This window comes from Trifolium pratense, linkage group LG7 (genome assembly GCF_020283565.1).
Source record: "Trifolium pratense cultivar HEN17-A07 linkage group LG7, ARS_RC_1.1, whole genome shotgun sequence".
Lineage (NCBI taxonomy): Eukaryota > Viridiplantae > Streptophyta > Magnoliopsida > Fabales > Fabaceae > Trifolium > Trifolium pratense.
The window spans coordinates 30,851,222-31,137,704 of NC_060065.1; the positions used below are offsets into that span (position 1 = coordinate 30,851,222).

Below are 286,483 nucleotides of genomic sequence, written 5' to 3' on the forward strand. Positions count from 1 at the left end.
GTTGTTGCTGATGTGGTTGAAGCACTAATTGGTGCCTTCCTTAGCGCTGGTGGTGAGGTGGCTGCATTGTTGTTCATGGATTGGATTGGTATAAAAGTTAATTTTAATATTACACCATATGAAAGGCAATTCAATGCTTGTCCCGAGAATATAGTTAATGTCGGCTTTCTAGAATCCCTACTGAAGTACACATTTAGGGATCATTCTCTGTTAGTAGAAGCTTTGACGCATGGTTCTTACATGCTGCCTGAGGTTCCTAGATGCTATCAGGTACTTACTGTTATTATTATTCTTCATATAGAAACAAGATATTAGCATAATGTATCAATGTACGGCAGAATTTTCTGTCTCCATATTGATTACCTTATCCTTTTACAAGTCTTGACCGACCTTTATAAATATTAATTATTAATTGTTGACAACCTTCTTCATGATCAATTATGTTTTCCTCTTAGTGTTGTCTCATTTTTTGTATGATATTTTCTTTTCCCTGCAGCGGCTAGAATATTTAGGAGATTCAGTATTGGATTATCTCATTACGATGCATTTGTATAAAGAATATCCCGGCATGTCACCTGGGCAATTAACTGACATGAGGTCAGCATCTGTGAATAATGACTGTTATGCATGGTGTGCCATAAAGGTTCAATTGCATAAACATGTACTCCATACCTCCCAGGAGTTGCATAAACATATTGTCGCTACACTAGATAAATACGACGAACTATCTTCAGCATCAACTTTTGGATGGGAGTCCGAGGCATCATTCCCCAAGGTGAGTCGAAGTCTTGAAATAATGCAATTACTGTCATGGTAGTGTTTGAGCAGGGAAAAAGCTACTTCGAAGTGGCGTTTTCTAAATAGCAGACAATCCTTAGAGCATATAATGCCTCTAAGTCATGGGAGGGAACACAAACTGCATTTGTGCTTTTGTTTTGAGTTTTATGTATGTTTTTTGGTATGGAAGTTTTTCTATTGAAGTTGTTATGAGCATTTAAATTTTAGTTGTCCTGTAATTGTGATCAAAATATCATGTTTACATCTGTGACCTAGGTAGCACCGACACTTCAGATTAAAAGTGTGTTCATTGTTTGACAATGATACAACTCTGACATGTGATTACGTTCGATTACTTTCATTTTCTAAAATTATTATTGGTGTTGACGTGTTGGCGTCAGAGTCGTGTATGGTGTTCATGTCTGTGTTATTGCTTCATAGTTTGTAATGCTCCTTTTTGCCTACTTCTTTTGGGTCATTAATTAGTTCTTCTTGAACATAATTTAAGGATTTAAATGTTATATGTGTAAATTGTTACAACAACAATTAAGATTGTTCCTATTATTTGCTGCAGGTACTTGGCGACGTCATAGAGTCTCTAGCTGGTGCTATACTCGTTGATTCAGGATACGACAAGGAGGTTGTGTGGCAAAGCATAAGGCCTCTTTTGGAACCACTTGTGACACCTGATACATTAACGATTCATCCCGTTAGAGAATTATCTGAATTGTGCCAGAAAATGAAATATACCAGGAAGAAGTTGTACCAAAATGACAATGGTGTTACTAGTTGTAGAGTCGAGGTAATTGCAGATGGCATAATTCATCAGTATGAGCACAAAGGTTTTACTAATAGGAAAACTGCCAAAAGACTAGCCTGCAAGGGAGTTTTGAATTCCTTGCAGCTGAAGGAAACACAAGACAAATGATATACATGACTTGTTTATATTTAGGAATTGTAAAAACATATGGATGTATGCGTTTCGTGTGAGTAGTGTATATACAATTTGACCTACTTACGATAAGTAAGAGATATTGTTGTGATTTGCTTCTATGTTTTGTTTGGTTTAATAATGTTTCATTGATGCTTGAACTAACAGTGTCTACTGTCAACTTCAGTATCCTTCCCTTTCGACAAATGGATTCCATTCATGTGGTTAGTTTGGACGAATTTGAGGTCATTTATAGCGGAAACGTGCGCGTAGAATAACTATGGTTGTTTTTCATATACTTGAAAACACGTTTAGTAACATAGAAAGTTTCAGATGCTACAAAAAAAATGTTAAATCATAATTATTTCACTTCGAAAACTATCTAGTAACATCAAAAAGTTCAGTTTCCTCTTTTGGAGCTCATCAATCTTGGCAAAACCGGCCATTTGATTCAATCAAATGCCCCAACAAAAGAAAATAAAGCTTATGAAGTTGTTTGTGTAAAGATCATGACAGATTATGCTTGATGTGGTGTGGAAGTACATGAGGAGGTTAAATGTACCTGAAAGAATTAAAACTTTTGTGTGGCTAATGAAGCATGATATTGTGATGAAGAGAGTTGGCATGTACAGTGTGGCTGACAATGCTGTGAATTTGAAGGGTGGTGCTCAACGTAGCTTGGTTGATATTTTCCGGAAACCATCTAGAGGAGGATGGGTTCGCTTGAATTTAGATGGTGCTTGTAGTAATGAAGTAATCTATTGTGGTGGTTTAATTAGAGTGAGTGATGTTGAGTGGTTGAATGGCTTCTCAGAATTTATTAAGGGTTTTTGCTTGCGAGGCGGATGAATTTCAACCGAAGTTGTCGTTAGCACGGTTCAGGCATCATTTCAGGTAAACAGGTTAATCGGAGCAAGGACCAAGCATGAACTGATGATCGAGGCTGAGCTTGGATTATCGGATTAGAAGACTTTCGTCTTCTTTGTTTTTATGTTATTCTTGTGATATCTTGTAATTCAATCAATTTATTTTGTAATTTTAATGTACTCAGATTCAATTATTAATATCTCGACTAAATATTATAGACAATTTAGTTGGGGTGTTACAATTGGTACATGTGGATTCAACAGTGGTAGTAAAGGATATTACTTAAAGGGGCAACACTAGTATGCATGAAAGGGCCTTAGTTGATAGACTTGGATTGGGAAGTGGAGGTGCAATACTCATATCGTGAAGCTAATCAGATGACAGATGCATTAAGAAATATTGATTATATTTTGTAGTTATCATTTTTACAAAGATATTTTTATAAAGTGGCCATTCATGCCCCTTAAATAATAAAATATTTGTTTCTTTTTTATCTTTTTTTTAAAGATTATGTCCATATTAATCTTTTTAAAAATTAGCCTTTTTTATTTGTATCCTTTTTTTGAAAAAATTAATTTCTTAAAATGAATTGTTGATTTTAATTTATCTTTTAGAAAAATGTGTTTTGGAAAGATGGTAGTAACAATTATTTACCTTTTTTTTTTTGAAGCAGTGAATACTATACCAGTATACCTCTTTCATTAAAAAATTTGAACTTTTTTATTTCATGATAATTAGACCTAAAAATAGTCAAATAGTATTCAATATCTTTTTATTGAACCGTTGAAGATTTGAAATAACATACTAATGCAGGTTCATCAAAGATTATGGAATAAGTTATGATGGATATACATTGATATGAGTTGGGTTGTTGAGGTTTTTGCTTTATGTGTGTTGTAGCTATCAGCTTGAAGCATTGGAAAAGGCGATTCATGAAAATATGATAGTGTACTTGGAGACTGGATCTGGAAAGACGTTGATAGCGATCATGCTTCTTAGAAGCTACGCTTGTCACTTCCGCAAGCCTTCTCCTTACGTTGCTGTTTTTGTGGTTCCAAAAGTTGTATTGGTTTCTCAGGTATACTGCAACTTTGATCTCTCTTATGATAATTTTGCATATTTAAGATACATTGTAATAGTATTGTATGATGATTGATGAATGATTGCTATGTTATAATTAATGATTAAAGATTCACTCTACTTGTTTGTTTTGTTCACTTGTGTATTCTAGCAAGCTAAATCCTTGAGAAACAACACTAATTTAAAAGTTGGAATGTATTGGGGAGACATGGGTATTGACCATTGGGATGGCGATATGTGGAAAGAAGAGACGGAGAAACATGAGGTGAGGATCTTTGAATTACTATCGTGACTAATATAGTTTTAGTATGATGCTTCTGAATTTTATTTGTCTATGAACCATAGATAACTGTAATGACCGTCGATAATGCCTTTGAATATTATAGGTGCTAGTCATGACTCCGGCAATATTGATTTCTTGCTTGAGGCATAGCTTTATCAAACTGAATATGTTAGGAGTCATTCATTGTGTATGTTTTAATTGTGCTTAGACTGTAATGTGCATAGCATAGTCATCAAAGAAGCAACCAATAGTTACTTTATCTACCACTGAGGCTGAGTTCATTGCTGCAGCTAGCAGTGCATGTCAAGGCATATGGTTGTCCAGAATTTTGGCTCAAATTGATTCAAGAAAGAACAGCTGCATTACCATCTATTGTGACAACAGTTCATCAATTAAACTGTCTAAGAACCCTGTGATGCATGGCAGGAGTAAACATATAGATGTCAGGTTCCATTTCTTGGAGATTTGACTAAGGAAGGAGCTGTTCAGCTGGTTCACTGCTCATCCTTTGAGCAAGTAGCAGACATCATGACCAAGGCATTGAGTTTTGAAAGCTTCAGCAGGAATAGAGACAAGTTGGGCTTGTTCAACTTAGAGACAGTAAATTGATCTCTCAATGGAGTTAAATTTAGGGGAGTGTGTGTTAGGAGTCATTCATTGTGTATGTTTTAGTTGTGCTTAGACTGTAATGTGCATAGCATAGTCACAGGGTAGCTTGGCCTGTAAGGAAGTTGTGAGGCCTCAATATTTTGCATGGAAGAGCTTGGTGTTTCGTTGGCTTCGAAGGTTCTTTCCCTTTTGCTGCCGCGACTTTATCTGTGGCTCTATTTTATCTTCATGTTTGCAAAGTTAACATTAACTGTATTTTACGTGATAGGCTGCGGAGTCATTATCTTCCATTGATATTGAAACTTTCTCATGGGGTAACTCAGGTGATCATATTGTGAAAAAATTTAAACTTCCTGTATTCTCCCTCCCTCTCTTTTGTAGTCTATCATTCTTCAATCTTTCAAGCTTTACATCTCTTATGATATTTTAACGTCTATTCTTCAAAGTTGCAGGGCTTCATACGGAATGAGCCTTTTGATCCTAAGACCTGGATCATTCCTGGAGCTAAATCAAGGAGTTTTAAATTAGAAGAGATTGTTTGCAATGGAAGAAAAATTTATACCCGTCCAAATAGAAAATTGAGACGAAAAGTTGTTGCTGATGTTGTTGAAACACTAATTGGTGCTTTCTTGGAGCTGGTGGTGAGACTGCTGCATTGTTGTTCATGGATTGGATTGGTATAAAAGTGAATTTTAATATTACACCATATGAAAGGCAATTCAATGCTTGTCCCGAGAATATAGTTAATGACGTCTTTCTAGAATCCCTACTGAAGTACTCATTTAGGGATCGTTCTCTGTTAGTAGAAGCTTTGACGTGTGGTTCTTACATGCTGCCTGACGTGCCTAGATGCTATCAGGTACTTGATGTTATTATTATTATTCATATAGAAACAGGCATTAGCATATATGTATCGATATAGGGCAGAATTTTCTGTCTCCATATTGATCAACTTATCCTTTTGCAAGTCTTGATTGACCTTTTTAAATATTAATTATTCACATCCTTCTTCATGATCAGTTATGCTTTCCTCTTATTTTTGTCTCATTTTTTCTATGATATTTTCCTTTCCCTGCAGCGGCTAGAATATTTAGGAGATTCGGTATTGGATTATCTCATTACGATGCATTTGTATAAAGAATATCCCGGCATGTCACCTGGGCAATTAACTGACATGAGGGCAGCGTCGGTGAATAATGACTGTTATGCAAGGTCTGCCATAAAGGTTCAATTGCATAAACATATTGTCACTACACTTGATAAATACAACGAACTATCTTCCGCATCAACTTTTGGATGGGAGTCCGAGGCATCATTCCCCAAGGTGAGTTTGTCGAAGTCTTGAAATAATGCAATTACTGACATAGTAGTGTTTGAGCAGGGAAAAAGCTACTTCAAAGTGGGGTTTTCTATAAAATGTATAAGTTTGTGTTCATCCTTTCATAGAGAAATTAAATAGTGGACAATCCTTAGAGCATATGATGCCTCTAAGGCATGGGAGGGAACACAAACTGCATTTGTGCTTTTGTGTTTAGTTTGAGCTATGCAGTTTTTTATGGAAGCTTTTCCATTGAAGCTGTTATGTTATGAGTACCTAAACTTTAATTGTCTGGTAATCGTGATCAAAATATCATGTTTAAACCTGTAATCTATGATTCACTAACACTTGTGATTGCAACTTGCAAGTGTGTCCGGCTTCTGACATTGATAATACTCCGGCACATGTGATTACGTCAATTTCTAAAATTATTATTGGTGTCGACGTGTCGGTGTCAGAGTCGTGAATGGTGTTCATGTCTGTGTTAGTGCTTCAAAGTGTGTAATACCTTTGCCTACTTCTTTAGGGTCTGTGTTGGTGCTTCATAATGTAAAGATGTAAATATTAGTGCATTTTACATTGTAGTGAATGTGACGATCAACTAGGATGTGTAAACTGTTACAACACCAATTAAGATTGTTCCTATTATTTGCTGTGCAGGTACTTGGCGACATCATAGAATCTCTAGCTGGTTCTATACTCGTTGATTCAGGATACGACAAGGAGGTTGTGTGGCAAAGCATAAGACCTCTTTTGGAACCACTTGTGACACCCGATACATTTACAGTCCATCCCACTAGAGAATTAACTGAACTGTGCCAGAAAATGAATTATCCCATGCAGAAGACGTTGTCCCGAAACGATGGTGTTACTAATTGTAGAATCGATGTAATTGCAGATGGCGTAATTCATCAGTACGAGTACAAAGGTTCTACTGATAGGAAAACTGCCACAAGACTAGCCTGCAAGGGAGTTTTGAATTCCTTGCAGCTGAAGGAAACACAAGACAAGTGATATACATGACTTGTGTATATTCAGTAATTGTAAAAACATATCGATGTATGCATGTGTGCGAGTAATAACTATGTTGTTTTTCATATACTTGAAAACATGTTTAGTAACATAAAAAGTTTCAGATGCTGCAAAAAAAAATGTTAAATCATAATTATTTCACTTGGAAAACTATTTAGTAACATCAAAAAGTTCAGTTTCCTCTTTTCTATCACATCAATGTTGGCAAAACCATTTGATTCAATCAAATGCCTCAACAAAAGGAAATAAAGCTTATGAAGTTGTTTGTGTAAAGATCATGACAGATTATGCTTGATGTGGTGAAGTACATGTGGAGGTTAAAGGTCCCTGAAAGAATTAAAACCTTTGTGTGGCTAATGAAGCATGATACTGTATTGTGATGAAGAGACTTTGTATGTATAGTGTGGCTGACAAAGCTATGAATTTGAAGGGTGGTGCTCAAGCAGCTCAACGTAGCTTGGTTGATATTTACTGGAAACCGCCTAAAGGAGGATGCGTTCGCTTGAATTCAGATGGCGCTTGTAGTAATGAAGTAATCGATTGTGGTGGTGGTGTTATTAGAGGGAGTGATGAAGAATGGTCGCGTGGCTTCTCAAAATTCATTGGGGGTTGGGAATGCATATATCGCAAAATTATGGGGAGTTTATGAAGGGCTTTTGCTTGCGAGGCGGATGAATTTCACTAGAATTGAGGTGCATGTGGATTCAATAGTAGAGGATATTATTCAAGGGGCAACACTAGTTTGCATGGAAGGGCCGTAGTTGAGAAGATTCGTCGCATGATAGACCTTTATTGGAAAGTGAAGGTGCAACACTCATATCGTGAAGCTAACCAGATGGAAAATGCATTAGCCACTCATGGTTGTTTGTGTTCTTGCATTTTTTCAAGTTTGATCTTTTTTAAGAGTCTCGTGTTGAATAGAAATACATGCGTCTGTTTGGCATGTCTTGCAGCTAGCTCAAAAGCAAAAATCATTGCCATCAGTTCAGGATGGAGGACAGAAACGTCAGGAAGGATAGAAGCAAAACTACCAAAATGATTGGCATTATGATCGCGAAAAATAACGCCGCAAGCCGAGGAATTCGGTAAAATGGAACCATCTGTGTGTTCACTTTAATCCACAGCATTTTCGGAGATTTCCAAAGAAAACCATGTGGATTTTAGGCGCATCTCGAAGACGAATCGGGACTTGTAGATTTGTTAAAATCAAAATGTTCTCATGTGAATTGGAGGAGGAGCTCTTCAAGAGTTGTGCGCTTGTAACAATCAAAGTTTTAATCTTCATTTTTGCCGCGTGAATATTTATAAATAATATATAAAAGATATACTAAATTAATAAATTTAAATTACTAAATTTTATTACAAATTAAAAATGTTTTTTTATGTCATTTTACGTCTATCAGCTAGTTGAACTGCTAATTTTACCAAATATTGTAATTAGCATATCAGCCATCGACTATAAGCTATAAGCTATCAATCATCATTTATAAGTTAGTTTATCGGTTAACCTCTATTTTTGCCAAACATAGTTATGGTCTAATAGTAGTTATAAATGGTGGACATCTTTTACCATACAAATTGATTTTGTAGATTGAACTAAAATAAATTGATTCTAGTCTCCCTTGGTGGACATCTTTTACCATACAAATTGATTTTGTAGATTTTCAAAATTTAATTTATGATACACAATTTTTCTTAGTTTTAGAAAATAATTTGCACAAATTTTAAAAACTTGTATTAAGGTAGTAACAATTATTTAAAATGTGTTTTGAATTTTTTTATATTTTACGCAATCTTTGTTCTATTTTATATGAATTATTGATTTTAAAAATTGGCGATTTATGTCCCTTAAATAATAATTTCATTATTATCTCTTTTTTTAAAATTATGTCCATATTATTCTTTTTAAAAATAAACCTTATTTATTTGTATTTTTAATTTTTTAAAAAATAATTTGTTAAAATAAATTGTTGATTTAAAGGACAACTTGTTACCCGTCTACTTTTTGTTGATATGTAATTATTATAATTATAATATATATTATTCCCTTAAAAAATTGTTGATTTTAATTTATCTTTTGGAAAGATGGTAACAATTATTTAAAGGCATTGTGAATATTTATTTATTTTATGCTATCTTTTCTATTTGAATTATTGTTTTTAATAAAGAATTGTTTTCGAAAGTTATCTATAAAAATTTAAATAATTCTTTTTAATTTATTTTTAAAATTTATCTTTCTGAAGATAGGAAGCTTTTAACAAAAAATCCATTTTTAAAAATTTATATATTTTAATTTATTTTGATTTATAAACTTTTGTTTATAATTTATCTAAAATTGGTTAGAATTCTTATCCATATTTAAAAAAAAAAATCAAAAAATAAATTGTTGACCGGAATTTATCTCTTTCTCCAATACTTTAAATGTTTTACTTTTTTTGGTTTTACTTTAATGGATGTTTTGAAATAAGTTGGACTGATATTCCTATTCCATTTTTTTCTCATTGTTGTGAGAGATACAATTTTTTTTTTAATGAAATGGATAAAACTGTAGGTCTTGCACCTAACCAGATGTTTTTTTCTCATCTATTTTACACGTCTTTTTCAAACTAAAAATAGTTCCTTTACATGATAGACAACTCTGTGATGCTCTTATGAAGCACGATACTGCAAAAATGGCAAAGTATCGTGTCTGATACGTACTCGATACCGATATTCGTTCGATACTTTTCGATACACGTATTAGAGAAGTATCGATAATTAATATTATTTTTTAAAATAAAATATAACCAATACTTATCGGATACTTCTTCGATACGCGTATCGATCGAAAAAGTATCGGACAATTAATATTCTTTGATGATGGAAACGTAGGAGAGAAGACTGATACAATTCATATTTTCTCTTAAGTATTGAATGTTAGAGTATGATGTTACCAATTATGTCTTTATTAATTTTTCTCCTTGTCATGACTTGAACTCTGGACCTCCAACTCTTTAACCATTAGCTCAACTAGCTTAACCAATTAAGCATCACATCCCCGGACGTATCGTATCGGGAATTTTGAAAATTTTTCCGTATCGCCGTATCAGTATCGTATCGTATCGGTATCGTGTTACGTATCATGGCTTCATAGCTAAAAAGTTAATAGGGGTCACTAACTACCGCCTTAATTACTAATGATGTTGTCATTTCGTCTCAACCTTGATTGTTACATAATAAGGTTAAAATTGGAATGAAAAGTAAAAAATTATAAGCTCAAGCACTACTTAAATAATATCTACAAAAAAATTATAAGCTAGTGAAAAAAGTTTGTTATTAAACATTTCTAATTTTATGAAACAAGCTTATAAAACTAATATAATACTCGTGTTACGGAACTAACACAACATATAAAATTTCACTTCTTCCACACAACACTATAATCTCGTGCGATACAACAAAATTAATATATGTTAATTAAATCATTTTTTAATCACACCGTGCAAGAATGCGAGTTCAACTAACACTGTCAACATAAAGACTCTTTCAAAATAATTCATAAATACCTCTATTAACATTCGTTAGAGTTTAAAAGATATAGGTATATGATGTCAATCATGTTTGTCATGAGGTGCAATCCCATCTCCATTATGTCATGTACTACACTAAATGAGTATACCTCATTCATTAAAAAATTTGAATTTAGTTTCATGATAATTAAACCCTAAACCTAAAAATAGTCAAATAGTAGTCAACAACTTTTTATTGAACCGTTGAAGATTTGAAATGTGATGAAAAAAAGTTATAAATCTTTTCTGACAACTTTTCACGACCCGAATCTACGACAATAAATTAGCGCGCACACAACCGATTACATCACATAAACATTCAAATTTTAATTCTAAGATTCCTCGAAACCTGATCAAGTAAGACCAATATCCAATTCCCAAGTTTCTTTGGTCAAATTGATGATCTTTTGAAAAATAACTTCAAAAAAGTTGTCTTTTTCTTTTCTTCTTTTTGGGTCTTGACGACTCACTTCATTGCTTTGAAAAGGCAAAGGCGAGATCTTTTTCACTTTCGCAAGGCAAAGGTGAGATCTTTTTCACTTTCACTTTAGACCCTTTTCCTTAATCTGTATTTTTAGTTTTGGGTTTCAATTTTTTGTTCATATTCAAGATCATAGGGATTAGGGAGTAATTGCAATCACATTTCACATTGAAGGTGTGTCTGGTGTCTAACTAAGACTAGTTCTTTGTGTTTGAATCTATTTTCTTAAATTATTACCGGTGTTTATGAGTTAGTATCGTGTCTGGTGTCTGTGTTATTGTCATTGGTTCATAGATAGAGTAATATTTTGAGTTTTGATGATTTTTTATTTGATTAATGTAGGTTCATCAAAGATTATGGAAGAAATTATGATGGATATAGATGGATATGGTGAGCAGCGGATTCTGCCTGATGCTCTTCCATTTGCTAGAAGGTTAGTTTTTTTTTTTTTTTTTTTAAAAAGAACCCTTTCCTTTGTAATGTTTGATATGATTTGGGTTGTTGAGGTTTTTGCTTTATGTGTGTTGTAGCTATCAGCTTGAAGCATTGGAAAAGGCGATTCGTGAAAATACGATAGCGTACTTGGAGACTGGATCTGGAAAGACGTTGATAGCCATCATGCTTCTTCGAAGCTACGCTTGTCACCTCCGAAAGCCTTCTCCTTACATTGCTGTTTTTTTGGTTCCAAAAGTTGTATTGGTTTCTCAAGTATGCTGCTGCAACTTTAATCTCTATTATGATAATTTTGCATATTTGAGATACATTGTAATAGTATTGTATGATGATTGATGAATGAGTGCTATGTTATGATTAATGATTAAAGATTCACTCTACTTGTTTGTTTTGTTCACTTGTGTATTCTAGCAAGCTAAAGCCTTGAGAAACAACACTGATTTGAAAGTTGGAATGTATTGGGGAGACATGGGTGTTGACCATTGGGATGGCGATATGTGGAAAGAAGAGACGGAGAAACATGAGGTGAGGAGGGTCTTTGAATTGCTATCGCGACTAATATAGTTTTATTATGATGCTTCTTTATTTTATTTTTCTATGAACCATAGATAACTGTAATGACTGTCGGTAATGTCTTTGAATGTTATAGGTGCTGGTCATGACTCCGGCAATATTGCTTTCTTGCTTGAGGCATAGCTTTATCAAACTGAATATGATAAAGGTTTTAATAATGGATGAATGCCATCATGCTTCGGGTAAACACCCATATGCCAGTATCATGACTGTAAGTCTTATACTCTTTACATGCTTTTATTTTAACTGTTGTGTATTTGAACTTAATACCGTAGTATATTTTCCTCGCAATATGTTGGTATATACTTATTTTCGTTGTCTACGCAATGAAGAAGACTTTTAGGTCGCTATAGTAGCACTATAGCCTATAACACAGCGGAATTTGAACAAATTGTTGCGTGGTGGAAACTGAACAAACCGCCTTTTCCCGCGATCTGTACAGTCTGGTCGCAATATGTTATTATATAAATTGAAGTTAAACAAATGGTGACGATAATTGTTATGGATTTTTAATTATACCAGTACTGTCAATGTATTTTGAGAATATAATTGTTATCGACTCTAAATTATTGCATTTTCTAAAAATAATGTGATAAAGGACTTAATTTGACCGTGGATTTCATGGATGTAGTAGCGGCTGTATGATCCGTGCATTCCTTCCGAAAATTTTCTATACCCTTGAGACCTTGACCATCTTGCTTCAATAAATGGGGATATCATTTTAGTTAGGATATTGTTCAGTTCTATCATGATTTTCTGATTAATTTTTTATCTAAGTGTTCTAATTGATATCGTGTGGGGACAATTACAATAACCATGTATTGTAAGCTACAATGTCCATGCATCATCTGCATCACAAGATTGTAGTTTGTGCGGTGGAAGTGGTACTTACTTTTGTCAGATTGCGTGCAGGAATTTTATCATCATCAATTAAGAGCTGGTATCACCAAGCTTCCTCGGATTTTTGGGATGACTGCATCCCCAATTAATACAGCTGTGAAATCTGAATCGACCATATCAAAACATATTCGGAAGCTAATGACTCTAATGGATTCAAAGGTTGTTTTTATTTCCTTCCTCTTTATGTACAATTTTTCTTAGTTTATTCCTTTGTGAGTAATACTCTTGTTTTGAAGTACAACTCAATATTACTGTTCGGTCTTGCTATGTTTTATTTCTCTGATGTATGTTTTTGAATTAAAGGTTTATACATGCGTAAGTGACGCTGTCATCTCACAGTTTATACCAATGTCTACCCCAAAATTCCGGTATTACGAGGACAGTGTGGTTCCCTATGCGTTATTCGATGAATTAGCCAAAAAACTCAACGCATTAAAAGAACAGGTGTGTACATCTAATCAAATCATTCAAATGTATGCATGTTAAAAGTCAAAATGTATGTTAAGATCTCTGTTTCACAGTGTCATACATTTGAATTTGTTCCCAATTTTCAGTTTTATATGCTTAATTTATTTGTCAGAATAATTTTCTTTCCTGTTTCGTCACCTTTCTTACATTTTGCCGTTGTTTCCAAATTATAGTAGTGCATATTTTTGTGCGATCATAATGGATTATTTCCTTGAAATGGGTGTTTTTTGTACTTCAGCACGAGCTATCCGTCACAAATTCAGATTTCACAAAATCGGCTGTCGAATCTGCGCACAAAAAAATATCAAAGACTTTTGAGGCCTCAATATTTTGCATGGAAGAGCTTGGTGTTTGGTTGGCTTCGAAGGTTCTTTCCCTTTTGCTGCCGCGACTTTATCTGTGGCTCTATTTTATCTTCATGTTTGCAAAGTTAACATTAACTGTTTTTTACGTGATAGGCTGCGGAGTCATTATCTTTCATTGATATTGAAACTTTCTCATGGGGTAACTCAGGGGATCAAATTGTGAAAAATTTTATTTCAGCCACTGTGCTGACACTGCAATCTTGTGTACCATCTGGTAATGATTCTACAAGCATTGAGAAAATATGTAAGATTTTAATTAAATCTTTTTTTTTGCTTTCTTTTATTAATTTTACAAAATTTCTTACTCAGATCCTCGATGGACTATTGGTGACAATATGAATTCCGATATGGAATTGGGGCTATTGACCTCCAAAGTGTCATGTCTTGTTGACTGTCTACTCGAGTACAAGGGTTTTACTGAAATGAGATGCATAGTTTTTGTGGAAAGGGTCATTACATCTAGGGTCCTTGAGGTTCTATTGAACACTTTGTTGCCAAAATACAATAGCTGGAGGGCTAAATCCATTGCAGGAAACAATAGTAAATTGCAAAACCAGTCTAGGAAATGTCAAAACGAGATTGTGGAAGAATTTCGCGATGGACTGGTATGCTGCTTTCTTAGATAATATCCATTGTGTTGTAATTGTAATAAGCAAATATAATTTACTTATCAAGGAAATATTTTAATCTGTAGGTCAACATCATTGTTGCAACATCAATTCTTGAAGAGGGTTTAGATGTTCAAAGTTGCAATTTGGTTATTAGATTTGACCCATGTCCTACAGTGTGCAGTTTTGTTCAGTCCCGAGGCCGTGCGAGAATGCAGAATTCGGATTACATATTGATGGTTAAGAGGTAATTATCGTGTTATTCTCCTTAGTATTGTGATTTATAATTAACTATAGTAGCACTTGCCTAAGTGCTATTTAGCATGCTGCAAGAGACAGCTATAATATCAAATTTATTTGTTTCCTTCCAAGTAAAATTTCCCCAAAATATCTTATTTTTTTCCAAAATTACAGCGGCGATTCAGTTACATGTTCTCGATTAGAGAAATACCTTTCTGGTGGGGAAATGATGAAGAAGGAGTCTTTGCATTATTCTTCTCTTCCACTTGAGCGCCTTGAAAGTGATCAAATTAATGAGCAAACTTATCGTGTTGCTAGCACCGGAGCTGTTGTCAATCTCAGTTCTAGCATTTCTTTGATATACTTATATTGCTCACGGCTCCCTTCAGATGGGTTAGTTCGTCTATTGCTGCCCTTACATTCCATATCCATTTTTCTTCGTTTAATGAACCTTAAGATATGCTTTCAAATCTGATCCTCTTACATTTTTTATCTTGTTCATCATTCACCCCATTTGGTTTTTTAAACTCTCAGGTACTTTAAACCTACTCCAAAGTGGGACAAACAAAAAGGAATATTGTATCTTCCCAAGAGTTGTCCTCTACAGGCTATTCATGTTCAAGGCGACACGAAGTTCTTAAAGAATATTGCATGCCTTGAAGCATGCAAACAACTTCATAAGATTGGAGCGTTGACAGATTGTCTTGTTCCTTCTATTGTCGTTGAAGAAGCAGAGGTGGAGAAATTTGGTAAATTCCCGTGCCTTCTATTAATTTTTTCTTTTATTATTGCCTTTCATTTTTCACATTACTTGAACGTGGAATTCGGTTTAACCATATAATATTTCTTGGAATGGCTTCAACATCAAACAAAATGTTACAGGTAATGAACCGTATGATGAGAAACAGCCAAGTTACGTACCACTAGAATTGGTGAATCGCATGTCCAACAATAGTAACACAATCTACTATTGTTATTTAATTGAGCTAAAGCAAAATTTTAGCTATGATTTCAACGTGCAAGACATTTTTCTTGCAACTCGAGTCAAGCTTGATCCAGAAATCGGATGCATGCAATTTGACATGTGTTTTGATAGAGGTAGCTTGTCTGTGAAATTGGAATACAAAGGAAGCCTAAATCTCTCACCGGATCAGGTATATCTCTAGTATTCGTTTAGCTATATCTGAGATATTTGCAAATGCTAGGAAAAGTCTATACACTTATGATTTGTTTTCATTTTCCAGGTTCATTTGTCTAAAAGATTCCAAGTTAATGTCCTTGGAATTCTTATGAATTATAAAACGGATAAGGAATCTGTTTTAGACAAATGTTGTTCGGAAGATGACTTAGGGATCGATTATCTCCTGCTACCATCTATTGCAAGAGAGCAAACAACAGTTGTAGATTGGTTAACTGTTAATTCCGTACATCCATCTGAAATCAGGTGTCTGCATCATGTAGCCACTATCTGGACGAAAAAGGGTTTCGTTTGTGGTTGCATTTTGCAAAATGCTTTGGTTTGTACGCCACATAATGGTCGTACTTACATCACCACTGGTTTTTTGGATTTGAACGGAAACTCGCCTCTAGCAGTAGGAGATGGTGAAGCAACTACATACAAGAAGTACTTTGGAGAGAAGTAAGTTCTTTTTTGTGGTTGATGTTTATTATCTAAGTTAATCTATCTACTCTTGTGCCTTATATATTTATATCTATATTGATGAATTATTCTAATTTACCCTTTCCCGGATTTCAGGCATGGCATTCAATTGCGTTTTGAGAATCAACGCCTACTTCAAGCAAGACATGTTTTTCCTGTAAAAAATTATTGGCATGGACGCAGACAAGCAAAAGACAGAGGTTTAAGCTTTAATTTTTATTTTTTTTTGTTTCCTTAATCTTTCCTTAGTGAGTATCATAAAAAACTTTGGTGTCCATAAAGGCACAAAAGATATAGTTTCTTCTGTTATCGCTGTCTCCAAACACTAATTATGTGTAATCTCATCTTAATCTTGTGTTATTCTTTTGCAGATGTGAGCAAGACTTTTGTTCAATTACCTCCGGAACTATGCTATATAATCATGTCACCAATTTCTGCTGATACGCTTTATTCCTTTTCGTTTATTCCATCAATAATGCATAGACTTGAGTCATTGCTTGGTGCTTTCAACTTCCAAAAGATGCACTTGGATCGTTGTCCGCAAAACAGAATTCAAACATTCAAGGTGGGCTACTACTGACGTCCTTAACATTTCCTACTGTGTTAATACACATTTGAATAGATTGAGGAAAAACTTGACTTAGAACTTTATCCGCTTGCATTTTTTTTGGTTAATTTGTTTTGGCGGTATTTGAATGTTAGATTTTCTTTGCTTCTGTTGGTGGTATATGCATTTTGCTGTGTAGGTCTTGGAAGCAATGACTGCAAAGTCATGCGAGGAGACCTTTCACTACGAGTCACTGGAGACACTTGGTGATTCTTTTTTAAAATATGCTGTTAGTCAACAACTTTTTTATACACATCAAAATCACCACGAGGGTCTTCTTAGTGTGAAGAGGGAGAAGATCATTTGTAATGCTTCCCTCTGTAAGTTAGGTTGCAGTTCTGGAATCCCGGTATTCTTTCTCTCCCTCTCGTGTGTCGTTTCGGCATTATGAAATTTTATTCGTCTAATATATCAATTCTGTTATTTAACGTCTATTCTTCTGAGTTGCAGGGCTTCATACGGAATGAGCCTTTTGATCCTAAGACCTGGATGATTCCTGGTGCTAAATCAAAGGATAAATTAGAAGAGATTGTTTACAAGGGAAGAAAAATTTATACCCGTCCAAATAGAAAACTGAAATCTAAAGTTGTTGCTGATGTTGTTGAAGCACTAATTGGTGCCTTCCTTAGTGCTGGCGGTGAGATGGCTGCACTGTTGTTTATGGATTGGATTGGTATCAAGGTGAATTTTAACATTACACCCTGCGAGAGGCAATTCCATGCGTGTCCTGAGAATGTAGTTAATATTGTCTTTTTAGAATCCCTATTGAAGTACTCGTTTAGGGACCGTTCGCTGTTAGTAGAAGCTATGACGCATGGTTCTTACATGCTGCCTGACGTTCCTAGATGCTATCAGGTACTTACTATTGTTATTATTATTCTTCTTTATGTAGAAACAATATATTAGCGTAATGTATCAGTGCACGGCAGAATTTTCTTTGTCTCCATATTGATTAGTTTATCTTTTTTCATGTCTTGATGGACCTTTATAAATATTAATTATTCGCAACCTTCTTCAAGATCAATTATGTTTTCCTCTAAGTACGTGTTAGACTGTTTGTTTTATCTTTATTATAGAAATAATTTATACATAAACACTTACATGATAAGAGCTTATTATATAATTGCTTAATAAAGTTGTTTATCCAAACATAACCTTATTTTTGTTTACCCTTGTTTCTCTTCGTCTCATTTTGTATGATATTTTCCTTTCCCTGCAGCGATTGGAATATTTAGGAGACTCGGTGCTGGATTATCTCATCACTCGGCATTTGTATAAAGAATATCCTGGCATGTCTCCCGGGCAGTTAACTGACATGAGAGCAGCCTCTGTGAATAATGATTGTTATGCAAGGTCTGCCATAAAGGTTCAATTGCATAATTATGTACTCCATGCTTCTCCAGAGTTACATAAACACATTGTAGCCACACTTGCTAAATACAACGAACTATCTTCATCATCAACTTTTGGATGGGAGTCTGAGGCATCATTCCCCAAGGTTAGTTTGTCGAAGTCTTGAAATAATGCTAATGCCTCTAATGCTACTTGTTCTTTGGTTTTTAGTTTAAACTATGCTACTTGGTATGGGAGTTTTTCTATTGAAGCTGTTATGAGTACCTAACTTTAGTTGTCTGGTAATTGTGATGAAAATATCATCTTTGCATCTGTAATCTATGTAGCAGCGAAACTCTAGATTGAAAGTGTGTCCGGTGTCTAACATTGATACTACTCCGACATATGTGATTACATTCAATTTCTTTCATGTTCTCTAATTATTATTGGTGTAAGTGTCGGTGACAGTGTCGTGTCTGGAGTTCATTTATCTGTTATGCTTCATAGCGTGTAATACATTTGCCTACTTCTTTAGGGTCATTAGTCCTTCTTGAACATAATTTAAAAATGTAAATGTTGTTCGTGCATTTTTCTATGTAGTGAATGTGACAATCAACTAGGATGTGTAAACTGTTACAACACCAATTAATTTAAGATTGTTTCTATTGTTTGCTGTAGGTACTTGGCGACATCATAGAGTCTCTAGCTGGTGCTATACTCGTTGATTCAGGCTATAACAAGGAGGTTGTGTGGCAAAGCATAAGGCCTCTTTTGGAACCACTTGTGACACCTGATACATTAACAATTCATCCCATTAGGGAATTAATTGAATTGTGCCAGAAAATGAATTATACCATGAAGAAGACTGTGTCCCGGAACGATGGCGTTACTAGTTGTAGAATCAAGGTAATTGCAGATGACGTAATTCATCAGTGCGAGTACAAAGGTTCTACTGATAAGAAAACTGCCACAAGACTAGCCTGCAAGGAAGTTTTGAATTCCTTGCGGCTGAAGGAAACACAAGATAAGTAATATACATGACTTGTGTATATCTCATGAATTGTAAAAACAAAGGGATGCAATTATTTAATTGTTGTATTATATTTTCTTTAAAAATGATATCAAAAGTGTATTGAAATGATATATACATGACTTGAGTTTTTATATGGTGAAGAGTTATCAATGATCCAAGTGAAGAGCATAAATCAAAAGTGTATTGAAATGACATGAGTGCAACAAATATATAGAGTTGTTCACATAAACTTAACTAACAAATTTCTCAATTGTTATCTTAATTGAAAACTAATTGAATAAAACATACTAACATAAGCAACTAAATAATAACAAAACTCAAATAGAAATTTAAACTATTCAAATTTGATGAGATAGGAATGTTAGACATGGTGGTGGTGTGGTAGCTTTTCTGCCACTAAGAAATAGAAAAGCCCCATTACTCCGGAATGCCTTATGTTGCTACTGTGGTTAGCCTCTAGAGTTAAAGTTTCACCATCAGATATCTTGATAGAACCTGGTTTAGGGTAACAAGCCGACATCCCTACAACATAACCTTTCTCCTTTCCTGCTCTCTTTCCTTTTCCATATTTTGGCATTGAAGTACATATAACTCTCCCATCCTGATAACATTGTCACAACCAAAATTTCAAATCGCTACTCAAATACTAAATTTGTGGTTAATGAAGATATATCGATGATTATGAGTTTTGACACCAAATTTTAATCGTTCAAAATAGTTATATACATCCTATGTTTATATGAACCATATCACCAGAAAGGATTATTCCATTGTTAATAATGATTTCAATTATTTAATGTCACCTGTCCGTATAGCGTTGATCCAATTGCGCCCGCGTGCTGATGGCCAACTCCATATATGACATAACCACCATTTTGTATCGGAAAGCTTGCTCTCTTCACATCAACACAATCACTACCATTCACATGACTTGTGTTGCAAGGTTCAACTTCATATTCAATCTGTATGTAACAAATAATCACTATTACTCACATGAACTAGTATTACATAATTATATAAATATAAGCTATCTTTTGATTTCACTTACCTTGCAATCATGCTTTAGAGTCATCATTCCTTTAGACTTATCTGAAATCTTCAAAGTATCAGTAACATCAAATATATAAATCTTCACAGGCAACATATACTCTTCCCAATTGAACCATTGAATTGTGTATTTCAAATAGAGCTTTAATTTTGGACCTAAATACCCTTCCCTTAACTTACACTTACTATTATCAGGACAACATTGCAAACCACCTTTATAATTAGGACTCAAAATCTTTCCACTTTCATCCTTTGTAACATTATACAAATCACACTTACACTCAGTGCACCCCATATTATCTTCTACACCCCTTGTATCAATAGCATGAATATTAATCAACCATTTTTCCACATACCCTTTTGGAATTTCTTCATGATTACCAATTTCTACTCCATAAGGGTCAGGAATATATGTAGTTGTGCCTCTTGTTTCAGATCCAAGACCAAAGTATTGTGGAAAAATATTGTCTTGACAAAATCCATTATTTCTTACAACAATAATACCTTTTTGGCTATTATTTGTCACATGTTTAGGTTCATAGTATCTTACAACAACCCAATGGTGTAGATAAGTTTGATGCAGTGGTACAGAATTCCCTGATTTATCGACTAGTTCGGCATTCAAACTCTTGAGTGAAATATGACCTCTTGGAAAATCAACGTCATAGTATATTTTATTTGAAACTAATCCCGGACTTAGTTCAATCTTCGGAGACATAAAAACTTTTGTATGGATTTTTTTCTTAGCTAAGGTGAATGGTGTGATTGACAACAACACTAGTAATAGTATTGTCCATGGAAGCTTACAATTTTGAGATAAAAATCTCATGTTGATCTGTTTATAGCAACAATTAATTAAAAGCAATTACATATAGATCCATGTTTGAATTTAAAGAAGGGATTATGTTAACCATGACAAATATGAAATTCATTTACAAAGTAAAACTAAAACATATATAGATATTTTTGGTACAAAATACAAATATAATTCTATTGGGCTTGTAGCGCGGATATAAATGATGGATGGCCCGATCGGAAACCCAATAGGGTGCGATCCAACGGATCATGGAGGAGGCTCTGATACCATCTTAGAATTGAGAGTTGGGTCTAACTCAATCTTATAAAATTGGTTTGTAAGGTGAGGATTATCATCACTCATATACACACATTCAAACCATCTTGCAACCGATGTGAACTTCTTAACATGAATATTTGAAGTGATCAATTCAATTTTAAAATAGAGATTCTTCAACCGTAAACAAAAGAATTAGTAAAGAAGTATAAATATATGCCTTATTTTTCACTCAAACATGTGACAAATAGCTAGAATACTACTACTAGCTACTAACAAATAAATAAATAAAAAATCATGTTAACTATAGGGTGAGCACATAACTGAGAAAAGATAGATATTCATGTTTATGTTAACTATATGATGATCATGAGGGTGTTAATTAAGTTGGAAGAAGGAACGTACCTCTCAAGTTAACACTTGGGAAGAAAGATTAAGAGTTGGTTAAATTGTTAAGATTGAAACTAAATATTTATATACCAAAAGATAGAGTATAAGGTGACTTTTCAGATGCTCTAAGATAAAGTACTATAGTATGTGTTTGAACTTTGAAGTGCCAATACTTCTAACTGAATACGGTCGAATGAATCACTTGGAGACTAACTAGTAACTATAAAATATTCTTTGATTTAGACTACATTGTTTTAATACCGTGAATTAAGTTAACCATTTACAAGAACATAAATGCGGTATTCAGTGCCACCTCACTAAGTTAACGGCCACTAATGTTTTTGTAACGACGCGAGTTGAGATTACTTAGTTAAACCAATAAAATAATCAACCGAAAGACGCCAAATCTAAATAAAAGATGATACCACAACAGAAGAAAAAAATATACTCCAATATACGACTCCATCAAGATAAATTTGGTCAAACAAAGTTGATGTATTTAGTCCAAATTTTTAACCAAATACATCAACTTTCTTTGACCACTTTTCTCTTATATTTTGAGACGGAGGGAGTACTAAGCAAGGATCCAGAAAAGTCTATCCATATATGAAGATTGTCAAAAGCCTATGTGTTTGTTTCCATGCTGGTCATTTTCTTATTTGGATCGTTGACTTTGTTCATTCACATTAGAATAATATCATCTAATTTAACACATGATGTGTGTGTGTGTTATTTCACATTATGTTCTTTAAAATATTATTCATAGTTTTTTTTCTTTCTGTATATATATTTCATTGAGAAATATCAATCAAATATGTGTGCTGGCAACTTCAATTTCTGCATATTGAGAAGCTATCTTCATATGTTTGGTACATGTTTCAGGCTTAACACTTTCATAAGCTTTAATCTTGAAACAACTTATCAATATGCTCAATATATCTTTTACAAAGTAAAAAAAGTATCAGTACTAATTAAGAAATTGAACCCAATCAAGTAACTTATGAAAATATAATTGTATTATAAAACTGATTATAGATTGTTGCATTAAGAATGAGGCCAAACACAAGATTTATTCCAAAGGTGCAACTATATATTATACATTAAGATAGTACTAATTACTCTTACAACAACACCTCATTATATAGGAAAATCACTTATTCATACACAACAAAATATAGTCCTCAATCCTAACATGATCATAAGCATGATTGAAATTTTAGACATGGTGGTGTGGAAGTTTTTCGGCCACCAATATATAGAAATGTCCCATTACACCAGTGTGTTCGATGCTATTATTGTATAAAGCCTCTGCGGTCAAAATTTCACCATCAAATAACTTGACAGAACCTGGTTTAGGGTAACAAGCTGACATTCCTACAACAAATCCTTTTTCATTTCCTGCTTCCATTCCGGTCCCATATGTTGGAAACGAATTACATATAACTCTTCCATCCTGATGACATTGTCACAACCAAAGTTTCAGAGAAAACCGGTTCAGTAAATTATGATCAATAAAAAATGTCCCTAAATCGGTCACTATATCACAGATTTTTGTACGTATATGTCACTCAAAATTAATATTTATATGTTAAAAAACATTGTCATAATTAGTTAAGTTAATGTCATACCTGGCCATATAGAGTTGATCTAATAGCACCTACATGTTGATGAGCAACACCATAAACTATATAACCAGCAGTGTTGATTGGGACACTTGCTCTCTTGACATCAACACAACCACCAACATGGCTTTTGTTGCAAGGATTAACTTGATATTCAGTCTATATAAGCACCAAATAATATCAATTCATTACTCACAACTTAATGTACATGTGTTTTGTGGCATATAAATTGAAAAGAAAAAATTGTGCGAGCTCTCAGTTGGCAGAAATATTGCATTGTATATGTAGGAGGTCGGAGTTCGAACCCCAGTCATTCCATTTATCCACTTTAAGAGTGAAATTTCTAGCCACAAAGCTAAATTGAAAAGGAAAATAGAAAGTTATAATATATATAATTTTGAGATTTTATTTACCTTGCAAGTATGCTTTATGCTCATTCCTGTGGACTTGTAATTGTATGATATTTTCAAATGATCAGTCACATCAAGTAGATAAATCTTAACAGGTATCACAAATTCATCCCAATTAACCCACTTAATTGTATATTTTAGGTATAGTGTATTTTTTGGACCCCAAAAGCCTTTCTTCATTCTACATTGAGCATTATCAGGACAACATCCTAAACCTCCTTTATAACTTGGAGTCAAAGGTTTTCCAGTAAATGCATTTATTGATGTATGATTATATAGGTCACATCTACACTCATAGCACCCCACTCTATCTTCTACACCCCTTGTATCAATAGCAAGGACATTGATAATCCATTTCTCATCATACCCTTCTTGAATATTTGAAGGATTACCAATTTCTAATCCATAAGGGTCAGGAATATATGGATTTGTGCCTCTTGTTTCAGCTCCACGGCCAAATGTTTCATCAACCGTATCACCTTGGCACACTCCATCATTTCTCTCTATAATAATACCGCTTTGGTTTGTCGCGTTTTTAGGTTGTCGGTATCTCAGAACAATCCAATGGTGAAGGTAAGTTTCTTGGAGAGGTACAGAATTCCCTGATTCATCAACTAGTTCGGCTTGAAAACTTTTGAGGGCAACATGACCTTTTGGAAATTCAACGTCATAATATATTTTGTTTGAAATGAATCCCGGACTTAGTTCAATCTTAGGTGATAGATAAACGGTTGTTTTAACATTGTTTTCGGTATTTTTAGAAGCAGTTGATGAGCATGGCGGGACTAACATGACCAACATTAATACTAGTACTAGTATTGCTGATGAAAACATCCAATCTTGAGATACAAACCCCATGTTGATCTGTAATTAAAAGCAATTAAGTTGATATAGAATTTAATTTAAATTAAGAAGGGATTATATTATAACCATGACACATTGACAAGCATGAAATTCCCTAACAAAGTAAATAAAAAATAGATATTGGTTTGGGATTTGGATTGAGTACATCTTGGTCGTTCAATCAAATTTAGACGGTCTAAATTTTAAAACAAATTTTGTTTTATTTTTTTTTTTAAACTTTGAAAGCTTAAAATATGAGTTATCTATATTGACCATATGACAACTCGCAGCGGATTTTACAGATTTGACTCTAGTTGATAGTTAATATTTGAAATGACCAATTCACTTTATAAGATAAAAATATAAATATCATTGCAAATATGAAATTTTAATTTAAATTTAAGTAAACTAAATATTTTTATTACTTCACACTAACAAAGTTTTTATTTTTACTAGAGTTGCTATCTATATATATTGTGCTAAAAGATGAAGAAATGTACCTCAAACACTTAGAAGAGTGCAAGTGTAAATGATAGGAACAATATCAACTACTAATTAAATTATGAAAGTGTTAAGCTTGAAAGGCATATTTATAGACCAAATAATGAGTAAGTTGTGCATTTTCAGCTCTAGGGCATGGATGGCATGGCGTTTACCAAATATGAATAATAATATTTAAGTATGTGTTTGAATTTCAATGGTTTATGGAATGCAGTGGCATGAATCACATAAGACACTAACTAAAAAACAAGAAAAATATTACTTTTTGATCAACAACACACCATTCTTAACAACAAAATTCCTTTGTGATTACAACTTATGCATGAACCATGGCCTTTTTCAATTCCTTAATGACCAAACGCTATGTCTCTAGAAGTCTAAATCCAATCAACCAATAGTTTAATAGTATTGAAATAGTTATAACTTTTAATACAAAGTGTATTTTTCACTATTACATTAATACATTTTATCGTACTAATATCTATACGTTAGAAAATTAATGGGTCAAACATAATTTAGTTGGTAGAGACATTGTATTTAATATGGAATGGAGGTATTGAGGTTTGAACTCAAAAAGTATCACTCATTCACTTTAAAAATATATAAAATTCTAATTATTTTTTGTTTTTGTTTTTAACCTTCTGGTTCGTAGAAGAAGGAGGTTCGATAATTCAGAGTTCTGTCGCGAGGTAAGTAAAATCTAATAAAAAATTAATTGTTCCCACCGGGAATCAAACTATTTGTCTTAAGAGCTCATTAATTACTTGAGCCTAGAGCTATCAAATGGGCTGGCCCGGCTCGGTGGGCCTGTCTACACTTATTTTTGGTAAACAAGCGCTAGTTTAAATTAATTACTTAAGAGATTAACTAGTAAATCTCGGGACAAGTTTTGTGCATTGATTTCAAAAGAGTTTTGAATTTTCATCATTGAAATAAACATTTATTATGCAAAAGATATTAAATGCTGAAAAGGTTTAAATGCAAGTAATGGTTTTTTTTTTTTTTTGAAAACAAATGCAAGTAATGGTAAAAAAGGTTTGAAAGATAAAATTGCAAAGAAAGGGTAAATTGCTGATTCGAAAGTAAAATGAGCGAAAATTCACTCGAATGAGAGAACTATTTAAATGTAGAAAAATAAGTTTGAAGATAAAAGACTTTGCAGAAATTTAACTTTGCATTGAATTGTAAAATGATTACAAGAAATGTAAATGGTTCACAGATTCATACATGTTTCTCTTTGCACTCGTTTCTCGCGTTAGCATGGGTACTTTGTGAGATTTTGTATTTTTTTTTTTTTTTTGATAAGCGTGAGATTTTGTATGTGAAATTGTGACCAAGATTTCGACTAAGAAACTAGTATTTATAGTTACAAAGATTAAAACCGTTACTTAACGTCTCTATACTAGTCTTCTGCCACGTATTCCTTGTATTTGAAATATACTTCCACTTGAAACGCTGCATCTATCGAAATCAGACTGAATTTGAAAACTGCAATAAAGCAAATATCCCAAGTCCACAACACACATTGCTTCGATCTATTGATTACCACAATCGAAAGACAAAGTGATCGAAAGGCAACTCTGCCTTTTAACTTAGAATATATTATAAGTTTCACACTTGTAACTATTTTCCATTAAAACTCTTATTCTTAAACACATTACTCTTAACCTTCATAATTAAGAGGATTTAAATAAAAGTTCTCTTCTTCTTGAAGACATTTACTTCTCAACTAAATGAAGGTCAAAGTCAATGTATCTCTGAATGCAGTCAACACTACTTTAATGCATATTTTAGCTCGACTAAAATATGGGATAACAGGGCCATACTATATATACGGGCTAGCCCGGCCCAGTCCAATTATTATTGGCCTACATATTTATGAGTCCGACCCATCCCGTACGGGCCACGTGGGCTAATGGGTCGGCCCTATCCATTTTGTTTTATTTTTTTCCCATTTATTCGATCTTTTTCTACACGACTTTGATGTATTAGTTCCTTCTAATTATCAATTTTATTGAGATATGATTGTATGCAAGTATAAATAATTCTTATATCAGCATTAAATATCAGTTAAACTCAAGTTTAATTCTTATAAAAAAAATAAAACAAATTAATAAATTATAAACTTAATTTTTAAAAAAGTTTTAGGTAAATATGACCCTTTTATTTTATTATGCTAACAAATTCAACTATATTTTTCATAATAACTTTTTAATTAGATGATAATTTATTATGTTTTTAATTGATACGGTGTATTATTTTTACATAATTTTTTCGTTAATGGCTCGGCCCAGCCCAATTTTCATTTAGGCTAATGGGCTTGGGCCAAAAAGTCCAGTTTCATTTTGACTAAGTTTTTTGAGGCCCGATCCGCCTAAGCCCATGTGATAATGGGTTGGCCCATTAGTTCAACCCATTTTTGATAGCTCTACTTGAACCTATTATCTTATTCAATATTATAATTATTAAACTATTTGAATAAAAAAAATAAATTAATTAATGTGTCATCTTGTTGAGTCTTCGCTATATGATTTATGAGTTTAATTTTTATAACAGAGTATAATATTTATAATGTGTTGACAACTTCACATTTCTAACTAACAACATATCTAATTGAACTATGCATGAGAAATGACTATTCTCAACTGTTCTATATATTTTGGACACACGATGACACGAATATGATATCATATTTCGACATATACAAATAAGTGTGGACAAAATAACTCACTTTTATTTTTTCAAAATATTATTTGCAGTTAAAAAATAAATTAAACTTTATGAAATTTTAGGAGTTTCTTTTCTCCCATAATTTTAAAAATCACATTAGAAATGTGTGGATTTTAGAAAAGGGCTAGTGATAAGATAAACTTCTTTGAAGTTAAAATAATAAATTGAATTTTATTGAATTTTAGGAGTTTTTTTTTTCTCCCATAATTTTAAAAATCCCATTCGTCAAGAAATGTACATCCGAACGAGTGTGGGTTTTAGAAAATGACTAATGATAAAATAAAATTCTTTGAAATTAAAATAATAAATTGATTTTTATTGAATTTTATGGAATTTTAGGAGTTTCTTTTCTCCGGTGATTTTTAAAATCACATCATCGAAAAATGTACAACGAGTGTGAAGTTTAGGAAATGGTTGGGGGTAAAAGAAAAACTTCTTTGAAATTCAAAGTCGGACCTGATTTTTTTGGAGAGAGAAATTTGACCTTAAGTTATATTTTTCTTCTTCATTCACCATGGATAGTTTTGGGTCATGCTTGATATCACCCTTTTGAATCACTTTCACCCTCTTTTAATTTAAATAATGTTTTACACATAAATCAAGTTTTTCTTTCATGTTCTTTTGTGATTTTGTTCGTTATTTTTATGTGACATGATTTTTCGTCTTATTGCAACATTCGTTTGATTCAAATAGATAAATTAGCTTAATCAATTATATATTCAAACAATGACTTAGGTATCAACGTTACAAATTCGAAGACATAAATATTTCAGTCACTCAATTTAATCATATTATTTATTATAAGCATTTTATTGAATTAATGTTTTAAGAAGACGAACTAACTCTTGAACTTGTTTAGGGTTTAACTATTGATCACAAGTAAAAATATAAATAGTTCATCTGAACTAAAAGAAAGGTCGGACCATTGTCGCAAACCTAAACCTAATTACTTAACCTAATTTTTTCCCCTCTTTTTTCTAAGATCGACATCATATCGACCAACGTTAATCTATGCAATGATTTAAAGAGATTGAAAAAATAAATACTATATACTCCATCTGTTTCAAATTACTTGTCGTTTTAGAAGAAAAAAATTTAAGAAAGTTTATTTTTGCACTTAATTTCCTATTATACCCTTATTTTAATTCACCAATAAGCTTATTTTGTTTTTTTCCACGCACTTTATCTTTCCAATAAATTTAATATGTTATGTACCAATTTTTTTAAAAAACAAACATTTTTTTTTTTGAAAACTTAAAAAAACAAACTTTAATTTTCCAAATATATAATCTTTTACGGTTTCAACTACTCCTAAATATTTGGAATTTACATGAGTGACTTAGATAGCTAACAATTTTTTTTTCTAAAACGACAAGTAACTTGAAACGGATGGAGTATTTACACCGGAATAGCATGAATTATTTGATTTGATTTTTTTTTGAAGCATTATTTGATTTCATTTAATAAATGTACAAGTGGAATTGTATATTTAAATTAGAGATATTAGTTTTTTTTGTTCTCTTATTATTTTTATTTAAACTAACATTGATATATATTTATTTTTTCAAATCTATAACATTGATTTTTTTTTTACTAATAACATTGGTATTTTAGAATCAATATATAACGTTTAGAAACAAGCATTCAATGATCAAATTAATTCTAATTATATTTACACATAGTCTAAAATATAATTAAAGAAAACTAGTAACATAAAATATAATTAATTGAAAATAAAAGTAGTCAAAATAATTTATGGTAAAAAATTAATTATGTTTGACTTAAATACACGTGGATGAATTTCATTGGTGCCACATCAGCATAGGGCAACTACCCTCAATTTATGTGAGGGTAGAGAAGTAGTCACCTACATTTTATCGTACTAATATCTATACGTTAGAAAATTAATGGGCCAAACATAATTTAGTTGGTAGAGACATTGTATTTAATATGGAATGGAGGTATTGAGGTTTGAACTCAAAAAGTATCACTCATTCACTTTAAAAATATATAAAATTCTAATTAGTTTTGGTTTTTGTTTTTAACCTTCTGGTTCGTAGAAGAATGAGGCTCGATAATCCAGAGTTCTGTCGCGAGGTAAGTAATAAAAATTTAATTCTTCCCACCGGGAATCAAACTATTCGTTCTAAGAGCTCATTAATTACTTGAGCCTAGAGCTATCAAATGGGCTGGCCCGGATCGGTGGGCCTGTCGACATTGATTTACATTTATTATGTAAAAGATATTAAATGCTGAAAAAGTTTAAATGCAAGTAATGGTAAAAAAGGGTTTGAAAGATAAAATTGCAAAGAAAGGGTAAATTGCTGATTCGAAAGTAAAATGAGTGAAAGTTCACTCGAATGAGAGAACTATTTAAATGTAGAAAAATAAGTTTGAAGATAAAAGACTTTGCAGAAATTTAACTTTGCATTGAATTGTAAAATGAGTACAAGAAATGTAAATGGTTCACAGATTCATACATGTTTTTCTTTGCACTCGTTTCTCGCTTTAGCATGGGTACTTTGTGAGATTTTGTATGTGAAATTGTGACCAAGATTTCGACTAAGAAACTAGTATTTATAGTTACAAAGATGAAAATCGTTACTTAACGTCTCTATACTAGTCTTCTGCCACATATTCCTTGTATTTGAAATATATTTCCACTTGAAACGCTGCATCTATCGAAATCATACTGAATTTGAAAATTGTAATAAAGAAAATATCCCAAGTCCACAACACACATTGCTTCGATCTGTTGATTACCACAATCGAAAGACAAAGTGATTGAAAGGCAACTCTGCCTTTTAACTTAGAATATATTATAAGTTTCACACTTGTAACTATTTTCCATTAAAACTCTTATTCTTAAACACATTACCCTTAACCTTCATAATTAAGAGGATTTAAATAAAAGTTCCCTTGTTCTTGAAGACATTTACTTCTCAACTAAATGAAGGTCAAAGTCAATGTATCTCTGAATGTAGTCAACACTACTTTAATGCATATTTAAGCTCGACTAAAATATGAGATAACAGGGCCATACTATATATGGGCTAGCCCGGCCCAGCCCAATTATTATTGGCCTACATATTTATGAGTTCGGCCCAGCCTGTATGGGTCACGTGGGCTAATGGGTCGGTCCTATCCATTTCGTTTTAATTTTTTTCCCATTTATTTGATCTTTTTCTACATGACTTTGATGTATTAGTTCCTCCTAATTATCAATTTTATTGAGATATGATTGTATGCAAGTATAAATAATTCTTAAATCAGCATTAAATATCAGTTAAACTCAAGTTTAATTCCTATAAAAAATAAAACAAATTAATAAATTATAAACTTAATTTTTTAAAAAGTTTTAGGTAAATATAACCCTTTTATTATGCTCACAAATTTAACTATATTTTTCATAATAACTTTTTAATTAGATGATAATTTATTATGTTTTTAATTGATACGGGGTATTATTTTTACAAAAATGACATAATTTTTTCGTTAATGGCCCTGCCCAAAGTCCGATGGGCTAGCCCGGCCCATCCCAATTTTCATTTGGGCTAATGGGCTTGGGCCAAAAAAGTCCAGTTTCATTTTGGCTAAATTTTTTGAGGTCCGATCCGGCTAAGCCCATGTGATAATAGGTCGACCTATTAGTCCAACCCATTTTTGATAGCTCTACTTGAGCCTATTATCTTATTCAATATTATAATTATTAAACTATTTGAATAAAAAAAATAAATTAATTAATGTGTCATCTTGTTGAGTCTTCGCTATATGATTTATGAGTTTAATTTTTTTTATAACAGAGTATAATATTTATAATGTGTTGACAACTTCACATTTCTAACTAACAACATATCTAATTGAACTATGCATGAGAAATGACTATTCTCTACTGTTCTATATATTTTGGACACACGATGACACGAATATGATATCATATTTCGACATATAAGTGTGGACAAAATAACTCACTTTTATTTTTTCAAAATATTATTTGCAGTTAAAATATAAATTAAACTTTATGAAATTTTAGGAGTTTCTTTTCTCCCATAATTTTAAAAATCACATTAGAAATGTGGGGATTTTAGACAGGGACGTCTCCGGGTTTTATGAGGCTCTGTGCAAAATATAAAAGTGACTCCTTAATATAAATATTTAAAAAAAAAAAAAAACTGTCGGTTTAAATTGCGTATAATATAAAAAAATCATTTTTATTCTTGTAAACATATAGATTATCAATATTAAATCAATTGCATTAAATCAAATGAGATAAGAAATATAAAATAATTTTAAAAATAATAAATTGAATTTTATTGAATTTTATGGAATTTTAGGAGTTTTTTTTCTCCCATAATTTTAAAAATCCCATGCGTCAAGAAATGTACATCCGAACGAGTGTGGGTTTTAGAAAATGACTCGTGATAAAATAAAATTCTTTGAAATTAAAATAATAAATTGATTTTAATTGAATTTTATGGAATTTTAGGAGTCTCTTTTCTCCGGTGATTTTTAAAATCACATCATCGAAAAATGTACAACGAGTGTGAAGTTTAGGAAATGGTTGGGGGGTAAAAGAAAAACTTCTTTGAAATTCAAAGTCGGACCTGATTTTTTTGGAGAGAGAAATTTGACCTTAAGTTATATTTTTCTTCTTCATTCACCATGGATAGTTTTGGGTCATGCTTGATATCACCCTTTTGAATCACTTTCACCCTCTTTTAATTTAAATAATGTTTTACACATAAATCAAGTTTTTCTTTCATGTTCTTTTGTGATTTTGTTCGTTATTTTTATGTGACATGATTTTTCGTCTTATTGCAACATTCGTTTGATTCAAATAGATAAATTAGCTTAATCAATTATATATTCAAACAATGACTTAGGTATCAACGTTACAAATTCGAAGGCATAAATATTTCAGTCACTCAATTTAATCATATTATTTATTATAAGCATTTTATTGAAAAAATGTTTTTGAATTAAAGTAACATATGCATTATAGCAGCAAATGCATTTTCCATGTGGCTCAAAACATATTCGCATCAGAAACGGAGCATTGGTATTTCTTAACAACACAAAACAGAACCAATGAATCATATGATCATAAATCCTATCAAACTTTACGGCAAGAATAGAAGCCAATGATTGATGTCAGAACTGGCCCTGAACCAGATTAAACTGACGATGAAATAAAAAAGAAAAACAATCACGGGTTGTGTGTGTGTTATTTCACATTATGTTTTGACATGTTTTTTTAAAATATTAAGATATCTTTTACAAAGTATAACAATAAAGTATCACTAAGAAATAGAATCCAATCAACTAACTGATGAGAATATAATTGTATTATAAAACTTATCACAGATTGTTACATTAAAAATGAGGCCAAACACTAGATTTATCCTAAAGTTGCAACTATTTAATTAGTACATTAAGATATACTAATTACTATTACAACACCTCATTTTAACCACTTATCCAACATATATATGACAAATTCACTTATTCAGACACAACAATATGATGATCATAAGCATTGGAATTTTAGACATGGTGGTGTGGAAGTTTTTCTGCCACCAATATATAGAAATGTCCCATTACACCGGTGCGCTCAATGCTATTGTTGTACAAAGCCTCTACCGTCAAAATTTCACCATCAAATAACTTGACAGAACCTGGTTTAGGATAACAAGTTGACATTCCTACAACATATCCTTTTTCATTTCCTGCTTCCATTCCAGTTCCATATTTTGGAAACGAATTACATATAACTCTTCCATCCTAATAACATTGTCACAGTCAAAGTTTTTGAGAATATTAGTTCAATAAGTTATGATCAATGTATAGAGTTGATCTAATAGCTGCTATAGTTAATGTCATACCTGGCCATATAGAGTTGATCTAATAGCTCCTACATGTTGATGACCAACACTATAAATGACATAACCACCGGTTTTTATTGGGACACTTGCTCTGTTGACATCAACACAACCACTACTACCAACATGGCTTTTGTTGCAAGGTTTAACTTGATATTCGACCTATAATATCAGTTAATTTTGTTAGATAAACGAAATGATAAGTCATTGAAAATTCACACATATAAAGTGGAGGAATTGAAGTTTGAATCCCTACAATGACGTCCGACCTAGCAATTTTGACATTTCTGTCAGTTGAGCTAAGATTTGTGGACATAATATCAGTTACTTCCTCACAACTTAATGAATATTATATGTTCTGTGGCATAAAAATTGAAGGAAAAAAATGAAAAAAGTTTTCATATATATAATTTTGAGATTTCACTCACCTTGCAAGTATGCTGTATGCTCATTCCTGTGGACTTGTATGAAATTTTCAAATGATCAGTCACATCAAGTATATAAATCTTAACAGGCACCACAAATTCATCCCAATTAACCCACTTAATTGTATATTTTAGGTAGAGTACATTTTTTGGTCCCCAAAAATCTTTCCTCAATCTACATTGAGCATTATCAGGACAACATCCTAAACCTCCTTTATAGCTTGGACTCAAAGGTTTTCCAGTTAATGCATTTATTGTAACATTATATAGGTCACATTTACACTCAATACACCCCATTCTATCTTCTACACCCCTTGTATCAATAGCATGAACATTGATCATCCATTTTTCATCATACCCTTCTAGAATATTTGAAGGATTACCAATTTCTACTCCATAAGGATCAGGAATATTTGAATTTGTGCCTCTTGTTTCAGCTCCAAGGCCATAGTATTGATCAAGAATTTCACCTTGGCACATTCCACTATTTCTCTCCATAATAATACCTGTTTGGCTATTGTTTGACACATTTTTAGGTTGTTGGTATTTTAGAACGATCCAATGATGAAGGTAAGTTTGTTGGAGAGGTACAGACTTTCCTGATTCATCGACTAGTTCGGCCTGAAAACTTTTGATGGCAACATGACCTTTTGGAAATTCAACATCATAATACATTTTGTTTGAAATGAATCCGGGAGTTAACTCAATCTTAGGTGACAGAAAAACGGCCGTTTTAACATTATTTTCAAAAGCAGCTGATGAGCATTGTGAGACTGATATAAACAAGACTAGTATTGCTGATGAAAACATCCAATCTTGAGATACAAACCTCATGTTGATCTGTAATTAGAAACAATTAAGTTGATATAGAATTTAATTTAAATTAAAAAGGCATTGTGTTAGTCTCATAAGTGTAGCTCAAATGGAAGGGACATTATTGAAGTGGTCGGGGTTCGAACCCCGGATTCCACACTTCTTCATATTTAAATGTGAGAGTCTAGCCACTAGGCTATTTGACAAAAAAAAATTATGTTATAACCATGACATTGACAAGTATGAAATTCCCCGACAAAGTAAATAAAAAATTGATACAATCAAGTTTAGACGGACTAAATTTTTAAATAAATTTGATTTTTTTTTAAACTTAAAATATTTAGCTTAAAATATGAGTTGTTTGATATTGATCATGTGATAACTCACATCAAATTTCATAGATTTGTTAGTAAATATTTGAAATGAACAATTCACTTTATTATAAGAAAAAAAAAAGTAGAGATATTATTGTAAATATTTTTTTTGGCTTTCAACGTCATAGTTTAATCTGGTTCGGGGGTCAGTTTTGACATCAAGTGGTTCTAACCCCCTTCTGATAGCAGTTGCGGGGTATCGAACCGTGGTCATCTCTACCAAGTTCAGTGTCAATCGCCACTGAACCAACTAACGATTAGTGTAAATATAAAATTTAAATTTAAATTGAAGTAAAGTAAATATTTTATTAGCTCACAACAACAAAGTTTTCTTACTAGAGTTGCTATCTACATATATTTATGCTAAAAGATGAAGAAATGTACCTCAAACACTTGGAAGAGAAATGTGCAGGTGTATATGGTAGGATAGGAATAAAATCAACTACTAAATTATGAAAGTGTGTAAATGATATGAACAATATCAACTACAAGATTATGAAATTAAGTGTTAAGCTTGAAACACATATTTATAGACCAAATTATGGATTAAGTTGTGCATTTCCAGAAGCTCTAAGGCATGGCATGGCGTTTACCAAATAGTAATAATAATATTTTTAATGTGTTTAAATGTCAACGTTTTTGGAATGCAGTGGCATGAATCACATAAGACACTAACTAAAAAACAAGAAGAATATTATTTTTGATCAACAACACACCATTCTTAACAACAACATTCCTTTGTGATTACAACTTATGCATGAATCATGGCCTTTTTCATTTCCTTAATGACCAACTTTATATCTCTAGAAAGTCTATAGGTGTAGCATTCGTTTGTTTCCTCCCTACATCTCAAAACTTTAATACTTAGGGGGGCGTATTGGATTAAGATTTCACAAGACAATTTTAGCAAAAAAAATCTTGAAGATTTTAAAAGACTTTGTGAGATTGTATTGATTTTATGAGATTTTAGAAGACTTTTTTGACTGACTTTTTCAATCAAGATTCTTAACACAAGAATTTGTGAGACTTTATGACACAGACTTTTGAGATTTTGAAGTACTTTATAGACTTTTAAGATTTAAATGAGTCAATAAATTTGATATAAATTCATTCTAAAATAATAATGAATCAATCAATGAAAATTAATCATTCCTTAAAAAATCAACAATCATTAATATAATAAAAAAATCAATGAATAAAATTCTAACAAAAAAAAAATCAATGAATAAACAAAAAAACAATTAAAAAAAAATGACGAACAAGGTTTTGTTGCTGTTGTTGAAACATGTATATATTTTCAATGTCTATATCCTATAATGAATCGTGACACTCTATGGTAGCAGGACAAACATGAAGAGGAAACGTGATAGAGAGGTAGGGAGAAAATATAAGCGATTATAAAAAACACGAGATAATCAGGAAACATGAAATAGAAACATGAGGAAAGGTGAAAGAAATAAAAAAAATATGAGAATCCATCGAAATCTCATGATATGATGAAAGACTTTTTGTAGCTCAAAATTCACTAAAAAGTCCATCAAAATCCATTAAAATCCTATTTTTTAAACAATCCATCGAAATTAGAATATTTTTGAATACCACAAGACTTTTTGTAAGTCGTAAAGAGTCTTGATTGAATACCACTAGACTTTTTTAAAGTCTTTCAAAATCCTAATTGAATACCACTAGACTTTTTTAAAGTCTTTTAAAATCATAATTGAATACCACAAGATTTTGTCATCATAAAAAAGTCTTTTAAAATCCATTGAAATCCTAATTGAATACACCCCCCTTAGAGTTTTTGACGTGGATTAAGAAATAATAAAGATTGATATGTTAAGACATTTTTACCCCTACTTTATTAAGAAAGAGAAAATTCATTTAATGAATATTTTAGTTGTTGTAAGGGTATAAATGGTAAAATATCATTAATTGTGTCTTGGTTTCTTAGAAGGACAAAACTGAAAAGGTAAAAGGAGCAAAGATTTGGGACGGAGGGAGTAATATTAAAAAAAAAAAAAAAGATTTTGGTTTTAAAAAAAGTTGTTATATATTAGATTGGGTTCCTATTTTTAAAAGATTTCTTCGATAAAAAAGTTTTTATTTATTTTTTACTTAACGTACTACTCTTTTATAGTAGGCATGATGATCTTCTTTTTTCATATAAGTTAGTATAATCTTTGATTTTTTTTTTTAAAGCTGTTATATGTTAGATTTCTTCAGCAAAGATTTATTATTGTTGGCATAATCTTTTTTTAACATAAGTTGACATAATCTTTTTTTTATATATAAGTTGGCATAACTTTCTTTGATTTTATTTTAGATGCATATTAATCTTTAAAGTTAAAATTGATAAAAAAGATTAACACTAGAATATTTTTTTTCTATATTTTGTACCAAAGGCCCAACCTATTTATTGACCCAAATCTTATCTTAACTCACCCAATAGGCCTATAAGTAACTAGCATTTGAATTAAACAAAAAAAAAAAAAAACATTCACTCATACAAAAATAAAATTACAATCAGAAAAACCCTAACATCATCGATCTTCATTCTTAAGCTTTCTTCTCTGCAACAACTTGTTCTTCAATTGTAGAGTTACACCGATCAAGCTCAAATATTTATAAGGGGTAATTCAAATTCCAATAATCTTAGTTTCAAATTCGTAATTAGTTTTTTCAGTTTTTCGATTTTCGATTTTGAAATTCTTAATTAGGTTTTCGTTTTTTAATTTTGAAAAATTTGTTCTTTTTCAGAACCATGGCGGCTTTGAAGGAGCTTCTTCCCGAACCGAAATCATCAACAACAACTTATTACGATCACAGCAACGATCCATGGTTTAAGCAGAGATTCACCACAACGGAAGAGGAAAAAGCTGCTGCTGTAAAGCCTAAATTGGTACCGCCGTATATGAAGCGGTCGGGTTTTGTTCCGAGGAAGGTTGAAGATTTTGGGGAAGGTGGAGCTTTTCCGGAGATTCATGTGGCGCAGTATCCGCTTGATATGGGAAGGAATAAGGCGGCTAAACCAGGTTCGGCGATACTTCCGGTGACGGTTGATGCACATGGTAAAGTTGCTTATGATGCTATTGTGAAACAGAATGAGAATGCTAAGAAAATTGTTTATACTCAGCATAAAGATTTGATACCTAAGATTTTGAGAAACGATGAGGATGGTGAAATGAGTGATGTTGATGATGATGAGGCTCAGCGGGAGATCGATGAAACGATGCAGGAAACAAAAGCTGCACTTGAGAAGATTGTTAATGTCAGGCTTAGTGCGGCACAGCCGAAGAATGTGCCGCAGCATAATTCTGATGCTAAGTATATAAAGTATAAACCTTCGCAACAGAATGCTGCTTTTAATTCGGGTGCGAGGGAGAGGGTTATTAGGATGGTTGAGATGCCCGTGGATCCACTTGAGCCACCGAAATTCAAGCATAAGCGTGTTCCTAAGGCTTCCGGTTCACCTCCTGTGCCGGTGATGCATTCGCCTCCTAGGCCTGTTACTGTGAAAGATCAGCAGGATTGGAAGATACCTCCTTGTATTTCGAATTGGAAGAATCCTAAGGGTTACACTATTCCTCTTGATAAGCGGTTGGCTGCTGATGGTAGAGGTCTTCAGGAGGTTCAGATTAATGATAATTTTGCGAAGCTTTCTGAGGCTTTGTATGTTGCAGAGCAGAAGGCTAGAGAAGCTGTTGCTATGAGGTCTAAAGTTCAGAAGGAAATGCTGTTGAAGGAGAAGGAAAGGAAGGAACAGGAGCTGAGGGCTTTGGCTCAGAAAGCGCGGGCAGATAGAATTGGTGTCCCCCCTCCCCCTGCTGCTGTTCCTCTTGTTTCGGAAAGAAGTGGTGTGGATGATGGTGACATGAGTGTTGAGTATGAGCATAGGGGTAGGGACAGGGATAGGGAAAGGGAAAGGGAAAAGGACTATCCCAAGGAGAGTAGGGTAGAAAGAGAGGAGCGGCTGAAACGTGAGAAGATTCGTGAGGAAAGGCGAAAGGAGAGGGAGAGGGAGAGAAGGTTAGAGGCTAAGGATGCTGCCATGGGAAAGAAGAGCAAGATTACTAGAGATAGGGATCGTGATATAAGTGAGAAAGTTGCTCTTGGTTTGGCGTCTACTAAGCAAGGGACAGAGGTTATGTATGATGAAAGGCTATTCAACCAGGATAAAGGAATGTCTTCTGGATTTGCCACTGATGATCAGTATAATGTTTATGACAAAGGCTTGTTCACTGCACAGCCAACACTTTCCACTCTGTACAGACCGAAGAAGGATGTTGATAATGAAACTTATGGAGGTGCAGATGAGCAGCTGGAGAAGATTATGAAGACTGATCGCTTTAAGCCCGACAAAGGATTTACAGGGGCTTCCGAAAGGGCACCTCCAAGGGATAGACCGGTCGAGTTTGAGAGCGAAGAAGCTGATCCATTTGGTCTTGATCAGTTCTTGACCGAGGTCAAAAAGGGTAAGAAGGCCTTGGACAACGTAGGTGGTGGTGGAACGATGAGAGCCAGCGCAGGATCTTCGATGCGAGACAGTTCTGATGGAGGTTCGGGCAGAACTCGCATCGGGTTCGAGAGGGGCCGTTAAGCAGGTTCGAGAGGGGCCGTTAAGCAGAACAGTGTTAATGGCATATTTTTATCATGCATAGGTTGACATGCCTTGATGTGGTTATCACTTACTTTTTGTCACCTTGTGAAATGTTCTTGTATTTGTTTTGATACTTATTTATGGTATTTATCTGAAATGTAATGGTATTTATCTCTATGAAATGTTTGGTGGTTAAAATGTACTGTTTAGTTTTCAAGTTTCTAATGATACTACATTTGCTTTCTGCTACCGCTGTTTGATTTATGCCGTTGATTATTTCTGTTGTTGCTCGTAATGAGGATATTGATCACTTGTAGAGACTATGTTGGAACTGCTGTCTAGTCTTTCTGTTTTCATGTTATGGTAACTGATGGTTCTTTATTAGAATGGAATTTTTAATGTACTTAAGAGTTATCAAGTTTTTCAATGCCGGATAATACGTTTGCTTATTATTGCTGTTTGAATTATTCTATCAAAGTAGAAATTGTCAATTGAGATGTAAAATAGTGTTAAATCATTACCTAAACCAAAAATTCAAGTGGATGTGTATCATTTAATTTGATAGAACTGTGTATTAGAAGTTTCCTCCATAGGACAACATTTGAAGCCCACAAATGAGGGTATGATATGTTCAGTATCAAGTTGTGCTTTTGATTATCAAGGCTAGAGATGCCAGTTCTAGAAGTGTTGTGCCGAATGATACGGAGAAGACTGATAAAACTGAGAACACATAAAAGAAGGAAACAGAACCTGTGGAAAATCCTCCTAGGAGAGACTCAGTTTTATATCTGAAAACATCCATCTTCGATTTGCTCTTTGCTTGCGTTGCTCGGTGCTTCTATCTGGTAATTTCCAAAACATCTAATCATTCATTTCAATTTTTGAACCATTGTATGTTTAGATTATCTATTATATTTTTTCACTACATGTTTTTCCCCCATAGGCGGCATGTTTTTTATGTTTATTGTTCAGTGGCCTCATTATCTAGCCCCATAGGTATGGGCAGCAGTAGAAGCTTATTTAGCCCCTTCTATTATTCTCATGTCACATTCACATGATGGACTTAATTGTTTTTAATGATAATGATTTTAGAGAGGCTTATACTTTGGTTGAGTCATAACAAAGACATAGATGATTAAGTAAGTTTCATGGCATTTCCATATTTTTCCGTTGAAACATTTGAATTTGCTTCAATAAGAACTTTTTAATCTGTGTTATAACATTTTGGAATGAAATACGATTGTATTTTTTTTCTGCAAGTTCAACATATCGATTAGTGATCTATCTATCTGAAAAAGATTGTGTTCAATAAGCTCTAATAGTTAGCTTGCATGATTTTCTGTATTCTGTACTAATCCCGAAATTCATGTTTAGATTTTTTTTCTTCTGCAATGTACATTCAAATATACAAAATGTGATGTGATACTGTATACTGAAGCTAGTTGCGACTGAAGCTGCTGAATGCTGATAATGAAATTTTACTATTTTGTATTTTCAATCATTTGATGATATCATGGATTGTGAAATGCAATTGAGACTTAGAGATGCTTTACTTGGGTTGTAAAAAACTAGTCCCACACCCGTGCGATGCACGGGTATTATACTGTATTTTATATTGTAATGTGAAAAATCATTCGTATAAATTGAAACAATGAGTATTATGAAAATTATAATAATAACATCAACAACAACAAAATAATAATAATAATAAAAAAATGATGTAAATATAAGACAGATATTAAAGATGTGTTTATACATTTCGAAAAGATTACAATGGATCTTATTGCATCTACCAAAATAAGTTGGTAATCCATAAATTGTCATGTCGCTATGAAAACAGTTTGTGGTCATACTCATACACTGTGCATTTGATTCTTAATTGGACATAATTCAATATATAGTATAAAAGATTAATTAGTGCGTATAATTTAGTAAAACCTATTATTATTAGTTGAGTGAGTGTATAATGAAAAGTCATAGGTATATAAATATAGGCATATGAAAAAGTGTATAGAGATGACAATGATGTAAGTAGAAGTATGTGACATTATTGAGTGGTTTAATTGGATATAAGTGACTGACGTGGATTAGGGTTAGATTAGTGGTTGCACAACTATCTAGGAATTATATATATAGATGTTTATACATTTAAAAAACTTATTTATACATCACATTTGAAGTTACTTTAGTATCTTCTTCATTAACATTGATTAGCAATATCTTTAACTCATTCTTCAAAATAACTATGGAAATGATAACATATAATTGACCATGGAAAACAATCGATATTGAAACATAAGTTTTTATTTATATTATAAATCTCATTGGAGGATTCTGAGTTGGATAAACTACTTAATTATCTCTTACCAAAAAACTATTGTATTATCGAATTTGACATTTATATTAATTTGAAACTTATTGGAGCAAAGATAAACCAACTTAACTCATACTCAAATATCGAATATGATAAAAATCATACAGGGCATAACAACCATTAGTAAAATTTATTTTATCTATTTTTTTTTACTAACATTAGAAAATAGTCCTGACAATCGACCAACTCCTTATATTTATAAAGATTGGACAAAAGATTATTAGCAAAAACATGAACTTTTTTGAAAAAAATACAATAAAATACACAAAATAATAAAATGAACAAAAAAATTTAAAATGAATAATAACCCAAAATAATAATAATAATAATAATAACAATAATAATAATTACATTTAGTACCCCACATAAAATGGATGTAAGTGGATGATGTGGCTAAATGAAAGGTTTTCATTGGTTTGTGGATTAGGGTTTAGATAGCCAATTCCACAACTATCTAGGATTTATATATATAGATATTGGTCTCATCAACATTTTGATTCATTTCTACTTTTTTCAGTGGATAGCTGGTGAGTAGAAGTTATTTAATCAATTATAGCCAAACTGTGTTTGGGATCAGCAATTCATTTTTGACCAAAACTTGTTACTAGTTATTGTATACATGTTTCCAAAATTGCATTCAGAATTACTGATTTTGGCTATAATTCAGAATTACTTGGATATATGCAAGTTTTTTTGTGTACTTGCTTGCTTTAGTATCCTCGTACCCTTGAGTTGTGAAACTCTTATTATATAGACTTCCATCCATATCATCAAAATATACAAGAACATTTGAAAGTTGAGATAAAATTCAATTTACATACAATAAGCTTAATTGCAAATCCTCCATTATAATCCTTTGAAGAAGGTACCCCTTCCATCAGTCCAGGAACTTGGTTGTAAGCATCACTGCAATCTACAATTATGCAACTTTACCTATTAATTTTACCATCAAAATTACTAAAACATTCAGTCTAAGAAGCTGCTTGGAGTGTCATACGCCACCAATCTATCCTTGCCATAACAGAATGCCCTTGATCATCTTCTCACACAAATACCAATTCCTGAGCATTGTTGATAAGAGAGATACGAATTTTGAAGAGAATTTTATTGAGAAGAGAACAAAACTCAACCCTTTAGTGCAAAATCAAGCATTGACTGTGAAAATAGATGAAAGTGACCACCAGTCTCGCTCAATTGATTCAAGTTGAACAATTTATTGTTTGCTTGTATTTGATGAACTTGACATGAGGGACGTTTTGTCCTTAAAAGAAACCTTTAGTCTTGTAAATCTTCATAGCTTTTGCAATGTTATGAAGATTGTAGCATACATCTTAGCAATGTTACAAAGATTTACAAGCCTAAATCTTTCTTTTAAAGACAAAATACCCCTTAAGTCAAGTTCATCAAATATAATAAGTAAACCACAAATTGTTGAGTTTGAATCAATTGAATGAAGTCATGGTCACTTTAATCTATTTTCATAGTCAATGCTTGATTTTGCACCAAAGAGTCAAACTTTGTTTTCTTCTCAACAAAATTCTCCTCAAAATCCATATCTCACTTATTTAAAATATCACAAGGAATCCTAGAAGGATTTTAAAATCGTAAATTGACCATAATTTTTTGTTCAAAACTTTACTTCATTTAAACTTCAATAATTTCAACATCGAAAACAACATGGTTAGTGGTTATCACTCTTGTGATAAGTGTCATAACAACTTTTATCGATTTTGAAGACTTAACTGCACCTCTATTGGTACAAAATATTATTTTGCCATGTATAATATTGGAAGGAATGGCGATTAAATTACAAAAATATGTAAACTCACCGGAAATAACACTAAAACCGTAATGAAGATCAATGTTAGAAAAGGCTTAGGATGAATAAAATATGAGATAATACGTTAAAAGGATAAAAATTATGTGAATGACATCATCTTTTCTCCACTCACAAGCATGGAAATCGATGCATATAAATCATATTAAAAAAACAAAATGTGTATATTTGTTGTATTTTTGTCTGATAATTGTATTTGAATATCATTTTTCATAAGTTATAGATATATATAGTCGAGATTAAAAAAACACTATTATAAATTGAAGAGAGACGTTAATTTTATATTATATCAAATCCATTAAAATATGTTAAGTATTGAATCTCATTGAATCGATTACTAAATTTTTATACCAATAAATAATATTTGTTATTGAATTCTTTAATAAAATATTTATTATTGAATTCATGCACCTTTGAATGTTTCAAAATATATCAATAATATTAATGTAGAAAATAAACATTTATATAATTACCAAAATGAAAAGTATATTGTCTGTATAATCCTAGCTTAATTAGTACAGATATTACATGAGAGACCGAAGTTCGAATCCTCGTACATTCATTTATTCACTTTTGGAATTTCTAGCCGCCAAATAAATAAATAAAATGAAAAGTATTCTAAAATTGTTAAATTAATGCAGCAACCCAACTCATCGTGATCATCACAAACACAATCATCATTTATAATGAAAAACACAAGAATTTGCCATAAAGAAGATAACTATGAAGATTAGCAGGTTAAGATCTTTGCTTTCTCTTGCCAAATGCAATTCTCAAACTTTCCCATCAACAACAGCAGCAAGAACTTTCTCTTCAACCAATCATCACTTGCAGGTTTCTACTCTCTCTACTGTGATCATTTGCCTTAACATGCAATTTTTCTTCTTCTCTTATAACATGCAAAGTTAGAATCTTTCATGCTAATTATAACTGGGTACTTAACAATATTTATTGAATTTATCACATTAATTATTAATTATTACTTTTCTTATGCTTTTTTTAAACTTTTCTCTTTTGGGGTTATGTTTTTATCTCAAAGTGAGTATTTAAAGTGATTGGTTTTGTTCCTGGTGAGAACAATTATTGGCCAGACTTTCCGAACCCCGCAGCCCAACTCTGGATTACCGGTGCCCCTTACTTGGGAACCAGAAAGCTAATGCCAAAAAAAAAAAAAAGTGATTGGTTTTGCCTTTATAAAAGCTGAAATTATACCGTTTTCATTTCTTGTGTTTGTGTTGAAACATCATTAACTGTTTTTTTGTAGGTTGTTCAGCTACAATTTTTCATGTTGATAGACAAGTGAATTTGATGCTTTTGTAAATTTGTTATACTTTTGTTGTCTTAGCTGATATTGTCTATGATTCACTACATACAGAATGTTGGATTCATTGGCCTTGGAAACATGGGATCTCGAATGGCGAATAATCTAATCAAAGCTGGATTCAATCTTACAGTTCATGACAAGTAATGTTTTTTGCCACTAATAATATATATGATTAGGTTGTTTAATTTTTGTTAATTTAGGAACAATGTCTATAGTGTTGATGTAGCACCGACATTTTAGATTGATCGTGTGTTCAGTGTTTGACACTGACACATATAGTTACATTCAATTATTTTTATTTTCTTAAATTATTACCAATGTCTGCGTGTTAGTGTCGTGTCTGTGACTGTATCAGTGTTTCATGTCGTTAATTGAATTTCTAAAATATTGGCAGAAACAATGATGCTCTCGAGATGTTCTCTCAAATGGGGGTTCCCACAAAGAAAACACCATATGAAGTTTCAGAAGCAAGTGATGTTGTAATTACAATGTTACCTTCTTCTGCTCATGTGAGTACATTCATTCATTTGTTTGTAGATTCAGTTAATCAGTTTCCTTTATAGTTCTGCAACAACTTATTCTTTAATTTCAACTATGATTTCACTTTTCCGTTAACTATAGCTACGATATAATTGTTGATTTTCCCTTAAAGTAGGTGATTGATGTTTATACTGGACCAAATGGTTTGCTTCATGGTGGGAAACTCATAAGGCCATGGTTATTGATAGATTCATCGACTATTGATCCACAAACATCAAGAAATCTTTCTGCTACAATATCTAATTATATTCTAAAAGAAAAGAAAGGTAACTTAAAGTAAAATGTCGTCCAAGTAAACTACATTTAACTTGAATTGCATTTGTGGATTCGTTATTCTTTCTAGAACCATCGAATGTATATCATATTCATCAGCAACTAATTTGTTGTTCATGAAAATTCCTTGACAGTTTTATGAGAATGTCTTTTAACTTGTGTTATACTATGCTGAGTTATTTACTCGTTTTAATGTCGCGGTACTAAATGATTATACATTGTGTAGGTGATATGGAAATGCCTGTAAAGTTGGATGCTCCTGTATCCGGGAGTATAATTGCAGCAGAAGCTGGGACACTTACTTTCATGGTATGGCTTCGCTTTTGTTTTATTCCAACCTGTTGAAGACTTGATCATGGAAACCAGAAGAATACTAATCTTTCCGAATCTTGTTGGATTTGGTCGTTGAAAGATTTTTGGAACATCAGTACGGTCTTCAAAAATCAGTCACATCAAATAGGCTCTCAAATGATCGTTGGAGTACCGAATTGGTGTAAATAATCTTTCAAGGACCAAATTGATGCTCCTAAGACCAAAATGGGGAGCATACTGTAATATTCGGTATACTTTTCTCAATATTGTTAATAATGCATTAAAATGTTTGATTAATTAATTAACAAAGGCCGTGGTGTTACGTCCTTGCATGAAAATTACATAACATTGCTAAAACAGTTGCAGCAAAGTTTTGGTTTCTTAGACAATTGTTTTAGTAATGAACAAGATATGAATTTTCACAGGTTGGTGGCTCTGAGGAAGCGTTTATCGCCGCAAAGCCCTTATTCCTTTCGATGGGTAAAAGTACAATCTATTGCGGTGGAGCAGGGAGTGGTTCTGTAAGTAACATGATTAAAATCGGAATAGGATTTATTACCACTCTCGGTTGCTTATATACTGTAAGTCATTTTACTTATACTTTGTCTTTGGTTTTGGTTATTAGGCAGCAAAAATCTGTAATAATTTGGCTTTGGCTGTGAGTATGCTGGGAATATCAGAAGCCCTCGCTCTAGGCCAATCTCTAGGTGTTTCTGCTAGCACCTTGACAAATATATTTAACTGCTCCAGTGCTCGCTGTTGGAGTAGGTACGCAGCTCCATTCTCTCTCAATTCAACGTGACAATTAGCTGCAGGACTATTGTGTATTTGTCTGAATTTTTTTATAGGAAAATGGTAGTAAGTTACTAAGTTAGTAGTTATGTTAGTTTCCAGGGTTTGAATCCTGAACTTTTTTCTTAAAACTCCTTCAATGACCCTTAGCTCTACCTACGTGGAAAATTTGTCTGCATCGTTAATAACTTTGTGGTAGCAAAAGTTCTTAGAAGTAGGAGTCTAGTTTTCCTTGATTCAGTAGAAAGTATTATAAAGTTCGAAATGACATAAGTTTGAGGTACTTTATTTGGATTTTGGAACACAAAGCTAGTTGCATAGAGGCCTTCCACCACTAGTGACCTTTCCAAAGAGTCTCTTAAAAAATTAACAGAAATATTACTGCTTTTTCAGCATCTTGTACATTATAACATTCATAATATTTTCCATACATAGCTTAACTTACAATCTGTTAGGAGTTAGAATAAAGGAGAATTTGTTAGGTAGTTAAATTATTATTTTTCAATAAGCAGTCAGTTAGTTAGTTGATTAATTAAAGATATCATGTATAAATAGGAGAATACAATGGATGGAAAGAATCGTTGAGTTTTTGTGAAGGGGAATCCCTTGGAGAAGAGATTTATTTCCTAATATTTTATTTATACATGATATATTTAACTAATCAATCAACTAACTTACAAACCCCCTAACTAATTCTCCTTTTTTCAAACTCGTAACCCTGTATTAAGGAACTTGCTAAATTTAACGTTTTAAAACTTCGACAGTAAAATTAATAGTAATAGTTGCATTATTGCAGTGATGCTTACAACCCAGTTCCTGGACTGATGGAAGGGGTGCCTTCTTCAAAGGATTATAATGGAGGATTTGCATCTAAGCTTATGGTAAGTAACCGAGTTTTATCTCAACTTTCAAATGTTCTTGTATACTTAGATGATATGGATGGAAGTTTATAATCAAGTTATTACAGTGGAATGCAACGATTCAAGCTTGAAAAACACGTAGGATTAGTTTCACAACTCAAGGTTACGAGGATTTCTAACTACAATATTATATAGGAGTATTTACCTTAATAAGATATGAAGGAAGTAGTGATCCAATGAAAATTGCATATATCAAAACTTGATACATTCCTAAAACTTGATGCTTATATATGTCTTGGCGTATTTAATACATTCCTTCTTGTTAAGCTATATTCACTGTAATTTATGCTCTTGGAAGTGGTAGGTCACTGACTAGCAATACTTTAACTGTTTAAATCTTGTTAAGCTTTATCCGATTGTTGCATTCCTTCATACTGTGTCATCTTTGATTTGTCCATTGTGTTTTGGTCATTCATTTCAGATATGTTAATTCATGCTAGTGACATGTTGAATTTTAAAATCAAATTTAAGTTGGCACTAAGCTGAAGGAGTTTTGCTTTATGCTCTATCTATCTTATTGAGCTATAGCCTTGTAACTGCCAGAAATTCTTTACTAGGTGCCTAATTTCTTCTTTACAGATTTTTGCAATCTCCTTGATTAAAGATACACCCTTTTGCTGTTTATCTCTTTCTTTCTTTCTTTTTATTACTATTTTCCCTTTGTTCCTTGTGGTCTCTTGTACATTTCCTGTGAGCCTTCTTTATACTTAGTTCTTTGAAACTCTAATGGATTCCGTACATACAAAATTTACAAACTATGTTGCACCAACACTTACGATTGAGGTGTGCCTGAGTTTCTACCATTGACACGCGTGGTTTCATATAATCAGTTCTATTTTTTCAAATTATTATCGTGTCAATGTTGTGTTCAGTGTGGTGTTCCATAGTTTACAAAATATAGAGTGAGGATGCTTGTTTTCAAACAAGAAGATATGTTTCTACCTCAAAATATGAAGTCTGTTGTGATTACTTTTTTCTTATGCTTAATAATCTCTTTATTATTTAGGCTTAAATGCAGTTTTGGCCCCCCAAGTTTCACAATTGCTTGATTTTAGCCCCCTACATTTCAATTGCTTGATTTTAACCCTCTAAGTTTCACAATTGCTTGATTTTAGCCCTCCAAGTTTCAATTGCTCGATTTTGGCCCCCCAAGTTTACCCCATTTTGCATTTGCTGGCCCCCATTGACTTTTTTGACAAAAAATTGCTTATGTGACATTTAAAAAAAAATTAAAAATATGTTTTAATTAAAAAAATTAAAAAATAATAATATTTGCTTTTATAAAAATGTATTAAAAATTGTTTTTTTAATAAAAGGTTTAATAATTATTTTTTATTTAAAAAAAAGTTTACAAAGTTTTTAAAAAATAGTTCATAAAATGTTTTTTTTACTTTTTTATATAACAAAATTATTTTACAAACTACATATAATAAGAAAAATATTTTATAATTTATTTTTAAAAAACAATTTGTAATTTATTTATTTATTTATTTTAAAATACTTATTTAATTTTAAAATGCTACATAACCAATTTTTAATCAAAATATTCAACGGGGGGGCTAACAAATGCAAAAGGGGGTAAACTTGGGGGGCCAAAATCGAGCAATTTAAACTTGGAGGGCTAAAATCAAGCAATTGTGAAACTTAGGGGGTTAAAATCAAGCAATTGAAACGTGGGGGGCCAAAATCAAGCAATTGTGAAACTTGGGGGGCCAAAACTGCATTTAAGCCTATTATTTATTAACCTCAAGTGTGATAAACTGTTTTTTTTTTTTTTTGCTTTAAATTGAATTTGAAATTGTTAAAACTAAGACAAATTATTTGAATTTGTGACATAGGCCAAATACTTGAACCTAGCAGTAGAATCAGCTAAGCTGGCTGGATGTAAATACCCACTAACATCTCAAGCTCAAAAGATGTAAGAAACCTTTCTGTGGCAACTTGTCATAAATTTTTGATGTCCTAAAGTTTAGAGTATTATTACAAATTTGATTTAATAACAGACTTTTGTTTTACACAGATATACTGAGCTCTGCAATGGTGGCCATGATTCAAAAGACTTTTCATGTGCTTTTCGTCATTTTTACGCAGGAATGGATGAGCCTCTTGACAAATAAATTATGCAGACCATGTACCTACCGTAATTTTCTTTCTTGTATGTCAAAACAATCATTTGGGTTCAATGACATTGAAAAACATTGTTCTTATTTCTGTTTTGCAATTACAAGTAACTTATGAATTATAGCCAAAATCAGTAATTCTGAATGCAATTTTGGAAACATGAAGACAATAAATAGTAACAAGCATTGGTCAAAAATGAATTGCTGATCCCAAAAACAGTTTGGCTATGACTGAAAATGCATTAATAATGTATTTAATGGAGAAAACTAGAAAGACAAACAAACAACAAAAACTTCTCCACACACAAAACTTGGGCCAGCACACTTTCCTCTGTAATGTCCAAATTTCCAATCTTCTAAAATGAACAAGGGAATGCTGCAAAATAGTGAAAACACAAACATGTTATTACCAACAGAATGGGAAAAAGATATAAAGGGGATGCAACTGATCCAATATCACAAATTTTATGTTAAATTAAATTGCCTTTTAGGCAATAAAGGAAATGTTTACTAAACCAACCATTATTTAACAATAGCTGCAAACTTTAAAGGAAGGAATTACCTTGACTGCTTTTAGTGGTTGCCTCGCACATCGATTTTCAGGTTTGTTTTCCATATGCTTTAAGTCTTGCCTCCGATAACTTTAATGGCGCCATTTTTTCCTTTCTCCTGGCTTTCCTTGATTTTGATCCTTCTGTATTTTCATCTTCCACAACACGGTCTGATGAAGTTAACTCGCCAGAATCAACCTCTGTCTTCTTATTTTTCTTCTTATCCAAACTTGCTGTGTTTGATTTTTCATCCTCCACAACGTTGTTTGACAAAGTTAACTTACTAGAAATCTTTGACTTCTTTTTCTTCTTAACCAAATTTGCTGTGTTTTCTTTTTCATCCTCCACAACATTGTTTGATGAAGTCAACTTACTAGAACCATCCTTTGTTGACTTACTAGAATCAACCTTTGACTTCTTATTTTTCTTCCTATCCATACTTGCTGCACGAAGGATCTCCTTAGCTCTCATCTTCAGCATGTATCGTTTTTGTTTGCTAAGCTTCCATTCCTCCTCCTGGTAAGGAGCAAGTTTTTTCAAGGAAATATATTGATTCAATTCCTTGTCATCCATCAATAGTATCTCTGGAGCACCAATGCCAAATTTGCTAGGCTTTGTTTTGGTATACTTGAATCTTGTCTTCAGGTCCCCAATTGTGTCCTCGAAATCTAATTTATAGTACTCGTCCATCATTGCCTGTCTCGCTTTCTCCAAAAGTGCAACTTTACGCTTCCTCTTCCGACTACTACCTTCCTCGGGAATTTCCTCTTCTTCATTTTCTTCTTCCATGAGATCATCATCACTAGTATTTTCAATCTTTTCTTTCAATGCTTTTTCTCTAGCAGCCAAAAACCCACCATCAGATCCAGGTTCATCCCAGCCTTTAGGAAGCCCAAGTAATTCATCTTCCTTTTCAAAATCTGGCTTCTCCATGTCTTCATCCTCACTGCAAAATTCAGGGTTAGCATCCTCTGCATTATAATACTTCTCATCAAATGCTTTCTTCATCATTCTATCATACTCCTCTGGGTCAAACTCCTCTTCTAATTCTGCAGCAGACAAAGGGATGATATCTTCATCATCGATCCCTGCAGTCTTCATTATCTTTTTAACCTTCTCCTGTATCTCCTGCTTCTTCACATTCTTTAAATGTTTCAACTCCTCCTCCCTTTCCTTTTGTGCTATTGCCATTCTCTCCTCTTTGCTATTTCTCTGCTCTTTCCTTGTGTTTGTCTTCTTCCTCACTGATCCCTCCACCTTACGAGCATGACCCAACACTCTATCTCCCGGATTTTCTTGAAACCTATGCTCATATTCTTCCTGCCTCTCAATTTCCATCTCATCTTCTGAAATCTCTTCCAAATCTTCCTCTCCGACATTCAAATTCTCCCCTTTATTGTCTAACCACATTTTGTTCCTGAAATAGTTTCTTAGAAATCTAGAATTTTCATTTGATTCTGCATCTCCACTGAAATACTCATCCAGTTTCTTCTCAAGTTCTGGGTCAACGCTATCTTCTTTGTCTTCACCTGCCTTCTCATTCAGGATGAGAAAATCCCCTTCTTCCCCATCTCCCAACGCCTCTTTTTCTGCTTCCCGAAATTCCCTTAGCAACTCCTCTTGCTCATCACCATAAGTCTTCTTCCCATTATTCACAAAACCTGTCTCCTCCCAATTCAAAGACATTGCCTTCTTACCTTTCAGTTTTCCATTCGTTTCTTCCTCTTCACCACCAAAATCGGCTCCTTCCTCAATCAAATGCTCAGCCACCACATCCTTCAAATACTTCGCCTTTCTTTTCTTCTTATCTTTAGATTTACTCTTCTCATCACCACTTTCATCTTCACTACTATCATCAGATTCAAAAAACTTAACATCCTTTTCCTTTATAATAGGATCTTTTTTCTTCACCTTATTCAAGACATCAAAGAAAACCTTATCACTCTTGGGATTGTAATTTTTCAAATCGTCATCAGATGATTCAGACTCAGATTCATCATCTCCCGAGTGCGAAGGTGAATCAATAACACCCTTCTTTTTTAATTCTTCAAAACGATGGAGTTCCTCTCGCTTCTTGTTGTGCTCAAACCTACGAGCATATTCCTGGTTTATCTCAATTTTTGAGATATCATCATTCTCCGAATCACTTCCATCAAACAGGTTCATAGCCATTTCTTACACTGTAACAACACCAACTGCTACAATTTAATCCTATAAAATGTAAATTCCCTGAAATTTAACATCCAGCAAGCAATTATCATGTTAATAAATGAAATTTAACAAAGTTAAGCAACAGAGAGCCAATAAGAAACAATAAGACCCCAATAAAAAAAAAATCAATCAGCCCATGCAGTATACATTATCTACGAAACAGACACTCCTTAGATTGGTGTCGGACATTCGTTAGTGTCTGACAAGGACACATATAATTACATTGAATTGTCATTTTCTTAAATTATCATCGGTGTTGACATGTGAGTGTCGGTGTCGTATCTGGTGTTTGTGCTTCATAGTACATTATACATCATTTCAAGTGTTTGATTAGAGTAAATTAACCTAATTTTCCATTATTCTTCAAAAAAAAAAAAACAGTCTTGTAAAAATTAAGAAAGCTATAAGCTGAAACAACCAAAATTCCTGAATCTTAACCAAATTATTCATGCAACAATAAACAAGCTGCAATTGCAAAAACACCAACTACTACTACTAATGATAATAACAATGCACACATATTATGTACCAAAAAAATTTAATGCACGCATATTGAAACAAATCAAGAATACCTCGAAAATTAACAAAGAGAGATGAAAAAGTACCTTTTGAAGTCGAATTGCGATGGAGAAGACGGAGGAACGATTAGTGGCGCGGTGGCTTGAGAATTGCGATGGAGAAGACAAACGGCGGAAGAGAAACACTCTGAAGTCTGAACGACAGCTTTGAATGAAATGGCCCTAAGTCCCCTCACTAGGTCCAACATACATTAAATAGTGGGCTGGGCTCGGGCCAAAGCCCAGAAATTAGAATTTTTCCCTTCCCATCCCGTGTTTCTTTTCTACCCTGAGTTTCCAATTTTATCCTTGTATAAAAACTTTGTAACGCGTTTTTCGAAGTTTTTTTAGTTCAAATTCTGAAAAAAAAAATCGGAAAACACATTCTGAAGTTTTTTCCAAGGAAAAAATATTTGGGAAAACGCGTTCCGAAATATTTATTCAACTACAAAAATGGAAAATCGAGGGGTGGAAAAGAAACACGGTGGAAAGAGAAAATTCCAGAAATTATGGGGTTTATTAAGGGCTCAATATAGATTATTTTTTGCAACCTAATTGTTTCTCACCTCTATGAAATTATTATCAAAAAGTTTAGCTTGTATCTTAGGGTTCGAACAAGTTTCACATCCTAGAATTAGAATGTTAATAAAATGAACTCACGGTGTCCAACTTCCATTCTCTCACTCATGTTCGAACTCTATAAGTGTTTTGAATTATAGAGTTCGAATCATTCTGTTATAAGATTAAAATATTTAAGAGGAAGTAATTTAATTTAATTTGAATAGGAATATGTTTATTTCTTCTTCAAAAAGGAATATGTTTATTATTTTCATCACAATTGGAAGCCACAATCACAGTGAGATATGTTTATTAGAACATAATGCACACTCATCTGGATTATTAATCTTGGTTTGAGGCTTTATAGGATGCAGTGTTGATTGTCACCGTCTACTAGTAATTTGTAATGTGTTACCTATATATAGAGTATGATTTCCTTTATCAAATGGCTCCAACAATCATCATAATAATCCTGAGTGTAAGTTTAATTTGATTGTTGCTAAACCAATACTTATAAGGTAAAATCTATTTTGGATTAACTTGATAGTTGATTCATTGTGGACTAGTATTGAACAAATAATTTAGATAATTTTACCCAATAGTTAATCAATCATCAGTCAACACAAACCAAACCTCAATTTAATAAACCACAATGATTACATGACTAATGTTACATCTGCAGTCAACCATAGCTTTCATAGTACTACTAGTATCATTCTAGCTGTAATCATTGGTAGCACTCAACTTCATGAAAATCACATGAGTTTGCTCAGAAGTTATAGTGCAATAAAATCAAGATGAGTTTGACAAAAACACTAGCATCATAATTTGGTTGAAATTTAAAGTGTAACCAAACATGCACTTAATGTTCTCACAATTGCAGGTTTGTAGCAAACAATTAAATGAACCAAAAATAGAACTGCTAAACCATTCCACTCATTTCATGACACATTCCCATTTTAAGACAAAATTAAATGGTCATCATATCCAATCATGTACTAGCCATGTATGTGATTTACATCAAGAAAAAAAAATGGTTAATACAAACATGTTAAAAAGCCATGCTCTAAACAAATATGAGATTATACCAATGAGACATTGATGATTCCCATGACATGTCAAAGTTCAAGTAGTTAGCACGAGCCACCAAATTATATAGAAGAAAGATCTTCATATATAGTCTTGATACCAGGCCTTTCAGAAACTGATCGGATACATCGAATCGCTATTCCTAGTACCTCCTTCATTCCCTTTTCTACAACTGGATTTCCCATTTCTGACATCAAAGTAGCATCAAAACATTCCGAGCCTCGACCTTCTGCTACTCGCAATCTTAACCAATCCGTAAGATCAGCACCACCTTCCTCACCAGATATCACATCACCAGCACACCTTCCGGTTAAAAGTTCTAAAAGTATCACGCCGAAAGCATAGACATCTGACTTGAAGGAAGGCATTGGTTTCTTGGAAGCAGCTAACTCTGGCGCACGATAACCTAAAACACCAGCATCAAGAATCTGTTCAATAGTACCAGCCTGAGTCATAAGTCGGTGAAGACAATAATCAGCAACGCGTGCATTCATATCAGCTGTATCTAACAACACATTTGTAGCTTTAAGGTTCCCGTGAGGAACAGCTCGGTCAAAATGGAGATAGTTCAGGCCACGTGCTACATCAACTGCTATTTTGAGTCTCTGAGCCCATGTTAATGGTGGACCGTTTCTTCCCGGTCGATCTGAGAAATACAATTTATCGGTAAATGTTTCAAACTTCAAATATTTGACAATAATAACAGATATACTGGATGACAAGTTCTGAAACATCTATTAGCAGCATAAACAAATATGGTATGCATTGCAACTATTATATGCACACACAAGATACACAAATATAAAGCACTTTTGCTTAATTGACAATCTTGTAATCAAAAGCTCCTGGAAACCAAAAATATTTCTAAGGCTCTCATTGGCCTGACTTAACATTCAGCTAAAAACACGAATTCTATAATTCCATAAAAAAAAATATCTTTTCAGCTAAAAATGTTATCTAAAGCTCTTATTTTTAATTTTAAAGCAGATTTTAATACCAAAATAAGCCAAGCCAAACATAGCCTAAGACCACTTTATTTAACATTCAAATTGAGTAAATGTAACCATAGTCATAATAGAAAGAAGGAAAGTGAAGATATTACCATAAAGAAAACTTGCAAGACTTCCTGGTGAAATGTAATCAGAAAGAATAAGCTTCTCGTGCTGCGTAGGACCCCAATAATAACCTTTCAAACCGACGACATTTGGATGCCTAATGTTTGCAAACTTTCTTATCTCTTTAACAAACTCTTTCCTTTGTTTTGCCACTCCTTCTCTCAACCACTTCACTCTCAACAACAAACCATTATCCATAGTTGCCTTGTAAGAAGTACCATGACTACTTCTTCCCAAAACTTCAGCCGGTGCCCTCGATAGCTCCTCAGGCGTCAACGATGTTGTATCATCAAGAAAATGCAGCTCTCCAATCAACCTATCCGGCGACCTCGTATCTAGTCTCGAAAGATTTTCAGCAGTCAATGAATCACCAGACTCAGGTGACCATGAAAAGTGGCTGTGTTTTGATGGGGAGAATCCAGCTACAGCTGCAGTTTTTTCGTCAGGGCTGATTATTTCTGATGGTGATCCTTTACGTGAAGCCACAAGATCCTCGGCTGATACAACCAAAGCACCGCCTCTCTCTGTCGGACGAATAGGTCCAGAGATAACTGGTTGGGGGCGACCGCGGATATCCTTACTCGCATCATATTCTTGTGTTGAAGATCTTGACATACGTATGTAATGTATGAAGACAGCAAGTAAGATAAATATGAAGAGGGCAACCACACATGACACTATAATTATTACTTTAACGACTGTGGTCATAGATTTCTTCTCCTTGGAACTATCAGTCGCCGAAACGGTTGATCCAGGAGGACTATTTGGAAAATGTAACTTAGCATTCCCAGGAAAGAAAGAAGAACTAGGGAACTTCCTAAGAATTTCGGGGACAACTCCAGATAGATCGTTTTCTGAAGCATTGAAATCTGTAAGTCCCTTTGGCATGTTACTTGGAAGTGGACCAGTGAAACGATTATCCGATATATCCAACGAGTCTAGAGAACTCATGTCAGCAATAGTGGTTGGAAGAGAACCAACAAAGTTATTTCCAGCAATGTTGAGCACTCTCAGGCTAGTTAATGATCCAAACTCGTCAGGAAAAAAGCTACCAAGTTGGTTGTGGGAAAGATCAAGAACTTGAAGATGAGATTGGTCAAGGGAAGACGATAAATTGATGCCACCATTGATCAAATTATTTCCAAGATGGAGCTCTTGTAATGTCGGCATTGTGAAAAAATCGGCTGGAAGAAAGCCTTTTAATTGGTTGGAACTGATATCAAGCACTCTAAGCTTTGGATACTGTGTTAACACTTTTGGAAGGTAGTCACTGAGATGATTATTAGATAGATTCAAATAATTCAATCGCAAAAACTGAGGAGTTACCTCAGGGATGTTCCCTGCCAAACGATTCCCACTGAGATCGAGTTGTTCTATGTTCCCCCATTTCAACATCCTGGTTAAGTTTCCTTCAAATTTGTTATTTGACAGATCAAGTACAGCGCAACTTCCGGTAAGCAGTGGTAGATCACCGGTGAAACCATTCGACGAGAGATTAAGAAAGTTAAGTGTTGTCGATGTAATCATACTCAATGGCCCTGAAAGAAAATTTTCACGATTAGATTAATATCAATCAAAGCGAAGAACTCTCATGTATATAAGACAGATTATTTACCTGAGAGATTGTTGCCACTCAAATCAAGGTCAGTTAAAACCAAAGAATCGCCTTTAAGTAAGCCATTAGGAATAAAACCTGAAAATCTGTTGTTGCTAAGCTTAAGGATTTGAAGATCATACACAAAATCGAATCCAGGTAACTCTCCATTCAATTGGTTATAGCTGAGATCCAACACCTTCAAGTCTTGGAAAAGAGGTTGTTCAGCTCCACTAACCAATATACCAGTAAGCTGGTTGTGGCTAAGATTCAGATACTTAATACTTTCGGCTATTCCCGGTAGAAATTTACCAGAATCAGAACTCAGCAGCATGTTATCGCTTAAATCAATGTAGCTAGCACTTGATAAAAGCATAAACTCAACATCTAAAGGACCATCGAACATATTCCCATGCAAGTCGAGTTTATCAAGGCTGGAAATAAGCTCAAAACCTTTCGGAATTTTTCCGGTGAAGCCATTGTGAGCCAAGTTAAGAGATACAAGACTATTCAGCTTAGTCAATGACGACGGAAGAGATCCAGAAAGGGTGTTACGGCTAAAGTCCAAAGATTTTATGGAAGACATTTCCGAAATAGAATTCGGAATTGGGCCGGAAAAGTTATTCCCAGCCAATGACAGATTCTGCAAGCTACCAAATTTACCGATTCCAGCCGGTATAGACGAAGAAAAGAGGTTATTGGAAATATCAAGAAATTCAAGGCTTTTGAAATCGGCAATATTGTTAGGTAATTTTCCGGATATTGAGTTATTTGACATGGAAAGTTTCACAAGCTTTGAGAGATTAGAAAAAACACTCAAGTCGGAATCAGCCGAAAGACCTAAGTTATCAAGGACAACACCAGCAACATTACCACCGTTACAAAGAACGCCATTCCACGAAGATGGACATCCATCGAAGTCAATGGATTCCTCGTTCCACGAATTCAGGACATAACCAGTAGGGTCATGCTTGATGCATTTTTTAAATTCTAACAATGCTAAAATGTCCTGTGAAGGAAGCTGCCCCATAATAGTAAAGAAAGATAAACATAACACTAAAAAGATAAAAGACTTCATAGCTTTCGCTCTTCTAGCTCGAAAAGATAGCAACTAACTATTATCTTTCACTACCAAACAAACATCTACAAATTAAATCTCCAAAATACCCTTCTTTTTGTGTTCTTGTTGATGAAAACAGTAGCACCAATATAGTATAGTAAGGTCCTCAAGTGACCTACAGAACCCAAAGAAAGCTTCTTCAAAACCAAAACAGCTTAATCTTCTGCAAGAAAAGGGAGAAAAAAAAACATCATTTTTACAACAAAAACTATAAACCAAAGAACCAGACATATACATGATAAAATGCTAAACAACTACCAAATTATAGAAACAAGAAGCTTCAACAAAACTTATCCTGAAAAACAAAAAACATATATATTGTACAAATGTAATACAGTTTTAGCAGAAACAACATTCATAACTAAACATAGTAAACTAAAACATAAATGCACTAAACAAAACCAGACAAAAACAAACGGGTAAATTTTTCAGAGATCTGAAAACATAAAAACACAATCTTTCTAACAAAAACCACTTCTTTTTAGTACAATGTAGACTATAGCATAAATCATTACCTTCAGGTATCAAACTTTAGAACTCAATACACAAAAGGAACATTATGGTAGCTACAAACAACTACAACCATTATCATGAAAAAAAAAAAGGGAAATGAATACCAAATTTTGACATCCATGCTGCAATAAAGAAAAAGGGTCCCATAAGCTTTTTTTTGGTATTAAAAAGCTTTGATTATAAAAGGAGTGGGATACTTTTCTAACCTAAAAAAATAGTACTAATTGAAATTTTCTGAAAACAGTAAATAAACCCATCATTTATTTTAATGCTTAGTGACAACAGAACCTTAAAAAGACTATACCTTTGTCCTTTTTAGCTTGTGTCTTTTTGCATACATGTGACATTGCTAGACCTAAAAACAAAAAACCCTATATTTTAAAAAAAAAATAGAGCATTTTTAAAGTAAAGTAGCTTTGAATTTCATCCTTTTGAGGTTTTTTTTAATGGATTCATTCTTCAATGGAGGCAAAGGAAAAAGGGTAAAGCGGGAAAATAAAAAGATTATATTTTTATTTTGGCTTAAATGTATTTTTTTTCACATCATTAAATGTATTTTGATAAGATAAAATCAATTTTTTTGTCCTCAATTTTTAATGATGTGACATTTATTTATGATGTAACAACAACTAGGTATATTTTACTTGATATAAATGTTTATTGTGGTATTTTTTAGTTACATTTAGTGTGGTTTAATAAACACAGGTATATTGTAAATGAATATGTCACAATTTGAAAAATTACTCAAAAATTAAATAAGTGAATAAAATTCATAAACAAAGGAAAATTATGTACAAAAATAAAATTTCTCTTTTTTTAAAAATAAAAGAGTCAAAAACTTGTCCACAAATCCTACTTTAAATGGTAAAAATAATCAAAATTATTAGATTTTACGTATGATTGAAATTCGAATTCGACCCCTTCACTTGTTATTGTTGTGTTTATAATGGCTTTGCAATTTTAGTCTAACTACCAAAAAAAACCCAAAAACCATTAAGCTTTTTATTTTTTACCATCAGCTTTGGGGTTTTTCTTTTCATTTTTATATTACAATTTAATTTTGTCAGCAAAAAATTAGGGATTTACCCGCCAAAAAAAGTGAGAGGGAATCTATAATATTTCACTGTCCTAGTGGACGTGAAAAGATTTTATCAAATGGGGTTTAAGATTTGATTTTGAGGGTTGGAATGTGTGAGATAAATGCCACGTAGGATATGTGGGTCCCACACTACTTCTTTGACTAGGTTTTATTGGTTTCATCAATAAAGACACAATCACATTAGGGGTGAAGTTGGTGATGGAATAATGGAGATGGGTTAAGAGATGGGACCCATGGGCCAAGGGCCTGCCCTAAAAACATGGCCTAATAGCTAACCGCTAAATAGACAAATTGATAGCAAAATGAAAGAAATTGGGAAAATTTGATGGCCACATAAAGTAGTGTTTCCTCTTTTCACTCATGATCTCATATACTATATAGTCCTTTTTCTTTCTTTCTTTGTACAACATATTACTACCATTGTAATAATCACATTCACACGTGGTCTTACATACTACTAGTACTACTAGTAATTAGTACAAACTGTATAAATAAATTTTTTATGGGTTTTGTTAACATGTGCCCTAAGGGCACATGATAATATATACCAAAATAGAAATTCAACATTTAATGATACAAGAAATTTAATGCTTCAAAAGTTAAAATACACAAATTAGCATTTAATAATTTCTATTTTTACTTCCTTAACATGTGCCTTAAGGGCACAAGTTAACATTCTCCATTTTTTATTAGGTAAAAAAAAAGTAACAAACAATACTGAAATTTATACAAATTTTGTCAAATTTAGTTTAGCACAATAGTATTGAATGCAATATGACAGGAATTAGATCTTCGAAATATGAGATGTGTTCTCAAAATGTATGAGTGGTTAGCTAAGAATTAAGAGCGGTTTGGTTTAGTAAGAGGGTTCCGTTCACACAATATGACGGATTAAAGTTTGAATCTCAACCGAGAGAAATACGCAATTTCAAATAGAATAATCCTTAAGTGGTTAAGAAGTTCCCCTTAAAACAAATTATTTCGAAGAACTTAAATTCGATTCCCGATAAAAATATTTTTTTGTCAGATTTTACTTACCTCGCAGTTAATACAACAACAAAAATTGTTGGAATGTTAGATTCTCTCGAGTCTTGAAATCAAACAACTACTGTACTATATATACATTTCATTCATTTATAATTATCTTAAATATATATAATTAGAGATAATTGTTTATACTTCTATTATTGACAAGAATACATTTCAATACTAATCTTAATAAATTCATCAACCGATGGAATCCAATTAAAAATTTATCGTAATTAAAGAAGTGCAACTTATATTAAATGCATGTAGACACCAAATTTTACTAATAAACGTGTACACTTCATTATGGATAATTTGACTACAAAGATTGCTTATAGGAAATTTTAACTACTCGTACATATAATCATGCACATGATGCATTTAAATCCAACACCAAAAGTTTATTTTTGTGTGTGAGAACTTAAGATCATCATCAACACCTATAAACCTTTAGGGCAGTTTGTTATGGTGTATTTAATGCAAAATGCATTTGGAATAATAGTATTAGTGAGGTGAAATTTCAGACTAGTGGAGTAATATTTTTTACTAATAAATTGAGTTTCATCATATAAATTTGTCCTTGCCACTAAAAAATAATTCATTCAATATATATACATGTCTAATACTTCGAGTTCATGAAAAAATATACAATTATCTATCATTAAAATAAATAAAAAATAAAAAATAAAAAAAACAGATGGGGATGGGATATAACGCCTCCAATGTAAAAGAACATGAAATAAGCTTGTAATTCGTATAACACAATGTATATTTGCATTATTGGTGAGTTCAATAAAATTACGGTGGCCTCAAGTAAATCATTATTAACAAACGAAATTGTGATGTCATACTCAACGTCAATCCAAACATGAACATAATTCAGATGATGGAAAGATATATAAGAATATGAATGATATAAGGGGAAAAATATTATTTAGGAAGCATGAAAAGGTTTATTTATTGAGAAATTTTTCTGTCATCCTACCTATTTTTTGCGCAACCTACGTGTTTTCATTTATCCCATTTCACTACTTAAATAACATACGTTATAAAAATGTTTTTTTTTTTTTAAAAAAAGTGTCATCTGATACTTAAATAGCGGACTTTATAAAAAAAAAAAAACAAAACTGGTAGGGTGTTCCGCTACTTAAATAGCGAACAAGAATATTTTTGTAAATATGTAGGGTGCGCAAGAAAATGAGAAGGGTAGCAAAAGAAAATCCCTTATTTTTTTTAGAAGGGTATCATTCTAGAGGCTTTTCCCTCAATTTGGGACAAAAGCAATAGGAGAGCATTCAATTCGATAGAAAGATTTTTAAAAAAGGTATTCAGTTGAGATGCGTTGACTCAATTAATCGAAGCTTAGGTGTTTGGCTTACAATGAAGTTGAGGATCAAACCCAGAAACTCTAGCATACTACCCAAACTCCTCACTACTAGACCAAACCTAGTGGCTTAAGCTTAAGTGTTTAATTCAGTTTTTCTTTTGTAATTTGGGTTAAATCTCAACCAACTCAATCAAACAGAGTGGTTTTGTTCAGATAACATATTTCCGATTTTAATCTATCAAACTCAACTCGTTGAAAGCAAATTATGAATTTTAAAAATGTTTTACACATACACAGAAACATAACATAGTCAAAGAGTCTACTCTTTCTTTTGAGAAATTCAATAGGAATAAGTAACCAACAAATTCCTAGTTCACATCAAATTTATTGTCTAACAAACAATATATTGATTGATCCATAATAAAATAACTCAATAGACATCGACTCTCCAACATTTTTGTATTCAAAACTGCTATAAGACTTAACAAATTGTAATTTCGGAAATGGCCAAGTTAAAATCCACTAGAAGTAATTAACCTAGGTACATCGTCATGAAAATTGTCCAAAAATTACACTTCAAACCTCTTACTAAATGCTCAGACATGGTAGGCGTGGCCATCATGAATCACAGTCAATGCAAACCAAGATACTGGTAGTAAAGATGAATTTCTGGTTTCACTTCTTGCCTCCACCGGAAACGTTGAACTTGAAAAATATAATGTCTCCGTCTTGGACCACGTAAGTTTTCCCTTCCTGTTTATATTTTCCAGCAGCCTAACAGACAATACAACAAAGAGCAAGAAATGCTTAGATCTCTAAAATAATGTATATGCTAACAATGTAAACAAATTTTACACAAATGTTTCAAATATTAGCCAAAATTAACCTAAGATTTTAGACCTGAAATGTTGTCTCCAATATATCTAAAGAATAAGTGCATACCTTTACAGCTGACTCAGTACCAAGTTCTTTTAGATCTTCAAATTTCATCACCTAAAAACGACATTAGTAAATCACTCAGATCAGTGGTTGCAAATGATGAACATGTTAATCAATATAGTTCTTATTCCATTTGTGTAATGGAATAAGAAAGCATTTTTCAAAAAAGAATGCTTCTATTAGATTCTTATCCATAAGTAATTCATATTGCAAGGGACAAGGGTGAAACAGCTTGATTATTATCATGAAGAAAATCTGTCTAAATCTTGGCGTGAAGGAATGGAATGTCATTTTTGTTATTCAATCCTAGAATCTAAGGATTCCTATTGCTTATTTATCAAAAATAAATAAATGATGGACAATAAAGCCTTTGCAGATGATTTAATAGTATAACCAATAATGCTAAATAATTTAGTCCAATAGGAGGGAGAATATCGAAGATCAAGAGTCGAGATATCCAAGATTAATGAACTAACCTCAGCACAAATAAATCCCTTTTCAAAATCAGTATGGATAGCCCCTGCAGCTTGAGGAGCCTTTGTTAGGCGTCTAATTTGCCAGCACTTAACCTGAAAGAAGCAAACCATAGCCACAAATTATATGATGAAAGACACCAAAAGCCGTGTAACCTTAGACATGGAAAAACCGCAGAAAAAATAGTTCAAGCAAATCACTTGCATAAACCATAGTTATCTATCCTACACACAGAAAATGAACAGCATCTAGACACAAAGACAAAGAACCTATGTGGAATGGCAGAGTGAAGTGTCTGTAAAAAACAACCTATAGGTGCAAGCAACTGACATTATACTGGAAGATAAATAAACAGCATCTGAAATAACAATTATCGGCTCAGAATAGGTAGAGAAAAGAAACACCATGAAGCCCCAACAAGGAAACATCAAAACAAAAGAACATGGTGTTGGGAGGTCTTAACAAAAATGTGCATTTCATACCGGCCCTTCAGTTTCTTTTCATTCAATAATTTAATTGTATTTGACTTTACCATATCTTTGATGAGAAATAGGTGACAAAACGTAAACTAAAGAACAAATATTTGAATCACACTATTCCTATCAATCATAAAAATCGCACTGATTCATTCATTGATTGTATGATTCAAATAGTTGTCCCATTTCCTAGTATAGAACTGTGATTTCGAAATGTGAATCATATGATTCTAACAACTATGGGAGAAACTACCAAGGTCATACATTGTTTGGCAAGGCTATGAAACCAAGACCACAAAGCATATTCATAAATATTTGAAAGAGAACTAACAGTATGAAAGGTGATATGCACATATTTACCTCATCAGGTCCCGCTGTGAAAAAGTAAATGAGATTGATAGCTGAAAATCCAGTCTTTATTATTTTGGGAAGAGCACTGTCAAAATGAAGGATATATTAATTATAGTAGCATACAATTACCAGAAGAATTATTCTAAATTTGTAATTTTAAATTGTGATTAAAAGGGGCATTTATTCTTAATTTGGTAATTGAGAATAAGCTACTAATGCAGTAATCTTAATTGTGATTAAAAAGGGGATTGTGTTTTTCTCACTCAAAACCATAGACACATGGTGCATATGCACACAACTAAAATAAAGAATATTGGGTTTTACTGATATTTTAGACACAAGCAACTTTCAAATTCGGATGGAAATGGCCACCAAGTGAAATATGAATTTTGGATGATATAAGACCTGTGAAAGCAGTAATTATAATACAACAAACTTCAAATTATTTACCCATAAAATTATGTCCTATAACATAAAAAATAAAACAAAGAGTTATTTAATAAATGAATAAAAAGTAAAAATTATTAGTTAAAACTAATATTAGTAATACAAACATTAATATGATATATTTTGGATATAGTAAAGAATAGCCGTTGCATATTAATAGCTTTATTAGTGAGTTGAGCAGCGGTAACACATGCATAAGCTCAGTGCCTGATTCATAACATTAATTAATAATATCATTTTTAAGCAATGAAACTGGTTTATTGGGAGAATAACAGGTTTGCACCGGTTCACGGTTTCCCGAACTGCCAGTTACCTGACTGACAGGACTAAACCAGTTTAGGGTTCGGTACTTTGGTTCCTTGTTAGACCAGTCTGAATGACTGGTTCATGTCGGTTATCTAAAATATGCATATATGGTAGTGTCTATTATTGTTCAAAATTTAAACGTTTTGAATGTATAAAATGAATGAAAATGAAAGTTTCAACATATACTCATGATCTTAATGTTTGATGTAGAAGTAAATCCTCAGTCTATTCAAATCCACAAATATATTTGCATAATAACTTCACATTCATAGATTTAATAGAAGCAAGACAAATACATTGAACAAACCTTTGAACATTGTTAGCTTCACAATATTTAGCTGCCTCATCAGGAGGCATATCAGAAAGATTCTTCTCTAAGACACAGCTGAAAGGAATCATTTGTCCACCACCATGTTCCTGGACCCTGAAGAACAAAGGTGTGCAATGTTAATTAAATTTATTTTTTGCCATTATAAAACAAAAAATATTTAGAGAATTATAAGGAAAAACAGAAAAACTAGACACAGTAAACAATATTACATAAGAAACAATAAAATGTGACAACTAGTAACAATTTTCTTCTTCTAGTGGCTCATATAAAGAAATAACTTAAATACTTTGCAAACAATTATAGCATCCTTGATGCTCACACAGAGGTAGCCAAGGAATGAGAAAAGGTCTAAATGGCTCACAGAAGAAAAAAATGACAGGAAACAAAAAAAAAAAAACATAACTACGTACCATGCATGAATTTTGGGAAGAAACTTGTTCTTTTTTCTTTGGTAATCTCTTTCGGTCATATTAACCTGTGAATAAAATTTTAAGTATTAAGAGATGGAAAATTCAAATAAACAGATCTGAAATACAGAACACAAAACAATTAACAATATGGACTTTGATTAGTAATCACATTATCAATTATCCGAGCCATATCTGGCCAACTTTGAGCCATATCCATAGTGTCCAATTTTTTCCAAACATAGAAAAACGAGACATCTTTGACACATATCTAATTATGTATCTAGAAATATACCAAATTATACAGCACTGTCAAGTATCGCTGATTCCCAAAAACAATTGGTGATAGAATGTAAGGTATGAAAAGACATAGATTACAGGTAATTTGTATCCTCATAAGATACATAAATGATTTACTAAATGATTTTCTATTAGACAGTCAAACACATATACACATTGATAGTTTTATTGAATATGGTTCTAAATGTCCAAAGATAAAATAAAAAGCAAGCAGTGAATCCTTGTTACAGAAAAGATAAATATCAGTTACTAACATACTACCATGATTCCATTTTCATGCCTCGTAATATAAACCTCAAAGTCATAATAAGGTTTAAGAAAAACACTGTTAGGCCTTGGGCGAATAAACATATGTTGAGATATTTTGTCCAACATATATCCGACACGCATCAAATCTCGTATGTAAACCGAATACAGACAAAAAGGCAAAAGTAAGAAAGAAAAGTGAAATATGTTACCAAGTATACAACAGGCTTGGCAGTAAGCAACTGGAAGGAATTCAAAATCTCGACCTCGGCAGCTTTCCAATCCCCTAGGCGTACATCTTTTCCCTCCTCAATGAATGCCTTGACCTGAATGAAGATGTGAGAAGAGAAAAGGAATGTCACATTACATTTAAGTGATAGAATCGAACTTGAGAGAATGCAATGCATAACATTAAAAAAATAAAAATAAAAATCAGATACAATTTCCATGCTTTTTTATGCGCTAATATAAGTCATCCAATGACAGTAATTGAATTTGACTATCTAAATCATATTTCAACCTCAAATCTTTAGTTTCATCCATTCAAATTTGAGAATATTGCTGCAAGCAACTACTTCCATTTTAATGCTCAGAAGCTAAAGTCAAACCTTTTGACAGCATTCAAGCTCAATTTTCAATTGCTTGTCATTGCTCCTCTTCATGCTCTTTTCAAGATCTTCTAACTTGTTTTGCATGAATTCAATATCCTGTGATGTTATGCACGTTAGAATTAGCAGTTATATTGAAGTGTACAAGAAATTCAATTGAAAAGGTATGACCTTTAAATTTTGATAAAATAAAAAATTCATCAAAACTAAAAGAAATGAAAATGAATTTGGAGTGAAGGGATCCTCCTTGGCATTAAAACACGCACAGTCAGATATTAAAGAGAGAGAAAATCAATGGAGAAAAGATATTCATCCCCCCACATGTCTGTTAAGAAAGCCCCTTAAAAGACCAATCAATAAAAATTGATGTTTCATCAAACAACAATAATGGTTGGCCCAAAAGCCGCTTTTATGAAAAAGAAAAGGTTTCAATTAATCATACCTTCAGCCGTAACTCTTCAGTAATAACCTCTAAATCCCTCACAGGGTCAACAGTATCATCTACATGGATAATATCTGGATCCTCAAATGCACCTAACGAACAGCAACGACTATAGGTTAATAACTCCATATGACAATATCATAACACCATGATGCAACGGTTGTATGGAAATAAAAGCATGCATCATCTTACGTAGAACGTGGAAAATGCCATCTACAGCCCGGATGTGAGATAAAAAACTGTTTCCCAACCCTTGCCCCTGATGAGCACCTCGAACCAATCCAGCTATGTCATGGATTTCTAAGAAAGCTGAGACCTGTATTTATGGATCCAACAAAAACATCAGGATACAATACATAACACACTTATCCATCAAATAGTAGACAACTAAAAGTAAGTAACAGCATGAATGTATATTAATATATTATCAAAAGAGATTTGCCAACAATGGTATGAGTGACATTACAAACCTCACTTTTTGGCTTGAACAATTGGCAAAGCCATTCAAAACGCTCATCAGGGACATTTACCCTAGCCTCATTAGGCTCAATGGTGCAAAAAGGGAAGTTCTCAGCAGGTATTGCCATCTTGGTGAGTGTATTGAAAAGGGTAGACTTTCCAACATTTGGTAAACCAACCTGAACAAGAGAGTAACAATAACTAACATTAAACGAAAAAAATTAAAATACAAAGGCCCTGTTTGAATAAACAGCTTAATCAGGCACTTATACAATACTAGCATTTATCATATAAGTGCTTATGTATAAGCAATTCAATAACAATTACAAAAGAAAGTCAAATTGTTTTTGTATAAGCTATTCTTGAAAGCTTATGGAAATAAGCTGAAAAAAGCTTACAGACATGTCATAAGCCATTTCCATAAGATGTTTTCATAAGCTACCTGAAACAGTCTCACAGTCACAAGTGCTTATGCCACTATATAAGGCCTCTTTGGATTGGCTTATTTGAGCTTAACTACTGGCAAAAGTTTTGTGAGACTGTTTGGAAGAATTTATAAAAACAGCTTATGACATTTTTCATAAACTTTTTTAAGCTTATTTTTATAAGTTCTCCGAGATAGCTTATGAAAACAGCTTATAACATATACAAAAACAATTCTATTTTATTTTATTTGATTCCATAAAAATAGCTTATGTAAGTTTATACATAAGCGCTTATTATGCTATAAGCTGCAAATAAGCTGTTTATCCAAACAGGCCTATAAGCTCAATAAACCTATTCAAACAGTTCTATAATCATTTTCAGACAAAATGAAATTACTATTTCACAAAATCAAATACTGAAACAAACAAAAAGCAAGTGGATGTTTCTAGTTCAGTTAAAGTGCACAAAAAACACTGTCTACACTATTATATAGAATCAAACATTCATGGAATAAATTTGATAAATGAAGTGCCCATTTTTGCAATTGAAAAAGGGTTACTGAGAATAGCATCAAAATTGAAAATTTGTGCGATTGCAAAGAGATAGCAAGAGAGAAAGTATACAATTCCAATCTTAAGGTGAGAAGAGAATCGACCAAGGATTGGTCGTTCAACTGGAGCTTCCTTCGATTTGGCGGATTTAGGAGGCATTGTTGCGGCGGAGAGAGGTTAGTTTCGGAATCGGATGAATGCGTCACTCACAGAATCTGAAAGACTGAAACCAAGTCGTAGGGTTTTGTGCTTTGTATGAAGGGAAAGGGAAACTAGTAATTTTATTTTACTTTTTTGGTTTATTTTATATATTTTCTTGATTAAATCTTAAATCGAGTAAGATTATATTTCATCATGTCTTAAAATCTTCGTTAGATAGTTTAGTAATGATTGACGATGACTTGATAAAAAAAATGACGGTTTGATTTTCCGTAACTACGATTAGGAGGGGTTTAAATTTTATCAAAAAATAATCTTTTTAAAATTAATACTTTTTTATAAAAAAAAATATTAATGTATCTAAGTAAGATATTACATTTTTAATGGTGGGGCTCTTGGATGGGTTTGTTGTACTTGAAAGCATTTTTTTTTTGAAACAGTACTTGAAAGCATTTAAACGATCAAGCAAAATGAAAAATATTTATATATGATCACAAGTGTTTGGTCACTTCATTTGATCACACTTACATAAAATTATATCAATTAATTATTTCAAAAATATATATATTATTTAATTATTTTCTCTTTCTATGTTTTATAAACATGTGTGCTGACTAAATAGATTACCAAATTTTTGTGACCACCTAAATATTTCACCAATTAAGTCTATAATTGAAGTGAGTGAGGGATAAGAACACTGTGTTATTGTCTATGATTCTTTTGTGTGTTTGTGACTTACATAATGAAACCTAAATTTTGAAGGAAAATCAGAAATTTTTAGGGGGGTTATTGAATCATCATTCCATCGAGGCTCGGACTAAGGGCCAAGCGGGCCAAACTAAATTTTTTTGAGATTTTCTTTTGTCATTTTATCCTTTTTCTTGCGTACCTTACAAAATTATCAAAATACTCTCATCCGTTACAATTAAGTAGCTGATTCTACGTTTAAAATCATGAAAATTTCATGGTAGGAAGGTTGAGTTAGACCCAACTATCAATTTAAGATTTCACCTTATAAGTCGGTTTTGTAAGGCTGAGTTAGACCCGACTATCAATTTAAGATGGTATCAGAGCCTCTCTCTGATCAATTAGACCGTATGTTATCATGATGTTTCTGCTATCGGACCACCTAATTACCCAATTTAAAACAATTATAAATCTGTATAGAAATACGATAGGGTGATTGTTCTTCTTCCCCTATATCATTCAAAAATCTCCCATCTGCCAAAAAGATATCTTCCAATAATGTAATTTTTAGTGGAAAATATCTTATGGTAATGTATTTGTCTATATGAGCAATGCTATAGAAAAATAGCAACCACCATACACTAAAGGCATGCAAGTAACTTTGCAACTCGACACATTGCAAGATTGGTTGCTTATGCGCTAAAAACGAATGAATTATCTCCTTAGGGGAATTCATTTTATTAGCCTACAACATGGAATTTTCCTCCACAATCCGTCTTAATGTGATTTTTTAGTTCCATGGTAAAAATGTAGTAATGGTGACATTCATATATAGCCATTTTGATAATGAACTCGATTGCATATTGGCTCATTTTAGTGACTTTTTATATCGGTACACAGGTGAGAAGGGATCCTCTACCATGTAATTTTCATGGATATATGCCGAGTTGAGGATATTAAAGTGGTTGGGCAGGTTGCTATGATGATATGGGTGTTGTAGAATAATAGAAATAATTATGTTTGGAATGGGAAAAAAGAACCGGGTCACTACTTCGGAGTTAAGCCTCGGTAATGTGGCTTGAGTGGCATGATATACAGGATTTTCGCACCAAAACCAGTCCCTTATCACAGGAACGGCAGCGCAGCAACACCTCCCATATGCAGGAGCAGCAGCTCATACATGCATAACAGTGGCAGAAACCGTCGTTTGGTTGGGTTAAATGCAATGTTGACGCGGGATTCCACAATACAATAAGAAGAACAAGCGCCGGTTGGTGTGGAACATGGGACAACTATGGCAGGATTGAAGGTATATATGCAAAGTTGGCATTAACCTTAGTTTCTTCTGAAATACTAATTCAAGATCAATGATATGATATAAACTTGTTTTTCTAATTTTTAGTCTTAATCGGGCCCTTGGTTATGAGTTTGACAATGATGAGTTTCATGCTTATGTGCATGGAAGATTACCATATGAGAAACTGAAGCAAGATTTAGTGTTAAGGAACCTTCTGCTTTCCATGCCTCAGCGTAAATTAGTATGTCAGAAAAAATTCGACCTTCCTTACTAGTTTGTTTGTTGAAGAGCATTTGATAATAGTATTATTCAAATACTCAATATTCGATGCAGATATTCACCAACGCAGATCACGCACACACAGTTGAAGTTCTAAGCAGGCTTGGCTTGGAAGATTGTTTTGAGGGCATCATATGCTTCGAAACGCTTAATCCTCTCAGCTCCTACCGACAAATCCTCTGCAAACCATCCTTTCCATGGGACAATACAATAGAAAGAGTGTAGTTGATGCAATTTACAATGTTCACTCAGGTGTCTCTGAGTTTAGTATGTTAATTTGTAATATCCGCAATGTAATGTCTTCAAATTCAAACTTTAAGGTGAAGTTTATCAAACGACAAACAAACATGGTGACTCACAAGCTTGTTAGAGCGGTCATTTCTTGGTCTCGTCGTTACTATTTTGAGATACTACCTACTTGTATTGAAACTACTTTGATTAATGAAATGATTTGTGTTGTCAAAAAAAAGAAGATTGTGATTGACTACTGTGGATAACAATGGTTTGAGCCACTAGAATCATCAGTCATGAACATTAAAAGGCAAAGGCAAACGGAAAATACATACTTTACAGAAGTAACTAATGAAGCTATTAATATGAACTTTTGAGAAGAAATATCTCAGTAATAATACAATTAGTTACAACTCAATGCTAAAAGCAATGCATATCACAAATATTGACACTTTTTTTGTGACAAGACAAAATGTTTGAAAATCCAATACCACCATATGTATCCAAGAATCAGATACTAAAAAACAGTAATAATAATATGAAACTTGAATTCAATAAAACAAATAGAAAGAATATGTAGAGGATATTAGCTATATAATATAAGGTCATTGTTCTTCAAATTGCAGCATTCAAATCAACCTCTTCATCTTGATTTGGATGCTCCTTCGCAACTTCAACACTTCCATCTTGTGGACCGCTCAAAGCTTGACTGCTAGAGAAGGAATTATCTGCGCTATTGTCCTTGTTGAGCCAAGCTTCGTGCAGCTGCAAGACATACTCCAAGTGCCACAGCACCTCTCCCATGGTGGGACGGCTTTTACCATCATCGGCAAGACATTTTTCTGCTATCTCCCCAAACTTAGACAATGATTCGGGGCAATAATTTCCTATAAGATTTGGATCGATGATTTTTTCGAGTGATCTTTCTCTTTGCCATCTCATTGCCCATTCTGCAAGGTTGATCTGGTCTTTAGGCAAGGTAGGGTTTATCACAGCTCTAGCACAAATAGCTTCGAATAGAACAACTCCAAAAGAGTAAACGTCTGATTTCTCGGTTAACTGTTGTCTTCTGAAATACTCTGGATCGAGATAGCCGAAACTTCCTTTCACAGCAGTGCTAACATGAGTATGTTCAAAAGCAGGACCGTCTTTAGACAAACCGAAATCAGCCATTTTCGCTACAAAATTCTCATCTAACAGTATATTGGTTGTTTTGACATCTCGGTGAATTATTCCACGGTCGGCCCCTGTGTGAAGGTAGTGAAGTCCCCTTGCAGCACCGATGCAGGCTTCGAGACGTTGCTTCCAAGTTAGTGGAGGGAGCTCACTACCAAATAGATGACTTCTTAGAGTTCCATTTGCCATGTATTCATAAACCAAAATCATTTCACTTTTTTCTTCACAGAAACCAATCAAAGACACCAAATGTCTATGTCTTAGTTTTGAGAGCATCTCGATTTCGGTCTCAAATTCAGCAAGACCTTGTTCAGAATGCGGATTGGCGCGCTTAATTGCAGCAGGCACACCATCATCAACCTCTCCCTTATACACCTTACCAAAGCCTCCAACTCCGATGACCAAGCTCTCATCAAAATTATTCGTTGCAGCGTTGATTTCAGCCAACGTAAACCGCTTACCAGCTCCGGTTGAAGCCACAGATCCATATAACTTTTGATTTCCTGTTGATCCCTTGCCACCTACAGAGCTGTTTACAGCAGCCCCGCCATAAAGGAATATCGGTCGCCAACCTGGAGAATTGTTTTTGGCATCATTTGACTCTATTCTCCTTCTTTTGCAGAAACAGAAAACAAAGACACCGATACATGCAATTATAGCTACAGAAGCTACACCTGCTCCTACTCCAACCCAAAGAAGTTTTGAGTTTGATTTGCTTCCGGAATTCCCAGCCAAGTCGAATTTTTCCACGTAGGCGAGATTCCCGTTTCGACTAAGCTTAAAAATCTCTAGACCATTCAAGAGAGCATCGGTTCCCGCAGCAACAGCAGAAGTATCAGGACCTAGTTGGACCCAAAGTGTGTCAATCTTCAACGACACAGGATCATAATGATCCTGGTGATATGCTTTATTCTTCCCTCCTGCTCGAACAAAAACATCGAGATTATCCGCAGCTGTCCTGTTGTTTATGTAGATCCTGAATACTCTCTCATTCGACTTATCATACGTCAACTCACAGAAATGCAACCGAACCACATAATCGAAATCAGGATCTACTTCAAATTTCCATGACATGTTAAATCTTTTGTCCAAGACTTCAGTGTTGGACATTGCCCTTGCAGTTTCATACACAAGTAGAGGAGCCACTGAAGTATCATTCACAGAAGCATATGTAATATTTGAGCTGCTCTTAATCATTTCACCGGCGTTTTCCGTGATCATGTAGCTAGAATCAACTTCCCAACGTCTCCGAAGATCCGGATCCTGATTGGACTGAATCTCAGGACCACCAACATTTAACCTATACATAGTCTCCATCGCACGACCAGTCAAATTCAAGTTTTCACCACCAACTTTACTAACCGAGCCATCAAAAAGCTTGCCAACAACCGGAACAATCTCAATAGCATTGATGAAGCCAAACGAGTTTCTACTCGGAATAAACTCAATCACAAGCTTATCATCATTAACATCAAGAATATACTCTTTAATCAAAAAGAATGAACTCGAATTCTTTCCAGCATTAAGCAAATTCACATTCTTTTCAGATATCTTACCGGGAACGCTAAACTCCGACAAAAGTTTCATACCATTAACAACAACACCAAAAGAGGACTCATTCACATTATGGTCCACAATCTCAAAAGGACATAAATGGAACCTAAAAATATAGTTTCCATGAACACCTTTGATTGTGTAATTCAAAGAATCTGTGAAAATTCTAGCTGTTCTATAAAGTGGCTCATAGATTGAATTTCCACTTAATGCATCAATGGAAGCAACAACACCAGAAGAATTCAAAGTAACATTGTTATTAGGTACCATATCACCAATCCATTTCCTACCATCAACATTCATAGAAGAATTTGAACCACAATTTATAAGAATTGACTTTTGTTGAGCTTCTACATTAAAACTCACTATCACCAAAATCAACACAATCAATAATCTTTCCTCAATCACCCTCCCCATCATGATTCTCTTTCCCTCAAAATCACTTTTTGAATCAAATTTTCAACAAAAGAATCAAATTTTGCAAAAGGGTAAAAGTAAGAAACCCCAGAAAGTAAAAACAATCCAATCACACAAACAACCTAGTTTTTCAATATTTTTATACAATGAAATCAAATTCAACAACCCAAAACAAAAGGGTTTATGAAAGATGAAACCTTTATAGTAAAAAAATCATCTTGATCATGTGAATATTCATTTTCTGCAACAAAAAAGAAAACCCACCTCAAATTTTAGCTGAAGTCAATGAATCTTCAACAGAAACACACACAGAGAGAAAAAAAATTGACAGATCTGAAGTTGATGAATGAGTGGCAATGCAGTGTGATTGAGAAAAAAAGACAAGAACTTTTGATAATTTGTGATAGGAGAATGAATAGAAAATAGCTAGAAAATCAGAGATGTCACCAAATATGGGGTCTTTGTGAATAAAGAAATGAGGAAATGGACAACATGGGGTGTGGTTGGAAACAGATTGGAAAAAGTTTTATTTCATCTTTGTTTGGTTTTATGTCTTTTACAACAAGCCAAGAATCTGACACTATTTCATTAGTGCTTTATTGGGTTTTTTTTCCCTTCTTCTTTTTAATGTAACTGTTGGGTCTTAATTGGTAACAGTTGCAGAATTATCTTCTTCTTTTTCTTTCTTTTTTTCTTTTTTGACTAAAGTTGCAAAGTTATTTGTAAATAGATTCGGTTAGTATAGTGAGGATGAATATCGTATTATTCTTGGGTATCGTTTCATGATTCCGTTATTTTTTAAGATGATGTTTGTTTTGTTTGTCGTAAAATGTGTCTCGATACTATTAGGAAGCATGCAATTCATTGTAGGGAACCTTCGAGCTTTAAATACATGCATGACTTGGTCAAATATGTGTTTTTTTCATATTTTTAGGCATGCAGAAATTTCTGCGAAAAAAGAGGCGCCACTGTGAGATCGACATTTGCCCAACTGATGTTTTGGTGTATGGATGGGTAGGTGGGAAACATGCTTGTGTAGATTTTACTCTGGGGCAGACATCCTTCAAAGTGGTTTCAAGCAAAATGACCAAACATGAGAAAGCATGCTCTGACAATCGACACATTTTTATATCGTTTGCATTCGACATTTTTTGCTTTCTAGCACCATAGGCTGTAAACTTTTTGAAAAGAGTTCAAAAGGTCATGCATATTAATGATGTGTCGCCTAGGCCTACGAATGTAATTTATCAAAGATTGAGTTTTGTTATACATAAAGATTCAACGGCGCAGCATGTTACATGTCTAACTTTTGTTCATGTGTAATTATTTTATACTGTAATCCCTTCGAATGTAAAAAAAATGATAATATTTATTTCAAACCAAAAAAAGAAATATAAAGTTTTTATGAAAATAAGTACATAAATGCATTATAAATTGAAATATTTAACTTTGTAAAAAAAAAATTGTTAAGGGATATTCAATAGCTAGATTCATATTGTAAATAGATTTTTTTATTGGTGTGTTACTGGTGAACCTTATTTATAAGTGATTTATTGTGAATCTGCATTTGAAATTATAAAAAAAAGTAACGAAGATTGATGGTACTTTTTAAGAGTAATAATGATATGATATGATATGATATGATTGGCGTTATTTCAACATGAGATACATATTTGTTTTTCTTTTGTTGTTTTAATCAAACCATTATCAATTAAGTTATTTGTTAAGAAGTCTCGCATCGATTGCGAGATGCCCTAAATATATGTCTATAAGTGAAAGACAATCATCATTTTACAAGCCGATTTTGTAGGGTTAAGTTAGAACCAACTCTCAATTATAAGATGATATCAGAGCTTCCTTCACGATCCGTTGGGCCGTCTGCAATTAGGTTTCTTACCGGACCATCCACCATTTATATATCCGTGCCTCAAGTCCAATAGCGTTGGGCGCCAGAAAATGTGTTAAGAAGTCTCACATCGGTTGCAAGATGGCCTTAATATTTGTTTATAAGTGAGAGACAATCCTCGTCTTACAAACCTGTTTTGTAGAGTTAAGTTACACCCAACTCTCAATTCTAAGATGATATTAGAGCCTCCTCCATGATCCGTTGGATTGTCTGCAATCAGGTTTCTAATCGGCCATCACTATTTATATCCACGCTCCAAGCCCTAGCATTAGGCGCGAGGGAGGTGTTAAGAAGTCTCACATCGGTTGCGAAATGACTTGAATATATGTTTATAGGTGAGAGGCGATCCTCATATTACAAGTCGATTTTGTATGGTTAAATTTGGCTCAATTATAAGATTATCAGTTCAATTGCAAAAATGATGACCATCAACTTATACTTCTAAACAACAACATACGTCGTCTTTAAAATTTTAAATAATTTTGAAATACTAGTCCACAATGGATCACTTCTAGAGGTGGTTCATATTTTATTGGTTAGAATTCAGTCGAAATGTAAGTAAAGACTAGTCTATTATGTTTTCAGCAGAATTTCAAACTCAAAATCAACAATGGATTGATTCAATTGGTAGCGCAACATTGTTTGTTTTGATTTCATGTATTTCGGTAGTGTTTTCTTATTTGATTCATGTTGAAAGATCGGTTTCGATCCAATTCATAGACAATCAATGACTTTGGCGTTATCAATATTACATATCGACTCACAAATATATAGAGATTAGTCACTTTGAAGTAATTGAGATGATCGAACCTTCGACCAAATGATTGAGGAACTCAAATATCTATCATTTATATCACATGTAGCTTGGTGATATTGTTTTTTTTAAGTCTTTAGATAAAGTGATGATCAACTGAAATTAAACTCACATATAATTGTGAGATCCCGAGTTCGAACCCGGGTCACGACGTCCAGCCTAACAATTTCAACATTTTTATCAGTTAAGTTAGGGCTTATGAGACAATAATATTGTTTATTTTTAATCATTAAAAAAGTGATAAAATACTTTGACTCTTTAAATAAGTGGTCACTAATTCAATTTCTCAATCTTACTTACATATATAGAAAAATAAATGTTATAATAAGAGGATAAATCACTTTATATATATGTTGTACAAATTTTTGACATAGATTAATTGTTGCTAACCAATTAAGAAAAAAAGGTTAAAATTTCAAACTCAAATTTGGTACTTAGTGAAAAAATAATTGATTCAACATTTTGAAGATAGGTGTCTTGTTGTGTCACTTGCTCCTCTTTTGTTACCATTTTCTCAAAAACACATAATAAAAAATTAAATGTAAATCCTGACAACAAAAAAACTTAGATGTAAATTTATTTTTGAAAGTTGTATATTTAATACGTTAATTAATTTATTTTTTTGTAAAACGACTCTTATTTTATTTTTATTTGCAAGACCATGATAATATTACCCATACATAGCCCTTGAGCACAAGTGATAGGCATACATTAAAACGAAAACTTAGTATTTCCTTATGCCAGTTGTCATTTCTCCCATATAATATAAGTTTTGATGATTATTAGTAGTTGTTTTAAAAAAATTTAATGTATTTTAAAAATTAAATGTATGTCACAATAGCAATAATAATAATAATAATAATAATAATAATAATAATAATAAATGTACCAAATAAAAAATAAAAAAATAATAATAATAATAATAATAATAATAATAATAATAATATGGAGGCAGCAGACAGAGATGGATGGGGTTGTTCCATTATTAGTAAGGTTGGTCACATGGCTTTGTCCCTTTCACAAAGGATGAAATAAAATTCACATTTAATCATATTATAGGAGAAAAATAGTCAAGAAAAAGAAGAGAAAAATAATTGCTTAAAGAAATGAAGAGAAAAATAGTAAATGCCAACAATAAACTCTATGTTTAGTCAAAAAAAACAATAAACTCTATGTACTGTACTTTTTTAATTTGTCAAAATTTACACGGACCATACCAAACTAATAATATGGAATGGCACTTGAAACAAATACAACCCCAAATAAAAATTATTGAAACACCAATAAAGAATTAGTTTAAGTTCAGTTTGGATTGTTTTATTTAAGTTTATATGTATTTATTTATTGATATAAGTTATTGTATTAGTGTTTAGATAAATTAGCAAAAAATATTTATCGCAACTTCATAAACTACTTAATTTTAATAAACTTTGAATTTCACTTTCATGTTATAAGCTCTAATACTATCAACATATAAGTTGTTTATCCAAATGGGTAAATTTATTTTATATATCCTTCAAATTTTTCTAATGATGATTAGTGGCTCATACTAACATCATTCACACACAAAAATACATATATTTTGTTTGTGTTTGCAAAAATAAGTTGAATTTGGTGTTTTAACCATACAAGTGTTATCTTGAACTCATGTAGCATTAATGAGGATATGATTTGAAATATAAAAAATATGTTTAAAGAGAATTCCTTTCTTAATTATAATTAAAAATATATCTAGTCTAAATTTTAAATTAAATATATTAATTTTTATTGTTTTTTATAATTGTGTGTGTGTGTGTGTGGGGTGTCTGGAAAAATTAAGATCATAGTTGCACATTCAATATTTTTTACTCCCTCTAATTCTATATATAAGAAAATGTTGACTTTTTAGATACATCGTAGAATTAATGTATCTAAATTATAATATTATCCAGGTACATTGATTTTACACTGAATCTAAAAAAACAAACATTTTCTTATATATAGGACGAAAGGAAATATATCTCTTAAGTGATTTCTACATATCTCTAGGCAGCATATTCACTTTTCTCATGCAAATTCTCTTATCTCTTTCTCTATCTTGTAATTGTTTTGAAGGAAGATTTGAGTGGTCATAAAGATCTACTCTTTATTTTATTTTTTTGTTATTAGCCATTGTTTTTTAGAAAAATGTAATTCGGTAATTCAGAGTTTGACAGTAAAATAAGTAAAATATATTTAAAAAATATTTTTATTAAATATCGAACTCAAGTTCTTCCGAATAATTCTAGTCTCAATTTAATCATATATACATATTTAATTAAAAAATAATTAAATAATATTTGTATATGAGTATGATCAAATAGAATAGAACGATGAAGCACTTATAACTATTAAATATTTTTCTCTGTAAAAAAAAATATATATTTCATTGTTCATAAGGTAGCAATAATGTGGTAAATTTAATATCTTTACGATATTGAACTTTCCACTTACACTATTTTTTTTATACGATTATTGATTAAAATGTGTTCAATACAATCGGGGATATCAACTAGAATTTGGATACTAGCTGAAAATGGGACGGCCGTAGCAAGAGTGTGGGTAATCTTATTTGCTTGTCTCTTTACAAACTCAACACTAGAGTTTTCATAGAAAGAGGAAAAAATAGCTTTACAATGTTGAATAATAGAACCAAACTCCGTAAAGTCTTTCATATGATAACGAAAACTATCAACCACCAATTTGCAGTCTAGTTCAAAATCAACATGACCCAAATTGAGTTCATGCACCCACCATAAAGCAGACAGAAAACCAAGAGCTTCTCCAACATGAACTTCACATCTTGGTTCAATCCATTCAATTTTTGCACGAATAAAAGCACTTGTCTCGTCGCGTATACAAATTCCAATACCAATGTGGTTGTTATCGGATGGGAAGACAACATCAATATTACATTTGATTCTCCCATCAGATGGTTTTTTCCACTTAATTACAGTTGTTTTCAGCCTGCATATCCACTGAAGTAGAAGTTTGAACACTTTTGATGTTCTTCCAATCATTAAGAAAATTTATTGCTCGCAAAATAACAGTATGTTGTGGTGTATCTTTGTTACGTCAAACTTTGTCATTTCGTTGATTCTAAATGCTCCATATAATCTCAGTAAAGATCCCAGCTTTGTATTTATCTACTTGTTGAAGCAAGGGGAATATGACAGCATCAGCGTTAGACTGCTCTTCTGAGGCCTAGAGTACTGCTTGTGCAAAGCTGGTTTGGTTCCAGATGTTGAGACTGTTCCTGCACTTAAAAAACAAATGAAAAGAATCCTCATCATGATCCTCACATAAGACATAGCATGTGAGACATTCGATCCCGTTGTCTCGGAGTCGGACACGTGTAGGACAACAGTGACGACATATTCGCCATAGTAAGTTCTTTATTTTTGGGGGTGCATAAATTCACTAAAGCAAGTGTCATGTCCATTAACTCGAAGATGGAAGTGTCAGCATACTAAATCGGTATTGCAAAATTTATAAGCACTTTTGACAGAATAATCCTCATTACGTTCCAAAAACCAAATACATCGATCCTCTGTAATCATAAAAAATAATGTGTTAATAATTTTAACGAAACTGTCCTCATCAAATAAACAAAATATCAACGGCATATTCCAAGATTTTTCTTCGGAATTTTGGATGTGACGAACACATAAATCCTAGTTGTGAATGAGAAGTTACATAAAATAAATAAAATAAAAATAATCCTAGTTGAAGTTGATGATTATCTTTGACTTTGATGGTTTTATTTACCAAAAACACTAGAGCTTAGCAGATAAATAAATAATTTCTATTCAAGAAAATGTATTTATTTTCAATAGAAAATCAAACAAAGAAACATTTCATTTATAATCTACACACACTCTCTTCTCACTTGTGGACCAACTCTTTCATTCACATGCCATTGTCTAAGTCTAAGCAGCTTAATTATTTTATTGCCATTCACAAACCAACCCCACATTTTCATTTTTCAATCACCATAAATGAATAAAAACAAAAACCATGTTTTACCTATTACGTACCTTATCTTATGCTATTCCGTACTTAAGTAAGTGTCCTTTGTATTCTTGTTTCAGATTGAGACAGTGGCAGTGTCATCATTCAAAAGTTCAAGATTTATTTTATTTTATTATTATATTTTAACCTTGACTAGAATCAGTGTTCCTACATATTAGTACTATTTTTATGTTATCATATGTACTTAAATTATGAAAAAATACATAAATTAGTATCTAGGTGGATTGGTTCAATGTACTAATGCTGATTTTTAAGATTGTTTTCTTCCTATGATGCATGCATTTTTTGCTCTTATTACAAGACAATGATTTTTTATTTGTGGAGATGGGCTTTCTTAGTATTTTTTTAAATTGAATATTTATATTATTTTTACAATTATTATAAAGTGCTTTTGCTTTTCAGATTTGATAGTAGAAAGAAAACTATGGCCAAAAGCCAACAATTTGAGAATTGAAAAAGTTTGGTTGACAATTAGCAAGTTAGGTATGCCGGTGGCATTGTTTCTATCTTCCACAATCACCCATTACATGAAAACAAAAAGCCTATCATTTAAAAGTTGAGAATTATATTATTTAGATCTAATTTAACATGTTGATATTGTTAAACTTAATACTTTCACACAAGTTAAAAGATGTGTAATATTGTAGATGTGTATGGATCATGGTTATAGTTACTTGTAGTTGAACTCCCACGCAGTTCTACGCGATAATGAATATCAGATGTTGATTTGAAATCAGACGATCTAGATCGTACAATCAAATTATACAGTAAAGTGAACTCAGCCATCAGCTAAAATTGGACGGCTGAGAGCTGTAACTGCATGACACGGTTACATGAGAAAATCCAATTCCGACGTTTGTTATCTCATCTAAAAACTAAAAATAAAATTGAGAATTACATGACATTTTGTAATTTCAAATTAATATAAGCTCAATAGTAGCTCATTGGAACGTTATATGCTAATTAGACATGATTTGCATGAGATAGTGACGTGATAGATGTGAACTTTTGACCAATAAGAGAAAACAAATATATTTGTCTATGATTTGCCTGAGATAGTGACTTGATGGATGTGAACATTTGACCAAAAAGAGAAAATAAATATATTTGTCTAAAAGCTTATCTTTTTTTTTTGTTTCAATCGACTTACATCATTGTAACCATTGTTTATGGTCCGTTTGGTTGGAATGAAATAAAGTGGGAAGAAATGAAAACACAGAAATCAATAAACAAATTTGAATTAAGATTTAATTCAAGTTCATTCTTCGATTTCCGTCTTTTCATTCTTTCATTCCTTCATACTTTCTTTTATGATGGAGTATGTTGATGGTAAACTTCCCATATAACTTATGGCAAGTTTAAAAAGCTTGAAACATCATGGACATATAGCAAAAGTTTAACCACAAGTTTAATGTACATACACTAGTACCACAGAACATAATATGATTATGATGGTAACATTTTGAACACAACTCAGTGAAAACAAAAAGAATATCAGACACTTAAGACAATAACATAAAACTATATATATAAGCCATTTAAAAACTCATCACATTATGGAAAACCTCATTTCACAAAAATAACATAAACAGATGCTATTGCTAGTATAAAAAAAACAAAACCCAACTGTGCATTACAAAGAGGGAAAGCAAATTTTTGGTAAACTAGAGCCAAACGAACACGGCGTGTCTCCTAGTAAGTGTATAAAGGATTCATGTGTAGAATAAACGGAGGCGCGTTAGCAACTGCATAAGGTCTTGATTCTTTTCTATTGTTTTCGTCGTTATGTGTTTTAGGGGAACAAAAATACCAGCAGCAACACATCACAAGCTGCATGTAATTCATGTGAATAGCTGTACAACTCATTACCTGTATCCATTAGAAGATTCAAACATGAAATGGATTAATTTACGGATACATTGTCTCGGCAGATACGGCAGTTTAACAGAGAACAGCGTGGATGAAATGAAATTATGTATGCAAGAGCATTGCCATTTGCCACTATTCAAAAAGTTACTTGTGATCCTCAACATTCAAAAAGTTGATCAAGTGTGCGATAGCATAAATTATTTCCTCATTAATGCTTATGGATTTAACAAATCCAGAGCATGGAAAGGTACAGATTGCGCAAAAAGGATGTCCGTCAATTTACCTGGCAAGAACATGCGGTTAAACAAGTTTTCTAGACTCTCCAGTCAATTCTCTTCTTACAAGCTCCAGAATCTCGATAACCTGCAAAATCAATGACTAACTATCAAAACAGCTTCTTATTGACTAATGGAGACAAAGTAGTTCACAAGATTTGATTAACCTTCTTCATGAAGACGAATAATTACTATCACAAATTATAAGGAAACTGTGCTTTCTTACACTATATGTCATCACTTAATTTACCGAACACATGACACTTTGTCCAAACCCATGTTGTAGTTACTACTGCTAGTTTTTAATACACATAAGCAGTAAATGCATTACGGCTTTAACCATTTCTTAAGTTATACTTAACAAATCTAATTGGACGCTCAAAACGGTAAGAACTTCCACATAGAACTTCATCAGTAGGCTATCTAATGAGACACAATTCTAAGCGGAGAAGGGCGGGGTGTTGAGCTTAGCACAACTATCATAATATCACACTAACAGATTGCAGAAAGTTACAGATTCCATTCCATGTTCTTGATTCCATTCCATGTTCCTTCCACGAGACGAGGGACATCCATGTTTGAAACAACAACAAAAAAAACTTCCATTTTCAGTCCAATTCTACATAAATAGTGTTAAGAGTTCCATATTTGATGAGATATGGACTGAAAATGTGTTTATACAGGGTGAGTTTCCTCGCCTTACAAGCCAGGTTTGGAATGATGAATTAGGCCCAGTATAAGAACCTACACCTACTGTGCCATTCAACTGAAGATACTGATATCGGCTATCCCTAAGCTGGATTTACAATAAAAAATGCCAAAAAATAACTTTAAGAATAAAATATCAGGGCATAGTGTATTAAGAGTTGCACACTTTAGGCACTTTTGGGTTTGTGAAGACATTTTCTACTTCTATTAATAACTATTAATCACACAAATGCCACATAGTGCATAGTGAACAGCAAAAACGATAAAAATACACTCTTTATGATAATAACACAACTATTGGCACTATACACACCTCAACTATGTATAAACATTAAAAAGATATGCAGAAAGAGAAATATTCTCACCCCAGGGTAATGTTGGAATATGGGTGAATAATGGTCAAGTGCAATGTAAATCCTTTCAAGGAGTCTAAGAAGAGTCTCTACCTCGTCCCCTAAAAGATCAACCTGAAACTCCAGATAAGTCGAACATAAAATAGAGTTAATTACTAGACTTAGGTATTATCGTAAATACATAAAAAAGTAAAATGAAAATAATGTTATCGCGGTGAAGATTAGATATCTTTTCAAGTTGGGTATTAAACCAAATTTTACAGCATAGACCTCATATGCTGATACAGTGGTACCATGATGTATCCTCGCAATTCAACCCATTTAAAACAAGCTTCAGATTAATTCGACCCAAAAATTATTTCCTAAAATATGTGTTAAGATTAGCCATACAAATTAGAAGGGTAAAGGAGTAAAACTAGTACCAATTATCCTTCTTTTTGTCACTTATAACATTAACATTCATTAAAAAAAATAAATCCTATAGGGGCATCACCGCAGCACCTATATTTTTATGGGAATAACTTATAGTTTGTGAAAAGAATATACTTTTACAGGGGAAATTGCCCCGCACAACTATACATGTGTATTCGCATCTGGCCACGTGAGCATGAGGGTTGTGCAGCCTCTCCACAAAGCATGGCAAATTAAAACAAATAAAAAGTTATTTGGTGTCTCTGGTTATGTACCTCTGCTTCAGCCTTTGCAAGATTAGAACTTTGTGTTTCAAACCTTTGCTTGTACACCAATCCCGTCGTTTTTAGTGCACCGGCTTTGTTCTTGAGTAAACATAACTCAGAACTCATGTTTTCAAGCCTGAAAGGATGATTCGACATATGAATTGGTTCTGACCATAATCATCACAAGAATTCAAAACTAAGTTTAAAATAATAATACCTCCAGTCCTTAATATAAGAGAAGATTTGATTTTTAGATTCATTGAATTTTTAATGTATTTGGTCTATATTATAGACTAAATACATTAGAAACTCAATGAATCTAGAAAGCAAATCTTCTCTTATATTAAGGACCGGAGGGAGTAAAATCTCATTTAAAACTGTTTACTTCATATAAGGAATTGAAAATGAAGTAAATTGGTTTCTCTCCACAAAATTTACAGGCTGTTAATTAGTATGATCAAGATGAACTCAAATATAAACTTGCAGATAATTTTTTAAGCTCACATTACAATTATTTCTCATTCGTAAAGTATACCTCAGCTGGCAGAACAATTTGAATGCATTTGTCACAAAAAAAGGATCAATAAAGTATGCAGCAAATGCTAATAGATTCATGTTTCGCTTCAATATTAGAAAGGAAAAAAATAATCTAAAATAAGCTAACTTCATTCCCCAAATTATCCGTCAAGAAAAATAAGAAGCACGTCGCATTCAGAGAAGTCCAAAGGTAATGTAATTGCACAACTTATGTACTTGCTGGTTTAAATAAGTTTAAACACTTCATTATTGCATAAATTCACGAAACACTTCATTAAAACAGAAAGATATCATATAAACAGCAATTTATCATAAATTCACGAAACATTAAATTAGAAAAGAACGATCTTGACACAATTATTGCATACCTCAAACAATTTCTTGAAATATCTTCATTTACACTAGCTTCTACATCAGTAACCATTGTCAGTAATTTATGGACGAGATTAATGGTTGATTCCATTTGCTTCCTGGTTTCCCTTTCTTTTGCCTCAATACATTTCAATGCATCTTGCTGCTTTTTTGTAACAGCACAAAGTTCTCTTCTTTCTTTATCAATTTCACCAAGCTCATTCATTTTTCGTTCAAGATTTTGATGTAACTTGTGCATTTGCTCCTTGTATTGTTCAATTTCCTTCGTTGCTGAATCTAGTTTACCCTTAGTAACATCCAACTCTTTACAGTTCTCCACAATCCATTTATGTTGATGATCTGTCTTAGCTCTTAAACTGTCAAGCTTTTCAGAGGCAGATTCCATCTTTCGCTTTTCTTGTTCCAAAGCATCCGTTGCCCCTAGTATTAAATCCTCCTTTTCTTCCACTGTTGATTTCAGCATAAGTATTTCATATTTTAGTTCATTGTTCTCAGCAGCTTCGAGTTTTAATGCTTTATCCGCATCTACCAAAGCTTCTTTGAATATAATTTGATTAATATCCAGTAGCCCTTGCATCATGATTGACTCGATATTTGCTTCTTCTATTTCCAATCCCTTAGAAGCTTGAACACTGTCGATAGTATCTTTCAACATTACTTCATAAATTTCTTGCATGAAACCATACTTGAGATGCAAGCCTTCGGTAACGAATCTACATTTACTTTCCATATCTTCAAAGAGACATGTATGTACATCTTGAATAACTGAAACTTCAGCACGTGCATCTCCAACATCATCCTCAAGCTTCTGAACAGTTCGTAACAAATTTTCTTCAATCAACTGTTGTTGTGACAGTTTTTCCATAGCAACAGAAAGCTGAGAAGATAAACTCTTAAGTTCCTTCTCCTTATTGGTTAGAATGTCTTTCAGTTCGTGATTCTCAGATTGTAAGAAATCCAATCTATCTTTGAAACTGCTAAGAGATTCAATGTTTTCACTGAATTGACGCAATTTCTCATTTCCATCAAGGATTTCATTCAATTTTGAGACAACGTCGGGGATTTTTTTCTTCAACAAATCAAAGTCCTTATCCTTCTTCAATGAAAAGGAAGAACCTCTTTCTTTCAAATTCAATAGTTCCCGCCTAAGACAAAAGTTTTCTTCAGTCTTCTCTTGCACTTGAGATTCATGGTTTCTTCTCATCTTAGTTATATAAGTAATCAAATCATCTTTAGACATGTCCTTAAGTGAGGCAGAATCCAAATTATCAGGCTTGCTAATCTTTGAATCTTCATGCTTTCCGTTTTGTTCCAAAGTCGAAACCGGTAAATGATCCGTTGAAAGCTTCAAGTGGAAATGTTCTGCCCTCTTATTATGACACCAATCATCAGTATTCTCCAAGGATCCATGAGAAATAAGAGTTCCAGTTTCAAAAACAGATAGTGTTCTAAAAATTGAATCCAAATCCTGACGCAAACTGGAGACCTCTTTATATTGGTTAAAACTATTTCTAGTTTCAGATTCGCAGATGTCATGTAGCTTTTGTTCAAACTTCTGCTGCAAACTCTTGATACAATTGCGGATCACCATCAGCTCAATTTCCAACCGAAACTCCTGCTCCTCCTGCCACTGCGAAAGTTCTATTGACTTTGATAACTTATCCGTAATTTCCATCTTTCTGCAGAAATAGTCCATAGTATCTTTCAGACTTTCAAAAGCTTTATCGACATAGATCCATCTTTCGGGCACATTCTCCTGCAGAATACCACCTAAACCTAGCAAATCAGAACCCGAACTAAATCTTCTAATCGAACCAGGACCTCTAATTTTATTTATTTCTTTTTTGAGCTGATTCAACTGCTCATGTACCTCAAACTTAAGACTATCCAAAGGCTTCCTAACTCTATCTTTCCCCACAACACTATCTAAAAAACGTCGTGTAACATCTTCACGGGGTTCATTACAACACAACGAAGACCAAAGCATTTTAGTTTCATCCGAACCAACACATAAACTATTCATCATTTTCTTCAATCCAACCACTTCAGATTCTTTCTGAGCAATTCTCTCAGCTGCCTGTTCCTCAACAGCATTAACCATACCCTTTATGACAGAGTCACTCACCATCCTAGAGATAATCAACCGCTCATCGATATCAACAAAAAACGACTCCATTTCCTCAAGTATATGATCACCAATACTCTCATCTTCCTCCTTAAAACCATTCTCACAAACCCTTTCACCACCATTCATCAAACCAAACCTCTCCTTCATCATTTCTACTTCCTTAAACAAGACTCAACACTTTTGGGCCATTCAAAACATTCCAAACACAGTAACACTGTCAAAATAAAAAACATGAAAATTTTGAAATAAATTGTCAACCTTAACAAACAGAACACAAAAAAAAAAACAAATTGTATAAGAATAAAATAAACACTAAAATAGTTGCTTATGAATATCACATGATTCAAATTAAACAAAAGGGGTTTGACCCAAATAGCTAAAATAGCTAAAAATCAAAACTTTAATGATTTCATGGCACTTTCAATAAAAAAAATATTGAATGAAACAAAAACCCTTTTACCTTTTTTTTGAAGTGAAAATGAACACTGAAGCTGAAAATTGAAGGAGAGAATCTTAAATTAAGCTTCTCCAATGCAGATTGAAGCTTGAAAAGTGGAAAGACTGCGAGAAGAATGAAGAAAAGTTGGAGAATTTGGAGGTGTGAAAAGTTGGAAAAGGGGGTGTAGAATTATTGTGGTGCGGTGGTGGAATTTTTAGGGTTTATGGTAATAAACGAGATTGAGAAAAAAGAAGAAAGAAAAAAAAAAAGTAGGTTGCATCAATCAACACAGATTTTTGGTTAGAGCGGGAGTGAGAGAGAAAGGTACTAGTAATCTAAAAATATACATAAAATGATAAAAACTTTGACGCAATAAAATGATAAAATTTTAAACATTGACTTTTATTTAAATATATACACTTGAAAAATTTGGTGATCGTAGGAAAATATTTTATTTTTTACTTTAATTGCAATTTTGATCTCTTATTTTTATTTGTCAATTTTGATTTCGTTTTAGAAATTTTGATCAAAATTATAATTATAATTATTTAATTTGATGAAGTGACAATAAATAAGATGATTAAGATGAAAGTCAAGATATAATTCTTAAAAATAAACAACATTTTGTATGAGCGTCTAATTTAGACAAAAAAGTAACATTGTTGTTGTATTTTTTTGAAAAGTAAGAGAAAAATGGATCAACCAATTTTGGTGGATTAAATCTTTTATGTTTTAAATCAAGGCTGGATACTTGTGAAACTTATGAGTTGATTCAAAAATGTCTTAACACAGAGAAAAAAATTTGAATAGCAAATCATATAAGCAAACTCCACATATTTTGTTAGACTAAGACCACAAAATAAATCAATTAATTTGGCATAAAGAATGTTAGAAGAGTAAAAGATATAGCCAAAGGAACCTCTAATCCAGTTTATCCTGAATGTCGAAGAAGGCCGCCAAAATCAACCGTAATTGGAGAACTCAAAAAACTGCCATTAACATTAATTAATTAATTAATAATAATAATAATAATAATAATAATAATAATACAATTTCAATTGAAAGGATTTCATTGGACTCGCCTATTAGTCACAGTGCTAGAATTGTGGGAGGGAAAACAAATGTTAAAGGTAGTAAACAAGTTGTAAATTTTCATTTTAAGACGATGAATCAAAAAAATTGTATTGAATGGACACGATTTTTTTTTTATTACGCCAAGACCGCCATAGGCCTACACCCTTGTGTTGCTTAGATTATGTTTTATCCAACAAGATATATGTATATAAAAATATTAAAACAATATATAACCCTTATAAATGTCTATATTAATTGTCAAAGAAAAAGAATGTCTATATTATAAAATAAATAAAAAAAGTCTATATTTTTGTTATGCACGGGACCTATGGCTCACCCAGCATCAAACACGACCTAAAGAGCAAAGATTGATCCACTCAAGGCAAATGGGCGCGTGAACCACGTGCTTCTCGATCGAGGACACATTATCACCCAAACTTATCCACTATCACTGATAAGTGGAACGATTTGACCTAGAATGATTAGCACGAACAACTTATCCTTATATTCACGTAGAAATCCTGGCAGTCATCCATTAAGGGTGAAAAATCGATCTACAATGGAGATCTTTGGCCCAGCGCTAGGGGCACTATATAAACTCTCCTCCTCAGGAGAGTCGGGTATTCTATTCTTTACCCACTTTCTAACTTGTATCTCTGAACTAACTTGAGCGTCAGAACACCTATAGGTACAAACCCCCTTTATGGATTGTTCAACTATTAACGTATTTGTTGGCCATCTGACTATCCGATTCAGGTAAGATATTTTTTTTTTAAAAATGTCTGTATTGACTATGTTTATGAATGTCTATAACACATATTTTGTAAATTGGCAACTAGTTACTGTCAAAAAATAAATAAATTGGCAGCTAGTTAGTGTTATAATTATATTATAATAATATATATATATATATATATATATATATATATATATATATATATATATATATATATATAAAAGTGAAAGTGGTATTATATGTATTCAACTTTGTTTGTATTTGTATAATATAATATATGGTTGTTGACACTTGACTAATATTCTCGGCAAGTAACTTGGATTCCACCAACGGCTCCGTGTTTGAAGTTGAATGTGGATGGTAGCTCTTTCGGAAATCCGGGTCGTGCTGGTTTTGGTGGTCTTATCCGCAATGATATTGGCGAATGGATGCATGGTTTCTCCGGTTCTTGTGGTCATGCTTCTAACCTTTTGGCAGAGCTTTATGCTATTCTCAAAGGGCTTCAATTGGCTTGGGGCTTAGGCTACCGTACGATTAACTTGGAATCTGATTCTAAGTCAGCTATTGATCTCATCCTTGAAGATGACAATAATTTTCACCCTCACGCAATTGTTCTTGGTCAGATTCGTACCCTCCGGACGCGTAATTGGTCTTTATCTTTCTCTCATACTCTTAGAGAAGGGAATGAATGTGCTGATTGGTTGGCTAAATATGGTGCTCAGTCAGATGTTAATATTAAGTTATGGACTTCTCCGCCTCCGCAAATAGCGCATGTACTGGTTGCGGATGCAACAGGTGTCTTGAGGCAGCGTCCTCGTTAGTTTGTGTTGATGTCTTTTTATTTTCCCCTTTATCAAAAAAAAGATTCTATGCAAAATATATTAAAAATGAAAGTGATAGTTGGCGAATTAATATATTCAGCACAACGGCATCTATTTCTCCATTATCATCTTATTCCTTAATTACTCGTAACAAAAGTCTTACTCTCTCATATCCTTAATATAAAAGGAAAGTTTATCTTTTTTAAGATACTTTTTTTTTGAACAACTATTTTAAGATACATTAAATCATTAGAACTGGCGAGAGTAGTATTTTATATATTTTTGCGATAAAGAAAAATAAGTACAATATTATATTTATTTTTTTCCAATTTGTTTAATTAAGAGGCCGTTTGTTATAGTTTATTTTAGAAAAAAAATCATTTTTTTTATAAAAATAATTACTTTTAATTGTTTTGCATCTGTTTGTTACGGATTTTTAAAATAATCAGAAGCTAAAAATAATCAGAAAATAACTAAAAATGATAAGCTACTAAGAGTAGCTTATAAAATAATAGATTTTTTTTAGAGGAGAGAAATGAAATGTTAAAAGAAGAAAGTTATTTGTAATTAAAAAAATCATTTTAATAAGTTGTATCCAAACAAAACTAAAGATTATTTTATTTAAAAAAGTGATTTTTATTATAATAAATAAACACAAATTAAATTCAACTTTTCTAAAAATCTCTAAATTATTTTACATCAAAATCACTATTTTTTTTAATCCGTAACAAACGGACCCTAAATAATATAATGATTAGAATTTTATCGTCCCTAAAAGTAATTTCACTTTTCAAAGTAAATAAATAGAAGTATCAAGATTGTAACTCTAATTTCTACATATATTTCATGTATATTTACAACACTACATTATATATTAGTTAATAAAAAATACAGTTAGCTTAACAAATTTGTCTTTATATACTTTAGTTTATTTTGAAAATGACCCACTGACTTGTAATAATAATGATGAAAGGCTGATATGAATAATGGAATCAAAGAGATAAAAATTATAAATGGCGGTAAGATAGAGTGCATAAGAGTATTCATGAGGAAAATATCCATAGGAATTCATATCGAAAGAATATAGATTGATAAAAATTGAGTAAAAAGTATAATGAGTAGCTTATTTATAAAACCTATTTGGAGTAACTAACTTTCTAATCTCCAACTAACTTGCTAACCATCTATTAACTATAGTTGATTAACTATAGTGTAATTAAAGCAAATTTGTTGAGAGCTCACTGACTTTAGTTTTTTTTTTCGAAGATCTAATTATGTGTTCTTTAAAAAAATGCTAAGTAGTGACACTAGTAAAATTAAATATAGTATAATAATTTTGAAATATATGAAGTCAATATTTTTAAAAGATAAAAAATATTATTTTAGTGTAAAATTTATCTTCTTTAATTAGTACTCCAAAAATATTAGTCAACATCATTCATAATTTCACATAAAATATATTGTATTTTTATTTTGTAGAGAAATTATTATTTTAAATGTTAATTATTCGCAAATTTTATTCTATTTCATTTACAATAAGCCTACTTGGTCAAAAACTTTGGCTTAATTGTAGGAGTAGTAAATTGTTTTTAACGTTGATTTTTTTTGGGTAGTGCTTAACGTTCATTTTATTTTGCTTTGGATATTAAGCCTACTTTTTATTTTGACCTAATTACTTATTCCTCATTATTATATTTATCCGTTATAGTTGTTCTTCATTATTTGAAGAAAAAAAAAACCCCTCATCCATCAGTTTGATATGTTCCATGTATAAAGGATATTGTGTCCACAAACTCAATTGACAGAAATGTCCAAAGTGCTAATGCCGAACGTCGTGTTCGGAGTTTAAACCTCGATCCTTCCACTTTATGTGTGTAAGTTTTCTATAGCTTGTCATTTCATCTATCTATAAAAAAAAATTGTCAATCGTTATAGTTTGTTCAGTAATTGATGTTGAACTTGGTAGGGAAAACCACATGTTTTATCCCCCATGGTTGCGATCGAGATGAGCTGCAACCACTTGATGCAATAACTGAACTTCGAACCAAATTAAATGATCTAGTACGTGAGCCGGATATTGGTGGTGAAAATAAATTATTCATCGTTGTACCCAAAAATTCTAGTGTGGCTTTAGCCACGGCATGTGCCCATGTGAATTCACACCTGCATATACCTTTAATGGGTAAGAAAAATTGGTTTTGCAGAACACATGCCTTTAGAAAATTTCTCCCTGCATTTAACAAACAAGATACATATAACTCACGTACCAATGCACCTTCAAAATATTATTCTTGTATCTAAAATCAAATACTTATTCCTGAGCCTGCACCATATGAGAATTCAAGTTAATCCATAATCTCGGATATGCTTCATATATGAAAAGGACCTATTAAATCCTAGAGAATTTGTGCTTATAAGGCATATAAATTCTTAAGACCATCGACTACGTCACGCCTCAGGTTATTCCACAACTTAATCATTTAAGGCTCTATTTGAATTGATGGAATATAATGGAATGGAGTGGAGCGGAATAGCTGGGAGTGGTATGAGATGTAATCCATTCCATCCTATTCCATTTCATTTCATTATTATTTTTAAAATCCCAACAATGAAATATTATTCTATTCCATCCCGCTCCGCTCTATTCCATCATATTTCATCAATCCAAATAGAAGTCATCCATTGTTCTTGATTTTGGAGTATCGTGACTATTTTGACCACATAAAATTATCACAATCTTAAAGATAAGTTTTACTGATCTCTAATCACTTGTTTCTTTTATTCTCGTTAATTTGGTATATTAGACATATAATTTACTTTAGAATCAATATTCATTTTGATCCCGCATAATTTTTTGACAGTTCAACTCAGGGCCCGTTTAAATTAGCTTATTTTTGAGCTTATGCAAATAACTTACGCAATAAATTAGGTTGTATGCTATTTTATAAGTTCACATAGTGAAAATTATATTTTTATAAGCTATTTTATCATAAACTATCTTGACAAACTTATAATAATACATAAAAATTACATAAACTATTTGCATAAACTAAAAAATAAGTTAATTCAAACGGACCCTTAACAAAAATTAAATTGAAATTACTTGATGATATTTCATATTGAGGTCAAATTAATCTATCTATTATAATAAGTTAAAGACCATTCCCCGTGAGCTTAGCTCAGTTGGTAGGGACATCGCATTTTATGTGCAGGAGCCCGGGTTCGAACTCCGGACACTCCACTTATTCACCTTATAAATTTAAATCCAACCACTGCTGCCAGTCCCCTATAAAAAACGATCTCCTCAGACTATCATCCACAACATTTAACCACAATGGCATAAGTAATGGACAATCCCGAATTGCATGTAATTCATTTTCTACAATATTTCCACAGAAACGACACATGGCAGGTCCTACTCCCATGCTACTCTTCCTTGAGTTGGTTAATAACCGCTCATGAAGCATTAACCAAACAAAGCTACGGACTCGCTCAGGCACACGAAGTTTCCACACCTTATTCCACCGCAAACTGTCTTCGTTATTATTAAATTCACAAAGCATGTTATGTTATACATCTTAGCTACCACAAAATCCGCACCTTGCTTACTTACTCCCATTAATTCATCATGACCATAATCTCTGCTAGGCGGAGGAAAAGAACGTAACCGAAGCAGTAAATCAGCTGGTAGCCAATTATGCAGTTCACGTCCATTTGAGCAAACATGCCTTGTTCATAGTGTCCATCTTACCAAGTCCGAGGCCTCCACTATTCTTAGGCGTACATGAAACTTTCGCTTATCTTCCGTATCTCCCCATATAAATTTCCGTTGGATTTCATCTAAGCACGGCTTCGGCACAACTGTCGTCATCATGGGATAAATAGGAATTGCTTCAATTACACTTTTGGCGAGTGTAACCCTTCCCGCAAAAGAGAGTTAATTAACCTTCCACACCGAGAGCTTCTCACGCACTTGATCAACAACATGCTGAAAGTCAGTCTTCTTAGGAGCTCTTCCTATTAGAGGCACGTATCTACCGAGACACATAGTTTCTCTAAAACCAGACAAATGGGACTCTGTTGCCTCACCAAATAATAGTAAATCATCTGCAAACATTAAGTGTGATATAGAGTCACCTTGTCTTATGCCCCGTTGAGGACGAAAAAAATCTGCTCTAGCTCCATTCCACTTAACATTAGTCTCAACACTTGTCACTGAGTGCATAATAACATTCATCATCTTCTGTGGAATCCCAATTTCATTCAGAATTCTCCAGATAAATTCCCAATTAAGCTTATCATATGCTTTAGACAAGTCGACTTTAATAGCAAAATAAGCCTTTTTGCCTTTCATATGATGCATACTGTGGATCATTTCCTGACCAAAAATAATATTTTCATGTATATTACGTCCCGGAACAAATCCAGCTTGAAACGGGGAGACAAGCTTCGGAATATGTTCTTTCAATCTTTCCACCATAATCTTACTTACCACTTTATATATAGTATTACAAAGTGATATAGGTCAAAATTGATTTACAAACTCCGGCTTCTCTATTTTAGGAATTAAACAAATATCCGTCTGATTTACCATACCTATAGCATAAATCGACGGTTATTTTCATTTGGACTAGCATAAATCGGAGTAAAGAACCAATTTATACCATTTGGTAGGCACATTTGAAGATGAATAAACTGAAATTTCTTAGCTTGCAGCTCTACCTTCAAGTGATCTTCCTTCCATGCCACCACTATCCTTCCTTGCATAGACTATATTCAATTGAAATTATGAAAGATTTAGTATGAGATTATTCATGCGAGCTGTTACAGTCGGCCAAAAGGAAGACGTGCAGTTTGGCCGAATAATATACATACATGTGATGATTATAAAGTGATTATAAAGGAAGACGTGTATGGTGATTATAAAGTTATTTACCATGTGGATAATAGGATGCCAAAAGGTGACTATTATTTGACAGAACTTATCACCAATGTTTGATCATTGCAATTGAGAGTACTGCTTGCAGTTAATTCTTACAATAACTATAAAATGAAGTGTTGGCTGCACCCGGACAGTTCCACACAAATATAGATTTTGGTGTATGCATCATAACAATAGTCAAGAAATAAGTCACCAAAACAAATTATTGGTTTTGACTTGGTGTCTCCCTAACAATTTCCATTTCCGAATCCGAATTTCCTCCTGGAACTGTATCAAAATTTAAATCAAGAGATGAAATTTAAATACTTGAAGTTACATATGAAACATATATAGTATAAAAATTCAAGATGATTTTAACACATACAAATCTTAAACTCTATTATAAAAAGAACATATATATTTTTTCAAATGGTTCTAGTTCATGGGTTTAAAATCATAAACTTTTCAAATGGTCTGGGTTCACGGCCACGGGTTCATGGTTTAAAATCACAAACCTGTTACCTGAACCAAATCACTTCGGGTTTGAACGGGTTGGTTCAGGTTGGAGTTGGACCCACACTTAAATGGGTTCGTGTAAAATTAGATATGTGCAGGAGACGGGGTTCGAACCCCAGACGCTCCACTTATTCACCTTTAAGGTGAATTTTCTAGTTACCGGGATACTTGACAAAATACAAAAAAAGAAGACATGGCTTTCATGTTTGCTTGCACTTAAATTTCTTTGTGTGTCATTTTGGCCTATTTAAACCCTAATGTGACCATGATTCAACACAATTTCAATGCCGGTGTTACCTGAATTAAATGTGTGTGTGTGTCATTTTGGTGTCAGGTGCTGGGTACTGAGACATGGCTAATCCAATGAGTGTCTATATTTCAATGAGTGTCTAAATTCGGAACGTTCCGAAATACCTTATTTGGATAGTATCTTCCAAAATACCATTACTTGCTAATATAAAAAATTCAGCATTAGAATCAATACTTTCACTTCTGATGACAAGTTCTGAGCTGTTAATGCCTTGTAGCTACTTCATTTCCTGATTCATATGCTAGCATGAAACAAATGAATAAAATGTGATTCCTATATTAGCTATTACAAGTTTTACTCATTCTACATGTGTCTTCATATCTTTGTTCTTCTCTCATCTTTGACCTTACACCAAGATAAGTTTTCTTCACCATTTCTTTGCTTTTTCTCCATATTTGAGCCTAATTATATGTATCTGAGCCTGAAATTGATATTTCAGGATCTATCCCCTTTAATTCTTTGTGAACCTGAAATTTCAGGACCTTATTTTTGTGTTGTTCTATATGTTGTTCTTCATCTTGTTCTATGTTGTTCTTGTTGCTGATCTTCATCTTGTTCTATGATGTTCTTCATCTTGTTAATGTTGCTCACTCACAAACCTGAATTGGTCGAACAACTCTGCTTTTGCGAATTCGGATTGCAGCTTTCGAAGCTAAGCGAGTTTGGGTTGCATCTTCCGAACATAGGCGTTTTCGAATCTTAACTTCCGAAGCTGTTTTGTGCTAACCAAATAAATTGTCAATTAAAAATAAAATACAAACCCATGAAGATTGAAAGATAAGAAGATAATAACTGATTTTTAATGGGGTTGTGGTTGAGAAGAAGATGGTGCGGTGGTGCAGCTGCGTTTTCGACGAGGCTACGACGGAGAAGAAGATGGAGCGTTATGAGTTTCAACGTTTTTTGCTTCTGCGATTCGGATCTCAGCTTCCAAAGTTGTTTTGATTTCGGATCACACAATGCAAACTAACTTGGGTCCAAAATCAGGGGTATTTATGGATTCTTGGGGGGTTTGGAAGCAAGGGGCCTAAAGAGAAATTTTCTCTTGACGACCCTACTAGTTCCCCTCCCCTCAATGTGAAGGGAATCCAATTTCGGAACTTAGGTTCCAATCTTGTTTAATTTCGGAAATCATAATCCGAAACATTTTCATCAGAACGGGGGGCCTGGTGAGCATTGAAGGGGGCGTAAAGAGCAATTTTCTTAGGTTGAATATTACCTACGTATACAAATCTTTGCCGAGTTGGATTTTTTAGCTCTTCCTTAAATGCATTTTTTGTGTTTTGTCATATCCAAAAGATTGTTGTTTAGTCAAAGAATTTTTTAAAGATATATCAACTTCAAACTTGTCAATGCTATAAAACTCAAAAAACTCTAAAATGAAGAATACGGAGATTGAACACCTAAACTCAAAATCAACAAGAGAAAAATCCAAAAATTGAAGACAAAAATCAATTAACAATTGAAGACATAAATTAACATAATCAAACTAAAGATGTTGAATAAGAATAAAAATGTAGATAGATAAAACCCTACTCAAAACCATCATAAGCAAACTACCCAACATATATTATGTATCCATTTTTTACCGCTACAAACATCAATCCAACTGTCGTGGTTATGTCAACGGTTTCTTATTTTTTCTTCTAATTTTCAAAAATAAAGGAAATTTGACACTACAAATGTTATGTAATATAATAATTTCAACAATTTATATATAAATGGGTAAACAAAATTTTGTGACGTCTTCGGAGTTTCTAAAAATGGAAGTTCACTTAAGAATGTTCACAGATTAAGCTTTTCTATCAAGAATTAAGAAATGTCAATATTGCATCTCATGTACTTACATTTAAGAAAGAGAATGGAGGAGAACTATATAGTGTCTTCAAAAACAAGAGACAACTTTTCTTCAAAAAAAAAAAAGAGACAACTTACTTTTAGTGATGCTAAATTACGATTCTAGTTCATAAGAAATTCGAGAACTTTCGCATATGTCTCCCTCCATCCAAGAATACAAGAGTTTTGTCTCACTAACTACATTCAATGATTCAATTTTCCTATTTGTTGAAAATTTGTCACCCTAGAACTGGATTGTCCGTTGTAACTGATTCACGCATAAGCGATCTCAACCGTTCAAAAGCGATCATACGTTCTAATTTATCAGTGTAATTTGAACGTAATTTTAAGCTCTATATGATATAACATTTTAATCCAACGGTGAATTTTATAAAATTCGTATTCGTTATAATGTTATTCGAGATTAATGCTCGATGCACCACTTCATTGACTTTTCATGTTAGACTTAACCTAATGATATAATGTAACATTACCTGCATACAGTTTGCGGAGGGTGTTGACATATATATCGGGTATCACCATAATGATGTCGTCTCGTCCTTAAATAGTATAAATATATTCGAAAAACAAAAAAAAAAAAGAAAACTTTAATGCACTTTTGATCTCCCCTATTTTCATTTTTCTGAAATTTTAGTCCCCCATTATAAAATTCAGCTTTTTAGTCCCCCGTTATAAAATTCGGCTTTTTGATGTCGAATCTGTTATTGTTCGACATCGCATCTTCATCAAATCTGTTGTTGTTCGTTATTGGTTATGCTTCTTTTCATCTTCAATTGTTGTTTGCTATTCACTGTTCGCTATCAAATCTGTTGAGAATTTATACATCACTTTTGCTTGGAATTTGTACATATGCCAATTTTGGAAATGGAAAATGTATCAACAATTCAAAGAACAAACAAAATCTAATTTTGCCACATCATCAAAATTGACCCAAAAATGGAGTGGGGATCAAAAGTTAGAAAAGATTAAAATAGGGGGACCAAAAAGTTGAATTTTAAAATAGGGGGACCAAAACTTCAAAAAATTGAAAATAAGTGAATCAAAAATGCATTTAAGCAACAAAAAAGAAGAAAGAAAAAACCTTGTAATTTTTCGACCGTGTCTTCCGTCAAAACAGCTCCGAAACCACAATAAGCATCCAAAGAAGTGGAGTATATGACCTTAATAGCTTCTTTTTCACTGAACAAAAAACAAGATGAATCGTAAAATTTCTCTCAATATACAAATGAAATTTCTCTTAAAAAATTTCAAATACAAACATACCTCATCCCTAAGTAAGGTGCCAGTAGGTTCGCATAATACTACGCATAGAACTCAACACACTTAATCTGGAATGGTGGTTCATGAACCACCAACCAATGGCTTCCATCCATGCCTCTGGCTTCTGCCTCATCGACCTCATATTGGCCGCGCCATATCGACCTCATTAAATGTGATGAGGACAACATTAAATTCAATGTATTTTTTTGTTGTATAGTCAAATATTTTTTTTAAAGATATACGAACTTTAAACTTGTCAATGCCACAAAACTCAAAAACCCTAAAATGAAGAATACGGAGATTGAACACGTATAAACTCAAAATCAACAAGAGAAGAATAAAAAAATTGAAGACAAAAATCAATTAACAATTGAAGACATAAATAAACATAATCAAACTAAAATGTTGAATAAGAATAAAATGTAGATAGATAAAACCCTACTCAAAACCATCATAAGCAAACTACCCAAGATGTATTATGTATCCGTTTTTTACCGCTGCAAACATCAATCCAACCTTCGTGGTTATGTCAGCGGTTTCTTATTTTTTCTTCTAATTTTCAAAAATAAAGGAAATTTGACAATGTTATATAATATAATAATTTCAACAATTTATAAATAGGTAAATGAAATCACTAGAACACCATACATTGATTTGCGCATCCTATATTATGGGAGGTGCGCTTTTATGGGGTGCGCGGGGAAAATTTAAGGAGCTTCAGAGATATGACATCTCAGCATAGAGAATGCAATTTATCTGAATAAGAGAAGTAGATATGCAACTCAAATAGAGTTCCTTTACATGTTTTATGTGCCTGGTTTAGTTATTTGAAGATTAATTGAAGTTTCTTTCTGTGTTGTTTCTAGGGAGTTCCATCTCTGCTTTCTGATCTTTCTTCTTTGTACGATCATTCTGGGAAGGTCAGTTTTATCACTTACATTTCTAATATTTAAATTGTTTGGGATTTTCGTGATTGACTTTTTCTTCGTTATATATATGTTATGATATGACGGCACAAATTACTGGTTCAGCATCCTTTCACTAATAATTTATACTGGTTCAACATTATGACAGGCGCGGCCAATCTGAGATTTCTCTTTCTAAAGTCGATGAGGCAGAAGCAAGTGGGATGGATGGAAGCCATTGGTTGGTGGTTTGTGAACCACCATTTGAGATTAAGTTTGTTCAGATCTATGCGGATTATTATGCGAAACTACTGGAACCTTATGTAGGGAGGTATGTTTGCATTTTCATTCCTTACATTAATAAATATAAGATAATAATTACATTCAAAAAATTTTAAGAAAAATTTCATTTGTAAATTGAGAGATTTTTTTTTTATTCATCTTCATTTTTTTTTCAGTGAAAAAGAAGCTAAGAAGATCATATACTCCATTTCTAAAGAGATCTATTTTGGTTTCGGAGCTGTTTTGACAGAAGAGACGGTCAAAAATTTAAGAGGTTTGTTTTTTTTTTTTGCAAGTATATTTATACTATTTAAGACAATTTCGTTCTTTGAATTTTAGGACTAGACGGCATCTTTCTGGTGGTACCTGATACATATGTCAACATCCACCACAAAGTGTATGCAGGTAACTGATGAAAGTACAAAAGCAAGTATTTTCGTTATATCGTATCCACAGGGACTAGTGTGATATCGAACGTTGATTCGCAATTTCCATGATTTTAAGTGCGGGTTTTGTAAGATTTTTGTTTAGAAACATAAAACATGCGATCGATTAAAAGGATTTAAAACTTTCGGATAAAAAGAGTTGTCGGGACTAGACTCGTTATCTCATTAACATGTACAAATCAACCACTAATATATATATTTCATTCACCAATCATTATTATCACATATCACGCGTAAAACGTATCCGTGTCCGGATTACGCCGTGAAATCTATTATATCTATTAACCTTCGATATCTCGAATCATTAATCGACATAATAGCGTTAAGTTCTGATATTTGAAGTGATTATTAAACTCAAAATCTATGTCTAAACCTTGAAATTTAATAAGTGATTATCTTTACTCTTGATTTTAAACAATATATGTCTATATCATTCAAATCTTGAAATAAACAATTAAAACAAGATAACACTCATAATGATTGATAAATAAAACATATATATAAAGATTAAATTGAGTACATGATCACAAAATAACTACATCTAATCCCAACAACAAGAAATTTAGCCACACATGGCTATAATCAACTTACAAAAGTGAAGAGAAGAAGAAATGAGAACCATCTCTTGATTTCCCAAGTGTTGTGATGAATCCACCTCTAAAACCCTTCAAGAACCCTAGATTGGTGTTTACTCTCGTGTTTTTATCTATTACAAAGTGAATTGATTTAAGAAAATGACATCTGATAGCTATTTATAGATTTTCAGAACAAAGGTGTTCGCTGAGTGAAATGCTGTTCGCTAAGCGAACAGGTTACTTAGGGGAGGGGTTTCTTGACACGTAGCAAAATAGCCTGACTCATTATTTGCTCGCTGAAGCTCGCCATCTCTCGCCATCAGACCATAACTCTCTGCCTCTGTTCGCTGATCTTCGCTGAGCGAACCTTCATTTGATGTTCTGTTCGCCGAGGCTCGCTTCTTCTCTCCAAGGACCCTTAACCCACTGGTTTTGTTCGCTGCAGCTCGCTGAGGCTTCGCTGAGCGAAGGCTTCAAAATCCTGCCTTTTTCTAGCAATTCCTAACAAAATGTCTTGGGATTAATTATTTCTTGATCATTACAATATTTACATCAAATAGGGGTTTTAATCACAAATTGTCAAGTGCCCATAATTTATAATGCTTTTTAACTCAAATTGCACTTATCAGTAACGTGTTAGACTTTGTACTAATATTATATTATATTAATATTGTATTATATTAACTATTAGACTCTCGCAGTTATTTTGGGAAAACATCAAGGGTGACGAAAGTGGATTACACATGTTAACATAGTAGTAGTTACCAATCATCTGATCAAAAGTGAACAACTGAGATCGAAATTGTGTTCAAATTACACTGATAAATTAGATCGTACGAGATCCCTTTTGAACGGTCGAAATCGCTTACTGCGTGAATCGTTACAACAAACAATCCAGTTCTAGGGTGACAAATTTTCAACAAATAGGATAACTGAATAATTGAATGTAGTTAGTGAGACAAAACTCTGTATTCTTGGAAGGAGGGAGACATATGTGAATGTTCTCGAATTTCTTATGAACTAGAATCCTAATTTATCATCACTAAAAGTAAGTTGTCTCTTATTGTGATCTTAATTTCATATGTATATTTTTTCTTTTAGTTTTCATTATGTTTTATATGTTGTTTCTTCCCATCAGGTACCCCCGTTAAGGATGGAAAATTGGATTTTGAGGCCCTAGTCAAAATGGAGACTGGTCTCGATGATTATGATATTGGCCATGTAGGCCGGTAACAACTATGTGTTTATATGCCCCATATATGGATAAGAACAGAGGCAGAACCTCTCATACTGCCTCTCTCATAGCAATGGGTAGCTTACCCAAAAATAGTAAATGTTTTTTTTAATAGTATGTTGCGATGAGGTTTTGAGGACTGTCTTCAAGTTTTTCTGTTCTGGTGTGCCGTTTTTGCTGATGGTTGTGTAGGGGTGTGTTTTTCTGCTAGTTGCTGAGTTGCTTTTCCGTTCTGGCTGTTTACTGATAGTTGCTGTTCTGTCTGTTTGCTTTGCTGTGCTGCTAGTTGGTGTGTTTTTGTTGTGGATTGTCTTCTAGTTTGCTCCCTTAGGGTGCGTTTGATCTGCTAAAAAATAAGGGACTGGACAGGACAACTCCTGTTGTACTATGTTTGATTTTAAAACTGTTCCTGGTACTGGACAAACTGAGGGCCAATGGACAAGACAAAACTTGAAATTCTTGTCCCCCACAGAACCACGGGACAACTTTTTGTCCTCAACACAAGTTGTCTAAAATACTAAAATAACCTTTTGTCCACCGAACATCGTACAACACAAAGTTTGTTTAATACCTTAAACGTTTGTCTTGTGCTGTTTTGTCTTGTACTGTCCTGTACTGTTCTGTCCAGTATTTATATTTTGCAGATCAAACGGACCCTTAGTGTGTGTTTTTCGGTTCTTTCTGTTTACTGCTTTTTCTTGTAGATTTCTGGAGATTGGGCCTTGTTTCGGCTTCGATTTCTCTCCTTGTATTTCTCTGGCCGTTATGTACTTCTTGTGCATTTTTTGTGCCTATCATTAATAAAATTTTGCAGTTCAAAAAAATAAAAAATAGTAGGCATATTTTTATGTTCAATTACTTTTATTATTATTATTATTATTATTATTATTATTAATTTTGTCCATCAATTGTGGTTTCAGCAAATGAAACAACTCAAAGAAGCTGAACTTGCAGCTTGCAAAGGAAGTGAGGATGCCCTCAAGTTTCATGCAACCAGGTGGGGTGACATAGATTAGATACTTCTTATTAAACGTTCCTATTTTTTTTTACCTTTTTTTTTGACTAACCTACTTTCTTTTATTGTTACTTGGAAACATATCTTGAACCTTTATGTTTATACACTCAAGCTCGATTCGGCTGTCTTCTATGTTCAACAGTTTGATGAATTAAAGTTCAACGCTTTATCTATTCAACTTGAAATTACTCATTATTTTGAATATATGTCTTGATATACAAGTTCTTGTGAGGTGAAACCAAATCTATTAGTTTTTAACATCCATACCTACATTTCTTACAAAGATCATCGAGCCTAATCATGCAGTTGGCAAATTGATTCAAAATGTAAGATACTAGTTTGACCTTCTGCTGTGATTTGATTAATTCACATGCTAACACATTTTCTTGCACGTGTTTGTGTTAAAAACACATTCCAAAGTGTCCTGTTGAATTACACTACACGTGAGTTAATCTTGGGTATCGCAAATCACGACTTAAACACTTATTTATATTAGTTTACATACTCATAAAAAACTCTAACCTCTACTCAAGAATTTCGTAAGATGAGGAGAATCCACATGACGAATCACTGTCATATATAATTATTTCATTTGGAGATGATGATAGTAATTCTTCTTTTTGTATTGAGGATGTAGTTGTATCTTTTGGAAATGATGATGGTAGTACTAGTAATTCTTCTTTTTGTATTGCGGAATCAAGTCAACAAGAAACGAATTGATGAGCATAGATGAGTGGGCAAGGATTGGGTGACTTTTGAGCGGGAAAGTCACCCTGCCTTTTGCATACATAATATTGTCTATTCAATCAATCTAGCGCACTATATCTTGCCACGTAACGTTTTTTATTTCTTTCAGAAAAGCTTTTATCATCATCAAACAAAACCAGCATTTAACCAAAAAACAAAACCAGCACCAGCACCATCCATTTATCTCCCTTGCCATGACTGCAACCAGAAACAGTAGAGTTGCTACATGTACCTTCCTTTTCCTTTTTTTTAAAAAATAAATAAATAAATAAATAGTAAAACATGTTATGTCTGGTTAAAGTGATTGATCCAATGGCTCATAATGTTTGAATATCACGTGACTTTCCTGCGCTAATGTCACATAATCTCCATGTAAAAGCAACATGAATAAAAATATTACATCGTTAATGCCTCCCGACATCAGTTCCTTTAAACTTGTTCGACCCTAAAAGCAAAACACAAAATAAGACAATTATGTGATATAAGTTTCCATTAAACCCAAAGTAGGGAAGTTAATATGTCATTAAAAGAAGAAAAGGAAAAAAAAAAACTACTCACCGACGGCTTGATATCTTCCCACGACTCATTAACCTTAGGAGAAGTTGTTGAATATCTTACAATCCCGAGAATTGTATATCTTGTTAATCCATCAATAAATGCATCTCCTGGACAAATAATAAACATAAAATAAGATTGTCCTATAAAAATTTGTTTCACCTAGCATATTTTGTTGGAGAACAATGCTCATAATTTCTATTTTTGGTTTACAAAGGACCTAAAGATTGAACCTACAACCTCTAGCATATCACCCAAATCCCTCACCGCCAGACAAGGCTTGCGATGCTCATAATTTAAATACATCAACCTGTTGCGTATCATGTGATTGAATTGTGTTCTTTAACGGGATCTAGAACTAGAGTTCCAGTTTTTTCAACAACAAAAAAAATCTGAATTCCATTGAAGATTTGGCAAGTTACACCCAATGTCAATATTTGTTATTGAATTGACGCGCAGAAAGACTTCACAATATTTAGCATTCTTTTCCAGTCATTTACTCTCCAATAAAAAATATGATGTCCACTTTATCAAACAACTTAAACCACCAAAAACAGATCCATTAAAAACTATCTCACAAAATGCAGAATATATACTCGAGAATAGACAAAAGTAGTACCCGCTAAAGAATATAAACTATTGGAGTCATTATCGATGCAGGGTTCATATACGGTAACTATTTCTCCAGCACGAGCCTCTGGAATCATCTGCCCAGAAGAAGAATCCCAATTAGAATTTAAAAAGAGATATGGTAGAACAGAACAAGTATATGAAAGTTCTCTCCGAAGACATTTGATTTAATGACAAGAGATCCACTAATCATAATGAAAATATTTAAAATACCTCCTTCTCATCATTACACCTCTGATACAATTCAGGAACCTGCATTTGCAGAGATGAAAAGGATTCAGCCACAAAATCGCTAGTCTCAAAATGTTATAAATAAAAGCAGATACATCAAAATGGTCTTATAAGTGTGTAGCATATTGTTTTCAATCGTGTGCACGACGCAAAACACCATGTGCACAAGACAAATGCAGTAAAACTAGAATAGTGAGGAGCCTTAACTTACTTCGTATGATTTATTGTCTGCAACCAACAACATGTCCCCGCTCAATGACGCCCTCATTGATTCTTCACTCAATAAAAATAAAACAAATCAACAACACACACATGAGTAGTACACACACAACCTGAAATAAGATTTAACCACATTTTAAGGTTACTGTACCTTATATATCTCTAATGTACACTAAGTGGGTTGAAGTCGTTGCTTTGTGTCTCTAATGTACTCATATTGTTGTCAAGTTTTTGAAGAATATATTCCCAAGGTTTGGTGTGCCTAGGGAGTTGATGAGTGGTGGTGGAAAACACTTTTTGTAACAAATACTTGGAGAGTTTTTTTGTCAAAGTAATAATGTGAATGATAGTCACTCCTTATCACCCTCGAACAAGAGGTCGAGTGGCGGTCTCTAATAGGCAATTGAAGCAAACTCTTGAGAAGACAGTAAATATTTCAAGGAAAGATTGGGCCGTTAAGTTGGATGATGCTTTATGAGTTTATAGGACGGCTTTCAAGACTCATTTAAGCTTGTCTCCTTATCAATTGGCATATGGAAAAGTTTATCACTTGTCGGTAGAATTGGAGCACAAAACTTATTGGGCTGTCAAGTTTCTCAATTTTGACTTACGCTAGTCTAGCAAGTGAGAAAAGGTTGCTTAAGCTAAATGAATTAGAGGAATGGAAACTTCGGACATATGAAAATGCAATTATCTTTAAGGCTCAGACAAAGAAGTATCATGATCAAATTTTGGTAAGAAAAGAGTTTCATCTGGGGCAACAAGTGTTGTTGTTCAACTCTAGATTGAAATTGTTTTCCGGTAAACTCAAATCTCGATGGTCCAGTCCCTTTTGTGATTAAGGAAATCTTCCCACATGGAGCTATTGAAATTCATAAACATAGAGATACCAACACATTTAAAGTGAATTGTCAAAGGTTGAAGATTTACGAGGGAGGTGGAATTGAGCGCCACTAGGTGGCATTGATATTAGCTAAGAAGGTTAAACAAGCGCTTCATTTATATTTTAATAATATTTTGTAATCAATTTTTATACATTTTAAACAAAGAAATTAGAATTATTGTTGAAAATCACTCACCTCCATCACATTGTAATAGTTCACTCTCTTCCAATTTTAACCCATACTTCATCAATCGTCAATGAACACTGCCAAAAAGAAAACCATTAATCAATTTTTTCCATTTTTATTAAATTTAAAAATTATTCTATATTTATAATCTAATAGTCATAATACATGTATTATTTCATCAATTTTTTCCACTTGAGAGAATCCTTTCCTGGATATGATCTCTTAATTTCCGCTATCACGCGACCCAAAGAATTCACCTTCCTTCACATCTTTCGCAAACCGGTTTTGTCACCTTCGGCCATCTTAGCATGTCACTTGGGTTAACTTTTTAGTGATATAAGAAAAATTCTCTTCTCCCACGCGTTTCTATTCTTCTCCGGAATTTCAATTTTGTCAATAGGAGAGATCAATTGACTCCAAGAGTAAGTCTATTAATCTTTGATCTCAATATTAATTAATGACCGTGATTAATCATTACTAGTGTCTAGGATAAGGTTTGTACTCCATCATTCTAAATAGTAAATATACTGACTGACGGCAATCTGAAAAATGGTGTAGTCTGCAACGTGTGTACGCTTTCAATCGTAACTGTATGGTGTGTGTTTGTGAAAATAAAAAAATAAAATAAGGTTTAAACCCATTTTAATCATGCCAAGTACAATAGCAGTGGGTGATAGAGGATTGCAATTGTCTTCAAATCCATCTTTTACTGAGACAATCGAAAGCCATGGCCCTCATGGGAATGGGCATGTACAACATGTATTGCAATTAGAAATAGATACAAATTGAGAAGGCATAGGTATATGCACTCTATTGAATTGCGCAGGAAGGAGTAAAATCCTTACCCTAGAGTTTTTTTTTACAAACTTTTACTCATAAGCAAAATTGGAATTTAAGGAAGCTGTAAAACATAAAAACAAAAAACGCATTCATCTTCTCCAAGTGAAACACGCAGAAACTCTTTGGCATATCAAAACTCAAATAAATCTTTGGTATGTTAACTCTTTTTAAATATCAAAACACATAAACTCTTTTTTAACTCTCACATATCTTGACATAATCTTTGGCATATTTTTTGCTGAAGGGACGGAGGTTATCAGAGATATTTGGATAACTGGCTAATACTTCCGTAAAGTGGCTACCCTTATCAGCACCCGCCGCTTTACAAAATTCAACCAACTCCGTGTATTTTGCAGTTGCAGCCATATTGCCCAATTTCTACAACAACAAAAAAACACACACAAATCAGTTTTCATAATTATACTTATTTTATATGATAAGTATGAAAATTTTAAGAAAAATAAAATAATTACCTTGAGATGCCACATATGGACAATCTCAAAAATGTGATTCACTCCTACCATAGCGAATAATGTTCCTTTTTCTTGTGCTTGCTTCCATAATCGATTGAACAAGTAACTATCATAAAAAAAAAATTATATAAAATAATTTAAAATAAAACATACGTCACCCAAATTCAAACACCAGTAGCCAAAAGTGAACACAGACTATGGCTACTACCTAGAACACACAGATCTCTACATCTCAACTAAACATAACCATACAACCAAACTAAGAGCAACACCTTTCCGGTACAAAAGCGCAAAAAATGACCCTGCACTAACAGACCCACTAACAGACCCATTCAAGCCTAACCATGACAGAGAATTCCAACACAGAAAAAGCTAGATCCATACTTAAAACAATTACAACATAAAACATCATAAAATGACAACCAAGCCTATGCACTTCAATTAAGCATCGCGGGATCTCGGTACCATCCACAACGTCCAGCGGCTCAATGCAGAAAATGAATGACATCATCTGCGAATCCGTAGACAACGAGATAGGAATTTTGAGATGCAACCACCGACACTCAATTACAACAAACTAGACTACAACAAATTGGTGTTTTGTATATATACTTAATATGACACTTTTTCAAATAATCTATAATCTTCTATAATCGGTTAAAATATTATTAGATGAAAACTTACATGTCGCGAACATTGCCCACCACTGTTTGACAAGCCCGCTGATACTGATAACTCGGCTGCAAATAAAATAAAAAATTCATTAAATAATTCAATAAAAAAATACTATTTTAAAAAATAAAAAATAAAAAATAAATAAAAAACTTACATTTGAAAACGGAAATTTCTTTAAACGCTCCATATACAGCTTGCGCTGCACCAGCATCATGTCCTAGAAAATTAAAACAATTTTAAATTAAGATATCAAATTGAATAATAATTCACTACACGAAAATTACCATACACCCAAAGCTACTTTTAGTTACAGTCGATCAAATCCTGGCTATAGAATAAAAAATCGTGGGTATAGGACTGAAAATTATTTTAGGCTCACCACAAACTCACTCTCGCGAAGCAATGTTCCCTCTATCTCATTTGGTGTCACCACCAGCATTAGGGTGTCCCCTATCACTCGTGTGTTGTGAGCACCACCCTCAACCTCTGTATCGTCCCTCTTCCATATCTACGCATTGAGTATTCTTTGCCACTGTCTTTGTGAACTCACTACCGCAATACCTTGCCATTTTAATTGTTGAACCCTATAAAATTAGGTTTTTCTATTTTGTAAATATTCCTACAATCTGAAAATTGTTGGTCTATTTTGAGCTATGTTATTTTCATCTTAAGCCTGTATTTGTTTCGTTGTGTTTGATATATAATTATTTTAATCCTGGAACCCTATATTTGATTACGTTGTATTTGCACCCTCATCAGTTTGAAAAAATCAAGGTAGGATTATGAGTTTTTCAGTGGTTCACACCATAATATAAAAAATAAAATAAAAAAGGCATTTTTCGATGTTTTGCAAGTTGGTTAGTTTTTGGTGTTTGATTTACACCCTCGGTGGTGGTTGGTATGTGTAATGAATTTTTCAAACAAATGTGATTGGAAGATTATATGGTAGCATGTAGTCATGATTTGCAATTGCTTTGGTGCCTTGAATTGGTGCAAAGGTAGGGTTAAACCTGTTGAACAACCACATGAATGAACAAGGTACAAAAAATGAATATGGCTGTAATTTTACATTTTGGTTGAATTGTTTATTGTGGCTGTAGGAAAGGAAGGGTGGCAGGGGACGAATCTGAAATTAGAATCGTACAAAGAGGAGTTCAAAGGGAATCAGATAAAAATTAAGGTCAATGAGAAATTGTCCCTATTTTGTTAGCAACATTGTTGAGGTAGGTTACTATTGGTTGTTTTGCATTTCAGTTGAGTAGTGATTAAATGTCAGTGAAGTTGTCTATTGTTTAATGCGATTTTAGACTTTATTGAGAAATCTTAGACTTGTGTATTATGAATGAATCTTCTGTAATCCATGACAACAGGTTTTGATGGTTTTTCTTGTTTGTCCCTAATTTTCAACATGATTGTAATGAAAATGAATATAAAAGATGAAGCTTAGGGAGATGGAGCGAATATTGATCTTATTAAATTAATTTATTCATCTATTGGTATATGATACTATTTTATTATATGCTTGTATATTTAACTAGAGTACCTTTCAGGCCTTAAACCCTGACCTGTGTGTACAGAGACTGCATTTGAGGTTTATACTTTGTAATAGAAACCAAACTCCACCTTACCATTTTGTCAGATTCAAGACATACACTTCCAATATACATGTAAACATTGGCTGGTTAAAGTGTGGAACAAAGTGGGTCTTCTGCTGCAACAAGATGTTCGTAATTTTCTTAATTAAATGTTTACGTACTATTCATCTAATATTGGCCTTTGTTAGTTCTTACTGATCTGCTCTACATTAATGTGGAAGAGTATAAGGTATGGCCATGAGTATAAGAATTTAGTTATGTGTTATATAATTATAGCTCCTGATCTGATGCTTAATGTATAAATGCACATCAGAGTATAAGGTATGAATGAACATGAGTTGCAGTTTAGTGTGAAATAGGCATATATTAAGTATGGATTATTGAGGGGGAGCAGAAATATTTTGAGGGTGGTGGGGATATTGTTGAGTTAACTTGTGTATTCACCTACAAAATGTTACTAATCTCTGATTATTAATGCTTCTATCAATTATATGCTATAGATTATGTCTTTTACATAGGATTCTCAGTTCTATGGTGTTTGATTTTCTATTCAATCACTCATTTTGATACCCAAGTTTAGCTCTTTTATTTTTGTTCTTTATTGGTGGGTTTTAAAATTTGTTACTTGTTGTGGATTCTCTAGAAGAGAAAGCCATCAAAGAAATTGTCGGCATGAAGTTTTTGTATCTAAGTGATAGCCTGTTAATCATGTAAGGCTTATTTATGTCAGACTTATTACTTGGTTTTGGACACACTTATAGATTGTTGCACTATATTATATGCTCAATTGAGTAGTTAATAACTCTTTATGTTAGATGAAACAATGGCTTATGAGTTTTGTTTTGGAAAATTCTGTTTTTTAAAGTTACACTTCAAAACAAGTTAAAATTTATGTGAGATTCAATATTGTGGGATCCTTATGTAACTCACTCTGATTGAAGATACTGGGTATCATATTCTTTTTAATATCACTGTGAATGCAGAAAAAGGTCACAACATTCATTTGTAGCTTGCTTAAATATGACACCATTGAGAAATGGTTCTAGATAGAAGGATCCTATTAATGATTGATCAACAACTTGAGAGAAACTCAAGACAACTACGAGACTTTTTGGAAGGAACGTGATGATAGTCACTAGGGATAAGAAACAACCTGGTGAGCTTTACAGTTTTACATAAATGTTCGATATTTTGGACAGACCATGGCAACAAAATATATACTTTGGATTTTTAGGTACAAAAGCTAACAATGATAATTTTGAAACTTAGCTGCATTGCTACTACATGCGAAAGAAATTGGAGCATATTTGATCAAGAAATTAATATAAAAATTTTCAATTATATGAGATCCCTCTTTGGTTTGATCAATTAAAGGGCGTCCCAGCTGTATTCAACAGGCGGCACAATGACCCAGATCGTTTTGTGTTTTTCCGGCTTCTTTGAATAAATCTAAAAGGATCGCTGTTGAATTTTTGGAAGTCATTTGGTTCCTATCGAATTTTTCTTATTTACTTGTCCACATGTCAACCGGCTTGATTTTGTATTCTCTTTTTCTAATTCTTTGTTCTTTTTACGTTTTATGGTTTCTAAAACCTATCAACCTGCAGCTCTCATGAATATCCAGATTGCATGTGGAATGGTTCAGAAGGTATCTGGGAAGGTGGGTGAATCATGATATTGTAGATTTAAGCGTTTATCAATTTTCTAGTTTCTCATAAAACATATTCCTTTCAGAATATTCTAACTTCCTGGTTAATCAAATGGAAAGCTTGTTAGCAAATGAGTTCTCCAAAGTTCAGACATTAACGAAGATGCAAGAGAGGAAGATTAGAACCTAATTTTGTTTTCAAGTTTGTACCAATTTTATTCTGCTCTAAGTTATTAGGTGCAGTTTCAATCTTGAGAGATTTGGGTAGGTGATATTGTAATGGTGTTTTAATGTACTTTGTTAGATTGAGATGTTTGTAAGACTTATTAGAATTTTAATATAATAATTTTTTATAATTATAGGTGTATACCAAAAAAAAAAAAAGTTGCCAAACCTATATACCCACAGATAAATGTGCAGGTAAAGCAAATCAATAGGCCTGAAACGTCCTTAGTTATAGGCTATTGGGACCGAAAGTTTCTGTGGGTATATCAAATTGAAGTCCACGGAACATAACGTCTGTCGGTATAGTTTTTTTTACCTATACCCACAATTATTTGAAAGAAAGAAAAAAAAAATTAAAGCAGTACACTCACATCGTTCGCTATGTCTCCACATATCACTTCACAATCTGAATTGAAAGACTTCGATACTTCAACTACAGCATGAAATTCACATCTTTCCTTTTTCTGTTAACAGAAAAATAAATAAATTAGAATAATGTATTATAAATATAAATAAATAAATAAATTTTACCTTTCCGAGTCTCCTATAGCGCATATCATCCATTTCAAGGAACAGGTATTTTGGTCTGAAGCGTTCAGCTAAGTAAGTCGCCTCTCGTATCGAGGTCTACATAAATACAAAAAAGAATTCTGTAAATAAAATAATTATATCATTACCATATCATGTATGAACTAGCTAATTAGCTCTAAATTAATAGCAGAATCAACTTATTTTTACATGTTATAGGTACTGATTTTAAAACTGCAGGTTCTAAACATGTTTTGTTGCTTGTTGGAAAATCCCAGTTCTGAGACATTTAAGTATCACATTTCAAGAATCAAAGACTATATCTAGCTAGCTGAGGATGGAACCAAAATGCAGGTTCTCTGTCCAAATATGTTCATAATAAATAAATATATATTCTTTCATGCAATAATTGTTGTAAAAAATAAATTTAAACAATAAATAAGAAAATTTACCTCATGTTTATGGGTAACTGGCAATAAAAAGACACTGCAAAGTCCTCCTCCGTCCTCTTTCTTACATGTCAGCACATGAGCAGCAATGTTCACATTTTTCAATTCTTGACAAAAAAGTTTTGTCTGCGAACATTCTTCTTGTGCCAATGATGCTGAAATAGACACAGAATAATCAAAATTAATGAGTGTATGAATATCAAAGTCAAGAATAAAATGGAAGCTTAATTTAGTAAGTGAAGTAATTATTTATACCTGAGCCAACAAGGGATCTAGATGCCCCCAAATAGCTATACATGTTAGCTGCTCCCGATACCACCCGATTCTTCAAATTCATAGCAAACATTTTAACCTGCACAACGAGAAAAAAAATGAAAGAACATGAGGAAAAATGAAAAAAAAGTTTTACCATACTTATTGGGCTGTTATAGGGGAAGACATTATAAATGTTTTACCAACACAGAAATCGGAGAAGAGAATGCTGCAATCTAACGCGAAAGAAGAGGAATCAGCGATATTGTCTGAGAAAGAGAGGCAGGGATCTGCAGAAACAAAAAAGCAATTAGAAACCAATGGTTCAAAAGTAATTAAAAAAAGGGAAAAAAAGGATTACATTAATCTCAAATACTCTCGTATACACAGAATCTAATAACCGACAAAAATGTTAGAGTCAATGACTAAGATGCCATCAGTTTATTCACAGACAGATTAAACATCATTCCTCGCCGTATTATGAAAGCAAAAGATAAACAATTCCACCGCAACTGATCCATGTCAAAAAAAAAATGGACAGTACAGCCCTCCGGTGCAGGCCAGCCTTCTTGCTCAACTAGCCGCTATGAAACTGCAGTCTCAGGAAGAAACTCAAAGCACTGATAATGCAAATTCTACAGGTATGCAGCAAGCAAGTTACGACGACCCTAACATACATCGCCCAAGTGAGGCAAGGGCCCCTCAACATAATCTCAGAATGACTAGAGGTCAATCTAGTGTGGCCATGCAAATTGAGGATGTTTATGGGAATGCTACAGTGACTGAATCTGATCAAGCATCAAAAAGACAAAAGCTAGAGAGCCTGACCAATCGAAACAGTTGCACTTCTATGGTTGAACAAGTTATGGCAGGACCTGCTAAGCAGGCCAGCCAAGTGCTATGAAGTTCCTTTGTTGGAACTGTCAAGGGATTGGGTATCCCAAGACAGTGCGAGCTTTGAAAAGGCTCATCATCACCTCTACCAACCCAGACATGGTCTTCCTTATGGAGACTAAACAGAGTAGTTCGTCTTTTAATTTTTTGCAAAACTGTGGTGATTTGAATATGTCTAAGATCATTGATTGCTCCACCGATGGTGGAGGCAAATCATGTGGTCTAGCTTTGCTGTGGAATTCTTTTAATACTGATGTGATAACAAATGAACATGATTTCAACTATATTGATATGAATATCTTTTTTGTGATAATTCTGAAAATTGGAGGGCTACAGGTATTTGTGGTTATCCGAAACATCATTAAAAGCACAAGCCTTGTAGCCTTATCTCTAATTTGCATTCTAACAAGTACACTAATCCGAATTGGATAATTTTTGGTGATTTTAACATGGTCCTTAGTGGGGAGGAAAAGTATGGGGGAAATGGTTTAGACCCCAACATTACTTCCCTTTTTAGGGACACTATTAATCACTGTCAGTTGCAGAATATTGGTTTTAAAGGTGATATTTTTACATGGTCAAACAAACAGCACGATAGTGACCACATAAAGGCAGGCTAGTCTGGATTGTTTTTTGGCTACTAGTGAGTGGACTGAGAAATTCCCTCATTACTCAAATTCTCATCTATTGAGGTACTGCTCTGACCATTGCCCATTACTGCTAGAGTTTTCAACTAACATTCCTTGCAGGAACCATCACTATCAGCAAAAGAAATTTGAGCAGATGTGGCTAAGGGATGCAGATCATTTAAATATTGTCAAAGAAACTTGGCATAATAGCGCTGGAAACGATCTTAATCAGAGACTTCATACCACCCTCAACAACCTTCATCAGTGGGGGAAACAGGGTTTTGGCATCATCCCAAAAAAAAATAAAAAGGCCGGCAGGAGTTAACTGATCTAATTAAAGAGAGTGGTGGTAATAATACTATAATCTCTTCAAGCAAAAGGAGAAAGAGCAGGATGATCTTATGGAGAGCGAGGAATTATGGTGGAACCAAAGGTCGAGAGCTATGTGGCTTCAGCATGGGGATAAAAACACTAAGTTTTTTCACACAAAAAAAAAACAATTAGAAACCAATGGTTCTAAAGTAAAAGAAAAAAAAAGGATTGCATTAATCTCAAATACACTTATTTGCTGATGACAGACTTCTCTTTGGCAGAGCAAACACTGATGAGACAACGGTGATAATAGAAACTATATCTACCTACCAAGAGGCTTCAGGCCAGAAAGTTAATGTGGAATAATCTGAGCTCATGTTAAGCAAAAAAGGGCCCTCAAACCTTAAACAAACTATAAACCAGAATCTGGAAAAACTTTAGAAAGCAAAAATGATGTAAGGAAAAACAACAATCTGTAATTGGTCGCGGAACTCTAATCAAAGCGGTTGCTCAGGCCATTCCCACCTATGCTATGAGTTGTTTCCTCTTTCCGAAAGGCTTTTGTGATTGTTTAGAAAGCATGATTTGTAAGTTTTGGTGGGAAAGCAACGCGGAAAGGAAAAAGATCCGCTGGGTCAATTGGAATCACATTTGTGATAATAATAATAATAATAAGAAGAATGGTGGCCTAGGTTTTAGAGATTTAAGAGCTTTTAATGAAGCTCTCCTTGCAAAGCAATGCTGGAGAATTCTAAGACTGCATCTGCATGCATCTCAAAAAATGTAAAAATAAGAGAATTACATTTATCATATATATATATATATATATATATATATATATATATATATATATATATATATATATATATATATATATATATATATATATATATATATATATATATATATATATATATATATATATATATATAGCATGCAAAATAAGTAAGAAACAACAAATTAGTCAAAAAACAATATGTAAGTACAAAGCAACATAAGAAAATAGACCATACCTCAGCAACACAGAAATCAGAGAAGAGAATGTTGCAATCAGAGAAGAGAATGCTGCAATCTAACGTGAAAGAAGAGAAAGGGAGGCAGGGATCTGCAGAAACAAAAAAACAATTAGAAACAGATGGTTCTAAAGTAAGAAAAAAAAAAGGATTACATTAATCTCACATACTCTCGTATACACAGAATCTAATCTAATAACCGAAAAAATGTTAGAGTCGATGACTAAGATGCCATCAGTTTCTTCATAGAGACAGATTAAACATCATTCCTCGCCGTATTATGAAAGCAAAAGATAGATAAAACCCTACTCAAAACCATAATCAAACTCTACTCAAAATCATCATAAGCAAACTACCAACAAATTAACAACAGAAGAATCCAGAAACTGAAGACAAAAATCAATTAACAATTTATATATATAAAACCTTACTCAAAATGTAGATAGATAAAACCCTACTCAAACCCCCTACTCAAAACCATAATCAAACCCTACTCGAAATCATCATAAGCAAACTATCAACAAATTAACAACAGAAGAATCCAGAAATTGAAGACAAAAATCAATTAAAAATTACAAGACAAGGGGGGAGAGAGAGAGAGAGAGATGAGAGAGCTGTGAAACCTGCGTCGCGAAAGTGTGATTTGCAAAACCGCGAGAAGATGAACCCTTTCTCTAACCCTTTCTCAATTTCTGTAACCCTTTCTCGAACCCTTTCTTTAACCCTTTCTCAATTTCTCAAAGAAGATGAACCATTTTCTTTTCTAATTTCTTTTTCACAAAAGTTTTTTAAAATTCAAGGAAATTATTTTTTTTGACATATTTTTTTAAGGAAATGTTGAATTTCGCGGGAATAAAAAAAGAATGGAGTATAGTTTTTAAAAAGAGTTTCTGTAACGCCTTTTTTTATATATATATAAAATTATTAGCATTTTTTAAATGATAGATTTCAGTAAATGTTGAATTTCGCGGGAAAAAAAAAAGAATGGAGTATAGTTTTTTTTTTTTTATAAGAAATGGAGTATAGTTTTTAAAAAAGTTTCTGCAACATATTTTAATTGCTGTGCACGGCATTGCTGTGTTTGATTTGGATTGGTTCACATAACTATATCATATACTATCATATACTAGGGATTAACATTTGAGTAAACACTTACTCCATTCACAGAATTAAATGTGTATATAACATCTATCAATCACACAATTATTCATGGTTAAATCAAATTAACGTTGAAGCCAAAATATACAAAACTATCATGATATGTGAAGAACATCAGTGCAAGGCAAAGTCTATTTGTATATATATATATATATATATATATATATATGCATAAAACTCACCTAAAAACTGCAAAACACATTCACATTCTCTTATGTTTCTTGAATGTGAAGATGGTAAGGAAGCTTGGTGCACAAGGGGATTGGATCATAATAATATTATAGAATAAAGAATTCATATTTTTGACAATGCCAAAGAGCTGATTTTTTTATATTTGTAATAAGGAGAGCAAGTTAGTGGCTGGACAAGTGGCAGTACTGTTGTGAGTGATTTGGCAAAATAGAAATAACTTTGTGGAATGAAGGCAGCTCATATGTGGAAGGATTGGGCTGTGATATGCAGCATTGGCAGGCAGCCTCTTCGTCAAGGTTTCTTCAAGTGTACTCAAACAAATGAAGGTCAATCTCAATAGTTTCTCGACACAGGTTTCATCAATGAAGGTCTTTTTTTTTATTGATACTAAAGGTTGTCTTTTTATTTACAGGAGCATTTATATAAAACTGTCAAATAACCGATTATCCCAAAAACATAAGTTGTTAGGATAGAGTCATATCAATGATTTTATATTATTTCTAACACGTCACTTCACGCAAGAGCTCAATTGAGCTTGAAGCCTGGATAATGCATAGGCCCACCTACCATATGCTTAAATTCCACTTTTTAATTAGAAAGTGAGGGGAGCGGAGTTAGTCATAGAGGCTCTGATACCATGTCGAATAACCGATTATCCCAAAAACTTAAGCTGTTAGGATAAAGTCATATCAATGAATTTTATATTATTTCTAACGGAAACAAATAATTGAACAGTAATATAGATCCTCAGAAAAGGAAAAGAAGATGAAGATCAACTAAGAATTGATGAATTTAACCCTTTACTTTGTTTGGATTTGTCCAATTTGTAACTTTTCTTTTCATTGGTTTAGCTTTTTGCTTATTTTTTGTATCTTGACAATTTCTTACTGCACACCTTGTGCTAATTTAGATTGTTGTTTTTTAATATATATGGTTCTTTGGTCGATTCAAAAATAAAATAAAATTCAGGTTTAGAATTTTACTGATGTTGGAGGTGGTGTACTTGGATGCAAAGGGCTGCATTCCAGATCCTAAGATTATTCAGGTTTAATCATGAACAAAATTATTCAGATTCATAGCCACAAACAATATCACTTACATAAATTAATAGTTATTATTTTTTGTTTAAAAAATAGAAATAGATAAAATTAATTTACAAAATTAGCAAGGTGGGTGCTAAATACTTTAATGGAACTTACAAAATTAACCCTCAATTTAAAATTGGTTTGGATAATGGCAAAAGGGTATTCTTTGTCATAATGAAAAGGTGCGCATCGCTAATTTACACCGTTATGTTTTTAGGTGGGTTGTAAATTAACAACCCATATATATATAACTTGATTTAACCACATTTTAAGGTTACTGTACCTTAGATATCTTATTTTACCGTACTTCATCGTCAACGAGAAAGCCAATGCCAACCGTGTATCCTGCTAAAAAATAGCATAACAACCATGTTTTTCAAGATTCTATGGAACAAATAGCTCAATACAATTCCATTTTAGCATATTAAAAAGTAGCATAACAACTATGATTATCAGATTTTGTGGAACAATGCAGTCTTGAAATTATGACTCAAAGCAAAAGTGCTTTGATTATTGAAGAAATAATTAACATCATCATGATTTACATATATTGGCTATAAAGTTATAATGTTATTGCACACATATTAATAACTCTAATATTGATATTTCATTCTGAATGAATTATGTTTTATTAGGTAGAAAAGAACACACTCTATGCAATTTTCACCATCTTAATAGTGAATCTAAATATTCAAGTTTCAAAAATTTGGCCACCAAATTAAAAACTCAAATCGCAAGTTCTGACAATCAAGATAACAAAGGATTAAAAGTTTCTTTGAATCTGGTACCTTTTCCCCATTCTTAGATTGGTCGAGAGCATACTTACTACCTACAATTGGACACTGCAAATAATTAAGTACACCATCCAAAACCAATTGTTCTTTGTGAACTCTTAGAGCTATTTTTTATTTTTTTGGTTACAAAGAGGGCTATGACTATGAGGCCAACTTTGAGAGCTAATTTCTTATAACTCATTTGTATATTTTTGTAAACACGGTTTGATATTGGATTGGAGAGCTACTCTCCCCCGAAACATAGGTCAATTTGGGCCAAACTAGGCAAACAATTCTTTGGTGTTTTGTTCGTCTTTACCATTAGTTGTTATTTGCTTGGATGGATTTTTCTTCCACTTAGATTGTTAGAATTATTATTTCTTTGATTGCTTAGAGTTGGTTGTCATTGAACTTTTGCTCCACTCTTTGTTTTTGTTGAATTGAACAAAAGGTTTGAATTCACAACAGTTTGGACTGTTGTTTATAATAGGATTAAGACTAATGACATGCTCCAAAAGTATTAAGACTCTTGATGCTTCGTCTCCTACTATATGTATAGGCCTTCTGTAACAAAGCCTTATAAGAGAGGAAAGTTGGTAACGTCTCAAAAGAATTGTAGATCATAAATCAGATAGACATGACATGACATGACATGTATGTATGATTGGTCAGGACCACTAGTAACCATAATTGTAATAAGAAAGGAAAAAAATTTATTATATTTCCGCTACTTAAGTAGCAGAAAGGAAAAAAAAAAGAAAACCGTATGGTTCGCGAGAAACACATATGGTGACTAAAGTATATATCCGTTTATTTAAGTATATATCGGATACAAGACCAATAGTAAAAAAAATGTTATTCAATGTCTTAACATAAGGGATTTGACTATTCATGTTCTTTGACATAAAAACTATGAAAGACGAAATTACACAATATAGAAGTTGTTGAATCTTCAGACTGTTGAATCTTCAATTTTCCCTATTAAAAAAAAAAAAAAGCAATACACAAAAATTGACCCTAAAAGCAATACACAAAATAAGACAATTATGTGATATAAGTTTGCATTAAAGCCAAAGTAGGGAAAAAAAAACTACTCACTGGAGGCTTGATACCTTCCCACAACTTATCAAGCTTAGGAGAAGTGATTTGATATCTTACAATCCCGACAATTGTATATTTCTCTAATCCGTCAATAAATGTATCTCCTGATCAAATAATAAACCTAAAATAAGATTGTCATAATAAAATTTGTTTCAGCTAGCATATTTTGTTGGAGGGCAATGCTCATAATTTAACGACATCAACTTGTTGCTTGTCATATGTGATTGGTTCTTATTGTTTTTTTTTCCAAATAAAAGAAATTGATTTCTCACTATTAATGGGTCGGGTTGTGCATAGAAAGCCCAATTTTCCCTTCATCTCTAACCTAAGAGTGTGTTTGGATGAGAGATTCTAGAAATTCAAGGGATTTTAAATACTAGGCAATTCAATTGAATTCCCTTGATTTTCAAATTCCAGTGTTTGGATAAAGTGTTGAAATTCCATCAATTGTAAAATTCTTTGTTTGGGTAATGTAATTGAATTTCCTTCATTTAATTTTATTTATTTTAATAAAATCGACCCTAAACCCAAAAATTGGCCGAAAAACCGAAAAAATCGGCGGAAAAACCTAAAATCGGTCAAAAACTATAAATCGGCTGAAAAACCTAAAATCGACTATAAACCATAAAATCGGCCAAAAACCTAAAATCGGCCAAAAACCATAAAATCGGCCGATAAACCGAAAAATTGCTTTTAGGGTTTATAGTTGATTTTTTGGATTTTGGCCGATTTTAGGTTTTCGGCCGATTTTTTGGGTTTTCAGCCGATTTTAGGGTTTATAGTCAATTTTTGGAATTTTGGCCGATTTTAGGTTTTTTTGCCGATTTTTTGGTTTTTCGGCCGATTTTAGGGTTTATAGTCGATTTTTGGGCTTTTGGCCGATTCTAGGTTTTTTCTGCCGATTTTTTGGATCTTCGGTTGATTTAGCGTTTATCATCGATTTTTGATTTTTCGGTCATAAGTCATATTTAGACGGAGAAGTTTCTATAGACATATGGCTTAAGATACATACAAATAAATCTGATTTAGAATGCGAGCTATTTTTCGATGAATGAGAAAATGTAATATAATAGTGAATTAATTGTCCTTAGATATTTATGTGAGTGAAATAATATTTGCATATTGAGGTGATGAATTAATTGTATGACGATGTCATTTGTCCTTGTTCTTGTTGGCACAGAAATTATATGAAACCAAGCGGTATAAAAAGGGATGTGAGAAAGATGGGTGGCGTAGGGCCACTAGAAGGTCCAAGAGGGTGGTAGTATGTGCGGCTGGGAGATGCAGTGGTGGGTTGAAATGGAAGGGGAGGCGAAAGCGGAGAAAACATGAAGATGGGAGAAAGAAAGGTTGGTAAATAAAATATTTGAGAAAATTTAAATTTGATAGTGGTAATGTACTTATCCATCGTTTTAAACTAGTTTACTCTACGTACTGCTAAAGAAGTAATCCTATTTTTGTTGACATCGTCACAAATCAATGTGTGTGCTTCTTCTAGAATTTAATATAGTATGCACAAATCAATGTATGGTGTTCTAATGATTTCATTTACCTATTTATAAATTGTTGAAATTATTATATTACATAACATTGTCAAATTTCCTTTTTTTTTGAAAATTAGAAGAAAAAATAAGAAACCGCTGACATAACCACGGAGCTGGGATTGATGTTTGCAGCGGTAAAAAACGGATACATAATACATGTTGGGTAGTTTGCTTATGATGGTTTTGAGTAGGGTTTTATCTATCTACATTTTATTCGTATTCAACATCTTTAGTTTGATTATGTTTATTTATGTCTTCAATTGTTAATTGATTTTTGTCTTCAATTTTTTTATTCTTCTCTTGTTGATTTTGAGTTTATACGTGTTCAATCTCCGTATTCTTCATTTTAGGGTTTTTGAGTTTTGTGGCATTGACAAGTTTAAAGTTCGTATATCTTTAAAAAAAATATTTGACTATACAACAAAAAAATACATTGAATTTAATTTTGTCCTCATCACACACGAATCTCAATATGAACGTCCGTCATTGAATGTATAAGTTTGTGTTTAGGCAGGCTCAAACGAGATTCGGTCTACTTATGTGATAGTTCTTTCTACTTTTCACTGACAGACTCAAACGAGATATTTGTCTGCCTTTGCTGTGACTAGACAACAACTTTTGACTATGAATCCAAATCATCGTATGAACTCTAGGTAACAATAACATAGAACACTTATATTTTACGTCAAAGTGTGTCAATTTTCATTCTATTTTAAACCCTAAATTCTAAGGATATCAAAAAACTTTTAAATCATATAATACTGCAATATTCTAAGCAAACGCCCTAATTTCTAATGAATCACTTGTAATCCAAACAAATGTAAACAATTTGTTCTATGTGAATAAGAACTGTCTATAGTATGTAAAAAAAAAAAGTTACACCATTTTCAATGTTATGGTCGCGATATAATATCATAAGACTTATGCAATAATAGTTATGAAAAAAATAAATTTAAACAATAAATAAGAATAAAAAATTACCTCTTTTTGCATGGTTAAATTCCAATAGAAAGACACTATATAGTTCTCCTCCATTCTCTTTCTTAAATGTAAGTACATGAGATGCAATATTGACATTTCTTAATTCTTGATAGAAAAGCTTAATATGTGAACATTCTTAAGTGAACTTCCATTTGGTTCGTGGTTCATGAACCACCATTCCATATTAAGTGTGTTGAGTTCTATGCGCAGTATTATGCGAACCTACTGGCACCTTACTTAGGGATGAGGTATGTTTGTATTTGAAATTTTTTAAGAGAAATTTCATTTGTATATTGAGAGAAATTTTACGATTCATCTTGTTTTTTGTTCAGTGAAAAAGAAGCTATTAAGGTCATATACTCCATTTCTTTGGATGCTTATTGTGGTTTCGGAGCTGTTTTGACGGAAGACACGGTCGAAAAATTACAAGGTTTTTTCTTTCTTCTTTTTTGTTGCTTAAATGCATTTTTTATTCACTTATTTTCAGTACAAATTCCAAGCAAAAGTGATGTATAAATTCTCAACAGATTTGATAGCGAACAGTGAATAGCAAACAACAATTGAAGATGAAAAGAAGCATAACCAATAACGAACAACAACAGATTTGATGAAGATGCGATGTCGAACAATAACAGATTCGACATCAAAAAGCTGAATTTTATAACGGGGGACTAAAAAGCTGAATTTTATAATGGGGGACTAAAATTTCAGAAAAATGAAAATAGGGGGGATAAAAAGTGCATTAAAGTTTTTTTTTTTGTTTTTCGAATATATTTATACTATTTAAGACAATTTCGTTCTTTGAATTTTAGGACGAGACGACATCATTATGGTGATACCCGATATATATGTCAACACCCTCCACAAACTGTATGCAGGTAATGTTACATTGTATCAATAGGTTAAGTCTAACATGAAAAGTCAATGAAATGGTGCATCGTGCATTAATCTCGAATAACATTATAACGAATACGAATTTTATAAAATTCACCGTTGGATTAAAATGTTATATCATATAGATTATCCGTAGAAATTGAAAATCATTTGATATGTTAGTCAGACCCATCAAGATTAACGGTACATCTTAGGAAGTCTGAATAACATATCAAATGATTTTCAATTTCTCTAAAAAAAAATTATGGATGATCCATATGATATAATTTTTTAATCCAACGGTGAATTTTATAAAATTTGTATTCGTTATAATATTATTCGAGATTTATGCACCATGCACCGCATAAATTACTATTTCATGTTAGAAAAAGCATGTATCAATATTGTATTATATTAACTATTAGAATGTCGCGGTTACGAAAACAAAACAACAACTAGGGTGACGAAAGTGGATTACACGTCTTAACATAGTAGTAGTTACCAATCATCTGATCAAAAGTGAACAACTGAGATCAAAATTACTTTCAAATTACACTGATAAATTCGAACGTATGATCGCTTTTGAACGGTCGAGATCGCTTATGCGTGAATCAGTTACAACGGACAATCCAGTTCTAGGGTGACAAATTTTCAACAAATAGGAAAATTGAATCATTGAATGTAGTTAGTGAGACAAAACTCTCGTATTCTTGGAAGGAGGGAGACATATGCGAAAGTTTTCGAATTTCTTATGAACTAGAATCGTAATTTAGCATCACTAAAAGTAAGTTGTGTCTTATTTTTTTTTTTGAAGAAAAGTTGTCTCTTATTATTATGATCTTAATTTCATACTTATATTTTTTACCTTCATATATTTTTTATAGTTTTCATTATGTTTTATATGTTGTTTCCTCTCATCAGGTATCCTTGTTAAGGATGGGAAAATGTATTCTGATGACCGAGTCAAAATGGAGACTGATCTCGATGATTATGATATTGACCAGGTAGGCCTATAACAATTATGCATTCTTTCTCTCTTTCTATTTCTTTCTTGGTTACTCTCTCTTTCTTTCTTGATTATGATATTGACCGGGTAGGCCTATAACAGAGGCGGAATCTCTCATTCTGCCTCTCATAGCAATTACCAATGGGTAGCTTACCCAAAAATCTTAAATGTTTTTTTAATAAGTAGGTATATTTTCATGTTCAATTATTTTTATAATACATATCTAGCTATCTCAAATATACAAATTAGTAGTAATATAATCATAATAAAAATTATCACTTAATTTTATTCATCTTGTTTTGATATTTTTGTGTAGAATCTACATTTTTAGGTGTAAAAACGAATTAATGCGTCTAAATTCACGAATTTACAGTAATGATGATAATGATTTCACTGATTCTAAAAAAATATTAATGCTTAGTTAAAAAAAATAATTAATGCTAAAGGACTGATGGTCATGAGTTGAGACATCTTTAGCTTATTTCAACTTACCAAATATCTATCTTATTATTAATTTTGTCCATCAATTGTGGTTTCAGCAAATGCAACAACTCAAGGAAGCTGAACTGGAAGCTTGCAAAGGAAATGAGGATGCACTGAGGTTTCATGCAAACAGGTGGAGTGACAGAGATTAGATACTTATTAGATGTTCATACTTTTTTTTGGGATTAATAGGGGTTTTAAAAACCCAAAAAAGAAATTACACGGTTATCATTTTGGAAGTAGAGATTCCTAAGTCCTAATACATCATCATCAACTAGTTATTGTACCTCTCTAAGAGGAACATCAAACAAAGTGATACCATTAACGAAATTACATCCATGCTAAATAATCCGAAACAATTTAACAAAAGAAGAAAACTTAGAAACATATCTTTAACCTTTATGTTTATACACTCAAGCCCAAGCCCGATTCAGTTATCTTCTATGTTCAACCGTTTGATGAATGAAAGTTCAACACACTCAACTTGAAATTACTCATTATTTTGAATATATATCAAGCCTAATCATGCAGTTGGCAAATTGATTCAAAATGTAAGAAACTAGTTTTGACGTCCTTCCGCTGTGATTTGATTAATTCACATGCTAACATATTTTCTTGCAAAACGCATTCCGAAGTGTCCTGTTGAATTACACTACATGTGATGAGTTAACCTTGGGTATCACAGACCACGATTTTTTTTTTTTTTGACGCATCACAGACCACGACTTAAACACTCATTTATAGTAGTTTAGATACTTCTAATTCCTATCATTTATATTAGACAATTTTTATAGTATAATATATAATGATAATCACACACACACAACAAAATAAAACATAAATCTATGCATATCTTAACACTCCTCCACTCAAGCTGGAAAAGCAATTACTGGAAAGAGAACAAACCTTTTTGTCCTTTAGAGAGGAACTGAAAGCGAGAAAACATGAAGATGGGAGAAAGAAAGGTCTGTAAATAAAATATTTGAGAAAATTTAAATTCGATAGTGGTAATGTACTTATCCATCGTTTTAAACTAGTTTACTCTACGCAATGCTAAAGAAGTAATCCTATTTTTGTTGACATCGTCACAAATCAATGTGTGTGCATCTTCTAGAATTTAATATAGTATGCACAAATCAATGTATGGTGTTCTAATGATTTCATTTACATATTTATAAATTGTTGAAATTATTATATTACATAACATTGTCAAATTTCCTTTTTTTTTGAAAATTAGAAGAAAAAATAAGAAACCGCTGACATAACCACGAAGGTGGGATTGATGTTTGCAGCGGTAAAAAACGGATACATAATACATGTTGGGTAGTTTGCTTATGATGGTTTTGAGTAGGGTTTTATCTATCTACATTTTATTCTTATTCAACATCTTTAGTTTGATTATGTTTATTTATGTCTTCAATTGTTAATTGATTTTTGTCTTCAATTTTTTTATTCTTCTCTTGTTGATTTTGAGTTTATACGTGTTCAATCTCCGTATTCTTCATTTTAGGGTTTTTGAGTTTTGTGGCATTGACAAGTTTAAAGTTCGTATATCTTTAAAAAAAATATTTGACTATACAACAAAAAAATACATTGAATTTAATTTTGTCCTCATCACACATGAATCTCAATAAGAACGTCCGTCATTGAATGTATAAGTTTGTGTTTAGGCAGGCTCAAACGAGATTCGGTCTACTTATGTGATAGTTCTTTCTACTTTTCACTGACAGACTCAAACGAGATATTTGTCTGCCTTTGCTGTGACTAGACAACAACTGTTGACTATGAAGCCAAATTATCGTATGAACTCTAGGTAACAATAACATAGAACACTTATATTTTAGGTCAAAGTGTGTCAAATTTCATTCTATTTTCAACCCTAAATTCTAAGGATGTCAAAATACTTTTAAATCATATAATACTGCAATATTCTAAGCAAACACCCTAATTTCTAATGAATCACTTGTAATCCAAACAAATGTAAACAATTTGTTCTATGTGAATAAGAATTGTCTATAGTATGTAAAAAAAAAAGTTACACCATTTTCAATGTTATGGCCGCGATATAATATCATAAGACTTATGCAATAATAGTTATGAAAAAAATAAATTTAAACAATAAATAAGAATAAAAAATTACCTCTTTTTGCTTATGATGGTTTTGAGTAGGGTTTTATCTATCTACATTTTTATTCTTATTCAACATCTTTAGTTTGATTATGTTAATTTCTGTCTTCAATTGTTAATTGATTTTTTTCTTATATTAGGTCGATGAGGCGCGGCCAATATGAGGTCGATGAGGCAGAAGCCAGAGGCATGGATGGAAGCCATTGGTTGGTGGTTCATGAACCACCATTCCAGATTAAGTGTGTTGAGTTCTATGCGCAGTATTATGCGAACCTACTGGCACCTTACTTAGGGATGAGGTATGTTTGTATTTGAAATTTTTTAAGAGAAATTTCATTTGTATATTGAGAGAAATTTTACGATTCATCTTGTTTTTTGTTGAGTGAAAAAGAAGCTATTAAGGTCATATACTCCATTTCTTTGGATGCTTATTGTGGTTTCGGAGCTGTTTTGACGGAAGACACGGTCGAAAAATTACAAGGTTTTTTCTTTCTTCTTTTTTGTTGCTTAAATGCATTTTTGATTCACTTATTTTCAGTACAAATTCCAAGCAAAAGTGATGTATAAAACTTCAGCTCCTTCGCGTGACATACATGACAATATGTGGATACCAAAATACGTGTAATTCATAATATTATATTTAATTTTTTCAACATACTTTTCAATATTATAAATATAACGTAAATGATTAAAATTAGAGATCGAGATATTACATGAAATTAAAACACACTTATTTGATTGTATAAAACTTCAGCTCCTTCGCGTGACATACATGACAATATGTGGATACCAAAATACGTGTAATTCATAATATTATATTTAATTTTTTCAACATACTTTTCAATATTATAAATATAACGTAAATGATTAAAATTAGAGATCGAGATATTACATGAAATTAAAACACACTTATTTGATTGTCATAATCATCCTTATCATCGTTACCGGAAGTGCCAATCTTAAAAACATCGATATATCAAATCAGATTTTCCTTTGTCTGATCACATGTTAAAGGATTTGAGGTTTTCAATGGGGCAAATCTTAAACAAGCTTATATAGTCAGAGTGACGCTAAAGAGGACCTAACCAATTTGTTTAAAAGATCACAACTTTAGTATCACCCACCATAAAACCCTAGAGATCGAGCCTAGTTTCTAACCAAATCAGAATTAGTTTCTATAAGTTCATTATTATATATTGATCATAATTACGAGGAATAAACATCATCAAATGAATCACAATAACATCAATACCTTTTTATTAAAACCAAAAATCACAATTTACGGTAGCCCACAAAATATTATAGAAATAGAAAATATTCCAACATTTTAATCTTTTCATCTTTTCTCTCCAAACATCACACATTTATTTTTGTGTTGTATTCCTCTAACTCAACCTTCATATAGAAACAAAGTTTGCAATGCCCCTCCTATTTACGTTTGTTTGAACTCAAAAGCGTTTATTTTACCTCTCGCCTAGTTTTTTTTTATGATGACAAAGATTAAACTAAAAAACATTTGTAGGTGAAGAAGTGATTTCACGACATTTTATAATGGATAAACACTTACAAAATTTAGACCAACATAAATATAAATATGGAGAAAAATATATAAAACCAAAACCGAGAAAATAAAATCCCAAGTGGATAGTGAATAAACACATAAAATACAATCAAAAAATTAAAGGGAGAGTTAAAAAAAATTAAAGTGAAAAGTATATAGACTATAGTCGTCTATAAATTGATTCTCCATCTTTCCCTCCTTTATAAATCTCCAGGATGGGTCTTTCTGCATACCATGGATCATAGTATATCTGCATACAAATATTTTTGCAAAAAACTATAAATACTATAAAAAAAATTAAGTGATGTAGTAAAAAGCAACCTGAATAAAAATATTACATCGTTAATGCCTCCTGACATCAGTTCCTTTAAACTTGTTCGACCCTAAAAGCAAAACACAAAATAAGACAATTATGTGATATAAGTATCCATTAAAGCCAAAGTAGGCAAGTTAATATGTCATTAAAAGAAGGAAAAAAAAAAAAAAACTACTCACTGGCGGCTTGATATCTTCCCACGACTCATCAACCTTGGGAGAAGCATTTGGATTTGGATATCTTACAATCCCGAGAAGTCTATATCTTACTAATCCATCAATAAATTTACATCCTGATCAAATAATAAACATAAAATAAGATTGTCATATTAAAATTTGTTTCACCAAAGCATATTTTGTTGGAGAGCAATGCTCATAAGAATGTAAATGAACTAGAGTTCCAGTTTCAACAAAAAAAAAAAAAATTGGAATCCCATTCAAGATTGTAACAAGTTACACGCAATGTCAATATTTGTTATTGAATTGACGCACATAAAGACTTCACAATATTTAGCATTCTTTTTCAGTCATTTTGTCTCCTTTTTAGGTTTATCCGATGCAGTTTTCTGTATTTTTGAGTCTTCGAATGTAATTTACTCTCCAGTAAAAAATATGATGTCCACGTTATCAAACAACTTAAACCACCAAAAACAGATCCATTAAAAACTATCTCACAAAATGCAGAATATATACTCGAGAATAGAGAAATGTAGTACCCTCTGAAGAAGGGAACCAATAGGAGTCATCGTCGATGCAGTGTTCATATACGGTAACTATTTCTCCAGCACGAGCCTCTGGAATCATCTGCCCAGAAGAAGAATCCCGATTAGAATTGAAAAAGAGATATGGCAGAACAGAACAACTATACAAAAGTTCTCGAAAGACATTTGATTTAATGACAAGAGATCCACTAATCATAACAAAAATATTTAAAATACCTCCAACTCATCGTTATACCTCCGATACAATTCAGGAACCTGCATTTGCAGAGATGAAAGGCTTCAGCCACAAAATCGCAGTCACAAAATGTAATTAAAAAAAAAAAACAGATACATACAAAATGGTCTTATAAGTGTGTAGCATATTGTTTTCAATCGTGTGCACAACGCAGAATACCATGTGCACAAGACCAATGCAGTAAAACTAGAATAGTGAGGAGCCTTAAACTTACTTCGAATGATTCATCGTCTGCAACAACAAAATGTCCCCGCTCAATGACGCCCTCATTGATTCTTCACTCAATAAAAAAACAAATCAACAACACACACACACAACTTGAAGTAAGATTTAACCACATTTTAAGGTAACTGTACCTTAGATATTTTATTGTACCATACTTCATCTTAAATGAGAAAGCCAATGCCAACAGTGTATACTGCTAAAAAAGCACAATAATATTCTTTTTTAAATTTAAAAATAGCATAAAAATAGCACAATAAAATCTATCTAATATTGATATTTCTTTCTGAATGAATTATGTTTGACCATATCTTAATAGTGAATCTATATTCAAGATTCAAAAATTTGGCCACCAAATTAAAATCTCAAACCGCAATTTCTGACAATCAAAGATGACAAAGGATTGAGTTTCTTTGAATCTCGTACCTTTTCCTCATTCTTAGATTGCTCGAGAGCATAATTACTAGCTACATTTGGACACGGCAAATAATTAAGTACACCATCCAAAAGTAGTTGTAGCCCCTGTTGCAGAAACAACAACAAATGAAAAATATAAGACTGATAAAACACTATTAAGAGCTGGCCTGTATGTATTATTCAAGCCAAAGATCAATATTAAAGAGACGGAGAAAACATAACGCATCTACCTAAGAAAGGGGAGGAATGAAGGTCAAGAAGGCCATACCAAAGAGAATGCACATATGAATTCAAGGTAATTCAATGGTTACCTTATATTTGAAAGCACTACCCATGAATACTGGTATAAATCTTCGTGTTATGGTTGCCCTGTGAACTGCTTCCTACACACACAAAATAATAACAAAAAGAAAACTACTTGCATAATATAATTTTGAGAGAGTGGGAACTGGTTTTCATATATCACTATATTAGAAAAAGCACTACCCTACAATGTAATACGTTCATAAAATGGATTTAAATCAAGGATTTATTCTTCAACTTTATCCTAAAAACCCGAGGATTATACTGGTCAGTGTTGTGTGTGTAAAACAAAATAACATGTGAAACTCCGATTGAAAAAGAAAAGACATTGTTGTTACCCCACACACCTTTAGATCGGTTGGTGATATGGGTTTCTTCATACTAAAGGCTTCGGCAAGTTTATCGTCCAGCGGTGCCACATTTTCTATGAGTTCTTGCCTTTTTTCTTCCACCAAGGCTTCCATATCTGCAGGAACTTCTTCAACGACAACTTTTTCTCTGCGATAAGAAACAATTGAGTAATAATTTAAAGAATAATCACGAGTATAACCAATGCAAAAGTTTCAGAATCGGACCCATTTGAACCATGAAAATAGTAGGCCTTTAATTGCACGAGATCAACAAGTCCCTTAAAGTCATCTTCCAAGCCTATTGGAACTTGTATAGCAGCACTACAACGATGAAGCTCAGATCTTACCTAAAAAATAAAACAAAATGGTCTAAAAATAAAAACAATGTAGAAAACCTAAAATCTATGATTAATCTCAACAAGTTTACTACCTGATTTAAAACTTCCCACGGATTAGCTCCCTTGTGGTCAATGTTGTTGAGAAATATAAGTCTTGGAAGGTCATATCTTATCATATGCTTATCAATAGTAGTAGAGTGGCTTTGTACCCCATCAATACTAGAAAGAACATGAATGGCGCCGCTGTCAAAAGCACCCAAAGCAGTCTCGACCTCATCGGTGAAATCATCTACACTACCGGATGTGTCCATGACGGTAATCTGCAAGGAAAGAAATAATATAAAAAACATTAATTGACTATGAAATACATACACTCATCAGATTAGACGTATCCCAATGTCGACACCTAACACCGAAATGACACCTACACATATGATTACATTAGTCAATGTTTACTTTTTAGGTTGATTGAATGTTTGATATATTTGGTTCATATAATATAAATTAGATATATCAAACATTCCATGAATCTAAAAAACAAACATTTTTTTTATAATAAGGATCGGAGGTAGTAGTTAACTAATGCCTGAAGAATAAATCAGTTGACACCGAAACGACACCTACACCTATAATTACATTAAATTATATCATTTTCTCAAATTATTGTCGGTGTTTGTGTTGTGTATGGTGTCCTCATTCCATTGATCAATAAGACAAGCAAGAAAGAAATAATACTTTTGACTTTTGTTATGCATACTACTACAAAGATTCCATATTCATATCCCATAAGAAAAGATGAAATTTAGTATATTATTTATTATTACCTTATGGTGTTTCCATTTGACGAAAGTGATACCTGCCCGAATAGTATCAAACTCCCTAAAGGGTTGCTCTTTATTGAGACTTGCATTCATCTCTTCAATCTTACCTGCGTATAACATCGACCTCTCTTTCGGACCCACCTTATCAGGGTCGATCAGCCCCGATATCCAGACGTGGCGCAGCCGCTCCACTGACTCCGCCGAGAAGTGACGGAGGTGGAGAGTGGAGGCGATCAACGAGGTAGAAGATGGAGAAGAACATGTTGTTGTATAGTAGAGGAGCCGCGGCAAGGAGGACCATGATGAGAAACGACCCATGGTGACAGTGGCGGTGGCAGCGGCAGCAGCGTAGTAAGATATTTTGTTGCTTTGTTTAGATTTTAAATTGGGAAGGGATTTGCATGCATGTATTTAGAATTTGATGCTATCAAATTTGATGACTGTATTTAGAATCTCTCAATTTTGACCATCTAAGTTTATCCTCTTTTCTTTTGTATTTGTAAGTCACTCGTTCACGTTTGACTAAAAATTACTTATGTAATGTAATATTTTTAAAAATTTAAAAAAATATGTTTAAAATAAGAGTTTAATTGTTTTGCATCTCGGTGCATATAAATTAAATTATTAAAATAAATAGAAAATAAAACAAATCAACGGGAGGATAGCAAATGTAAAATGGGTGAAGTTGGGGTCAAAATTAAGTATTTGAAACTTGGGGGCTAAAAGTAAGTAATCGTAAAACTTAGAGGGTGAATAGTAAGGATTTGTAGCTTCATGTTACTTTCATTATAGGCATTTCTCCCAATCTAATATTTGTCCTAGATGCTTAGCTAGTGAAGAAACGATTTTGCCTTGTCTTCGTGACTGTTCTGAAATTGTTCGGATATGGAAGACTCTTGGCTATCAGAATGTGGCTTTCTTTAGCGAGATAACTTGTGGAAGACTCATGAACGATTGGACTCTTTGTATCTTTAGAAAGCTAAAAAACAATTCAACAAAAGAAGAAAACTCAGAAACATGTCTTCATTGATTAATGAAAGTTCAACACTTTATCTATTCAACTTGAAATTACTCATTATTTTGAACATATACCTTGAGCTATACAAGTTCTTGTGAGGTGAAACCAAATCTATTAGTTTTCTAACATCCATACCTACATTTCTTACAAAGATCATCGAGCCTAATCATGCAGTTGGCAAATTGATTCAAAATGTAAGAAACTGTTTTGACGCCCTTCCGCTGTGATTTGATTAATTCACATGCTAACACATTTTCTTGCACGTGTTTTAGTTAAAACGCATTCTGAAGTATCCGGTTGAATTACACTACAAACCTTTGGGTATCACAGACCACGACTTAAACATTAATTTATATTAGTTTACATACTCATTTATATTAGTTTACATACTCCTAAACATCTTTAACCTCTATTCAAGAAGAAGTTCATAGGATGAGGATGATCCACTTGACGAATCACTTTCATATGTAATTATTTCATTTGGAGCTGTTGATAGTAATTCTTCTTTTTGTATTGAGGATGTAGTTGTCTCTTTTGGAAGTGATGGTGGTAGTAATTCTTCTTTTTGTATTGCGGACGAACCTATAAAAATTGACTGTTAGTCCTCAAGAAATCAAGTCAACAAGAAACAAATTGATGAGCATAGATGAGTAAGCAATATTAGAATATGTCGTCATTCGATTTGGAGACAATTTTTATAGTATAATAATATATAATGATAATCATACACACACACAACAGAATAAAACTTAAATCTATGCATATCTTAACACTCCCCCCTCAAGCTGGAAAAGCAATAACTGGAAAGAGAACAAACCTTTTTGTCCTTTAGAGAGGAACTTATTAGTTTGGCGTTTAGTAAGCTTTTTATCTTTTTTTATTATGGTTAGCTGTCTAGCAAAAGAAGAGATTTCTGCATCATTTTCACTCCATTCTTCTTGAGCTTCATTTTCTCCTTCACCTTTCATTGTCTTACGCACAAATGCTTTTGCTTTGAGGCGTTGATTGTGAAATAGTCCTTTAACAGATGTTACAAATCCATCGCCTGCTCCATCAGTAGGGCGCTTAGGCCAAGATGGTGGATACTTATCAGGTTTTCCTGCATGGCCTTCAGTGTCACTAAAATTGAGCTCAATAACGTCTGGAACAACAGCCCCACTTGGCTGATTCTGACCTTTGTCTTTAAATTTCTTTCCCTACAAACAGTCAAGGATTGTCACAACATAAGTCTAGCTAGGAAATTAGCATAGTGTGCTTGTCTTGTTTGGTAAAGGGAATTGCAAAAATAGTTTCACTCAAATTTATTTTATAACATCTTCGTAGCATGTGTACTGCTGAAAATACATTTACTCTCACCTGCATGCCAGTCACAGATTTTAGGACTCCCCAAATGATGTGCTTCTTAACTCGGGAAATGAGTTTTTGCCAAGTCCCGGTAAACTCGGCTCGGTGAAATTGATCCATCAGTAATTTCATATCACTTACAACAAATCTTTGCCCTTCATATGTAACACACAATTCCACCTGCAAGAGAGAAGACATGAGTTGCCTGAAATTGACATGATTGCTTGCAACATAAGCAATAACAAAATTACTAACAGCTAACAGATGAAAACTAATAACAACCTGACTAATTTTGATGTTGTGAAATTCCACTATCTTTTGTGGCCTAGACACCTTCTTTTCGTCAAGAGATGAATTACCAGCTGCAGCTTTTACACCTTTTGGATCTTTTGATTTATTCTTAAATGCTTCATCTTGCTGCTCAGAAGAGCCAAATTGTACGACGAGTTCATCAGCTACAGGTTCGGTCACAGTCTCATCAAAAGAAGTAGTCCTTTTCAACTCAGGGGTTGAACCAGTACCGGTAACTCCTTTGACATTTTGTGCTTTGGATTTCTGCATGCATGTTGCCAAACTTCTTATGGAAGGTGGTCTATCTAGCATATTAAACTCATAAAAGAAGAAAAACATTTATCTTAATATCATTATTTATTAATCATGCACACAATTATTGCATTCACCTGTGCAGAAGGCTGATTGGTTGCAGGAAATAGGAATGAGAAGCCGCCAGATTTGGATGAGGCCTCGGACTCTTTTGTCGACTGATTGCTTGAAGAGTTCTTTACACGCCTTGCACCAGTGGTTGAGACCTTCCAAACTTCCTGTATAAACGACCAATATTTTAACGATAAATGTTGGTTGTGGAAACAGGTTAACAGACGAGATTTGAAGAAATTTTAAACCTACTTGTCGGTGTTGTGAATCTCGTTCTTCCTCTGGGAAGAAATATACCCACATCATTCTGTACATTGTCTCTGTTAAATGGATCTTAAGTGGATATATCTCTACCTGTTAGGAAACAAAACACACAAGTCGTACATTCCAAGCTAACATCTAATAGGTGTCAACATTTTATAGTGAACTTCATTTCCACTCATCAGATTAATTACCAATGCAATATTTGCGCACCCTATATATTAATACTTTCTCCCTCATCGGAAAGAAGCAACTTGACAATCTGCACTGAAATATCATGATTTGAAGGAACAAAATAACCTCAAGGAAACACTTACTTGGAAAAGTTCAAAGGGAGAACTTCCATCCTTTGGAGCTCCCTGTCTCGCATCAACTTTAAGCATGACTTTTCTACAAAAAACACAAAAGAAGAAAACATATAATATCAATATATCTAGAAGATAAGGGAAATAGAAAAACACATCATTCTTTATAATAATAGTAAAACTAACACAAAACTAACACATCAACCTTATAATCAAAAGTAAAAAATTGCAAGGAATAATTTTCTAAATATTATTATTCATTAAGAAAACATGTATATAGATGATTTACAATTTTTATAAGCTAATGGGGCCTAACTCAAATCTTACAAAACCGGCTTGTAAGGTGAGGATTGCCTCCACTTATAAACATATGTTCAAGCTATATCATATCCAATGTGAGGCTCTTAACATTGTTATTTGTGGATGATCATTCTAGATATCTTTAATATATCTGATATTGTATTAGAGTATCTTAAGTTATTTCCTAGGATCAATTTATTATTATGATTTTTTCTTGATTTTCCTATGTTAGGATTGAGTCTATGTATACATAAAAATAGGGATTCGTGTTTTGCCTTTTGTATCAAGTCAATATCAAGCATATTTCACTATAATTATATTTCTCATCCTTTTATATAAAATCCCATAACTTCAACAACAATAAATACCAAAACATCAACCTGGAAGCAACTGTAAGTTCAAGAACAGGGTCAGAAAAATTACATACTTTCCCCAATCAGCTGGAGGATTCCATGCTGACAAAATCATATCAGATTTGGCATTTGCAAGACAATTTTTGAAAAAAAAATATTTGGTCGTAAACTGAGAAACACCCACATCCTTGTAATCTCGGTCGAAGTCATAGATCTGAGTGTTTAGCAATGAAACTGAATAAGTATATTATTGCAATATGATACAAAAAGTAAATGAATTAATAAATTTAGAAAACTATGACTATAAAGGAACCAGAACCACTGTAAGCTTAGGCATAGGAAGGTGAGTTTTGGAAGGAAAAATGGTGAAAGGGAGGGAGGATTTAGGCTTTCTAAATAATTATGCTTACCATGTCATTGATTTCAACTTCAGCAAAGGGTTTACCATCAAGAAGCATGCTCCAACCAACTTTGTTAATTTGCAAAAATATACGCATAGCAAAGGAAGGACTTTTGTTCTTCTCCTTTTCCATTAGATGCACCTGTGCAGCCTTTTGCATAGCCGTTCTTAATGATGCTTGTGCTTCCTTCCTGGATTTTTGTGCAGTTACAAGTTGTCTCTTCAGTCCTTGGACCTGTCAGTGTTGGAATACTTTGAGTATTACAAATGTAAATTTAAAGGATATATAGTTAACAAGAATCATCCTTACCAGCATGGCTATTCCACCATCTATCATCCACAACCCTTGTTCCTTTTCTGGATGTAGATCTTTGGAAGGGTCACACCAAAAAGACAATTTTTTCATATCATCAAGAAGCAAATTTTGTTCCCTCTCTTTCTTTTCGACGTTGATTTTTGCAAGTTCCACTTCTTCAACACCATCTGGAACCACCTCATCTGCTTCCTCTTCGACGTTTTCATCATCTTCAGCAGAAAGTGCCAGGCTACTTTTTGGAGGCCTATGTTGTGAATGATATACTTAGTTAATTTGATGGACTTTTCATATAGAAGAAAACATCTTGGATTTAAGTTTCTTGAAGGGAAAAAATTGACTGCAACGAGGTAGATAATATTAGTACGATTTAACTCCTGGATTATCTAAATTAAAACTACTTACCAATATCTTTACTAATTCTCTTCGAAGTCCTCGGATAACTTACATATGTGACAAGATGAACGCATATGATATATATATGCTCTACCTTGAGGGTTGAAATATTTATAATTAATATATTATGATTTTTTAGTATCTTTAGAATCTTTAGAATTATGATAGGATTATATTCCTATTTGGATTATATCTCTCATGCATATAAATAGTTGTACAAAACCTTTCATGGTTAATGAGAGAAATATTCATATTCAAGTCAAAATTGCTGAAGGAAAATTGATAATAGTAGATTTATAATGTGCATAAAGCAAGAGAGTTCATCCATACTTTGGAAGCCGGGCAAGTAGAAGATTGTTTAACACATCCAACATGACTCGAAACTGGCGAGATGTCATTGCTGCTGTAATATTATGAGAATTGAACTTGAGCTCCTTCAAGGGCTTCACCTGCAAAAGTGACATATGCATTTGAACTAGACTATTGACTACCGTAGTCATGAAAAGGACATATAAACCATATATACATACTCTTTAAAGATATGCATATCTGAAAATACAAGTATATACATACTACTATACATACACGTGTGTGTCAAAATAACACAGCTCTAGAAAGAATCAGCAAAACAAAAATTAAGAATAACATAGGTGTAGTTGCTTGATCAAGCGCTGGTGCACAATTCAGAGCTATGACACAAGGAATGCCTAAGCTATTGTGGATGAAAATTGTGCTAGAAGATTTGAAGATAAAGTGTGAAGGTCTTGTGAAGTTGTTTTTTGACAATAAATGGGCCATTAATATTGCTCATTAAAGAGAAGCTAGATAGTGGATTGATAACTACGACCTATATTCCTTTGGGAATCAGCTAACATGTGTGTTTACCAAGGATTACCAATAGAAGATTTCAACCAACTTACTTTTTTTTTTGTCAAATAACCTTAAGTGTGGAGAATCTCAGGTTTGAACTCAGACACCTATATATCATCTCAGTAGCTACTGATTGAGTTGTACTTACGGGACAACCAACTTACTTGCAAGTAGGGAGCTAGATATTCGTTCACTAGCTTGAGGGGGAGTGTTGTAAATAATGTATATTTGTAATTATTAGTCATAATTGTATTCGTCCCAATAATCAAACTTAGTAAGTCTAGAATAGTCTATTTGATTTTGAACAGATTAGTGTCTAACTCTACTTACATCTTTGAAATATATCGTAATTATTTTCTACAAATTTGATTTCAATTAGTCAATTTACTTGCTTTATCAATTGTTCCATAATATTTACTTTCGACTATTCTCTATGATCTTCAACCTCCTTAATAAATAATATGCCTATTTCTGCATCTTCAAAACTCGTTCATCGTCTTTTGAATGATCTAAGTCTGGATATGTTAAAGGTGTTGGATCCTCATCTTTCACATTTGAAGTCCATAAATTGTGAGTCCTATCAACTTGGTAAGCATGTTAGAGCGTCACTTTCTTTGAAGATTTCTCGAGATGCACTTGGATCATTTCTCGAGATGCGTTAAGATCAAGTCACAATGCAAAAACATCGCACCGAGCCACAATATGATCATGTGGCGCACTGTTTGCTAGCACATGTTTTTGGAACGGCCACTTGATGCCGGGGCATAAAATCAGCGATTATTTATTTTGCATGAATGAAATCCAAACAAAAAAACTTATAAGGACTAAAACTGAAAACTGCTATATTTGCATGGACGAATAGCATATTTAAACCTTCTTACTATTATTAGGAAAAAATAACTTACCTTCACTTCTGGAGTGCCCCCTTTGTGCCTCGTGTACTGAAAGTACATGTCACAAGGCATAAAAACTCTCTCAAGAAGTGCACCTGTACGCATTACTTTTGGTGAGCCTTTCATAATTTTTGGCAGCCACTGCACTCCTGCCCCTAGATCAACATCCGTTGGTGCTACATGCGCCTGCACATGCTCCAACATAACAGACATCTCCGCTCTTTTCCATGCAACTTCAGGCTGATATTCACCAATATGTTCATCTGTTGTACCACCCGCTTTCTCAAGCATGTCATGGCCAACATGAAGAACTGAATGAAACGATTGGGCTAAAACGCGTCCACTTACAGCAGCAAGCAAAAACCTACCCTGTAAATGTATGTATACATGCAGCATAATTCATAGTACATTCTTTTGTAAATTTCATATCTTATCAGATTGTTTAATGACAAAGGAAATTGATTGTCTAGGTTTAAATTTCTGCCTGAAAGCTAAGCACATAATTAAAATGCATGTGTTCCTTAGTATTGTAAGCTCTACCTAAAATAAAATAAAAATAAAATATTATTTAAACTTACATTTGCACCCTCCGAGTGAAGATTAAATTGTGGTTCAATAACATTAACCATGAAGTGTCGAGTCCCCTCCTCCGATTCGTCTGTATTTTCATTTTTAGCTGGAAAATAAACAAAAAAGAGAAAATATAGGTTGAACAAACTTATCATTAAAAGTACTTAACAACAAATTGAACTTAACAGAAGGAAAGCAGTGAAAATACTTGTTATGACAGAAAGCATATTTTACAATGTTTTATTTTTACGTATATTATTAATCTCTAATCTAATCTGCATGTCGAAATTGATAAAAGCCAACAAAATTTCTTGTACAATATGACATACCAGATGGTAAGCTGTCCAACTTAAGTGAATGTGATGGGAATGAAGGGAACTCAGAAGTCCTGGCAGCCAGAGAAGAGGAAGAATCTGAGATGTTACCAGTGGGAAGGGACTTACTAACTTCATCTTGATGGGTTTCAACTCCTACAGTTTTATGAGATTCAACTCCTTCGTCTTTTTGAGCTTCATCTTTATGGGTTTCAGCTCCTTCATCTTTATGGGTTTCAACTCCGTCATCTTTTTGCATTTCAGTTTCATCGTCTTGATGGGTTTCACATGCATCATGATGGGTTTCACATGCATCATCTTGACTAGTTTCAGTTCCATCTTGCTGTTGGTTGTTTTTCTCATGTAATTTTCTCTGTGCATACTGCCGGGAAGGAGAAGGCTTGGCAGGTGCAGCAGCTTTGGTTAGACCCCCAACCCAGAAACAAACTGCATTTCTATTTTCAATATTCCACAAAAGCTTTAGACCATAGACAAACACACGCCGGCAATTGTCAGCCATTACCACATTGTACCCATCATCCTCTATAACCACATTGTATCCATCATCATTGCTGGGGTCTGATCGCATATGCTCATCAGTTTCACTCTGTGCATAGGTTTTGTCAACATTTTTTCTTCCGGCTTCACGCCAGGCTAATAAACTAGCAGAATCAAGCTTTGGAGACTGTTTCCGTATGGTAAAGTAATCACAAGATAGAATAAATCCATCATCATTATTTTTCTGTGCCAAATAACCCTTTTCAGAGGGAATTTTTTCCTCAGATGCAGATTGTGAACTTTTTGGTATCACACTAGCTGATTTAGCAACAGTTCCGCAATCTCCTTTACTTAGGAAACACTTGGGCATATGAAGGTCAATACCTTGGTAAGCAAGACCAAGAGGTTCACGTATGGTTTCAAAAGTATAATGTTGCTGGCACCTACTAAAATATAATTCAAGCTTAAACTTTGCCATCATGAAGGTCAGTCCTTTCGCTGGATCATCATCATGTAAAGGCATGTTCTTTATGCAGAATGGTGTGGAATCTATACGCATCATAAATTCAGTCATCACTCTATCAAGTGTAAGATTGCCTGATCTGACAATTCTTGGAACTCCAAAACGAGGCCATCGTGAGAAGGTGCGAAGTTTATGTGGAGGTAGGACGTTCAAGAGACAGAATCTTACAAGCCATGCTACATCATGAGCACCGAGTTTTATTGTTGGGGAAGCCGGTGAAACATTCTGACAAATGTTAGGAGAATGAGATACAGTAACATCTCCTTGTATGGAGGATGGATGTTTTTTATCTGACAAAGGAAGAGCAGATCCAAAAGATAGGTTCAATCCAATGGCAAGAGAAGTGGATCTGAAGGGATCAAATACAAATTCACGAGGTTTCCCTTCAACTGGAAGTGAAAATAAATAATGATTCAAGGGTTTTCCAGAGTCACAACCCCAGTCCATTGTAACTTCAATTGTAAGGATGGGAGCTTCCAAAAATGAACCAGAGACGACACCAGCTGGAAGTTTAGAACCACGTTTGTTTGCCAAACTTTCCAAACTACTCAAAAAAATCTTGAAATCTTTTGAAGAAAGTAGAATACGACCATCTGACTGGTGAATTTCCATAGAGCTAGTCACAATTTGAAGTTTATCAAGCTTTTCATAAGGATCTGTAGTGGCCAAAATTTCCCATCTAGTTTCAGAAAATAACAAGGAAATTCTTCCATGAATGTAATTTCTCATGTCATCCCACCATGGCAAACTTTTTTCCTTTTTCGGTGGCAGAATAAGTGGGCCAGGATTCATAATACTTAGATTAGACCTCCGTAGCACCACGGTGAAAGCATAACTAAGATCAGCAAAAACTGGTTCATAACTCACCCCAAATGACACTTCGCCTTTCTGAAAATGTATTGGCAAATCAAAGTATGTCTTCATGGGTGGAGTTGTACCAGTAGCTGATCGAAGCATGAACACCTTCCTCCATCGCCCAACATAGACATCTTGAAGCATTTGAGGTTGAAAGCTAGTTGCCTGCTGAGCCAACACAAGAGAACCTTTACATTTGCCAGAATTTCCAGAAAATAGAGGAAATGTGTAATCTCGAAGCTGAGCCACAAGAGAACCCGTGTTTAAGAGAATATTTGCCCCATACAGTCGGGAAAATGGTATATCACATTCAAGAGAAACAGGGTCAAGTTTCCTCACAAACTCAATCATCCCATCATCTCCACCATCAATTTTTGTCAGGCTTACATCTAAGTTTGATAGAGATAACGTAAAAAGAGAAGACCTTGAAACACTGGGTTTGAAACCAGCTTGAAAGCCATCCCTACAAGCACCTGAGCCTTCAGAAAACACTAACTTCTGGCATGCCTCGTAATATGAACGGAATGATCGTTTATAAATTTCTTCTCTCATGGATTCAATAATTGAAGAATTATTTACATCAACCTCCACTTCGTTAAAATAAACTTTTCCAACTTGGGAAGAATTATTTAAGTCATCAGAAGAATTTGGGTCTTGCTTGGCCTTCGATATAAATTCCTCTAGAAAGTTTAACCGGACAACTAACTCACCAACTTCCTTCTTCAACATCTGGTAGTGTTCATCAAGCCATCCCTGTATTGGTTCCTCTTCAATGTCAGCAGTTAACTTGCGTAAGAAAAATTTTATGCATCCAAATTTTGTTGAACTCGGTTTTTTGACTTTAGAACTATCTTTTTTCACAGGAAAAATCAAATTAGACTTTGCTGCCACAATAAGCTTTAAAGCTCGCATCATATCCTCAAAAGCATCATCAATAGCACGCAATTCCAATCTGTATGGCAAACAAATGTTAACGTGAAGACCTTGAATTACCCAGTCCCATGTTGTGGCAACAGTTTCCTTTGCATCAGATGCACTAGCAGATATACTAGGAATTCGTGAAATTTGCATCCTACTACTCTTCAAGATTCTGGCCCCACAAAAATTAACCATTAGTCCTTCAAAGAGCACTCCTATACTAGCATTCTCAGAGAAAATTGACTGAACCTGAACCATAGCATCAACTCCATCTCCTAGCTCAGCCGATATATTCAACGTTTCAACATCAACAGCAAAAATAGAACCTTTCTTCTTTTCAAGATTCCTTGATTCCGTGGTAGCTTCATTTTTGCAATTAGTATCTCTTACATTAGATGAACCTTCCACGTGTTCATTACCACATTCCTCAAGCTTCTTATTGTGTGCAACTAGTTTCAGCTGGAGAACAAGTTCAATTAGTGATAGATGAACATCAGGCTCCCACCTCATTGTAATGTCAGTAGCACTGAAAAGAGAACAAGCTGAATTCTCTTTGGGGCCACCACCTAAGCGTTTTACAAATTTAATATTTTTCGTATCAAATAATGCCACCTTTGTCATCGGCCTATTTTCCTCCACATATTCCTGATAGATAGATGTGGCCCTTTCAAGTTCTATCTGTGTGGATTGTTTCATCTTGTTTACACATAACTTGATTTGAAATATTTCGAGAGAGATACAGTACTTTAGTTTTTGGTAGTCATCAGAAACCGTGGATACTATCTTTGCAGTGCGAGGGGTACCGTCTTCCGATTCATTTATTATAACTCTGCCACCCTGCGAACCGTAATTAACTCGCTTGGGATCTAGAACAACTGTATTTTCTAATCCAGTCTCCCCCAACACATATACTGAACACTGTACAAGATTGAATTTCAACATTTGAGTTCCCTTACCCGTATTTTTTGATGATGAATGCCCTTGGCTTTGAGTTGATTTTTTCTTTGAAGAGAAGTTTTTCATTAAAGCTTGAAAGGATATCGCTGTTGATATTAATGATTCTAAACGCTTGATGGTTAGATAAATCCCCAAGCAAGTAACATCAACTGCTAAACCTAGAATACACATGGGACCATCTTCTTCAGAGGATTTCATGTCCTTTTTTCCCCAATCCAAACTAACCTTTGTAATGTGTATAATGGAGCCAGAGTCTGATTCCACACCAAAAATGCTTTCTTTCAACCAGTCTTTATTTTCATCAGCCAACTGGAGATTGAACTCACCAAGTTCAACGTTTACTGAAGTCCCCATATTTGAAATGTTGTTTGCAAATAGATGCGGTGATTGTAAGCAACCCTAGAGTTGAAAAAATAGAAATTTTAGAGATATAATGACTTCACAAAAAGAATTTAGTGTCAAGCATACCAAACAAACCACTATGTCTCTGTGTAGGCTAAAACTCTAGCTAATATGGGAATTGTTTTCTCTGATATGGTCTTTGAGCCTAATTAGAAACTAATCCTTTGAGATAACTCTATTCGCTAACATAAGATATTATGAGATTCTTTCATATCTTCTAATAAGTTCAATTATACATTTCATATAAGGATATAACTGTTTAATTTTAATTTTCAGTTGAACATTTAAATTTATATCAATCACAAGTGCACAATATTTAAATATAACTAGAATCAAATTTATTTTGCAATGTGCATAGCATGGCTGTTATGCAAGTTTTGGTTCATAAAACAACAAAAAATACTTACATAGTACACCGGAAAACCATCCATATTATAAAGCATGATTGTTATCTCAGGAGTTGAAAATTTACATGTCCATGTAATGATGGTCTTGCTATCATTTGATTTCGGTTTTACAACAGAAGTTTCGTCTCGAAGTACCACTTTTTTCGGTTTGGAGGAGCGGAGGAGCAACAAAGGCTTCAATCTGCTCATTATGATGTTGCATTGTGAACGTCCAAGCTTGATTTCAATTTCAGCTTTAACAGGTGATATTGACTGGAGGAAAGGACCCAAACAAAAAAGAGCATAAGCTTGCGTAGACACACACAAAGGAGACCAATGTGCCATATGTGGATTGCAAACAACTTACTTGCACTGGGACACACACTAAGGAGACCAAATTCACATTCGTTATCTCCACGACAGAAGCACCAGCTTCTCTAAGAAGCTACAAAGTCAACAGTACAAAATGAAATTTGTAAGCAAAAAGCAAATTGAAAAAGAGGTTCAACAAATCAACTAACACACACACGCTATACATACATGAATTTCTCTGAACTCCAGTTGAAAATCAAAGCGTGTACTCTCCCCAATATCGTTATTGGAGCGTGATTTGACGCTATTAAATTGGATGCCAGTGATGTTATTTTCAACAGAAAGACCATGTTCACAATGCTCAAAACGCACATTCAGCTTTTGTAGATTGAAGCCCACCTACCAATACCAAGTATAATTCCACAGCTAAAATTAAATCTAACTGAAAAAACTTTGAATAGTTTTTAGGTTAAATATATTCAGGAAACTATAATACAAATGATTGTCCAATTATGCACCACAAAGAAGGAAAACACTTTGACAGGGCCTTGGGTTTCTAAATTAAATTACCTAAATGGTTAGAAAAGCTAGTTATGTTTAAATTTCAAACCTTCTCCGGAAACAAAGAAATGTGGCGTTCTAGTTTTTCTTCCTTCGTTAAAGACTGGTTTGTGCTCATAGGATCAACATGGTTTGACCCTTTACTTCTATCAGAGCCTGATGAAGATTCTGATGTCCTCTCTTTTTTTGCAAGCAACCGTTCATTCAAATTCACAGCAACTTCTCCAATGGATATATCCACATTATTAATTACAATATTCCTGTGTCCAAAAAGGAGAGACAAAGCACAACTTAAAACAAAGTACTTTTTTCCATGGTTTTCAACTTTACCAAACATACACTAATACTATTATGTAAAATGTATGAAAGGAAGAAAAATACCTATGATGACCAAATTCACATGAGACGGAGAATTTTTCACAGATAAAAGGAGCAGAAGACTTTTCTATAGGAGCAACAGGTGCCTGGCTAGAAACACTGCATCCTCCACCACTAAGTTCAGATAATTGATCACCACTAACTTGAGGATCACCAATGTGAACGGAAATGGGCAATATATGTACGCTAACAAACAAATTTGACTCGGATCCACCACCTTTAAATATATCAACATTCACCTTCCCGATCCCAATAGTACCTTTAGGTGTCTGCAACAACAAAATACTCTCAAAGACCCTACATATGTTGTATTAATTATTTTTTTGAAAACTTGGTATCCGGCCTTAGGACCGACTAATCCAAGGGGACCAATCCCACCGCCCACTTGCGGGGACCCCATTTAAAGCCAGAGTTTTTTGCTCTGTATGGACTTAGCCCACCGAAATTGGCACCAGGGGGAATCGAACCTGAGACCTTGAGAGGAGCATACTCCAAGGACCCAAGCCAACACCACTAGACCAACCCCAAGTGGGTTTGTTGTATTAAATTATATTTTACTTCTCACAATTATCATTACATTCGAATATCTGAATTCTGAAATAACTTCTAATATATTATTACATATTGTTGAGTGTTTGTACTAATGTCAAATAGCATTTATGTTTCATTTGTGACAGATTTGTTTCTTGGTTTCCTATAATTAGGACAGTTTTGATTCCAATAATATAGCCCTATTCTAGGCAAGTAGCTATTGCCCCAAGTCTTGATTCAAAAGTAATTATACAATAATACAAAGTAAAACATTCTTCCAAGTCATCTCATATAAGGACAGTGACACCAAAAATAACAGTATTGAAAATGTTTCGCCATATAAGAAGAAAATTACAATGATATAGAGACTCATACCTTTAGAACTAGCTCTGTCAAAGAAAAAGAAAAATATCTTGCAATATTGACAATAGTCTTCCACTTTCCTCTGCTTAAAGAACGAGTTTTGGATTTGGATTTGGATTTTCCGGTACTCTTCTTCCCAGAGCTTTTAATTGTAGGCCTCGTAACAACTTCTAAGTTGCGTATTGATAATTGCAACTTTGGATTCCAAGAACCAACATTCGCACCATGTTCGACAGAGGAAAGGATTAAGCCGAGTTTAATTTCACCAATAGATACAGATTCAGTAGGACCCTGCACATGTCATAAATCAACAGAATATATTACTATGGAATCTAAGAGACATAAACATGACAGTTCACTAGAATAAAAGCAAAGAATTTGAACTATGAATACATTGAATTATGTCCAACGTTGGGGTGAATGCTTGTAGCACCGACACTCCTCAGAACATGTGAATACATTGAATTATGTCATTTTCTCAACTTACTATCGATGGCAACGTGTTAGTGTATGTGTATGTGTCTGTATCCGTGCGTCATAGGCAGAATGTACCACAGTTCACTTCAATATTCTAAACTTTGAATAAAAATAACAGTGAATGAAGGCAATGAAAAACCTTTTCAAACTTGATGACCACATCTCGTAAACTTCTGATTCCACCAACACAAAATCCAACAGTTGCTTTTAAAACACGGCTCAAAATCCAAGACAGCAATGAAGTAGAAAATCTGTAATATAGTAACATGTAGAATCAGAGTCAAGTAACAGAATTAGTCGGTGTCCAATATGATTTCCGAGGCTATAACTTTACTTCCTCCGGTCGCATTTATAAGCAAATTTATAACTTTATAAGCAATATAGACCACATACATCCATTTTTCAATGTATATATAAAATAAAATAAAAAAACAAAACAAAACAAAAAAAAAAACAAATTTGCTTATAAATGTGACCCGATGGAGTATCTTTGTTGCACGGACACGTCAGATAGAAGACGTGTCTGGTGTCCGACACCGATAAATGCATTTGATTACATTCTCTTTTTTTTGGTTTGGGGGTCAGTTCTGGCATAGTGGTGTCAGCCACCTCCCGATCGCAGTTGCGCGTGATCCTCCCTACCAAGTTCAGCGTCAATCACCACTGAACCAAACTAACGATTGGTTGCATTTGATTACATTCAATTAATTCATATATTTCTTTAAAATCTGACACATGTGATTGCATTTAATTAATTGATTTAATTCATATTTTTTTTAAAAATGTACCGATGTTGATATCCGTGTCGTACCTGATGTATGTGTAAGTAATTCATAGAAGTTTATACTATGAATAACAGACACTCTTCGGATTATCCGTGTCCAGTGTCGAAAATGTGTGCAACGTGACCCAACAATATGATTACACTTAATTACGTTATCATTTTCTCAAATTATTATTGTTGTCAACGTCTAAGTATATGTGTCCTATCGGTGTTTGTGTCCGTGCTTCATACTATTATAGGTAAATATGGTGAAATTGAGTAAGAGAGATACATGGAACTTACATGATTGCGAGAGTAAATGCAGCACCAAAGAGGAAGAAATAAATGAGGATAGAAACTGCCATTTTGGAAGGGGGAAAATCAAAAGACGAACACGATTATTCTCTCTCTCTCTCTCTCTCTCTCTCTCTGTGACGGTGGTGGATTGCATCAGAAGAAGAATTGTTGAGAAATGGAAACAGGAAAAAAATGAAAAGCATTGATGGATTGAAAATGAAGTAAGATCCGTTCCGTGAGGTGCTCGGTGATTGAATACATGTCACTGAAAATGGCGCTAGTATAACAGAAAATGAGAGATCGTAATTGTTGTAATTTTATTTTTAAATTATAATTATTTTACTAATTTAATCCTCTTAACTTAGTAATTTTAGTATTAATGAATTGTTGCAGATTTTGTTACTTGATCAAAGTGAACCATTGGTTATTAATCATTAGTTGGTTCAGTGATGATTGATGATAAACTTAGTAAGGATGATTACGGTTCGATTCCTCGTAACTGCAATCGAGAGGGATTAAAACACACACTTAATGTCTGAATTGAACCCCGGACTATATTAAACCGTGAAAGGAAAAAAAAAAAGTTAACCTTTGATTCACAAGGGTGGGGTAGGAAAGAGATTTTCACACTAATTTACCTTTTCACCCTTAATGATAAATCTAACTTCGAAAATACTAAAGTTTATCTTTTTAATGAAATGAAAAGGGGTGGCTTTTTATGAAAAGTTGTGGTTCGGTCACGTTTCATGATGATGTGTGTAGTTGACTTATTTGTGAGCTTTTGTGGCGAGAAATTTGCATTATATTCAGATCATCATAACATGGCATATGCATCTTTGTGTGCTTTTGTTGGCGAGTAATTCTCTCAGTGTGCGCCTTTGTGGCGGGTTGACTATGGCTCTGTTCAGTAAAAAAAATAGCTGATAATTGATAAGTTAGTTTATAGGAAATGAACTTATGGTGAATAAGCTAAGAATTTGTAGTATTTAATAAAATTAGCGGTCGAACTAACTTATAAGTATGAAACATAAAAAATATATGTTTAGCTTTTCTTTTTTTTTAAGTTAGATTTTAGGGGTAAAATTGGAAGAAAAAATGATAAGTTATAAGTTCATAAACTACTTAAAATAGTGTTTGAAAAATAAGTTATTAACACTTTTTGAAAAAAGTTCATCAAACTAATCTATTTTGATCATATGAGCTTATAAGCTACTATAAGCTCAAAATATTGTCAAAATATTATCGAGATATTGACAAGTGATGCACCGTGCACCACTTGTCTCACTCTTTCATGTTAGAAGTGGCCCCGGATTATATGGGTAGGATGCACATTTTGCAAAGTTTGTTTTTGTATTTCAAACACGATCATTTTCTTAAGAATATTTTTGAAAAAGTTGGTAAGTGTTTATTTTATTTCTTTTAGGCCTGGGACTACTAAAGTACTTTATTACTTTGTTCTACGTTGAAGATTGGTAGTAATAGTAGTATTGTAAAAGTTCCAACTTCATGTTCCCGAGTTGCAGAGAACAATCCGAACTGAGGCAATCTTTCCGGGCAAAGGAACGTTATATTTACATTTTTCTGATTTTTGATTCTTTGTTTAGTCTTTATTGGTTTATCACAAAATTTTCAGAAAAAAATATGTATTCAATTGGTTTATCAATCAGAAAAAATTGGAGTGGCAGAGCCTAGATTCATCCCAGTGCCAACTACAGTCACTTTGGAAATATACTTCAAAAAGAATGCACCTATTTGATTGCCCTCTGAAAATAGATTTCCAGACAAAAAAAGCTTCCTTCAAAGATTACTATGCAAAATTTGTAGCTCAGATATAAGCTCCTTTCTGACTTGATCTCTTCTTATTTTTCCTGTGGTTGTGACTGGAAAAGGCTTCCTCCATTCTCTAAATATCTTCGGTATCTTAAACCTGAAGGAACAACAAAGAAATACTTGAAAAGCTATAGTTAACAAGAAGTTAATTCAATCATAATCTAGCTTAACAAAACATGAGTTTCGGATACACACCTGCTTAAATTATTTTGTAGACAGTATTGTTGAAGATTCTTTCTAGATAAGTGATTGTCTTCATTTGAAGTAGAGTGCTCTAACCATTGCCAATTTTCTCGTGGTTGGATACATGCTGCTACCGTCTCTGTGAAACGCACATCTGGGATTCCCACAATCACAACATTTGCAATCCCTGGATGTTCTAGTAGAATTGCCTCAACCTGTTTCAAACACATTAATCTTAATCATCCAATCACAAATGCGCGTGCAATATTTTTTTGGAAAAGCAATGCGCGTGCAATATTAAGACATTAGTCTCTGTAGTTGCACAGATTTACACAAAAAGAAAATCATATTCTTTTGGCGACACTTTTACTACCTCTTCAGGGTAAATATTCTCTCCACCACTCTTGATTCGACCATTTGTACGTCCAAGGAGCCACAAATTACCATGACAGTCCATTGATCCAATGTCACCAGTGTCAAGCCATACTTCATTCTTCTGACTTGACGAGTTTTCGATAGTTTGATCCCAATACCTGAGCATTAAATGTGGTCCTCTAGTTAAAATTCTCCCATTGTCGCTAGAGGAATCTGTGCATATCTTCAGTTCTACATGAGGTGCAGCCTTGCCAACACAAACACCATGTGGCTGATCAATGAGATATTCGGATTCTACCTCGCCATTTGTTCGAAAAGGATGGCTAGTGGTTTTTTGCGTTGGATCATACAGCGTCAAGAATGTCAGTGAAGAGCATGCTTCTGTCATCCCTTTAATAAATGGAAATTGTTACAGATAGTGAGACCAGCAGCACTTGCTACATGTAAACATATTGCAATGATAAACATCTAAATTAAGTGCTTATGTATATAAGCTATTTCTATAGCAAAAAGATAAGATAAAGTTAAATTGTTCTCGTATAAGCTATAAACTGTTTTCATAAACTCTCCCAGATAGGCTCACTGGTACTTATACCATTAGATAAGCTCAACTAAGTTAATTCAAACAAGAGAACGGTCAATAAATTTTCTTATAGGCGACATTGGGTTAATAAAGACCTACCATAAGCTGAAATAAGCTTAGCTTTATGGAAGAATATGTTAGTGTCTTTAATAAGCTCATGTGAGAGGCTTCCACCACCATTGAGTATTTTCATGACAGTTTCTCCCCCCTTCCAGGTTTCATGGTGCCTAAAAATATCAAAGTATCGTAATCAAAACATATAAGTGCTTATGTATAAGGTATATCATTTTAGAAAGGAACATACCTAATATTAGAATTAAGACTGGTAATCATTGCAGGAACTGTGATAAAAGATGTCACAGCATATTGTTCTATGGCACCAACGGCTAATTTTGCATCAAACTTCGGCATGAATACATGGCAACCTCCAACCATAAGCATGGCCATGGCTGATGACAAGCCACCAATGTGACACAATGGCGCAGTATGAAGATAGACCTGTTATAGAACAAACGGAAAAAAAGAAGAAGGGAGAACTCGGTCATCGCATAGATGTTTGAACACATCAGCTTGATTTACTATGTAACATGCAAGTATGTAAATTAATCTTAATAGTTAATATTGACAACCTCGTCATGTTATGATATAATGGTAAGGTTTCGTAACGAATAAGTAACGTAAACCGGATGTAATGGGGAATGTCGTACATCATCTTCGCTATATCCAACTATGGCAATCTTTGCTAGGGACTGTATGATCAAAGCTTCATGGCTTATTGTCACTCCCTTGGGTTTTCCGGTAGTTCCTAGAGTAAAAAACACGACAATTTCAGAAATTTGGAAGTGCGCATTCCTTAGAGTAATATTTGAACACTAGCATGTTTTCCACAAACCAAAAGTAACTAGGTAAGGGTTTTTTTAAGGCAATCAAGTGAGAATGTTGAACCTGAAGTAAAGCATATTATAACAGCTCCTTCAGGTGCCGACGAGTATTCCAACTCTAAAGGCTTTACAAGATGCTTCATAAGTATTCCTTGAGTCAACACTACATAACAATAAGAGAAATAAGTTATGAAAAGATTATTCAAACTGATGAGCTTTTATGCATAGTTTTATTTTGGTATACTGGTAAGCTCTCGAGACCCAACTCGCCTAAACTTTTATATATATACACAGAAACATTCCTACCATTCGATTTGTTTGTAAAATCTGAAGAAGGGGAATCCAACAAAACATGCCACTTTAGAGATGGAATATCATTTTGTTGGAATTTGAAGTACCATGGATAACAGCTCTCATCAATCACTAACATCACTGGTTTCACTGCTTTCATTGCTAACCTTGCCTCTTCAAAACTCTACAGCATAAGAAAATTGTTTCAAATCACTACAAAGTTACAGTGACACCGTGATTCTAACAAACTCACTGTCAAACCATTCTAGTTAGGCATCATGTCGGTATCAAGTTTACTTACCCAACGATAGTTCAAAGGAGCAGCAATTCCTCCAACAAATGCAATGGCTAATAACCATTCAAGATACCAATCACTGAAATGAAAAATCAAATTCATCACTATTCAAAATATCATTGATGATGAACTTAATAACTACACATTTTGCTTATCATGGCCTAATTTTTATTAGTTGGACTCCTGTAGGATTTAACTTATTCCTATAAACAATCAAATTTACACATACATACAATTTATATGGTGCTTCAGTGGTTGTTAAAATATATGACTCATCACATATAATTATTTTTTTTTACATTATATTATGGCTATATTTAGAAAAAGTAACAGCTATCTGGCAAGCTAGTCGATAGCAGATAAACTAACAAATTAAATTTACATAACTTGGTAAAATTAGTTGTTGAACTAGCCAGTAAAAATAAAATGACATAAAAATATATTTTTAATTAAACATTTTCAAATAAGATATCAAATGTAAAATTGGGAGAAAATATGATAACTTATAAGCTCAAATGCTATTAAAGTAGCTTATACAAAATATTATAAGCTAGTTAAAAAAAACTACAAAGCCCACAAAAAAAATGTGATCAAAAAGGTTAATTTTAGTCATACAAAATTATAGCTATTAGTTATCGGCTATAAATTAAAAATTATCCGACAAACAAAGTCGTTTTCATAGTAAATGTGAGACTTCTCGATAATCAATAGTCGATAAAAACCGCTAATAATCCTATAGGAGTAGACTATACTATAGTGGAGAATCCACCTGAATGTATATATATTTTTCGACAGAGATTAGTCAGCGTTAAAAACGGTCGCATAAATTGTAACCAAAACAAGATAATACTAGACTAGAAGGTACCTGTTGTAAGCAGAGATGGCTACAACATCACCAGGTGTGACTCCAAGTTGTACAAGACCATGTGCTAGTGAAACCACCTTCTCCACAAATTGTTCCCCTGTCTTATGGTGGTTTCCGGCAACGGTTACCGGAAAGTGTCGCCGGAAAGTTAACAGTCGACTGAGACATTGACAAATATGAGCCATAAGGAAAGTGAAAGCGCGCTTTTTTTCCAAACAGAAACAGTTATTATCTACCACCACCAATAACGATGACTTTCTCATGTTATCATCACACACGTGTCGCTACTTTATTGGTGCTTCTAAAATTTCTTTATCTTTTTGTTGCATTTATGTGTGTTTGACTTTGATCACGTGTCTGTCTGCTAAAGGATGACATAGGATAACAAGAAAAATGTTAATAAAGACAAAAATATTAACATTTTTTTTATAATTAATAAGTAAAAAAATGTTAAATTTTATTAGAAATAAAATTTAAATTCATTTAACATGATATCAAAATAGGTCAAAAGTGTCCTGCTGCTGATGTTGGTAGCTTATGATAATTTCCTTTTCTTCTTAATAGATTATTAGTGTTAATATTTCTATGAAATTTTCATTGTATAATGTGAGTTTAGCCTCCGTTGAACTAAATCAACCGATCAATTATTAATATTATAATACTCATTTTGGTTTTAAGCATAAATTAATTAAAATAATTTGATGTCAAATTTTAAATCAGATATATTAATTTTTTTAACAAGTTTTGCTATATTTGATGCTATATTATTTTTTCCTATTTTTTTATTATTAAGTAATTTAATGGTTAATCTTATAGAAAGTGGAGAATCTCATATTCGAAAACTCTCCAAATAATGTCCTGAAAAACTACTCTTTTTATGACAAAATATAAGCAATCGGGGAGGGAGTACCAATTACCAACAAAGTTACATTTACAATTCTTGCATAAATTAGATATTTTTGGCGCACAATTGCGGAGATTAATCTATTGAGTCTTGTTGGACTTAAAATGGATGACAAATCTATCCTAAAAGTTGTAACGTTATTCCATATCCAAACCAATGCAAATAATGTCCTTAAGAACTATTCTCTTTGCGACAAAATATAAGCAATCAGGGAGGGAGTACTAATTACCAACATAGTTACTCCATCTGGCCTTAATTATAAGGAAATTTATACTTTTTATATTCATTAGATAACTAATGTATTTGACCTTAATTATAGACTAGACTAGATACATTGATTATCAAATAAATCTAAAAAGTGGAAATTTGCTTATAATTAAAGTCGAAGGGAGTACATTTACAATTTTTTGTTGTTGCATAAATTAAATATTTTTGACGTACAATTGTGGAGATTAATCAATTGAGTTTTGTGGAACATAAAATGGGTGACAAATCTATTTCTAAAAGTTTTAACGTTATTGCATACCCAAACTATAATCAATGATCGAAACTAGAACATTGATTAAGCTATAAGAGATGTGACTCATTCTAAGAGCTCTAAAGTTGTTATATTTTGGGTCATGCTAACTAGTGCCCCCGGGGCACTAGTTAAGGATACAAAAAAAGCAATGTAATTTTACTATAATTAGTATCCTTAAGTAGTGCCCCGGGGGCACTAGTTAGCATTTTCCATTTTATATTTACAATTAGGCATGGCAACAGAACCGGTACCCGCGGGTACCTGCCCGAACCCACCCCGAGTTTGACGGGGAAAAACCGATTTGACTGGGTTTGGGTTCGGGTTTGGGTTTTCCCCGATTACAAAACATGGGGATGGGGCGGGTAACGGAGATATTGGTAGCCACCCCGAACCCGCCCGTTTATATAAAATTACTATATTACCCCTATTTATTTATAATGTCACAAATCATATAACTCATCTTCTCGCTTCCCAATTCCCACTTCACGTCTTTGCCACTTCCCACCTCCACCTAATTCTCTTTCTCACTTCCAATAATTTCACTTCCCAACAAGCAGTAATGATTCATTCTCTCTCAATTCCATTCTAAACTTTTCAAGTTCTACACATCTTATATTGCTATGTTTCATTTATGGTTTTGATAATTTTGGTTTGATATTTTGGAATATCATTTCATTTGTATGTTTAATGCATTGAAATTTTGGTTTGTACTTTATTATTTGAAATTTTTTGTATTGTATGTATGTCAGCGTTCGGCAAAATTTTGGGTTCGGGTAAGGTTCAGCAGGACAGGGCAAGGTTCGGGGATACCCGAACCCATTTGGGTAAACCCGAACCCATTTGGGACGGGGTTTGGGTTCAATTTTTCATCCCCGTCGGGTAATGGGCGGGGAACGGGTATTTATCAATGATTCGGGTATGGGGAACGTGGAAGGTAAAAACCGTACCCGCGGGTACCCATTGCCATGCCTATTTACAATTATATAAAGTGCTTAAAATATCTTTGAGCAAAAATTAAAAGTACTCCCTCCGTTCCATTTATAAGACCTTATTTGACTAAATGCACTATTCATATATCTTTGTTTTGACCTATTTTTCCAAAAAAATATAAATGTAAATATTATCGTATAAGATCTTGTTTGATTTGTAATGTATATTTTTAAAATATCAAATATTCTATAATTTTTACTAATAGAGAATTAAAGATATTCGTAATCAAAAGTATGTATTGACATACGTGCAGTGATCAAAGAGTTCTTATATTTTGGGACTGAGGTAATGTTTTTTTTTTGGGTCTTGCTAACCGGTACCCCCGGGGCACTAGTTAAGGAACCAAAAGAAAAAATAAAATAAAAGTTGTGCATGGAAAACATCAAAATATAGACTTTTGTTGTATTGACTACACTATTTCCAAGTAAAACTTTCTAAATTTGAATCCTTAACAAGTGCCCCTAGGGCACTATTTAGCCTTTGCCTTCTTTTTTTTTTTGACGAAAAAGTATTTAAAATATTAAAAGAAATTTGGTGTGTAGTTTGAACACATTTATTGATTATGTCAAAAAATAAAACAATTTATTGATTGGGTCTGAAAAAATGAATGTAATAAATGAAAGTGGATCATCAAAATCATCACCACCACCATCCAACTCCGTCGCAATCGTGTCTCTCTCACTAACTCCGCCATTCCGATTCCTTCTCCGTTCACCGGTAACGCAACTTCATTACTTTCTCATTCTGATCTCAAATTTTCCATTTTCTAACCAATTATTCATAACAACCGTTCATTTTTGTTATTTTCTTCAACGCAATTTCGATCCAAATCCTAAAACCATCGTCTTTATGCACTGATCGCATCATTTTACAATTCTGATTGATTATTATGTATATATCTTGTTGATTTTGTTGATTTGAATGTATGATTAGTTTCATCTAAATCATGTATTGTTCATGCTTGATAAGAATTAATAATGTAGTGTGAATATGTTTTGCAAGTGCATGATTCTTCTAGTTTTTTACTTGTTGGAATGATTTTGATTTTGTAGTGAAAAACTGAATATAAATTTGCTTAGACAAAAATTTATATTTTTTTTTTTACTTATTTGTAGGTTGTTGTTGTTGTTGTTTGACTATTAGTTAAAGAGGTTGCGGACTTGATGATTGCGGGATTTCGTGTCAGCAGTGAATAATCTCCGAATGGATCTTGGAAGACCCGCGTCAGGTATTTTTATCATACTTAATAAAAAAATGGGACATGTACCGTCATTGTAAACTAGTTTATATTAGTTTTAGACTGACATCCAATGAAAGTTTAGTATTCTGTAGTTGTTTTTAAAAAAAAATGAGATTACAAAATGGGTGTATACATGTATTATCGAGGTGTTTGTCACGCTAAATGTTTATTATTATGGTTGCATAAATAGAACTAGTGACATTCTACTGACCTATTCTATAAGTGGGTATGTTTGGTTATATATGTTATAATGTTGTTAAATAGTGGCTATGACATTGACAGTGCTATAGCATAGCGGAAATTTAAGAAATTGGTATTGTTACGCGATATGTTATTCAGTACAAAATGTCGTCAAGTAGCTGCTATAGCACTATTACATAGCGGAATTTGATCAAACCTCTATTTCCCTCGATTGACAACACTATATGTTATCAAAATTACCATTAGTTCCTGCAATGCAACTTAATTCTAAATTCCATGTTTCTTGATGAGCTTTGTTTGTTTTAAGTAATGCTAGATAGCCAAAATCATAAATAGAATGAACCATAATTTTGAAGAATTCTTCTAAAGGTGATTGTTATATAAGATAAAAAGGTTGGGACTAGTCATCTCTTCAATTTTGGTGATAAAATTTCAAGGAGTAGCTGGCTATTGACTAGATAGTTAGGATTTTGAATGGCAAGTTATCTGGATAAAGTTAGATTCTGTATTAGGGATTTTTTTCTCAGGATTTTATTGGTCAGGATCTTCTTACGGTTATATCCAGATGAAGGGTCGGCTTAGAAGTAACAGGAGTGGGTTAGTTTTTCAATTTTAAATCAAAAAAGTTATAAAATATTTATAAAGAACGAATAAGGAATTATTTGAAGGCTACATACAATATCTCCTTATTCCTTTCATTTTTTCCTAAACAAAAAACTCAAATTGGACACTATTTAGTGAAAATAATAAATTTACCCTCCCTTCCATTCCCACCTCCAACCCCTCCATCCTAATAATATCCCCTAAATTTCTTAACTTAAGTTCTGAAGCTTTAAGATTATTTAGTAAGCCAATTAAATAAATAAATGTTGGGGGCTATTTCGGAGCTATTTTCATTTTTTCCTTGAAAAGTTGAATAATGGCAGGTTTTCATTTACAGGTAGAAGAAGATTGAAAGATTTATTGCTTCAGAAGGATAATCGTGTTTGTTCTGATTGTAATGCTCCAGATCCTAAATGGGCGTAGGTTTTTTGCTCTTGCACTCATGATTTTATGGTTTATAATAATGAGTGGACATTTTCATCCTTTTTTTTCGGGTGAACTTTAATGAGTTTGCCCTTAAGTTATATGAAAATCACTAAATGTAAAAATAAAATGAAGAATATGACATCAGTATTTATTGCTGCTGTAAATTTAATTTTGAAGTTAATTTTCAGGTCTGCCAATATTGGAGTGTTTATATGCTTAAAATGTTGTGGTGTGCACAGAAGCCTTGGTACTCATATTTCAAAGGTAAATCATTAATATGCACCGTGATAGAATAGAAAACTATTTACTGGTTTTCTCATTGTTGTGGAAGCAATGTTTCCTGAATTCGCTTTAATCATGAATTTTTATTCTTTTCAATGTGAATATTTGAAATTTGAACCAAGTATCTTATCCATTTTTGTCTTCAAATTTTAACAGTTGATAACTCATGTTTCAGTTGTTCATTTTCCAGAACTTGTGTAAGAAATGCATCTGATGTGATGTGGAAGAAAAGAAAAACAATCAATTACTTTCATGATTAGCAAAACATGTTTGTCTTTCAATTTGACATTCACAAGACATGTTTAAGTACATTAAATTGCAGTTACATATATTAAATGCATGATAATTCATTAGTTTGGCATTACCAATGAAAACTATGTCTAAGTTTCATTCTCAGTTTAGCATGCGATTAAGACAAGCTAATATTTGCATTTGGCATAATGACCTAGGATTATGGCTGCTCTTCCTGTTGCATTCACCCACCCTTCTTTTTAGTTTTATTAGGCGTCTAATAGGTGTGTGTGTGTGTGTGCGCGCGCGCGCGCACATGCACATGCGCATTAAATAGGATCTTATGCCATATGACCTTGTTTTTTCCTTTTACACAAACATGATATTGAACCACCTAATATGACCTATTTTTGTTTGCAATAGGCTGTGTCTATCAAGTTAAGATGTTGGAAATGCTGAATTTAATTTATTTGTTTGACAGCATTAATGTTTATTTTCAGGTCTTATCTGTGACATTGGATGAATGGTCAGATGATGAAGTAGATGCAATGATAGAAGTTGGAGGAAATGCTTCCGCTAATTCAATTTACGAGGCTTATATTCCTGAAGGATATACAAAACCTGGACCAGATGCCACTCCTGATGAGCGTTCAAAGTTTATACGGTTAGACATGCTTCATTCATATTCACAGTGAATTATCTACAGTCTGCATCATTTATTTTAGTTCCTCTTGAGAATCCTATATCTCTAATCACCATGAAGTAGTACCAGTGCTAAAGATTATTTTTCCTCCCCTTCTCTCGCTCTCTGGTGCTGCATTCTGCTGTTCATTCAAACAGTCATGTGAATCCTTTAGTTAACTGTTTCCATTTTAATCGTGGCTATTTTGGCTGCAGGTCAAAGTATGAGTTGCAAGAATTTTTGAAGCCTAGTTTGCGCATTGTATCTGGAAAAAGCAATCAATCAAGTTCTTCCAATAGTTTTATGGATAGTTTTAGAAGCACTGGTTCACAGAGAATGGTAACTTCAATTATTTGTTAGTCTGCTGTTTATCTAACTGCTTTTATGAGCGAGGGAGACCAAATTTGAGTAGGCATCTTTTGTGACCTATATTTGTATTTCGTTGAATCATTGATGTACCAGATGAAAAGCCTACATGTTTTCTTGTGGAAAATAATTTAATATAGATGAGATGAAGCGTGTTGCATTGTCCAACATTACTACTTCTGCAGTAAGGAGGGCAATGCAGTTATTCTCATTAGTGATTTCCTTGAACGGTGACTGATGTTGGTGGTGACAACAGGAAGGTATGGTAGAATTCATTGGAATGTTGAAGATCAAAGTGATTCAAGGCACAAATTTAGCCATCCGGGATATAAAGTCAAGTGACCCATATGTTGTTTTGAACCTCGGCTCACAGGTTGGTTGTTCGTCTTACCATATTTTTCCCTGGGGAAATGCTGTTCTTTATCTTTAATTTATCGTTGAAAATTATAAATGGCGACAATTTTCTTTCTGAAATTTGATTTGGTGATATGGCTTACAGACTGTACAGACAACTGTAGTGAGAAGTAATTTGAATCCAGTCTGGAATGAGGAGCATATGCTGTCTGTTCCAGAGCATTATGGACAGCTGAAATTGGTAAGATTGAATTTTATGTTGTGAATAAATGACACTAAATTCTGTTTGTATCCTGTTATAATGGACACCATGATTGAAGAAAAATAAGCTCCTTCATCCTCATTTCTGACACAACCACTAAACCTAGTTTCATTTAATGCAAGCAACCTTTTTTTTTTAAATGACCAAAGTTAGTAATTAGTTATTAATATTAGTAATTTTATCCTTTACCGGGACTTGAACCGAGACTTTTTACACCCGAACTCCTTAAACCCTTAGCTCAAACCAGTTGAGCTACCCACCCAACCCCTATGCAAGCAACCTAATCCAATTCAAAGTTATGTTCTCTTACAGTTACACCCTTGCTCACCATTGGAAATCAAATAAAGTTGTCTTCCAACTACAATTCCTAATTGGTTATAACTTGCAATAGATTGAGAGCAAAACAGAAGTATGATTTGTGGATAGAATAAACAAACTTATACAAATATATTGATGTCTAGACATCCATCATTTACTTGCCTTTTTATTTTGGTATTAAGCAAACTGGTAAGCCCCATATGTAAGGGATAGAACTCGAGAATAAGAGTCTTCCTTTTGTTATTCTTTGTTCCCTTCCCAATTTTATCTTCAGTTGTCAGTGACAGTGACCCGTTTATCTCAAATCACAATTTAATGGCACTCGCTGTTCAGCATAATATTAAGTGAAAATTAATGAGTCGACATCATATTTGTTATTCTTTGTTGCCTTAGAACATAGCCTTATTATAGTTGCACTTAGAATTGTTGTCCTCTACAAGTCGACATCATGTGTTTCTGCAAGTCTTTTATATATATACAATCTAGAATATTTAGCGGAATAGAAAGAAGAGTAAAGGCAATGCAATAATGATGAAAAGTATAATAAATTAATGCTTCTGTGTCTAAGAAGTACTAATTGTATTGTTCCGAAGCCAAACAATGTATATGATCCCGCAATACAATCATGCCAGGGTGGATGGAGAGGAAAAATTGGATTTTTGAAAATGATTCATTGCTATTCAAATGAATATCATTGTTAATGTTAAAGAGCATGGCACTTAATCATATCAATTTGACTATATTGCAGAAAGTATATGATTATGACACATTTTCTGCTGATGATATAATGGGAGAAGCGGACATTGATCTTCAGTCACTGATAACTTCTGCCATGGCATTTAGAGATCCTAGTATGTTTGGAAATATGCAGATCGGAAAATGGTTGAAATCTGACGACAATGCACTTATTGAGGATAGCGCGGTCGAAATTTCTGATGGTAAGGTTAAACAAATGATGACACTCAAACTCCAGAATGTTGAATCTGGAGAAATAGAGTTAGAACTCGAATGGATTCCTCTTGATCAATAGCTATTTGAATGTTGTTAGTCTATGAAGAGGCTTCTGTAATTTTTTTCTCTTCTGCTTTTGGCTATCATCCTAGAGGAACAAATAAATCTGCCTATTTATATTTTTACATCTTTCAAATTATTGGACCAAACATTCAGTGCATTTTCTTCACAGAAAAGAGTGAGAGAGAAACATAGTTTTGCTAACAGGTTCATAATCAAATATTTATTTTCATGTACAATTGTCGATTTGCCAGTTTGCGTGTCAACTAGTTTATGTAAAGCTATATGCATTAGGCGAAAAAATATTTGTTTCCCATTTTAATCTTTGTCCTGAAGCTGTTGGTGCTTTTCTAATTCTTCAAAATATTCATTTTACCTTTTATTGTATAATAATTAGATAGTTAAGGTTAACAAAAAAAATAAAATTAGTCAAGGTTTGAAACTGGTGAGCTTTGTTAGTGTGTTCTTGAATGGGAGATGCATTGGGCAAACAAAAAAAAAGTATCGTATCCATCTAATTAAACTCCTTAAAATATTCACTAAATAAATAAAACCAACAACTTTAAATCATATTTTATCATTTAATGTGTACCACTTTCTTGCACACCCCACCTCAAGCATATATAGTAGGAAATAAATTGCAACTTCAAAGTATCAAATAAAGCAGGAGGAGGAAGCTTCCTTTGTAACCTTTTCAACTATGTTGCATAGGTGCGGGTACGGTATCCGGCACCGGTACGTGGTACGACATTTTAAAAAAAACTAAGGTATGAGTACGCTCGTATAATTTTTTTTTAATATAGTTATATAGTTAAAATAATAAAATTATATTCTCAAAACAAATAATTAAACATAAAAAATAGCAATCTTTAAAAATAGTTATATTGTGGTTTACACATTTAGAAAATTAGGATTAGTAGTAAGACTATGCTGCTTAAACAAACAAAAAAATAAACAAATAAAATAAGAATGAGATTGAAAAGTGTTGCAAAAAAACAAAATGAAAATAGTTTTTGATGAAATATGTACCACCTTTGTACCCTGAGAGTACCACGCGCGTACCTCGGAAGTACCACGCGTGTTCCTGCATGAAAAAAAAAAAAAAAACTTGGTACTTTGAGGGTACGTACCATGGGAGTACCATACGCGTACCGGTACCCAATACTGGTACTCTGTCTAAAACGAAGTACCCATGCAACATAGCTTTTCACCAATCCAACTAAGCCTTAACTTTATGTGCTTACTTTCTTCTCTCACACTTTTTTAGGAATTAAAATTATTAATAGTAACATTAATAATCATTTTACAACTATTTTAAAATTTGAATTTCCAATCATGTCAAGTTACAAAACCAAGCTCTTGTAGACTTGAATTATCCATGAATTTAATCAATAAAAGCATTATTTGAAAATTACTTGTCCTATACTCATTTATTCATTTAATCAATAATTTCTTTTGACTGAATGTAGTCAATAATTTTATAACATTGTTAATTTGTTATACTCATTTATTCTTTTTTAATACATGAAAAAACTTTGAACAACAATCATTTAGCAACAAATAAAGTAGTAGTATATACTAATTTTATATTACTCATTCTCATGCCCATGTTCTATTGTCCCACCTTACACGTAACCAAACCATACATAAATGATTTAGAAAGTACCATTAATCTTTTTTTTTTTTGGTTACAGAAAGTACCATTAATCTAATCTAACCTAACAAACAGTTCAATTCAAGTCCAAGTATATTAATGTATGTATCACATCACATTACCACATCCACAACCACAACTTTTGAAACACGTAATCTCAATAATGAAATATTTTTATTTATTTTTTGGTGAATCAATAATGAAATAATACCTACAAAATAATATAAATTATTATACAAAGAAGCATTATAGCGGTTAATCTTAATACTAGTATTAATCAATCAATTTACACCATTGCCCTCGACCCTTCAACTTTACATAAAATAACACATTGAATATAATAGGGAAAAAACAACTAGCTAACAATGGAATATATATATATATATATATATATATATATAAGAAAAAAAAGTAATAAATAAATTTTTAGTCCTTATAAAATATCTCAAATTTTATTTTTAGTTCTGGTAAAAATTTCAATAAGTTTTGGTGTGCAAATATTTTCCTTCACAAATTTTAGCTCAGTTTTTAAGTTAACTTATATGTATTATTCAAACTTTGAAATTTTTTATACGGTCACATTTAGTACATTATACAAATCTCTTTAGTAGTAATTTAATATATTTTTAACAATAAATAAATTAAATATAAAATTTTAAATTTTTCATGTTAAAAACTTCATATTTAATTTATCTTTTATTAAAATTCTAAATTTTTATGTAAAAAATTCTTGTAATATTATAAACATGAATAAATAAATTCAATAACAAAATATGATAATATACATATGAGTTAACTTATAAACAAGAATAAAAACTTGCAACCGAAAATTTGAAACTAAAGGTTACTGAAATTTTAATAACTAAAGAAAAAATTAAAATATTTATAGAAGTAAAAATTTAATCAACCTAAAAAAAGTCAGTAATTCTGCACTAACTCTTGTTTTTTAGCAACATTATTACTGTTATTTAAATTGAAATTATTATCATCATCAAAACGAAACGAATCGTTTTGCTCTGAATTTCTTCTTCGTTTTTTATTAAACAGATAAATAAAAATAGAAACCACTAATAAAACGCCACCTGTGATTCCACAAACCAAGCTCCCCCATACTAAAGCCTTTCCCAACCGTCCACCGCCGTTGCCGGTGGTTCTCTGTATCGCCGGCGGAATAGAATCTGTAATACCCCAAGGCGAATTGTCGGAAGAAGAAGAATTGGAGCTGTTGTTGTTGCTGTTGAAGAAGGATCTCATTTCTGTTGGAGAATTGGCTGGTGGTGGAGACTGGAAACTGAGTCCGTGATCGGATGGACGGAGGTCTCTTCCGGTGGAAGCTCCGGCGAGTATGACAGTTATGATAATTCCGGTGATAAATCGGAGCGACGACATCGGAGAGTAAAATTGAAAAGAAGTAAAAGGAGAGTAGTGTTGTTGTTTTGTGTATATATAATGTGAGGAAAGAAAAAAAAAGGATTATGACTTATAAGTGTTTAATTAAATGATGATTTGAAAATTGAACAACTACTTATATGTGACTTTATTTAATAAAGGGGTTAAGATATACTCCCTCAGGTCCTTATTATAAGGAACAATTTGGAAAAAACACACATACCAAGAAATCTTATCTTTCTTAATAAAAATTCTAAAATTTTACAATCTATTCCAAAACTAACCTTGGTGTATTAATTTATCCTTAGGGAATATATCACTCTAATTAATGCATAACTTTGGAATGGATACAATTTAATAAGGGTAAAAATAGAATTGTAAGAATAAATTTAATGATTGTTTCTTATAAAAAGGACCAATTTTTTTTTCCAAATTGTTCCTTATAAAAAGGACCGGAGGGAGTATATTGTATATATTGTGTAAATAATATTGGTGATTTGATAAAGTGTTGTTTTTCAATGGTTGTGGAAAGTATGTGATATGTTGTAGTAGTTATTTTTGTTGCTTAGCTTTTAAGTATTTGTTTTTTTGTCATAGGTATGAAATTTAATTTAGACTAAGAGATGTGTATCTTATATAAGGGTTCAATTATTGGACAAATAGTATAGAATATAACTCCATCGGGGTTCGATTTCTGACTTATGCATATGGAAAATATTCGATTGGGAGGAGAGAACTCACCTTGTGTACCCCATAGGTTATCCAATGGAGATTAGTCATCGCTAACGACAGTAAAAACTTCATACCAATATTATGGTAACCCAAAAAAGAACATTACATAATAAGAAAATCTAATATTTTAATTAGAAGGAGAAAATCTATTTTGTGTGTTCCATATATTTTGAACATCTTCTGCGTGAAAATGTTCAATGTTCATAAGGTCTTCTTGACTCTTATTCAAAAGTTCCAATGATTATCATATTTTTTAAGACAATTATAGATCCTGGGAGGCAATTCTAATTGGTCAATAAAAATCGATTTCAATCCAAAAAAATTTTCCTTAATTTATCCATAACTAATCTATCATGAAAAGTAAAAAGGGGCAAAGTAACTTTGTGTTGATTGTTTTCAAAATTCAAGTTTTCTTATTTTTTTTGGTAGAAAAATTCAAGTTTTCTTCAAAAAAGGAATAAACAAATCAATCAAATTCCGGGAGGCTTTATAAAGTGCTTTCCTAGGGGTTAAACTTACATAACAATTCTCAAACAGAAAATAAGAAGCATAACACATATGGTTGGACCTTATGAACTTTTAACTTTATTTGAAATATGTGATTTGTTATTTTATCATGCTACTACGAGTATAAAGTTTTCCAACATTATTTAACTGTTATTAATTTCAGTCGAAGAAAAATACTTATACAAGATTCTTCTCACATAATCACATCAATAATTAGTGTAAGCAAAAGATGAGTACAACATATTATCTTTTTTTTTTTTTTTACAATGATCTTTAACTCGACTACAAATTTTGATAGGATCATTCATCATTGTACACTCTAATTTTAACATATTTAGTCTTTTGTGAGTCAAATTAGATCTATTTAAAACAAGAATGATCGACCTCAAACACAATTGAAATAAAATTACTCGTATTACACAATCATTCAATTAAAACTAAAATTTAATAATGAAAGAAGAATTTTCTTTTAGTATTTCATTGTAACTAAATTATAAACTTGACTCAGCATGTTGCTTCAAGATCATTATCTAAAGTTTCTAGTATAGATTTCACCTTCAATATTTGTTTGTAAAAATCTCATCACCAATCTAGTAGAAATGAAGGGTGAGTAAGGGACACATTATACACAACCCTAACATGTCCTTGGACTCCAAACAAGCTTAATGCTTTGCAGCTCACATGTATGTTTCGAACACCGTTGCATTTAGTATAAACACGGCAAGAAACCACATTGACATAAAGCCTGGTTTACTTTGCGAAAATGTTTTCTATTTCCATTTTCTTAAATTTAGTGTTACTTTTGGAACTTTTATGTTTTCGCGACTATACATTGGAACGCGAGAACTTCCAGCGCCATCAAACATATACTATCAACCGGAAAGAATAAAAAAATGTTAACCTTTTGGTAATACAGTTGTAATTGGCTTTCATTTAATCAATAATCTTGAAGTCCAACATAATGATAAGCTTTACCAATTTTCCCACATTCCTTTGCTCTTGAAGGAGCTATGTTCATCATTCAAGTTCTTAAGCACTCACAATTTCACACTTTTTGACATCATTTTATATACTATGTCATGCAGAAATTCTACAGTACAATATGCCTTATTGATAATTTTAACATGATAATTCAAAATGTGGCAAGAGAAAAAATGTTGCTTCCCTTACAAAAATGACCCCAAGCATGCCTTGAACACTCCTAATGACTTAACTTTCTCAATGTTGTATCCATCAAGAACACAATGCACCAAAATGATAATCTACTAATATAGAATAGATACAGCTGCTCAAGCTGCTTAATGAACATTATTAATCCGAAACAATTTCTCGAGCAAGAATGAAACTGCTAACACTAGTCTTTTTCTTAGGAGGCTATTATGCAGAATGCACTAGAGAATATAATAACATTTCAATAAACTTCAACATGCCATTGTTTGTTCTTCTTGAGTTGTGAAAGTTTCTCTTCCCAACTTTCTCCTCTCTCCTCAGCAACCCTTTTCAGTGTTTCTTGGATTCCAGGCATCATCCCTTTCAGACCGCAGAAATAGATGTGTGCTCCATTATCCAAGAGCTTAAAGATTTCATCGCTATATTCCTCAATCTTATCCTGAACATACATTTTGCCGCCGTTCCTGTTCTTTTCCTCTCTGCTTAGGGCTCGGTCGTATCGGAAGTTATTTGGATAATCGTTAAGGTATTTGGTGAACTCGTCGTCATAGAGAAGACTATCGGAATTCGCAACACCGAGGAAGAGCCATGCTAGTCCACCAAACTTGAATTTAGGGACCGATTCCATGAACATTCGACGAAGATAGCCTCTATATGGAGCAACACCGGTACCGGTGGCAATCATTATATGGGTAGCATTTGGGTCATCCTCCGGCAAAAGCATGATCTTTCCTGACGGGCCTGCCAAACAATTGTAGAATATTAGTTATGACTTAATTCCTAACCAAGAAGAAGCAATATTTAGGAAACTTTCTCAAATACCATAAATTGTCCCATTCATCTAAGGAGTATCCTCGAGGCAATGGTTAAGGAAACAAAAACAAAAGTTTTAAGTAGAAAAGTTTTTTTTTAAAAAAAATTCAAGGTATTGAATGCACCGGTTTCAAGATTATATTACCATTTTTGTTTCCTTAACCATTGTCCCGGGGGCACTATTTAGCATTTCCCTATTTTAAAACCAGGCCGGAGATGGAACCGATGAAACCTCTGGATGGCAAATAAATAAATAAAGTAAAAAAAAAAATTGTAAAAAAATTTAACCAATTGAAGCAAGTGTGTGGTTCAATCCCTGTTCAACCAGACCGCAATGAAACCGGGATCAAACCAACCAGTGAACTGGCTGGTTCCGGTTCAGTCCTGTTGTTAAAACATTGCATTCATCGTTTAAGCAGGTGAATATTTTTCACATACGCCCACCATTCATAGTGAGAATTCCAGTTGATTAACCAGCCAACAAATAGAAGTCAATATAGTATAAAAATTCCAAGAGTAGGGTACATTCATGCATTAAAGAGACAAAATTTTGCAAAGCGGTCACATCGAACTTTTTAATAAGCTGTGTAGGACATGCTTAAGACACCAGGAATAACAATAAACAACTGAGTATGATATCATGTACAAAAAAAAAAGGGATCAGAAATTCTCTCAACTGAGCAAGATCCACCAATGGCATTACATTGATGGAACTAAGAAGTTGGAATTATAAGAATATAAATAAATTTGGAGAAGTTGCAAAAGAAATCAGAAAAGTGTTTTGTCTTACCTGTGATCTTAATTTTGTCTCCGGGCTTTGAGTCACACAAAAAATTGCTACAGACGCCATTCTTGGAAGGATCTTCCTTTCCGGTCTCAGGATCATAATAAACAGCACGACGCACACACAAACTGGCTGTTTTGCCATCAAAAAAGTCTCCATACCTCGTGGAAGCAATTGAATATAGTCGAACATTATGAGGAGAGCCTGGTTTTTTTGGATTTTCACCCTGCCACCCACGTACAAATAGTATTAATGAGTAGTGAAATTATTGCAGAATTTCATTGCGTTAACTCACACATATGATCTCAGAAAAAGAAGCAAAAATGCTTTCTACATGAATTAAAGAGCTAACAAGGTACCATCATGAATTCACATTCAATATTCGGATAAAAAAAACAGTAAATAAAAGCATAAAATGAGTATCATTAACAATTCACTTACTGGTGGAATAACACCATAACTTTGTCCCTCCCAGTAAGGAACATTTCCATCGTGATTGATCACAATATGACAAGTTTCCCCCGGAGCCTTTGGTCCCACCAATCTTTCAACGGAAACAATGGTTGCCGTATAGGGTTCTTTAGGCTTGTGTAAGTTCAATGGAGGCTCCGTAGGATTCTCCAATTCTAAAGGGGAGACATTAACTTTGGGCACACTTGCTTGTTGCACTGACATGCAAATCACATTATGATTTCTCCTCGAACCATAGTTTTTTGCTTTCATGTCCAAAGTAAACACTGGTGCCCATGATTTATCCCGAACATTTAAGTTAGACACCTGCAACATCAAGTGCAATTAAAAATACATGTTATATAACCTAAACATAATCATGTTAACATAACCTCTTACACTAATTGTATGTTTGGTATCACGGTGAATATACCAGAATCAAGGTGACCCACCGTGATTCTGACATATTCACATATGCTAAAACTGCTGCATCGTTCTCATAAAATAGGTATTTCTATACTCCATAAACAAGAAGTAAAATTCGGAGACAAACGTATGAAAACTACACAAATTTGACAAGTAGAGATGGTCCTTAAACAATATCACAAAGCAAAGCTCGACATTCCTAATATAAAATATTAAGTTGCCCCAATGATAAGCCGTAGATCATCTACATTCTACACCAACAACCAATAACTTCTCTTGGTATTAAAAAGAAGAAAAGAAATCATCTTGGATCCATATAAACCGAACCTATCACAGTCTAATGTAACAGAAATGAACCAAATAAGGTGTATAGAAAAATGTAGTTTCTTCTAAACTCGTTGAGAAAGAAACATCCATCAATCTCCATAGTAATTCCTTCACGGTTTCTCAAAACTCAAAAGCCATACCAATTAACAAATCGAAGTAGTCATAAAAATCTAACATAAGTACTGATCCTTCAGACAGTTGGGGGTCTATGAAGCACTAACAAAGACAAGGAAACAAGATTGACTCTAGTAACCTCAACCAAGCCTTTTTTATTAATAGAAAATAGTCAAATTTCATCTTAAATATCGTTCCTGGGTTGCCGAATTTGCATTGTTCCATACACTCATCTGGACTAGGACTGGTTTTCTGTTTTGCTAACAGGATGTATCCAAGCAACACGGTTTACAGGCAGTACAGCCAATATGGAAACACATACAGAGCTAGTTCTAATTTTGGATCTACTGCATATGGATCCAAAACAGGTTCTTTTGATTTTGATTATAAGCTTAAATTCACAAGTTATGACCATGGTTTTGACCACGTCAAAATAAACACAAATGGGTTTGGTGAACTGAACATGGGACAAAAGAGCTTCCAGTAGTTCTGATGATAAAAATGTCAAAAGTCTTGGACATTCACATTATTACTCAAGGGACAGGACCTTCCTATCAAGAGTGAGTTAGCAACTCCATGCTGCGTTTTGTTGGGAATTTGGATATTTTCTCGGTTTTACTAAGCCTCACTTTTTGCCTCGTAATTTTTGTTACAGGCCAATACTAGTGGCTAACTTGTTGGTTTAGCAGAAATGATGAGTCCAGTTGATTTTGACATAACAGTAGAGCATTGGCAGGAGGACAGGTGAACTGGTTGCTTTTCTGTGAAGTGGCATATCATTAAGGATATCCCAAATAATGTGTTGAGACACATAACACTAGAAAACAATCCGGTTACAAACAGTAGGGACACTCAGGAGGTATTCACTCAGAGGTTTGTTTTGTTCCGATGAACCCTATCCACCAACAAGCAATACTTAACTATATGCTTGTGCAGATCAAGTTTAACAAGGTTATTGAAATTCTCAAAAATTTCAAGGAGCATTCAAGCAAATATTGCATACTGGATAAGTGTATAGTAAAAGTATAATAGTTTCTTCTAAACTCATTTAGAAAGAAATGTCGATCGATCCCAATAATTGTTCCTTTAAGGTTTCTCAAAAGGCATACCCAATTACCAAGTCAAAGCAGTCATAAAATCTACAAGTGCAGATATTTCATAAAGTTGGAGTGCAATCTATGAAGCACCGACATAAACACGGACACATACACCAGACATAACAATAACACTGGTTATAATCTAAGTAAAGTAAAGAAAATGAATATAACCACATGCATCAAAATTGTATTGTGTCCGACACCTACATATGTCGGACACAACACCCTATCAATCTAAAGTGTTGGTGCTGCACTGCATAGGTTGGGATTTATGAATTTAACATAACAAAACAAGTAAAATCATTAATATGACCGACCATGTTTACAAAGTGAAGTAGAAACATCAAACCTTAAACACAGATCTTGTGGCGGAGAAATCACTGCTAACAGGAACAGTTACAGCCATCTGCACACAAAACCCACAAAAGTTTAAGTATTGATTGATCAAATTCAGTTGAATAACTAAGAATCTCAAAACATATAAATAAATAAAAACTACAAATTGGAGTAAAAATTCTCAGCTTTAAAGTTCCCCAAAAAAATATTATTTCACCACCCAAAAACCCATATAGAAAATATAGAGGAAAAAACAAAAATAAAAGAAAAGATGAAATTTTGATTATTGATTAAGTGACCCATTTACACATATATACATATATACCTGAGAAAGTGTGAAGTGAGACATGATGAAAAGGAGTGTGATTGAAGAAGAAAGAAAGAAGTTGATAGATTAATATATAGTAGTAGTAAAATATGGTGGCTGGAAGGAACACACAACTCAAAGGAGAAATTGATTTGATGATCCTTTGGAGAGAGGGAAAGGTCAGGTTTTGTTTCCCTTCGTCCCTTCGGAGATCACACTCTTCCTCGCCAACCCACTTTCACCTATGTGCCTATGTCTTTCAACTTGTAATTGTTAACTCTCTTATTCCAAAACAAAATATAATTCGATTTTTTTAATGTTCCAATAAACCACCTAATTGATAGTAGTTTCATCATCTTTTCAATTGCAGTTGCGGGACTCAAACGTGGTATGTCTTATCAAATTCAGCGTCAATTATCACTGAACTAACGATCGATAAATATAATTGGATATTAAAATCGAACAAATTTTCTTTAAACCTCTTTCCGGATAATAATTTGGAATTTTGTCGCAAGGTAAATAATAATTTAACTAAGAAATTATTTCGTCAAGAATTAAACTTGGACAAACTTTTTTTTGTTGAAAATAAATCGGATAAACTTTTAATGAGTCTTAAATATAAACAAAAATTAAAATGTGTTTATTAAGAAGCTTATTTGTAGTTTTGGGGTTTTTTTCAAATAATTTATTTTTTCTTAAATACAAAAATGTACCACTTTTTTAAAAAAATAAAATCTTATTTTATTTAGGAATGAAGTAGGGATGTGCCATTCTGAAGGCTGCCTTTGTGGTAAGGACAAGTCATCTATGATGGCTGACTGTGTCAAGTAAAAAATGGGTTATTTTAAAATAAAAATAAATCGAGAATTTTGTTTCTTTATTCTTCTATTTAATCCACAGTAATTAACATAATCTTTGATGTTAAGGGAAGGGTGTTAATAGGGATGGCAACGGGCGTCTATGGGTGCGAGTTTGACACTTACCAAACTCACACCCGAAATCATCACTCAAACCCAAACCAAAACACAAAGGTTGTTTGGGTGGCAAAACAACACCCACGCCACACCCATTGGGTTCGGGTTTTTTCCACCCAAACCCGCAGCACATTTGAAAATAATTTGCAAATTTAAGAAATTAAATTCCAACATAGACTTTGAATTAAATTACAACTAAAATTAAGGTCTTCTAAGGAAATTCAAAATAGACTTTCAAGAAATTACAACATAGACTTTCAAGAAATTAAATTACAACTAAAATTTAAGGTCTTCCAAGGAAATTGAGGGAGACTATGGGGGTAATTAGGTAATTATAAAATATTTCGGGTGGGTGTATGGGTTTCGGGGTGTGGGTTTGACTGATACCAAACCCACACCATATTATCAGGTGTCACCCGAACCCAAACTCAAACCCAGTCAAATCGGGTTTCGCCCATTGACTTGGGTTTGGGTTCGGGTGGGTCTCTCGTGTTTGAGTTTTTTTGCCATCCCTAGGTGTTAAGGCATGACTTTGGTGGAGGCAGAGCTGCTTTGTGTTAGGTTTAGCAAGCTTTTTGATGTATAGTTATAGTTATGCAAATATGTTTCGGTGGCAGAGATGTATCAGTTGTGGTGGATGGAAGTGGTATAGACAGTTGTTTGCTTGGGAAGAGGGGCGGGTTGTGAAGTGTTGTTTTGGATAATTTTGTATTATAGGTCGACGTTAATGATTCATGTAAGTGGCAACTTGATCAATTTGAAGGCTACTATGTTAAGGGAATTTATCATAATCTAACAAGTGATAATCGGATGGGAGGTGCGGTTCACAAGTAGGTGATTTGAAACAAATTGATTATTTTGAAAGTGTTTCTTTATGTGTGAAGATTAATTCTAAACAAGTTACTGACAAAAGATAATATGATTCAACTTGGTATAAATCACTTGAATTTCATTCTCTATCTAGGTGGATGCGGTAAAGAAGAATCTTCTAAACATTTATTTTTTGAATGTGACATTTTTTTTCAACTTTTAAGAGTGATTTTGTGTTGATTATGGGTGCCTAACGTTCTTTCCAATGATGATCATGGTTTTTAATTTATTTTTTTAGCTACTTGTTTGATAAAAAGACCGGCCATAGTTTTCTAGCGATTTGGGTGGGGTGTTGTTTGCAGATTTGAAATAAAAGAAACTATAGGGATTTCAATCAAAATGATGTGTTTATTGAAGTGTTACTTTTTTTTTTTTTTGAAAACTTTCGTTGGTTTTTTCATCAACAAAAAAAAATATTTAGGTAATTGGTAATTGTTTTTATGAAGCTGATCAACAAAATATGACAACTAATGTTTTGTACAGGATTTTTTTCATAATATTTAGGTAATCATATATACAAGTGTTCATTAATATATATTCTTATAATAGGTTGAATTCAATACAATTTATAACTAACCTATTCACTTTAGGTATTTTATTGTTGTTCCATGACCTGTTGGTGAAACATGATGGATACACATTATTTGTTTAAGTCAAATTTTGATGTTAGACCATTGTTATCTACAGGACCATTCGGGGAGAATACTTCTCACCAAATATTAACATGAAGTATTGTTTTGTTGCCTTCATTTATTAATTGTTATGGATATTTGTAATATATTTCAAGGGTTACTTTATGTAATTATTTGCTATTTATATATGTTTTGCATACCGTCGTAAGTGGTTCAAGCTTTTAATAGACATAGAAACAATATTATAAGGATGAGGATAATACCAATTTGACCCTATCATATAAAGACAAAAAATCTTTATAATAAATGAAGTCATACCTGAAAATGACTTCAACCTATTAAAATTACTTTCTATTTAAAATAACAATATCGTCCTATTAACTAGTATGAAGCGGCAACATCGCGACTCCGTGCATCATGCACGAGTGTCATACTAGCCATTGTATTATAATTTTACTCGCACTTTTTACTAATTGACTTAGGAAAAAACAATTTGTTGACTAAATGTTCGACTCTTACTATTTCAAGTACCAAAATACTATGTTAATCTTGATTTAACTTAGATATCTAAATATAATAATAATTGTGTGGATAATATTGGATGAGAAGAAATTAGATCAATGCTAGATTGAAAACGATAGTATTGGTGAATAAATAAAGGGTCATACTAAATAGTTTTCTCGAGACACTTGTTAAACTAAAAAAGAAATTTAATGATAAAATTAATGCTAGAAAGATAATTTTTTATATTTTTAGTGTATTAAATGCACAAGTTTCAAAACAAAAATTTCATATTAATGTGTTTAACCAAGGTCTCAGTGACACTATTTAACATTTTCCATAAATAAATTGACTCTTTTAAAATTAGTGGTAATTTTACTTGCTAATAACAAGATAGACTTGTCCCATGAGCTGAGCTCGGGTAGCAGGGACAATGCATTATATATGCAGGGGTCGTGGTTCGAATCTCGATCATCTCACTTATTAAGGGTGAAATTTATAGCCACCAAATTACTTGGCCAAAATATATATATATATATATATATATATATATATATATATATATATATATATATATATATATATATATATATATATATATATATATATATATATATATATATATATATTAGACTCTTGAAGTGAACAATTATTTGTATTTTTAGAAAACAATAAAAATGTCAAAATATTGTTTCCATCATTTTCGAAAATGTATTATCTCTAACCAGAATTTCTTCTTATTTCCATCACAATTGCTCATTTTATGAGTCTCACATCTTCTCTTAGCAAGTTAAAATGAACAGGTATTTAAGAAATGAAAATAGAAAATATTTCACAAAATAAACAACAACTAAAGTGGTTAAAAGATATTTCAAGAAAGAGAGAATGAATGAATATAAAGATAGATTTGAAATTTTAATCAAAATGAAAAGAGATCGAAAAACTAGATACAAAGTGACTTATTTACCATAATTTTTAATGACATTTTAATTTTTTAAAAGTGAGTATTATTGATATTTTCATAGTATATTGTTTTCTTAAATATATAGTTGAAAATATTTATTATCACATGTCACGCATGACTTGAAGCGTCATTTAATACACGAAGAATTAGAGAAAATGAATTCTTTTAAAAATATATTGGTTGTGTTATGAATGTATAGTTGGTTGATGTTGTTTTAGGTAATTGATATATATGACTCTACCAATCATATTTAATACATGAAAAATGAGGGAAATTAATGTTTTATTGATATTCAAAATGGAATTTTTTAATTTAAACTTCATAATTTTTTGGATGTGTCATTCGTATATATAGTCCATCGACGGAGTTATTTTTTTTTTAATCAAATGAAAAAACAAAAGTGCTAAATAAAAAAACTAAGAAACTTGTTGTCTGAAAACCCTAAAACGTTCGCAAACCGTATGAGATCCAATTGAGGAGGTGGAGAAGTTCACAAACATAAAGTGGAGTTGAGGTTGTCTATAGTCGAAAGGATGTGATTGCACGATTATTAGTCATATATGGACTATCCAATTAAGATTGGACACTCTAAATTTTATATTTGAATTTTAAGTTTGGAAGGATATATGTCCCTTGACCAGACAATCTAGAGGTGCTGACTGCATGCAATCACACTGTACCAAATGCAAATTCTTTAAAGTGTCTACACTATTAGCATTAAACTTAGTCAAGCCAATAAATACACTCATTGTCTTCCCTCGGTGGGTGGTAATGTAATTGAAAGTTACTCGTCAAGAGGAAAAAAAACTTCCATGAAGAAAAAATAAATTATTCTTCATAAAAATATAGAAGTCATTTAGCCTAGACTTCTTCTCTTCATACCAAGGAAGAAATAGTCCATACACTTGTCGATTCATTATTCTTAAATTTTTAGCACTTCTAATTCGTCTGTTATAATTTATTAGAAGTCAGATGTTTCAATTATTCTATAATTTTGTATATTGATTCACCGAGTTAGATTTATGTGTCCAAATTTTTTGTATGTATTAATATAGACTTTTTGAAATTCACTTTCAATCCTAAAATCTTTCTAACTTCTAAGATTGTAAAAAACAAGTGTCAAATCTCTAACCTAAGACCACAAAACATTTACAATATATATCTCATAAAACTTTCTAAAGATGAGAAAATCAAATAAAAAAATTATCAAATAAATAAATAAAACAAAATCAAATTAAATATGTTATTTTCACTTTTTATATTTATATTATTTTAGTTTTTAATAAATATCATTGAATTTGTTTTCAAAAACTAATTCAGTTACTAAAAACATCACATTATACAATATACATGCAATGCAGTAACTTTATGCTAAGCTAATTGAAAAAAAAATGTCATTGAATATTTAGTCCAAAATAAAAAGTGTCTTTGAATTTTGAAATTAATTAAAAAATCTTTAATTTAATTTAATTTCCCTTTTTATTTGTGTGATTTGGGTGGGTGTCGTGTGGATTGGTGGCAGAGCAGCTTCAACTACAACACAAAACACCCGGACAGACACAGTACTAAACTACTCTATGTCGTAGCAACACTTTCTCTCTCAAACCACAGTTTCAACTTTCAACCACACCAACAATTCACTTCAAGCTTCTATCATCTTCAAATCACAACAATACTTTCCTTTCATCAAGGTTCTTTCTTCTATTCTATGCTCTTTATTTCAAAAAAATTGGTGCTTTGAACTGTATATGGCTTCAATAAAAGCCTCTCATTTCAAATTTCTAATCTTTTTTGGATTTTTCTTTCTGGGGTTGGTTTAATTTAGCTGGGTTTTGCTTTTCATCACTTAATTATGATTTATCTTGTGCCTGAGAAAATTGGGTTGAAATGAAATTGAAAAAAGAGAGCTTTTTTATTTATGTTGCATGTGTTCTTGAATTTCCCCTTTTCAATTTTTATTTTGGATATTTGATTTTCATGATTGTTGAGTGAAAGATTATTTTTTATTTTTGGAAGATTTTGAGCTTATTAATTGTGAACTTACATCTTTGTGCCATTAGATGGTTGTGCTTATGATGAGTCTTTGATTTTGAACTTGATGGCATGAGATTGAGATTTGACTTGTTGGAATTTGACACCAAGTATTAATTTTATCTAGGTCTTGTTTGAAAATTTTAGAATTGCCATCTTAGGAACAAGGTTAATATATTGATTATGATTGTGCATAGTTTAAATAGTATCTATAGGCTAAATTGCGAGATGGTTATGTAGTATAGTTTTTTTTTATTAGTTATATGAGGAACCAACACGGTGTTGAGAGAGTTGACAACATGCCTCTCCCCTAGGAAAAGAATTGGGATTCAATTCATGGAGTCATCCATTTGGAAGGTAGTCCATAGCCGAATTGAGGATTAGTCTCACAGCGGATCCAAAGGGCCTAAGCTGTAGGGATACCATCAGGCTCCTACCGGGGGTCAAAGATCCTAATTACGGTGTGTTGACACAAAAAAGGCTTATTATGAGGAATGAGTGTCAATTTTTTTCTATTTTGAATTTGAGCATGGGATAGTATGACAATTTTCATTTTCCTTAGTTGTTTTGTCGGATTAAGAAATTTGACAGAACTTAAATGGATTGATGGTTTTATTTTGAGTCATCCATCATAGTCCAATCCAAAATCCATATGATCCTTGAGGGTTCATATTCTTTTTTTTTTTGAACAAGCTTGAGGGTTCATATTCTTGAAGCTATAATTATTAGATGCTCCTTATACAATTTGAATGTATGCTAACGATCGAGAATGACTTACGCAGTCTCTTTTAGTGGACTTCACTTGTATTCCATACAAGATGAAAATAAGTTAACTAGCTATAGTCTACACTCCCATAGCTGCAATAGTAGTTTTGATAGAAACGGAGAACGAGAGAAACGAAAGTGCATTAAATTACAATGGGTTCCATATGTCCTAGATGTTAGTTTTTCTCTCCCGTTTATATTTTTCTAGTTGTAGCGACTTATGAGAAAAGTTTTAAATCGCAGTTGTGTCGCAATTTTTGATATTGCAGTGAATCATGGTGGCTTTGCCTAGAGTACTAGCTTCTGTATAGACTATACTAGAAGATTCTATAATTGCATAGACTACTAGATTTTGTAATTTTATTAATTTCCTTTTCCCGAATTCTGTTTTTCCCCTGCACAGTGCCATACGATGTAGCTGATGTAATCTTGAATTATGTTAACAGTGTTTTTTCCGCTTCCAGATTTGGACAGAGTGCATGTGAATCAGGAAAACATGACTTCTTCTACACATGATCTCACAGGTATTTACAGAATCTAGAAAATTATAGATCTTGTATTTATGACTTTGTATATATATAATGGCACACTTATTCACAAACTTATGGCTTAGAATTCTTACCGGATGATTTGTTGGGAGTTTTTAGCTATCAAAAATATTTTATGTTCTCAGTTTTACAGTTCGTCTATTTCTTGTTGAGCAATTTATAAATAGCTTATTCATCTTTTATTTAATGAATATAATAGCCCTCATCCAGTGATTCATAAACTCTTTAGTTTAAGATGGAAGGAGTTTGAACGTTGAAGCAAAAAAACTCATTTCATACCAAAAGAAATAAAAATAAATTTTAAAAAGAATTACAAAGGAATTAAATCATAAAAGTTCATTTTACTAGAAGTTCCATTCAAAGAATATCTCTTTTACTCTTTCAGTTTCTTTCAAACTGAATATGAACAGTAGCCTCTATTTCTTTAAAACTAAACAAAAATGTGGAATGTTTGTGTTCCCGGTGTAATTGATGTTTCTGCATTCTGGTTGTGGTGCATGCTATTTGCTTAGTTTCTTCACTAATTCAGGGCCTATTTGGATTGACTTATTTGAGCTAACCTACTGGCATAAGCACTTGTGAGACTATTTGCGATAGCTTATGGAAACATGTTATGCGTTGTCCACAAGTTGTTTTCAGCTTATTTTCATAAGCTCTCCAAGATTGCTTATGAATACAGCTTATAGCTTATATGAAAACAGTTTGACTTGATTTTATCTTTTGTTATAGAAATAGTTTATACATAAACACTTACTATATGATTAGAGTTACATGCGTAATTAAGTTGTTTATCCAAATAGGGCCATAGTCTCTAGGTTTACTTTTCAGTTACTTCTTTATTATTTTTTTGTATTGAGCTTCTTTGCCATGCTATCTGAAGTTTTATGTTTTTCTTAAACGGGGATGCCTTTGCCTAGTCCCATTCCATGGGCCTAAAAGAGTGCAAAATGTAATATCTGAAGCCTGAAGTTATCAAACAAATTGTTGTCCAGATAACGAGGGTGATGGACAGCAGCAGTCAGAATCACAGATGCAGCAGCCTATATCTGCAAATGGAATTTCTCATGCTGGCATTGATACTCAGATTGTTCAATATGCAGCACCTCCGCAGCTCGGCGCAGGGCATGCTATGGTATGAACTTCACATTTTAACCGGCGTTCTTTTCATTTTGTCTTCACAAAACAAAGCATCTATAGGAGTATTTTTAATTGTGGCTATTTGCTTTTGCTTTTGTCATTGAAGAAAAAATGTTCTGAAGTCATGATAAAATGTGTTTCCCGAGTTCGTTCTTCCTCTAATTTTTAAATGAGTTAGCTGTTGGTACTCATATGAACTGTTCGATAAGCATCTAACAACTATAGAATTCTCCTCAATACATTTAATGTTCTCCCTCATATACGAGGGTTTTAGTTTTATGAAACTCTTGGTGGAAACAATTCTTGGCCATACTTTACTTACCACGTGGCCGAACTTTGGATTATCGGGGACCCTTCACCTAGGAACCAGAGGGTTAATACCAAAAATAAAAAACTCACATGCATGTTCATTGAGGCCCATCGTCTATTCCACTTCCTTTCCCCCAAAACCCTCCCTTCCCATTCCCTCATACTCTAAATTAAAACCTAAAATTAAACTGCCGAGGGGGAAGAGCCAAACCATTTGACTACTTCACTGAGCATCTCATGCTGCTCGATGTGGGACATAGATATCCCATAATACCCAAGTCCCTATCATTATGAAGGTGGGAATTTCCCATGTGTCGTAACAATTTTAAATGATTTTCCTTGATAAATTACGACCTCCGGTTCTTTTAACAAGAAACAAAAGACCAATTCACAAGATCAAAGAAGTGCATTTCTAAGAGATAATGTAAAAATAAAATCCCAAAATTATCCACAACATTCATTAAATGACCTACTTACGTGGAAAATAGGTGGGTTTCTAGATAACATAAATAATAAGGACAAAACTTTGGGTCAAAACATAAGAATTTTGTAATATAAATTACTGTTCACTGTAATCTAACTAGTCATTAGTTAATATCCGTGTAACGTTGACGGCTTCCCCTCACCACTCTCTCTCCCCATCTATTTTCATCCAGCCATTGATCCTGTGCACCCAACTGTAACGCCACAGAAGATTTCTTCCTGCAGCCAAATTCCTCCTTCTGCATTGACTTTGAAGACAATTATAGGGGTGAGATTGAGGATTTTTGAAGTTCTGATACCAAGAAAAGAGAAGAATAAGTGGCCCTTTCCTCATCCACAATACCCCACTCATGACTGGTCCTTTCCTCTCCTAATTCCCTTCAATCCCTGTTGCTTCGCAACTTTCTTGAGTCACTCGTCTACTTAATTCTTTTCTCGCTCTTGCTCTTTTTTTTTTCTTTTTTTTTTTTTTCAGTTTGTATTTGTCAGGTCTTCTAGAAAACAAAATTTGTTGTTTCTTGCAATGGAAAAAATGATAAGCCGTTTGAGAAATGGTTCGATACTGCAGTGTTTTGTTCTGCATTGACAAACAGTAGGCGGAGAATTGCGACAAACAGGAGAGCAGAGCCACATAGTTGCAAGATGGCAAGGCGATGTGGTCATGTGGGGCCATGGTCGTTCTGGTGAGACCTCCTGCAGTGGTTGTGCATTGAGAACACACCATTTTGCAGCAATCGAGCACGGAAGTGCACCACCTTGTGACATGGCGGTGCTGCACGCAACTGTAGTCTTGTGGTGACTATGGATCAAGCTGCATGTGTGTTCTCAATGGTTTTAGAAACTGTTTTCTTTTCAGCACTGTAGCATTGCTTCAAGAATTCTGATTTGACATAATGCTGAATTACATTGCAAACTGTATGAAGTTTTGATGTAAATTAAAATTACTTAGCGGTAGTGTTTGGTGAATTGAGTACTGGTGCCAGTTGTCATCTTGATGTAATATCATTGAAGTAAGAAGTGGCTGCTCAGAGTTGGTCGGGCGCGATTGATTTACCCTAGTCCCCCCTTCCCTCCTTCTGGCCATTTGATATTTTTGCTACATTGCTGTTTTTTAACTGTCCTTTTGTATTTTAAAATGTAGACTTTTGTTTGTACTGTACTGATTTCTGTTGCTTTTTTGCACTTTATTAAAGGTACCACCTCCTTATCCATATCCGGATCCTTACTACAGAAGCGTCTTTGCTCCCTATGATGCACAACCATACCAGCTGCAACCCTACGGTGGACATCCAATGGTTCATTCTAGTCTCTTGTTGATTTTTGTAATATGGTAGCTTCGTGTCAAAGCTATTTTCTGATCGTCATATTATTGAATGTCCTGTGCCAGGCCAATCTTCAGTTAATGGGAATCCAGCATCCAGGTGTTCCTTTGCCTACTGATGCCGTTGAGGAGCCTGTGTTTGTCAATGCAAAACAGTATCATGGTATTTTAAGACGCAGGCAGTCTCGTGCTAAAGCTGAATCAGAAAAGAAAGTTACAAGGAATCGGAAGGTATGCCATAATCGCCATCTTTTTTGTTGTTATGGTTGAACTGATTAAACCATGACCCGGATGTCTCACATGTTCAACCTCTGGTCCAATTTTTAAAACATTGATTTAAAGTCTACTCGTGTTATCTCAACGAGCTTCATGATGTTTTTGTATTCCTCCATATAGATTTATTTGACTCACATGCTTCCATGCATCATCTATACTTGATCTTTAAACAAATATTTCAGCCATACTTGCACGAATCTCGACATTTGCATGCACTGAAAAGAGCAAGAGGATGTGGAGGTCGGTTTCTGAATTCAAAGAAAGATGAAAATCAACAGGATGAGGTTGGTTCAGCTGACAATTCACATTCCAATATCAATCTCAATTCTGAAAGAAACGATCTTGCACCATCCGATAAAAATTCTTGAAAAAAGTCAAAGAAATGGTGATGCTATGCATATCATGAGACAAATCATGAAACAAACCGCAACCTCAGATATATCTTGCTGATGGTGTTTCAGTGTGGCAGTGTACAATCCCATATGTATAGGTTTTGTGTGGTAGGTATATGTTAGGGAGGTTGCAAGACAAAGCAAGTAAAATTATCAGATGAAGTGATTTTTATATCAAATGTTATCTCCAATGTTCTCCTTTCTAGCCTTTGTAGGTTAGATGATAGGTGAAATTATTATTGTATGGCCATTTCTTAGTACTATTTGGTACTATGGAGAGATTAGAATTATCAGAAGTCATGATGGTTTGTTTGTATCATTTTGTTTAGCTTGAGAGAGACATATTAACTATTGTAGCAAAGTACAGAAGAAGGCCATGATAGTGCTTTTGCTTTAAGGAAAGTTGTCAGTTTTATGTCAATATTTTGGGCTAGGTGGAATCGAAACGTTGATTCAACTCATAAACTTGTAGAGTTTACCTTGAAATAAACATATATTATATATTTAACTTATTTAATTTTGAACGTAATCTAAAATTAATAATTTTATTTTTAAGGGTTAAATATGTTTTAGTCCCTACATTTTAACAGACTTCTAAAAATAGTCCATATATATTTTTTATTATATTTTTAGTCCCCACGTTTTTTCCGTTTCCAACATTGGTCCCTAATGTGAAATTTTGGTTTGTTTGGACAAACCGAAAATGCCATATAGATGTCATGCAAACTTATTTAATGACGTGGATGCATAAAGAGTAAATATTAAATGAGTTTGTGTGGTATCTATGCCGCATTTTCCGTCTGTCTAGTAAGTCAAAATTTCCCATTAGGGACCAATGTTGCAAACAACAAAAACGTGGGGACTAAAAATATAATATAAAAAATGTAGGGACTATTTTTAGAAGTCCGCCCAAATGTGGGACTTGAAACATATTTAACCCTATTCCCACTCATTGTAAACCAAAAAAAAAAAAATTAATTAAAGAAAATATAACAAAATTAATATATTATTAATTGATTTTCTCTCATTCTCAGTGATTAAATATAACTCTAGTCATACATTTCAATAACAAATAACACGACAACTATATGTCCATCAATATAACTTGTAAAGAATGATGTATTCCCTATGAATTTGAATGAATATCGTTGTTTTTGAGTAAAAAAAAATCAATATAACTTGTAAAGAAATAATATTTCTCTTTTTTTTTTTTCACGCATTAAATATACCCTTTGAATCATGCATATCACATGAGATTGGATATTATATATGATTGAAATACAAAGTGATTCTCCTTAAAAATAAAATACAAAGTGATCGTATATTTTAAACCCATTGTTTTATTTGATTTTTATGAAACTCCTATTGTATTTTTTTTTTACAATATTTATGTATCTACTCCAAAAGTTTTGACAATATTTATGTATCTACTCCAAAAAAAATGTTCATAAATATATTTAAATGTTCAAAATTTTTAAATGTTCATAAATAAGTATTATCTGCTTCAAAAAAATAAATAACTATTATCTATCAAATAACTATTATATTTAAATGTTCATAAATATATTTAAATATAATATTAGTTTATCAAAATATAATAATTACTTATTTGTTTTGTTTTTCACTTGTTTTTTTTTTGACGGATTGTTTCTCACTTGTTTTCATCTATTATTTTTGTATTTTTTTCTGCACACGTGCATAAAATAAGAGACATTGTTGAAAACACACGAGTACTAACAATTATTATTCGTCTGACTCTTGTTGTGCTCCCTCTCCGTCCCCTTTTATAAACAAATATTCTCTTTTTAGGATTTGTTTGACGTGCATGATAGGATAGGATAGTGACATGATAGGGTATAAAACATCAACCGCTATATAATAACTTGGTACCAAATCAGAACGTTATTGCTATGTATAGCAAGTTTAAGTATTATACTATGTGATTGGAGAAAGAAGCAAAAAATTCAATACAAACGACCTTTACCCCTGGGCCTGGGGCGCAGCCCACCCATGATTTGGCACCTACATTCCTAGCCATAGTAACTAGTTCATGAGCAACAACATTTTTGCTCCTTCTAATAAAAACAACAATTACATTTGACAATCTAGAAAGAAAATCTCTACAATCTTGAGTTATATTTTCCAACAGAACATCACGAACACTATCATTTAGACATTTGACAGATATCTTAGAATCAGATTCAATGGTGAGATGTTCATGATGAGTTGAAGCTTGAATCCACTTTAAACACCATCGCAACGCCATAGCCTCGGCGAGTTGGAGAAATTTTGATCTTCTCTAGATGAGTTGCAGCAAAATCAACCATACCAAGATGGTTTCTCATAATCATTCCCCACCCAGTAGTTCATTAGAGAAGCACCCTGCATCAATATGTTACATGTGTTCTTGGATATTTTTTATTTGGATATTTGATTTTCATCATTCTTGAGTGAAAGTTATTTTTGGCAGATTTTGAGCTTATTAATTATGAACTTCTATCGTTGTGCTATTAGATGGTTATGCTTATGTTGTGTCTTTGATTTTGAACTTGATGACATGAGATTGAGATTTTAGAATTATCATCCTAGGAACAAGGTCAATATATTGATTATGATTGTGCATAGTTTAAATAGAATCCATAGTTGCGTAAAAAAAATAAAAATAGTATCCATAGGCTAAATTGGGAGATGGCCATGTAGTGTAGTTTTTTTTATTAGTTATGAGGAACCATCACGGTGTTGAGAGAGTTGACAACATGCCTCAACCCTAGGAAAAGAATTGGGATTCAATTCTTGGAGTCACTCATTTGGAAGGTAGTCGATAGCCGAATTGAGGATTAGTCTCATAGCGGATCCAAAGGGCCTAAACCGTGGGGATACCATAGGGCTCCTACTGGGGGTCAGTGATCATAATTATGGTGCGTTGACACAAAAAAGGCTTATTAAGAGGAATGAGTGTCAAATTTTTTATATATATTTTTGGTATTAACCCGCTGGTTTCTGGGGAAGGGGTCCGGTAACGGTAATCCAGAGTTCAGCCGCGAGGTTAGTAAAGCCTAGCCAAAAAAAAATTTCACCAGAAATCGAACTCGGGATATTATGACAATTTTCCTTTACTTGTTTTGTCGGATTAAGAATTTTGAAAGAACTTAAATGTATTGATGGTTTATTTTGAGTCATCCATCATAGTCCAATCCAAAATCCATATGATCCCTACGGATTCATATTCTTAAAGCTATTAATTTGAATGTATGCTAACGATCGAGAATGACTTACGCTTTCTCTTTTAGTGGACTTCACTTGTATTCCATACAACATGAAAATAAGTCAACTAGCTATAGTCTACACTCCCATAGCTGCAATAGTAGTAGTTTTGATACAAACGGAGAATGAGAAAAACGAAACTGCATTAAATTACAGTGTAGGGACTTATGTTTTTCTAGTTGTAGCGACTTAAGTTAACTAGCTCTCGTTTATGTTTTTCTAGTTGTAGCGACTTATGAGAAAAGTTTAAAATCACAGTTGCGTCGCAATTTTTGATATTGCAGTGAATCATGGTTGCTTTTGCCTAGAATATTTGCCTAGAATATAGACTATACTAGAAGATTCTATAATTGCATAGATTACTGGCTTTCGGAATTTTCTTAATTTCCTTTTCCCGAATTCTCTTTTTCCCCTGCACAGTCTCAAATATAAGCAAAAGTCTACCTCAATTAATGACACACATATAGCACCCTGCAAACATTTTACAACAACTTCAGAGTCAGTTTCAATAATGAAATGGCCATCTTGGTTAGTTGTTAGAATCCAATGGAGGCACCATCTAAGTACCAAAGCTTCAGCAGCAAGGGTAGAGGAGACTTTGTCTTTTTTCTAACTTTGTTGCAGCAAATATAACAGACCCTATATTGTCTCTAATAACCATCCCACAACCCATAAAACCATCATCAAAACAGCCAGCATCCACATTCGGTTTCGACTTACCTATAGGGGGAAGACACCAAGGTTCAGTAGAGTGATTGGCCGGGACTACAACAACCTCCGAACTGTTTGCACCATTGAATTCCATAGTAAAATCAGCAGTTGTAGAGGCTATGAGTCTAGAATCGTACGGAGTGTTTTGAAAAACCAATTGATTTCTGCCCTGCCAAATCTTCCATAGTTGAGAGGCTAAAACATTTTTATTAATTAGCCATTCAACCAACCAGTCTTGTAAAGACCTTTGAGATGGAACATGGAGTCCTAAACTGGAGCAGAACCAAGTTTGTTGCGCAAGCCTACATCTCATGAACAAATGGTCACGATTTTCTTCTTCTTCTTCAAGTCCTTAATCTTTTGGCGCTGAAAATGCTCCTCCAAGGATAACTAGGCTGATACAACTGTAAACTCCTAACATATATACTGTTAGAATTATTGTAAATAGGGTAATTATTTTATTACAGAATCTAGAGAATTATAGATCTTGTATTTCACTCATTTAGGACCTGTTTGGACTGACTTAGTTGATCTAATCTATGGCATAATCACTCGTGAGCTTATGGAAACATGTTATGAGTTGTCCATAAGTTGTTTTCAGCTTATTCTCATAAGCTCTCCAAGATAGCTTATGAACACAGTTTGACTTGATTTTATCTTATGTTATAGAAATAGTTTATACATAAACACTTACTATACAATAAGTGTTACATGCTTAATTAAATTGTTTATCCAAATAGGGCCATATTTTCTCTATGTTTACTTTTCAGTTATTATGTTATTAATTAATTTTTTGTATTGAGCTTCTTTGCCATGCTATCTGAAGTTTTATGTTTTTCTTAAACGGGGATACCTTTGCCTAGTCCTATTCCCTGGCCCTAAAAGAGTGCAAAATGTAATATCTGAAGCCTGAAGTTATCAAACAAATTGTTGTCCAGATAACAAGGCTGATGGACAGCAGCAGTCAGAATCACAGATGCAGCAGCCTATATCTGCAAATGGAATTTCTCATGCTGGTATTGATACTCAGGTTGTTCAGTATGCAGCTCCTCCGCAGCTTGGCGCAGAGCATGCTATGGTATGAACTTCACATTTTAACTGGGGTTCTTTTCATTTTGTCTTCACAAAACAAAGCATCTATAGGAATATTTTTAATTAGGCCATAGCCATTTGATGCCATCCTGATGTAGCATCTATAGGATATATATTGTGGCTATTTGCTTTTGCTTTTGTCATTGAAGAAAAAATGTTCTGAAGTCATGATAAAATGTGTTTCCTGAGTTCGTTCTTCCTCTAATTTTTTAATGAGTTAGCTGTTGACACTCATATGAACTGTTCGATAAACATCTAACAACTATAGGATTCTCCCTAATACATTTCATGTGCTCCCTCATATACGAGGGTTTTAGTTTTATGAAAAGAAAAAAAACCTCACATGCATGTTCCCATTCCCTAACATTGACGGCTTCCTAACCCCCTCCTCACTCTCTCTCCGACTCTATTTATTGAACAATGAAGAGAAAGCAAATGCAAAAGGCAACACACTTGACACTTGTGAAGAAAAGGAATTACTTGATGAACAAGCAACTGCAGATTACTGTAGTCCTAGCTTTGATTACTATGTACCTCATGTAGCCGATTAGTTACTCTTAGCCTTTAATTGGTTAGTTAGAAGTTTGTTACATTCTGTTAGATAGCTTCTAGAACTTTAGAGTTGTGTATAAGGACAAGCTTGTACCATTTCACATTAGTAACAATAATATCACATTTTGAGCTTTCTGCTCCTATGATTCTCTCTTCTTTTCATTCGGTTTTGCCATCTTTATGATGGTTCAGAGCGATAAGCTCTGTTGCCTCTCTTTCTTTCGTTTTCAGATCTAACTGTTTTCTGTTATGGCAAGAAACGCCAATGCCGTTGCGGCTGCTCCACCGACCGTTCCTCAGCAAGATCCGTCACAGATTCCTGCTAACATTTACTACGTCCACTCCTCCGATGGTCCTTCTACTGTATCGATCATGTTGGTTCTCACGCATTCAAACTATCACGCTTGGGCTCGTTCTGTGCGTCGCGCATTTGGCGCCAAAAACAAATATGATTTCGTCGATGGAACGATTCCGGTGCTAGATCCGTTTGATCCAAGCTACAAGGCTTGGTCTCGTTGCAATATGCTGGTACATTCTTGGATCATGAATTCAGTGGAAGAATCCATTGCTCAGAGCATTGTGTATCTCGACAATACGATTGATGTTTGGACTGAGTTGAAAGAATTATTCTCTCGTGGTGATTTCATCAGGATCTCTGAATTGCAAATTGAAATTTACAGTCTCAAACAAGGTACTGATCTGTTTCTGAAGATACTTTGGGAAGAGCTTGAAGATACTTTGGGAAGAGCTTGAAGCTTATCTTCCAGCACTGTGTGTAATTGTCCTAGAAAATGTGTTTGCATCACTGGTGTTAGTAATGCTAGGATTCAACATGACTTGATTCATAAAATTTGCTTACTTGCTGGTTTGAATGATAGTTTTGACATGGTTAGATCATAAATCTTGCTTATGGATCCGTTACCTCCTATAATCAAAGTGTTTTCAATGGTTATTCAATATGAGAGACAATTTGTCCCTGCTCATGCCGGTTTGGATCTTGAAGATTCAAAGATTTCTGTTAATGCATCTGATAGCAGAAGGCCACAAGGTCGTGGCAGAGGAGGATCTAATTCTCAATTTGGTAAGAAGAAATATTGTACCTACTGTGGTAAAGACAACCACATTGTGGAAAACTGCTATAAGAAGCATGGATTTCCCCCCAATTTTGGTCGAAATGCTGTAGCAAATAATGCTAATGCTGAAGAACAATTGGACAATGATGATATTCGAAGCACCAAAGGCACTGAATCCTTCACTTTCACTAAGTTTCAATATGAGAAACTTGTGAATTTGCTTCAATCTACTCCTGCTCCTCAATCTGCAGGACCTTCTACTCAAGTCAATGGTGCATCCACCTCAAATTTAGCTAGCACATCTATGCATAATTCTTCAGGTAATGCAAGTATAGCATATTCATGCAATAATTCCAGTTATGGTGCTTGGATCATTGACTTAGGAGCAAGTGGTCATATTTGCTCTAATTTAGACTTATTAGATAATCATCATGCAATTGTCCCTATTCAAGTGAAAATGCCTAATGGAACTATAGCTTATGCTAAGCATGCTGGTAGTGTTAAGCTAGGACCAAGTTTTATTGTTGATGATGTCCTGCTTGTCCCACGAATTTTCACTTAATCTCTTATCAGTTCCTAGAAGAGGAATTTGAAGATGATTGGTTCGGGTGAACTCATCGAGGGATTGTATTACTTGATCAACAAGCCAAAGCCAGTCACTGTCAACACCAACACTACTCCAGCTCATACTTCTGCTATTCACATACCAACACAAGCCCTATGGCACTTTAGACTTGGACATTTGTCTCATGCTAGATTACAGCTTATGCAATCTCATTTTCCTTTTGTAACCCTTGACACTGCTTCTGTGTGTGACATATGTCACTTAGCTAGGCATAGAAAATTGCCATATAAACTCAGTGTAAATAAAGCCTCCACATGTGGAGAATTGATTCATTTTGACATTTGGGCCCGATTCTGTTCATTCTATTCATGGCCATCGTTATTTTTTTACTGCAGTTAGATGATTTTAGTAGGTTTACTTGGGTCATTTTATTAAAATCAAAATCTGTTAGAAATAATATAAAACCATTGATATGGCTCTATCCTAACATCTTAAGGTTTTGGGATAATTGGTTATTTGACATGGTATCAGAGCCTCTCCACGATCCGTTGGGCCACCTGTTATCAAGTTTCCGCTATCTGGCCACCTACCGTTTATATCCACGCACCAAGCCCAATAGTGCTGGGCGTGATGGGTGTGTTAAGAGTCCCACATCGGTTGAGAGATGGCCTGACTAAGTGTTTATATACTAGAGGCAATCCTCACCTTACAAGCCGGTTTTGTAAGGATGAGTTAGGCCCAATACTCATTTCTAAGATGGTATCAGAAGTTAGTAACCTTGTTGTTCATTTTGTTACCATGTTTGAAAAACAATTTAACTCTAATGTCAAAATTACTAGAACAGATAATGGACCCGAGTTTTCTATTTATTCCTTCTTTTTATGCTTCTAAAGGAATCCTCCATCAAACCAGTTGTGTTGAAACCCCACAACAAAATGGAAGGGTGGAGAGAAAACACCAACACTTACCAAATATTGGCAGATCCCTTTTGTTTCAATCCAACCTACCTAAACACTTTTGGTCCAATGCAGTCACCCATGCCACTTATATCATAAATAGAGTGTGCACCCCCTTACTACCAAACCGGTCACCATACCATCTGTTGTACAATAAACCACCTAACCTTGATCAATTGAAAGTATTTGGTTCATTGTGCTATGCCTCCACTCTTCAATCTCACAGAACCAAGCTTGACCCTAGAGCAAGAAAATGCATAACAATAACCACCCCCAACCATCTGAAATTGTCATACCAAACTTCGAACGCCACTCTACGATGAATGAAAAGGTGAGAAGACGACTCTCTAAGATCATTACATCAAACACAATTTACTCCGTCGTTAGGCCGCAACACACCCCTCATAAGAAGATTAAATTTGGTGGCGATTCGATCCTGGAGTAATAATTGTCACGAGAAAGCTATGACTTTTGAAGGAGCCGGATTTTCCCAAATATTAGATTAAGGGCAATTTGAGATAATTATAGAATTTACGATTTAAAACGAGTTTTTAACACATTAATTAAATTGAAAACTTAGATTAGTTTTTAATTTAAGAAAACTTTCAATCAAAATATGTTTATTATTTTTCAATTATGACAAAATCTTACAAAAACTTATAAGTGTTTATAGAGAATTTGATTTAGATACAAGAAACTATTATTTTTATAAAAATTATATATATAGTTAATTGTAATATTCTTTTTTAACTTTGTAAATATACTAATGAATGTTTTGATTCTATGATGAACCATTTTGATTAGTGGTCTATAGTGAATGAATGTTTCTCTTCTCTCCATCATTCTCTAATCCCCTAAAATTATGTTTTTGTTCATGAGAATAAAGTTCGGAACATAGATTCCGAACTTTTTTTTGGAATCTACATTTCGAACTTTATTCCTAGGAACAAACACGAAATTTAAGGGGATAAGAGAATGATAGTGGGAGGGAAGAGAAAACTTCATAGAGTTGCAAGATGGGTCAGGCCAAACAGTACCAGCCCACTGGACTAGAATATGCAAAAGGTCCGTATAATTGCTCTTTAGACCCCTCATATGCTCACACGTTCCTAAAACTCTCAAATTCTCATATGTTGATTCTTTGAATGTACTTGTTCTTAGAAAATTGGGTGTAGGAAAAAGTGCTACTGTAAATTTAATTTTTCTGTTAGAACAAGTTCAAATTGCTCTTCTGAAAACAAATTAACCTCAATATTTTTCAAGAAAAATACAAAATTGTGTAACAATAACATGCATGGCATATTTTGTGGCTTATATGCTTTTGCATTGTGTGGTTGTGGATAGTATTCACACTATATCATTGTTAAGTATGTACATTGTATTCATATGTATCCAAAGTATTTAATAAGTAGGTGAAAACTCAGAAATTTATTTCTTCTGTTGGTTAAATATGTTCATGTCAATGATGGTATCAAAAAGATGAAATTTAATTATGCTATAGTTATCTCAATGGTACCTATCTAAAACTTCTATGTTGAAATAGTTTTGTCAAGTAATAATAAGAAATGTAGTGAATGAAAGTTTTTAAAGTGCAAATTAAGGTGAAATGAATGGTTACTTGCGGAAGTACTGGTTATAAAATAATTATTAAATTTTATTTTTTGTCTCTATAAAAAAAAGTGGCATATTTTGATCCATACAATATTATTATGCACGTAGTTTTAGTTTTTGCTGTTAATTAAACTGATGTATATTTTTGAATAATTCTTTTGCAAACATGTTTAGAACATTAGAACATGTTACTTTTATCTTTATATTGTGAAATTTTAAAAATTTATATTTAATTCATCTCATTTTAAAAACTTCTAAATTTTTTGTAAAAAAACTTTTCATAGTATTCTCAATTTTTAAAATTTAGAAAAATAGCGGGGACTAAAAACTTCATGCATAAAAAATTTCTAAGACCAAAACATGCCATTTTTTTTATAGGAACCAAAAATAAAATTTGGTAATTTCATAGAGAGCAAAAACATAAATTTAAACTTGTGTAAAATATTTGATTTGATTTTTATCTCTCAAAACAACAACTAAAATAAATATGATAGAAACTAATTTAATATGAATATAAACAAATTTTGTAAGGACTAAAACAGAATCAAAGTAACATGCTTTCTGCCAACACAACAAACTTATTGTAGCCATAATTTGTAATTGTTTTAATGTTCCTTAATAATTCAAACAACTGACAAATATACTGCATATGGATGGTGTGTTCATCTGTTGAATAATGCAGTTGAAAGGTAGTGTTTGTCTCTACAAAAATAGTATAAATATAACTTATTGCCACTGATTCACTCTTCTGCCTAAATTGAATTTTACTGAAAATAAATCAGTAAGGTAGTTATTAAAATTCAGAAAATGACAAGTTATGCATTATTTGTTGTTACTTAGTTTTTTTTTTTATAAGCATTTGTTGTTACTTAGTGATAACAGGAAGTAAAAAGAAGTAGGGTCTTTCTTTGATGTTGTAAGCCACTCTTGCCAAATTTTGTTGTTTTGTGTCCTCCTTAGTGTATCTTCCTATTTGCTCATCAAACATGTCTTTGGAGTCATGCTTATGTTGGCTCTTTGTTCATAAAGAGATCGAATTCTCACCTTACAAGTCGGTTTTGTAAGATGAGTTATGTCCAATATAAAATCTAAGATGGTCCATTGGACCACCTGTTATCAGGTTACTGCTATTGGGCCACCCACCATTTATGTCAACGCATCAAGCTCAATAGTGTTTGGCGTGAGAGGCGTGTTAAGAAGTCTCACATCAGTTGCGAGACGGTCTGAATGTTTGTTTATAAAGTAAGGGCAATCATCTCCTTATAAACTGATTTTGTAGGGTTGAGTTAGGCCCAATACCCAATTCTAAGATTGGCCTTTAAAACATTAAGTCAAATATTTCAGGAATACAAGAGAGGAAGACGTTACATCTCCATCCAAAATTTTAAAGCATCAGGTTAATGGGTGTTGGGCCGCGAGGGGGGAGTCTCACTAGGTTAGATCAACACATTGGGCTCAAACAACCACACATATGACTTTGACACCACACTCTCACCCAAAACCTTATGGCTTGGGTTATGAGTCATCTCACATATATATTGCTCAATCTCAACTTTTCCAATCAATGTGAGACTTAACTCACACTTGATAGATTTCAACATCTCCCCTCAAGTGTGAGTCTCTCCGTGTCCATGATATATATATCATCATTCATTCACTAATTGCTCCCTCAACCGGGCTCTGATACCACTGTTGGTCTGTGAGGATGGAGTCTCATTGGGTTGGATCAACACGTTTGACTTAAACAACCATACTCTCACCAAATACTTTAAGGCATTAGATTTATGGGTTCTCTCACTTATATATATGTTGCTCAATCTTAACTCTTTCAACTAATGTGAGACTTAACTCACACTTGATATATCTCAAAAGTAGATTACATCTCTTATAAATCTCACATTCTTCCTATTCATATTCAATGTGACTTAACCACTCACGCTTATAATCTAAAATATTCTACTACTAGACGCTTACCCGTGCGATGCACGGGTCTTATGCTCTATTTTATATTATAATGTCAAAAAATTATTTGTATAAGTAATAATTTCAAATTGAAATATCCTTCAAAAAAAAAAAATCAAATTGAAATAATTGGTATTATCAAAATAATAGTAACAATAAAAGTTATCTAAATGTGATATAGATGTTAAATATGTGTTTATACATTTAAAAAACTTATTTATTTATACATCACATTTGAAGTTATTTTGGTATTTTCTTCGTTAACATTGGTTAGCAATATCTTTAACTCATTCTTTAAAATAACTTTGGAAATGACAACATATAATTGACCATGAAAAACAATTGACGTTGAATAAGGCATGATTATGAGTTGGATAAACTACTTTATTATTGAATTTGTCATTTATATTAATTTGAAACTCATCGGAGCAACGATAAACCAACTTAACTCATACTCAAAATCGAATATGATAAAAATCATGCGGTGCATACCAACCATTAGTATTTTTTTTTTTTTTACTAACATTAGGAAGTAGTCCTAACAATCAACCAACTCCTTATATACACAATATACACAAAGAATAGACAAATTTTGACCATTAACTATTTTGAAAAAAAAACAATAAAATACACAAAATAATAAAATTTAAAAAAATTAAAATGGATAAAAACCCAAAACAATAATAATAATAATAATAATAATAATAATAATAATAATAATAATTATTATTATTATTATTATTATAATTATAATTAGTACCACACATTAAATGGATGTAAGTGATGTGGCTAAATGAAAGGTTTTGATTGGTTTGTGGATTAGGGTTTAGATAGACAATTGGACAACTATCTAGGATTTATATATATAGATATAGTGATTATTTAGGGACTGATTGAGAGATAAAAAATGTCAAACCGGTAGCTAATATATTAAGGCATGTTTGATGCACAGGATAAGAGACATGATATGATAATTGTATCATATCCTGTCTCAATCCAGTGTTTGGTGACACAACATGATATGATAAGTTAATTCTGAAGTTTATCCTATCATGTCTCTCTAGTTAAAATATTTATTCTGAATTTGAGCTGAGTTACCAGCAGGATAGGATAAGAAGAAAAAAATTGTTGATTTATTCTATAAAATATATTTTAAAATAAAACACTAAAAATTAATAAAATACAAATAATAAAATAATTTCTAGTAAATTAATATAAAAATAATTAATTTTTCACTATATAAGTGATTTTCTCACAAGGGTAATTTTGTAATTTATATAATCTAAAAAATTAAAATTCTACTAAAATTACAATATTTTAAAGTAAAATAATTATTAAAAAACTGCAAAATAGGGATATTAATTTAAATTTTATAAAAAATTAAATATAATTCTTTTGCAATTGTAGTTTTATTATTTACGTATGAGATATATCATATATTTATTTAGCTTATCTAACATGTATAATTCTTTTGCAATTGTAGTTATTTATTTGATCATGATTCATATAAAAAATTTAATTTGTTTATTTTCTCATGATTTTTATTTAAATATTTATAAAGTTATGTGATTACTTATTTATATTTTTATTTATAAAATTCAAAGTATTGCAATATAATTTTTAAAAAATAACAATTATTTTACAAGGGTAATTTTGTCATTTAAATATATTGTGTATCTTATCATATTGTTATGAGCAAGTATGTATTAAAAATACGATACAGTAATAGTTATCATGTTTGTTATCCTGTGTGCACCAAACACAGGACATGATAACTGAGGATAACTGTTATCTGCTGATATCTTATCCTATCATTATACTGTTGTGTATCATATCCTGTCATTATCATATAATGCGCACCAAATGGACTTTTAACGATTTTTAATCGCTAATGATTTTTTTTGTATGGTAATCGCTCATGATTTGGCAATATTTTACAATTCAGTCTTTGAATTAGTCACAAACTCATTTAGCGACCGATTTTTATATTTTTTAAATTTAGAAACTGGTTTTTCAAATCAGTTGTGAAATTAATTGGCACTACTAAAATCAAAATATTTCAGCTATTGATAATCCGTTTGTTATAGAAAAATGATACACTAAAAAAATAATTTTTTAAAAAAACATGTTCATTATTGGCTGAAATTTATGCAAGTATATATATGTAGCAGTCTCATTTTCTATGTGCTAGAAATTGTTTTCATAGTAAAAGTAAATTTACTTGAATTTCAACCAATTATAAATTAAGAGTCTTAGAAAGAAAGTATTAAGTGTTTTGCTAGCCCTATTGATTAAGAAGTTTAATGGCAAAAAAGAAGCCTTACCAAAACTGATCATTTCTAAGCTTTATAAGTAGGCATTGATTTGTGAATTACATATTTGTGAATTACATAACTTATCATGAGTAGTTTCTTTTTGGTATGTGTTTTGTTTATTTGAAGAACCTATATTTGGGTGTGGGTTAGTGACCTTGTTCATGTTGGACAAGGGTGGCCCTTATAAAGTAGTAAAATTTAAGTGATGCACTAATACATTTACAATTCGATCGAACATATAAAGTATATGAAATGGATGGAGTAGTACTAGTAATCTTTACGTTGTTGTATTTCTAAAGCTCAAATTTGAACTCTACACTATGTGTCAAATTGAAATAGCACTCTAGTGTCTTTGGATGATAAAAAAAACTGGTCTTGAATCTGAAACTGGGTTTGAGCTCCACTAGTGTCTTTGGAGAGAAGTAAATGTAAATATTTTTGTAAGCGCTTTTAAGTCCTAAGATCTTCTCTGTCTTGGACTGGGACATCATCCTCTCACCCTAAATTTATGTAAACCAAAAAAAAAAAAAAAATAGACTTGTATACCATCTGTTATACTCTAATTTTTATTATGAAAGAAACAAAAAAGAGAGGAAGATTAAGCATCCAATATTAATAATGGATATTGCCTATAAAATGCCAACAAATTAATTAAGGATGAAAAAAATGGCGCAATGCATGAATAATCAAAAACATAATACATGATCACATAAATATGCATATCATATCCATGGGATTCCTATGATCAAAGGAATATGTCCTTCCCTTTTGATTCCTTTTCTAAAGTACAATTAGCAATTTAAAATCATAGTATATACTTAAATACCACTACTAATCATCATAACTATTACAAATGATATATCTTGCCATAATTAGCCACAAAGACATTAGATTTTCACTCACATGAGCATCCTATCATGCCAAGCCGGATACCTTTTCTTCATCCATACCTTTACACCTCTTCTATCATGCATGGACCCTCAAAAAATACTACAACTTGAGAGAGAGAGAGAGAGAGAGAGAGAGAGAGAGAGAGAGAGAGAGAGAGAGAGAGAGAGAGAGAGATGTAAAATGGAAGCAAAGGCATGCACACAAATCTAGAGTGAGAAATATGGTGGTAGGGATGTATATAACACTCTTTTGGTGCATGTAAGGAAAAGGGCTCATCACACCTCCACCAAGGATATATATTTAAAAACAAAAAAACTTTTGGGTCCCCGCATGGGACTTGAAGCAAATGAAAGGTACCTCCACCTTTGTATGTTTGTTTTTTAATTCAAAAAAAATCAAGCAATGTTATATGAAAAACAAAGTTAAGTGGGCTTGACCCAATGGTAGGGTCACATGTCTCAAACTCTTCCTCTTCCAGAAGGAAAGTCATAGGACTCCATTATCATAGCAAAGGAGACAAAAAAACACAAGTGAGTTTGTGTATAGCTAGCCAACCATTGACTCCTCTTGAGTCCCCATCATAAATCCATTAATTATATACTTTCCCTTTTCCTTTTTTAAATCATTTTAAGTTTATTTATATAAGCATACTACTCCTCAGTCTCATTTTAAATGACATTTTTTTGACTTTGATTTGTCTCAAAATAAACTACATATACAATTTTCAAAGCCATTTTTTCCAATTTTACCATTTATAACATTACTACTAGTAATGAAAAAGGTAAGGACAATTTAGTAATTGTACAACTCTCTTTTATTTACGCATTTTTCTTAAAGTGTGTGAATGGTCAAATAGGTCATTTAAAATGGGATAGAGGGAGTAGTATTTTTTTTTCATTTTAAATGAAATTCTTAAAATTTGGGCATAACTCAATTCTACAAAATTGTCTTACAAGGTGATGATTGCTCTCACTATAAACATATATTCAAGTCATCTCACAATTAATGCGAACTCTTAACACAGACCCTCGCACCCAATACTATTTGGCTTAATGCGCGGATATAAATAGAGGATGACCAAATCTAATAGGCCTAACGGATGGTGGAGGAGAATTTTATATCATGTTAACAACATATATAAAAAAGGAGGTAGGTTCCAAATATGAATTACATAACATTGCATCAAAAATTAAGAATTACATAGAGAATATATATATATATATATAGCAAACTTAAAATGATTAAACTACTAACTTAAACATAAGACCAATATTTTAAGCTCGCTAATATTATAATTTAACAAAAATTATTTGTTCTTTCTCTATATAATGTCATTAACTAATTATTAATTATTGCACTTATATATTTCTCTTCCTACAATAAACATTTAAAATTGTAATGACAAAATAATAATTAATATTATATATATGAAAAATGATATATAAGTAAATAAAAGTAATTCTACAAAAGTGATCGACAAGTAAAATTAACTGTGTGTGTGAGTGGTGAGAAATCTATATAAAAAAAAAAAATGAGTTTTGGGATATCATTGGATACTTTAAAAACATGTATGAAAGTACCTTAATGTAAATGTCAACCTTGTAAATATTTAAAAGTCAATTGCTTTTCTAAGGCATTATCTTTCTATTCACTTTATATCTCTCTCCTTTTGTATCCTTATGAGTAAAGGAAAAGAGGTGGGAAACACTCTCATCAATTGTCAACAAAAGAGAGGAGAGGTTGGTGCTTGGTGGATCTCTACCACAAAATTGGATATATATATATATATATATATATATATATATATATATATATATATATATATATATATATATATATATATATTGAATTAATATTTCATGGTTTTAAAACCACTTGGGCGGTATCGGTTTGAAACCTTAGAGTATGTTTCTCTTAAGTTTAGGTTTGATCATCTTTTGTGTCAATTTCGGTGGGTTAGTTCATACAAATTAAAAAGTTTGGCTTTAAACTAAGACTCCGCAAGTACGCAGTAGGATTGGTTTCTTCGAATTAGTCGGTCATTTGATTGGATACAAGTTTAAAAAGAAAAATATATTTCATGGTTTATAATTTAGATATATATCCTAGCTAGCTTGCGCAGGCCTAAAACTTATTGAACACTTAATCTTAATTAAAAAGCATTTAGATTCTATATGGGATACACTTGTGTTCTTTAAGCCATTACTAATGATTAAATTCTTTCTTAACCACTAAATATACGTACTAGTATGTTCATGAAAAAATGTTAAACTAATATTTTTGTCGTGCATGCTTAGACGAGAAGATTATAAGGTAGCATGGATATATAGTAGTAGTATAAGTGACTTCACGATGACGAAAATAGATTTGAGATTCGTTATTATAACATTGAATATATTGTCCAAATAAAAGTAGACATGTGTATGTAATATTATATTGTTGGTAACGTTATACTACTATAGTACTAATTAATTAATGAAATAATTGGTCATACTATGATACAATTTTTTTTCTTGCCAAAAAGTTTCATCAATGTTATGTTCAATTTGGTTTTTGTTAGATCGAAGGTTGGTATATTCTCTTAAAATCATTGGTTTTATTAGATTTGAGTTTTGTCATTATAGTAGACTCTTTAGAAAAGAGGGGGAAAAACAGAAGAGAAGAAAAAAAAAATTGTTCGTTTGTGAAGTTAAAGAGCAGGAATTGTTGTCTTGATAATGTGCCCAAATAAGATTGACTTTGTTAGAATTATATGAATGTTGTGATAATGATGCAAATATAAAGAGTGAGACGGAGAGTTTGATTGATGCAAGTACTTGAAAGTTTTGAATTTTTGTTTTGTATGGTTATTTGGTATGATATTGAAAAATATCAAAAAAGGAAGGTTTACAAAAAAGTATGAATCTTGCAAAAAATGTTACACTACTTAAAATGATTGTTAAATAAAAAACATGGTGTTATTAGAAGAAAAAAAACATTTGGAGAGAACAGTGAGGAACATGAAAATCAGTCACTTGAAGAATTGTTTAAAGTCGACTATTTTCTTATTGTTGTTGATATGACAATTACTTTTTTAAATAGATTTGAGGAATTAAAGACGTTTGAAAGTATTTTTGGTGTTTTTTCATGGCAGTTTATTGAATGTTGATGTAGATGATCTTTTCTTTTAATTAAAAATGTTACGATTTACTTTGTCAATCGAAACAATGTTTGCCATTGATATTAATCTTATATTTGTCCACCTTTTTTTGTGATCAAAATATGTTCATATCATTTCATTCAAAATCAACTGGGTAATACATGTTGGTACATCAATAAAAATATTGGAACTAGTTATAGATGTGACTACTCTTGTAAGAACATGAGCTACCTCATTGCTTATAAAGTTTTACTGATGGTGCCCATGATTCTAGTATCATCGAAAATAAGTTTTAAAAAACTTGAGATCATTAAGTCACAAGAGAGATTGAATGGTTTTACAATTTGTCAAGAGAGTTTATAGAACTTAGTGGAAACTTTAAGGATATGTACTTCTGGTTATGCCATTACCATTCACGGGTAACCCCCGGGCCGACTGCCTCTGACCTAATAAGATAAGAACTATTATTCTTATGACCAAACAACAATAACATTCGTTATATCATTCTTTGCAATCAGACTGTACTTTCTCTTTCTTATCTCTCACCATAGCATTCGCTATCTCCATAGCGCTTGCTCAAAAGGTTCAGAGTTATACTAATTATTAATACGAGCCTGAAATTTATAGGAAAAGGTATACTACTACGCAAGAAAAGACCTATATTGTTCTTACCAAAAATGTATTATGCATCCAAGTAAGATGTAATCCCTCTTTTAGTTCAATATCAAGATCCTATAAACTCTCCTCAAGACCCAACCCAATACATCTAACAACTAACACTTCAATGACATTTAATTTTTATAGTAATACATACTCTTCCGACCTCTTATATAAGCAAAAATAATTTTTTATATTCATTGAAAAGATGATGTATTTAGTCTTTATTGTGAACTAAATACATCATTTTTTCAATAAATTTAAAAAAACTATTTTTGCTTATATATATGAGGCCGGAGGGAGTATGACATAAGGTATGCTTGAAACATGACATGACTCAAATTATATTTATGAAATATAATCGAACAAAATCACATTTTTGTGAAATGTATATATAGACCGAAATAAACATTAGAACAAATGAGTAACAACTAATTAACAACAAAAATTATATATGAGAGTACAAATGTAATTAAATTTTTAATTTTTCTTCATGCAAAATATAGTTACAACTAACAATCTGAAAAGTCTAGCTAGTCAACGAGTCAATGAAATGAGTATGATGATTTATGTATTTTTGACCGAAAATAAGAGGATGATAAGTACTTCCAAATTTGGCAAATACAGTAATAGTCAGTGGATAGGAAAAAATAAATTGAACACATTCACAAAGTAATTAAAAATACAAAAAATATGAAGTACTAGTAATATTATGAATATGGGTGTCTAGTTGTGTATTTTACAAGTACGATATATGCATGAGGACAGCTATTGTAAGTCAAAGTATGATTTTTGTGAGAAAATAAGGTTAATCATCAATATTTGAATTTTTTCTTAAAAAAAAAAAAAGAGTATTATCAATGAATAATAATTGTTGTATATATATCATGCAAACATGTTGGAGTATTTTAACATCCAATCCAAAACAAAATATTCTTATAATTTGTCACTAGGAAAAAATCACAAGCGACAATGATTATGAACACATAAAACATAGTTAATTTCAAAGTTATAATTATATACAACTTTTTTAAAATACATCTTTTTCTCTATTTAAAAAGTTGTAACCAAGCAACCAAATGAGGTTACCAAAATATTTGTCCGACTTGTTTGTTTGTCACAGTTTCACTTTCCCTCTCTTTTTCCCATCATATATTAATATTAATATATACTAGTATATAGTACCATAATGTATAAATAAAAATAAATAAATAAATAAATAAATAAAGATAGATGGATGGATGCATATGTAATAGCTAGCATGGCATCCATACATGCATGATGATATATGGCATCATACATCGTAAGAATCATTCATCAATATTCAATGTTGAATTTGAAAAGAATGAGTTCATGAAGAGAGAGAGAGTACAGTACACTGTTGTCATGCCTCTCATAATATTTCGTATAATATTTATTTTTGTTTTAAAATAAATAAATAAATACTTCTTAAATTTAGCCACTAATTAAAATCATCCTATTAACTTGTCCGGTGAGTTTATCTTAATAGCACCTCACATTTTACATACACGACTGAGTTTTAAAACTTGAATACTCTAATTATTTATTTAAAAATAAAATTTTTAGTTACTAGACTATTTATTCAGAAAATAAAATCATATTAACTAACTTTGACAAATTAAAGTTTAATTGACAAAAATATCAAATTTGTTACATTAGACATTATGATTGGATTTGAACTATAACTATTTTTATTTATATGTGTGAGTTTTTAATGCTCACCATTATTATTATTATTATTATTATTCATTTATGATCTATCTACCGAAAAGATAAAAATCATATACTATTAATCTATTACCTAACAATAGATTCATTCAAATAGTAAGACACTTGAACTTAAGGCAAATGATCATAAATTAACTATTGTTATTTTGTCAATCTATAAAAAAAATCATACTTTTTTTTTGTCAAAAAAAAATCATACTAAATAAATAATAAATTGATTGAAATGGCAAAAGACTTGAGCCTCATAAGCAAAATGTTGATAACTTCAATCTTTTGCTCTTGTAGCATATGGGAAAAATTTATTACTTAGAAATAAATAATCCACTTTGTGTCTCACAAATTTTCAATTATGATAGTAATTTCGTACTTATAAGATATATTTCATCCAATTTTATATATAAGAAAATATTTACTTTTTAAATTCGTGGTAAAATTGATGTATTTAGACAACATTATAGTCTAGATACATTGATTTTTCAATGAATCTAAAAAGTAAAAATTCTCTTATAATTAAGATCGGACGGAGTAAAAAAATACTAAAATATTATATCATTGATTAACTATACAAAATTCTATATAAATTCAATTTTTTTAAGACAATTCAAAATTTATAACTAAGTAATGTAATTTTACTAGTTAACTACTGTAATACTGTAGGAGTATCATGTATTCAATTTTATACTAGATGAAATCTTAAATAATTTTAAAAAATAATTCCACAACTAAACTAACTAGAGTCTAATTACTAATTAGAGTCTACTACTAGTCCTTTTACTCTACTCTGATTCTGAATTACTACTACTCATATTAACTTGTTTTATGTTTCCAATAAAATAAAATAAAATTAAAATTAATTTTTATTTATTTATTTATTTTTATACAGACACAAATACATACATAAAACCACACACTACACACACAATTTCCCTTCACTGTTATTCCTCCATCTCTATCTTTCACTATACCTTCTCTCTCTCTTTTTCCTCTCTTACCACCACTTCTACTACTACACCCTCACCACTTCATCTTCAACCTTTCAACCTCTTCTTCATCTCTACATTTTCATCTAACTCAAACCATCTATGAAAGAGAGTGGAGGCTCTCTTAACAAAGAGAGCCTACACAGCAAAAAAGAAGAACCAAACTAGTTTTTTTTCTTCTTAGTTTCACAAATTTTCTTACTTTTTTCAACAATGGCACTTTCTATGCACAAAGATATGAATAATCAAATGGATGCTGGAAAATATGTGAGGTATACACCTGAACAAGTTGAAGCTTTGGAAAGAGTTTATTCAGAATGTCCTAAGCCTAGTTCTTTGAGAAGACAACAACTTATAAGGGAATGTCCTATTCTTTCTAACATTGAACCTAAACAGATCAAAGTTTGGTTTCAAAATCGAAGGTATAAACTTTTTAATAATGTTAAAGTTTTGTTCTTTTTTGTTGAACTTTCTTAAAAAAATGTTCACTTTTTGTTACTATTTTTTTTTTGTCATTATGAAAAAAAGGAACTTCGATTGAAAATAACTTGTGGGGTGTTTGTTTTTTGTTTGATTTAGTCTTTTTTTTGTTATTTATTTAATATTTTGTAAAATATTGAAGTTTTTTTTTTTTTGCTTCTTTGAAAGAAAGGAACTTTTTTTTTTTTGAATCATTGAAAGAAAGGAACTTGAATGAAAGTAACTTGTGGCGTTTGTGTTTTTTGTCTGTTTTAGTCTTTTTTTCTTGAACCCTTTTGATGTTTTGTAACATTTATGGATAAAAGAAAGGAACTTGGTAGAAAATAACTTGTGGGTTGTGTGTGTTTTTTTGTTTTGTTTTAGTCTAAGTTTGTTCAAACCCTTTAATATTTGTTACATTTTTAGATAAATGTTGATGTTTTGTTCATGTTTATGGAAAACTATACATTAATGTTTTGTTTTTGGTTAACTTGTTTTAGTCTAAAAATGTGCTAGAATGGTTGAAACCCTTTTTGTGCATTTTAATTACTTAGCTATTATGATCTATGTTTTTTAATGTAATTGTCAGCATTTAATGATGAATGTAGTTTTTTTTTTTTGTGTGTATTTTGCTTATGATGTTTGTAAATTGCTTGTGTAGGTGTCGTGAGAAGCAAAGAAAGGAAGCATCTCGTTTGCAGACAGTGAACAGAAAGCTATCTGCAATGAATAAGTTGTTAATGGAAGAAAATGACCGTTTGCAGAAGCAAGTTTCTCATCTGGTGTATGAGAATGGATACATGAAGCAACAGATTCACACTGTGAGTGTGAGAAACTATTCATATCTTTTGCTTTTCATGTTTCTAAATGTTTTCATTGGATGCAATAAATAATGTTCAATGTTAAAAGTGATGTTAAAAGTGTGCAAGTAATCATTGATTATTCACATGGTGTGTTTGGTTTTTTAATAGGCTTCTGCTGCAACTACCACAGATAATAGCTGTGATTCTGTGGTAATGAGTGGTCAAAATCAACAGCAAAACCCAAATCAGCGTCCTCAAAGGGATGCAAGCAACCCAGCTGGGTTAGTAACACTTTTTTGAATTTTGAATTTTGCATTGTGTTTTGATGTTATGTTATTTTACTAATTTCAGTTTCAATGTTGACATGATTCATTGTTTTTTTGTTGTATTAGTCTTCTCGCGGTTGCTGAGGAGACCCTGGCAGAGTTCCTTTCTAAGGCTACCGGAACTGCTGTCGACTGGGTCCAGATGATTGGGATGAAGGTATCATATTACCTATTCAACAATTTTATAGCTGTTGTTTGTTCATATTTTTGTGACATTTTTATTAACATGCTTTCAATTTTGATGTTTTTGTGTAGCCTGGTCCGGATTCTATTGGTATCGTTGCTGTTTCTCGCAATTGTAGTGGGATAGCGGCACGTGCCTGCGGCCTTGTGAGTCTAGAGCCCACTAAGGTAGTATTTTGCTGATTATAAATTGATTTGTTTTGTCCTTGTTGCTGAACAGTGAAATTGTGCTTTGGGTGTGTTTTAATGATTGACTTGTTTGGTGAATATTGTCATAGGTTGCCGAGATTCTTAAAGATCGTCTGTCATGGTACCGTGACTGCCGATGTGTTGAAGTGTTGAGTATTGTCCCTACTGGTGGTGGTGGTACAATAGAGCTTATGTACATGCAGGTACTATTTTATTCTACAAAAGAAGTTATAATGCAATTTCTTTTTCTTTTTTTTTTGGTACAAGTTATAATGCAATTTCTATTGATTTATATGTAATTCATAAGTTGTTTTGTTGATTTCTCTTCTTTTTTTATGCTTATCAGACTTATGCGCCTACAACATTGGCCGCAGCACGAGACTTTTGGACACTGAGATACACTACTAGTTTGGAAGATGGAAGTCTTGTGGTAATGGGATAAATCTAATTTTTTGCAATATATATGTGCTTATATATTGTTAAATAATGAATTATTATTTACTATTGAGATTTTGAAACAATTTTAATTTTAACTTGGTTAATTGATTCTAATTGCAGATATGTGAGAGATCATTGAATGCTTCAACTGGTGGTCCTCCAGGGCCTTCTTCGCCGAATTTCGTGAGAGCTGAAATGCTTCCAAGTGGATTTCTAATTCGACCATGTGAGGGCGGTGGATCCATTATTCATATTGTTGATCATGTTGATTTAGATGTAAGGGACATGTAACATTCAAATTCATTTTGTAACATACATTCTGCTTAACCTTTCTTACGTGTGTTTTTTGCATTTATTTTGCTTTCAGGTTTGGAGTGTCCCTGAAGTACTAAGGCCCCTTTATGAATCGTCAAAAATCTTGGCTCAAAAATTGACTATTGCAGTAAGTTGATAACATGAATAGATTTTACACAACTAGCCATGTCAAAGTTAATTACTAATCCATTTAAACTATACTTTACAGGCATTGCAACACATAAGACAGATAGCACAAGAATCAAGTGGTGAAATTCAGTACGGTGGCGGGCGCCAACCTGCTGTTTTGAGAACTTTTAGTCAGAGGCTTTGCAGGTAGGTCCTTTACATGCTGCCATGAATCAATATGAAGTTTGGCATTTTAATAATTCACTTTATGTGTTGTGATTTAGTTGAAGTTGGTTACTAATTCATAATGTATCTTCCTTGATGGCAATGATTTTCAGGGGGTTCAATGATGCTGTGAATGGATTTGTTGATGATGGTTGGTCATTGCTGGGAAATGATGGAGTGGAAGATGTGACAATAGCTGTGAACTCTTCTCCGAATAAGTTTTTAGGGTCGAATTACTCAACAATGTTCCCAACATTTGGAGGTGGTGTCTTGTGTGCCAAGGCATCAATGCTGCTGCAGGTAATTCAAAAATAAACATTTTCATGAGTTATGTGACACTCATCAGTTCCTCCTTATGACCAACTTATTAACTATTTGAATTTTTGTTTATTGATCGCAGAATGTTCCTCCTGCTTTACTTGTTCGATTTTTGAGGGAGCATCGATCCGAGTGGGCTGATTATGGTGTAGATGCATACTCTGCTGCTAGTCTCAAGGCTAGCCCCTATGCAGTTCCGTGTGCAAGACCTGGTGGCTTCCCCAGCAGCCAGGTCATTTTACCTCTTGCTCCTACGATCGAGCATGAGGAGGTATTGTTCTTAACTATTTTCCGACCTTTGTATTATGTATTTGTTTGATATATATAGTATATGCTCATTTGTGATCTGTTGAATTGGTTCAGTTCCTGGAGGTAGTTCGTATAGAAGGTCATGCATTTTCCCCGGAAGATGTTGCGTTGGCACGTGATATGTATCTTTTGCAGGTAAAGTTGTGTGCATGTTTTGTCCATTTTTGTGTTATTTTGAATTTTGTAGTAGTAAGGTTTAGAAAGTTTTCTGCAAATGATTTTAATTACATTCTTTGTGTGAAACTTATTACAGCTCTGCAGTGGAATTGATGAAAGTTCAGTTGGAGCGTGTGCTCAACTTGTGTTTGCACCTATCGACGAATCCTTTGCGGATGACGCCCTTTTGTTGCCTTCTGGTTTTCGTGTTATTCCCTTGGATCCCAAACCAGTAAGTATCATTGGTCTACTCATAGTATGAATATAATCTATCGTGTTTATAATAGTATTGTTTGATTACTTTTCCTTATGCATATGTTCATATGCTGAATTGTTTTGCAACTCAGGACGGTTCAGCTTCAAGGACATTGGATTTGACATCAACACTAGGATCTAGTAATGCTCGTGCAGCTGGTGATGGCGAAGCAAGTGGATACAACCTTAGGTCGGTTCTTACGATCGCATTTCAATTTACCTTTGAGAATCATTTGCGCGACAACGTGGCTGCTATGGCTCGTCAGTATGTGCGTAGTGTTGTTGGATCGGTTCAGAGGGTTGCCATGGTAATTGCTCCCGCACGACCAGGTTCTCAGCTAGGGCCAAAATCACACCCCGGTTCTCCAGAAGCTCATGCTTTAGCACGATGGATCAGTAGAAGCTACAGGTTTGATTGCAAATCTCGTCTTATTTTTCTTGTTCTAGAAGCTACCAATGTTAATTTTTCAGTTCTTAATTGTGTTTTGTGACTGTTTATGATGTCTTTCTCAGGATACACACTGGTGCTGATCTTTTCAGAGTTGAGCCCGCAGCTAGCGGCGATGCAATCTTGAAGCAACTTTGGCAACATTCTGATGCAATTATGTGCTGTTCCGTAAAAACAAATGTAATCTCGCTTTGCTCTTTAAATTGTCTATTCATTAAACTCCATTGTATATTCTTCTAACTTCTAAGAACATTATTACAGTCATCTCCGATATTCACCTTTTCAAACCAAGCTGGACTCGACATGCTTGAAACTACTCTAGTTGCTCTTCAAGATATAATGCTTGATAAAGTTCTTGATGAAGCTGGTAGAAAGATCCTTTGCTCTGAATTCTCTAAGATAATGCAACAGGTAACTAAAAACTTAACCATACTTTTTTGTTTCTTTAGTCACAAATTTTGAGTTATCCCAAACTATTCTTTTACTATTTGTTTTTAGGGTTATGCATATCTGCCAGCAGGATTATGTGTCTCAAGCATGAATAGGCCAGTGTCTTATGAGCAAGCTATTGCTTGGAAAGTTCTCAATGATGATGATGCCAATCACTGCATAGCTTTCATGTTCATCAACTGGTCCTTTGTCTGATGGAGAAGTTATGATCAAGATAATTAACTATATTAATATTAAGTTATATATTAAGTTATTTTGAGTACCAAGTACAAGATACTATCTTATGACAATTGTACTAATTTTCAGCTTTGTTTTATTTGCTTTGTCAACTATGCTAATGTTCCTCTATGACTTGACTATATATAAATATGCTTTAAATATTTATTTTGCATGTGTATTTTTGTTTATTTATTATGTGCATTTTGAATCTAGATTGTATGAGACAAGAACATACCATGTTTAGTATTAGCATTGCGGTGATTCATTGTGATTTTAGCTTTTGAAAAATCATGGGAGATTGCTGTAATACTCTACATACATGTAGTAGGTTGTCTTTTTTTTTAAAAAAAAATCTCCACAAACCAAGAATATCATGATGGTCTTGTGCTTGCTTCTAAAGCAAAAATGTGTTATGGTTTCAACTTTTTATTACATACAATAATAAGTTCATGAAGATTGTGTATTTTAACTTTGCCTAGTGTTATGAAATTAGGTCTATGATGTTGTCTTTTAATTTCAACTTTCAAGACATAAAGTGGCTTTTGTGCTGGACTTTATATAGTAACCTCATTCTACTGTATTTTAGGAGTAATTTAAAAACTAAGACATCTTAATTATATCTATTGATGTTTAGATGTAGCTAAGATAGCTGCTTGACTAAACTTTGACATTTCAACTTTGGTTTCCACTTTCCAGCTTGCAATTCCTTACACCAACTCTACTACACCCTACAACCAAAATTAATCATCAACACATAGGAGTACCATCATAGATCAATGTCATATTTTTAAATTAATTTAACTATAAATCCAAGAATTCAGTAGGTTAAAGTTATTAAAGACTTTGTGGTCCATTTGAAATACATGCATCTCAAGACATTTGGAGTATAAAGTTAAGAACAACTTGTCCTTCTGTCTTTTTAAATAAGTGATCAAGGGTTTGATTATCGGTTTTTGTGTAGTAAATTCAGTTGAGAGCGGAAAATTTACTTTATATGTTCTATAGATTCTTTGATAGGTATTCGTCACACTATTAAATGGTGGTAAAAAATTGTACTTGAGTTCATAATATATCTATGATATGAATTTATTTTATCAAATATTTATGAAATGTGTGTGCAAGATGATCTAGAGAATGACTCTCAAAAGGATTGGAGACTTCATTTTAAATTTGACTGACTTTATTATATTGTATAGGTTTATTATCTACCTTTTTCATTTATACTAACTTTTTTATTATATACCTTTCTCATTTAGTACATTTCTCTATTTTACTATTAATTAATTCATTTTTTAAATGTAACATTATGACAAGATATTTTGTTGGATGAACAAAAATTATGACACTTTGTTTTTTGTTAAGAGATGAAATTGCAACTTTTCAAATTGAAAGTACTGTGCTCAACAATTACAACTTTTTAGTACAAAATGTTAATTAGTCAACTCAAACATTTTCAACCCCAAATGGAAGTAAAAGTACAAAGGTTGATGAAGAGCAATATATGCTCATTTTTTTTGCACTAGAATTAAATTAAATATTATGATGATGACGTGCAAGAGGGGGGCTTAATCTGTCGACTGTAAAGACTGTGTTGTCTTAGAGGAAACCAGCAACAACCTTGAACATTTCATTTTATGTACTCTCTCCATTTTAATCATAAAACTCTTTTCTATTTTTTTTATGCTCTAGTGGCCAAATTTTTAATTTTTAAGATAAATAAGTATATGTATTAGAATTCGAATCATGATCATTATATATTACATGCAATGTCTCTATAAGTTGTGTACCCAATGATATTTTTTTCTAATTTTTATTTGTATCTATGTATTGTCATCGAAAAGGGAATGAATCATCTGCAATGTAAATTGTCTGCGGTGAAATATCAGCCATTGATGTTTTACTATTATAATAGGTCACACAGAATTGGATGAATGTGATTAAAACTGGACACTCTCCGGTGAAAAACACACTGGAGATGATCCTTTCCCCATCGAAAGAGACTGTAACTACCTGATGTTAGAACTAACTACAAACTAAATTAGCGATTCAGTGAACCGTGAACCGGATAATAATGATGAAAAGAAAAAGAAAAAAAAAAGTCAAAATCAACTCTCCATATATGAAATTAATTTTGGATTTTCTTGGGTGAACTAGAATTAATTTTGATCCCTACAAAAAGGAAACCAATCATAAAAAAAAAATTAGAGGCATAGCATAAGTCTTCATGGACCTTGGTTTGAATCTGAGTGGAGGAGGGGTCTCACTCTCTCTTCCTTGACTGGACTCTGGTTGGGGGAATTGAATTAGGGGAATGGAGATTTGTGGGGCCCACTATATGTGGTCAAGTGGTGACGACATGGATTTGTGTTTGATATTCATCACAAGACTGTATTTCTGTCCTATTCTTCTGTCCTGAGACCACCTTATCCAAGGGATCCTGTCCCTCTCACCTCTGCATAATGCATCCATCCCCCCTTCCTGCCACTTTTTTTCTTTCATTTCTATATTTACCATTAACATAGAATACCCAATTTCATTTACTAGATCACTTATATATAGTACTATTATAATATTAGTTGTTTTAATTTAATGTAATTTTATTGATTATGTGATTATGTTTATTTTATGTGTTTCAAATTGATGTAAATTTCATGTTTTTTTACCAATGATATTGAAAATCTTATAATAATATTGATAACGCAGTTCAAAATACAATAAAGAAAATTACATAAAGTAAACTAGAGTTGAGTGGAGGTGCTTGCGGCGCTTAGACAAGTGTTGCGTGATCACTTTTTGGACGACCTTTGTCAATTCTTCGCATATTTGGATTGACCCAAAGTTTATTACCTTGGTATTGGGGCCAATATCCTTTGTCTTGAACTACTGCAAAAGATTCGTCGTAGATGCGAAATACATTGGCAACTTTGTACACGTCAGATATATACACTTGATAGGCTTGACGAACACTGGAGCATGCAGCAATTACATGCGAACAAGGCAAATGTAAAGCTTGCAATGTTCCACAGTCACACCATTTTTCACGCAAATTGACCTTGAAAATTTGCATTGGTCGACCCTCATCCCGTATAGAGAAAGTGTGATTTACCTGGTCAAATTGAACGACTTGGTGTGTGCTAGCCTTATGAACTGCATCTGTAATCTGATTCTTGCACTGTTCTGTATAATCTTGACCTGAATCTAACATTGTTGCTGCCTGACGTCCTCTTGTTGCAAATAGTGGCCCACAGCTATAATAGGTTGATTGGACCAAAGATGTGATGGGTCGATGACGAGTATCCTTATTAAGCACAAAATTCATCGTCTCGTAAATGTTGGTTGTCATGTGACCCCATCGACAACCTCCACCATATGCTCGTGTCCACTTTTCTCTTGGAATATTATCAATCCACCTTAAAGCCTCTAGGTTATTCAATTGAATTTCGTCGTGGTACTTTCGAAATAGAGGCTCATTTATTGCATACCCTGTTTTGGCAACAAAATAAATGTCAAATATGTTAGGAAAAATTGTAGAAAAGTGAAGTATAGTAGGAAAATTGTAGAAAAATCGTTACCCATGTTAACAACTGTTTCCCGAAGTTGTTTATCTTTTATCTCCCGCATAAAGTTTATTGCAATGTGTCGGAGACAATACACATGTGTGGAGGGAGGATCATTCCAACCATTCTCAGGATTATCATAAGCACTTTTAATTGATGGGTTACAATCTGAGATCAAGCAAATGTTTGGTTGTGGAGTGACATGCCTTCTTAAATTTTTCAAAAAGAAACTCCATGCATCCTTTGTCTGGCCTTCCACAATTGCAAAAGCGAGTGGAAATATATTGTTGTTTCCATCCTGTGTAACAGCTATCAACAATGTCCCTTTATACTTTCCGTATAACCAAGTTCCGTCAACTTGTACAATTGGTTTGCAGTATGGAAAACCTTTAATGCATAAATGAAAAGCCCAAAATAGACGATGGAAGATCATGTCACCATGGCAATGACTACCATTTGGAAATGCCGCCGGTAGTGTCTCCATTTGTACGACAGTTCCCGGAAGATATGATTGCATCACCATTAACCATTGTGGAAGATCATGATAAGACTGCTCACAACCCCCATAAATCTTTTCAATCGCCTTATTTTTTGCAATCCATGCTTTTCTATATGTTATAGTGCAATTGAACCTTTCCTTTATGTGTGCAATTATAACATCCATTTTGACAGAGATGTCATTACGCACAAGTGATACAATGCTGTCACATATGACATTAGCGTCAAGTTTGCGATGATCATGTGACAAAACCAAAGATGCACAAGTGTGGGAACTAATACGACCAATCACCCAACGCTCACTCTTTTTTCTATATGATGCTCTCAAGCTAAAAGGGCATTGAGGATGTACACATTTAATAACATACCTGTCCGAATCAGACTGCTTTACCGCATAATCCAATGATTGTTTAATGTGGTAATGTCTGATTGCACGCACACAATCTGCTTTGTCATGAAATTGCATTCCGGCCTCGATACCTGCATCTACCGGAAGTGATTGCGGTAGCCGCAAAGTTTCAGTGGGTTGATCAATAATCTCCAAGTCTAAATTACGCATGTGGTTCGGTGGATTGTATGCTTCTCTTAAAGGAGAAGGTTGTTGGCAATGTTGGGATTCTTCATCTTCTTCATCGTCTTCGTAATCATCATCGTTACCGAACAATTGCTCATAAAAATCTAAATCATTGTCACTCTCGTCACCAACATCTTTTTGAGTGGATGGTTCTTCTTGTGGAGTGGATGATTCTTCTTCATCTTCTTGTTGAGCATATGGTGCAAATGTGAATGATGATGATGATGATGATTGTGAGTGAAAATGTGGTGAGGTTTCTTGTGGGTGAAACCGAGTGTATGGTGCATTTTTCGAGGATGATGGTTGTGAGTGAAAATGTGGTGAAGTCAGTTGTGGGCGAAATTGTGGCGAAATCAGTTGTGGGCGAAACTGAGTGTATGGTGCATTTTTCGACGATGATGGTTGTGAGTGAAAATGTGAGGCATGTTGTGGGCGAAATTGTGGCGAAGTCAGTTGTGGGCGAAACTGAGTGTATGGTGCATTTTTCGACGATGATGGTTGTGAGTGAAAATGTGAGGCATGTTGTGGGCGAAATTGTGGCGGAGTCAGTTGTGGGCGAATTTGTGGCGAAGTATTTTGTGGGTGAGATGAATGTACATCTTCATCATCTTCATCAAATGTAACACATAACTCAATAGAAACTATAGCATGAATTTTGCTATGAATATCAAACATATTTCTAACATCTTCATCATCTTCGATTTTCACCGATTCAAATCGAGTATTGCCGCTTCCAAAAAACACCGGTATCCGATAATTAATACAGGATATCACCTTATTATCTCCTAAATTCACCTTCTTTACTATTCTTTCTTTTAAGTGAGCAAGAGTACTTTGTGTACTAATCATAAACGCCTTTGTTTCATCACTTTGAAAAAACACACCATGTTCATTTCTATCAACTTCTCCATTATAGTAAACTAAAACAAAAACAGAGTCATTTGTTGGTGTTGCCATGGAAAATTGTTTGAGAAAGAAGAAGTTTTAGATGTGTTGTTGTAGTTTATGAAGTTTTTAGTATACTGATAGTATAAGCAAATTAATTGGAATTATTATTGGAGTGGTTGGTTCAACTTTGTCATAATGCAGCTGGCTTGTGTACCTTTTCCTGATGGGAATCTATCTAATATCTTCATGTGATGGGTGGCGGAAATTGCAGTGGCGCCATTACAGAAGAAACGTGCTATGTGCAGTGGCGCGTTCACACTTTTTACTTCATTCAAGTGTTAATGGTAGCGCCATCACAAAACAACTCTGTTTTCAATAAAGTACTACAGTCTGCATTTTCCATCATCAATGTGGTTTCGTTTTTATTTTATTTTTTTTCACCCGTATCCGATTCATTGAATCGTCTAATTTAATTTGGAGTTCAGTTTTATCATCTAGTAGTTTCAGGGCCCTTTTCATCGTAATTGTGGGGTTCGAATCGTGGTCCCTGAGGATCGAATCATGATTCTCCCTATCAAATTCGGTGTCAATCACCACTTGATCAACTAATAATTTTATTTTATATTTTAAATAAAATAATGATACTCCTTTCGATTTTATTTACATAAATAAATTTTTATTTTTTAATTTCATTTAATAATGGTTAAATTGGACAATTGCTCTTTTAATTTATTTATTGGTTTCATATTGGTCTCTTAACTTTAACTTTGTTTGTCATATTGGTCATTTTCATTATTTTTTCTAAAAAAAGCATTAAATTTACTTTTTGTTATTCAATATCCGTACGCATAAATAATTTATTTATATGATTATGAGTTCAGACATCTTTCTTATATTGAAGATAAAGTTAATTTTTTTTTTATGAAAACTAATTCAAATAACTAATATTACAAACATAATTAAATTAACGGATCAATTTATAAGATTAATTAATGGACCAACATGAAACCAATAAAATATTATATTTGATCAATAATATAGATCATATACTACATTAATAGTTGAATAAATATAAAAAAATAAAATTTTGTTTATATAAAATAGATAAGGGCATAAGGAATCTACATGCCCCACACCACACGTGTTACCTCTCATCTGTTTGGCCTTATTACTTTACTCTGTGTTCATCGATGGTGAAGAATTGATGTTCGGAGTTTAGTCGGAAAGGGATACTCCATTTCTTAATAGAAAATTTAGTGTATTTAATATATGGGTCTTGCTAACCAATGCCCTCGGGGCACTAGTTAAGCAACCAAAAGAAGAAATAAAATAAAAGTTGTGTATGAAAAACATCAAAATATAAATTTTTGTTGTATTGACTACACTATTTCCAAGTAAAACTTTCTAAATTTGAATCCTTAACAAGTGCCCCTGGGGCACTATTTAGCATTTGCCTTAATATATTTAGTTTATATTATGGATATATTATTTTTAGATATTTTTTTCCGTTTTTTTTCCTATCATTTTTTATTATTTTACGTATATTAATGTACAACTTTGATTATGTATGAGACTGTTGGATATAAATAGCGGTTGTTTACCAAATTTCCACGTAAACAGAGACGGAATAGCAGGATCATATTCGCCTAAACTCGATAAGCACTTAAATGTGTTGCTCGCTTAAGATGGACAAGGTTCACTAGAACGAGTCCAACATATCACCCGGGAGATAACCATACCCTGGAACCCTAGGAAAGTGAGGAGCGAAAATGTAGTCACATGGGATATGTTGCCCTAAAGATCGAACCGTTAGAGGAGATCGTGGGATGAGAACTTCTCGCCCTCTACTGTTATGCCAAGTCCTATATATATATTTATATATAGGCCCCTCAACTCCATTATAAGTGCATACGCTTTGGAATCATTGCAGAAACATGTCATTAATATTTTTAACTATTTATTATAAAAAATTATGAAAAGCTTATATTTAAAAACATTTGTCAAAGACAAATTAAACAATATTTTATATGTTAACGTTTGTTTTTATATATTAATAAAAAAATCAAAATAGATTATGGGCCTTTTTGGATTAAATTGTTTTTTTAGCTTATGCAAAACAACTTATGTAAATAAATAAGGTTTTATGTTAATTTATAAGTTTTCACTAATCAAAATTATATTTTTATAAGCTATTTTTTCATAAATTACCTTGACAAACTTATAATAATGCATAAAAACTTATAAGTTAATCCAAACGGACCTTATTTAAATAGTGCACATAGTCAAACTACGCATTAAAAACACGGTGGAAATACATTAATTACTCAATAGGCTACTTGACAAAAAAGTTGTCTATACGTCTTAGCTCAACTAATAAAAATTGAGTAAACGGTCAAATACCCACCTGAAATTTTAAAATTCGTTAAATATCCCCATGAAATTTGGAAATAGACAAATACCCCCCTGAAATTTTAAAAAGTCAATCAAATTGTCCCCTGGCACTACCAGTCAGAGTCCACGCCATGAGGCAATTTGATTGGTTTTTTATAATTTCAGGAGAATATTTGCCTATTTCCAAATTTCATTGGGGTATTTAACGAATTTTAAAATTTCAGGGGGGTATTTGACGGTTTACTCAATAAAAATTTTGAAATTGTTATGTCAGATACATGATCGAGGTTCGAACCTCGACTCCCTCGTTTGTGTGTAAGTTTATAATGAATTTATTATTTTCTCCATCATCAATATGGTTCGTTTTTTATTTTTTTATCATTGATATCTGATTCACTGGACCGTCTAATCTGGTTCGGGGTCAGTTCTAGCATCTATTAGTTTTAGACATCTTCCGATCGCAGTTGCGGGAGATCGAATTATGGTCTTCCCTACCAAATCCAGTATCAATCACCACTGGACCAACTAATAATTTTATTTTATATTTTAAATAAAATAATGATACTCCTTTCGGTTTTATATACATAAATAAATTTTTATTTTTTATGGCTAAATTGGACAATTGGTCCCTTAATTTATTTATTTGTTTTATAATGGTCACTTAATTATTAACGTTAGAAATTGCTCCCTTAATTTTAATTTTGTCTGTCATATTGATCTTTTTCATTAATTTTTCTCAAAAAAATATTAATTTTACTTTCTGTTATTCTTTATATGTACGCATAAATAATTTATTTATATGATTATCAATTTAGACATCTTTCTTAGATTGAAAATAAATTTAAGGTTTTTTTAGAAAAACTAACGCACGGTACCAATACGATAAACATAATTAAATTAAATGATTATTTTGTTATATTAATTAGTTAAATAATCAATTCGTAACGTTAACTAAAAGTTTTATGTGAAACTAATAAAGAAAGTTAAGGTTGTTTAATTTAGCCTTTAATAATTAATGTATTTGATAAATAATATGAATGATATACAGTACTACATTAATAGTTGAATAAATTTAAAAAATGAATTTTGTTTAAGGCATCTTGCATAAAAAAAAAAATAAAAAAAAATAAGGCATCTACGTGCCCCACACGTGTTACCTCTCTCATCTATTTGGCCTTATTACTTTGTGTTCATTGATGGTGAACAATTGGAGTATGGATCTATCCATTTCCTAAAAAAATTATGTTGTCAATTATTATAGTTTTAAAATAATTCAATGATAAAAATGCCTTATTATTCGAGAATCATTGATATTATTTGAATGTTTATACATCAAAATTTTAGTAATTGTAGTTTTCATTTCTTTTAAAAAAAGGAGAGGATTACAACTCGAACAATTGATATTCATAGTAGAAAATTTAGAGTATTTAATATATTTAGTTTACATTATAGATATATAATTTTTGGGTCTTGTTAATGTGTTTCCTAAGGGAACATGTTAAAGAACTCAAAAGTAGAAGTATTATATTGAAAAATACAACATTTTGATTTTTGAAAGTGAAATACACCACTTTTGAGAAAAATATTTCTATATTAAGTTACTTATTGTTCTGGTAAAAACTCAAAGGGGGTTGTATTATTGATTAAATGGTGTGATTACACTTGGTTTAATCCCAACAACCCTGGGAATTTTATGAGTCAGATGATCCCTCTCTTTACAAATGAAAGTATGAAGCTATTTATAGACTGCTTAGTCTTCTTCTCCAAGCTAAGATTCCTTAAAATCCGGTCTTTAACGTCTTCTTCGGTGATGCAGCGTAAAATTAGGGATGGTAACCTTGGTCTCCAAGCTGTGGCGGTTGAGGGAAGTCGGTTTCTTCTTTCTCAAGTCAGTCTGTTAACGCAGGGAAGGAGAAGATATTTATAATAATACAGAGTCCAAACTTCGGGCGTTGTTACACGTTCGTTGATCACGCCTTGGCTATGTGTCGCCTAACGGGGCACTTGGGGTTTTCTGGATTTGGGCTTAATGTTCTTTCTTATATTAATTGGGCTTGTTGTATTTGTCTCTAAGCCCACTGCCCAGTCCACAGCGCCCCAAGCACGAAATCCGTAGGAGTGAAGTGCTTGAATATGATTCAAATTTTCCCTCTAAAATTTTTTTGGCGCGGGGTAAATCTTGTCACGTCCTTACCCATTTTCTAGTGCACGTTGTTCTATTTACACCATATCTATTAACCGTCTCTCCACTTCCTGCAGCCAGGATGGGATTTTTCCTCTATAAAATGGAGTATTCGATGATAGGATCAACTCATCACATTCTCACCTGCTTGCTTAAAAGTTTTCTTTCTGCAGTATGTCTCCTAAAAATCCTCCCTTTGAATGTGGTCAATCCCCTGCTTCCCCCGTCATTAAGCGGCTCCGGCGTATGTTGACCCTGAGTACGGAGGACTTAATGGACGATTTTGGCGAGTTCTCGGAATTCGTCAAAGAGCTGAATGATTATTGCTGGAGGTTGACCAAGGAGGAGAAGCGTTTTCTTGACAGTGTGCTGCGTCTGGAGAAAGAGTTGAAGGATAGTGCCTCCTTTGTGATTGCTGTGGAAAACGTCAAGGAATGTCATACCGAAGTTACTGAAGCTGTTGATAGCCAGATAGAAATCACGAAGGAGACCATGGGTGTGCAAATCTTAGGAATATGCTTTAATGAGGAGCGGAGAGTGGACGACCGTTTGGCGATGCTGAACAAGGAAATGAAGCCTCTTGTGAAGAGAAAGAGGGCTCTTCAAGGCGAAATTAGGGATGATGTTGCTAAGTTAATTTCCAGGCGTCATTCTTTGGTGGACCTTCTGGACAAGCAAGGCGAGCTGAAAGAGGATTTGAAGCCTATTGAAGAAAACATGGTGAAGGCGAAGAGGGTGAAACGGGCATTGGAGGAGATGCATCGTATCGCCGTCGCTGATGCTGATGGATTAGGAAGTTCTACCATATCATGAAGTCTTTACTTGCTCGCCTTTCCATTTATATCTTTTTTTTTTCTTCCTATGTTCGTAATTTGCTTCTGCATTGATGTTTTCCGTTCCTATTGTTTGCTTTCATTATATTTCCTTTTGTTGTAATTTGAACTCCTTTGCAGTGATTTGACTTTCAATCATCTCCTTTCCTTTATGCGCTGTTCTTTATTTCTTCGTAGTATCGCCCTTCTTTTGCAATCTTCGTTAGTTTAAATGGGTAAAACCTTGACTTCTTGGAAAAATAAAGATGGCGCTTTTCGAGGCAGTCAAAACCAAAGTGGTTAAGACCGTCCAAGCATTAATTATGACCGTTAATAACGATGTTAAGGTTAAACATAATTGGCTATAAATATCCACTGCTAAAACTCATATTTTCGTCAACTTGCTCTGAATCCTCACGATGGAAAAGAATAACACCAAAAAACCTATTGCTGAGAAATCTCAACCTCAGCGAAGGAAGAAAAGGGTGGAGGTAACTACTTCTAACTCCACTCGCTCCCGAAGGTCTAAAGAGGTCAAAGAAGTGGAGGTCATCATTCTTTCTTCTGATACCTCTGATTCTGATAGCGCTGATAGGGATTATGCTTCGTTTCTGGAGACATACGTTCCTCCCGAGTTTTCTCCTCATGCTTCTTCATCGGGTGAAGAAGATGGATCCCGAATTACCGTGGAATCCAAGATGACAAATCCTGAGCCTGCGCAGAAGGATTCAGAATCCGATTGATAGGATCTAGGATTAGCCTTTTCATCTTCCTTTGTAACTTTGCCTTCCATTGTTGTACTTCACTTTTCGAAATTAATAAAGATTTCTATTCTAGTCTAGGACTGAATTTATTTTTTCTGAGTTTTACTTTCCCCTTAATGTTGAATTTTTTCCTCTTGGGCGTTTCCCTTTTAACTTTGGCGTGATTATTTCAGAGGCGTTGTACACTTCGAGGTAGTAATTTGGCGACTCCGACTTCGCCTTTGTGACAATAACTATTTGACGATAACTCTTCCAAAATTTACTCTCGAGATACACGCTTTTGACACGTACATAATCTGATGACGCGTGCGATATTACCTGCTTCAACTTCTGAACTTCCATCAGACGAAAAGGTTACCCCTTTATAAGTAGTATTTCCGTTTCTTTTTCCCTTTACTTATTTCTTCTCGCGAATCAATATTCTCTTTCACATACCCTTCTTCAATCCTCCAGCAAGCCTTTGTTCAACGCTTCGTGTCAGGACGCTTCCAGTTTCTTGCTCCAAGCTTTGTCAATTTCTTAAGGTATTTTACTTTTATACCTTACTCCTTTTCGCTGATTTGGTCTGTCTTGAGTAGGAACCCTAATTTCTCTAATTAGGTTTAGAACAATGGTTATCTTGAGGGAGTTAGATGAGAATGAGGGGAGAGTTCCTATTTCTTCTCCTAGTTATCTCGAATGGGCGCAGCAAGTTCGCGCCCACTATACTAGGGCTAACGGCGTTCTTAATAGCCGAGGGTTTTATTCGGAATTGTGGGGTTTTGATGTTGGGAGTAGTAGTAGTGATAGCGATAGCAGTAGTGATAGTGGTAATGACAGTGATTGCGTCATAATCTCCCCTTCCTCTTTCACAGGAAAGCGGAAGAATCCTTGCCGAGATCTGGTTATTGCTGGTTATACTCCCGTCACCATGGAAGTTTCTTCAAAGTATACTAGTGTGGAAATGGTGAGGAGCTTTAGGAAAGCTGTCAAACTCTCTGACCCTCCTCGTGAAGATTTGATTATAACTGAGCCCGTCAAGGAGGGCGAGTTCGTGTTTACTAAGAACGACACCTCGCCTGATTACTTTTACCTTTACACCAATGTGATCCAGCCGCTCAACATCTGGTTACCCTTTACTCCCTTCGAGGCGGAGATGCTGAAGGTTCTGAATGTCGCCCCTACCCAACTTCATCCTAACAGTTGGGCCTTCATTAAAGCCTTTGAGGTAATGTGTTTGGGTTTTGACCTAAGACCCTCAATCGGCGTTTTCTTCTCTTTTTACCAAATAAAGAACCTGAAACCTCAGTCTCTAGTTTCCCTTAGTAGTCAACCCAACCGTCGTCTCCTAAGTTTATATACCTCCAATTTCAAAAACTTTAAAGACTCTTTCTTTCGGGTTCGCAGTGATGAGAAATTTCCTGATTTGATGTATGATGAGGTTGACGATCCTCTATTTCCTTTCTATTGGACCGATAACCCTAGGCTTATCATGGGAGCCGTCTTTGAGGCCTTGAGTGATTTTGAACAAGATACCGTCAACTTCCTTGATTCTTATGCTCTCATGGATACCGCTGACATTCTTAGGTGTGAGGGTAATAGTAAAGCCTTGGCAGAGTATTTGCGTAAGTAATAAATTTGTAATTTTCTTCATTTGTTTAATGTTGATCTCGCCTTATTGCTAACTTGTGTTTCTTTGTCCCCCTTGTTTTTGCAGAGAGAATGAGGAGAGGCTTGAATTTTTGGCTAAGGCTCGCCAGCAAAAAGCCAATCCTGCCGTTGTTGTGAACGACCCGTTGAAGCAGCTACAAGTGGAGGAAGCTGTTACAAAAGAGGGGCGGAGCAAAAAGAAACATGATGGGCGGATCCGTGTCGAGATCTCAGGAAAAGCAGCTACTGGAGCAACAGAGACTGAGGGTGTTGAACCTCCTCCTTCCAAAAAACAAAAAGTAGAGAAAACTACTCACAAGACTGGGGGTGCTGACAAAGGCAAAGGCGCGGCTTCCAGTTCTTCTCAGCCTTCTTCTCAAGACGCTGAAGTCGTTGCCCCCCTTTCCTGGAGCTCCTTCGATCCTCTGGAGTTTGTTGAGAGAGGAGTGACCATGGTGGGTGACATGACTCGCTTCACCAACACTCCGACGGAAGACCTGAGGAAGAAAGCCTTAGAGTATGAAGTCAAGGGTACTCTTCTCAATTATCTGCTGACAAACCGCCAGGAGCAAGAGGTTCTAGAGGCGAGGCAAAAAGTGAAGATGGTTGATGATAATCTCGCTGATATTGAGAAGAGGTATTCTGAAACTAAGGCGAAGCTGGAGGATGACATCAAAAAGTTGAAGGAAGAACGGGAGGGCGAGGCAGAGAGGCTGAGGAAAGATTATGAAGAGAAGCTGGCGAAGGTCAAAGAAAGCTATGCCGCCTCTGAGGCAAAGCTCAAGGAGAATGCTGCTGCCCAGGTTGAGAAGCTTTCCAAGCTTTCCAAGGAGAAGGATGAGGCGGTGCTCTCTGTTGGGACCTTGGCTGATGAGAAGGCTAGGTTGGAAAATGACATCAACGAGCTTCAACTCTGTGCAGCCAACCAGTACGATGAAGGTTTCGCCTTTGCTATCGAGCAGGTTAAGTTGCTCTTTCCTGATTTAGATGCTGGGCGCCTAGGTGAGGTCGATGCGATGAAGCAAATAGTTGATGGAAAGCTCGTCCCTTATGTTCCTCCTGAATGAACGCCTTCTTTTCCCTTTATTGTAATGAATTTGTTCTTGCCCTTCTGTGGCTTTTTGTAACTATTTTGTATGCCCTTTTGTGGCTTTGAACAATTTGCCCTTTATTGGGTCCTTTATTAATTTCTTTATTCGCCTGATTTCTTTTCTTCATAATTTTGCGGATTATTTTGATATTACGCTATTAGATAACGCCTTCTATCATTCTTGCTTCGGAAACTTTTACCCTTACACCTGTGATGTCTTTGACATTTTAACATAATTGTGAGTTGTTTGAGAATAAATTTATACCTGTTGTCTTTTGGCGATTGTAGCTGGTATGGCGATATGTCGCCTTGTTTTGAGTGCGTGCAAGCTTTTCCTTTTGGTGATGTTGATAATCTTGCCTTTCTTCACTGTGTACTTTCTGTTTCTGACGTCCCCTACGGGTGACGCCAAGGCCTCTCAACCCTGATTTAATTTCTGTTTCTGACGTCCCCTACGGGTGACGCCAAGGCCTCTCAACCCTGATTTAATTTCTGTTTCTGACGTCCCCTACGGGTGACGCCAAGGCCTCTCAACCCTGATTTAATTTCTGTTTCTGACGTCCCCTACGGGTGACGCCAAGGCCTCTCAACCCTGATTTAATTTCTGTTTCTGACGTCCCCTACGGGTGACGCCAAGGCCTCTCAACCCTGATTTAATTTCTGTTTCTGACGTCCCCTACGGGTGACGCCAAGGCCTCTCAACCCTGAATTAATTTCTTTTTTATTCAGAATCCATAACTTAATCAGGTTGACCTTAATTGACGTACATATTTTGACTATGTAAGAAAACATGTGTAATAAAATAAAAACTACTAAAATTTTGAAATTCAATGAGCCTCGATAAAAACCCTAGTTTGCACAAGGGAAAAGAGTGTCTCACTGTTTTTATTTATTAATGAAAATGGTTCTTATACATCATTAAAATAGTGCTGAAAAGGAATGAATTTACTTATTCTTCCACCAGTGGTGTGATGCTCCGTAACTAGCTGTAGTAGAACTTCAAGTTTGCTATGTTCCACGTCCTGGGGAGGGTTCTTCCTTCCATAGTCTCTAAACGATATGCTCCTCCTTCGAAGGCTTCTTGCACACGAAAGGGGCCTTCCCAGTTTGCGCAAACTTCCCTCCTTTATCTTTTCCCATGGGTCTTTTCAGCACTAGATCGCCTTCTTGAAAACTTCTTTGTCTGACTCTCGTATTATAGCGCCTAGCGGCCCTTTGCTTTATGGCGAATTCTCTGAAATGCGCTCTCTCCCTTCTTTCCTCGATCATGTCTAGATTCTCTTCCAAAGCTCTATCGTTCTCTTCCTGCGTTATGGTTTCTCTGCGCCAACTGGGAGGATTTATCTCCACCGGGATCATTGCGTCTGAACCATAGACCATTGTAAATGGCGCTTCTCCCGTCGAGGATTGGGGGGTGGTTGAAGGTGTGAAAACACAAGAAGGGGGGGGGGGGGGGTTGAATTGTGTTTTAGCTAAGTTAAAACTTTTTCAAGTTCTTAACTTAACTAAGTTAGCAGCGGATAAATAACACAAATAATAACAAGATAGAGAGAGAGAGAAATCACACAAGCAATTTATACTGGTTCCTCTCACAAAACGAGAGTAGTCCAGTCCCCTTGCACTTCCAAGGGATTTCACTATAATCACCCAAGATTACACCTGCTCAAGCACACAAGCAAGAGACTTCTCAACAATGCTCAAGCACACAAGCTTAAGACTTCACACTTAAGCACACAAGCTTAAGTTTCCTCAAGTAATAGTAAAGTATATGAAAATATACAAATGCTCTTAGATGAACCTAAATAGAGCAAATACAAATAGTACAGAGTATTTGACTAAAGTGCAAAAACACTTGATAAGAGGTTCAGAGCTTGTATACACAGAATTCAGAGTTTGTTCAGCGCACGTTCAATCCTTGATAATTGTATATATGTTGTAGCTGATTCTTCTAGTATATATACCACTAGAAAAGAGTCGTTGTAAAAAGAACCGTTGGAGTTGATAATCTTTTGTCTTCAAGCAGTCTGTCTTGATGCAGTTTGTTTGTATCTAAACTGAGTAAGAGTTTCAGATACTTTGACTACTGCAGAGTGGACTTTCCTTATTCAGCTAACAATTCTGAAGACCCACGTTCTCAAGTGAGGACAGACAAAACGAGAGTAGCTGAACTGATCAGGCTTGAAAGGTCCTTTTCTTCATTGGTAGAAGAGTTGACTTGCAAAGAGAATCTTCACAGATATCAAAAAGATCTTCAGAGGTTGATGAGGCTTTAGTCACTCAAGAAGTTCTGAAGACTTCATCCTCTGAAGGTTGTAACTTCTGAAGTCCAACATCTTCTGAGCGCTTGTGAACTTCTGAATTCACATCCTCTGAGCTTCACTCAGAGCTTACCTGATGCTTATATCTGCGCACTTAAAATAAATTTTTAGTCCTTCCAATTGTTTATTAATACTTTGTTATCATCAAAACCTTTATAGATTTAGGGGCAAACATTTTTTAAATCAATTTTGTTCCAACAGTGGTGTGATACGACCAAAGAATGGGCGAGATGTGGGCTACCCAGGCCTCGCCTTTGCTATCTAGCCTCATTTTTAATGCCCTTAGTATCACCTTATTCGCTGATTCTGCTTGTCCGTTAGCTTGTGGGTGCTCCACCGATATAAAGGTGTTTTTGATTCCCTTGCTTCGCAGAACTCCACGACTTTTTCGCTGGCGAACTGAGTACCGTTATCGGATACAATGTACTTAGGCAAACCGAACCTGGTAATGGGCGCGTCAAGATGGGCGGCGATGCTAAGAATTCCTTTAGTTGTCTGAAGGCTTCTTCACATTCGGGCGTCCAGGCGAATCTTTCATTTTTTCTAAGAGATGCGAAGAAGTGGAAACCTTTTTCGCCCGCGCATGATAAGAATCTGGATAATGCCGCTATTCTGCCTGTCAATGTTTGGACCTCTTTCACGGATGTAGGGCTTCTCATGTTTATGATGGCTTGACATTTTTCTGGATTGGCTTCTATTCCTCTGCTGGTAAGCATGAAACCTAGGAATTTTCCTGCTTGCACCTCGAAGGAACATTTCGCTGGGTTTAACCTCATGTTGTACTTTCTTACTGATCCTAGGATGTCCAAAAGATCTTCGTCATGGCGATTTTCTTCGGAAGTTTTTACTACCATGTCGTCAATGTACACTTCTAGGTTCTTTCCTATTTGCTCAGAGAAGACCCTGTCCATCAACCTTTGGTATGTTGCTCCCGCATTCTTCAACCCAAAAGGCATGACGTTGTAAAAATAATTGCAGGTATTTGACATAAAGGCTGTATGGCAGGCGTCGGTGGGGTTCATCTTTATTTGATTATACCCGGAGTAGGCGTCCATGAAGCTCAACATCTTGCATCCTGAAGCGCCATTAATCAACCTGTCTATGTTGGGCAAAGGATATGGGTCTTTAGGACATGCCTTGTTTAGATCTGTGAAATCCACGCACATTCTCCACTTTCCGTTGGCTTTTTTTACCATGACGACATTTGCCAACCACGAGGGATATTTTATTTCTTCGATGAATCCAGCCTCCTTTAGTTTCTCTACTTCCTCCGCTATTGCAGCTCGCCTTTCCTCCCCAACCTTTCTTTTTCTTTGGGAGACTAGTTTTGTGCTGGGCGATATTGATAGTTTATGTGTTATTACCCCTTCATCTATCCCTGGCATGTCTGAGGGTTTCCAGGCAAATAGATCAGCGTTATCTTTCAGGATTTTGATGATTCTTCTTCTCTCCTGGTCGGGTAACGCCGTTCCTAGACTGGTTGTCTGGTGCGGGTGATCGCCGATTTGGACTTGCTCCAGGTCCTCTATAGGGCTTACCCTTCTTTCTTGGATCCATTTCTGAATTTTCAATGATGTTTATGCCACCCGGAACGGTGGCTCGTCCTCTTCCGGATACTCCGCTTGCATTGGAGGTTCGATGTCTTATCTTTAGGCTGGACTCGTAGCATTTTTTGGCGAGGATCTGGTCGCCTCTAACTGTTCCTACTTCTCCATTATCGAGAGGGTATTTAATTGCCAGGTACAGAGTGGACATGGCTGCCCCCAATGTGTTGAAAGCAGGTCTTCCTATGATAATGTTGTAGGAGGTGAACGGAGTTTTGACTACCAAGTATCGCACTTTGATGGTCTTGGCGTTACTTCCCTCTCCAAAGGTAGTGAGTAATGAGGCGTAGCCCATTACGTCTACCTGTTCTCCGGAAAACCCAACTAGAGCTCCCGCATATGGCTGCAATTGCTCCTTCGCTAATTGCATGGCCTTGAAAGCTTCCCAGTACATGATGTCTGCTGAACTTCCTGAGTCAATCAGTACTCTCTTTACATCGCAGGATTTGGACTTGTATTACTAAAGGGTCATCGTCATGGGGCGCTACCTCCAGGCCATCCCTTGCAGTGAATGCCAAATCCGGAACGTCGAGTGGTTGGGGTTGTCTCACGAGATATATCTCTGAGATGGCTCGACGCACATATCTTTTCCTTGCTGAGCTTGACTCACCTCCTCCTGAGAATCCCCCCGCTATTGTATTCACAGAGATCCTCTCCTTTGGAGGCTCTTTACTTGGCCCCTAAGTATCTCATGGCTCTTGTCTGGGGATTTTTGGCACGACGACCCGGCCTTGCGCTGCATCGTCAATGAACCTCCGGAGGTGTCCGCTTTTAATCAGTTCTTCAATCAAATATCTTAGGCGGAAGCACTTTTCCGTAGAATGACCTCTGCACCTGTGGTAGGCGCACCAGGCGTTATCGTTGAGCCCCAAGGGGATATTGTTGGCTCTATTTGGAGGGAGGTTTGCCAAACCACTGGCCAGAATTTCGTTTAACACGTACACTTTTGAAGCATTTAAAGGCGTAAACTCTTCATCGGCAGGGTGATTCCTGAACTCTCTCCTTGGCGGTTGTTGGTAGGGTTTACCATGGTGCCTTTGCCATGTGTTTCCCTGATGACTTCCCATTTTTGGTCGCGGGTGTTCTGGCACTCTAGTAGCACGGCCCACATATTCCTTCTCCTTGGCGTCTCTTTGCCTTTTCTCGGCGTTACTTTCTTCGCCCTTTATGTAACACTCCGCTCTCTTGTTTACCTCCTGCATTGATGAGGCTGGTTTTTGGGCTAAGGATTCGTTGAAATGTCTTGCTTTTAGCCCATTGTGGAAGGCCGCCACGAACATCTCCTGGTTTGGATTTGAGACCTTGATGGTGGCCTCGCTAAATCTAGCTAGAAAACTGCGCAACGATTCGCCGTGGTTTTGGCGAATGGAGAAAAGGCTGGTTGATGTGACTTTCACGTGTTTCGATCCGGCGAATTGGTGAATGAATTTTTTATGAAAATCGGCATAACTTTCTATTGAATTCCTTGGGAGATTCATGTACCAACGTAAGGCCACATCCTTGAAGGTACCGGCTAGTAATTTACATTTCAGATGCTCCGGAGCATTGATTATGGCAGTTTGTGTCCCAATTGCCATCAGATGCTCCCGAGGGTCAGTTTTTCCGTCAAAGGTAGGAAGGTGAGGAACCTTGATTGCTTCCAAGACTTGGGTATCCCATAAGTGCTGTGCTAGAGGCTGTACGTCCATGACGCCCTCTCCTTCCTCTTCTTCTGAAATCATTTTTGCTTTCTCTTTCTCATGAGTTCTTTCGGCTTCGATGGCCGCAATCTGGGTCTGTAAGCGCCGTATTTCTACGACGGCGGCTTGCAAAGTATTAACGCTAGAATTATCGTTATTTCCGTGTTCTCCTGCCATGTGGAAATGTCTGATTTTTCGTCTAGTTTGGTGTGGTAGGCTGGGATTAAATGATTTTACCGCAGCCCAACGGTGGGCGCCAAAATGTTCTGGTAAAAACTCAAAGGGGGTTGTATTATTGATTAAATGGTGTGATTACACTTGGTTTAATCCCAACAACCCTGGGAATTTTATGAGTCAGATGATCCCTCTCTTTACAAATGAAAGTATGAAGCTATTTATAGACTGCTTAGTCTTCTTCTCCAAGCTAAGATTCCTTAAAATCCGGTCTTTAACGTCTTCTTCGGTGATGCAGCGTAAAATTAGGGATGGTAACCTTGGTCTCCAAGCTGTGGCGGTTGAGGGAAGTCGGTTTCTTCTTTCTCAAGTCAGCCTGTTAACGCAGGGAAGGAGAAGATATTTATAATAATACAGAGTCCAAACTTCGGGCGTTGTTACACGTTCGTTGATCACGCCTTGGCTATGTGTCGCCTAACGGGGCACTTGGGGTTTTCTGGATTTGGGCTTAATGTTCTTTCTTATATTAATTGGGCTTGTTGTATTTGTCTCTAAGCCCACTGCCCAGTCCACTTATCATGTGCCTTTAGGGCACAATTTAGCTTTTGCCATAATTTTTTAGATATTTTTCCCGGTCTTTTTTAAGTATCACTCTTTCTTAAGCCAATGAATGTGAATTACAATGAGTAGCAAACAAGCGAACGGAGCGTATCATAGTTCACGAGAAGCTAGTCAGCAGGAATAACGGCCTTTCCGCCGCTAGGTCTTTCACCCCACGCCAACCAAAAAGACAGGTTCATCAACCCTGCGTGCGAGGGTCATTATTTCGCTTCTAGAGCGCTCATCCCTGTGTCAGAAAGAGATTGAAGGCACATTCCGGCCAGTTAAGAAAATGATTGAAATCCATTTTTGCATAGTGCATCCTCTTTATTCGCCAATGAACAACTACTTTCGTCTGTAACATGCATTTTTGCTTTTATTTAATGGATCCTCAAACCTGATTGAAACCCAATGCGGTTTATTATTATTATTATTATTATTATTATTATTATTTTACATATGTTAATATATAACTTTGATCATGTATTAAGTAGAATACTAAGGGGTCATATTCGCCTAAACTTGATAAGCTCCTAAATGAGTTGCTCGCCTAAGATGGATAAAGTTCTCTAGAACGAGTCCAACATATCACCTAGAAGATAACCATACTCCCTAACCCTAGGAAAGTGAGGAGCGAAAATGTAGCCACATGGGACATGCGTTCCCCTGAAGGTCGAACCATTACAGGAGCTCGTGGGATGAGAACTTCTCTCCCTCTACTGTTACGCTAAGCTCTATAAATATATAGGCCCCTTCATCTTCGTTGTAAGACATCACATTCTACATATTCCGTTGCTTTCAAACTTATACCGAGAACATCATCTAGCTAAGTGCATACTCCTTCGAGTCATTGTAGGAACATATCACTAATATTTTTAAGGCTTAATTAGTATAATGGTCCCTTAACGACATTTTTGGTTTCACATTGGTCCCTTAAAGAAAAAAGGTCTGAATAGGTCCCTTAAAGAAAAAAAGGTCCGAATAGGTCCCTTAAAGACATCTCCGTTAATCAGTTTGGTCCTATTCAGACATGTTTTTAGGGACCAAACTGATTAACGGAGATGTCTTTAAGGGACCTATTCGGACCTTTTTTCTTTAAGGGACCTATTCGGACATTTTTTTCTTTAAGGGACCAATCTGAAACCAAAAATATCTTTAAGGGACCATTTTACTAATTAAGCCTATTTTTAACTATTTATTATAAAAATTATGAAAAGTTTATATTTGAAAATATTTGTCAAAGATAAATTGAACAATATTTTATATGTTAACGTTTGTTTTTATATATTAATAAAAAAACAAATGTTAACGAGTGGCCCCGAAACACTCTTTAAGACATTAAAAGTTTTTTGTAGAATTTTTATGGGAATGCGTAAATTCAATGCGTTGGAAATTGTAGTGTTTAATTTTTTGAATAAAAATTTCTTTAAATGGAATGCTTAAAGAGTGATTCGGGGGCACTCGTTAGCAAGAGCTATAAAAAAATATTTTCAAAATATATTATGAGCCTGTTTGGATTAACTTATTTTTTTTAGCTTATGCAAACAACTTATGTAAATAAATAAGGTTTTATGTTAATTTATAAGCTATTTTTATAAGTTAGTTTTTCATAAATTACCTTAACAAACTTATAATAATGCATAAAAAGTAATTTATGTGCATAAACTGTTTTGCATAAGTACAAAAATAAGATAATTCAAACGGACCCTATATAAATAGTATATATAGTCAAACTACGCATTTAAAAAGAAACGGCGGAAATACATTAATTACTCAATGTTATTAAAAAAAAAAAGTAAATTTTTTCTTATATCATAGAAGGAGATAAAATTGTCCATAAGTCGCTCCCGTGAGCTTAATTCAGTTGAAATAGATATCGCACTATATGTACAGAAGTCGGGGTTTAAACCCCAAAAACTCTACTTATTCACCTTTAACGTGGATTTTCTAGCCACTAGGCTACCTGACAAAAAAAAAATTGTTCATAAGTCTTAACTCAACTGATAAAAATATCAAAATTGTTAAGTCAGACGTTATGATCGGGATTCGAACCTCGACTCTCTCATTTGTGTGTTGTGTATGTGAGTTTATAATGAATTTATTATTTTCTCCATCTACCAAAAAAAAGATAAAATTTAATATTTTATTTTATTTATTTATTTATTGAAATAAATTTAATTTTTGAATAATGTTTTTGTATAAAGTACTGAGATTCAATTAAATTATAAAGTACAGGTAAGAATTTTCCTTCATCTTGTCAAAAAACATAAAAAAATTACCTTCATCGATATGATACTACTGTTTCTGTTTGATTTGATATGGTATGGCTTATTTGTACACATTTGCTTATTCAAGCTGTTCATATCTCTGCTGTGTCTGTCTCTCGAATGTCCCTCATGTTCGTCTATACTTAGATAAATTTGCATTCCACAGTTGCTATTCACTTATCACCTAAATTTAGTTTTTATTTTTATCACAATATCTGTATATGTTTTTACCATTGGTGCTCCTTAGTGATAATTAACTTTTATCAAAGAATTTATGGAGCATACAAAAAGTAGTGAGTTTTTCCCTTTCAGCTTATTCAGCGACTATTTCATACACATGAATTAGAAAACGAAAATATAATCAAATTTTTAAGTGTATGTTTGGTATAAAAGGTAAATTACGAAAAATAGAAAACGAAACACCCTAATCCTTCAAAAAAAATATATATACTCCCTCCGTCCCAAAATATAAGAGTTATTTTGACTAAATGACATTATTCATTTATCTTGCTTTGACCATATTTTTTAATAATATATAAATATAAATATTACATATAAGATATTGTTTGATTTGTTTTGATGCATATTTTCAAAATATCAAGTTTTTATAATTTTTACTAATGGAAAATTAAAGATAATAGTGATCAAAATTGTGCGTTGGCATACGTACATTAGTCAAACTAGCTCTTATATTTTGAGTAAACAGCCACTTTGGTCCCTGAAAGTGTCACTCGCTGTCAAGTTAGTCCCTGAATGAAGGAAAACTAAAAAATAGTCCCTGAATGTTAATTCCGTTAGTCAATTAGGTCCAAAACGTTAGATAGACGTTAAATGTGATGATGTGGCATTGTTATTAGAATATTTTATTTATTTACTGATTTTTTTAATGTCCATTATGACTTTTATTTTATTTAACATCAATTTAAAAAAAATAATAATAATACACAATATCCAAAGAAGAAAAAAAAAAACACAACCAATTGAGAAATCTAGCTATCTTCTTCCTCTTCTCTCCTCCCCCTTCACCATCACAACATGTAACACCCTAACCCATACTACCCTTAAAAACGTAATTTTAAAAACTTTTTAACAAGTGTAAAGGCAGAGTGCCACGCGGTAATTAAAACACAAGCATACACACAGAGCGTCATGAAATTTAACATGAACAGCAACAGCGGATTCAATCACACCAAGCATGCATATATATACATATATATATACATAAGCCATATTCATCCCTAAGGATGTCACTTATACAAGAACTAGCATATCAAAAGGTAACACCGATATACGATGAAATCCAAGCGTAATCCCCGACTCGATGTTACATTACCAGAGCATTTACTATTTACAAACTCTAACCAAAAGCTAGTACTAAGAGGAGTAATCTATGCTAAGTCTCCTCACCAAAAGGTACTTCAACACCAAGCTAAAACAGCAGTCTAAACGTCGGCACAGTCCTCAGCCTGAATATCTGAACCCCCAAAGGTCCAGCAAATAACACAAAGCAGAGAGTTAGAAAAACATAACCGCATATCATACGAGCATAAGAAAGGCCTTACACTTCCAAACTATCATACATATTCTAACTCACACCAAAACATCTCACTAAACAATTATCAATTAATAAGGTTCAACACAATTCAACCAGATAATGTCACATACCATTTATCAAATATATGCGCATTTACCCTAAGGTATCTAATGCCAATTAATTCACTGTCATGCCATCCCTAGACATGACTAAATGCATGTGGTACCAAGGTGTCTCACCAACGGTGGACCAAGAACAGTTTTATATCTTGCTGGATATGTCGGAACTTACCGAACCATCTTATCTCCCTTGGATAAGCCAACACAGTTTTATATCCTGTTGGATAGCAACTCCGGACTCATGGATTCATCTAATCCGATCCTCGGCTTCATTATGGACACATAATCCATTTTCGTTATTGGAACCCAAGTTTCCAATGTTCACATACAATCATGAATGCATGTATGCATACACATATCAACCATATGATATTCTCTAGCTCGAAGCTACACTTTTATGAATGCGGGAACACAATCCTAACACATTCACTTAACATTGCAAATTAATGCCAAAACATAACATTGCTCACTTTAAGCTACAACTTATTGCATACACGTTTATCAATCATATAACGATTAACAATAAGCATTAACAGTATCAACATGTATCAACAATCATGTAAGGATACTCTTAAACCATGTTACAAGTGCCTAATCACACTTACAAACATCAACAAGAATTGCTGTCACAGAGGCCTTCGCTAAGCGAAGCCTCAGCGAGACATGGCGAACCTCACCAGGAAGTCACCTGCTCATAGCGAGCATTGGCGATCTTCAACGAACTATTCGCTGAGCGAAGGCTTAGCGAGCCTACGCGAACATCACCAGAGAATCACCTGCTCATGGCGAGCATTGGCGAGCTTCAGCGAACATGTTCGCTACAGCGAACTCCTGGTCGCTTAGCGAACTATACCAGAAAAATATCTGTTCTTGAGTTTCAATAAGGCGGTTTAACATCAAATCAACTCAAAAATTCATTCAAACATGTTATAAATTCTTATAAACAGCTATTTCAAGCATATATGGTATCAAGGAACATTAATCATCCCTTCCAAACATCCAAATACCTCTAACAATCAAAAATCATGCCAATTCCTTGGGTTTTAAGCAACTTTCATAAACTTTCTCAACATGATCCAAACACATGTATATTTTTCATGAAATCAAGCCAGTGATTAACACATACAAAGTGATGATGAAGAACATCACACTCACATACAAAAGCTTAATCAAAAGTCTAAAAGAAATTGAGTGGGAGAGTTCGGGAATGAAGACATAGACAATCTCCCCTCTCCTTGCCACTCAAGAATCATGAATTCTAATCTCTTACCTTAAGCAAAGATGATGATCCAAGCCTTTCCTCTCCTCTCTTGCTCGTGATTCTCCTAGCCAAAACCCTAGCTTAGCTTTGCTCTTGCTCTTACTCTTGCTCACTCAAAGCTCAAAGAAAATGAATTGTGATACTATTCATGTGTTTGACTTGCTACTTATACTACTTCTATTGTCATGAACCAAGCCCAATTGGCTTAGGCCCATTGCCTCTCACGCCCATAAGCCCAAAACAAGTGTTCTCGCGTCTAATAACTTACGTTCGGCTAAATAATTATTCGTCGCTCACTAAAATAATAAAAGCCAATTAATAAATAAAATAACATTTAATAAAATACACGAATACGAAAAATGGGTCGTTACAATCCTACCCCCCTTAAAAGAATTTCGCCCTCGAAATTACCTAGAAACAGATCGGGATAAGAATCTCTCATCTTGCTTTCCAACTCCCACGTCGCATTCTCACCAGCCGGTCCTCCCCACACGACTTTCACGGATGCAATCTCTTTGTTTCTCAACCTCTTCACTTCCCTTCCTTCGATTCTCAAAGGCACAGTCTCGATGGTCAAGTCATCCCTCACTTGAACATCGTCCGATTCAATCACGTGTGTCGGATCAGACACATACTTGCGCAACTGTGATACATGAAAAACATCGTGCAAATTCGCCAATGATGGCGGTAATGCAATCCTATATGCAACTTTCCCAACTCGCTTCAAAATCTCAAACGGCCCAATAAACCTCGATGTCAACTTTCGCGACTTCAACGCACGTCCTACTCCAGTAGTCGATGTAACTCGTAGGAATACATGATCCCCCTCTTGGAATTCAATGTCCTTCCTCCTCTTATCATGATAACTCTTCTGTCGACTCTGAGACGCTTTCATCTTCTCTTGGATCATCCGAATCTTCTCTGTTGTTTCTTGTACAATCTCTGGTCCAAGAATTGCACCTTCTCCAGTTTCATACCAACACAGAGGTGTCCTACACCTTCTCCCATACAAAGCCTCAAACGGTGTCATTCCGATACTAGAATGGTAACTGTTGTTGTATGTAAACTCTACCAACGGCAAACAAGAATCCCAATTCACGTTTTGCTCCAAAACACAAGCCCTCAACAAATCCTCTAAGGATTGTATCGTCCTCTCCGACTGACCATCTGTTTGAGGGTGATACGCTGAACTCAACCTCAACTTCGTTCCTAAAGCTTCTTGCAAGCTTTCCCAAAATCTGGAAGTAAATCTCGGATCTCTATCCGAAATAATACTTGTTGGAATACCATGTAGCTTCACAATCTGCTCCACATAAATCTCGGCCAACTTAGGCACCAAAGTACCTTTCCTGATAGCAATGAAGTGAGCACACTTCGTCAGACGATCTACCACTACCCAAATCACCTCGTTACCTTTCTTGGTCTTCGGTAAACCTCCCACAAAATCCATTGCAATGCTATCCCATTTCCATTCGGGTATAAACATTGGTTGCAACAAACCAAACGGCTTCTGATGTTCAATCTTCGATTTCTGACAAGTTAAGCATGAATAAACAAATTCAGAAATTTGCCTCTTCATTCCCGGCCACCAAAATAACTTCCTCAAATCCTGATACATCTTGGTTACTCCAGGATGAATACTCAAACCACTTCTGTGACCTTCTTCCATGATCATTCTTTTCAATTCGGGTACATCCGGTACACAAACTCTTCCGTGAAATCTCATGACTCCACTTTCGTCAATCTTGATATTGGTCTCCTTGCCTTCATTGATGAGTACCATTTTCTCCATCAATTTCTTATCCGATTTCTGACGTTCTTTAATATCCTCGAGAAAAGGATTCGTCAACTTTAACATTCCAAGCTTCACACTTGAAGAAGTAACCTCACACACAAGACTCAAGTCTCGGAATTCTTCAATCAACTCTAACTCTTTCACCATCAATGACGACATATGCAAAGTTTTCCTACTTAACGCATCGGCCACCACATTGGCTTTTCCAGGGTGATAACTCAATTCAAAATCGTAGTCCTTTAAGAATTCGAGCCATCTTCGTTGCCTCATATTCAACTCCTTCTGGTCGAATAAGTATTTCAGACTCTTGTGATCACTAAACACTTCAAACCTCGATCCATACAAGTAGTGTCTCCACACTTTCAAAGCAAACACCACTGCGGCTAACTCCAAATCATGCGTTGGATAGTTCCTCTCGTGAACCTTCAGTTGCCTTGAAGCATATGCTACCACATTACCCCCTTGCATAAGCACTCCGCCAAGTCCTAACTTCGAAGCATCGCAATACACGACGAACGACTCTTTGGCATCAGGTAAAATCAACACGGGTGCAGTAGTCAATCTTCTCTTGAGCTCTTGGAAACTCTTCTCACAAATACCATCCCAAACAAACGCTTGATCTTTCCTCGTCAACTTGGTTAACGGTAAAGCCAACTTCGAAAAACCTTCGATGAACCTTCTATAATAACCGGCTAAACCAAGGAAACTTCTAATCTCTGAAACAGATTCCGGCGTTCCCCACTGTGACACAGCTTCAACCTTCGCAGGATCTACCGCGATTCCTCCACTTGAAATTATATGCCCTAAGAAACTCACCTCTTTCATCCAAAATTCACACTTTGACAACTTGGCATACAACTTCTTCTCCTTCAAGACTTGTAAAACAATCCTCAAGTGCTCTTCGTGCTCTTCCTCGGATTTTGAGTAAATCAAAATGTCGTCGATGAACACCACCACGAATCTATCCAAAAATGAATGGAAAATTCGGTTCATATACTCCATGAAAACTCCGGGTGCATTGGTCACACCAAACGGCATAACTGAATACTCGTAGTGCCCATACCTCGTCCTGAATGCAGTCTTAGGTATGTCTTCCGTCTTCACTCTAATCTGATGGTATCCAGATCTCAAATCTATCTTACTAAACACGCAAGCTCCAACTAGTTGATCCATCAAATCATCTATCCTCGGAAGTGGATATTTATTCTTGATCGTCACTTTGTTCAACTGACGATAGTCTATACATAATCTCATGCTTCCATCTTTCTTCTTTACAAGCAATACCGGCGCTCCCCATGGCGAAACACTCGGTCGAACAAACCTCTTCTCAAGCAGCTCTTCAAGTTGCTTCTTCAACTCATTCAACTCAGACGCTGACATTCGATACGGCGCCATCGATATCGGACTAGTTCAAGGTACTAGGTCGATAGAAAACTCTACCTCTCGCTTCGGAGGCACGTCAGATATATCATCCGAAAACACATCTGGGAATTCACAAACGATCGGTAACTCTTCTATCTTAACTCCTCCTTCGAGTTTCAATGATGCAAACATCATGAACATCTCGGCATGTTCTTTCAACGCTTCCGATACTTCCTTCCCGCTCATCAAATGCAAGTTCTCCTCCGGCTTCGGAAAAACAACGGCCTTCTCACGACAGTTGATATGAATTCGGTTGAAGATTAACCAATTCATACCAAAAATTACATCCATACCACTAAGTGGAATACACACTAAATCCATTCCAAAGTGCCTATCAAAAATGGTTACGGGGCAGTTACGACATACTTGTCGAGTAATCACTGAACCATTAGCAGGAGTTTCTATTTCCATCCTACCTGTCATATCCGTTAAAGGAATACTAAGACGCTTCGCACAATCCAAAGAAATAAAAGAATGCGTCGCTCCCGTATCTATAATCGCAATTAAAGGAGTGTCATAGATGAAACACGTACCTCTAATGAGATTGTCCTCAAGGCTAGCATCCTCTCCACTCAAAGCAAACACCTTGCCCATCACCTTCTTGGGCTTCTTACAAGTCAGACTCTTGTGGCCTTCATCTCCACAGTTGAAACACACCACTTTTCCTCTGCAAGCTTCGGTCTTGTGGCCCAACTTTCCACAATTCTTACACCTATCTCCCTTCCTCGGGCAATCATAAGACATATGACCCCGTTCTCCACAGTTATAACAACTTCCATTCATCGGCTTCTTACCACCACTTGTATTCCCTTTACCGCGGTTGTCATAAGGTTTTCCGCGCTCTTGCCCTTTCCCTTTTCGGTCGTTCACAGCTTTGTAGTAGTTCACCTTAGCTCTACCATCCTCATCACAGATCCTACTCTTGTTCACAAGGGTCGCAAAATCCCTTATCTGTGAAAATCCAATCATATGTTTAATGTCTGGACGTAGACCACTTTCAAACTTCACGCATTTGTCGTCCTCCGCTTCCAAAGTGTTGTAATGCGGACTAAACGCACACAAAGTCTCAAACTTGACGGCATAGTCAGCCACCGTCATATTCCCCTGCTTCAACTCCATGAATTCTACCACTTTCTTATTCTTCACATCAACAGGAAAATACTTAACCAAAAATTCTCTTTTAAACATTGTCCATGGTATAGCCATACCACCGGGTCCTAGCCTCAACTTGGCGTTCTTCCACCACACGTTCGCTTCCTCGCGCAACACATATGTTCCAAGGGTTGTCTTCCCTTCCTCGGAACAATCCATTGCTTCAAAAATTATTTCAAGTTCCTCCAGCCACTTGTGAGCTCCATCCGGGTTGTAACCTCCGGTAAATGTTGGCGGTTTCTGCTTCATGAACCGTTCCAACCTCATCTCTACCTCTCTTCCAGGTTGATGATCTCTAACCACTATGTTGGTGAGTGCGGCCAAAGCTTCCGCAATCTGGGCATTCGTTCTCGCAGCAGCCATGATTCCTGAACGAATCACAACTAGACGTTAGAAAGTACTAACAGTGTTCCCTACACATGCTCATACGGGGAAAAGAAAAGTCCTAATTGGTTCACACGAACCGACCTGCTCTGATACCACTATTGTAACACCCTAACCCATACTACCCTTAAAAACGTAATTTTAAAAACTTTTTAACAAGTGTAAAGGCAGAGTGCCACGCGGTAATTAAAACACAAGCATACACACAGAGCGTCATGAAATTTAACATGAACAGCAACAGCGGATTCAATCACACCAAGCATGCATATATATACATATATATATACATAAGCCATATTCATCCCTAAGGATGTCACTTATACAAGAACTAGCATATCAAAAGGTAACACCGATATACGATGAAATCCAAGCGTAATCCCCGACTCGATGTTACATTACCAGAGCATTTACTATTTACAAACTCTAACCAAAAGCTAGTACTAAGAGGAGTAATCTATGCTAAGTCTCCTCACCAAAAGGTACTTCAACACCAAGCTAAAACAGCAGTCTAAACGTCGGCACAGTCCTCAGCCTGAATATCTGAACCCCCAAAGGTCCAGCAAATAACACAAAGCAGAGAGTTAGAAAAACATAACCGCATATCATACGAGCATAAGAAAGGCCTTACACTTCCAAACTATCATACATATTCTAACTCACACCAAACCATCTCACTAAACAATTATCAATTAATAAGGTTCAACACAATTCAACCAGATAATGTCACATACCATTTATCAAATATATGCGCATTTACCCTAAGGTATCTAATGCCAATTAATTCACTGTCATGCCATCCCTAGACATGACTAAATGCATGTGGTACCAAGGTGTCTCACCAACGGTGGACCAAGAACAGTTTTATATCTTGCTGGATATGTCGGAACTTACCGAACCATCTTATCTCCCTTGGATAAGCCAACACAGTTTTATATCCTGTTGGATAGCAACTCCGGACTCATGGATTCATCTAATCCGATCCTCGGCTTCATTATGGACACATAATCCATTTTCGTTATTGGAACCCAAGTTTCCAATGTTCACATACAATCATGAATGCATGTATGCATACACATATCAACCATATGATATTCTCTAGCTCGAAGCTACACTTTTATGAATGCGGGAACACAATCCTAACACATTCACTTAACATTGCAAATTAATGCCAAAACATAACATTGCTCACTTTAAGCTACAACTTATTGCATACACGTTTATCAATCATATAACGATTAACAATAAGCATTAACAGTATCAACATGTATCAACAATCATGTAAGGATACTCTTAAACCATGTTACAAGTGCCTAATCACACTTACAAACATCAACAAGAATTGCTGTCACAGAGGCCTTCGTTAAGCGAAGCCTCAGCGAGACATGGCGAACCTCACCAGGAAGTCACCTGCTCATAGCGAGCATTGGCGAGCTTCAACGAACTATTCGCTGAGCGAAGGCTTAGCGAGCCTACGCGAACATCACCAGAGAATCACCTGCTCATGGCGAGCATTGGCGAGCTTCAGCGAACATGTTCGCTACAGCGAACTCCTGGTCGCTTAGCGAACTATACCAGAAAAATATCTGTTCTTGAGTTTCAATAAGGCGGTTTAACATCAAATCAACTCAAAAATTCATTCAAACATGTTATAAATTCTTATAAACAGCTATTTCAAGCATATATGGTATCAAGGAACATTAATCATCCCTTCCAAACATCCAAATACCTCTAACAATCAAAATCATGCCAATTCCTTGGGTTTTAAGCAACTTTCATAAACTTTCTCAACATGATCCAAACACATGTATATTTTTCATGAAATCAAGCCAGTGATTAACACATACAAAGTGATGATGAAGAACATCACACTCACATACAAAAGCTTAATCAAAAGTCTAAAAGAAATTGAGTGGGAGAGTTCGGGAATGGAGACATAGACAATCTCCCCTCTCCTTGCCACTCAAGAATCATGAATTCTAATCTCTTACCTTAAGCAAAGATGATGATCCAAGCCTTTCCTCTCCTCTCTTGCTCGTGATTCTCCTAGCCAAAACCCTAGCTTAGCTTTGCTCTTGCTCTTACTCTTGCTCACTCAAAGCTCAAAGAAAATGAATTGTGATACTATTCATGTGTTTGACTTGCTACTTATACTACTTCTATTGTCATGAACCAAGCCCAATTGGCTAAGGCCCATTGCCTCTCACGCCCATAAGCCCAAAACAAGTGTTCTCGCGTCTAATAACTTACGTTCGGCTAAATAATTATTCGTCGCTCACTAAAATAATAAAAGCCAATTAATAAATAAAATAACATTTAATAAAATACATGAATACGAAAAATGGGTCGTTACACAACACACGCTCCACACCTCACCACACCAAACTATGTGATTAAAACTTATTCACAATCCCAACAAGTTAGTGATTATGCACTTCTTTCCAACATTTTCCTATATGAATCCCCTCTCTCAAACACATTTCAATCTTGTTCTTTCTCACAAACCCACCACCACACTCAATCTTTCCGGCATCGCTGCAAAACCGTCTGACACCAATGGTCGACACCATTTTTCTACTCATTAAAGTTCTACCTCCTTCACCAAACGGATCGTTAAACTACCACCATCATTGTCGGAGCTCCGCCACTTTAAATACCGTTTCCAGTCACCCACGATGCCGGATCTTGAAATATAAATATGAGATTTATGTTTCTCTTCAACTCTTTGATGAAAACCCACCAATTGATTTTAAACCCGGCCGATTTCCGACCACTGCAAGCCAACCCACAAAAAACAAGCACCAAATCCTTGCTCCTAGTCACGAGCTCTCTCTATTTATCAAAGTTTTTTCATTTATTGAAACCTTGTCGCCTGACCGCCGTCGTGTTTGCCACGGGCAGCAAGAGAGAGGATGTGGATGCAATTTGGAGAGAAAATTGAAATGGAGCAAGAATGAAGAGAAATTAAATTATTATGTTTATGTCTTTTTTAAATTGATGTTAAATAAAATAAAAGTCATAATGGACATTAAAAAAATCAGTAAATTAATAAAATATTCTAATAACAATGCCACATCATCACATTTAACGTCTATCTAACGTTTTGGACCTAATTGACTAACGGAATTAACATTCAGGAACTATTTTTTAGTTTTCCTTCATTCAGGGACTAACTTGACAGCGAGTGACACTTTCAGGGACCAAAATGGCTGTTTACTCCTTATATTTTGGGACAAAAGAATAACAACCTTTTCACATAGAATTTGGATTATTTTCATTCAAAAATCCTAAATTCAGTTGCATTTAAAAATATTTTTTAAAAAGTGGGACAATTTGTTAAGTTTTTGGTGCAATAGGGACTTTTAAAAAAAATCTAGAGCCTTCAGTTAAATTGTCTCAATATTGCAGAAATCGTCAATATTTTGAAAATGGTTTAAAAATTATAATTTTTTTTAAAGAAAGTTTAAAAATTATAATTAGATTCACAAATATTATCTACTGTTAATTTATATTTTTAAATAGTCAATTTAATATTTAAATATATTGTTTATTAGTTAATTTAATTCATAAAATTACTAACAAAAGGTTATAGAAATGTACTTATACTTTCAATGTGTGATGAGATTAAAGATTAAAGAGCATGTGTATGTACATATATACATGCATGCATAGTGTATCATTAAGATGAGCATGAACATGAACACGATGATGATGTTGTATGTGATGATATAATAGTAGTATTTCATTTAACGAAGGTGTTAGGTATTTTTATTTTTATTTTTAGGTAAATGCTAAATAGTGCTTCTGGGGCACTCTTTAAGCTTTTAAATAGTAAATTTTTTTATAGAATTTTTATGGAAATGCGTGAAGTCAACGTATTGAAAATTTGAGTGTTTAATTTTTTGAATAAAAAATTTCTTTTAATGAAATGCTTAAAAAATACCCCTGGAGCACTCGTTAGCAAGACCCTTATTTTTATATATAAGTGTTTATTTGGTTTTTGGGTGGTTTAATTTTGAGGATATCCTTTTCATCGTTTAAAAATTCGAGGTATGCGTTTTAAAGTTTGAGTGCGAAAGGTACTGTGTGTTTTTTGTTTTCGAGCCTCGTGCGTCCTATACCCCCCTTCCTCCTTTCCCACCCACCCATCATTAATTTTTCAAATTATCTCATACTCCAATACTACTACTACTACTATTAATTTATTTTTAAAAAAATATAAAAAATTAAAGTTTCATGTAGTACTATAAATATACAAATAAATTAAATTCACTAATAATTTTCTTTAATATATTTAAAAATTCATAGGTGCTTATAAACTTTTAAAGGGCTTAATATGTAAAAATATCTATATTTATTAACATATGAAAAATATACTTTAATTTTTTTGAAAGGGTACACAAAGTAAACTTATGAGACTGATAACTATAAGAATTTAAGACTATTTTATAGTACTATTAATAACCACAAAACACAATGCTTGCCGTTGAAGGTCAATTCAATGTTGCTGTATATCGGTGGTGAGTGCAGAGCAGAAAGATGAAAAAAAAAAAGTGTTTCTGTTTATCTGTGTTCCTCATGAGAGACCCCTCAAATTTCCACTTTTGTTTATGCATATGTGTGGTTTCATATGCTTCACATGCTTGCACACACATGCACAAATTTTTATCGAAAAATGTTAATTAGTGTCTCCGAGACACTAACTAATTAAATAAAAAATAAAATATAGTAAAATTATTTGGAACATACCTAATAATCAATGTTTTTAAAATATTTTAAAAAAATATTGTTTTCAATATAAAATATTTTTTTTAACTAGTAGGCACTAGTTAGTAAGACTCATTTTCAATTTAATTTTCAACTTTACTACTTGTTGTGCTTTGAATTAAAGATGATTCTGGTGCTGAATAAGCATGGTTACTTTGAAGGAGCTGTTTGGTTTTCTTCTATAACATGTTAAAGTGCTAAAGATCTTCAGCTTTTCAAAATCCAAGGAAAGTTGTAAAGTCCTACACCTAACAACTGTAGCTACGTTTTTGTTATGTCACATAGGGTACCCTAGGCTTTATGATGCTTTTGTGAGGATCTAGTACAAAATTGCATTTAGGAGGGGTATGGGTGTGTGGTGAGGGGTTCAAAAAATAAAAGAGAGAGAAAACAAAACATAACATAACATATCTTTCTGTTGCAGCCTTGCAGGGATTAAATTTAAGTTAAGCTGAAAAAAAATTAAAGAGGGGTGGCAGAAGGAAAATTAAATTGTGGAATAGTAGGACACTATATTTATAGGCTATGATGATGATATGTTAAATTTTTAGTGTGTTAATTAGAGAAAGTTGTTGACTGAAAGACTGTGATTTGTTTTTTTCTTTGTTTTGTCAATTGGGTCTTTAGGGGTCAGGGTTTAGGCCTTTACCGATTTGGTTCTTGATTCAAATTAAAGAGGGATAGTAAAAGAAAGAGGTTTAAGTTTAATTCTTAATTCCATTTAATAGAATCAATCTTCCTACTATTTTTTCTTATAAAGTAATTTAGTAATTAGTGATTATATTTTTACATTTTTGGATGAATAAGTGAGAGTACTATAATTTAAACTTCAATTCTTGTGTGCCTCCGAAATTTTCATGTCATCTCATGTATTGTGGTAGAAGTCTCTGCAACAAAAAGGCCAAACAAATTTTATGTATAGGCCAAGTTGGCCCAAGGTCCTTGTCTCGTCACTCGTTAAGCGCGTGGTACATGGGATCGAAAAAATTAAAGTGTTCCGAAATTTTTAGTCACAATTCAATCCACTTATATAGTATTTGTGTGGGGTGTGTACACAAAAAAGTAGCTCAAAATTCAATTTCTAGACAGTGGTTTACATCGGACGTTTCAGTCAAAAAATCAAAATAAATCGAAACTTCGTCGGAATGTTTAGCCACTTTTGAGTACACTTATACATATTGTGTGGAGTGTGTACACAAAAAATCATCTCAAAATTTGATTTCTAGACAATGGTTTACTACCTATCCGCCTTTTTTTTCGATGTTTCAACTTTATCGAATATTTCTACCAACTAAGCTATGTTTACTGAAAAAATGTTCCTACTAGTTTTATTAGACCTTGTATATATTTTTTTCTTTTCCATAAAATCATTTCATCCATTCATCTAAAAAAAGATGTACTCCATAAATCCTAGAACTAGTTAGAAATCATTGCCAGTAATCTTTTGGGTTAGATCCTTCAGTTTGTTGATTTCCAAATGGGAAGATGCCGTGACTACATGTTGAGGTTTTATTTTAGGTAATAGTCATGGACCGGCAACAAAGAGTACTTATGAATCATGATACTAGTACTTTTAAAATAAATAAATTATATAGATCATTTTATTTACAACCTTCGATTAATATGGATATTAATTACCAACTACCAAGTACAAACATCTATAGTACCAAGTACAGTTTGAATATTACTATAGTTACAATTTTTTGAAATATTTCTTAGTACTACTAAGTTTAAGTTTTTTTTTTTTTTATCATCAATATTCAGTCCATTAAAAGGTCTAATTTGGTTTGAGATCAGTTCTGGTATCAAGTGGTTTCATCTTCCTCCAATCACAGTTACGAGAGATCGAACCGTAATCCTTTTTTACGAAGTTTAACGTCAATTACTACTTAACCTATTATCATTGATTAAGTTTAATCTTTAGTTGATACATTTACCTAACTAACTGGAAAATTGAATTACTGTTCCAACAGTGAACATTGCTTTTAATTAGCAACACTTTGTGCAGTTTGGCAGCTATAGCTAGTAGTAGTACTAAATGGTGCTCAACAGATTTTATGACACATTTGTTAATAGAAGCAAAACCAATTCATCTCAGTTCTTTTCACTGTTTTGATTGACAAGTGCTTAGTTCTACTAATAATTTTGTACAACAGAAATGAAATGAAAGAGCACTTGTCTCTGCTATCACAACTGTGAAAGTTAAAACCGACAATTATTTTGTGTTTGCTGATTAGTTATGTTTGTCCGGGTCAAACGCCTGCCTTAAACTATTTACTCCTATTACTATGACAACACAGAAGTTATGTTTATTTAGGGTGAATTTCATCCGCTAAAAAATACAGAGAGATCTTATAATAAGGACCGGAGGAAGTATAAGACAATTTCAGCTGTACTAAATTTGTTTGTAAAAGTGTTTTTAGGATTGAAAAAATTGGGAGTTAAGAGATCGGAGAAAAACTGAAATTTTTGTCCCCAACGAACCATATGATAAGTTTTTGTTTTCTGTACAAGTTGTCTAATATATCAAAATAATCTTTTGTCTACCGAACATCGTATAAGACAACATTTGTTCAATACTTTAAACTCTATTCTTTGATGTTCTCTCATGTATTGTTCTATCATATACTTATATTTTGCAGATCAAACGGACCCAAAATATTAATTAAATTTTGAGCCTATATCTTATGTTTTTCATATGGAAAAAAAAACCTATTTGATAATTTTTTTTTTTTTTTTACAATATTTGATAATCTTTCACAAGCTTATGGTTTATTTTTGCTAGCTTATAACTTACTATAATTCAATTAACTTATAGTTTAAATTTATCAATCTTTTATCTTAATTTTACCTTTGTCACTTTACTTTTTTTAAAAAAATATATATTAATTACCGCTGTTTTTTTTATGTTATTTCATACTTATAAGTTATTCAGCTTTTAATTACAAGTTAGTTCAACCGCTAATTTTAGTAAAGATTATGAATTCGATAAGCTAACTTATCAACTTTATGTTATTTTTATCAAGTAGTTTTCGTCCTAGTGGTGCCGGGCAGACGAATAAAAGCACCTTAAGTAGACTAACTCGTCTCGTCACAATATATATTTTTTAGTGAATTAGGTGGAACAAATCAACTAGTAGTAACGTATTCAAAATCTCAATTTGCATGCCCCAAAATAACGAGTTAAATGGGTCAACCCAACATGTTCAACCCGTTTTTCCATTATATATTCCCACATGTTACTATTATATCAATAATAAAATGTTTTTACCTTGATTAAACAAATTTAGTTAAGTGCAAATAATTTTTGAGATTTCAAGCAAAATATATGTTGAATTTACTATGTTTCATTTTTTAATATTTAGCTCCAAAAGCTTTATAAAGTTCAACTATGCTCCATTCCGCCACAACCCGTCCTTTTCGAGCGTGAGCGTATTAATCACTAATTGAAAATCAACATGCAATTCCACTTTATGATAACCATGCGATCATGTCAAATTCAAACCGTCAAACACATCCAAAACCTTACCACAAAACGCACTACAAGTCCCCAATCCCTATCCCTTCAGAAAACTGTAAATCGACTCCTCATTTGCCCTCCAAATTCTTCCATCCAAACACACCCCAAAAGTGGTAGATATTTTCTCTCCCGACCACCCGCCTTTATTTTCTATCCCATCAATTTTCATTTTTATCCTTGGGTGTACTTCGGTTTGTACGAACTGAATTTTTTTGTCATGCTCTAAAATTTCGGTTAATAAAAACTGAAATTTTGTATTCCAAATTTTGCATTTCGTCTGTGTTTCAGATTTCCTGCATAAATTCAGCATCAGACTCTCAACTTCCACAATTTATTTGAAATACTAAACGATGCCCGATTTGAGTAAACGACCACTCGTTGGAAAACTTAGGGTGTCAAGATTACAAATATAATTTTTGTTTTGAGGTTTAACTATCCAATTGGTTCAGTTTAACCAAATAATCGGGTACTGGTACAAAAATAGAGTAGAAACTTTTCTCAAACTTGTAGATATATTTTCTCATACTCTACTTAATTAAATTTAACAATTCCGGTGTCAATCCTGTAGTAAATTATGTCTTCTTTACACTAGATTAAAAATCATTAGTATACGACTTATATTCAGATAGATATGCTAAATTTACCACAGGTAGCTCTACACGAATTTTCACATAAATCTTTCTTCTTTTCTTAACACTTATGGTATTTCGGTTTGTAGAAACCGAAATAAGTTGGCCAAATTTTTTCAAAATACGAGGGGCAAAATGGAATTTTAGGGAGTATAAAAGAAACCCTGGAGGTCGGGAGAGAAGACGTGAAAGTGGTATCCATAAAGTTAAAACAATATCATGAAACAATGATTTTATAAAGCATAAAAAGAAACGGGCCAATTGAGTTATGGTACAAATTCCAGTTTAAAAGATTATGGGCCCATTGCAAATTTAATCTGTCCAAATTGGCATTGCAATTGGCGTTGATGTTTTCTCTCCCCACCCCCGTGAATTTTTTATCCTTCCTGAATTTTTAATTTTGCCCTTGAAAAAACTTCGGTTCGTAGAAACCGAAGTTTTTTTTTTGCCTTGAAAACAAATTTCGGTTTCTAAAAACCGAAATTTACTCTGAATTTGCACTAGTAAAAATTCGGTTTCTGCGAACTGAAATTTTCTGCAAGGGCAAAATTGGAATATTGTGGTATAAAAGATTCACGGGAGGTGGGGAGAGAAAACATCATTAACATTAGGGTGATGCAATTGGCCTTATAAGTATAAACCCACTTTATCTAATTCATTAGGGTGATGATATTTTTTTTTAGTTTTACTGAAAATGAGAAAAATTTCAAATCTTCTTGGGACAGTTTTAAAATGGTGTGCCACTTTAATTAATAAAATTTTATCCCTTTTCCAAAGTTTTATTTACTACTTTTTTTTCCTCTTTTTTGTTATACTATCATAATTAGAATTATAAGCTTTACCCAATTAATTTATTTTGGGGAAAACCAAGAGGATGATGGGTTTGATATTGGGCTTAAAACATTATAATGGATCGAGGCAGATTATTTTCTTACCCTCCATAGTTATAGTATACTTTCAGAAAAACAGTTTTAATATTGTCTAGAAGTGTAATAATTTTGTGTTTAATTCATAAGAGTTAAATTGATTATTACTATGAGAAGCAACATGATAGTTAGAATTTTAAAATTCAGTTGAAGGTAGTTAAATGACAGTTGTAAATTGGTTGGGTTAGGTTTGAGTTTGTTGCTATTAGTTAGTGACTTGTTATGCAAGTAACACTCATATAAGTACCCTTGTAATATGTGACAACTGTGAGTAAGTGATAAGTGAATAATGCTCCTTCTCTTTCATCCCATCTCTTTCTTTCTTGGGTCTTGCTAAACAGTGCTCCCGAGGCACTCTTTAGCATTCCATTTTAAGAAATAATTTATCCAAAAAGTGAAACATTTCAATTTTCAATGCGTTGACTTCGCACATTTCCACAAAATTTTGACAAAAACTTACTATTTAAGATGCTTAAAGAGTGCCACATGGGCACTGTTTAGCATTTTCCTTCTTTTAATTCTTCCTTACTCATATTAAAATTTGTGTGTTTCCTTACTCAAATCGAGCCTATCTTTAGTGACTGTGCACTGAGCATATATTGTGCCTATTTTCCGTGTGTTTGTTTTAGTGCTAGCTGCGCCAACACCCAATATTTTGTTTCTTTGAAAATATACTTTCAAACATGTAGTGTTTAGGAACGTGAAGGTTGTACAAAAAAAAATGTGGAGCTCCAAAAAGAAGTTCTTTGAGTTGAAAATTATTGTGCCATTTTTTTGGTAGATAAAATTATTGTGTAAACAAATGACACATTGTGGGATTTATTGTCCACGGTGTTACACATGGTGTATATACTAAAAAGTTCTTTGAATTTGTCGGATTTGGATACTCTCTCTTTTGGTGTTGCCCTCTCTTCTTTTCTTCATCTAAGGGTGGTGATTTATAAAGAAGAAAAAAGTTTAGAAGAGAGAAAAAATGAATAAATGGTTGAGATTGATGCTAAATGAAAGCATGAGAGAGTTTAAATCCGAGTTTGTCCATGATGCTGTCATAAGGTGTCAATTTTTTTTTGTGTTTATCATTTTTGATAGTTCAAACATTTGTTTCACTACAAGAAAATATCAGATTTGCTACCAGAATTTTGCTACAAATTGCATTTCTAGTTAATCCCAATTAAAAATCCCACTGTTTGACTGATGCTTTTTTTTTTTTTTGACCCATTTGACGGATTCACTTCAAAAACTTATATTAACTCATTTTTTTCTTTATTTTTCCATTATTTATTATTTTATTTTTTATGCTTATTAGTTATTACTTATTAGTCTCTCAGAATCTCTTATTCACAATCATCTCTCAAAATCGAAAGAAAGGAATCACTTCTTCACAATCGCTTCTTCATCAGAATCACCAACGCCGTTCATCAGTACCGAATCCCTAACTCGGTCTCGTTCACCAACGCCGTTCATCAGTACTGAATCCCTAACTCGGTCTCGTTCACCAACGCTGTTCATCACCATCTTCGATTCATCACCAAATCGCATTCTCCGATTCATTACCAACGCCGTTCATCACCATCTTCGATTCACATCGGTATCTGATTCATCACTGATTCACTCTTTCGTCGATGCATCCAATTTCTTCATCTTTCGAATCTGGATTCATTCTTCATCACATCGGTATCTATCATTCTTCATCTTTCTTCATCGCCGATTCATTCTGTATCTGATTCATCGCCATCGCCGATTCATTCTGTATCTGATTCATCGCCATCGCCATCGCCGATTCACTGATCTCACATCAAAAGCTTATATGTGAGTGATTGATTATGAAGTAGGATTTAGGTGTTTCAGCTTTTATGTGTTTCAGCTTATATGTTTCAGCTTATATGTGTTTCAGCTTATATGTTTCAGCTTATTTGTTGGTTGAAGTACTAATAAGTCAGAGTATATGAATAGGTAGGGTAGTTCTAATCATTATTGTCAATGAATAGGTAGGTAGGGTAGTTCTAACAAGTTGTAATAGTTCCCTCAAACCATAATCATGAGAAGTTGGATGCTGCGAAGAAAGGATAAGTTAGACGAAAACTCTTCGTAGCTGAGAGCTTCAATGATGAGCAACTTGATTTGAATGAGTTGGATGCTAGTGATTATTATCAAGATGATGGATCCTTTGGAACAAGCAATGTTGTCATAGAAGATGAAGAATTTTCTTTATTTGATGCAAATTCCCCAATGGAAGATGTGGATATAAATGATATACATAAGTCAAAGAGTGCTCCACTTACTGACCAATTCATCGATGACAATGAATACAGTGTCAATAATGAATACTTAGATGAAGATGTGGACAAACAATGAGTTTTTGTTTCATTGTGTATTTATTTTGATATAAACAATGTATTTATTTTTTGTTTCATTATGTATTTAATTTCCATCCAATTCATGTTACAAAATGGACTTTTTTTACTTATTAACAAAAACAAGAACAAGTTGTATCTAGATATAATAACATGGCAATCCGAGGTAGAGGAAGTGGACTTGGTCAAGGGAGAGGTCGTAATCCACCTCAGCATTCCCCAGGTATATATGTCCCTTTAGTACAATTCTAGTTACTGCATCAGATTTTTAATACAATTCTAGTTACTACATCAGATCTTCCTTCACATATAGGTGTTCAGAATAACCAGCACAAAAGGCAAAGGCTATACAAGTCTTCTGATTCTGAAGAGAGACATGAATACTACATTTATGATGGAGGAGCCAATCACAGGCGAGGTCAGAGTGATGCAAATAATGTGAAAAAATGTAAAGGAGTCAGTTTTGAATTTTCCAACAATATGAGGCAATTAAGTGGAGGAATTAGACATAGTCAAAGGCGAGGTCAGAGTGATCCACCAGAGCCTTCTCAATCATGCACTAGTCCAGCACCACCACCACCACACATGTCATTTTCCCCAGGTACTGTTTATAAATGAGTTTCAACCTTTTTGTGATATTTTTAACCTTTGTGTGTTCTGTGTTAATGTGCTATGTGTTTGATATCATGCTTAAGTGAAGTTAAATTATGATAGAATCATACACATTCTCATTATTCAGCTGAGGTTATATTATTTCCCAGGTGTCAATAATGATAAGAACAAAAGACAAACGGAAGGACTGACTGGAGCTGATGCAAGAAAAGGTACTACTTATACACAGACAGCTTAATTATGATTATGTTGTAATTGGTATAGTTGTGACTTGTGAATTAAAGTGGTGTGAAATTAATGGATGAAGTTGGTTTATTAGATTATTTCCAGTTCTCTTCTTTATTTTGAAATTTTAGTTTGAAGGCTTAAACTTCCATCCTGTAATTCGAAGGCTTAAACTTCGCTTATCTCGTATTACTTTTACACCAATTATTTTGTATTTGAAAAATTCATCTAATATTTAATAATTGTATTAATAGGATTGGATGACATTTAATTTAATTTATATATATATTTAGTGCTAGTCAGTTGTGTACAATGTGACAAATTATTGACATTTAAGTCTAGTATGTGATGTTTTCTATACTTGTGAGTGTTTTAAAATGAAATTTTTCCTGTGATTTTGTAACTGTTATAACTGCCTCATGGAATACAGTGTATACTCCCATTGATGAAGGTGGTCTTGACATTAGGTCTCTGTCTAAGCTTAACCAAGATTCTAATCTAAAACTGTTTTATGGGATCTTATTAAATCCCACTTGCAGGAGGAGGTTTGTTCCCCAGACTGTGACCCGTGATATTATATCTAGGGTGATCACGAGTATGCCTACTCCAGCTGAGAAGTGGAAGGATTATCCAATTGAAACGAAGGATGAGTTATTTAAAGATTTCATGGCAAGTATTTATGTGTTCCAGCCTTATATTTATATTTTTATGTAGGTGAAGCTATTTTATACATATTACTTTAACAAATCAAAATCCAAAACTTAGAAGTAAGCTGAAGCTAGTTTATACATAATTATGCAGGGTAAATATAAGTTTCCCTCAGATTATGATCGGAATATGGCAAGAACTGTGTGGGAAAAAACATGCATGGATAGGTATCCTGATCATTTAAAAAATGCAAGAAACGTGGCCTTACGAGAAGTGAACTCAACGAATTTGGTCGACACTAAGGGCCATGGACCCAAAGGAATGAAGGCAGAAGTATGGGATGGTTTGGTCGACATTTGGTTGAAACCCGAGTGGAAAAAGAAGTCGGATGCTAATCGTTGTAATAGAGCTTCCTTACCTGATGCAGTCTTGCACACAGGAGGCTCCATAAACTTTGGTGAACATAAGAAGAGGATGGTAAGGCTCCATATTACAATAATCGTTGTAACTTTCTTTATAAACACTTGCACCGATATTTTTAGAGACGAAGTGCATATAGAGATGCTAATTGTTGGCAAATTTGGTGAACATAGGAAGAGGAATTGAAACATGAAGTTTCATATAGGGATGTATATGACCGGGTTCATAAGAAGACAGATGGACAATATATCTCCCAACGCTCAAGAACGTATATTGTAAGTTACTTCAACTTTGAAAAAGTTAATTGTAATATGAATGTAGGTTGATGTTAATTATTATATTCAAAATGTTTGTCAGGAGTCATATGACACTGCCATGCTGGAAAAGTATGGAGAGGACTTCTGTAACACCCCGAACTAACTACCCTTAAAAACGTGATCTTAAAAACTTTTTAAAGATAAGTAGCCGGAGCGCTACGGAAAAGCATTTTCAAAACGATCGTACACATGACACGAAACGTCGCAGCGGAAAACATTAAAATAAAGGATTTTCAAAGCAATGAACAAAATAGTTCAAAAGATAATTCATCTACATAAAACATAAGTTAAGATGTTCGCATCGATATACGACGGAATACAAACGATCCCCGACTCGATGTTACAACATACCAGAGCACTAATATACATCACAACCAAACTAACTTAACAAAACTATACAAAGGTAGCCTACACTAGCTCCTCACCAAAAGTGCTCCACACCAAAACGATCTACAGCTAAAGCTCGATCGAAACCTCGACCTGAATACCTGAACCCCCAAAGGTCCAGCACATAACAATTAGGTAGAGAGTTAGTAAACATAATCACATACATACGAATATAGAAACGCACCTATATTCAACCTATCACGTATTACTAACTCACAAACATGCCTCGATAAGTAATACACCAGATAACACATACTCACAAATACACAACCATATAGTTTCACGTCATTTCGGACAACACAAAGAACTCACATAACACATAACACATAATTGCACATTTACTCAAATGCGACTAATGCCAAACATTCAATGTCATGCCAACCTAGACACGACTAATGCATGTGGTACCATCTTCTTTATCAAGGAACTTACCATTGATATTCTTCTTTATTGGACAAGTCCAATATCCTTCTTTATCAGACAAGTCTGATATCCCTAAATAATGCATGAATTTATGAATGCCATGCATTTACCAAACATATGATAATCACTTAGCACGAAGCTACTGCTCACTACATGGATAACATAATCCATTAAACTTCTTTATCAGACAAACTGATATTATTCTTTATCGGACAACCCGATATACAAAAATACATATACTTCTTTGACATTTTATATAAATGCCATTACACAACACAATTATTAAACATATAATAATTCCAAACCAAAAAGAAACCAAATACATGGATACACACACTTTACAAACATTAACAAAAATTGCTGTCACTGAGGCCTTCGCTAAGCGAGGGCTTAGCGAGACTTGGCGAACCACACCAGTAAGTCACCTGCTCATGGCGAGCATTGGCGAGCTTCAGCGAACCTGTTCGCTGCAGCGAACTCTTGGTCGCTTAGCGAACTACACCAGAAAAATATCTGTTCTTGAGCTTCAATAAGGCGGTTTAACACTCAAATCCATCCAAAATACATTATAACATGTTATAAATGCATAACAAGTGATCAATCATGTATATACCATACATATATACATGTATTAACATTCACAAACACCAAAACACATCACACATACAAAATCATGTCAATTTCTTGCAAAATAAGCAAAGTTGCATAAACATGCAAAAACATCATCAAACATATACATATTCCCTCCTAGATGTTCATTAAGCATACTAAGATGAAAAGACATGTTTATGATAAAGAAACTTCACCCAAACCCCAAAGAAATTGGATGAGAGAGTTCAGGAATGGAGGCTAGACACCTCCCATCTCTTGGATCACCCAAGCTTATGCTTAACCACTCTCACCTTAGATTGAACGATGATTCTTGGCCTCTAAATCTCTTCTCCTTGCTCGTGTTCTTCTTCTTGCTCTCCTAGGGTTCTTGCTCTTGCTTCTAAACTCACAAACTCTAACTTCTCATGAAAAATGAATTGTGATACTATTCCTTGGTTTGACTTGCTACTTATACCACTCTCTATTGGTCATGAACCAAGCCCAATGGCTTAGGCCCATTAAGCTCCTATCACACGCCCAAGCCCACTAACACGGCAAAGGTTTCGCTCACAAACTTATGTTCGCGATAAATAATCATACGTCGCGTAAATAAATATTTAACACTAACCCAAAATATATGCAAATATATAAAATATCGATTTACTAAAAATCGGGTCGTTACAACTTCTCCAGTCATCCCATAGTTGATTCTAAAGTATGGACAAAATCGTTTGGTTACAAGAAGACGAGAAACACTTTTGTGGGTCGCAGCTTAGACCTTAATAGTTCTGTGCCTGCTTCATCTGCAGAGGCAAACATAATAGTTACATCAGAAGAATTTATCAAAAAAGCTGTTGATAGAGCAATGACTTCCTTTGTCCAGTCGCAGTTGGCTCCAATGTTGGAGCCAATCCTATCGATGATTCGGTCTATGCATAAAGCACCAATGCAACTTGATGTGGCTGAAAAAGTTCACAGGAATTAAGGTGATACACTATTTCCAATCTATTTTTTCTAGTGATATTTTTTTAGCTAAAATCGATCACATGTATGCTTGTTTAGTACCATTAGAAAACTGTTAACTTGATGGAATAATACAATTTTGAGTTTTATAGCATCAACTACTGCAGACTTACATATTTTGGCATCTATCACCTCAGTTTTTTCTACTTGTTATCATGTTGTTAGATCTGAATATTTTTCTAATCTGTGTTAGTTATTAAGGTGTTTTGCTTTTGTTGTTATGTCTGTAATCATGTGTTAGATAGTGAAGAGGGAGATGGAGACACAGGTAGCTATGGCTGATTTGAAGATGGTGGAGCAATGAAAGGGAGTTTGGAGAAAGTTGTGCAAACTTGTTTGGAGACACGGAGTTTTTTACTTGTTTGAATGATTAAATACAAAAAAACAAATTAATTAGTAGTGGTACTGAGTATTGTTCACAATTGAATGATCATTGGATTCAATTGAATTGATTTTTTGTTGGATGATCATTGGATTCAATTGAATGATTTAATTTTAGCTTGATTAAGTTTCTTGAGTATTGAGTAATGTTTACTTTCAACTTGTGTTTTCATGTTATTCACCAAGTATATATAGGCTTGCATAAGAAAATACTATTAATAGATTATTAAAGTTGAATGATTTAAACAAATGCTTAATCATACAGACAATTAAGAAACCTTCAAAATGTGTTTTATGTAAATAGTTCTCAAAAAGCTTTTTATAATAATTAAAAATATAATTAAAAATAAATAAAATTAAAAGCTTGGATATGGCTGCCAAATTACTAGGAATGTCTAGCTAGAGATTTATTGTGAAATTGTTTGTGGCAATATCCTAGCGAATTAGTTAGGAAACACAAACTTTTGAATATTATTTAACCAGGTATTAATTGGGAACTAGCTAGGATTTACTGTATATTAGTTGCAAATTAGCTAGGAAATTTTTTGATAGGTGATTTGCCACCCAATCCATGCTACGCCCTATATGACAGCTAATTCACCACAAATCTGTAGCTAACTCTGTTTTACTAGAGATTAGCTACGGAGTAGCTAGAAACACCTTCGTAGCAAATCTGATATTTTCTTGTAGTGTTTGCAAGAGATGGGTATACATCCTATATGACTTATTATTAATAGAGATAATGAAATTATTATTGTGAGGTGGAGGAGGCACATTTTTTTTCCCTAATAAAAGTGTGAAGGGACACGATCTTTGGGCTGAGCAGGATGGATTGAGCTTTGAATCAGTCTAGAACATATTACTTTTGGTGGAGGTAATTGTATTTCAAACATGTCAAACATTAATTGTGGGTCTCTTTCAATTGAAATTTGAACTTTAGTTTGTAAATGAAGGTTGATTCAGTTGTTATACTTGTTAAGAAGTTCACTCATATCCCGTAAGGGCGTGAGTTCAACTTCCGCTAGACGTGAGGATGTTTTTAGTGGATGTTATATAGATATATTTGTACATGTTCTCTACAATTTTAAGTCTTTCTTACTCGTCCAAGAATTAGGTCACGTAAAAGAACCTCAACCTCTGACTATATAAATTTATTTAAATACCTATCACTCTTTTGTTATAATATTAAATACTTCTTTCTCACATGTGAAACATGTAGCCATTTTTATTTATTTATTTTATCTTAGTATTAAATACTTCTTACTAACATGTGAAACATGTAGCCATTTTTATTTATTTATTTTTCTCTTGTAGCTTTGCAATGTGTTACGATAAAAAATATTTGTTAACATATGAATAAGGTTTATATTATAGTTTTATGATTAGGTTTGTTTATTATAAGCCCTATGATAAAGAGATTTAGTTTAAATTTAAATATATTCACTTGGTTATAAATATCAAGGTAGTATCATACTATTATTAAAGTATTTTAGGTATTTAGGTCATTGACATCATTATCAATTTTCTTATTGTTTTTCCCTATTCTTTCACATAAATACCACAAATTCAACATGCTGGAAGTGTGGAAAACGAACCTTGAATGTTTCATATCTTTGGTGGAGTTGAATTTGTTTATGTTTATTTATTTTTTATATAATTTTTTTAAAGGAAGGAAACTCAAGAAGATGGAGAGTTTTTATATATAGACAGAGAGAAGTGTGGTGACACAAAATCAAAATTGAAATTTCACATAAAGAATGTCCTTGCAGGCTTGCAGCTGAGTGAAGGGTTTATTTTCATTAGCTTGCAACTATCTTTTCAAAAATTATTGATTGAAATTTATATAGTTCTCATAATTTTAGATATAAGTCCACATAACTTTTTTTTTGGTAAGTAAGTCCAGATAACTTTACAACTTACAAGACCGTATAAGCACACACTTTTGAAAAGAAAATGGTAAAAAGTGTGTTGGTAAGTGGTAACTCTTAGAAATGAGTATTGGGCCTAACTCATCCTTACAAAACCGGCTTGTAAGGTGAGGATTGCCTCTAGTATATAAACACTTAGTCAGGCCATCTCTCAACCGATGTGGGACTCTTAACACACCCCCTCACGCCCAGCACTATTGGGCTTGGTGCGAGGATATAAACGGTAGGTGGCCCGATAGCGGAAACCTGATAACAGGTGGCCCAACGGATCGTGGAGAGGCTCTGATATATACCATCTTAGAAATGAGTATTGGGCCTAACTCAACCCTACAAAACCGGCTTGTAAGGTGAGGATTGCCTCTAGTTTATAAACACTTAGTCAGGCCATCTCTCAACCGATGTGGGACTTCTTAACACACCCCCTCGCGTCCAGCGCTATTGGGCTTGGTACGCGGATATAAATGGTAGGTGACCCGATATCAGGTGGCCCAACGGATCTTAGAATTGGGTATTGGGCCTAACTCAACCCTACAAAACCGGCTTGTAAGGTGAGGATTGCCTCTAGTTTATAAACACTTAGTCAGGCCATCTCTCAACCGATGTAGATGGTATCAGAGCCTCTCCAAGATCCGTTGGGCCACCCGATATCGGGCCACCTACCATTTATATCCGCGTACCAAGCCCAATAGCGCTGGACGCGAGGGGGTGTGTTAAGAAGTCCCACATCGGTTGAGAGATGGCCTGACTAAGTGTTTATATACTAGAGGCAATCCTCACCTCACAAGCCGGTTTTGTAGGGTTGAGTTAGGCCCAATACTCATTTCTAAGAGTAACGAGCATATACTATTATGGATGAGAGTTTGTGTTTTTAATAGTTCGATATCAGTATTAGTTAACGAGAGTTTTATAGAAGATTTCTCGGTTGGTAAAGGATTGAGGTAAGGTGATCCGCTCTCCCCTTTCCTTTCCTTAATAGCAGCTGAAGGACTCACACGTTTGATGCAGAAAGCGGTGGATATCGATAGTTTCTACAGTTATAAGGTAAGTGATGTACTTCAATTTCATACATTGCAATTTGCGGATGATACTATTTTGATAGAAGAGGGTAATTGGAACAACCTATGGACTTAAACAATTGTGTTGCGCAGCTTTGAGTTAGTGTCAGGACTGAAAGTCAATTTTTTTAAAAGCAAATTGTACGGTATCAATCTTGATGATTCTTTTTTAGAAGCTGCATCTTCTTTCCTCTTTCCTTCTCTATGAAGTGGATTCTATTCCATTCCGTTTTTTAGGAATTCCAGTTGGAGTCAATCCAAGGAGAAAAATAACTTGGAATCCTATTGTTGAATCTATGAGAAATCGCCTTAATAGTTGGAATAGTCGTAATCTATCAATCGGTGGAAGAGTTACCCTCATAAATTCGGTGTTATCGAGTTTACCACTTTATTTTTTCTCTTTTTTCAAAGCTCCGGTTTGTGTTTTAAAAGAATTGGTAAATATCCAAAGGAAATTTTTGTGGAGAGGGAGTTCGGAGAACAAGAAGATTTGTTGGGTGTCTCCCTAAAGAAAAAGGAGGGTTGGGCATCAAGAATCTCAATTTATTTAATCAAGCCTTACTTAGCAAATGGAAATGGAGAGGGATTTGTGAACCAAATTCTATTTGGTCTGTTGGGTTTTTGTATATTGGCTACATTTTGCAAAAACATATTTTAGCCAAGTGTTGAGACAAATGTGCTGACCCCAAGTGTTGTGACAAATGTTGGGACACTTTGAAACAACACCTGACTCTGTATCGTGCGCGCCAGCTAGCGGGTTTAAATTTCTACTCAATCTTTTGAAGATCTGTTTGAAGAATTGTTTCAAGGTTTCTTACAGAGGAAGGCGCACGTGTTTAATGTGTTTCATGAGGCAGCCAAACCCTAGTTTTATTTTCCAAAGGAATTATATTTTTGGAAAATATATTTTTGCGGTTCAAAAATATAACTATTGTTTTCAAAAATATATCACTGCTGCCGCAATTCTAGAAGCCCTAATTTTGTCTTGAAGCCCAAGTCGTTCTACTACTATAAATACGAAGGCAAGCATATGGTTTCAAGTATCTAAAATCGTGTTCTTACAAAGCGTGTGTTTTAGGATTTTAGAGTGTTAATTGTGAGCCTTTCTTGTGTCTCATTGATGCAAGCTTAGGACCTGAGTTTATTGAGTTGTAAGTGTGAACTTCTCCTAAGCTTTGAAGTACGGAGATTGTTCTATTGTGTTGTGTGGTTTACTCACAAGCTTTTAAGCAAGAGTGAATCCTAGTTTCTTAGGAGTGTGTCTCCACCTGTTGTGATAGTGAAATTGAATAACAACGCTGTCTGTGTTGTTAAGGTGGGAATTGGGACGGGGTCTCATATCTAGGAGTTCCTAGGTAGAAGGGTCATTGGGTAGTGATTAAGTGAGAAGTTGTAAACGGGTGAGTTTAGCTTCGAAGTAATACTGCTGATAGTGGACTTCATTCCTGGATTGGTATCCCCCAGAGTAGGCTTTAGGCTGAACTGGGTTAACAACTCTCGTGTGTTATTTACTTTACTGTTTGTGTTGTTTTATGTTATTTTCTCTGTTTATAGACAAGTGTTGGCGCACCAGTTACAACATCTGTCTACAACAGACAAGTGTTGCTACACCTTGAGCAACACCTGTCCACTGTGTGCCAGGAATTGCAATTGGTATCAGAGCAGGCACCCTGTTCTGAATTTTAGGGTGAGCTCCAGGGAAATCGTTTCTGGCAAGGATGGACAAAGAAGGAGGTTTTGTTACCAGACCACCTCTCTTGGTTGGCGCTTCAAACTATGACTATTGGAAGTCCCGCATGATGGCCTTCCTAAAACAAATTGATAGCAAGACATGGAAGGCAATTCTGAGAGGATGGACTCCACCCGTGAAGATGGACAAAGATGGTAAACCAACTCTTGAGTTGAAATCTGCTGAAGAATGGTCCAAAGAAGAAGATGAGCTTGCTCTTGCAAACTCAAAAGCATTATATGCCCTATATAATGGTGTTGACAAGCACATATTCAGACTCATCAAAAAGTGTGTCTGTGCTAAGGAAGCTTGGACAATTCTTGAGACTGTTCATGAAGGTACCTCTAAAGTGAAGCTGTCTAAGCTACAACTCCTAACAACTAAGTTTGAGAATCTAAGAATGAACGATGATGAAACCATTCAGGATTTTCACATGACCATACTTGATTTTGACAATCAATTTGATGCCTTGGGTGAAAAGATACCTGAAGAAAAGCTGGTAAGAAAAATGCTCAGGTCTCTACCTAAGAAGTTTGACATGAAAGTCACAGCTATAGAAGAAGCAAAGGATATCACAGATATGAAGCTAGATGAACTGGTTGGTTCACTACAAACCTATGAGGTAGCCACAAATGAAAAGATGGATAAGAAAAACAAAAGTATTGCTTTTGTTTCAAATGCTGAGGAAGAAGATCAACTGAGTGACACAGAATCTGAACAAAGCATCTCTGATGCAATAGTTCTTTTGGGAAAACAATTTAATAAGGTGCTAAAAAGAATGGACAAACGCTCTAAGACAGGTGCAGCTGACACTGGTCGCAACACTTACAGGAATTTCAGAAAACCTGTAACAGATGAGAAATCAGCTCCAAATAAAGGTGTTCAATGCCATGAATGTGAGGGGTTTGGTCACATTAGAAGTGAATGTGGAACCTTTCTGAAGAAACAAAAGAAGGGGTTAACTGTAACTTGGTCAGATGAAGATTCTGAAGGAGAAGCCGATACTGCAAAAGCTATACATGTATTGACAAGTGTTTGCACATCTGACACTGAATCATGTGAAGAAGAACTAACCTTTGATGAACTTGCTGAATCATATAAAAAGCTGTGTCTGAAGAGTGCAGAAGTCTGCAGAGTCTCTGAAGAACAAAAAGAAACAATCACTAAGTTGCAAACTGAGAGAGCTGCTAATTTGTCAAGAATCTCTGAATTTAGTACTAAATGGGAAGATAGTTTAAAGATCATTGAGGAACAGAAGGCAACTATCATCAACTTAGAAGCTGACAAGATCAAACAACTGACTGAGATAGCCCATCTGAATGAAGAGGTAACTGAATTAAACTCTCATCTTGAGAATTTAAAGAAGCATGTTCTTAGGCTATTCAAAGGAAGTGATCTAGATGAAATCCTGGAAACTTTGCCTGCTCCTAGTAGATCCAAAACAGGCATTGGGTATGAATACAAAAATGTTAATAGGATTATGGATTACAACAAAGAAGGGAAATATATGCCTGAGATAAGTAAACAACCGTCTCCAAAAATGCATGACAAGATGTCGTCACACCTGTCTCCTAGACAGCAGAGACAAGTGTTGCCACATGTGGCACCACATCAGCAAAGATGGCAGAGACCTAGGTTTATACCTAGACCAAGAAGCAGGTACCATTCATGGAGATGTCATCACTGTGGAAGAAAGGGGCACATAAGGCCTTATTGCTACAAACTGTATGGTTATCCAAGTGAAATTCCACAAGAATCTGATCAATCCATCACTAAAACAAAGATGGAATGGAAGCAAAAAGATGATGCAACAAATACCAAGGAGTATACAGCTGAAAGCAGTGGGAAAAGTTTGATTGCCCATACATCTCTCAGAGCATCATCAAAAGAAGATTGGTACTTTGATAGTGGTTGTTCCAGACACATGACTGGTGTTGAAAAATATTTAAAGGAAGTAAAATCTTATGCCACAAGTTTTGTGACATTTGGAGATGGAGCAAAGGGGGAAATCAAAGGTATTGGAAGACTTATTGACCATGGTCTACCAAAACTTGAAAATGTTCTCCTTGTAAAAGGACTAACTGCCAATCTAATCAGTATAAGCCAACTATGTGATCAAGGCATGAAAGTCAACTTTACAAAAAATGAATGTCTGGTCAGCAATAATGAAGGAGACATCCTTATGAGGGGTGTTAGATCAAAAGACAACTGCTACTTGTGGATCCCTCTTGAAGAAGGTAATGTATCTACATGTCTCTTTACTAAAAATGAAGAGGTTAAGCTGTGGCATCAAAAATTAGGACACCTTAACCTGAAGAGCATGAAGAGAGTCATATCAGAAGAAGCTGTCAGAGGACTACCAATCTTACAGATACAGGAAGGCAATATCTGTGGTGAATGTCAGATTGGGAAGCAAACCAAAGTGTCGCACCAAAAGTTGCAACACTTGTCCACCTCTAGAGTTCTTGAGTTACTACATATGGATCTGATGGGTCCCATACAAGTTGAGAGTCTTGGAGGTAAGAAATATGTTCTTGTTATTGTTGATGACTTCTCTAGATATACTTGGGTAAATTTCATTAGGGAAAAATCTGAGACTTTTGAAGAATTCAAAAATCTTTGTGTACAACTTCAAAAGGAGAAAGACTGTGGTATTGTAAGAATCAGAAGTGACCATGGAAAGGAGTTTGAAAACTCTAAATTTGCTGATTTTTGTGCTGCTGAAGGAATAATTCATGAATTTTCTTCACCAATTACACCTCAACAAAATGGTGTGGTTGAAAGAAAGAATAGAACCTTACAGGAATCTGCAAGAGTAATGTTGCATGCCAAAAATGTTCCTTACAAGTTCTGGGCTGAAGCCATGAATACAGCATGTTACATTCACAATAGAGTAACATTAAGAAAAGGTACTGCTACAACACTGTATGAATTATGGAAGAATAGGAAGCCTACTGTGAAGTATTTCCATGTGTTTGGGTCAAAATGTTAGATTTTGGCAGATAGAGAACCTAGAAGAAAATTAGATCCCAAAAGTGATGAGGGGATATTTTTAGGTTACTCAACCAACAGCAGAGCGTACAGGGTTTTTAACTCCAGAACAAGAACTATGATGGAATCAATTAATGTTGTTGTTGATGACAGTGATACAACAAGTGCAGATCCAGCTGAAGAGACAGATGTCATAACACCTGTCCCAACACCTGATGATGATCAAACTGAACCTGAACCTGATCAACATTCTGAATCTACTACAGAGGTTCCTAGACCAAACAAGGGACCATCTACTAGAACACAGAAGAATCATCCTCTGGAACTTGTCATTGGAAATCCAAATCAAGGAATTGCAACAAGAAGATCAAAAGAAGCAATCTCCAATTCATGTTTCATATCAAAGATTGAACCAAAGAATGTTAAAGAAGCTTTGACTGATGAATACTGGATCAATGCTATGCAGGATGAACTAACTCAGTTCAAAAGAAGTGAGGTATGGGATCTAGTACCTAGACCAGATGGTATAAATGTTATTGGTACAAAGTGGGTGTACAAGAACAAAACTGATGAAAATGGTGATATTACTAGAAATAAAGCCAGACTTGTAGCACAAGGATACACCCAGATAGAAGGAGTAGATTTTGATGAAACTTTTGCTCCAGTTGCTCGCTTGGAGTCCATAAGATTACTCTTGGCTGTGACATGCATTTTAAAATTCAAGCTATATCAAATGGATGTAAAAAGTGCATTCCTAAATGGCTATCTAAATGAAGAGGTATATGTTGAGCAACCAAAAGGGTTTGTAGATCCAAGCTTTCCTAACCATGTTTACAAACTAAAGAAAACACTCTATGGATTGAAACAAGCCCCTAGAGCATGGTATGAAAGATTGACTGAATTCCTTGTCAGCCATGGATACAAGAAGGGTGGTAATGATAAAACCCTGTTTGTAAGAGAAGAGAAAGGGAAGCTAATGATAGCACAGATATATGTGGATGATATTGTATTTGGTGGAATGTCGCGACAAATGGTGGAACATTTTGTGCATCAAATGCAATCTGAATTTGAAATGAGTCTTGTAGGTGAGCTAACTTATTTTTTAGGTCTTCAGGTCAAACAAATGGAAGACACCATATTTATCTCTCAAGAAAAATATGCAAGAAACATTGTGAAGAAATTTGGAATGGAAGGTGGTAGTCACAAAAGGACACCTGCACCTACACACTTGAAGCTTACCAAAGATGAGAAAGAGGTTGATGTGGATCAAAGTCTCTATAGAAGTATGATTGGGAGCTTGCTATATCTCACAGCTAGCAGGCCTGATATCATGTTTGCAGTTGGTGTCTGTGCAAGATATCAATCTGAACCCAAGATGAGTCATCTGACTCAAGTAAAGAGGATCTTCAAATATGTCAATGGCACATGTAGCTATGGAATTTTATACTCTCATGGTAATGATTCTACCTTAATTGGATATTGTGATGCAGATTGGGCTGGAAGTGCTGATGATAGAAAGAGCACCTCTGGTGCATGTTTCTTCTTGGGAAACAATCTAGTATCTTGGTTTAGTAAGAAGCAAAATAGTGTGTCTCTATCAACAGCTGAGGCAGAATATATAGCAGCTGGGAGTAGTTGCTCTCAATTGTTATGGATGAGACAAATGTTGAAAGAGTATAGTGTGGAGCAAGATGTCATGACACTTTACTGTGACAATCTGAGTGCTATAAACATTTCTAAAAATCCTATTCAACATAGTAGGACTAAGCACATTGATATACGTCATCATTTTATAAGAGAGCTTGTGGAAGAAAAAATTGTTACACTTGAGCACATTGCATCTGAAGAACAGTTAGCAGACATTTTTACTAAAGCTTTGGACGCAAGTCAATTTGAAAAATTGAGAGGCAAATTGGGAATTTGCCTTTTTGAAAATCAATAGCAGTTACTGCTTGGAGAGCGTGCAGCAGTTAATTTCTCTCTCCCACTCTTGGTGCACACTAACTTAAGGGAGTTATTATTGGTTTTACAAAACCAACCTATCTTCACACAAACTTCTCATCTTCTTTTCTCTCTCACGCAAATCAACTCAACTTCCACTTCGTATTTTCTCAGAGAACGTTCAACTTCCATCTTCTTCAATCACAAAATTCACCTCTGTTCACTCATCATGTCTCACTCGGCCAAATCTTCACCAACAAAGACAGATGCTGTACCATCACCACAAATGGCGATAAATGCTATTCCTCTCAACACCATACCTGCCACAAGTCCAACGATGAGGAGAAAATCTGTTGCAAAGAAGGCTAAATCATCGCGAACGAATACAAATCCTTCCTCTCCCGCTGCAATTAAAACACGTAAAGGCAAGAAAGGGAAAGGTGAATCGAGTAAGCCTTTTACAATGTCTGAACTTCACATTAATCCACTACCATCAAGTGGTGTTGCAACGCCTGTCTCCAATCCTACAGTTGAAAATGTTACTGCATCTGGTAAGATTTCTGTTAATTTAGGTCTTAATACACCAAAATCTGATAAAACCCTAGGTGTAGAGACCCCTGATATGTCTGAAAATTTGGGGAAAAGTGTTCCTAACTCCCCTGTTGCTGTTAATGATAATATTGGTGCTTCTACTGAGACCAATAATGATGTTGCTGATGAGTCCATTAAGAAAACTGCTCCTGAGACTCATGTTGCGCCAAGTGTTGCAACACATGGCGCTACGCCAAATGTGGTGCCAGATGTTACCACATCTTTGGCACAAGAAAACCTTGTGGACTATTCTGAGTCTGATGAGAGTCCCCCACCTAAGGATACTGATAAAGAAGCTGTTCCTGATAAAGTTGTGAAAGAAACTCCTGAGGTTATAATTGTTAATGAAACTGAAACTACTGTTAGCGACAAGGCTGCTCCTACAAATTCTGAGGCTAGTGTGGCTAGGAGGACTAGAAGTAGGGCTGGTAAAGCTGTAGAGGCTACTAACACACCTGTCCAAACACCCAAACCATCTAGGGCTGAAAAAGTTACTTGTAAAAAGCCCCTATATGGACCTCCAAAACCTGTAAGTAAGGTGGTTCCTAGAACTGAGACTAGGAAAAGGAAAGCTCCACCAACAAGTGATTCTGAGTTTGAGCCAGAGACAGATGTTGCTGCATCTGGCAGCACATCTAGGAAGAGTATAGGAAGGAAGAAGGTTCCTCAAACTGTTCCCTATGCTCCTTTGGATAATATCTCATTTCATCTGGAGAATGGGTCTGCAAGATGGAAGTTTGTGTATCATAGAAGGTTAGCTCTGGAAAGAAATTTGAAAGCTGATATTCTTGAATGTCCTAGTATTGTAGAAGCTCTTGAGTATGCAGGTCTGATGAAAACTGTGGTTGGTTTGGACAAGTGCTTTGACAGGCTTGTTAAGGAATTTTTGATTAATGTTGCTGAAAACTGCAATGATCCAAGAAGTCCTGAATATAGGCAAGTTTTTGTACGAGGAAAGTGTGTGAAATTCTCACCAATTGTGATTAATCAATATCTACAAAGAAGTTCTGATGAAGTGGCTCCTCTAAAAGCCACAGATAATGAGGTCTGCAAAGTCCTCACTGGTGGAAGAATTAAAGTATGGCCAAGCAAGGCCAAGTTGTCTGCAACTTCCCTCTCCCCATTTTATGCTGTTTTAAATAGGATTGCTGCCCATAATTGGGTGCCTACAACCCACTCAGGAGATGTGGCAAGAGGATTGGGTAGGTTCATATATGCTGTGGGTACAAAAGCAAAGTTTGATTATGGATCCTACTTCTTTCAAGAAACCTTAAGCCATGCCCTGACTTATGCTGTTGAGAAACCAGTTGCTCTTCCTACTCTGCTATGCAATATAATACTTGAGCAACACCCAGATATTTTGAGAAGTACTGATGTTCCTTGTAAAAGGAAAGGGGTGTTGATTATTGAGCAGAGGCTGCTGGATGGGACAAATGCTGCAGCAGGTGTTGGCACATCTGTCCAGGCTGGTATACTTTCAAGGAAGCAGATGATTGCTGATCTTACTGAGACTAGCAGAGCCCTTGAGGCAAGAAAATTAAAAATTGATCGTGTGATTGAGGCACTCAAGGCTGAGGAGGCTGCTGAGACTGTTGAGGGTGAGCCCAATGGACAAGAAGAAGAAGGAACTAGTGGCTCTGAGGATGGCTCTGAGGATGTAATGGAGGACTCTGATGAAAGTTCATCCATATGATTTCTGATGTTTTTTTATATTTTTCTGATGTTCGTTTGGTGTTTCTTTCGTTGTTTCTTTTATGGGCAAGGCCCTGGATTTCTAGCACCTGTGTGTGCTCTATGGTCTGTAATAATTGCACCCTGACACTTCTATTTCCTATGCATGATGTTTGTCTAAATTGTGGCTAAAAAGGGGGAGTAGTGTGTGTGTGTGACAAGTGTGTAGACAGATGTTCTCACATCTGGTGACTGTTTCTGTGCTAATGTTCGTATGCTCGTATTGAGGGGGAGTGTGAGTAATATGCATGTATTAAGGGGGAGTAGTGAATCTTCTTTCTCTATCTGGTGTGTGTATGCATGAATTCAGGGGGAGTGTGAGTGACAATATCTCTTGATCGCCTGAATCTATTTGATGACAAATGTTGTGCCAAGTGTTATGGCACCTGACTATTAAGTCCACTATCCACTATGACTGAGAATTTATTTTTCTCAGATACTTTATGGGAATTTATTTTTCCCTGATGTTCTTATGTTGAAGAAATGCGCTTTACACTATTAGGAGTTTATTTCTCCTACTTCTTAGCATCTACTATGGGAGTTTATTTCTCCCTTGTGTTGTTCCATGAGGCTAGTTGTTTGATTCCGCTGTTGCATTGCCTCTGATGCTACTTAATTCTCTTGGAAGTAGCTTTATTATGTGTTACTTTCTTTCCTAGTTGTGTGATCATGTTGACTCGAAGGAAAGGGAATATTGTATCTCTCTATATACTGGTCTAATATTGTTTTAGCCAAAATTTGCCAAAGGGGGAGATTGTTGGGTTTTTGTATATTGGCTACATTTTGCAAAAACATATTTTAGCCAAGTGTTGAGACAAATGTGCTGACCCCAAGTGTTGTGACAAATGTTGGGACACTTTGAAACAACACCTGACTCTGTATCGTGCGCGCCAGCTAGCGGGTTTAAATTTCTACTCAATCTTTTGAAGATCTGTTTGAAGAATTGTTTCAAGGTTTCTTACAGAGGAAGGCGCACGTGTTTAATGTGTTTCATGAGGCAGCCAAACCCTAGTTTTATTTTCCAAAGGAATTATATTTTTGGAAAATATATTTTTGCGGTTCAAAAATATAACTATTGTTTTCAAAAATATATCACTGCTGCCGCAATTCTAGAAGCCCTAATTTTGTCTTGAAGCCCAAGTCGTTCTACTACTATAAATACGAAGGCAAGCATATGGTTTCAAGTATCTAAAATCGTGTTCTTACAAAGCGTGTGTTTTAGGATTTTAGAGTGTTAATTGTGAGCCTTTCTTGTGTCTCATTGATGCAAGCTTAGGACCTGAGTTTATTGAGTTGTAAGTGTGAACTTCTCCTAAGCTTTGAAGTACGGAGATTGTTCTATTGTGTTGTGTGGTTTACTCACAAGCTTTTAAGCAAGAGTGAATCCTAGTTTCTTAGGAGTGTGTCTCCACCTGTTGTGATAGTGAAATTGAATAACAACGCTGTCTGTGTTGTTAAGGTGGGAATTGGGACGGGGTCTCATATCTAGGAGTTCCTAGGTAGAAGGGTCATTGGGTAGTGATTAAGTGAGAAGTTGTAAACGAGTGAGTTTAGCTTCGAAGTAATACTGCTGATAGTGGACTTCATTCCTGGATTGGTATCCCCCAGAGTAGGCTTTAGGCTGAACTGGGTTAACAACTCTCGTGTGTTATTTACTTTACTGTTTGTGTTGTTTTATGTTATTTGCTCTGTTTATAGACAAGTGTTGGCGCACCAGTTACAACATCTGTCTACAACAGACAAGTGTTGCTACACCTTGAGCAACACATGTCCACTGTGTGCCAGGAATTGCATGGTCCAAGTTGCTTGCTTATAGATATGGCTCTTTGTATTCAAATTTCTTGGATCAGATGGTTTACGAAGGTAGAGGACAATCGATTTGGTGGCGTGATTTATTGAAGATAGGGAGAGAAGACAATGGCGACTGGTTCCGATCAAATATAAGTAACGTGCTGGGACAAAGGAATGCAATTCATTTTTGGAAAGACAAGTGGTATGGATCTGACTATTTGTGAGATTTATATCCAGCTTTATATATTAAAACTTCTATGCCAAATTGTTTTGTATCAGACACAAGTTTTGAACATAATGGAAAATGGTTTTGGAATATTTGTTGGGCTGAAACATTGTCTTCCACCGAGTCAGAAGCAGCAACAGAGTTATTGTATTTGTTGGCCGATGTTAGTCCTAAGCAGGACAAAATGGTTAGCATGAGATGGATACCGGATCATAGCAGTAATTTTCTATGAATTCGGCATATCAATTCCTTCTAAATAGTGTCGAATCAACTATAGTAGATGAGAATATTGTGCATGCTTTGAATCAGTTATGGGTGAATGATATTCCATTAAAAGTAAATGTTTTTGGATGGAGGTTATTATTAGAAAGATTATCGACCCGTATGGCTTTGCCAAAGAAAGAGATTATTGTTAATCATCGTGAATGGTGTTGCGCATTTTGTTATAGAGAAGAGGAAGACATTAATCATTTGTTTTTTAATTGCTCTTTCTCATTACGAGTGTGGAAGAATATTTTTAAGTGGATGAAAGTGGCTTGTATTCATTTTGAGGAGGTTTGGAGCCACTTCAACTATTTCGGTGCTTTGGTGAAGAATAAAAAATATGCTAAAGGCCGTCATCTAATTTGGTTAGCTACCACGTGGAGTTTATGGCGTGCTCGAAACAACACAATGTTTAGAGGAGTTGTTGCTAATGTGTCTGTCATAGTGGATCGGATAATTTTTATTACGTGGTTTTGGTTTATAGGTCGTATATCGAACAATTCTTCTTATAAGTTTCTCTCATTGGTGTAATGATCCATTAGCTTGTCTCCATAATATATAATGGAGGTTCTCCGAATTGTAAGGGTTGAGTACACCTTATACTCCTTATAATTCAATTTTTGCTTATAAAAAAAATACACATTTCAAACACCGTAATCAAGAAGCAATTTCTTTTTTTTTTTTTACTCTATTTATTTAGTTGGTCAAAACTGGGAAAATATAGTTTATAAATTTTGTTCAACTAAAAAAATATCAATATTGTTAAATCAGTCTAAATTCAAACATAATATCATACAATTTTATGTGTGAGTTTCAGCAGTACTGGAGATCTTTTTAAGACAAAGAAAAAGAAAATATATTATCTAATACAGGACAAAAATACTATTAAAATAAAGAGAATAAAAAGACATGTTTATGTAATAAAGAAAGACATGTTGTTCCCAAAAAAAGAAAGACATGTTGTATAATTTATGTGGAATAGAAATGCATAATTAACTTTCTCTCATCTTTATTCTCTATTTGAAAAATAGAAAAATGCAAACCCCACCAATATTTCTTTCTATCCTTTGTCTGTTTCTCTTCCGTACAAATGAGAGACCACATTCCCTTTTCTTCTCTTTATCTTTTCACTATTTTTCTCTCTACGGATCTTTTGTACCTAACAAACAAGTACTAAGTGGTGGAACCTATGACTTAACTTAGATATACTAGAAAATGTGTTCAAATAATGTATTAAAATGTACAATATTATTTCTCTTGTATACTACTCAAGGAAGAAGAAAAAAAACTAACTACTTCATTAATCCTTCCTATACATTAAAAAACATATATATATATATATATATATATATATATATATATATATATATATATATCTAATAAAATATAACCAAATTGTTAACAAAAGAAGAAAAGTATAGGATCTTGAAAACAATATCTTAGCACATAAACAGCATAATCTTGTCACATGGATATGCTTTAAAATACGATATATACACCACAAACATAAAGTGGCAATAAAGGCACCAACATATGATTGATATGAGTGCTAAGGAACTAATACAACTTAATTAAGTGGAACATATGATTGATATGAGTGTTAAGGAACTAATACAACTTAATTAAGTACTTAAATTTTAATTGTTGTGTAAAAAACGGGGAAAGATTGGTGGACACCCCGTCTAATCTACACCTCCTTAATCTCTTAGTATGTTTCTTAGTTAGAAAAAGTGGGATCCATCTGAAGTGTAGAATGAGGATATCTAGATTCCGTGAAGTCACTGACTGCATGCAGTCATGAATTTCTGACTGTCTGATTTTGATCTCTGATTTTGATCAGACGGACTATAATAAAAGAATATTCTGATTTTATAAAATGTGAAATTTCAATAAAAAAAATTAGACTGATTGTACGGTCGAGATTAGACGGTCAAGAAGTCATGACTGCACGACTGCATGCAATCAGTAACTGTATAGAATCTAAATCCGTAAAATGGGTTCATGACGTGTCTAAATATCAACACCATATATAAATAAACTACTTCTGTGATTGTATGACTAATATATTTTTCAATGAAAATTAATCACTATTAAGGAGGGTGGATATTGGATGTGACCTATAACATATTTATATATAAAAAATGACAATAAAGACAAAGATCAAACAAAATGATAAGATTGAGATCACATAAAAGAAAGGATGAAAAGGAATTTTGTAAGCACTATATTTTGTACTATTAAATTAAAGGGCAATGATAACTCAAGTTGAGCTTAGTTAATAACCAACCAGTTTTCAAGCACTAATATGCTCTAACTATAAAATAATTAATATTTCAAATATTAGTAACCATATATATACAAAGCTATAGAAGCAGAACAAAACATATCATATCATAACACCCAAAAAAATACAATGAAATTTGTGGTGAGTGTTTACCTTATACTATGTTTTGCCTCTTCCATTTTCATTGCAATGGCAATAGTACAAAGAACACAACACATCTTTGGTGGTGATGAGTACTATGTTCGTGTGATTAATGGCTTCAATGATAACTCTTCTCTTCCTTTAGTCATTTGGTGTTCATCAGAAGAAATTGATCTTGGTGGTCGTGCTTTGCAAGAACATGATGAATTTAGTTGGATCATGAGGCCAAATTTTTGGAGTAGCAACTATATGAAGTGTACAATGAAATGGGATAGTACAAGGAAGATTTTTGATGCTTTTGAGGCTTCTAGGGACATAGAACGTTGTGGATTACATAGGTTATGTTCTTGGAGGGTTACACAAGATGGGTTTTATTTTAGTAATGATGAAATTAATTGGAGGAAGGATTTCATATGGTGAGTGTGTGATATGATATGTGATGCCAAGGTTTTCTCTTAGCTTGGATTCACCAAACCATGTATGATAGTTATAGCAATATATGTTTAATAGAGAGGTGAGGAATCAATTTTGCATAATTATTAGAAGAGGTGTGTGCTTTTGTAATATCACAAGGCCTAATGGCCTATATGTGTTGAATTATATGATACAGTATTATTAATTAAGATTAATTTTGGTAAACAACCATATGGTGTAGGTGTTTATGTATAAAATATTGTTGTAATTAAAGAGAAAATGTGGTTAAAGTGAGATGAATGTCAAAGTAATTTGGAATGGATATAATAAGAGGTGAGGAATGTGAAAATTTACTTATACGAACAATAAGACAATTCTCTGCCGTCAAATAGTGAATGCAGAAGAATCTCAACCATTAAATTATATCATCAATAAATTTTAATATATTTAATAGTGTTAAATTTATACCGTTTGATTTTAATTCAATTAAGGTTACATAATATATTGATTGTGCAGTTGCAGGGAATCCTGGTCCAATGGGGGAGACTTGCTCCATAAACCTTAAATCCAATATGTACTCTTACTGGGAAAAAAGAGAGTAAGGAGTGATAGAATAGTGGAGCTCAATTGATACACTCTCTTTATGTGAGTCCTACATGTTTTTAATATTAAATAAATGAAAGTTATTAAAATGTAATATTAATAATGTAGTTTTATTAGTGAGACATTTAATAATATTTTTAGTAGTACTTAGTTGAAGAGATTGAGTGATTATTATATATTATTATTATTAAAAAAATATTAAATGATTGATATGTATACTTGAGAAGTTAGAAGAAATGTTCTATCTTCTGTTTGAAAAGCATCCACTCCTAATGAGGCAATGGATTTGATTAAGAAATGGTATTGGAATTTTGAGTGGCGGTATTGAAAACATAATCAACCAAAAGACTATTTGAAACTCTAATGGTATTGGTGAAATATCAAGTTAAAGTAGAAGCTTGAAATTGGAGTTTTTATAACGTTGTGGTGGAACAATAACAATTAACAACACACATTTTGACCCTATTTGTTTTTCTTGCAAGTGATCAAGATTTCATGCTTATGATTTTAATACAAATTTTGACCACTACTTGTATAGAAATTTATTGAAACTAACATTTTTTCACTGTTAAACACAATATTATTTATTATTGAACTTATTATTTTATATTTTAATTAAGTTACATATTTTTATTTGTCACAGTACACAATATTGTATTCAGTAAACCTATTACTTTTTATTTTTGGTTATTAATCCCTAGTTTTCAAACTTACTTGGGTTGGTCTAGTGGTGTTGGTTTGGGTCATTGGAGTATGCTTCTCTCAAGGTTTCAGGTTTGATTCTCGTTTGTGCCAATTTCAGTGGGCTAGTCCATACAGAGTAAAAAACTCTGGCTTTAAATGGAGCTCTCGCAAGTGGGCGTTGGGATTGCTCCCCTTGGATTAGTCGATCCTAGAGCCGGATACCAAGTTTTTTTTAAAAAAAAAGTCCCTAGTTTTCAAGAGAAGGACCCCTGATAATTCATAGTTCGGCTGCGAGGTTAGAAAAGTCGGGCAAAAAATTGTTTCAACTAGACATCGAATTCGGATTCTCTCGAATGTTCCATCATAAGGGGAGTTCATTAACCACTTAAGCCCAATATCTTGGTTAGTAAATATGTTACTTTATCTCTTAAAAAAAAAAACCCTATTATTTTATATTTCAATAAAGTCAAACACAAATCTTTGAATAATTTTTTAATTTAGGTAAAATTTTAATAAATATTGTTAGTTCTTTTATTTATGGTTTTTTTCCCTATAAACAATCAAAGTGATTGGGGAGACAAATACTATGATAATTTACCAAGATCCTACTTATGAACATCCCTAATTGGTTTTGGTAAAATAATATCCCTAATTGGTAATTTAAATATACTTATCTTATATATGCTTAACCCAACATAAAATTTTGACCATACTAATTTCAATTTAAGTTTTATTTTGAATTGCCATAAAAAAAAAATACTATGAAATTTGCAACATGTGTTTTCCATGTACTATGCTTTTGTGCCTCCATTATCATTGTTTTGACCATAATGCAACAAAAACAATATTTATTTGGCAGTGATGAATATTATGTTCAAGTGATTAATGGATTCACAAACAATTCATCTGTGCCTTTGATAATTTGGTGTTCATCAAAAGAAATGAATCTTGGTGGTAGAGGTTTGCAAGAGCATGATGATTTCAGCTGGATCATGAGGCCCAATTTGTGGAGTAGCAACTATATGAAGTGTACAATGAAATGGGATAGCAAAAGAAAAAGTTTTAATGCATTTAAGGCTTCTAGAGACATAGAACGTTGTGGCTTATATAAGTTGTGTTTTTGGAGGGTTACACAAGATGGGTTTTATTTTAGTAATGATCAAGTTAATTGGAAGAAAGAGTTTAATTGGTGAGTGAGTTTGTGTGTCTTATTTCATTGCCTAGGTTTTTTTTTTCTCTCCACAAAACCATACTCCTTGTAAGTGGTATATTTTGCTCAAATTTTCTATTAAGTTATGCTGGTATCATGATGATCAGGATCACAATGATTCACCGTGATTTTGCAGAAGCTACAAAATATAGCTTTTGAAAAATCACAATAGATCGACATGATTTTGTTATACATGACTTCACTATTCACTATTTATAAGTATTTTATGGAGCATCTTAATTTTATATGTAGTCATTTTTGTAACCGAACTTTTCAATGAAATTCGAAAGACTAATTGTAAGCAGCAATGTATCTAGAGGTGGGAATAGGCTAGGCCGAGCTAGGCTTTGCCAAGCCTGAGCCTGGCCTGTCAAAAAATCGAAGGTCTGAGCCTGGACTGTGGCCTATCATAGGCTTAAATTCTAGGCCTGAGCCTGGCCTTTTGAAAGTCTGATGTGGCCTGTTAGCCTGTTTAAAAGCCTATTTCATATGAACATATTTAAATAAATAATTATATTTATTTTGAAATATACTTATGAACTAATAAAATAATGTTCCATTTGATATTTTAGAGAATTTGACTATATATGTCATCATATTTCAATTCTAGTTTATAATAATACATTTATATATGTTAAAAACTAATGTAGATTAATAAACTTAAATTACTTAAAAAGTTAATAGATTTATAATTTAATCAAAGTATAAATTTTAATATATAAATAATAATCGTAATAAAAATATTATTCATGTTAACTTAAATAGGCCGGCCTAGTAGGCCTCAAAGGCTTTTTTAATGGCCTGCGGCTTGGCCTTTTTAGCTAAATAGGCTTATAAAAAAGCATTGGCCTGCTCTATTTAAAGAAATAGGCTGGCCTGGCCTGAGCCTATGTAGGCTAGGCCTTAAGGCCATGTAGGCCGGCCTGGCCTGTTCCCAGCCTCAGGAAAATAAAAAGGTACAAAAACTTTACAGAGTAAGAAAAATAATTTCTATTAAAGTTTAATTTGTATCCATGGAAATTAATCTCTTTCTCTTTTTTCTGGTCAAGGAAATTAATCTCTTTCTCTTTTTCATTTTTTAAAATAATATCTTTCTATTTTCTTTTAATAATCTTTTTTTTTTTGTCAAGGAAATTAATGTCTTTCTATTATCGTGTATTTAGTCTTTTACTGAATATTTTCTTGATTATGATCCATTGTAATTTGCATCAGCCATGTTTATACAGGTACAAGCATAACCTGAAATTAAACACAATATATCCTATCTAGCCATGGACTAGATTATCCTAACATAAAGGTAAATTACCCTAACAGAAAAGTTTTCAAATGAATCATAAAGTTGTTCAAATATTTCCTGAACTTTTCAAGTGTCCTCTGAACTTTCAATTTTACCTCTCGCAAAAACTGAAAAAAGAAAAAGAAAAAAAAAAGTTCGTTTCTTACGTAGTGAACCTTATAAAAATCAGAAAAATATATCCCCTCACCCTTCCTCACCTCTCATGATTATTATTATTTTTTTAATGAAAAACAGTTTGTAAGTTAAAGTGTGTTTGTGTGGTATTGGACGGTGGATAAATTTTTATAAGGTTTATTAATTAAAGTCCAAACTGAATTCGCACTCTAAGTAGCAAATTATGTTTTTTCATAATATTTTTATTTATGGGGGGCGTGAAGAATGCAGACATTGGGGTTGTGTCAAAAAACATTGACACTCATACGTAGGGTGCGAACCGAGTTCTGTATCTAGATAGAGAGGGGTATTTTAGTCATTTTATAGGACGTGAAAAGAATAACTCAAGTCCTTCAAGTACTTGGGCCTAGCTTTGTTTCTTTTGGACCTAATCTGAGTAACGGGTCATTCTTCAAAAAGTCCTTCCTCTTCTTATTGGGTCATCATGATACATACTTTTATGTGATTTTCTTCCCCCCTAAATTTTGTGTGCCCCTCCTGAAAACTCAAAAATATTTCTTTTTAATTTTAAAAATTAAAATGTGTTTTGTTTATTCCGGATTCTAGAATTCAATTCTGAAGAAATATAAAATGCAGAAAAAAAAATTGCAGCATAAATAACTATAACAAAAAATACGAATAATATAGATAAGTTATATCATTTCATATACTTGTCAAAAAAAAAAAAAATTCATATATAATAATGTAATTAGTACTTAAATCATATAGGTTGAACCATTTTTATTATTACATACAGATTCATCAAAATAATGTGGCCAACCCAAAGACTAAAAGGAATATTGAACAAAATGATGAAATGTAATGTTAATTAAACTCATGATTAAACTCAGATTAAGAGAATCCGATGCTCTAAGTTAAAGTCAACATGAAAGCTATCTAGTGGTTTTTAATCAATCAAGTTATGCTTTGCATGTTCTATACTTTTGGACATGGCACTACACTACAGGAACCATTCAAAAAATTTACCACAGGATCCATATCCTTATCTTTTTCCTTTTTTATGACAAAACTTTTTGAATAATATGACTTGTCTTTTATGTTAAGGGATCTGCCTTTTTTTCCTAATATTTTCATAAGATGAAGAAGCTTTTGGTGTTGCATACACATTCTTATGTAGATACATCATACGTACATAGACACTAACTTCAAAATATAAATGGTTTTGCATGTTAAAGAATTTTAAAAAGTGAAACGAGGGAATAATTAAGTCATCTAATTGATCTTCTTGTATTCTACGCATAGAGCTTGTTTGGCCTGACTTTTTTTAGCTTTTTATTCTCTTTAAAATGAGAAGTTGGGTCAAACACTTTTTTAATAAAGCTCTTAATTATAAAAAGCAATATTCTTTTTATATAATAATTTATGAATTTTTATACATACTTATCTTTTATTTTTAAAATATTTATTTATTTATAGGCTTGATTGTAAAAAAAAAAAAAATCTAAGTTTTTAAAAATATATTTTACCAAACAACTTTTAGCTTAAAAATAGTTTTGAAGCTAAAAAAACAACAACCACCAAACAACTAGCTTTTTTCTAGAAAGCTATTATTTTCACTTTTAGCTTTTAGATAACTTATAAGATTTAAAAAAGACAGGCCAAACGGACTCATAATCTCTTATGTAGACACATCATATATAGCATAGACATTAACTTCAAAATATAAATAGTTTTGGTAACATAGACTCTAACTTCAATATTTATAGTTGATTTTTCATATCCATTGTAAAGTACCGTAGTAGTATTAAACAGAATTATATTTGAAACAAAATTGTCTTCAAATGGTACGTATAATTAGAGATTGATGGAGTATTGTTGTTGTTGGATAATTGACACCACCATCGGATCAAAGCCATTAATATTATTGGCGTATATTTTTTTAGGGAAATTATAATAAAGGATATAAAACTTGCAACATGGTTAATAAAGATAAATTAGTAATTTTGGTGGTAATCAATTTTAATATATTAATAATGTGTGTGTAGAGCTGTCAAAAAGGGTCGGGCTATTGGGCCGGCCCATTAGTCCTATCCTTTTACATTGGCCGAGCTTCATAAAAAGGGGATCGGGCCTTATCGGGCCGGCCCCTTAAAGAATTAAAAAAATTATTTAAATTTTTTTTATTGTTATATTTTGGTCCTATTTTTATGCATAAATTCATATATAATTTTTTTTTTTTTTGTTATTTTTTTGTTATTATTTGTGTTTTATTCCTATCTATAATCTGTTTTATTCCTATTTTTAAGCATATCATTTTTTTATTTTTTTTTAATTTTTTTTGTGCAATAACAACGAAGGATATAAAACTTAGAATATGGTTATTTTAAGCCTATCATCTTTTTATTGTATTTATTTTATATTCTTTCTATATTTTTGTTTTTTTTTTTTACTTAATTACAATGGATGAATGAAATATATAAAACTTGGAATTTTTTTTTTGGTAGTAATATTAATAATAATATGACAAAAAAACTTATTGGATTAGAATGAGATTATTTGTTAGAGATTTGTTTGTTTGTTTGATGAGGATAAAGAGGAAGATATTGTTGTTTGGGAGATTATGTGAGAAAATATAGGGATACGAATTACCTTCTTGAAGATTTAGTTGAGAAATATAACATAAATTTAGTAGAATATATTTTTTTTCAAAAAAAAAATATTATAAAAATTAGTGGGCCGGCCCATCGGGCCGGGCTAAGCGGGTCGGGCCATGAAGTTAACGGTCTGGGCTGGGCCGGCCCCTTTATTTGACCGGGCCCCTCCAGGTCGGACCGGACCAGCCCCTTTGACAGCTCTATGTGTGTGTAGAGCTGTCAAAAAGGGCGGGGCTATCGGGGCGGCCCATTAGCCCTATCCTTTTACACGGGTCGGGCTTCATAAAAAGGGGGCCGACCTTATCGGGCAGGACCTTATCGGGTCAGGCTTTTCATGGGCCGTCATGGGCCGGCCCACAGGCTTTTGGGCCGGCCCCTTAAAGAATTTATAAAATTATTTTAAATTTTTTTATAATCTTTTTATTGTTATATTTTGGTCCTATTTTTATGCATAAATTCATATATAATTTTTTTTATTTTTTTTTTGTTGTTTTATTGTTATTATTTGTGTTTTGTTCCTATCTATAATCTGTTTTATTCCTATTTTTAAGTATATCATCTTTTTATATTTTTTTAAATTTTTTTTTGTGCAATTACAACAAAGGATATAAAACTTGTAATATGGTTATTTTAAGCCTATCACCTTTTTATTGTATTTATTTTATATTCTTTCTATATTTTTGTTTTTTTTTTACTTAAATTACAATGGATAAATGAAAGATATAAAACTTGGAATTTTTTTTTAGTAATAATAATAATAATAATAATAATAATAATAATATGACAAAAAACTTATTGGATTAGAATGAGATTATTTGTTAGAGATTTGTTTGTTTGTTTGATGAGGATAAAGAGGAAGATATTGTTGTTTGGGAGATTATGTGAGAAAATATAGAGATACGAATTACCTTATTGAAGATTTAGTTGAGAAATATAACATAAATTTAGTAGAATATGTTTTTTTTTCAAAAAAAAACAAATTATGAAAATTAGTGGGCCGGCCCATCGGGCCATGTAGGCTTTTGCTTATTGGGTCGGGCTAAGCGGGCCGGACCATGAATTTAACGGGTCGGGCTGGGCCGGCCCCTCTATTTGACCGGGCCCCTCAAGGCCGAGCCAGGCCGGACCGGGCCGGCCCCTTTGACAGCTATATATATATATATATGACGAATTTATTGAGAGAATAAAATTGAAATATGAAATAAAAAATGTTACAAGTTTGAAACTATAGAATAACTCAACCATCATATTTTCTTAAAAAAATAGTATAACATGTTTTCACTATGAAAAACAACCACTCATTTTGGTCGGATAAACCCACTATTTTTTGGGTTGGATAGTGAATTACCCGAATGATTTTTCTATTTTTTTAATATCAAAAATAATTAAATGATGAATCATCATATTGAAAAATTTATTGACATAGTTTATAGATAAAATAAAATTAGTTTGTTTAAATTTTTAGTTTTTTTGGCGAATAGTTTGTTAAACTTGAAAAAGATATATGCTAAATAGAAAGAAGAAGAAAATATATTTAAAAAAAATTTAAAAAAAAATATTTGCTGAGAAATTTTTGGTACATATTTTATTTAAATATGTATCGACACATCTATTAAGTTGAACAATTCTGATAA

General features: G+C 33.6%; 28 protein-coding genes and 1 long non-coding RNA gene across 49 annotated transcripts in view; 13 read left to right on the forward strand and 16 right to left on the reverse strand.

The window, feature by feature from the left end:
• The window catches only part of LOC123898260 (endoribonuclease Dicer homolog 2-like), a 12,908-nt gene extending 11,035 nt beyond the window's left edge, over positions 1-1,873 (forward strand). For all 7 annotated transcript variants that reach the window (XM_045949165.1, XM_045949166.1, XM_045949167.1 and 4 more), the window contains exons 20-22: positions 1-270; positions 497-775; positions 1,352-1,873. The exon at positions 1-270 is cut by the window's left edge and continues 138 nt beyond it. In XM_045949165.1, coding sequence (XP_045805121.1) covers positions 1-270; positions 497-775; positions 1,352-1,705 — 903 coding nt within the window. In that variant the 3' untranslated portion in view covers positions 1,706-1,873. The remainder of the gene's footprint in view (positions 271-496; positions 776-1,351) is intronic.
• Positions 1,874-10,648: 8,775 nt separating this feature from the next.
• On the forward strand, positions 10,649-19,294 carry LOC123898261 (endoribonuclease Dicer homolog 2-like). Of its 2 annotated transcripts, none has more exons than XM_045949173.1 (21): positions 10,649-10,969; positions 11,269-11,359; positions 11,457-11,634; positions 11,791-11,904; positions 12,029-12,163; positions 12,865-13,011; positions 13,156-13,296; positions 13,559-13,687; positions 13,779-13,899; positions 13,995-14,290; positions 14,380-14,540; positions 14,708-14,926; positions 15,068-15,282; positions 15,416-15,687; positions 15,778-16,172; positions 16,290-16,393; positions 16,565-16,758; positions 16,940-17,149; positions 17,251-17,655; positions 18,020-18,298; positions 18,811-19,294. In XM_045949173.1, the coding sequence occupies exons 2-21, from the start codon at positions 11,283-11,285 to the stop codon at positions 19,162-19,164; spliced, it is 4,146 nt and encodes a 1,381-aa protein (XP_045805129.1). In that variant the 5' UTR covers positions 10,649-10,969; positions 11,269-11,282; the 3' UTR covers positions 19,165-19,294. The 2 variants fall into 2 exon arrangements, with proteins under 2 accessions (XP_045805129.1, XP_045805128.1); XM_045949172.1 differs by lacking the exon at positions 10,649-10,969 and adding an exon at positions 10,977-11,100 and having other exon boundaries at positions 18,811-19,255.
• Positions 19,295-19,346: 52 nt separating this feature from the next.
• Positions 19,347-21,793, reverse strand: LOC123898265. Its single transcript, XM_045949177.1, has 4 exons — positions 21,690-21,793; positions 20,214-21,047; positions 19,969-20,127; positions 19,347-19,766 (listed from the first exon to the last, which is right to left on the reverse strand). The coding sequence occupies exons 2-4, from the start codon at positions 21,039-21,041 to the stop codon at positions 19,527-19,529; spliced, it is 1,227 nt and encodes a 408-aa protein (XP_045805133.1). The 5' UTR covers positions 21,042-21,047; positions 21,690-21,793; the 3' UTR covers positions 19,347-19,526.
• Positions 21,794-22,704: 911 nt separating this feature from the next.
• Positions 22,705-25,099, reverse strand: LOC123898264. The gene is made up of 4 exons (XM_045949175.1): positions 25,050-25,099; positions 23,710-24,570; positions 23,303-23,455; positions 22,705-23,127 (listed from the first exon to the last, which is right to left on the reverse strand). The coding sequence occupies exons 2-4, from the start codon at positions 24,562-24,564 to the stop codon at positions 22,891-22,893; spliced, it is 1,245 nt and encodes a 414-aa protein (XP_045805131.1). The 5' UTR covers positions 24,565-24,570; positions 25,050-25,099; the 3' UTR covers positions 22,705-22,890.
• A 7,880-nt stretch (positions 25,100-32,979) lies between these two features.
• On the reverse strand, positions 32,980-35,782 carry LOC123898266. The gene is made up of 4 exons (XM_045949178.1): positions 35,656-35,782; positions 34,088-34,924; positions 33,663-33,821; positions 32,980-33,561 (listed from the first exon to the last, which is right to left on the reverse strand). The coding sequence occupies exons 2-4, from the start codon at positions 34,916-34,918 to the stop codon at positions 33,325-33,327; spliced, it is 1,227 nt and encodes a 408-aa protein (XP_045805134.1). The 5' UTR covers positions 34,919-34,924; positions 35,656-35,782; the 3' UTR covers positions 32,980-33,324.
• Positions 35,783-37,711: 1,929 nt separating this feature from the next.
• LOC123898263 (SNW/SKI-interacting protein A) lies at positions 37,712-40,066 on the forward strand. The gene is made up of 2 exons (XM_045949174.1): positions 37,712-37,902; positions 38,029-40,066. The coding sequence occupies exon 2, from the start codon at positions 38,033-38,035 to the stop codon at positions 39,866-39,868; it is 1,836 nt and encodes a 611-aa protein (XP_045805130.1). The 5' UTR covers positions 37,712-37,902; positions 38,029-38,032; the 3' UTR covers positions 39,869-40,066.
• Positions 40,067-44,710: 4,644 nt separating this feature from the next.
• Positions 44,711-50,447, forward strand: LOC123898268 (probable 3-hydroxyisobutyrate dehydrogenase, mitochondrial). Its single transcript, XM_045949183.1, has 10 exons — positions 44,711-44,913; positions 45,455-45,543; positions 45,798-45,912; positions 46,059-46,209; positions 46,443-46,525; positions 46,954-47,049; positions 47,154-47,296; positions 48,117-48,201; positions 50,079-50,158; positions 50,261-50,447. Exons 1-10 carry the CDS (start codon positions 44,803-44,805, stop codon positions 50,355-50,357), a joined length of 1,050 nt encoding a protein of 349 aa, XP_045805139.1. The 5' UTR covers positions 44,711-44,802; the 3' UTR covers positions 50,358-50,447.
• On the reverse strand, positions 50,397-54,165 carry LOC123898267 (protein KRI1 homolog). Of its 3 annotated transcripts, XM_045949182.1 has the most exons (4): positions 53,728-53,876; positions 51,214-53,140; positions 50,923-51,135; positions 50,499-50,736 (listed from the first exon to the last, which is right to left on the reverse strand). In XM_045949182.1, the coding sequence occupies exons 2-3, from the start codon at positions 53,081-53,083 to the stop codon at positions 50,960-50,962; spliced, it is 2,046 nt and encodes a 681-aa protein (XP_045805138.1). In that variant the 5' UTR covers positions 53,084-53,140; positions 53,728-53,876; the 3' UTR covers positions 50,499-50,736; positions 50,923-50,959. The 3 variants fall into 3 exon arrangements, with proteins under 3 accessions (XP_045805135.1, XP_045805138.1, XP_045805136.1); XM_045949179.1 differs by having other exon boundaries at positions 50,397-50,736; positions 50,923-53,140; positions 53,728-54,165; XM_045949180.1 differs by having other exon boundaries at positions 50,499-50,716; positions 50,923-53,140.
• A 972-nt stretch (positions 54,166-55,137) lies between these two features.
• LOC123897419 (LRR receptor-like serine/threonine-protein kinase GHR1) lies at positions 55,138-59,959 on the reverse strand. Of its 2 annotated transcripts, none has more exons than XM_045948055.1 (4): positions 59,773-59,959; positions 58,057-59,318; positions 56,429-57,979; positions 55,138-55,972 (listed from the first exon to the last, which is right to left on the reverse strand). In XM_045948055.1, exons 2-4 carry the CDS (start codon positions 59,111-59,113, stop codon positions 55,389-55,391), a joined length of 3,192 nt encoding a protein of 1,063 aa, XP_045804011.1. In that variant the 5' UTR covers positions 59,114-59,318; positions 59,773-59,959; the 3' UTR covers positions 55,138-55,388. The 2 variants fall into 2 exon arrangements, with proteins under 2 accessions (XP_045804011.1, XP_045804010.1); XM_045948054.1 differs by having other exon boundaries at positions 59,671-59,942.
• A 3,544-nt stretch (positions 59,960-63,503) lies between these two features.
• On the reverse strand, positions 63,504-70,179 carry LOC123897358 (obg-like ATPase 1). The gene is made up of 12 exons (XM_045947962.1): positions 69,956-70,179; positions 68,918-69,085; positions 68,640-68,763; positions 68,448-68,539; positions 68,006-68,104; positions 67,610-67,723; positions 66,855-66,919; positions 66,421-66,537; positions 65,370-65,445; positions 64,536-64,628; positions 64,063-64,113; positions 63,504-63,894 (listed from the first exon to the last, which is right to left on the reverse strand). The coding sequence occupies exons 1-12, from the start codon at positions 70,040-70,042 to the stop codon at positions 63,796-63,798; spliced, it is 1,185 nt and encodes a 394-aa protein (XP_045803918.1). The 5' UTR covers positions 70,043-70,179; the 3' UTR covers positions 63,504-63,795.
• Positions 70,180-72,881: 2,702 nt separating this feature from the next.
• LOC123897517 (probable receptor-like protein kinase At1g30570) lies at positions 72,882-76,344 on the reverse strand. Its single transcript, XM_045948193.1, has one exon. It carries the CDS (start codon positions 75,684-75,686, stop codon positions 73,152-73,154), a length of 2,535 nt encoding a protein of 844 aa, XP_045804149.1. The 5' UTR covers positions 75,687-76,344; the 3' UTR covers positions 72,882-73,151.
• A 7,637-nt stretch (positions 76,345-83,981) lies between these two features.
• On the reverse strand, positions 83,982-90,193 carry LOC123895718 (WPP domain-associated protein). Its single transcript, XM_045946205.1, has 6 exons — positions 89,833-90,193; positions 87,241-89,586; positions 86,345-86,471; positions 85,671-85,772; positions 84,606-84,685; positions 83,982-84,322 (listed from the first exon to the last, which is right to left on the reverse strand). The coding sequence occupies exons 2-5, from the start codon at positions 89,520-89,522 to the stop codon at positions 84,623-84,625; spliced, it is 2,574 nt and encodes an 857-aa protein (XP_045802161.1). The 5' UTR covers positions 89,523-89,586; positions 89,833-90,193; the 3' UTR covers positions 83,982-84,322; positions 84,606-84,622.
• Positions 90,194-101,993: 11,800 nt separating this feature from the next.
• LOC123896239 (multiple organellar RNA editing factor 5, chloroplastic/mitochondrial-like) lies at positions 101,994-102,906 on the forward strand. The gene is made up of 4 exons (XM_045946654.1): positions 101,994-101,998; positions 102,381-102,542; positions 102,670-102,767; positions 102,833-102,906. The coding sequence occupies exons 1-4, from the start codon at positions 101,994-101,996 to the stop codon at positions 102,904-102,906; spliced, it is 339 nt and encodes a 112-aa protein (XP_045802610.1).
• A 3,899-nt stretch (positions 102,907-106,805) lies between these two features.
• LOC123896240 lies at positions 106,806-121,499 on the reverse strand. Its single transcript, XM_045946655.1, has 6 exons — positions 121,467-121,499; positions 108,138-108,199; positions 107,909-107,947; positions 107,685-107,772; positions 107,069-107,175; positions 106,806-106,955 (listed from the first exon to the last, which is right to left on the reverse strand). The coding sequence occupies exons 2-6, from the start codon at positions 108,192-108,194 to the stop codon at positions 106,806-106,808; spliced, it is 441 nt and encodes a 146-aa protein (XP_045802611.1). The 5' UTR covers positions 108,195-108,199; positions 121,467-121,499.
• Positions 110,001-119,602, reverse strand: LOC123899101. 2 transcript variants are annotated; one of them, XM_045950157.1, is made up of 11 exons: positions 119,372-119,602; positions 118,749-118,840; positions 116,104-116,190; positions 115,904-116,000; positions 115,652-115,803; positions 115,203-115,298; positions 115,043-115,135; positions 111,358-111,420; positions 111,213-111,268; positions 110,529-110,634; positions 110,001-110,433 (listed from the first exon to the last, which is right to left on the reverse strand). In XM_045950157.1, exons 4-11 carry the CDS (start codon positions 115,992-115,994, stop codon positions 110,251-110,253), a joined length of 840 nt encoding a protein of 279 aa, XP_045806113.1. In that variant the 5' UTR covers positions 115,995-116,000; positions 116,104-116,190; positions 118,749-118,840; positions 119,372-119,602; the 3' UTR covers positions 110,001-110,250. The 2 variants fall into 2 exon arrangements, with proteins under 2 accessions (XP_045806113.1, XP_045806114.1); XM_045950158.1 differs by lacking the exon at positions 118,749-118,840 and having other exon boundaries at positions 119,372-119,538.
• A 4,271-nt stretch (positions 121,500-125,770) lies between the features above and the next one.
• LOC123897222 lies at positions 125,771-126,609 on the forward strand. Its single transcript, XR_006804854.1, has 3 exons — positions 125,771-125,830; positions 125,915-126,012; positions 126,395-126,609. It is a non-coding gene; the product is annotated as an uncharacterized LOC123897222 (long non-coding RNA).
• Positions 126,610-131,586: 4,977 nt separating this feature from the next.
• On the reverse strand, positions 131,587-135,865 carry LOC123897220 (elongation factor G-1, mitochondrial-like). Of its 2 annotated transcripts, none has more exons than XM_045947765.1 (13): positions 135,359-135,827; positions 134,627-134,854; positions 134,422-134,543; positions 134,194-134,344; positions 133,855-133,926; positions 133,553-133,648; positions 133,261-133,322; positions 133,119-133,179; positions 132,886-132,924; positions 132,664-132,751; positions 132,128-132,240; positions 131,971-132,015; positions 131,587-131,882 (listed from the first exon to the last, which is right to left on the reverse strand). In XM_045947765.1, exons 1-13 carry the CDS (start codon positions 135,671-135,673, stop codon positions 131,793-131,795), a joined length of 1,482 nt encoding a protein of 493 aa, XP_045803721.1. In that variant the 5' UTR covers positions 135,674-135,827; the 3' UTR covers positions 131,587-131,792. The 2 variants fall into 2 exon arrangements, with proteins under 2 accessions (XP_045803721.1, XP_045803720.1); XM_045947764.1 differs by having other exon boundaries at positions 131,593-131,882; positions 133,261-133,325; positions 135,359-135,865.
• A 538-nt stretch (positions 135,866-136,403) lies between these two features.
• LOC123897223 (protein SABRE-like) lies at positions 136,404-151,899 on the reverse strand. Its single transcript, XM_045947766.1, has 22 exons — positions 151,574-151,899; positions 150,647-150,758; positions 150,043-150,321; positions 149,140-149,405; positions 148,808-149,018; positions 148,426-148,596; positions 148,253-148,330; positions 147,907-148,158; positions 143,362-147,496; positions 143,041-143,138; positions 142,475-142,831; positions 141,030-141,148; positions 140,301-140,550; positions 140,001-140,225; positions 139,665-139,804; positions 138,950-139,022; positions 138,624-138,725; positions 138,398-138,538; positions 138,000-138,272; positions 137,730-137,897; positions 137,191-137,569; positions 136,404-136,955 (listed from the first exon to the last, which is right to left on the reverse strand). Exons 1-22 carry the CDS (start codon positions 151,633-151,635, stop codon positions 136,783-136,785), a joined length of 8,064 nt encoding a protein of 2,687 aa, XP_045803722.1. The 5' UTR covers positions 151,636-151,899; the 3' UTR covers positions 136,404-136,782.
• Positions 151,900-153,193: 1,294 nt separating this feature from the next.
• LOC123898067 (2-succinylbenzoate--CoA ligase, chloroplastic/peroxisomal) lies at positions 153,194-157,104 on the reverse strand. Its single transcript, XM_045948918.1, has 10 exons — positions 156,871-157,104; positions 156,012-156,084; positions 155,726-155,894; positions 155,484-155,582; positions 155,246-155,343; positions 154,843-155,036; positions 154,638-154,765; positions 153,954-154,345; positions 153,593-153,795; positions 153,194-153,494 (listed from the first exon to the last, which is right to left on the reverse strand). The coding sequence occupies exons 1-10, from the start codon at positions 157,053-157,055 to the stop codon at positions 153,365-153,367; spliced, it is 1,671 nt and encodes a 556-aa protein (XP_045804874.1). The 5' UTR covers positions 157,056-157,104; the 3' UTR covers positions 153,194-153,364.
• A 2,720-nt stretch (positions 157,105-159,824) lies between these two features.
• Positions 159,825-165,499, forward strand: LOC123899161 (probable ADP-ribosylation factor GTPase-activating protein AGD13). Of its 4 annotated transcripts, none has more exons than XM_045950229.1 (9): positions 159,825-160,001; positions 160,400-160,512; positions 161,666-161,747; positions 161,943-162,018; positions 162,768-162,931; positions 163,165-163,288; positions 163,572-163,688; positions 163,815-163,910; positions 164,998-165,499. In XM_045950229.1, the coding sequence occupies exons 2-9, from the start codon at positions 160,488-160,490 to the stop codon at positions 165,277-165,279; spliced, it is 966 nt and encodes a 321-aa protein (XP_045806185.1). In that variant the 5' UTR covers positions 159,825-160,001; positions 160,400-160,487; the 3' UTR covers positions 165,280-165,499. The 4 variants fall into 4 exon arrangements, with proteins under 4 accessions (XP_045806185.1, XP_045806183.1, XP_045806187.1 ...); XM_045950227.1 differs by having other exon boundaries at positions 159,850-160,001; positions 160,428-160,512; XM_045950231.1 differs by having other exon boundaries at positions 159,858-160,001; positions 160,443-160,512.
• Positions 165,500-167,650: 2,151 nt separating this feature from the next.
• Positions 167,651-168,462, reverse strand: LOC123898056 (proline-rich receptor-like protein kinase PERK4). The gene has a single exon (XM_045948903.1). It carries the CDS (start codon positions 168,301-168,303, stop codon positions 167,833-167,835), a length of 471 nt encoding a protein of 156 aa, XP_045804859.1. The 5' UTR covers positions 168,304-168,462; the 3' UTR covers positions 167,651-167,832.
• Positions 168,463-170,585: 2,123 nt separating this feature from the next.
• On the reverse strand, positions 170,586-175,667 carry LOC123895685 (ferredoxin--NADP reductase, root isozyme, chloroplastic). Its single transcript, XM_045946160.1, has 5 exons — positions 175,385-175,667; positions 175,073-175,129; positions 172,751-173,086; positions 172,316-172,535; positions 170,586-171,453 (listed from the first exon to the last, which is right to left on the reverse strand). Exons 1-5 carry the CDS (start codon positions 175,406-175,408, stop codon positions 170,954-170,956), a joined length of 1,137 nt encoding a protein of 378 aa, XP_045802116.1. The 5' UTR covers positions 175,409-175,667; the 3' UTR covers positions 170,586-170,953.
• A 5,133-nt stretch (positions 175,668-180,800) lies between these two features.
• LOC123898157 (nuclear transcription factor Y subunit A-7) lies at positions 180,801-186,990 on the forward strand. 2 transcript variants are annotated; one of them, XM_045949051.1, is made up of 6 exons: positions 180,801-180,998; positions 182,550-182,627; positions 183,644-183,783; positions 185,774-185,875; positions 185,968-186,132; positions 186,360-186,990. In XM_045949051.1, exons 2-6 carry the CDS (start codon positions 182,600-182,602, stop codon positions 186,543-186,545), a joined length of 621 nt encoding a protein of 206 aa, XP_045805007.1. In that variant the 5' UTR covers positions 180,801-180,998; positions 182,550-182,599; the 3' UTR covers positions 186,546-186,990. The 2 variants fall into 2 exon arrangements, with proteins under 2 accessions (XP_045805007.1, XP_045805006.1); XM_045949050.1 differs by having other exon boundaries at positions 182,568-182,627.
• A 21,007-nt stretch (positions 186,991-207,997) lies between these two features.
• Positions 207,998-213,459, forward strand: LOC123897460 (homeobox-leucine zipper protein ATHB-14-like). Of its 2 annotated transcripts, none has more exons than XM_045948113.1 (18): positions 207,998-208,508; positions 209,207-209,366; positions 209,517-209,629; positions 209,741-209,831; positions 209,930-210,025; positions 210,136-210,249; positions 210,393-210,476; positions 210,605-210,760; positions 210,852-210,926; positions 211,008-211,114; positions 211,246-211,432; positions 211,533-211,721; positions 211,814-211,894; positions 212,013-212,147; positions 212,263-212,579; positions 212,684-212,798; positions 212,880-213,029; positions 213,117-213,459. In XM_045948113.1, exons 1-18 carry the CDS (start codon positions 208,300-208,302, stop codon positions 213,261-213,263), a joined length of 2,526 nt encoding a protein of 841 aa, XP_045804069.1. In that variant the 5' UTR covers positions 207,998-208,299; the 3' UTR covers positions 213,264-213,459. The 2 variants fall into 2 exon arrangements, with proteins under 2 accessions (XP_045804069.1, XP_045804068.1); XM_045948112.1 differs by having other exon boundaries at positions 208,029-208,508; positions 209,207-209,372.
• An 18,824-nt stretch (positions 213,460-232,283) lies between these two features.
• On the reverse strand, positions 232,284-233,450 carry LOC123896242. The gene is made up of 2 exons (XM_045946656.1): positions 232,896-233,450; positions 232,284-232,790 (listed from the first exon to the last, which is right to left on the reverse strand). Exons 1-2 carry the CDS (start codon positions 233,448-233,450, stop codon positions 232,284-232,286), a joined length of 1,062 nt encoding a protein of 353 aa, XP_045802612.1.
• Positions 233,451-255,902: 22,452 nt separating this feature from the next.
• LOC123898676 lies at positions 255,903-257,077 on the forward strand. Of its 2 annotated transcripts, none has more exons than XM_045949689.1 (3): positions 255,903-256,397; positions 256,470-256,775; positions 256,936-257,077. In XM_045949689.1, the coding sequence occupies exons 1-3, from the start codon at positions 256,328-256,330 to the stop codon at positions 257,022-257,024; spliced, it is 465 nt and encodes a 154-aa protein (XP_045805645.1). In that variant the 5' UTR covers positions 255,903-256,327; the 3' UTR covers positions 257,025-257,077. The 2 variants fall into 2 exon arrangements, with proteins under 2 accessions (XP_045805645.1, XP_045805646.1); XM_045949690.1 differs by having other exon boundaries at positions 256,488-256,775; positions 256,936-257,076.
• Positions 257,078-257,695: 618 nt separating this feature from the next.
• Positions 257,696-261,284, forward strand: LOC123898046. Of its 3 annotated transcripts, none has more exons than XM_045948894.1 (4): positions 257,697-258,136; positions 258,253-258,354; positions 260,681-260,783; positions 261,062-261,284. In XM_045948894.1, the coding sequence occupies exons 1-3, from the start codon at positions 257,807-257,809 to the stop codon at positions 260,780-260,782; spliced, it is 534 nt and encodes a 177-aa protein (XP_045804850.1). In that variant the 5' UTR covers positions 257,697-257,806; the 3' UTR covers position 260,783; positions 261,062-261,284. The 3 variants fall into 3 exon arrangements, 2 of the variants coding, with proteins under 2 accessions (XP_045804851.1, XP_045804850.1); XR_006805192.1 differs by having other exon boundaries at positions 257,699-258,136; positions 260,607-260,783; XM_045948895.1 differs by lacking the exons at positions 260,681-260,783; positions 261,062-261,284 and adding an exon at positions 258,437-258,482 and having other exon boundaries at positions 257,696-258,136; positions 258,253-258,400.
• A 9,790-nt stretch (positions 261,285-271,074) lies between these two features.
• Positions 271,075-275,182, forward strand: LOC123896243. The gene is made up of 4 exons (XM_045946657.1): positions 271,075-271,491; positions 271,717-272,049; positions 272,296-272,514; positions 275,018-275,182. The coding sequence occupies exons 1-4, from the start codon at positions 271,075-271,077 to the stop codon at positions 275,180-275,182; spliced, it is 1,134 nt and encodes a 377-aa protein (XP_045802613.1).
• A 2,617-nt stretch (positions 275,183-277,799) lies between these two features.
• Positions 277,800-278,515, forward strand: LOC123898319 (S-protein homolog 5). Its single transcript, XM_045949242.1, has one exon. It carries the CDS (start codon positions 277,862-277,864, stop codon positions 278,291-278,293), a length of 432 nt encoding a protein of 143 aa, XP_045805198.1. The 5' UTR covers positions 277,800-277,861; the 3' UTR covers positions 278,294-278,515.
• The last annotated feature ends 7,968 nt before the right edge of the window (positions 278,516-286,483 follow it).

What these genes read in the sequence shown, in the direction of transcription:
- LOC123898261 (XM_045949173.1), top strand. Translation starts at nt 11,283, where the DNA reads ATGGAAGAAATTATGATGGATATAGATGGATATGGTGAGCAGCGGATT. An exon ending in GCTCTTCCATTTGCTAGAAG is followed by an intron (nt 11,360 to 11,456) that starts GTTAGTTTTTTT and finishes TGTGTGTTGTAG; the next exon opens with CTATCAGCTTGAAGCATTGG. An exon ending in GCAATCTTGTGTACCATCTG is followed by an intron (nt 13,900 to 13,994) that starts GTAATGATTCTA and finishes TTTCTTACTCAG; the next exon opens with ATCCTCGATGGACTATTGGT.
- LOC123899161 (XM_045950229.1), top strand. Translation starts at nt 160,488, where the DNA reads ATGGATCTTGGAAGACCCGCGTCAG. An exon ending in GCTCCAGATCCTAAATGGGC is followed by an intron (nt 161,748 to 161,942) that starts GTAGGTTTTTTG and finishes GTTAATTTTCAG; the next exon opens with GTCTGCCAATATTGGAGTGT. An exon ending in TTTTGAACCTCGGCTCACAG is followed by an intron (nt 163,689 to 163,814) that starts GTTGGTTGTTCG and finishes TATGGCTTACAG; the next exon opens with ACTGTACAGACAACTGTAGT.
- LOC123897358 (XM_045947962.1), bottom strand. Translation starts at nt 70,042, where the DNA reads ATGCCTCCTAAATCCGCCAAATCGAAGGAAGCTCCAGTTGAACGACCA. An exon ending in TGGCATTTTCCACGTTCTAC is followed by an intron (nt 68,540 to 68,639) that starts GTAAGATGATGC and finishes GCTGTTCGTTAG; the next exon opens with GTGCATTTGAGGATCCAGAT. An exon ending in CTGAAGAGTTACGGCTGAAG is followed by an intron (nt 68,105 to 68,447) that starts GTATGATTAATT and finishes ATAACATCACAG; the next exon opens with GATATTGAATTCATGCAAAA.
- LOC123896239 (XM_045946654.1), top strand. An exon ending in CTGGAACCTTATGTAGGGAG is followed by an intron (nt 102,543 to 102,669) that starts GTATGTTTGCAT and finishes TTTTTTTTTCAG; the next exon opens with TGAAAAAGAAGCTAAGAAGA. An exon ending in GACGGTCAAAAATTTAAGAG is followed by an intron (nt 102,768 to 102,832) that starts GTTTGTTTTTTT and finishes TTTGAATTTTAG; the next exon opens with GACTAGACGGCATCTTTCTG.
- LOC123898267 (XM_045949179.1), bottom strand. Translation starts at nt 53,083, where the DNA reads ATGGCTATGAACCTGTTTGATGGAAGTGATTCGGAGAATGATGATATC.
- LOC123898264 (XM_045949175.1), bottom strand. Translation starts at nt 24,564, where the DNA reads ATGGGGTTTGTATCTCAAGATTGGATGTTTTCATCAGCAATACTAGTA. An exon ending in GCATAAAGCATACTTGCAAG is followed by an intron (nt 23,456 to 23,709) that starts GTAAATAAAATC and finishes GTGCTTATATAG; the next exon opens with ACTGAATATCAAGTTAATCC. An exon ending in GATCAACTCTATATGGCCAG is followed by an intron (nt 23,128 to 23,302) that starts GTATGACATTAA and finishes CAATGTCATCAG; the next exon opens with GATGGAAGAGTTATATGTAA.
- LOC123896242 (XM_045946656.1), bottom strand. Translation starts at nt 233,450, where the DNA reads ATGGCAGGAGAACACGGAAATAACGATAATTCTAGCGTTAATACTTTG. An exon ending in TTAGCGAGGCCACCATCAAG is followed by an intron (nt 232,791 to 232,895) that starts GTCTCAAATCCA and finishes TCATCAATGCAG; the next exon opens with GAGGTAAACAAGAGAGCGGA.
- LOC123895685 (XM_045946160.1), bottom strand. Translation starts at nt 175,408, where the DNA reads ATGTCTCACTTCACACTTTCTCAG. An exon ending in GTTATGGTGTTATTCCACCA is followed by an intron (nt 172,536 to 172,750) that starts GTAAGTGAATTG and finishes CGTGGGTGGCAG; the next exon opens with GGTGAAAATCCAAAAAAACC. An exon ending in AGACAAAATTAAGATCACAG is followed by an intron (nt 171,454 to 172,315) that starts GTAAGACAAAAC and finishes ATTGTTTGGCAG; the next exon opens with GCCCGTCAGGAAAGATCATG.
- LOC123895718 (XM_045946205.1), bottom strand. Translation starts at nt 89,522, where the DNA reads ATGATGAAGGAGAGGTTTGGTTTGATGAATGGTGGTGAAAGGGTTTGT. An exon ending in ATTTCAAGAAATTGTTTGAG is followed by an intron (nt 86,472 to 87,240) that starts GTATGCAATAAT and finishes TCATCCTTTCAG; the next exon opens with GCTTGAAAACATGAGTTCTG. An exon ending in TATTCCAACATTACCCTGGG is followed by an intron (nt 84,686 to 85,670) that starts GTGAGAATATTT and finishes TTGATTTTGCAG; the next exon opens with GTTATCGAGATTCTGGAGCT.
- LOC123898056 (XM_045948903.1), bottom strand. Translation starts at nt 168,303, where the DNA reads ATGTCGTCGCTCCGATTTATCACCGGAATTATCATAACTGTCATACTC.
- LOC123898268 (XM_045949183.1), top strand. Translation starts at nt 44,803, where the DNA reads ATGAAGATTAGCAGGTTAAGATCTTTGCTTTCTCTTGCCAAATGCAAT. An exon ending in AATCTTACAGTTCATGACAA is followed by an intron (nt 45,544 to 45,797) that starts GTAATGTTTTTT and finishes AAATATTGGCAG; the next exon opens with AAACAATGATGCTCTCGAGA. An exon ending in TATTCTAAAAGAAAAGAAAG is followed by an intron (nt 46,210 to 46,442) that starts GTAACTTAAAGT and finishes TACATTGTGTAG; the next exon opens with GTGATATGGAAATGCCTGTA.
- LOC123898157 (XM_045949051.1), top strand. Translation starts at nt 182,600, where the DNA reads ATGACTTCTTCTACACATGATCTCACAG. An exon ending in TCGGCGCAGGGCATGCTATG is followed by an intron (nt 183,784 to 185,773) that starts GTATGAACTTCA and finishes ACTTTATTAAAG; the next exon opens with GTACCACCTCCTTATCCATA. An exon ending in AAGTTACAAGGAATCGGAAG is followed by an intron (nt 186,133 to 186,359) that starts GTATGCCATAAT and finishes CAAATATTTCAG; the next exon opens with CCATACTTGCACGAATCTCG.
- LOC123896243 (XM_045946657.1), top strand. Translation starts at nt 271,075, where the DNA reads ATGTCTCACTCGGCCAAATCTTCACCAACAAAGACAGATGCTGTACCA. An exon ending in CTGAAAATTTGGGGAAAAGT is followed by an intron (nt 271,492 to 271,716) that starts GTTCCTAACTCC and finishes CCCCCACCTAAG; the next exon opens with GATACTGATAAAGAAGCTGT. An exon ending in AGTTTGAGCCAGAGACAGAT is followed by an intron (nt 272,050 to 272,295) that starts GTTGCTGCATCT and finishes GGTTTGGACAAG; the next exon opens with TGCTTTGACAGGCTTGTTAA.
- LOC123897517 (XM_045948193.1), bottom strand. Translation starts at nt 75,686, where the DNA reads ATGATGGGGAGGGTGATTGAGGAAAGATTATTGATTGTGTTGATTTTG.
- LOC123897220 (XM_045947764.1), bottom strand. Translation starts at nt 135,673, where the DNA reads ATGGGTCGTTTCTCATCATGGTCCTCCTTGCCGCGGCTCCTCTACTAT. An exon ending in AATCTAAGAATGAGGAAAAG is followed by an intron (nt 133,326 to 133,552) that starts GTACGAGATTCA and finishes GTGCTTTTTTAG; the next exon opens with CAGTATACACTGTTGGCATT. An exon ending in GGTATAACGATGAGTTGGAG is followed by an intron (nt 132,752 to 132,885) that starts GTATTTTAAATA and finishes TCTTCTGGGCAG; the next exon opens with ATGATTCCAGAGGCTCGTGC.
- LOC123899101 (XM_045950157.1), bottom strand. Translation starts at nt 115,994, where the DNA reads ATGTTTGCTATGAATTTGAAGAATCGGGTGGTATCGGGAGCAGCTAAC. An exon ending in GTGGAGACATAGCGAACGAT is followed by an intron (nt 111,421 to 115,042) that starts GTGAGTGTACTG and finishes TTAATTTTCTAG; the next exon opens with GACATGATGCTGGTGCAGCG. An exon ending in AGAAATTTCCGTTTTCAAAT is followed by an intron (nt 111,269 to 111,357) that starts GTAAGTTTTTTA and finishes TTTTATTTGCAG; the next exon opens with CCGAGTTATCAGTATCAGCG.
- LOC123898046 (XM_045948894.1), top strand. Translation starts at nt 257,807, where the DNA reads ATGCAGGGTAAATATAAGTTTCCCTCAGATTATGATCGGAATATGGCA. An exon ending in GTGAACATAAGAAGAGGATG is followed by an intron (nt 258,137 to 258,252) that starts GTAAGGCTCCAT and finishes TGGTGAACATAG; the next exon opens with GAAGAGGAATTGAAACATGA. An exon ending in AACGCTCAAGAACGTATATT is followed by an intron (nt 258,355 to 260,680) that starts GTAAGTTACTTC and finishes TCCTTTGTCCAG; the next exon opens with TCGCAGTTGGCTCCAATGTT.
- LOC123897419 (XM_045948055.1), bottom strand. Translation starts at nt 59,113, where the DNA reads ATGAAGTCTTTTATCTTTTTAGTGTTATGTTTATCTTTCTTTACTATT. An exon ending in GAGTGGCAACAATCTCTCAG is followed by an intron (nt 57,980 to 58,056) that starts GTAAATAATCTG and finishes ATTTTCTTTCAG; the next exon opens with GGCCATTGAGTATGATTACA. An exon ending in TCTTGCAAGTTTTCTTTATG is followed by an intron (nt 55,973 to 56,428) that starts GTAATATCTTCA and finishes TGTATTTCTCAG; the next exon opens with ATCGACCGGGAAGAAACGGT.
- LOC123898265 (XM_045949177.1), bottom strand. Translation starts at nt 21,041, where the DNA reads ATGAGATTTTTATCTCAAAATTGTAAGCTTCCATGGACAATACTATTA. An exon ending in CTCTAAAGCATGATTGCAAG is followed by an intron (nt 20,128 to 20,213) that starts GTAAGTGAAATC and finishes TGTTACATACAG; the next exon opens with ATTGAATATGAAGTTGAACC. An exon ending in GATCAACGCTATACGGACAG is followed by an intron (nt 19,767 to 19,968) that starts GTGACATTAAAT and finishes CAATGTTATCAG; the next exon opens with GATGGGAGAGTTATATGTAC.
- LOC123898067 (XM_045948918.1), bottom strand. Translation starts at nt 157,055, where the DNA reads ATGGCTCATATTTGTCAATGTCTCAGTCGACTGTTAACTTTCCGGCGA. An exon ending in CTCCTTTGAACTATCGTTGG is followed by an intron (nt 155,895 to 156,011) that starts GTAAGTAAACTT and finishes CTTATGCTGTAG; the next exon opens with AGTTTTGAAGAGGCAAGGTT. An exon ending in TAAGCTTATTTCAGCTTATG is followed by an intron (nt 154,346 to 154,637) that starts GTAGGTCTTTAT and finishes CATTTATTAAAG; the next exon opens with GGATGACAGAAGCATGCTCT.
- LOC123897223 (XM_045947766.1), bottom strand. Translation starts at nt 151,635, where the DNA reads ATGGCAGTTTCTATCCTCATTTATTTCTTCCTCTTTGGTGCTGCATTT. An exon ending in GGGGCACTCCAGAAGTGAAG is followed by an intron (nt 141,149 to 142,474) that starts GTAAGTTATTTT and finishes TCACTTTTGCAG; the next exon opens with GTGAAGCCCTTGAAGGAGCT. An exon ending in AAGTTGAAATCAATGACATG is followed by an intron (nt 139,805 to 140,000) that starts GTAAGCATAATT and finishes CTAAACACTCAG; the next exon opens with ATCTATGACTTCGACCGAGA.
- LOC123896240 (XM_045946655.1), bottom strand. Translation starts at nt 108,194, where the DNA reads ATGAGGGCGTCATTGAGCGGGGACATGTTGTTGGTTGCAGACAATAAA. An exon ending in TAGTTTATATTCTTTAGCGG is followed by an intron (nt 107,176 to 107,684) that starts GTACTACTTTTG and finishes TTATTTGTCCAG; the next exon opens with GAGATGCATTTATTGATGGA. An exon ending in GGGAAGATATCAAGCCGTCG is followed by an intron (nt 106,956 to 107,068) that starts GTGAGTAGTTTT and finishes TTTTGCTTTTAG; the next exon opens with GGTCGAACAAGTTTAAAGGA.
- LOC123898676 (XM_045949689.1), top strand. Translation starts at nt 256,328, where the DNA reads ATGGCAATCCGAGGTAGAGGAAGTGGACTTGGTCAAGGGAGAGGTCGT. An exon ending in TCCACCTCAGCATTCCCCAG is followed by an intron (nt 256,398 to 256,469) that starts GTATATATGTCC and finishes TTACTACATCAG; the next exon opens with ATCTTCCTTCACATATAGGT. An exon ending in ACACATGTCATTTTCCCCAG is followed by an intron (nt 256,776 to 256,935) that starts GTACTGTTTATA and finishes ATTATTTCCCAG; the next exon opens with GTGTCAATAATGATAAGAAC.
- LOC123898263 (XM_045949174.1), top strand. Translation starts at nt 38,033, where the DNA reads ATGGCGGCTTTGAAGGAGCTTCTTCCCGAACCGAAATCATCAACAACA.
- LOC123898266 (XM_045949178.1), bottom strand. Translation starts at nt 34,918, where the DNA reads ATGAGGTTTGTATCTCAAGATTGGATGTTTTCATCAGCAATACTAGTC. An exon ending in GCATACAGCATACTTGCAAG is followed by an intron (nt 33,822 to 34,087) that starts GTGAGTGAAATC and finishes CTGATATTATAG; the next exon opens with GTCGAATATCAAGTTAAACC. An exon ending in GATCAACTCTATATGGCCAG is followed by an intron (nt 33,562 to 33,662) that starts GTATGACATTAA and finishes CAATGTTATTAG; the next exon opens with GATGGAAGAGTTATATGTAA.
- LOC123898319 (XM_045949242.1), top strand. Translation starts at nt 277,862, where the DNA reads ATGAAATTTGTGGTGAGTGTTTACCTTATACTATGTTTTGCCTCTTCC.
- LOC123897460 (XM_045948112.1), top strand. Translation starts at nt 208,300, where the DNA reads ATGGCACTTTCTATGCACAAAGATATGAATAATCAAATGGATGCTGGA. An exon ending in GATGCAAGCAACCCAGCTGG is followed by an intron (nt 209,630 to 209,740) that starts GTTAGTAACACT and finishes TTGTTGTATTAG; the next exon opens with TCTTCTCGCGGTTGCTGAGG. An exon ending in TCCAGATGATTGGGATGAAG is followed by an intron (nt 209,832 to 209,929) that starts GTATCATATTAC and finishes GTTTTTGTGTAG; the next exon opens with CCTGGTCCGGATTCTATTGG.